The sequence below is a fragment of the Panthera leo genome, chromosome B2, assembly GCF_018350215.1.
Source record: "Panthera leo isolate Ple1 chromosome B2, P.leo_Ple1_pat1.1, whole genome shotgun sequence".
Lineage (NCBI taxonomy): Eukaryota > Metazoa > Chordata > Mammalia > Carnivora > Felidae > Panthera > Panthera leo.
In genome coordinates, this window is record NC_056683.1 from 41149906 (window position 1) to 41428252 (window position 278347).

The 278347-nt window shown below is 47.5% G+C and overlaps 12 protein-coding genes and 2 long non-coding RNA genes across 50 annotated transcripts; 7 read left to right on the forward strand and 7 right to left on the reverse strand.

Moving 5' to 3' along the window:
• Positions 1-13272: 13272 nt before the first annotated feature.
• Positions 13273-36203, forward strand: ABCC10 (ATP binding cassette subfamily C member 10). Of its 7 annotated transcripts, none has more exons than XM_042938849.1 (22): positions 13279-13333; positions 16344-16515; positions 18879-20097; positions 21428-21655; positions 22276-22432; positions 22716-22825; positions 24447-24526; positions 25177-25348; positions 26738-26836; positions 27232-27421; positions 28199-28276; positions 28436-28630; positions 29032-29185; positions 29371-29560; positions 31557-31900; positions 32189-32358; positions 32848-33008; positions 33339-33592; positions 34758-34903; positions 34999-35096; positions 35335-35447; positions 35751-36203. In XM_042938849.1, exons 1-22 carry the CDS (start codon positions 13279-13281, stop codon positions 35902-35904), a joined length of 4539 nt encoding a protein of 1512 aa, XP_042794783.1. In that variant the 3' UTR covers positions 35905-36203. The 7 variants fall into 7 exon arrangements, with proteins under 7 accessions (XP_042794789.1, XP_042794788.1, XP_042794783.1 ...); XM_042938850.1 differs by lacking the exon at positions 13279-13333 and adding an exon at positions 15846-16097; XM_042938851.1 differs by lacking the exon at positions 13279-13333 and adding an exon at positions 15846-16039.
• Positions 36204-36221: 18 nt separating this feature from the next.
• On the reverse strand, positions 36222-41683 carry DLK2 (delta like non-canonical Notch ligand 2). Of its 3 annotated transcripts, none has more exons than XM_042938856.1 (6): positions 41250-41683; positions 39939-40068; positions 39605-39668; positions 38485-38615; positions 37886-38030; positions 36222-37084 (listed from the first exon to the last, which is right to left on the reverse strand). In XM_042938856.1, the coding sequence occupies exons 1-6, from the start codon at positions 41541-41543 to the stop codon at positions 36349-36351; spliced, it is 1500 nt and encodes a 499-aa protein (XP_042794790.1). In that variant the 5' UTR covers positions 41544-41683; the 3' UTR covers positions 36222-36348. The 3 variants fall into 3 exon arrangements, with proteins under 3 accessions (XP_042794790.1, XP_042794792.1, XP_042794791.1); XM_042938858.1 differs by lacking the exon at positions 41250-41683 and adding an exon at positions 41118-41220; XM_042938857.1 differs by lacking the exon at positions 41250-41683 and adding an exon at positions 40567-40819.
• A 16241-nt stretch (positions 41684-57924) lies between these two features.
• Positions 57925-82160, forward strand: TJAP1 (tight junction associated protein 1). 10 transcript variants are annotated; one of them, XM_042938860.1, is made up of 13 exons: positions 57925-57985; positions 58499-58594; positions 64536-64591; positions 67622-67750; positions 74628-74725; positions 75470-75595; positions 77199-77227; positions 77968-78129; positions 78344-78410; positions 78645-78674; positions 79395-79502; positions 79604-79687; positions 80445-82160. In XM_042938860.1, the coding sequence occupies exons 6-13, from the start codon at positions 75497-75499 to the stop codon at positions 81540-81542; spliced, it is 1677 nt and encodes a 558-aa protein (XP_042794794.1). In that variant the 5' UTR covers positions 57925-57985; positions 58499-58594; positions 64536-64591; positions 67622-67750; positions 74628-74725; positions 75470-75496; the 3' UTR covers positions 81543-82160. The 10 variants fall into 10 exon arrangements, with proteins under 10 accessions (XP_042794794.1, XP_042794796.1, XP_042794793.1 ...); XM_042938862.1 differs by lacking the exon at positions 64536-64591 and adding an exon at positions 67419-67529; XM_042938859.1 differs by lacking the exon at positions 64536-64591.
• A 451-nt stretch (positions 82161-82611) lies between these two features.
• LRRC73 (leucine rich repeat containing 73) lies at positions 82612-85885 on the reverse strand. The gene is made up of 6 exons (XM_042938875.1): positions 85203-85885; positions 84414-84574; positions 83949-84071; positions 83461-83561; positions 83091-83313; positions 82612-82942 (listed from the first exon to the last, which is right to left on the reverse strand). The coding sequence occupies exons 1-6, from the start codon at positions 85472-85474 to the stop codon at positions 82872-82874; spliced, it is 951 nt and encodes a 316-aa protein (XP_042794809.1). The 5' UTR covers positions 85475-85885; the 3' UTR covers positions 82612-82871.
• A 2011-nt stretch (positions 85886-87896) lies between these two features.
• YIPF3 (Yip1 domain family member 3) lies at positions 87897-92082 on the reverse strand. 2 transcript variants are annotated; one of them, XM_042938870.1, is made up of 9 exons: positions 91845-92080; positions 91036-91233; positions 90733-90839; positions 89363-89408; positions 89131-89223; positions 88848-88979; positions 88537-88650; positions 88215-88338; positions 87897-88122 (listed from the first exon to the last, which is right to left on the reverse strand). In XM_042938870.1, exons 1-9 carry the CDS (start codon positions 91923-91925, stop codon positions 87974-87976), a joined length of 1044 nt encoding a protein of 347 aa, XP_042794804.1. In that variant the 5' UTR covers positions 91926-92080; the 3' UTR covers positions 87897-87973. The 2 variants fall into 2 exon arrangements, with proteins under 2 accessions (XP_042794804.1, XP_042794806.1); XM_042938872.1 differs by lacking the exon at positions 88215-88338 and having other exon boundaries at positions 91845-92082.
• Positions 92083-92165: 83 nt separating this feature from the next.
• On the forward strand, positions 92166-96203 carry POLR1C (RNA polymerase I and III subunit C). 2 transcript variants are annotated; one of them, XM_042938873.1, is made up of 9 exons: positions 92166-92285; positions 92400-92471; positions 93934-94041; positions 94275-94407; positions 94696-94815; positions 94906-95058; positions 95233-95382; positions 95496-95612; positions 95761-96203. In XM_042938873.1, exons 1-9 carry the CDS (start codon positions 92217-92219, stop codon positions 95877-95879), a joined length of 1041 nt encoding a protein of 346 aa, XP_042794807.1. In that variant the 5' UTR covers positions 92166-92216; the 3' UTR covers positions 95880-96203. The 2 variants fall into 2 exon arrangements, with proteins under 2 accessions (XP_042794807.1, XP_042794808.1); XM_042938874.1 differs by having other exon boundaries at positions 92207-92285; positions 92379-92471; positions 95761-96200.
• Positions 96204-97181: 978 nt separating this feature from the next.
• On the reverse strand, positions 97182-145666 carry XPO5 (exportin 5). 2 transcript variants are annotated; one of them, XM_042938877.1, is made up of 32 exons: positions 145414-145666; positions 143448-143569; positions 142469-142541; positions 140642-140779; positions 140315-140497; positions 136769-136792; positions 136192-136377; positions 135121-135197; positions 131455-131554; positions 130184-130267; positions 129322-129447; positions 128253-128343; positions 126730-126858; positions 125343-125461; positions 121741-121896; positions 120568-120609; positions 120155-120244; positions 119215-119414; positions 118217-118316; positions 117177-117358; positions 107684-107784; positions 105812-105908; positions 104218-104354; positions 103471-103568; positions 102871-102917; positions 102323-102420; positions 101697-101759; positions 100471-100553; positions 99666-99773; positions 99394-99531; positions 99048-99212; positions 97182-98884 (listed from the first exon to the last, which is right to left on the reverse strand). In XM_042938877.1, exons 1-32 carry the CDS (start codon positions 145516-145518, stop codon positions 98747-98749), a joined length of 3600 nt encoding a protein of 1199 aa, XP_042794811.1. In that variant the 5' UTR covers positions 145519-145666; the 3' UTR covers positions 97182-98746. The 2 variants fall into 2 exon arrangements, with proteins under 2 accessions (XP_042794811.1, XP_042794810.1); XM_042938876.1 differs by having other exon boundaries at positions 136769-136795.
• Positions 145667-145801: 135 nt separating this feature from the next.
• Positions 145802-191529, forward strand: POLH (DNA polymerase eta). Of its 3 annotated transcripts, XM_042938878.1 has the most exons (12): positions 145802-146099; positions 150917-151036; positions 153078-153218; positions 153451-153585; positions 159376-159593; positions 179744-179913; positions 181632-181735; positions 182903-183022; positions 183781-183904; positions 184441-184506; positions 188104-188273; positions 189985-191529. In XM_042938878.1, the coding sequence occupies exons 2-12, from the start codon at positions 150924-150926 to the stop codon at positions 190946-190948; spliced, it is 2325 nt and encodes a 774-aa protein (XP_042794812.1). In that variant the 5' UTR covers positions 145802-146099; positions 150917-150923; the 3' UTR covers positions 190949-191529. The 3 variants fall into 3 exon arrangements, with proteins under 3 accessions (XP_042794812.1, XP_042794813.1, XP_042794814.1); XM_042938879.1 differs by lacking the exon at positions 150917-151036; XM_042938880.1 differs by lacking the exons at positions 145802-146099; positions 150917-151036; positions 153078-153218; positions 159376-159593 and having other exon boundaries at positions 153468-153585.
• Positions 191530-195188: 3659 nt separating this feature from the next.
• Positions 195189-203650, reverse strand: GTPBP2 (GTP binding protein 2). 4 transcript variants are annotated; one of them, XM_042938884.1, is made up of 12 exons: positions 203602-203650; positions 200210-200236; positions 199726-199910; positions 199264-199372; positions 198875-199072; positions 198402-198576; positions 198022-198241; positions 197463-197598; positions 197031-197089; positions 196257-196428; positions 195660-195824; positions 195189-195424 (listed from the first exon to the last, which is right to left on the reverse strand). In XM_042938884.1, exons 3-12 carry the CDS (start codon positions 199857-199859, stop codon positions 195248-195250), a joined length of 1545 nt encoding a protein of 514 aa, XP_042794818.1. In that variant the 5' UTR covers positions 199860-199910; positions 200210-200236; positions 203602-203650; the 3' UTR covers positions 195189-195247. The 4 variants fall into 4 exon arrangements, with proteins under 4 accessions (XP_042794818.1, XP_042794817.1, XP_042794815.1 ...); XM_042938883.1 differs by lacking the exon at positions 203602-203650 and adding an exon at positions 202684-202847; XM_042938881.1 differs by lacking the exon at positions 203602-203650 and adding an exon at positions 201994-202197.
• Positions 199821-203525, forward strand: LOC122219960. The gene is made up of 4 exons (XR_006202616.1): positions 199821-199920; positions 200236-200440; positions 200917-200973; positions 203320-203525. It is a non-coding gene; the product is annotated as an uncharacterized LOC122219960 (long non-coding RNA).
• Positions 203651-205436: 1786 nt separating the features above from the next.
• Positions 205437-211187, forward strand: LOC122219958 (MAD2L1 binding protein). Of its 2 annotated transcripts, none has more exons than XM_042938895.1 (3): positions 205437-206030; positions 206347-206799; positions 210265-211187. In XM_042938895.1, exons 2-3 carry the CDS (start codon positions 206467-206469, stop codon positions 210775-210777), a joined length of 846 nt encoding a protein of 281 aa, XP_042794829.1. In that variant the 5' UTR covers positions 205437-206030; positions 206347-206466; the 3' UTR covers positions 210778-211187. The 2 variants fall into 2 exon arrangements, with proteins under 2 accessions (XP_042794829.1, XP_042794830.1); XM_042938896.1 differs by having other exon boundaries at positions 206534-206799.
• Positions 211188-211732: 545 nt separating this feature from the next.
• On the forward strand, positions 211733-226808 carry RSPH9 (radial spoke head component 9). 9 transcript variants are annotated; one of them, XM_042938889.1, is made up of 7 exons: positions 214009-214064; positions 214553-214928; positions 217355-217520; positions 219818-219947; positions 220406-220552; positions 226145-226270; positions 226647-226808. In XM_042938889.1, exons 2-7 carry the CDS (start codon positions 214828-214830, stop codon positions 226790-226792), a joined length of 816 nt encoding a protein of 271 aa, XP_042794823.1. In that variant the 5' UTR covers positions 214009-214064; positions 214553-214827; the 3' UTR covers positions 226793-226808. The 9 variants fall into 9 exon arrangements, with proteins under 9 accessions (XP_042794828.1, XP_042794820.1, XP_042794826.1 ...); XM_042938891.1 differs by having other exon boundaries at positions 214019-214064; positions 214629-214928; XM_042938888.1 differs by having other exon boundaries at positions 214032-214064; positions 214481-214928.
• Positions 212453-213919, reverse strand: LOC122219961. 2 transcript variants are annotated; one of them, XR_006202618.1, is made up of 2 exons: positions 213871-213919; positions 212453-212963 (listed from the first exon to the last, which is right to left on the reverse strand). It is a non-coding gene; the product is annotated as an uncharacterized LOC122219961 (long non-coding RNA). The 2 variants fall into 2 exon arrangements; XR_006202617.1 differs by lacking the exon at positions 213871-213919 and adding an exon at positions 213519-213614.
• MRPS18A (mitochondrial ribosomal protein S18A) lies at positions 226800-243132 on the reverse strand. 2 transcript variants are annotated; one of them, XM_042938897.1, is made up of 6 exons: positions 242988-243131; positions 235639-235670; positions 233142-233249; positions 230352-230475; positions 230043-230112; positions 226800-227164 (listed from the first exon to the last, which is right to left on the reverse strand). In XM_042938897.1, exons 1-6 carry the CDS (start codon positions 243097-243099, stop codon positions 227020-227022), a joined length of 591 nt encoding a protein of 196 aa, XP_042794831.1. In that variant the 5' UTR covers positions 243100-243131; the 3' UTR covers positions 226800-227019. The 2 variants fall into 2 exon arrangements, with proteins under 2 accessions (XP_042794831.1, XP_042794832.1); XM_042938898.1 differs by having other exon boundaries at positions 227076-227164; positions 230043-230173; positions 242988-243132.
• Between the last annotated feature and the right edge of the window lie 35215 nt (positions 243133-278347).

The following is a 278347-nucleotide window of genomic DNA, read 5'->3' on the forward strand; positions in this document are numbered from 1 at the left end:
TTGGGAAAATTGGACAGCCACATGCAAAAGAATGAAACTGGACCCCTATCTCACACCATACACAAAAATCAATTCAAAATGAATTAAAGACTTGAACAGAAGACTTGAAATCATAAAACTCTTAGAAGAGGTAAGGGCAAGCTCCTAGATATTGGTCTTAGCAATGATTTTTTAGATTTGACACCAAAAGCAAAGACAACAAAAGCTAAAATAAACAAGCAGGACTACATCAAACTAAAGAGATTCTGCAGAGCAAGGGAAACAATCAATAAATTGAAAAGGGCAACCTACAAGGGTGCCTAGGTGTGCTCTCTCTCTCTCCCTCTCGTAAAAAATATATAAAAGAAAAAAGAAAAGAGTAACCTACAAAATAGGAGAAAATACTTACAAATCATATATCTGATAAGAGATCACTATTCTAAATATATAAGGACAAATACAACTCAATAGCAAAAAATGATTTGATTAAAAAATGGGCAGAGAAACTAAATAGACATTTTTCCAAAGAAGACAAATAAATGGTTAACAGGAACATGAAAGGGTGTTCAGTATCACTAATCATCTGGGAAATGCAAATCAAAATTACAACAAGGGGCAGCAGGGTGCTTCAGTCAGTTAAGCATCTGACTCTTGATTTGGGGCTCAGGCCATGATCTCATGGTTTGAGAGTTTGAGCCCCAAGTCAGGCTCCACGCTGACAGTGCAAAGCCTGCTTGGGATTCTCTTTCTCTGCACCTCCCTCCCTGCACGTGGGCACAGGTGCACATGCTCTCCCTCACAAAATAAACAAATAAATAAACTTAAAAAAAATCACAATGAGATACCACCTCACACCTATTAAAATGGCTATCATCAAAAAAGACAAGAGATCACAAGTGTTGAGAATGTGGAGAAAATGGAATTCTTGTCCGCTGTTGGTAGGAATGTAAACTAGTGCAGCTGATGGGGTTTGGAATGATGGTGGGGGTCGGAGCCAAAGGCCAAGAAAGAATTCTTGAAGACGTCTTTGGTGCAGGAAGGTGATTTTATTAAAGCACAGGGACAGGACCCATGGACAGGAAGAGCTGCACTGGGGTTGTGACAGGTAACTGATTATATACCCTCAGGTTGGGAGGGGGTGAGGGACAGCTTAAGTCCCTAAGGTATTTTGGAAGCAAGGTTTCCAGGACCTGGAGAGGGCTAGCTCTTGTTAGGAAAATCACCATTTATTACTGTTTAGTAAAACCTCAGTCATGAGACCCTTCAGATGTATATTAGGGGGCCATAAGCTTGGAGTATGATTGCCAGCATATACCTTGGGGCAGTTGAGATAAAGGAAGTTTCCAAAGGAATTTTTATATGTTAAACTAAACTTACAGGGGGTCAGGATGACGTTAAGTCAAGATTCCCTTTTGCCCCTAGCAAAGTGTCATCATACAGACAGCTGAGCTCCTAGAGGAGGGTCACTCTGCCTGTTTCAAGGACTCATCAATGGGCTGTAGGCAGTAAGGGAATTTAATTTTTCATTTGCCTTTGTTTCCTACATCATCATGGCAAGCACTTAATCCCCCTTACATCTTGATGAGGGTGATATTAGGGCTCCAGGAAATGGAGTCTATAGGTTTCTGGAGATTAGGCTATGGATAAGATTGCCTTTTTCTTGCAGTTTACTAAGTTATCTGTAAACTGAAGGAGACTCCTGTCCTGCATGCCTATGATTTCCATCAGTCAACCATTTGCTTTCTTTCCTTTCCCCTGTTCTTGAGCAGCCAGGAGTGTCGGAGGAATATCTCACATATCCCACTCGGGGGTGGGGGGAGGTGCTGTTAGCCCGTACTTTGCCCTCAGCTTGCCCCATGCTCCCTCATCACAGTCACTATGGAAAACAGCATGAAGTGTCCTCCAAAAATTAAAAATAGAACTACCATATGATCCAGCAATCTTACATCTAGGTATATAACCAAAGGAAATGAAAACAGAGTATCAAAGAGGTATCTGCACCCCCACATTCACTGCAGCATTATTCACAGTAGCCAAGATATAGAAACCACCTAAGTGTCCATCAATGGATGAATAAAGAAGATGTGATTATGTATATATGGAATATTCAGCCATGAGAAAAAAAGGAAGTCCTGCCACTTGCAGCAATATGGATACACTGTGAGGGCATTATGCTAAGTGAAACAAACCAGAGAAAGATAAATACTGCACAGTGTCACTTATGTGTGTGTGTGTGTGTGTGTGTGTGTGTGTGTGTGTGTGTGAGGGGGAATCAAAATTATAGAGACAGAGTAAAAAAGTGGTGGCCAGAGGCAGGGGTGGGGTGAGGAGGGTGGGGGCAGAAGATAAGGAGAGTTAGTAAAAAGGTACAAACTTCCAGTTATAAAATGAGTTAAGTTCCGAGGGTCTGATATAAAACACGGTTTATATACAGTTTATAATACTATATTGTGTCATTGAAATTTGTTGGGGGGGTGCTGGTTGGCTCGGTCGGTAGAGCATGTGGCTCTCGATTTCAGGGTTGTGAGTTTGAGCCCCACATTGGGTGGAGAGCTTACTAAAAACTAAAAATAAATAAATAATATCCTTTTAAAAAAGGAATCTGCTGAGAGTAAAACTTGAATGTTGTCACACACACAAAAATGATAAATGTGGGAGATGATGGATGTGTTAATTAACTAGATGGGGAGGATTCCTTCACAACACATACATTTATCAAAACACCACGACTTACCCTTGAGATGTCTTACAAATTTTTTTGTCAATTATACCTTAGTGAAACTAAAATTTAAAAAAAGAAATAAATGCAATCAATGTACTTACAGAAGAATCATACTTATGTTTGAAAGCATAAATGTATTTCATTAAAATAAGTGTAAAATTATAATGCATTATCCTGTATTTGATTTCCTTTGTTTGCAACATGTTGACAAAAATAAATTTAAATGAAATTGTCACCAGCTCCTTCTCAAGACCTGATCTTTACTGCTCACCTGCTTGTACTCACCAACCTTTGTCCCACATTTTTTCCTTTTCTTTCCAGTTTATCTCTTAACTCGGGCAAAGGGAAAGCAAAACCACCCCTGGAGGAAGAGTGACTGCCCTGACAAGACCTCCAGCTGTTCCAGACCAGTTTGAACTTAACCCCTGACTCTTACCTGCACAGATGGACCCTGGAATGAGGGAGCCAAAGACAAGCTGAGAGCAAAGCATAAGCTAACACCCCACAACAACCCCCCACCCCCAGGTGGGATCTGTGTGACATTCCTCAGGCACTCAAACTGCCCAAGAACAAAAGAAAGGGAAAAACAAATAGTTCTGAAGGACATGAGTCTCCATCAGTTTGCAACCATCTTTAATGATATGCAAGAAAAAACACAATCTCCAGAAACCTATAGACTCAATTTCCTGGAGTCCTGATGTCACGCTCCCCTCCATAGAATAGAAAATCTTATATAATCAGTCATTCCTCAATTGCAACTCTTTCTGCCCATGGGTCCTGTCCCCGTGCTTTAATAAAACCACCTCTTTTGCACTTAAGACGTCTCAAGAATTCTTTCTTGGCCGTCAGCTCTGAACCCCAACACTTCAAACCTTATCAGAATGACCTCTAGAGTGATCAACAACTACCTTTATCTCATTATAATACTAAAATCTCTGGGGGTACCTAGGTGGTTCAGTTGGTTAAATGTCCAACTCTTAATTTTGGCTCAGGTCATGATCTTGTGGTTCGTGAGTTAGAGCCCTCCACTATCAGTGTGGAGCCTGCTTAGGATTGATGAAGTTTTGGGGTCATGGGGGGGACCAGAGCCGACAGCCAAGAATGAATTCTTGAAGACATCTTTGGTGCAAAAAGGTGACTTTATTAAAGCACAGGGACAGGACCCATTGGCAGAAAGAGCTGCCCTGGGGTCTTGACAGCTAACTCATTATATACCCTCAGGTTGGAGGGGGTCAGGGATAGTGTAAGTCTCTAAGGCATTTTGGAAGCAAGGTTTCCAGGACCTTGAGGGGCCAGCTCTTGCTAGGGAAACACCATTTATTACCGTTTAATAAAATCTCAGTCATGAGACCCTTCAGATGGGTATCAGGGAGCCATAAGCTTGGAGTATGATTGCCAGCATATATCTTGGGGCAGTTGAGATAACTTACAGGATCCTTGAGGCTGGGATAATGTTAAACTAAGGTTCCTTTTGCCCCCAACAAAGTATCATCCTTGAGGCAGCTGAGTTCCTAGAGGGAGGTCACTCTACTGGTCTCAAGGATTTGTCAATGGGCTGTAGGCAGTAAGGGAATTTAATTTTTCATTTGCCTTAGCTTCCCATATTACCATGGCCAGCACTTAAACCCCTTTCCTTTCCTTTGTTCTTGGATAGCCAGGAGTGTCCAAGGAATATCACACATATTCCACCTGGGGAGGAGGTGCTGTTAGCCTGTATTTTGCCCTCAACTTGCCCCACCTCCCTCATCATATCCCCCTTGAACAGTTTTGACCCTTAAATCTTTAAGGTTGCTGAAAGTGGAAGATACCGTCTTCTGTAATTTCTTCCTGCAGAGTTGGGGTGGAGTTGTCCCTACCTATATGGGTCAATATAAATCAGGTGGGGAACACATGGAGGAGTTATGAAAAGCAGAGGCAGCTGAATCCAACATGGACAGTAGGTGGTATCTCCATGGGTAAGGATCATTTGTCGTGGAGAAGTCATTGTAGTGATGGAGTCTTGGCACCAAGCAAAAAGACGTGGGAGAAAACAGCAAAGCACAAGTAGAATAACTAAGAAGATCAGCCCAAATGAAAGTTCTTTGGTAGTTGACAAGAATCCTCCAGTCCAGGAGTTTAACCAATCATTGAAAAAGAGAGAGGAATTTTGTAAAGCCCCAATTTGGGTATTCATATCTTTTAAGAACACTGAGATGTTTTTATGATAGTCCAGGATATACACAACATTCTGTTTTAATAATAGTGCATGTGTCACCTTGGGCTACTGATAAAACATCTAGAGCCATTCTTTTTTTTTTTTTTTTTTTTAATGTTTATTTATTTTTGAGAAAGAAGGCGGGGAGGGGCAGAGAGCAAGGAGACAACAGAATCTGAAGCATGTTCCAGGCTCTGAGCTGTCAGCACAGAGCCTGACGTGGAGCTCAAACTCACAAACTGTGAGATCATTATCTGGGCCAAAGTCTGATGCTTAACCAACTGAGCCACCCAGGTGCTCCCAGCCATTCTATTTTGTAGACCCGTATTGCGCATCTGTGTGAAATCAAGTTGCCAGTCCTCTCCTAGATATGATCCATGCCTTTGGACTGGTTTTAAAAGTGGTGGGAGGCTGACTGCGCCCTCTAGGTTTATCTGTGCACAAATAATACGGTATTGGCAGACCTGTTTTATTGTAGCTGTTAAATTTTCTCCATCAAATACATTACTGATTAAATGTCTAAGAGCATCTTTGCCCAAATGGGTACCTTGGTGTAAACCCTATATTACCTTCCATTGACTATTTTTGGGTATAAAGGTTTTTCCCTCATTATTAACAAACCAGTCCTGCGCATTTTTAGTGTAGCTCCGTTCCTGGGCAATGTGGATCTCCTGGTCTGAATAGACTGGAGTTATGTACTCCATTGGGGTTAAGACTGATATTAGACTTAGCTGCTACTTATTCTGTGCTGCCAATTTGGCTGCATGATGTGATAAATTGTTTCCATTAGATTCTAAGGTCATATCCTTTTGATGCCCTTTGAAGTGAATCACGGCTGCCTCCTTAGGTAGGTGTACAGCCTCAAGAAGAGCAAGAATGTCAGGTCCGTATTTGACTGGGGAGTTATGGCTTGATAACAGTCCCCTTTCCTTCCAAATTGCTCTATGGGCTGTCCTGGTCACTTAGGTGGCTGCCCCATGCCCAAGACAGACAACTTTGTATAAGGACAGGAATAAAGAGAGGGCATCAAGTTTCTGGGTCTTAATACCATTCCGGCCAGGGTACTAACTTCCAACCAAGAAGCAGGCTTTCTCCTCCCCATTAGAGCAGCCACAGGCTAGAGGACTGTAGCCTGAGCAATTGACATGAAAATGTTCCAATAAGATCATACTTCTCAAAAAGTCCCTGAAATGAGAGTAAAGGAGGAAAAGAGAAAGTATACTCACCAAATTTGTGCTGGGTCAGAGTCCATATGAAAAGACTCTAAGCCCCACGTTGGGCGCCAAATGATGAAGTTTTGGGGTGATGGTGGGGGGTCCAGAGCCGACAGCCAAGAATGAATTCTTGAAGACATCTTTGGTGCAAAAAGGTGACTTTATTAAAGCACAGGGACAGGACCCATTGGCAGAAAGAGCTGCCCTGGGGTCTTGACAGCTAACTCATTATATACCCTCAGGTTGGAGGGGGTCAGGGATAGTGTAAGTCTCTAAGGCATTTTGGAAGCAAGGTTTCCAGGACCTTGAGGGGCCAGCTCTTGCTAGGGAAACACCATTTATTACCGTTTAATAAAATCTCAGTCATGAGACCCTTCAGATGGGTATCAGGGAGCCATAAGCTTGGAGTATGATTGCCAGCATATATCTTGGGGCAGTTGAGATAACTTACAGGATCCTTGAGGCTGGGATAATGTTAAACTAAGGTTCCTTTTGCCCCCAACAAAGTATCATCCTTGAGGCAGCTGAGTTCCTAGAGGGAGGTCACTCTACTGGTCTCAAGGATTTGTCAATGGGCTGTAGGCAGTAAGGGAATTTAATTTTTCATTTGCCTTAGCTTCCCATATTACCATGGCCAGCACTTAAACCCCTTTCCTTTCCTTTGTTCTTGGATAGCCAGGAGTGTCCAAGGAATATCATACATATTCCACCTGGCAGAAAGGGGTATTATTAGCCTGTATTTTGCCCTCAACTTGCCCACAATCCCTCATCAGGGAGTCTCTCTCTGCCTCCCCCCACCCCCAGCTCTCTCAAAATAAACTTTAAAATAAGTTAATTAAATAAATAAAATCTCTGCCCAATGAGGAGCACAAGCCTCATTTACATAACATACAATGTTAGGTAAATACAATATAGTCATGTTTCCTTAAGGTGCATACATGACCTTATGCCCACCTCTACATATGATGGCAAGGCTCCCTTATCATATATTCATCCTAACCCTAAATAAAAGAAACCCATCCACCCTTGCTCCTGGAGTCATGGCTTTGGAAGCTATTCCCAGTGATCTCCCTATGTGCTGCAAATAAAGTTTACTTTGTGTGACAACTCAACCTGGTGGAGTTTCTGACTCACCAAGGAGTGAACTCACATTGGTTTGTACCAAAAAAGAGAAGAAAGAAAGAAATATATATATTTAGTGTTTTGTACCAAAGAAGGAAAGAAAGAAATGTTTGTATTTAGTGTTTGTCCCCAGTTTCTGGCACAGAACTTCTAAAACCCTTGTAATCATCTTAGTGTTTAGAGTATCTTTTGTATGCTAATGAGATGACTAGTGCCTGGGAGACTGTAAATGGCTTGGGGGGAAGGGTTTGGTTGCTGGTAAGACTAAGGCTTGATTGGAGGGTTGGAAAGTTCAGTCCCATCCTCCACTCCCCACCTCCAGGAAGGGGAGAGAAGCTGGAGATCGAGTTAATTCCCAATGGTCAATGATTTAATCAATCATGCTTAAATAATGGAACCCCTAACTGATGGGGCTGGGAAAACTTCCAGATTGGTAAACATACCAAAGTGCTGGGAGGGTAGCATGCCAAGAGGAAGTTCCATGGTCCTTCCCCCCATATCTTGTCCTATGTGTCTCTTCCATTTGGCTGACCTTGAGTTGCATCCCTTACAATAAGCCAGTAATAGTAAAGTGTTTTCTTGAGTTCTGTGAGCCATTCTAGCAAATTATTGAATCTGAGGTGGGAGTTGTGAGAACCCTCACAAGTTATAGCCAATTGGTCAGAAGTGCTGGTGGCAACCTGGAACTTTTCAGTGGATGTTTGAAGGAAAGGCAGTTTTGGGAGATAAAGTTCTTAAAGTTATGGAGTCTGACGCTTACCCCAAGTAGTTAGTGTCAGAAATGAATTGAATTGTAAGACACTCAGTTGATGCCTGCAGAAAGTTGCTTGGTATGGAAAAAAACTCACCCTTGATTGAAAGAGCGGACCTATGCCGGCCGACTCCATATTGTTCTGTGTCCTCCACCTTGAGTGACTATGTCCCCGACATGCCCCCTTTCTGGGAAAATCTCAGAAACCTCAGACCATGCCTCCTCCCCTTGAGTAACCTCCTGCTCACCCGTTCAAACTTCCCGATCAAAACACGCCCGGTGACCTGCGTAACAGGACTCCGATCCTTCCCCAGCCAATCGGCTGAGGCCACAGCCATTACCTCACCAACTGCCCCTAGACCCCTATAAAACCTTTGTGCTTTTGAAACTCGCTCTCTCTCTCCCCAGCATCTCACCGCTCCCTGGGTGCAGGTAGGGGACTGAGCTCAAGCTAGCTCGAATAAAGGCTCTTTGCTTTTGCATTGGACTCGGCTCCCTGGTGGTCTTTGGGGATCACGAATTCTGGGCATAACATCGATGTCACAAGTATTGTGAGTAAAAAACAGATCATACAGCCCTAGCAAACTAATACAATACAGAATGTCTTCACAATCTTGGGGTAGACTGAGATTTCTTAGACATGATGTAAAAGGCATTGGTCATAAAAGAAAAACAAAACAAAAAAGACAAATTGGACTTCATTAAAATTAAAAACTTCTGCTGGAAAACTGAAAACAATCCAAATTTCCATCAACAGATGAAAGGATAAATTATGGTATTTTTGCAGTGGAATATTACTTAGGACAAACTTATATACACAATAGCATGGACTAATCTCAAAAATGGGATGTTAAGGAAAAGAAGCCAGACACAAAAGAATCCACACTGTTCATATAAAGTGCTGGAACCAGGGGCGCCTGGGTGGCTCAGTAGGTTAAGCGTCCGACTTTGGCTCAGGTTGTGATCTTGCAGTCCGTGATTTCGAGCCCCGCGTCGGGCTCTGTGCTGACAGCTCAGAGCCTGGAGCCTGTTTCAGATTCTGTGTCTCCCTCTCTCTGACCCTCCCCCATTCATGCTCTGTCTCCCTCTGTCTCAAAAATAAATAAAGGTTAAAAAAATTAAAAAAATAAATAAATAAAGTGCTGGAACCAGCAAAATTCATCCATGGTGATACAAACCAGAACTTTGGTTGCCCCTGTGAGGGCCAGGAATTGACAAGAAAGGGTTGGGAGGGAACTTTCTGGAGTGATGAAAATGTTCTAGAATTTGATTAGGGTGATGATAGTATGTATTTGTCATAACTTCTCAAACTTTTTTGAGATCAGTGCATACATACGTGAATGTAAATTATAACTCAGTGAACAAAAAGGATTTAGACGTTATATGAGATACTATGTATAGCCACCAAGTTTTTGGGTTTTTTTTAATGTTTATTTATTTTTGAGAGAGAAAGAGTACACAAATGAGGGAGGGACAGAGAGAGAGGGACACAGAGAATTCAAAGCAGGCTCTGAGTTGTCAGCGCAAAGCCTGACATGGGGATTGAGTTCATGAACCATGAAATCATGACCTGAGCCAAAGTAGGATGCTCAACCAGCTGAGACACTCCGGCGCCCCTAGCCACCAGTTTCTTAAAAATTATTAAGTCTCATAATGCCAGGTGTCAGAAAATATATATGAAATTCTCATCCACTCCTAATGGGAGTGTAATTTGGTTCAACTACTTGGCAAAACAACTTATAAAACCATCTTGTGAATTTGAACACTTGTGAACCAATGACCTAGCAATTCCACTCAAGAAACACTTGCACTTGTGTTAACTGACAGGCCATGCGGAATAAAGAAGATCCAGATAAAATAATAAAAATACTGGAGGAAAGTCATGGCAAGCATTTGTATAACTTTACGATAAGGGCAACCTTCTGAAGCAAAAAAGGAAAAGACACACTTAACATAAGATTTAAAATTGAATAGCAAAGGACACTATAAAGGAACCACAAAGACAATAAACTGAGAATAAATATTTGCAACATGTAGGACAGGTACAGGATCACACCTGTAATCAATGAAAAGCACCTGCAATTCCTTGGGGAAAAAAACACCTCTATAGAAAAATAAGCAAAATATATGAATGGGCGGGCAATTCACAAAAGAGGAATACAAGTGTCCAAAGAACAACAACAACAACAACAAAACACTGAAAGATGATCATCTTCATGAGTAATCAAAACACACTGTGCTTTTGCAATGATTAACAGAGGGAAACATTATCAATATTTTTGATACTAGATTCCTCCCCATCTTTATCCTCATTTTCTCTCCAATTCTCTATAATTGGATTTGACCTCAACATTCGACTGAAATTGCCCTTGGTGAGGTCTTCCAAACACAAAGAGCACTCCTAGCCTTTGTAGAATTCTCCAAGGCACTCGGAGAATCATTCCCACCATCCTAGACCACTTCTCGATCTCTTGACAGACCATTCCCGTTCCTTCTGCCCTCTAGGTTTGGCCAACTGTAGGTGGACATTTCTTTTTTGAGGGGTGTGGGTAGAGGCTACCTAGCATCTGAGAATTTCCCACCTTATGAATCTTTTATGCAGACCCCACTTGTCACTTTAGAAGCTGCAAATATCAGGTATTTGCTTTCCCAGCCCCGTTTTGCAGCTGGTGCTGGCACTGACGTAGGCTGGGCTGATCAGATGCAAGTATCTTAGACTTTGACTCTGGAATTACTGGTGGAAAGAAGCAGAATCAATGGAAGAGTGTTCCTGGCAGCACCAACTTCCAGTTTCCTTGGCAGTCAGTGGAGCTCGGTTCTCAGCCTGATGGTGTAGGTGGTGTGAGGAGTGACATCTAGTGGACAGCGGTGTTCTCACCAGACACTGATTATGGAGTGATTTTGGCTGTGATTTTAGCTGTTAAGGCTCTGAGCCTGGTTCTCCAGCTTTCCCAGTGATTCTGTGAGCTGTTTATAGCTTAACTTAAAAAATCAGAATCTATTTCCATTGCTTGTGCCTGAGAATTCTAAGACAGCTGTCCTCAGTTCTGTTTCTCTATGCCACCCAAAAGCACACTTACCTCTCCACCTTCTAAACTTCTATTATATTATTAAAGAATCCATGAAACTTAGCACATTATCATCTGCTACCACATACTTTAATTTTTCATTTTCTCTCTCTCTTTTTTTTTAAGCAGGCTCCACACTGGGCATGGAGCCCAACGCAGGGCTTGAACTCACAACCCTGAGATCAAGACCTGAGCTGAGCTCAAGAGTTGGATACTTAACTGACTGAGCCACTTAGGTGCCCCTAATTTTTCATTTTCATATGTTTATTCACAGGCCCTGTTGTGCCTATAAATTATGTCTCTCCAACAAAACCATGGACCATGAGAACAATTGCAGTGGAAGATCACATGGCTTTATATATTTGCTGATGGAGATGATGGGAACAGGACAAACAGAGGGCTAGCTACATGGCTGGCAGGTGCAGTGTCCCTGAATAGTTGAGAAGAGAAGAGATCCAATACCCAAGTCAAGGAGTTGGCCTTGGGAGCAGAGACAGTATAGCCATAGCAGGAGGAGAGCAGAGTGTCAGTGGTAGGCGTGGTGGTGAGTGCCTTAATTTTCTCCTTGGATTAGTAAGCAGTGTCAAACAAACAAATGAAACAACCCAAATTTCCATCAACAAGTGAAAGGATAAAAGGAACTTTCACCTACTAACTTCCCCTCTTCTGCTCTTTGGCTAGTGTCAAAGCTCCTCCTGAGGAAGGGTCCTGTGAGAACAAAGCAAAGAGAATGTAGGTAAGAAATACAGCAGATAGGAGCTCCTGGGGGACTCAGTCAGTCGGGTGTCTGACTGTGGCTCATGTCATGATCTCACCATTCCTGTGTTTGAGCTCTGCATTGGACTCTCTGCTGTCAGCACAGAGACCGCTTCAGATCCTCGTTCTCCCTTCTCTCTGCCCCTCCCCCGCTCTCTCTCTCTCTCAAAAATAAATAAACATTAAAAAAAAAAGTACAGCAGATAAGGTCACTTTATTTCCTTCAAAGATAAATTCATGGCAAGATGCCATATCTTCTTAGTCTATTTAGCATAAACTTCAGAGTGAGATATTGTTGTTATTACAGGGTCATTATTAACTTGTTTATTTCAATTGGAAGATGACGTATTTGAGGACAGACTTTGTCAGTACATTTATATGGCAGACATTTTCCATACATTTAATGAGTTAAAAATATACAGCTCAGAGATTTTGACAAAAAAAATATTTAAAATATGTTATAAGATAAACATGTTGTATTGTAAATACTTAAAAATTTTTCTGTATGACATTTTAACATGTTAAAAAACCTTTCTGGCTGGGGAGAGACTGCCTCTCCCAGGCTAGCCTATAAGCATGCCTTTCACATGCAAACCAACCCATCCAGAGTTTATACTCCCAAATACCTTCTGATCTAACTCTCACACACTAAGCCAATATAGTTGACCCTTGAACTACATGGGTTTGAACTGAAAGTCTACTTACACCTGGATTTTTTTCAATGAACATACAATATTATATATTCAATTTATATATTCAATGAATATATAAATGTACATTCTCTGCCTTATATTTTTCTTAATGACATTTTCTTTTCTCTAGCTTACTTTATTATACGAATAGAGTATGTAAAATATATAACATACAAAATATGTGTTAATTGACTATTCACATGAGCAGTAAGGCTTCCAGTCATCAGTGGACCATTAGTAAAGTTTTGGGGGAGTCAAAAGTTATGTGCAGAGTTTTTTTTTTTGTTTTTTTTTTTTAATTTTTTTTTTTCAACGTTTTTTATTTATTTTTGGGACAGAGAGAGACAGAGCATGAACGGGGGAGGGGCAGAGAGAGAGGGAGACACAGAATCGGAAACAGGCTCCAGGCTCCGAGCCATCGGCCCAGAGCCTGACGCGGGGCTCGAACTCACGGACCGCGAGATCGTGACCTGGCTGAAGTCGGAGGCTTAACCGACTGCGCCACCCAGGCGCCCCTGTGCAGAGTTTTGACTATGCATAGGGTGGGGGATAGGGTGTGTTGGTGACTCTAACCCACACATTGCTCAAGGGTAAACTGTATTTCCCTCACCCTAAATCATGCCAGTTCCCAGTACTAGGTTACTAGGGACCACCCCTATAGTTTACAGCTGACCAAAATTATTTCAGACTAGCCAATCCTAAACTGTTCCTTCTGCCTTGCCTTGCCTTTTCCATGGAAAGCCCAATAAAGGCCATGAACTGTGCTCTGCCTCCTGACCAATGCTGGTGCTTGCTCTGTGGCCCTGCATAGTGTATGGTGACCTCTCTAGGATATGTGAGTATTAAGGTTTGTTTATTTGTCTGTTTATTTTAAGTGTAAATTTGGCCATCCTTCCACTCTACAGATTGTGAATTAACTAGTGACCACTGAGTTCCTCCTCTCCCTCTCCACCTCATATTTGCACCTGGCTGTCACTCCACTTACTAACAACTCCCCCAAAGTAGAAGGAAGCAGACAGACTTGTACCCTTGGCCTCATTTTTTAGAAACTATGGGATAAAATTTCTCTGGGAATCTAGGTGAAACTATAGGGCCAAATTATACGGACTGGAGAAATAATTTGTTTCAAATGATTTTTCCTCCTCTGTGTTCCGGGGAAAATGTAAATTATTTGGTTGTTTGTGACAGTCAGAAATTATCCTGCTAGAGCGGTGACTCCTTTGCCCAGCTTTCAGTGGAAAATTAGGGCACTGGAGTGTTATGAAAGTGAGGGAGCCACATCCTGCACCACCTTCTTCAGATGGTCAGTGGAAACTTGGGCCCTCCCAGTGTGCCTGAGCACCAAGTTGACCATGGATTAGAGTGGAAGATGGCAAAGGAAGAGTAATCTTTAACAGAAGCATTAAATACCCCTCTTACCCTCTTTTCAGAAGTGGCCTTTCTAAAGAGTCCTCTTGGTGTGCCTGGGTGACTCAGTTGGTGAAGCGTCCACCTTGATCTTGGCTCAGGTCATGATCTCATGGTTCGTGAGTTGGCAGTATAGTCTGCTTGGAATTCTCTCGCCCTGTCTCTCTCTGCTCCTCCCCCACTCATTCTCTCTCAAAATAAACATTTTTTAAAAATTAAAAAAAAAAAAAGAGTCCTCTTGTCCTCTGGCTCTTAGATCCCCACACTTAACTTCACCCCATCCTGCTTTGTACACAGGCAATGAAATACACTTTAGCTCAGGCGTCTGTATAGAATGATGTATTTATTTACAGTGGCTAACATAAACTTGTAAACATCTGCCTACTTGCAGATACCTCTGTTGTACTGCTTAACTGTCTTCTATATTTCCTGCCAGTAGATAATCAGATGTAGTGACTTGATCAGATTCAAGTTAGATTTTTTGACAAGAATATTTTATTTTTCATAAGGAAGCATACAGTGTCTGGTTGTCCCTCTTTTTGTGGGTTAGCAGCCATTGGTGATCATTGCCTAAATGATTCATTAATTATTAGTGGTTGTGGAATGCAAATCTCCATTTCTTAACTTGCAAAAATAGGAACACTAATTCCCGACATTAGAGATATGAGGCATCTTACTGAGATTAAATGGGGTAATCATAGTTATTTGTTGAGCTATTTTTTAACTTTATTTACTTACTTAAAAGTTTATTAAAATTTTTTTAATGTTTATTTTTGAGAGAGAGAGCACACGTTAGTGGAAGAGGGGAAGAGAAAGAGACAGAGGATCCAAAGTGGGCTCTAAGCCGACAGCAGAGAGCCCAATGTGGGGCTGGAACTCACAAACCACAAGATCATGACCTGAGCTGAAGTTCACTGCCCAACCGACTGAGCCACCCAGGCGCCCCAGAAACTTATTTATTTAGTTTGAGAGAGAGTGCGAGTGAGCGGGGGAGGTGAAGAAGCAGAGAGAGAGAATCCTAAGTAGACTCTAAGCGGTCGGTGTAGAGCCCTATGTGGGGCTAGATTTCATCAACCATGAGATCACGACCTGAGCCGAAATCAAGAGCTGGACACTTAACTGACTGAGCCACCCAGGTGTCCCTTTTGTAAGGTTCCAGTACCATGCCCAATAAACAGATATAAAACTAAGATGAAGCAATAACTTGTCCAAGGCAGACAGCCTTTCCTTTGCTGTCCTGCTTGCCACTCCCTTGCGGTGTATTCAACAAACTTCTATCTCCCTTAAAAAAAAAAAAAAAAAAGGAAAAGGAAAAAGAAAAAAGAAGTAACTTGACTGAGATCACACTACTAAATATTGGTGGAGTCAGGATTTAAATCCAGGTCCATCTAACTACAGAGTTCATGTTCTTCCCACTGCTTTTCTAAAATGTATTTATTTATTGTGGGACTACTCTAAGCAAGGCACTTGCCCTAAACACTTTATTCAACTCTCTCAGTAGTACCTTGGCATTGGTATTGTTGCCCACTTCGTACAGGCAAAAATAAATAAAAAACAAAACAAAAAAACCCTTAAGTTCAAAGAGGTCAGTAACTTCCTCAAGGTTATGCAGCCTTGGAGTAAAGAAGTAAATGGCCTAAGAATCCCTAAGTGGCATTATACGTCCGTGTACCTCGCACGTTGTGCTTCTCAGTTCTGTAAGCTTTAAGAATTAGTGCAATGCACGTGCCTGCTAGTAAACAGGAGACAGATGGGAGCTAGTACTCTACCTGAGCGTGAATAAATGACGTCGCAGTAGAGCTGACATCAGTTCCTATGCAAATAAGGTAGCGTAAACCCGCGGCAGGGTGGGACTGCAGCGCCGGCACGCCGGCTCAATGAGACCTTCGGCGGCAGAGAGAAGTGCGCACGCGCGCAAAAGCCTGGCAAATGGGCGGGGCAAAGGGTGCAAGAGAGGTCATCCCGCCTATAGGGGGTGCCAAGCGAGCCAGGCTAGCACCCTAACTCAGCAGCAGACTCTTTTGCATTCACCAGTGCTCGGGATCTTGGAATCCGGTGGCAAGTAGCTTCTCCAGGTCAGAAGTTCCGGATCTCTGGGGGCAGAGACACAAGAGAAGGGGAAAAGCGAGGTCGGGTATGTAACCAGCCCAGAAATCCGCCCGCTCGGGGGAGCCAGACTACTTCCCTTTGAGGTAACGCGAGAATGGGCGGGGTCTAGCCTCCGCGCCAAAGCGAGGGGAGGTCCCGGTTCGGGGGCGGGGTTAGAGGCTGGCAGACCCGGCTGTCAGAGCCCTCTGACACCACTCCGGCTTCTTGGTTAGCGCCCCCACTCCGTCTCCCAGGGTGTCGGCTCCCTGCCTGGACCTCGCCGTTGGGAACACGGATTCCCCTCTGTCTGGGAGGAACCTTTCCTCCCTCCACCTCGGCTTTCTCCACAGGTGAAGCCTCCATGGAGCGGCTCCTGGCCCAGCTGTGCGAGACCAGCGTGTTGCAGCCGCTCCCGGTGTGGGAGGGGGACACCACGGGCCACTGCTTCACCCAGCTGGTGCTCAGCGCCCTGCCCCACGCGCTCCTCGCCGTGCTGAGTGCCTGCCACTGGGGCACCCCGAGGTGGGTAGAAACAGGTGCGAGACATCTGTCCATGTGTGCCTGCAGACCTCACCTGAAACCCGCATATCCGAGGCAGTTTAACCAGAATAGTGAGGTCTCCGGAGTCGGGCAAAAATAGAATAGGATCCGGGCATTAGCACTTTGCAGCAGTGTGGCTCTTTTGGGTCAAGTTACCGGTCTCCTTTGAGCCTTATAGCATTATTGGGAAGTTAAATCAGATAATGCTTTTGAGCATATAGCGCCGTGCCTGGTACATTTTTAAAGGCCAGATGCTTGGTAGAAAGCATCACTTCTGTAGATTTTTAGATGCACAAACCCAACTGCCATGAATTGGAGGCATAATTGAGTGAACAATGTTTTTAGACGGAAAGGATAACTTGTGTTGAAGTTGTAGGATCAGTTTATCACCACCACTTCCATGTATGAAAACTGTGTTCCTTGGGGCTCCTGGGTGGCTCAGTCAGTTAAACCTCCCACTCGATTTCGGCTCGGTTCTCATGGTTATTGAGGTCAAGTCCTACATTGGGCTTTGTGCTGACAGTGCAGAGCCTGCTTGGGATTCTCTCTCTCCCTCTCTCCCTCTCTCCCTCTCTCCCTCTCCTCCCCTCCCCCCCCCCCCCGCTCCTCCCCTGCTTACACTGTCTCTGAAAAATAAATAAGTGAACTTAAAAAAAAATTTTTTTTAATAAAAAAGAAAACTGTGTTTCTAGACTAAGAGAGGCATGTGTAACCAGCTGGAGAGGAAGCAGTTAGTAGAAGAGAAGAGCAAAATCAAAACTTTAGTCTTTCTGGGTTTGGGTCTCTAAGGTGCAAGTGCCAAACCCACTTTGATTTTGTATTTATTTCCTGTATGACTAGATATGTCTAAAGTTACTGTTACTCTGGCTACTGACAAGGCAGGAGAGAAATCTAGTCTCTGCCGTTGAGAGTCCCTAGTCTGATAGATGGAATGTGTCCCTATCCAAGATCAGTCAGGGCTTATGAATCTCTCCCTTCAGGAGGAGAAATTTGGGATCTGCTTGGTCGGGGGGGGCAGGGGGGACTCTTGATTTGTATTTTACACAGAATGAGACAGAAGTCTAGAGAGGGTTAGTCAGTTAGCACAGACATCCAAAGCCTGCTCAGAGGTGTATCTATTAAACACAGTTCTTTGGGAACTCACAGTCTAAGGAGCAGGCAAGAACCAGACATTTTGTACATTGCTGAAAAGGTTTAGAGAGATCCAGAATCTCAGACAAGAAAAGACATTAGAGGGCTTTGAGTCCAGACTCCTTACTGCTCACTGTAGAAATGAAAATGAGATGCAGAGAGAGAAGGAGACTTGCCCAAGGTGTTAAGACTGGCTGATGGCCAGCTTGGGACCTCCAAGGGCCCAATGTTCTGTCCCCACATCTTAGAAAATAAAATTCTTAAAGGTTGACTTATATTCCGATATAAAGCACACCACATAGCTGTGGTTAGCTGGACTTTTTAGAGGCAATCCAAAGCATGCTAATCTACAGTTAAACTTTTTCAGTAATCCAGCCTTGCTAACAAAGGGAATAATAGATTTAACCTCACTGTGTGAACCTTCAAGGCATTCTAATATTCACTGCTACAGGTGTGTTATCCTGTACTTGGTTTTCAGTGTAGACAGATCACCCTTTTGTTTGCTAAAACTGTTTTTTGCATGCCAAGAAGATAGAGACAAAACTAAAAAGATGTTTTTCTTCAGCAAATGGAGTCACGGAATATGATATATACCACCTTCTACAACCACTGGAAAGACAGAGAGTAGAATATTCTGAGGCTTCATAAAATTTAGGGTATAGTATAAGAGTGTAGAAGCCATATATAAGTTCATCTAATAGTGCTTCAGGTGAATTTAAGGGTTATTTTAGGTAGATAATTTTATAAAAATAAATACTCATTCCTTGGTTGTTATCTGTGTGAAAATTTAGGATTTTAAAACCTTTTTATTTTCATTTAAGTAATCTCTGTACCCTACATGGGTCTCAAACTCACAACCCCAAGATCAAGAGTTGCATGCTCTTCTGACTGAGACAGCCAGGTGCTCCTGGGATTTTTTTTTTCTTTTTTCTAATTAGTCTTCATGTTCCACACAACCTTAACTAAAAATTGTTAGTTTCTGTGGCAAAATAATGGTCAGAAATTATATGGGTAGATTGGAAAATGGATTAGGTTGTGACAGGGAGACTTCCTGGAGGAAAAGCCCTGAATTTCAGAGTAAAATGGGATAGAAATAAGGTGTACAAGGCAGGAAAGGGAACTGACTACCTCTAGGTAAGTGAGTTATTAGATTTAATGTCTGGGTCTCAGTCGGCCATTATGTGCCTCCTTTTCTTTTGCCCCCTTGTCTCTAGGAATCCAGATTACATCCTGCACTGCAGTCCTGGCTGGCGGCTCCGACTTGCAGCTTCCTTCCTGCTCTCCGTCTTTCCACTGCTAGACCTCCTTCCAGTTGCTTTGCCACCAGGGGCAGGCCCAGGGCCAATAGGGCTAGAAGTGCTGGCAGGGGGCGTGGCAGCTGTGGCCTGGACCAGCCACTGCCTGGCCTTGTGGGTGTTGGTTCATTCCCCTCATGGCCACTCCCGGGGACCCTTGGCCTTGGCTCTGGCTGCCTTTCTGCCAGCCCCAGCCCTAGTGCTCACCCTGTTATGGCATTGCCAACGAGGCACACTTCTGCCCCCACTTCTCCCAGGACCCCTATCCCGCCTATGCCTTCTCATCCTGCAGCTGGCTGCACTCTTAGCCTATGGACTGGGCTGGGCAGTCCCTGGGGGGCCACGGGAGCCCTGGGCCCAGGAGCCCCTCCTGTCCCAGGAACAGGAACCTGAGATAGCTGAAGATGGGGAGAGTTGGCTGTCACGCTTTTCCTATGCCTGGCTGACACCCTTGCTGTCCCGAGGGGCCCGTGGAGAGCTACGGCAGCCCCAGGACACTTGCCGCCTTCCACACAGGCTGCACCCCACCTACCTGGCTCGAGTCTTCCAAGCATGCTGGCAGGAAGGGACCCAGCTGTGGAGCGCCCTGTATGGGGCCTTTGGGCAGCGCTACCTGGCACTTGGACTGCTAAAACTGGTGGGGACCATGCTGGGATTCTCGGGGCCCTTGCTGCTTTCCCTACTGGTGGGCTTCCTAGAGGAGGGGCAGGAGCCACTAAGCAATGGCCTGCTCTATGCCCTGGCACTAGCTGGTGGGGCTGTCCTGGGTGCTGTGCTGCAGAATCAGTATGGGTACGAGATACGGAAGGTGACACTTCAGGCACGGGGGGCTGTGCTGAATATCCTGTACCGAAAGGCTTTACAGCTGGGGCCCAGACGCCCTCCTGCTGGGGAGGCCCTGAACCTGCTAGGTACCGACTCTGAGCGGCTACTCAACTTTGCTGGGAGCTTCCATGAGGCCTGGGGCCTGCCCCTGCAGCTGGCCATCACCCTCTACCTGCTGCACCACCAGGTGGGCGTGGCCTTCGTGGGTGGTCTGATCGTTGCACTGCTACTGGTCCCTGTCAACAAAGTGATTGCCACCCGCATCATGGCCAGCAACCAGGAGATGCTACAGCACAAGGATGCGCGGGTTAAGGTGAGGGGCTACTTGGGGTCCCTCAGCAATCCGGAGACCCCGCCCAGCATCCTGGTCCCCAGGTCCTCCCATGCACAGTGCCTGAGGGCGTTAAGATCTCAGACTGCTAAGAGCTAGAAGTTAAGAGCTCAGACTAGAGAAAGACAGACATGGGTTCAAATCCCAACTCTACCACTTACTAGTTTCATCATACCAGACAAGTCACTTAACCTCTTTGGGCCTCTGTTTCCTCATCTAAGAAATGACCATAATTATATTAGGTAACACTGGATACAGGGCAAGTCACAAAGTAAGTGAACTAAATGAACAGGGCCCATTAGTAATACTATAGTATTAGCTTATACAGCAATCCTAGGAGGTAGGAAGTAGCCTGTCTGGACCAAATGGGTTTTTAGTATTAGTGCTAGGACCCGAGCCTCCTGCCTCCTCATCTAAGGGCACAGACCATCCCGTAGCCATAGTACAGAGGCCTAGGAGAACCCCAGCTACCTCTAAGGGGTGGGTTGTGGGGAAGGGAGTAGGTCAGTCTTCGGTCTAGACCAACGCTAGGTGAGGAGGGTCTGGCTAAGTCAATTCTGGGTTCTGCAGTGACTGAGGGATGGCAGGCCTGGAGCTCCACACAGCATAGTTATCAGCCTTTTCTGGGAGTAGCTCGGAGTGCTAACAGGGAGGAGGACTCTCATAGTTGGTTATGGCCCAGGGCCTCTTCCCCTACCCATGACAGCTACAGACTAGATCTCCAGCACCATCTGGGAAGACTCCCAGTGCCAACCTGGCTTGCAGGCTGGGGATGTGTGAGTGTTGGGATCCAAAGAGTTTATCTGGCCCTTGCCCATCTTGCCTGGGCTTGTTGGCCTGTCTGACCCTGGGTTTTGTTGTGGCCTCTTACACCTGTATACTCTAGCCATGGGCCATACTGGTGACTAGCTCCTGAAACCATCTTCTTCTGGCTTTGGGAAGTAGTCTTAGTCCCTCATCTCATGGAAGGAGTGCTTTTACCCCAGTGTGGTAACACCCCTGTAGTTTCTATCACTTCATCTCCTAGGAAGGTGGGGGGATTCCAACTCTGACTTATTCCCTGCTGGAGCACACATGGAGGAGAAGTAAAAGACTGGCAGGGGAAGCAACTCGGGGCTGAAAGGGATTTGAAGGCAGCGTTTCAAGTTAGGGCTGAGGTGGGAAGAAAACCAGGGCTAGGAAGTACAGAGTATCTGGGAGCTTGGAGTACTTGGCCTCCTCTGTTAGGAGCTTGGGGAAGACTGGGTAGAGGAGAATGGACACACATGAGCAGTATTTCCACTTCACACTGCCCTCTGGTCTCTATCCCTAGCTCATGACAGAGCTGCTGAGTGGCATTCGAGTCATCAAGTTCTTCAGGTGGGAGCAGGCCCTAGGGGCCCGAGTAGAGGCCTGTCGAGCTAGAGAACTGGGGCGACTCAGGGTCATCAAATACCTGGATGCAGCCTGTGTGTACCTGTGGGCTGCCCTGCCGGTTGTCATCTCCATCGTCATCTTCATCACCTATGTTCTCATGGGGCACCAGCTCACTGCCACCAAGGTAAGGGCCAGGGAAGGAGGGGATGGCTGTAGCACAGTGTGGAGAGAGGCAGCAGCCAGAGACTGCAATGGAGTTGGGAGGTGGGCTCAGACCCTTGGGACTACTGGGAAGGAGGATCCCTGGCTGCCTTACCCTTTTCTAACCAAGCGGGAATTCTCTGAAGTTTCTGGGGTCTCAGATCTATAACCCTTTCTCCTCTGTAAAGGCATTCCTTTTTTTTCCTCTCTTCCTTCTCTGACTTCAGGCCCAGTCTCCATGTTAGGTCCCCTGATCCCCATTCTGATACTTGGGCACAAAAGGTCCATGATGTAGTGCTGGCTCTGGCCAGGGCCAGATGATGTCTGTCCTTAGAAATTCTGAGAGGGTCTCAGAATGTGCCAGGCCTCTGTGCTTATCGAGGTGCAACCTGGATCCCTGGAGGAACATCTGGGATTTCTAGGATTCTGAAGTGACTACCTTTGCCATCTCTGACCCAAGGATTTTCCAGCCAACCCCTCAGTTCTGCTGCTGCTGCCCTGTTCTTCCGTCCACACACCTGTCCACAAGGCCACCCATAGAGCAGGCCTTCAGATAGCTCCTGGGCTTCAGGTGATGCTTCATCCCCTTTCTATCCTACTTAGGTGTTCACGGCATTGGCACTGGTGCGCATGCTCATTCTTCCCCTCAACAACTTCCCTTGGGTGATTAATGGCCTCCTGGAGGCCAAAGTGTCCTTGGACCGGATTCAGCGTTTCCTTGACCTTCCCAACCAGAACCCCCAAGCCTACTATAGTTCAGGTAATGGGAAGCTGAAGGGAAGAACCTGGCACACGGTGAGGAGGGAACTGTAGCCCCGAGGATGCTGTACATAGGTGCTGGCAAGAAGAGCCAGAGGCAGCAGAACCCAGGCAGAGCAAGTGGCCATTTCCTGGGGGAGAATCCTCAGACCAAGATAGGCTGAATTAGCACTGGGCAGGTAGATACAAGACAAGCAAGCCAATGACACACTCCTGGTTTACCCTCCCCAAGTAGGTAGATTGTGCATTAGAATCCCAAGTTGAGTGCCTTTTTCCCTGTTTAGATCCCCCCACAGCGCCATCTACGGTGTTGGAGCTGCATGAAGCCCTGTTCTCCTGGGACCCAGTTGGAACGAGCCAGGAGACCTTCATCAGTCACCTTGAAGTGAAGAAGGTTTGTTGGTTAGACATCCTAGGGGAGTCCCCAGATGAATGAGAGAGATGCGGACTCAGTGACAGATAAGCAAGGATGGTGCCAGTCGTAGCTAGGTGGCCTACGTCTCTAATCACTGAGGGAAAGACTGAAGGGGCTGTGGTGAGCAGGTCTACACTTCTCTCTGACCACCCTCCCATTAACACAGCTTTCTCAGAGTTGTCCACTCTCTCCCTGGTCTTTAGATAGGTATATCCTCCTAGTGCAGGCCAACAAGTATGTCTGTCTCTCCATTGTCCCTCAGAGGCCAGCAAGTTGAGAACAGACCCCAGAGCTTATTCAGCATCTGCCCCAGGCTGGGACCAGGGGAGAGGCCCAGGAGTCTCTTCTGAGAAGGATTTTGCAAAGAGGGTAGATAATCCTCTATTATCCTGGTGAAAAGGAATCACACCTTGTGACTCACACCATAGCATACACCTTCAGACAAACACTTGAAAGAATATTCCTGGCAGGACAGTGACTTCTGTTTACCCAACTTCTGAGTTTTCACTCTTTTCTGACCCCTATCCAACCCTTTGCCCCACAGCTCAACCCAGCATTCTCTAGTCTCTACCACATTTGGCTCACATTTCTGGCATGGGCTGTATATTTTGTTTTTCTTAGTTCAGGCAAGACAAGGCTGGAATTTTTCAAAGGAATTTTACTAATGTGTTGGTTGGGGCTTTTTGGATATAAGTCATAGAAACAGGAGCTAGCTTAAGCAAACAGGAATTTATAATGAGGATATAAAGATGAATTGCAGAATCCAAGGGCATGCATGCAGCTGGATCTCAGCAGCAACCCAGAACCAGGACTCAACTCCTAGAACTTTCCTTCTGTCTACTACTCTCATCTGCCTCCTGCTTCTCTCAGTGGACTTGCTCTCCACTGAGCAGAAGATGTGACTGCAGACAGCCCTCCCACTTACAGGCTAAGCCAGAAAGAGGGAGAATTCCCAGGGGAGGGTCTCAGCTTGGTCTGGTGGCCACTCAGAGACGGGTCAATACTGGCTGACAGATTGGGGGCATTATAGAGCTTCTGAGAGCTCCACTTCTTTCTTTAAAAAAGGGATTTTTTTTTCCTTTTTGTGCAGGGAGATAGCCCCATGAATGTATGTTACCACTAAGAAATGAAGGGAGAACAGAAAATTTGAAACTGTAAATCACAGAAATGGGCATCTGTGCAAAGTACTGCCTTTTACTCTGAGATAGCAGAAGTCTAGCCACAGGTGGACATAGTTAGCCCAGCATCCAGGCCCCAAAGCCTGGAGTCCCTCCCCTCCCCTCTCCTTCTGGGCTCCCTACCTTGACCTTTCCTTGGAAATTCTGGGCAGATTTCCTCCCATTCTCTCTAGCACACTCTCTGGCTTCTCTCCAGAGGCCCTTCACACAGACAGTGAAACTGATCACTCCTCTGAGTGGGGAGTAAAGCACTGTACTTCTCTAGGTGCTGCACAGTGTCTCTGAGGCATAGCTCAGCCTGAGGGCTGGAACATTCTTTCCTTACAGACTAGTGGGGGCCCAGAGAGAACCCTCTGTGGAATGTTTGGCAGCCCAGGGCCTCAGGAGGGAGACCTGATGCTTACTGTCTGGCTTCCTTGCAGGGTGCCTTGGTGGGCATCGTGGGGAAGGTGGGCTGTGGGAAGAGCTCGTTGCTGGCTGCCATTGCTGGGGAGCTCCACAGGTGAGCAACCTCTAGTGCCCCGCTGTCCTCAGCTTTGACCTTCAGCAGACACTTGCCTAGCCCCTGCCATGTGGTGGACACCATTTTAGGGTCCAGAGATGCCAAGAACAAGACATTGTCCTTTCTTGGGAGAGTTTTCAGTCTGGAAAGGGAAAGGCAGTCAAGAAAGTGAGTTATAATCATCACACCAAAGTGTTGCAAGTGGTATAATAGTGAGTGAAGAAATAAATGGAAACATCCTGCGTCAGCCGCTATTTCAGAAAATGTGGTTATGCAGGGAGGGATCCAGAGAGGAGCAGAAGTATGAAAGAAGGGCTTTTGTCATGAGAATGAGTGAGTGCAGGGTGGTGGCCATGCTCTCCTCTGAGCTTCTGAGCACATCCAGATCTGACAGCTGCTTGGCTGTACCCAAAGAGCAATTTCTTCCCTTCCCAGACCAGAATGACCCCCCTCCCCCAGCCTCATTAGGACGCCTCAACCTCAGTGGCTGCCAATTCAGAGACCCATGTGACATGAAGGGGGACCTGATGTAGAAGTCTAGAGACTTCTAGACTGATGGCAGTCTAAAGAAGCTTCTGGGGGGCAGGGGCTGGGTATGGAGGGACCCAGTGGGAGCTGGCTCCCCATGCTGCTGGCCCTGCTCTATGCAGGCTGCATGGACAGGTGGCAGTGTGGGGGCTGTCCAAAGGCTTTGGCCTGGCGACCCAGGAACCGTGGATCCAGTTTGCCACCATCCGGGACAACATTCTCTTTGGGAAGACATTTGATGCCCAGCTGTACCAGAAAGTGCTAGAGGCCTGCGCCCTCAGTGATGACCTCAGTGTGAGTGCCTGGCCCTGAAACCTCCTGGCTACCTGCTCCCCCATGTCCCTGATACCTCAAGTCAGAGACTTGCTTCTCTGGGAAGGGGTTGCTTTTACTCAAGCACCATTAACCAAAGACTGGCTGTTAGGTTTGGTCCTCCCAGAGTGTCCAGCTGCGTGGTTCCCCCTTCCGTGTAGGACCCAGAGCCGTGGTAGTGATGGGGTGTTCCACACAGCCACTGAGGGAACCCTGAGGCCTCTGAGGCTAGGGGAGGGTTCCCTCTCAGGCTTCGCCCTACATAGGTTTGGTTCTGATTCAAGAGGCTCCTCCACCTCCCACTTAGAGAGAGGCTTAAGAGAGTCAAGAGAGTCAAGGTTACTCCAGGCAAGTCCATTAGATCCCCTATATCCTATGTACTAAATTTAGAGGGATGAGATTCCAGATTTCTCCTGTGACTTTCCCACTCAATCCCATGTTCCCTGTAGGACTATTATCACCACTACCCTGTCCAGGTAAATGTGGAACTTCCCTGGAAATGAGGACCTTTAACATTGACCATGGGGTATCCTATGCCCATGTATCATTTGTTTCTTTTTCCTTTTTTTTTTTTTTTTTTTTTTTTTTAGTTTATTTATTTATTTTGGGGGAGGGGAGGGACAGAGAGAGAGGGTGAGAGAGAATTCCAAGCAGCCTCTGCATTTTCAGCACAGAGCCCGACTTGGGGCTCAATCTCATGAACCATAATATGGTGACCTAAGCTGAGATCAAAAGGCAGATGCTTAACGCACTAAGCCACCCAGGTGCCTCATATCATTTGTTTCTACATCAAGCATTTCTCAGATGTCTGCTGGGTACTGGGAACTGTTCTAGGCACTAAGAAAAAAGATGAATTACAAAGCTGTTCCCTCAGAAGGAAAAGCTGTCTGGTAGACCACAGGTGCTTCCTCTGGTATGGGTATCCCTTAGCTAAGGAGACCACTCCTGAGGCCACAGGAAGACTTGGGGTACATTCCTTCTCATTCCTTCTGGAAAAACCTATGAAAGCTATCACACTGATTTTGCCCATCATCATCCTTGCCTGTTAAAAAGGCAGGGTAGTGAGTGGGACAGGGTGGTTAAAAATCTATATTCATGTCCTACTACTTACGAGCTATGGAACAACCTTGGGCAAGGTAGTTACTCTGAACTTTGGTCTCATCTGTGAGAGACAAAAAATACCAACTTCATGAGGTCATGGGGATTGGATTATTGGAATTATGGGTTATCCCCTGTGGCTCGCTCACCCCAAATTCAAGTCTCCTCAAGCTCCCTGGCTCTCTTGACCCCCTCTACCTCTTCCCTGCAAAGAGATGGAGTAGAAGGTATTGGGGAGCCCACTGACCAGTGCTGGGGGGCCTTTTCTGTCAGGTCCTGCCTGCTGGGGACCAGACAGAGGTGGGGGAGAAGGGTGTGACCCTCAGCGGGGGACAGCGGGCCCGGATTGCCCTTGCTCGTGCTGTCTACCAGGTAAATTAAAGATAGGGGAGTCTGCAGTCTTGGAGGGAGGGGGGGTGGAGATATTTTCATTAGCATCTGGTTTCTTTCCTCTTTACTTAATGTTCCTGAGGTGTTGGGCCCTTGGCCACCCCATCCCCCTTTTGCAGATTGAAGGCAGAATTAAAGGCCCTTTAAAAAGCATTGTGTAATTTGAATTGCTGGGACCCAGCAAAGGTGAGCACAGGCCTTGCTTGACTGGAGGGAAGTTCACCCTCAGGCCTTACCTCCTTCTCTTATGCTCTAAGGGTAACCCCTAGAGTTCCTCTCAATTGTCTTCTCTACCTCAAGATTGTGTCCTAGGAGAGGTCTGGGTTCTAACCAGAGGACCTGGACTTGGTGCCCATTGTGCCCCTACCTCTCCCTAGGAAAAGGACCTCTATCTCCTTGATGACCCTCTGGCTGCTGTGGATACAGATGTGGCCAACCACCTGCTGCATCGGTGCATCCTGGGAGTGCTGAGCCACACCACGAGGCTGCTGTGCACCCACCGCATCGAGTACCTGGAGAGGGCGGACGTGGTGCTGCTGATGGAGGCCGGGCGCCTCGTACAAGCCGGTAATGTGGGCCACAAGGGTGGGAGCCCACCCAAGGAAGAGAGCCGTCTGCCCAGCTGTAACAGGGGAACAGGGGCAGGTGGACTGTTACATGTAGACTCTGCTACCTCCTCCGTGTGTGGCCTGGGCCCCTGTCATCCTTCTGTCTCATGAAAGACCCTGTCCTGGCTTCACAGAACTGGTGTGAGGCAAGAGAGGAAGAGAGAAAGGAGCACGCTGGCGCAATGCCAGTGGATTTGGGACTTGGGCTGTGTAACTGGGTGCTTTGGGAACACAGAGGCCCAGGATCTCTGAGAACACTCTTGTCCTTTGAGAAGAGAAAGCGATCAGGTTTAGAATAGTCTTTTTATTAAAAATACACACAAACAAAAATCAACAAAAACCCCACCTCTGATGGATTATTATCCAGCGAGACATGACCGTCTGCAAGTTCACTAGGAGAGAAACAGGAGGAAATGAGGTTCCACCAGAGTTTTAGAAACTTCATGTGACATGAGGAGAAAGCTCTGTAGTTAGGAGAGGTGACTCTGGAAGAGTGCTCATGGGTGGCTAGGACTGTCCTGGGGGTGAACATTTTCTGTCTGTGCTGCTTGGACTGCAGACACAGAGAGATGGACTTGAGGGTCCTGCTCAGAGTCTGGGGGTCCAGGGCAGGGCCCTGCTAGGGAGGGTCAGGGAAGGGGTCCAAAGAGAACGGGAAGTGAATTGGCAGGTGCATTGAGAAGGGCAGAGTACATACCCAGGACAGCCCCATGCTGATCTCCCTGCTGCCTTCCAGGGCCTCCCTCTGAGATCTTGCCATTGGTGCAGGCTGTCCCCAAAGCCTGGGTTGAGGATGGACAAGAGTCTGACTCAGGTATGGCTCAGGGGTGAGGAAAGAGCTTGCCTGTCACCACCATACTGTAGAGCTACATTTTCCTCAAAGCTCCCCTGCCCGTCTGCAACCCTGAGGTTTAACTGTTGTCCTGCAGACATAACCCCCCATCCCCACCCCCCACCTCTCTGATCCTCACAGCCACAGCACAGTCTGGTCAGAACCTGGAGAAAACAAAGGCGGGGCTGGAAGTGGAGAGGAACACATGTGGCCGCCTGCTGCAGGAAGAAAGCAAGAAGGAGGGTGCTGTGGCCTTCCATGTGTACCAAGCATACTGGAGGGCCGTCGGCCAGGGCCTGGCCCTAGCTATCCTCCTCTCGTTGCTGCTCATGCAAGGTTGGAGTGAACCCCAGAGCCCCTCATCCCAGCACAACCAAGGTCCCCATCACAGCCATCACTTTGTCCGGATACTTACAAAGCCCTGAGACTCACCAGGCAGGGGCAGCAGCTGAGAGAGTCCCAAGGGCAGGAGGGGTATACTCTGAGGCCATCTTCTGATTTGTACCACACCCCCCCACCCCCCAACTAGCCCCGAATCTGCAAATGCCAGATCATGCACTCCTCAGAGCTAAAGGGTGATAGGCACACTGAGGAGGACATGGGATAGTTGCAAGGTGAGGAGGGCCAGGGGGGTGAAGAAGAGTAAAAACCAGAGTCCAGGGCAGAGGAAGGGGGTATTTGAAGGGAACAAAAGAATGGGTCTCACTTACAGCTTTTCCCTCCCAATCCTCACCCAGCCACAAGGAATGCTGCTGACTGGTGGCTCTCCTACTGGATCTCTCAGCTGAAGGCAGACAAGAATAGCTCCCAGGAGGCACCAGCCCCCAGCAGCCCAGGATCCATGGGGCTTCTCTCTGCCCAGCTGCTCCTCTTCTCCCCAGGAAGCCTCTAGTGAGTAGCTGGGGCTAGAGCAAGCCTGGCAGTCTCCCTGAGGTGTTGCCAGGCAGGGCTTGAGAGGTAGGGGGCTGGTGTTCCAGGGGTGTGTCTTCTGGTGGGGAGAGCTGGCATGGGGGAGGGGAAGGGACCCCTGGGGGGCCCTACTTTTGGTTACCCACAGCCCCGTCCTCACCACCCAGCACCTCAGTGTCCCCACTGCCGAAAGCTGCCCCCAATGGCTCTTCAGACATCCGTTTCTACCTCACCGTGTATGCGACCATTGCCGGTGTCAACTCCCTCTGCACCCTTCTCCGGGCAGTGCTCTTTGCAGCGGGCACCATCCGAGCGGCCGCCACCCTGCATCACCGCCTGCTGCGTCGAGTCCTTATGGTGAGGGGATGGGAGGGTGGGGGTGGCATGAGGGAGCCCTCTCAGTATCTAGGCTCCATTGGGGCCCCATCCTACCTCCTAGTCCTCAGAAAAAGATAGCCCTCACAGGAGGGTGCAGCACTTGACTCAGAAGGCCTGGAGAGCCTTCTACACCTGGAGAGCATCTACCTAGGTTCAGACCCAGTTACTTAAGCCTATAGCTTTCTCATCGGTAAAATGGGGAGAAGAGAATCTTTCTCAGAGTCACTTCTCTTCTGGACTTCAAGTGCAGAGGCCGGAGTTATTCATGGAACATAGGACACCCCTTAGATCATGAAAGATCCTTTTTTAATTTTTTTTATCTGCTCCCTTTTATCTGCATACCCTATTTCCATTTCTGTCCTTTCCTTGATAAGCAACCATTCTAAGTGTGGTTAGTTAGTATGTGTCTTTGTGGGATTTGAAAAAAATTTTTTAAATGTTTATTTGTTTTGAGAGAGAGAGAGTGAGAGAGAGAGCACGTGCATGGGGGAGGGATAGAGACAGCAGGAGAGAATCCCAAGCAGGCTCCAAGCTGTCAGCACAGAGCCCAATGTGGGGCTGGATCTCACAAACCGGGAGATAATGACCTGAGCTGCTATCAAGTGTCGAGAATCGGATGCTTAACCGACTAAGCCACCCAGGTGCCCCAGTATATATCTTTGTGTTTGTCTTTTTGCAAATGCGTATATTTTGTGTGCCAGCATTTTTATAAATTTCTTACAGTTTCTTACAGTTTCTTACATTTCTTACAGTTTTTATTTAGGACTGTTTCTAAGATTGATCCCTGTTGCTATGTGTATATCTAGTCTGTTGCTGACCCTGTAGACTTACGAGGATTAAATTAGTGCATGGAAAGTGCTTAGAATAGTGCCTGACACATACTACTCAATTAGTAATTATTGTTAATGATGTTGTTCTTGTTATAAAGCCCTTTTATGTCTGTTACCTGGGTCTCATAATAACCCTGTGAGGTAGGTACTGTTATCCCCATTTTGCAGGTGAGGAAACTGAGGTTCTGAGAGTGAAGTTACCTGGGCAAACCTAGTTCTGTGAAGAGCCAGGCCGTGAACCGGGTACTACATAGGTCTTCCTGTTGCCTGTCAGGGAGTAGCTGCCCACTGTTCTGCCTCTCCTCCAAGAGCAGGGCATCATCAGGCTGTGATAGAATTCCTTTCTTATAAACTGGCTTTAGGAGGTGCTTCTGAAAGTCCTTTGCCCTAGTCCCCTGCCCTAAGAGGATTGTTCCCCAAGTAAAGGCAGAGAGTTGGGGGGATGGAGAAGGTGAGGAAAGGGACCGGCTGTCTTTGAGACAGTCCCTCACAGTAGCCATCTAAACAGCTGGTGGTTGCTGAGCACTTACTCTAGGCCAGGCAGGCTGTGCTAAGCACCTGACTGCTGTATGTGGCTTTCAATCCTACCAGCAGCTTTGGGAGCTGCCATTCTGTTATTATCCCTGTTTCTGAGATGAGAAACAGGGGCCTTTAAGAGATTAAGCTCCTTGCCTGGAGTCTCCCAGTTACATCTAGTAACTGGAAGGGCTGGAATCCGAATGCTTAGCCATGAGATAATACTGACTTTGACTGCTGTCCTTATCACTCTGTGCACCCACGGGTAATCAGGATGTTCCTCCTGACATCTAACAATCTCACTCACTGGCCTGAAGTCCCCGTCTTCTAGCGAAAGACTGGCTCCCTGCCCTTGAAAGGGGAGTAGGTATGTCTTGCATGGAGGTAGAGGAATGGCCAGGATAGCCTGTTAGGGTCACCACTGGCCAGAGGGATGGGATAGTATCTTTCCCACCCTGGGGTAGTCTCCCTCCAAGCTCCACATGCCCCTCCTCTCTGCCCCCAAACTCTGGGAACATTTTCCTATTCTGTACTCTGGGCCTTTGTCCCCACCCCACCATCCCCCAGTGCTGTTCCCAACCCCTCTTCTGCCAGGCCCTGCCTTTGTGCAACCACACCCTCTCTCCCAGGCGCCAGTGACTTTCTTCGAGTCCACACCCGCGGGCCGGGTCCTAAATCGCTTCTCCTCCGACGTGGCCTGTGCAGATGACAGCCTTCCCTTCATGCTCAACATCCTGCTGGCCAACGCAGTAGGCCTGCTGGGCCTCCTGGCTGTGCTGGGCTCCGGCCTGCCCTGGCTGCTACTGCTGCTGCCACCTTTGAGCATCCTCTACTACCGCGTGCAGCGCCACTACAGGGCCTCGTCCCGGGAGCTGCGGCGCCTGAGCAGCCTCACGCTGTCTCCCCTCTACACCCACCTGGCCGACACCTTGGCTGGCCTCGCAGTGCTCCGGGCCGCCGGGGCCAGTCACAGGTGTATGAAGTCTGCCTCTCCCAGCCACGGGAAGTGGGGGAGGGATGAGGTGCCGAAGGAGGGGAGAAGGACCCCTGAGAAGAAGGGCACGTGGGTGCAGTGCCCTAGGGGAAAGAGGAAGGAAACAGAATAAAGGGATAGTGAGGCCAAACACTGGCCCCTCTATACCCCTGAGGAGAGGCCTTTGGGTGTGTAGATCAGCTCCAAGAAAGACGTGTTTCGGGGAAGAAGTCTGGATGGGTCAGTGCAACAATGGAGTGGCCTTGCTTCCCTCCTGGCCTTCACCAGGTTTGAAGAGGAGAACCAGAGACTCCTGGAGCTAAACCAGAGGTGCCAGTTTGCTGCCAGTGCCGCAATGCAGTGGCTGGACATTCGGCTGCAGCTCATGGGGGCCACAGTGGTCAGTGCCATCGCGGGCATCGCCCTGGTGCAGCACCAGCAGGGCCTCGCCAACCCAGGTGCCACCTCTCCCCTCAGAAGCTTCACTCTCACCTCAGAAGCATGTTGTCCCCTCACTCCAGACCTCTCCCCACCAACATTTCACCTCCCACCCAGAGGTCTTGGGAGGAGTGTTGTGATTCTCATTGCCTGCATCGTAGAGTTGAGGAAACTAAGTCCTAGGGAGAAACTCGCCCAGGTGGTGGTGGGTCTGGGACTAGAACCGAGTCTTCTGATCTTCACCCCTTTCCTGCTCTTCCCCATCCCCAGCACTCTGTCAGGCCCATCTTCCATGGTCTTCCCTTGCAGCCTCTCCAGGCCCATTGTGCTCCCTTGTGGCCAGCCTCCTGTGGTTCCTATCTAGGTCTTGGTGTCTTTCTGCTTCTCTGCTGGCTTCCTTTACATGCCCACAGTCCGTGGTTTGAAATTCTCCCGTTCTGCCCCACCCCTGCTCCACATGCACCCCTGTGTGCAGGCATCCCTTAGTGGCTTGTGCTCCTCTCCCCTAGGACTGGTGGGCCTGTCACTATCTTACGCACTTTCCCTGACGGGCCTGCTCTCGGGCCTGGTGAGCAGCTTCACGCAGACAGAAACCATGCTGGTGAGCGTCGAGCGACTGGAGGAGTACTCCTGTGACCTACCCCAAGAGCCCCAGGGCCAGCTGCCACGGGTAGGCCTGCATCCCCACCCCAGGCCTGGGCACTGGAACCCTAGAGGACCCTCCTACCCTCCTGACATGCCCCATCTCTCCCCCACTTCCTTTCCTTTCCTTCCTCACTATCTTTCTCAGCTCCTCTCACGTCCCCATGTGATCCCCCATTCTTCACGGCTTCCCTCATCTTTGTGCCCATCGAGAGGGCCCCGTCTCTGTGGCATGCGCCCTTTCCTCTTGCACCAACCCTTTCTCTTTATTCTTCTCTCCACTCTCCATTGCCCCTCCTCCTCCTGATTTCTTCCACCTCACCTGTCTCCCTCTCTCTCCCACCCACGGACCCACCAGCTGGGCATCGGCTGGCTGACCCAGGGGAGCGTGGAGTTCCAGGATGTGGTGTTGGTGTACCGGCCAGGGCTGCCGAATGCCTTGGATGGGGTGACCTTCCGCGTGCAGCCTGGAGAGAAGTTGGGCATCGTGGGCCGCACGGGCTCTGGCAAGTCTTCCCTGTTGTTGGTGCTCTTCCGGCTGCTGGAACCTAGTTCGGGGCGAGTGCTGCTGGACGGTGTGGATACCAGCCAGCTGGAGCTGGCCGAGCTCAGGTCTGGGGGAGAGAGAAGAAGGGAACCAGACTACTGGCACTTGGAGGAAGGTCCAGCTAGGAAGGCTATATATCAATTCGGGGTGGCCAGGGCCAATCAGGGGCGGGATGGAGCATAGGGCAAGAAGGTGAGGATGGCGAGCTCCCGGTGATCAGGTCCAGACTTATAGCTGTGGTCTCAAGGTCTGCAGTCTGACCCAGGCCCACCTTTCCAGCTTCACCTTCTATTTCCCAGCACATAGCCTCTGGTTGAGACCCACCAGTCTGTGCCTCCTGAACCCGAGCCTACCAAGGGCAGTGCCCCATACTGATGCCCTCAGCTCTGATGCTCAGCAGGCGGTGCTTGGGACAGCTCGAGACCTGGGCCAGTTGCCCCTAGCCACAAGTGGCCTCTTCTGGGGCTAATCATCTCCTTACCCCCAACCTCCAGGTTTACCTAGTATCATTTTTGCTGGGTTTCATGGTATGCATGAGGTAGGGCAGCTCTGTCTTCTAAAGTCCAATACTGATCCCAAGGCCTGGCTATGCTCTTCCTGTCTTCTTTTTTATTTTTTTAAATTTTTTTTAAAATGTTTATTATTTCTGAGAGAGAGGGAGACACAGAACCCAAAGCAGGCTCTAGGCTCTGAGCTGTCAGCACAGAGCCCAACATGGGGCTTGAACCCACGAACCGCAAGATCATGACCTGAGCTGAAGTCAGACACTTAACCGACTGAGCCACCCAGGCACCCCTCTTCCTGTCTTCTCTTACCTGTGGTGGCCTTATCTTATAGCTCCACCATATAGCTCCTCAGGACCCAATTCCAGGCCCACCTCCAACCTTGAAGTGTCCCCTACCCATTCACACTCTAGTCATTCCTTGCCACTGCTGCCCCAGTGGCTGCTGGAGTCAGGCCCACACAGTTTATCTCACTCCTGCTCTCAGTGTCTTGTACCTCAGTAAGATGTAAGTTCCTTAGAGTCAAGGCCTTGGATGTCTTTGATATTCCTCATAGCACTGGCACAGATCTAAGTATGTGGCTGGCCAACTCGGGACCAGAGTGGGAGTTATGTTCGGGTCTTGCCCCAAACTTTCCCAGAAGGGCTAGCTAAAATCCTGTGCTAGGAACAGAAGTGGCCACATCTCTAGTCAGGACTCCATGTCCTGTCCCCACCTTATCCCCCAGATCCCAGCTGGCTGTCATCCCCCAGGAACCTTTTTTGTTCAGTGGGACTGTTCGGGAAAACCTGGACCCCCAGGGCCTGCATGAGGATAGGGCCCTGTGGCAGGCCCTGGAGCAGTGCCACCTGAGTGAGGTGATCATGTCCATGGGTGAGTACTAGGTCCTACCCTGTGGTGGTAGGAAGGAGCAAGGAGGGAGCAGGATGAGGCCCGGGACCTGGGAGTGAGGATGCTGTGCCTTGCAGGTGGTTTGGATGGTGAGCTGGGTGAGGGAGGCCGGAGCTTATCCCTGGGGCAGAGGCAGCTGCTGTGTCTGGCCAGGGCTCTCCTCACGGATGCCAAGGTAAGGCAATAGGAGGAGATAATTAAGAGGGCCCAGAAGAAGGGAGGGGACAGTCAGGGTGAGGAAGTGAGCTGGGGAGAGGTTTTGAGAGACTAAGACAGCTTTCCTTTTAGAGCTCGAGGTGGGGGATCTGTAGGCTGGGCTGGGCTGGGCCTGGCCAGGAGGGATGGTGCTTAGGTCGGAGCCAACGCTAAACCTCTTCCTCCCTTTCCTCCCCAACCGTCTCCACATGTTCCAGATCCTGTGTATTGATGAGGCCACGGCAAGTGTGGACCAGAAGACAGACCAACTGCTCCAGCAGACCATCTGCAAACGCTTTGCCGACAAGACAGTGCTGACCATTGCCCACAGGTGTGCCCGCATCCAGAGTGAGAATCTAATCAGGGACTATGGTGACATGAACCCAGAGCCTCCCTTCTTTTCAGGGACCCCAGGGCTCAGGGCTCTGGAGATTCCAATCCCCTGTGAATCTCAGCTCCTCGTTCTCCAGGCCCTTTATATAGTAACACATTGTCCAAGGGTATCTCCAGCCAGGAGCTAACGCCTGTGGGGCAGACCTGTGCTGTCCAGGGGACAACAGGAGGGACAAGCAGCTCAGCTTTCTTCTTTAGGGCCTTGTCCTCCACTCCCCACTGACCACCTTCTCCCGTACAGGCTCAACACGATCCTGAACTCTGACCGGGTGCTGGTGCTACAAGCGGGGAGGGTTGCGGAGCTGGACTCCCCTGCCGCCCTGCGCAGCCAGCCCCACTCACTGTTCCAGCAGCTGCTACAGAGCAGCCACCAGGGATCCCGCTCCTCTCCCTGAGGGCCCTGAGCCTGACCCCCGTCCCACAGTCTTATCCTGAGCAGGTACAGAGGTGCTGGCTTGCACCTTGCTTACATTGTCCTTTGTGGCTCTACCTCTCCCTCATTTCCCAGAGGGGAAAAGGGGACCCTGGGTTCTCCTTTGGAAACTGTGCTTTCTTGGGGAACATAGTCCTGAGGCTTCCCCAGAGCCAGGCCTCTGCTCTGGCCATCTTGCAGCTGGGACTCCAGGCAGGTTTTTCTGGCAAAGGAGCCCACGTGCACTTTCAGAGTTTTATTTGATAAAATTTCCATCTTACAGTCTGTGTATTAAAAAAATAATATTTCTGGTGTGAGGCTGAGGTCCCTCAGTGTGTGTACCCCAGGAGAGGGGTGGCGAGAAAGGGCTACTCCAGTCTGAGAAGCCGAGGAGGTGAAGGTGGGGGCCGGAAAGCCCCCACCTCCATCACAGTGCTGTGGTCTTTCCAGGCTCAGGGGGCAAGTCAGGAGACAGGGAGAGCCCTGCTGGCAGCATGCTAACCTGACACTCTTGATCCTGGCGTGCTGGAGCATAGTGTGGGGCAGGGAAGCAGCAGGGTCCAGGGGGGCAGACACCCCGGCGCCAGGCCCTCAGGGTCAGCAACATTGTGGACAGGACCAGGGCAGCAGTGAGGGCCCCAAATACCACCACGGCCACCAGGCTAGCTGCACCTAGCCCAGCCTCTTGCCTCCGCACCACCTCCTTCACTGAGATGCGCAGCAGACCTGCCCCCACACTGTAGGGGACAGGCCCCGTGGCAGGTACCGCCACAGCTGATGTGGGCCCCAGGGGTATGTCCACTGTGGTGGCAGGATCTGGGACTGGTAAGATGAGCTCACAAGTCTTGCCGCCATAGCCACTGGGGCAGAGACAGTCAAAGTCATGGACACGGTCCCGACAGCGGGCCCCTCTCTGGCATGGGCGGCTGGCACAGTCATCCAGGTTGATGGTGCAGAAACGTCCAGCAAAACCCTCAGGGCAGAGGCAGGAGAAGCGGTTTATGCCGTCCAGGCAGGTGGCGCCATTGGCACAAGGCCGCATCAGACAGTCATCTACATTGACCTCACAGCGGGCACCCACGAAGCCGGCCAAACAGCGGCAGGTGAAGTTGAGGGCAAAGCCCTGGTCGTCCTGGCACTGCCCACCGTTCCGGCATGGAGAGCTGCAGTGGGGGTGAAAGATGCCACTGATGCCAACTTGGCACCTGCAGGGTAGCCCAGGTCAGCATCCTGACCACCACCACCCTTCTACCCCCTTTCTAGCTATGTCTCCTTAAGCCACTGTCTCTGAGCCTTGAACGCCTCATTCTAAAAATGAGAATAAGGGGGCTTCTGGCTGGCTCAGGTGGTAGAACATGCAGCTCTTGATCTTGGGGTTGTGAGTTCAAGTGCCACATTGGGCGTAGAGATTACTTAAAATCTTTTTTAGAAAATGAGAATAGTACCCAGCTTCCCAAACTGTGAGAGTTAAATGAGATAATCCAATGTCAAACAAAGGCCAGGCTCAAGGCAAGTGTGCTATTATTATCCTCATAAGCTCTCAGGCCTGAGGCAGAAATGAGGACAAGTCCAGCCCTGCAGCCCCATTTCTTCATTCACAGTGAGGCACAAGGCTGCTGTGTGCAACATCTTTAGGGGCTGTGTGCCAGCTTTCCCGAGGTAAAGTCCTAGGTCCTCAACCTCCCCACACCCACCTTCCCCACCAGAGCAGTCACACATTGATGAGTTACACCTCCAGTTCCTACAGGTTTTTGTTGTTGGGGAAATGGTTCCGATGGTACCCGAAAAGTTGAGAAACTCTGAACTGGGGACACTTTGGCAGGCTGGGGTTTTATCCTCAGGTGCCCCCATGTGGGACTTCTCCTCAGCCCTAATACTTCACCGCCACTCTCTCTACAGTCCTGCTTCTTCTCTGTCACCAGACTGTCCCTTAACCTCCCACTCACCCCCAGGCCAGCACTCACCCTGCCTGTTCACAGGGTCCAGCCTTGCGCTCACAGTCATGCCCATGGAAGCCTGGTGGGCACACACAGTGGTAGTCGCCGCCCCCATCATAGACACACTGGCCTCCATTCCGGCAGGGGGTCTGCGTGGTACAGATGTGCTCGTCTGGAGAGAGACCGGGAAGGCTCTGGGATAGCCCCTCATCTGGCACCCAGACCTGCCCAGGCCCCACCCAAAACTCTGTGGGCGTGACTTGCACTACAAACCCACCCAGAGCTTGTATGGTGCTGTGTGGGGAAACAACACTGAATCGGACTCTGGAGGCTCCTAGCCCTAGCACTGTCAACCTGTCTCAAAGTGATGGGGCAAGTTGTATCTCATCCATGGGTCTCAGTTTCCTCATTTGTAAAATGTGAAACTTATATTTTCAGCAGCTGCCTGGCTCACCTCACAGGATTATGTTGAGGCCCAATTTAGGCAACAGGTATAAAGTCTAAAATGATAAAATACCATGTATTTGAGGGTTTGAGCCAGACACAATAGGTACTAAATCTGGATGGATTTTTTCCTAAGACACGCAGGGTCCCCAGCCCAACAACTAACCTCTCTACTCCCCTACCTTTGTCACAGAATTTGCCCGCCCAGCCACTGTGACAGATGCACTGCCAGGGCTGGTGGCAGGTACCGTGCTGGCAGCCAGGCATCCTCACACAGCGCTCACAGTGCAGCCCCTCCCAGCCTGGGTCACACCTGATGGGGAGAAGCACAGGAGCAGGGCTCTGGGTAGGGGAATCTGAGGAAATGGATGAGGGAAGACCAGATCTTCTAGAAAACAGGACCTATGAGAGCCCCTAAAGGGAAAGCTGGCCTATCCCAGGTAGGTATAGGGTTCTACAGGGTCAGAGGACATACATATGGAATCAGACCATCAGACGCCAGCATGCAAGTCCTCGTTCTGCACTTTGTCTAACCTTTTTGGGCCTCAGTGTTCTCATCTGTAAACTGGAGATATGCTTGGCAGGGATGGGTTGAGGAAGAAATCAAGACATTTGTAAATAACCCCAGTGCTATTCCTAGCATGTCTGAGGTGCTCAGAAATGGTTTAAAAAGAGTGACCTTGAAAGGTCATCAGGACTATCCTCCCATCCTAATTTCAGGACAAAGGTCTGAACGATTTCAGAGTGTCCCAAACACTGCCAGCCCCTCCGGCCCCTTGCTCTGTCAGCTCATTTCCTTATGTGCACTTTTCTCCTTGTACAGACTTGCCCATCCCCCACTCCAGTGAGTCAATTACTCAAATGCATCAAGAAAGATCCTCTTTCCTGAGTGCTTCTCCACAGCAACCCTTCCGCAGCTTTTCTCAGACTAAACCCATTCTCTTTATATCATTATCTCCCCCCTTTCCTCATGGGCCCCAATCTCCAAACTCTCTCAAGCTTCAGGTCTTCCTCCTGGTATCTTGAGGAGGAACATTTCAGAATGCTTGGATCAGCCTTGGGAGGGTAAAAAAGTGGGGAGGCATAAGCGAGAAGCAGCATTAAGAGAGGCAAAGCAGAAGAGAACTGGGGGTAAAGGAGAGGCTGACTAGTCTGTCCTGTGGCCATGAGGGAATAAGGGAGTGAACAGCAGGATTCTAAGCCCCTAGACATTCTGCCATGGGGCTTGACCTGGTTGTGGGTGTGGACCTGCTGGGAAACGGGGAACAAGGGGGTTTGGGAGCACGTGTTCGAGAGAGCTACCTGCAGGAGCCGTCAGGCGCGCAGCAGCCGTGGGCCAAGTCACAGTGGGAGCTGCAGTCATCGGCTGCAAGAGATTGACGTAGGACGGGTGAGACCGGGTTAGGGTTCGTCTCCCTGAGATGCGGGGCTTGGAGGACGAGGGGTCTCAGTAATTGGGGAGCTCCCCTTTGGGCTCAGGCAGAACAGAGACTCCTCGAATTGCAACGGGACTACCTGGGTCTCGCCAACCCCCGCGGGTCGAGCGGCTGCAGTGCCGTCTCTGGCCGGCAGAGGTCAACGCGCAAGCGAGGGATGGCCGGGCAGGGCCGCGACCTGAGTCCGGGGGCGCGCTCACCTCGGGCAGGCTGAACGGGTGCCCCCAGGATGCACAACAGGCACACGAGATGTAGGCAGCGGCAGCCGCTGGGCATGGTCAGCGCCGGCCCCAGGAGGACAGACGGATGGACGGCCGGACTTGCGGACACCTGTGGGACGGCACAGGCTGGGAGGCGGCCGGACCTGGATTCCGGTTCTGAGTGATAGGAGCTGAGGGGGAAGAGGGGCGTCCGGACAGAAGGAGGTGGGGGCAGCAGGAGGGCGGAGGCGGGGAAGACTGAGCAGGCGAGGAGACTGGAGACAGGAGCCCGGGAGTGGGCTCTGTGGGAAGGAAGCGAAGGATGGGCAGCGCCGAGCGAGGTCAGGCGCTGGAGGGGCCCGGGCAGGGAACGCAGTCCGCAAGGAGGACTCCGTGGGGATGGGGACAGCGTCGAGAGATGGCCTCGGGCACTAAGGGGACGCGGGGGCCGGTTCCGGGCAGCGAGCAGTCTCCGCCCCCCACCTCAACCCCCCTCCCCCCCGCCCGCCCCGGGACTTGCTCCCACGTTCCCTTCCTATCTCCGCCGCACTCGGATCGGCCGCGGCGCGGGGCCTGGACTCCCCAGAGCGCCCCTAGCCCTGCGCGCCCCTGCGCTCGCGGTGCTCACCTGGGGCTGGGAGGCAGCGCGCCCCGGGACGCAGAGCGGGGCCGGATCCGACGGGCTCCGCCGAGGGCCGGGGCGCTGGGCCGCCCCTAGCGGGCCTCGGGGACGGGCGCCGAGGCGGCTGCCATGCGAGCGGAGCGCTCAGGAATCTGGGGCTCAAGGCGGCCCCGAGCGGCAGCGGCTGCGGCCGCTCCTCGCGCGCGATCAGGCCGCCTGCCAGGGGCGGCGTGTGCCGGCGGAGCCCGCCTCCCCCTCCCGGAGCTGCCGCCGGCCCGCCCCCCACCCGCCCGCGTCGGGCGCCCACCCCCGGCGACGCAAGGCGCACACCTCGCCCCTGCGCTCGCCAGTTCCCTGGCGCCCCCCGCGCCCCCCCGGGGCCTCCACCCTCCGCTGCCACCTAACCTCTCCGAACCTCGCTTTCTTCAAAGAAAGGAGGAAATGAGAGGGATCTAGATGGAAGCAGACTGCCAAGTGCCGGCCAAATGTGCACAGCCGTTATTCTCCCATCTTGCATCCCCGCTATCCTGACCCGCGCCCCTCACCCAGTGCCCCACCTCTGCTCTCGCCAGTCAGCTTCCCATCACGCTTCTCTTTTATATCCCTTGTACGCTTAGGGCACCCTTGCGCCTCCAGGCCCTCCTCCTGTCACCAGCCCACGCCTCCTCCGTTTGTAAATCCTACATCACCTGCTTCGTCGGTCTGCTCTTCTCCTCCTCCACGCCCTCCGCTTCTTTCTTCATTGCCATCCGCGGCATTCCAGGATTGACCCTTGCCAATCTAAGGATCAGCCTCATCCCTCCCTCCGTCAGATCTGTCTTTTCCACCCCATCCCTTTCTGCGACCACTACTGGGAAGACTTTCTGGACGGGAACGCCCCTGACTTCTGTAGATGTGCCCCCCGCAAGTTCCCACCTCTGTACTCGAGTCATATCCATTCTTGAACTCAGGCTAATTGTCAACTGCCCAAATCCAGAGCTCATACTGAGAGAGTTAATCTGGAGGTGGGGGAAGGACTACTCCTCCAGGCTGATGGCTCAGAGACACCTGTGTAAGGCAAGGACAGGAAACAATTTCCTGTTCTCGAAGGGCAAGAGGGCAGAGGGCAGGGACGCCATTGCCCATCTTCTAGTCCTTCAGATCAAGATTTCACCATCTTTAATTTCAAAACATTGGAAGGAGGAGTCCCTAGCCCGTGTAGAGCAGCTGCCTACAGACACCCGCAACACACAAGGATGGAGCCCCCGGACTAATTTTTCTTGCAGCCTCCATTGCACCCACCCCATCTCTCCAGCCAACTTCCCCGAAATTCTGATCATCTCTTTTCCGAAGAGCTTTCTGAATTTGAGTAATACCATGACTCTGATTATTCATTTAAGTTTTGTTGTTGTTGTTGTTGTTGTTGTTGTTGTTGTTGTTTTTAGTGAAAAATTGCAAACGACCTACACTGTAGGCCAAATAGATTATGGCATGTAAACACTACCTGACTACTAAGAATCACCTTTTGAAGTCCAAAGATGTCCAAAGAGCTAAGAATATGTTGTGTGTGTGTTGGGGGGAGGGGAGCAAGAACAAAGCAGAACTTATCTCATTATTGGCAGTGATTTTTTTCTGAATGATGGAATTATGGATTTTTTTTCTTATTGATGCTTTTCAGCATTTTCCACAATGAATGCGTACTTTTTTTTATTATTATAAAAGAAATGCAATGATATTTTAAAAACTTTTAGAATAAAGTCAAAAAGAAAAAAAAATCACTCATTATCCTCCTGGCCACTGTTGTTGTTTTGAACATTTTTCCCATCCAGATGTTTTTATACAGTATCTATAATGTTGTATCCTGCTTTTTTAAAAACTTCATGTCATATATTGATTGACAGCCTCAAAGGCATAACTTTTTATGGCTGCAGGGTATTCCATTAAATAGGTATACTGTAATTTTTATTTAATCTAGCCCTCATTATTGGATATTTAGGTTGTTTACATTTTTTGCTATGATAAGTTCATTCAACAAATATTTACTGAGCATCCATGTGCTTCTACTATATGCCAGACATCATTGTAGGCACTGGGGATACGGCTCCCAGATAAATAGTGCCACAAGTTTTCATGCATACAGTTTTTTCCATGGTTTAAGTTATTTTCTTAAGATAGAGTCTAAATTGATGAGTGACTGAGTCAAAGAAGTTGTGAAAAATGAACAGTTCCTTTTCATTAATGAAATTCATTGACATTCACCAATGAAACAATACAGATATTTGAAGCTTTGAAGTTGCTGGCATCAGATTACATTGCTCACTACTCCCTCATGCTTTGAAGATTTTAGCACCTGGCTTGTTGTCACTCTCTTTACTCCCACTGGCATCAACTTCTCGGTGATTCTTGATGACTCAGTATCACATAGACAATTCTTCCAATAAGTGTGATAAGTTTGTTTGCAAAGATGGCCACTCCACTGCCTCCTGTCCCACATGACCCTTTGTAGTGATTTTGCTGCTCCTCCCAGCAAGAAGTGGAGTCTGTTTCTTTAACCCCTTGAATCTGGGCTGGCCTTCTGACTTGCTTTGATTAATGAATGGTGGCAGAAATGACATCGTGTGAGTCCCCAGAGTCTGGGCCTCAAGAGACCTCGCAGGTTGCCTCTTTGCCCTCTTAGAAAACTTCCAACAAGATGTAAAGAAGTCCAGTCTGGCCTACTGGAAGATGAGAAGCTCCATGGAGCCTTGAAGTGCCCTGGCCAATAACCACCAGACATGTGAGGTCACATTAGCCATCTCCAGTCAAGCTTCCAGATGACTGCAGCCACATGAATGAGCCCAGGCAAGACCAACAAAAGAACTACTGAACTGAGCTCATATTACCATGGGTTGTTGTTGTTGTTGTTGTTGTTGTTGTTGTTTTAACATTTATTTATTATTGAGAGAGAGAGAGAGAGAGAGAGAGAGAGAAGAGCACAAGTGGGGGAGGGGCAGAGATGGGGAAGACAGAGGATCCAAAGCAGGCTCCACACTGTGAGCACAGAACCCGATGTGTGGCTTGAACTCATAAACCATGAGCTCATGGTCTGAGCCAAAATCAAGAGTTGGCCACCTAACCAACTGAGCCACCCAGGTGCCCCAATGGTGGTAGTTTTAAGCCACTATATTTAGGAGTACTTTGTTAATATGGCAATAGATAACGGATAAAACTGGCTTCCATTTCCTTGATTTCTTCTCCACCAATGGGAAGGATGGTCACCAAAGCCTTTTTACTATAAGTAGCTTCACATACTTCATAATCTCAGTTTTAAGTATCATACTTTCTTTTTAAAAATTTACTTATTTTTTTTAAGGAGACTCCATGCCCAACATGGGACTTGAACTCATGACCTTGAGATTTAGAGTCACATGCTCTACTTGCTGAGCCAGCCTAGCACCCTGTATCATACTTTCTTATTATCAACTCTTCTGTTTTCAGCCCATGCCCTTAACCAGGACTCAAACAATTCTAGATATTTAGATTATGTTTACTTTTTTGCCATTATAAATGCATTCAACTAATATTGAATTGGATCCACTGGGATGACTCCTAAGGGCCACATTACAATTTTTGTGAGTTCCAGGCACTTCATCTTCAAGGGTCCCTCTGAAAAAGGATATTAAAAATTATATTTATAATTGCACTGGTATAAAAATGAATGTAATCCTGGCTGGATTCATTATTGTGTATTTGTTTTTATTATAGTCATCTTTTCTTCTAACTGTTTTTATGTTTTTATTTTATTTTTGAGAGAGAGAGAAAGTGAGAGAGAGAGACAGAGAGACAGAGAGACAGAGCATGAGCAGGGATGGGGCAGAGAGAGAGAGGGAGACACAGAACCTGAAGCAGGCTCCAGGCTCTGAGCTGTCAGCATAGAGCCCAATGCGGGGCTCGAACCCACGAACTGTGAGATCATGACCTGAGCTGAAGTTGGATGCTTAACCGACTGAGCCACCCAGGCACCCTATCTTTTCTTCTAATTTTAAAATGAAATTAAAACATTTTGTAGACCCCTAAAAGTATCCTGGACCTCAGGCATTGTGCCTCCTGTGGATAAACTGACCTTGTCTCTTATTCATTGATGCTATCTCCTTGTTGTTGTCCCCTACCCCCATCACATCCAGCTCTCCCTCCTTACTCTACTCTTATTCCACGATCTATCATTACCATCAATTCCTTGCACACACCAACTTCCTGGCTCCTCTCTCCCATCATATTCATCCAGCAAAACCCCACCCCTGTGGCTTCTCCAGCCTGCACCCAAGTGGCCAAAGGCAGCTGGAAAAAACACATCTCCAGGCTGACTGGGCTCACTTAAAATTCATGCCCCTCAAAGGTCCTTTGTGTTAACCACCAATGCTCCTGCATTTCCTCAGTTCTGTGCGCTCTCCCACCTTCCCTGAAAGCTGTTTTTACCTTCTCCTCTCTCCTCCAACCTCCAACCACTCCTCCTTTCTCCTCACTCTGCTGGTGGTCTTGCTTCCAACTTCATGGAGAAAATAGAAGCAATCTGAAGAGAATTTCTACATGCTTCTACCGCCTACATGGCAGCTGTTTCCATACACTGCCATCCCTCCTGTTACCATAGATGCACTGCCTGTGTTCTTACCGAGATATAAGCCCCTCCACCCGGGCCCTGGTTCTCATCCTTTTCACAGTGTAACTACAGGGCTCCCCAGTTCTCCCTATCTCTTCTATATCAGCAGTTTGCTATGGGATCCTCTTTCCCATCTTAAAATAAATAAATGTCCTCGCTCAGTCCCACGTTCTCTTCCAGCGACATTTTCCTGCTCCCCTTTACTGAAAACTCTTCAGAAATATTTGTCTGGGGTACCTAGGTGGCACAGTCAGTTGGGCAACCAACTCTTGATCTCGGCTCAGGTCATGATCTCACAGTTCATGGGTTCGAGCCTCACAGCGGGTTCTGCACTGATAGTGTGGAGCCCGCTTGGGATTCTGTCTCTCTTTCTCTCTGCCCCTCCCCTGCTTGCACTCACTATCTCTCTCTCAAAATAAATAAACTTAAAAACACATATTTGTCTGTGCTTGTTGTCTTTACCTCTTCTTCTCTCAATTTCTCTTGAACCCTCTCACCCCACCACTCCACTGGAATTACTCTTGTCAAGGTCACCAATGCCCTCACTGTTGTCAAATCCAATGATGACTTCTCAGGCTTCATTACAGTGGCTCTGTAAGCTGCGTCTGACACAGTTGTCCCCGGGCTTCTAGGATCCTTCTCATTGGCTTTTCCATCCTACCTCAATGGCTGTCCCCTCCCCACCCCCACCCCCAGTCTCCTCTGCTTTCTTCTCATCTTTCCAATTTCTTCTGCATCCCCAGGGCTCAACCTTCAGACCTCTTCTCTTTTCTACCTTCACTCATTTCCATCATGATCACGTCCAGCCTAATGGAGTCTTAATTAAGTCCTAGCTATAAGCTAAGTGCTTATTTCCCGAGTTCATACTTCCAGCCAAGATTTCTTCTTGAAATACAGATTTATGTATCTGACTGCCTACTTGACACGTCCACTTGGATTATCCAACAGGCAGCTCACACTTACCATGTTCAAATACAAACTCTTGACTTTCAGCCTCAAACAGGCTTCCTATGTTAGTCTATCTAGATCAGTAAGTGTCTGTTCCATCTATTCAGTGTTTTAGACCAAAATCTTTGGCATGATACTTGACTTTCCTTTTTCTTTCACATCCCACATCCTGCAAATCCTGTTGGCTCTGCCTTCAACTTCATCCAGAATTTGACCACTTTTCACAATCCGACCTCTGACATCCGGTCCAAGCCCCATCATCTCTTGTTGCCTGGACTACCACAACAGCTTCTGAATGCGTCTTTTATTATCATGTAGTAGCTGGGGTGATCCTGATAAAATAAGAAGCCAGCAAAATGCAATGTGGTATCCTAAATCAGATTCTGAGACAGAAAAAGATCATCAGTGGAAAGACTGGTAAAGTCTGAGTAAAATTTGGAGTTTAGACTACACTAAGGTACCATTGCTGGCTTTTTCAGTTTGACAAATGTACCACAATAATGTCTAATATTAACACTAGGGGAATCTGGGCAAATGGTGTATGGGAACTGTCTATTATCTTTGCAGCTTTATTTTAAATCTAAGATTATTTGAAAATAAAATTTATTTAAAAGGTGGAAGTTAGATGATGTCACATCTCTGCTCAAAACCTTCCAGTGGATCCCATCTGGCTTTATCTCCTATAGTCTCCTTGTTTTACTCTGCTCCAGCTAAACTGGCCTCTGTGTTGATTCTTGAACACATCAAGCATGCTCCCTGCCTCAGGACCTTTGCACTAGCTGCTTCCTCTGCCTAGAATGCTCTTACCCAGATATTTTCATAGCTTACTCCCTTCTTTCATTCAGTTCTCTGCTCAAGTTTCATGGTAGTAAAGAGGCCCTTGCCGATCACCCTGTGTAATAATCCCACCCTCACCCTGGCATATTGCCCTTATCCTGCTTTATTTTTCTCTACAATGTTTTTCTCTACCTGGCATACACATCTATTATATATTGACTGGTTCCCTCCACTCTGTGAGGGCAAGGGCTTTGTTTTTTGGTTGCTATTTTTCTTTAAAGATTAAAAATATTTTTTATGTTTTGTTTTATTTTTGAGAGCGAGACGGCGGGGAGGGTCAGAGAGAGGGAGACAGAGGATCTGAAGCGGGCTCCATGCTGACAGCTGAGAGCCCAAGTGAGCCTGGAACTCACGAACTATGAGATATGACCTGAGCCAAAGTTGGACAATCCAACTGATCAAGCCGTCCAGTCGCCCCTAAAAATTGTTTTGGCTCCTAAAGATTTTTTTTAAAAGCTTTTATTTATTTATGTAACTAATCTCTACACCCATGGTGGGGCTCAAACTCATGACCCCGAGATTAAGAGTGGTATGCTTTTCTGACTGAGCCAACCAGGGGCCCAGCCCTGTTTTGTTTACTTCTATAAGTAGCTCTTGATTTATCATGTCGTGTCTTATACTGTTTGGCACTGAATTTGCACTCTTATTTGCCTTAGTTTTTGTCTTTATTGAGATTCGAGTCTATTTCATGGGCAGGAGGAAGGATTTAGGTTGATGGTGTGCTCCCTGCTTTCTCATAACCTGGAAGAAGAAAAAACAAAATTTCTATGGGCCGGGCCCTTCTGGTGCATCCTCCCTACAACCCTGCAAGATGGGCATTGCTATTGTTTCGACTTTGTGGATGAGGGAGGAGAAGATAACAAGGGCTTGGGTGCCTTCCCCAAGGTCACAGAACGAGTGAGTGATGAAGCCAGGTGTCAGACCCAGGTGTGCTTCTCCCATGCCATTGTTCCTAGGCAATTGTGCACGGGGGTGGCAGTTGCATTTTCCAAAGATGGCTGCCACAGATCTCCACCCCCCCCCCCCCCCACATGCTCTTCTTATAATGTGACTTTAAAACAAATTTTTTTTTAAGTTTATTTATTTTGAGAGAGACAGAAAGAGCGATCAGGCAGAAGGGCAAAGAGAGAGGGAGTGAGAGAATCCCAAACAGTCTCTGCACAGTCAGCACGGAACCCGATTTGGGGCTTGAACTCGTGAAACGTGAGATCATGATCTGGAGCCAAAACCAAGAGCCTGACTTAAACCAAGTGCTTAACCGACTGAGCCACCCAGGTGCCCCTTTTATAATGTGACTTTGACACTCCTCCCATTGCGAGGTAGGTTCTGTGTTCCTGTTCCTCGACTTCAGGCAGTCTTGGAACGATGATGGAAGTGAAGTTATGTGACTTCTTAGGGTAGGTCACAAAAGATGATCCAGGTTTGATGTGATTCTCTGGAGACACTTGCCTTCAGAGATCTGAGCTGCTGTGTAAAGCATGTGATTACCATGAGGTCACTGTTCTATGAGGAAGCCCAAACTAGGCCCAGTGGAGAGGCTACCAGGAGAGGACGTACGTGGAGAAAGAGAGAGGCCCAGGCAGTCCTTGAGTGCGCCTGCTGTTTTAACTCCAGCCACTAACTACAGTTGCAGGCATGAGGGACAAAGTCAGAACTGCCCAGCTGCGCCCTTCCTAAATCCCTGACCCACAGGAATCTGAGAGAGAAAACACTATTGTTGTCTTAAGCCACTAAGTTTTAAGGTAATTTGTTATATGCAATGGTAAACAACTGGAACAAAGGGATGACAAAATGTCAGAAGTATTCAGTGGGCAAGTCACTTCCTTCTGGGCTTAAGTTTCCCTTGTAAACAGTAGGCATTAATCCATGGTCTCCAAGAGTGGTTCCAATGCTGATGTTTAGTGCTTATCTATGATGTTACCACATCCTCCACTATCCATTTTCACTCCCCCTTTAATACTAGATCATTATGCCCCATTCTATTATTTCCAGAGAGAAACAAACACCCCTGGACACCAACGGATGTCTGTGGATCTGTTGGGGAAAAGAAGTGGGTGCCTCTGGACCCAATTTCCTTGAGATCTCTTGAAATGCAGGTGTGGTGTATGGAAGTAAAATGAACAGGATTTGGAATCTGGTCACTGATTGACATTGACTGTGTGACCTCTGAGAAAGTCTCATAATCTTTTGGGGCCTCAGTTTACTCATCTGTAAAATGGGGAGGATAGTACCAGCCTTACTCTCTCTCAGGGTGGCTATAAGGATAGAATGAGATAGTGAATGTGAAAGTGCAGTTATGTGAACAGGTGGCGGGAGGGTGAGGCCTGGGGGTGAGTGGTTACTGAGGCTTTGGGGGTTCCTGGTAAAGTCAGTGTCCTGCGCTGGAGTAGGGAGGGGGTTGGCAACAAGAACAAAAAAATGGGACGTTGAACTGGGCTGTTCTGAGCTGTGCTTGTCTCTTAGCAACTGTTTCTGAGGCAGTATCTCTGAGAATCCATCCACTACTAGGGATGGAGGCCCCTTGATATAAAAGGCAGCGTTTAGTCTCGGCAAAACTGCTTTTCTTTTTGAATGTTTATTTATTTTTAAGAGAGAGAGAGAGAGAGAGAGAGAGAGAGAAACAGCTCGTGCAAGCAGGGGAGGGGCCAAGAGAGGGAGAGAGAAGATCCAAAATGAGCTTTATGCTATCAGAGCAGAGAGTCCCATGTGGGGCTCGGACTCATGAGCTTTGAGATCATGACCTGAGACAAATTCAGACGCTTAACCCACTGTGCCACCCAGGTTCCCCCCTTTTTTTCCCTGCAAAACTGCTTCTAACTTACACTCCCTCCCCCATTTAACAATGACCCAAGAAAGAGGGCTTGTCTCACTGCTTGGATTTCCAAGAACCCCCCGGGACCAATCATCTGTTTCTGGCAGAGATTCCCATTAATTTTTGGATAACTGAGGCTTAAAATCTTAAGGCCATCCCTAATTCCTCTCTTTCCCATTCCCCTGTTCTGGCTGCTCACCACATGTCATTGGGTCTTCCTCCTGTGGTCCCGGGTTCATTCTATCCCACTGCCTCAGGCCTTATGAACACCTTCCTGGCTCCACTAGACTCATGACAAGCATTTCCTAAGTGGTCTCTCAGGTCCAGGCCTGCCCCTTTCTCCCGTGCATCCATTCTGCTGGGTGCCTTGAGGATAAATGTTCTCACACCACCCTTGTCATCTCACTCCCTGGCTCAGAGCAGCCCGGGATCACTCTTATTACTCTCCAGGCTGTGCAATGTCAAGGCAAGGGTACCACAAGCTGCTGCAGATCCTAGCTCCAGCATTCGTAGCTGCGTGACCTTCAGGAGACATCCAGCTTTTCTGAGCCCCGAGGTTCTTGCTGGTAAATAGATAAGCACTCTACATGCATGAACGCCTTTGAGCCTCACAACAACACCGTGAGGTAGGTACTGTGCTTAACCCACTTTATAGATAGGGAAACTGAAGCACAGAGAACTTCAGTCATTTGCTTATGTTCATGCAGCTCGTTAAGTGATAGAGCCAAGTTATGAACCCAGACAGGCTGCTTCAGAGATCCTGTTCTTAAGCACTGTCCTATCCTTGGGAGAAGTGACTGGTATGGGCTATGCGGTGCTGAGAGCCCTCTGGCTGATGCTAACAAAACCTTAGCTTTAATTTTTGCTTCACAGTGCAATTTAGGGAGGACTTTGGCAGTGGATTGGGCAGGAGCCTGATCACTTTAGGGTCCTCCTAAGCCTACCCTAATAGTGGCCTCTGTTTTGGGTAGGTGCCAATAGACATAGGAGGTTCCCTTCCGAGTTTCATCCCAGACCTGGACAGTAACTACTACTCTAGAACACCCCATTCTCCCAAACCTGTGGGGTTCTCCACTTTCCTAGCATTTCTTTCCTGAGTACCTGTCAATGAATCCCTCCTCCAGGGCCCCCAGCTACATGGGTTCATCTTTCTTGGCCTCTCTGCTGCTCACTTGAGGGGTGGGTTCCCAAGTTACCCTCTTTTCTCCCTAGCCTCCTTTCCAAACAAGTTTTGGGTACTACCAACACCAAATAGGGGTACAGAGAGAAGAAAATGGGGCGCAAGGGGAGGCGGTCATTCATTCACACATTCGTTGACCCACTTACAAATATTTCTCCTCGTCCCTCTCAGAGCCTAGCATGATAGTAAGCGCTGCGGCCAGAGGTTAGGAGGGGACCCCAGAAGCTCAATAAGCGTGAGTTAAATAAGCGAATGAATTAATATGATTGAAAAGAAGTGCTGGGCCCTGACTTCAAGCAGCTTATAGCCTAGTAGGGCAGGCACACCCACTCACTGTCATACATACACTTCAGATAAAAGGGGGACCAGACACACCTGAGGGCCCTGGACCTCATGGAGACCCAGGGGCATGCAGTCCTGGCTCTGGTCCTCACCAGCTAAGGGCCAATCACCCACCTGCTTCTTTTGTCCTACTACCATTTCTCCGAGCCAGTCTGACCAGCCCAAAAAGTGGAGGCTGCAAGTGGGAGCGGAGCTGGTGCAGGGAGGATGTCAGGCATATCCAGATAGTCCACTCCCTTGATACTTTCTGCCAGAGCAGGGACCTTTAGGTCCTGAAACCAGTGTCCTCCCCCCTTGTTGTTTCCTGTCCTCCACCCCCACTCCTATCTCACAGCAGGAGTTGGAGCCGGTGCTCAAGGGCTGAAATCCAAACCAGCCATTGTGTCCCACCTTTGGGCGGTGTGTGACTGTGTGTGTGTGTGTGTGTGTGTGTGTGTGTGTGTGTGTGTGTGTTGGCAGGGCCCGCTGTGTGCCTCAGGGGCTGGAATGCTATGTCTCAGGCCCTGGGATGCCATGCTTGGGGTACCATGAGATACCTGCTCACAAAAAGGGAAGAAGCTGGGCAAGGTAGATACTGACTCTGTGCTCTGGTGTTACTTGAGAAATGGCAGAGGGGAGATACTTTGCCTGCTGGTGAACCCAGTATGCAGTCATGTAGCCAGTGTCCAAAATGTCAAGAGAGGGAACACGTAGGGGTGCCTGGGCGGCTCAGTTTGTTAAGCACCCGACTTCGGCTCAGGTCATGATCTCGCAGTTCGTGACTTTGAGCCCCGCATCGGGCTCTCTACTGTCAGTGCAGAGCCAGCTTCTGATCTTCGATCTCCCTCTTTCTCTCTGTCCCTCCCCCACCTCGCAATGCTCTCTCTCTCTTTCTCAAAAATAAATAAACATTAAAAAAATTTTTTTTAAATATCAAGAGAGGGAACATGTCTATTTGGAACCACCAGAGTGTGCTGACATATGAGCATAGGCCTGGAGAGGCAAGAGGTTCACCTATATCCAGAACTATGGTGTAAAGTATAACAGTACCAATTGTTCACACACACACACACACACACACACACACACACACACACACGTAAAGCCCTTGCTACCCTGGAACCACCCGATGCCCATGATGGAGTGAAAGAGACATCAATAGCCCAGGCAGGTCATGCTCCAGCTGCTCCAGCAGCTGCGAAAAGAGGTTTATTTGAGGCTTCTAGAACCTGAGCCTCTTCTCTTAACCTTTCACGCATAAAGAGTTGCTTAATCTATGGGATAGCACATTCATTCAAGGCCAAGTTTCAGGTTCAACAAAGAGCCCAGGGGGCTGCAGAACTATCCAGCCCCTATTGGGTCAGAGTGAAGCAGGGCCTGGTGAATGGGTCCCAGTACCATCCAGAAGACCGAGATAAACCGTTTCTTCTGTACTTTCTGAGCTTCCCCAGGACTCAAAATTGAAGTGTGAGAGGGGAGGCACAGGATTTTATCTCAAGGTACCCAAAGTCTGAAGGGAGAGTCCCAAAGTCTGCCCCAGGGAATCCCTGCCTTAGAGTTGGGAGAGGTAAGACTCCACCAGAAGCCAGAAAATAAGACTTGGTGCCATGTAAAATTTATGGAATATATATTTTAAGTAGTTTTTTTTTTTACCTTGAAATATGTTCCGTTATGGTAAAATATCCATAATATGACAGTTACCATTTGAATAGTTTTTAAGTGCACAGTTCAGTGGCATTGGAACTGATTGCCAACATTCATGCTACTGGGCAACCAGCTTGACTATCCAGCTCCAGAATTTTTTTATCTTTCCAAACCGAAACTCTGTACTCATTAAACACTAACTCCCTGTCCCCCCTTCCCCCCCACTTGGCAACCACCGTTCTATTTTCTGCCTTTAAGAATCTGACTACTCTAGATGCTACCTCATGTAAGGGGAATCCTATAGTCATTGTCCTTTTCTGATTGGCTTATTGCCCTTAGCATAATGTCCTCCAGATTCATCTGTGTTGTAGCATGTGTCAGAATTTGCTTCCTTTTTAAGGCTGGAAAAATATCCCTTGTATGTATAGACCACATTTTGTTTATCCATTTATCCACTGATGGACATTTTGGCTGTGGTAATAATGCTGATCTGAATAGCATTATTACATATATGGGTGTAGAAATATTTCTTTGGATTTCTGCCTTCCATAAGTATTTTCCAAGAGTTATATGGCTCTAAGAATATTAAAGGCTGCAAGATCCCACTAAGTTTCAAGGTCTTTAAAATGATATTTCTGGGGCGCCCAGGTGGCTCAGTCGGTTAAGTGTCCGGCTTCGGCTCAGGTCATGATCTCGCAGTTTGTGAGTTCAATCCCCACATCGGGCTTTGTGCTGTCAGCTCAGAGCCTGGAACCTGCTTTGGATTCTGTGTCTCCCTCTCTCTCTGCCCCTCCCCTGCTCATGCTCTGTCTCTCTCTGCCTCAAAAATAAATAAAAACATTAAAAAAATAAAAAAAATAAAATGATATTTCTTAGGTTCCCATCAAATTCAATACCCTAAGTTAGGAAAAGACAATTACCTATAATAAAAGTTTATCCACCTGGGTGGCAGTGGTAGATTTCTATGAATATAAGAATTAGGAAATGTGGATAACTTTTTTAAAGTTTATTTATTTTGAGAGAGAGAGTGTGTAGGAAGGGCAGAGAGAGGGGGAGAGAGAATCCCGAGCAGTTTTTGCACTGGCGGCACAGAGCCCGATGCAGGGCTCGAACCCACGAACGGCGAGTTCGTGACCAGTGAGATCATGATGTGAGTTGAAACCAAGAGTCAGACACTTAACCAACTGTACCATCCAAGTGCCCCAGGAAATGTGTATAGCTTAAATCTAGGGGAAGCACACTAAGTTATCACCTCTTGAAGTTTTGAAATCATTCTCCAAAAAACCACGTAAATAGGGTTCAGCATGTCCAATCAGGGTCATAAATAAGAATATAGATTTCAAACTGTTAGCAGACAACGTCAATTGCAACCAAAAAAGTTGCATATGACCTATAGCCCTTCTAGCTATCATGATGAACAGTTCAAAAGACTCTGGGGCTGAGCCCTGGCCAATTTCAAGTCTTTCCCCAACAGTTTCCTCCAACACCTGGAGCTCAAATTGCTGTTCTTGTCCAAGATGGCACTTCTAGTCCAAGGCCCTCTGCACCTACAAAGTCTGTCAGGTCAACCCTGGACTCCACATTGACACATCCCTTCCAGCTGGGAGATTAGGTCTACATAAGTGAAATCAGGAGAAAGAATCATCTTGGATCTAGGTGGATTGTGTGTTAGGAAATATTCAATGATGCTCGTACAGATGGGCCCTGCAGCCCCCCAGTCCTGTGGACACCAAGGCACAACCATATGAAAACTACCATCAGAACATAGTGAACCTGTCTCTTCTGTAAATTGCATCTAGTTCGTAAAACCCTGAAAGCCTAGAAGGGGTCTTTAATCTTTACCCTCTTCCTCACGGGTCTCTTAAGTGATGGTGAACAATGATGTAATTGTGGCTTAATGAGTATAGAGGCGTACACATGTGCATTTTTATATCCACAGAGTGGGGAGTGATGAGGTAAACCAGTGTCATAGTAAAAAGAACTTAATCTCACATATCCTAGAAGCTTGAAACTGTGGAGGACTGTGGCTCCCCTTCTTTTCAAAGGTATGTTCACGTTTATTGATCATTTTCCTGTTTACAAAATATAAACTTGGATTACTTTTCAAATTTATATATCGTAAGTTTGTTTACCTGAGAGTTCATGGGCTTCCCTCCCGATGTAGATCCGAACGCAATTTTTGGAAAGGTAGAGCAGGGATCTGAAGGTTGTACCTATTTAGAAAAGAAAACCAGCTTCCTCTGTTCTTCCTTTCAGACAAATTTCTTTTAGGAAATTTTCTTTTAGGAAAATGGTAAAAGTCATATTTCAAAAAAAACTGAGTTTGTGCTCTTGCAACGCAATGAATGTCACATTTTGAAAGTACTGTATGGGCAATTTAAGGGAAACCATGTGGAGATGTATGATTGGGAGTCTTTATTTTAAGCTCTGCAAGAACCAATATGATTGATTCATTTAGTGTAATCTTATGAAGTTAACAATAATAAAAAGTTGTATGGGACTGAAAACCATGGACAGGATGGCAAATAAAGATGACTGACCCTGGGAGTCTCTGCCAAGGTTTTATTTGTGTGTGTTGGTGGAGAACTGAGGGCTTGAGGCCAGCTCCATTAAGGGACAGACCCAGCTCCCACCCGTAGGCCCAGGGAAATGGGATACCTCTCCGTTCTGAATTGTTGATGAGCTGTGGAGGGGAGAAGGACAAGAGAGCAGATGGAATTCCTGGACAATTGTTCCAGCTGTCACCAGAGAGGACAGGCAGGAGGGAGCACTGGATAATTTACAGAGGAACAGATGCTAAGGCTTCTCCGGAACCATCTGGCCAAGAGAGGCCTTGGCTTGGGGTGGATGTTGTCTTTATTTATTTATTTTTTTTTAATTTATTTTTGGGACAGAGAGAGACAGAGCATGAACGGGGGAGGGGCAGAGAGAGAGGGAGACACAGAATCGGAAACAGGCTCCAGGCTCCGAGCCATCAGCCCAGAGCCTGACGCGGGGCTCGAACTCACGGACCGCGAGATCGTGACCTGGCTGAAGTCGGACGCTTAACCGACTGCGCCACCCAGGCGCCCCGGATGTTGTCTTTAGATCTGAGTAAACTTCAGCCTCTAGCCCACCCCATTCCTTCTACCTGAACTGTGGCTTTCCCAAGAGGGCTCTGCTCCCAGAGTACACACCTCCAGAGTTCCATCTGGCTCCCACTCCCCTCCCTCCTTTGCTGAGCCTGGCTTTTGTCTTTCCTACCATTCCTGATAGGGCCAAGTCTGGCCCTGGAGGCCTGTAACTTACAACTATGCATTTCCCCATTTTGTAGTATTTTCAGCCCCTCCTCCCCAAATCCCTCTATCATTCATCTCCATACTATTCATTAATTCAGTAAATGTTTATTAAGCACCTACTCTGCCTTGCATTGTTTCAGACACTGAGGATGCAGCAATGAATGAGAAAAAGTTCTAGATCTCTGGAGTTCGCATTATAGCAGGAGATGGTCAATAAACAAATATCAGATAATGAGTGCTGTGCTGCTAGGAATTTACCCAAGGATACAGGAGTACTGATGCATAGGGGCACTTGTACCCCAATGTTTATAGCAGCACTCTCAACAATAGCCAAATTATGGAAAGAGCCTAAATGTCCATCAACTGATGAATGGATAAAGAAATTGTGGTTTATATACACAATGGAATACTACGTGGCAATGAGAAAGAATGAAATATGGCCTTTTGTAGCAACGTGGATGGAACTGGAGAGTGTGATGCTAAGTGAAATAAGCCATACAGAGAAAGACAGATACCATATGGTTTCACTCTTATGTGGATCCTGAGAAACTTAACAGAAACCCATGGGGGAGGGGAAGGAAAAAAAAAAAAAAGAGGTTAGAGTGGGAGAGAGCCAAAGCATAGGAGACTGTTAAAAACTGAGAACAAACTGAGGGTTGATGGGGGGTGGGAGGGAGGAGAGGGTGGGTGATGGGTATTGAGGAGGGCACCTTTTGGGATGAGCACTGGGTGTTGTATGGAAACCAATTTGACAATAAATTTCATATATTGAAAAAAAAAAAGATAATGAGTGCTGTGAAAAGAAATATTAAAGCAGGGTAAGGGTGAGTGACTGGGGATGCTGTTTTAGGTAGAGTGGCCAGGGAAGGCTTCTCTAAGGCACTAACATTTGAACAGAGATACTAATGGGAGTAATATCTAGAGGAAGAACATTCCAGGCACAGGGAACAGCAAACCTAAAAAGCCCTGAGTATGCTTAGTGCATTGGAGGACGCCATGCTATTTATTCATTAAGCATTTACTGTGTGCCAGGCACCTGCTAGGGAATATGAACATACAATCAGACACAGTTTTGCCCTGAAGGAGCAGCAGCCTAGTGAGGGATGCACCTTTTAAATAATTATGGCATATGGTAGCTGCAATGAAGTTATGCGCAAGTGGCTAGAGATGCCCAGCCAAAGGAGCACCAAATCCAGTCTTGGGGCCTGGGGAAGGCTTTCTAGAGGTGGTGATAATTTGAGTTGAGGGCTGAAGGAGTCACAAGAACTGATTATAAACGGGAAGGAGAGGGCTTGGACATTTTGAGGGCTTAATGGCCTGAAAACACAGGACAATTGGGAACCTGAAGTCTCTGGGAGAGGTGGGAAATTAGTCGGGTGAAGGTGGAAGAGGGTGGGTCACACGGACCTCTGCGTGGCAAACTGAGAAGCTGCTTTCATTCTTTGGATGATGGGGAACCAGTGCTAACACTATTCCACCATATTTTTGTGTTTTTTCTCTTTCTCTCTTTTTTTCTTTAGTAGCAGAATCTTTCCTCACCCTTCCCGCTATTGCCCTACCCTTGACACCTCCTTCCTTCTCCACCCGCCTGGCCTCCAAACCCTACTCTCCGGAGATCCCATCTTTCCTCTTCACCTGGTGCCCTAATTCCCCATCCCGAAGCTACGCCCCTAGCCACACCCCCCGATGACGCTCCGCGCCCAGTGCGTGGGGATTCCCGCGGCCTTGGCCGCTACCCGGCCTGCCCCGCGGCAAGATGGCGGCGTGAAGGCGGCGGGCAGCGGCAGAAAGTTTGTTGTGGGGTTGCAGTAGTTGGGCCGGGAGGCTAGAGTGGGGGGGGGATCGTAGGGACACTAGCGCGGAGTAGGGGCGGAGGAGGCACTAGCTCCGGGGTTAAGAAGAGGAAATGGAATGGGGGAAGGTTGGAGGCGGAGAGAAATAAAGAGGGAGACAGGGGCGGAGGGGAGGGGGCCTAGGATCCAGTGGCGGCCCTGGGGGAGCGGTCTAGCGCCGGGGAACAAGAAGTAGGTGTGCAGGCCCTGAAGAAGCAGTCACGAATTGGAGGGGAATTTCTTAACCAAGAGTTAAGAAAGAAGCCTGGAGCTTGTGGCCGAGGCCCGACTGTACCCGGCCGGTAGGAGAGAGGTCTTTCCCGTGGAGGAGGATAGTGGGGAAGGGGAGAAGAGAGACCTGGAGGATGTTGGGCAGGTTTGGTAAGGAGGGAACTAAACCCAGTCAGATGATCCTTCTCCAGACTTAGATCAGCCTTTCCAGAGTTCCTATAGCATCTGCCCCAATTTCAGCTGAAGACTCAGGGGCCCCAGGGACTGGAAGAAATCACAGTGCCTGCTTGGAAAGAAGAAGAGGTAGCGACTTGCCCCAGCTCAACCCCAGAGCGGGTAAGGTGGCCTCCAGTGACAGGCTGGCATGCTCCCTGCAAGGAGGATGCATGAGTTCAAAGTGATACTGAGAATCATTTAATCTGAAAAGGGCTCTCTTCTATAGAGGTTACCTTTTGCCTGTGGTCTGTAAGTTAGTGTTCTGTTTAGATTGTATGGTGATTTTTGAGAATTGGGTGTAGATTTGAGCCTTGGGTGCTGTCACCTGTGCAAATGAACATGGTCAGGGGCCTAGAGATCAGGCTGAAAGTACTTGAACACATCCCTGTCACAAGCAGTTTCCTACATGCTCCCTGTGTCTTTTTCAGTCTCCCCATCACATCTTCACTTTGTCATCCTACCTGAAATAGAGATTTGTGGTGACAGATTGGGGGCAGGGGGAGTCATGAGAAAAAGTGTGATTGCGGTCTGTCACCAACTCATGAATTCATTCTTGCTGCAGGTCTGCTTCTTTTGATCTTTCTTTTTGTAAGAAGGGCTCATTAGTGTTCCTTTGGGGATGTGGATTTGATGGGTAGGTGGGGTCAGTGGAGAAGGAAAATCAGGTTGCGATTAGGGAGAAGAAACCCAGATTAGTTTATGGTAAGGGGTCAAACTGACTGGTGTAAGGCTCTGGGAATATTTATTGTATCAATCTCTGTCCCTGAGATCCCTGATATTCGAGAGCTGCTTTACAGAGCGGGTCAGTGTGGTGATGGAAGGAAAGGATTGTAGAACTTTTCGGGTAGCTTTCTTCTCTTCCTTTGTAGTCTCCCTGTCAAACCACATAAGAAAAAAAAAATCAGTTTCACTAACCAAACTAAGCATGGCTTAAGAGATGGTGGATTTGGGGTTGGAGAAAAGGGAAGAAGGGGTCTGGAGCCACAAAGTGCAGTGAATATGGTCCTCCCTTCCATGCCCTGTGGGTATGCCCAAGCCGGAATTGGGGACAGCTTACTGAAGCTTGTTTCATGACTGGTATCTGCTGCATGATTAGATTAGCAGATCTCATTTGATCCAGGATTTGGTCCTCACTGACCATCTCCTGCTCCCTCCCTACCCCCCCCCCCCCCCCAAAAAAGAGGCTTGCTACAGACAGACCAACCCAAATCACTGTCCCTAGGTCAGCTTCAATACCTTCAGGTATCTGACGAACTGATGTTATTTAGCTGTGACTCTAGAAGGTTGGGAACTTTCTCTGAGGACAATTTATGGATGCCCCCTTGGAAACTGAACAGCAAGGACAGTGTGGTGAGCACACTTAGGGGTTAAGAGCACTGACTCCGGAGCCAGAATGCCGAGTTCAAATTCTGGCTTTGCCACTTGTAGCTCTGTGACCTTTAGAAATTGCATAGTTTTCTGTGCCTCAGCTTTCTCATCAATCAAATGGAGATAGTAAGAGTACCCATCTCATAAGGTAACAACCTTAACCTAAATGCATTAATATATTTAGAACAGTGACTGACTCTCTATACGTATTTGTTGTTGTTATGCTGGTCAGATCTCAGTACTAACTTCTGCTTTATGATTGAACCTAGTATCTCTCTTTGGAGGCCCCGTACTGGTTTGGGCTGGTGTCTTGATGTTAGAGAAATGGGGCTTAGCTTTTGGATGTAGTGAGAGCATCTTCATCAAACTATTTAAAGTGACATTAAAATGCCCATGATTTGGGGCGCCTGGGTGGCTCCGTCGGTTAAGCGGCCGACTTCGGCTCAGGTCATGATCTCACGGTCCGTGAGTTCCAGCCCCGCGTCGCGCTGTGGGCTGACAGCTCAGAGCCTGGAGCCTGTTTCAGATTCTGTGTCTCCCTCTCTCTGACCCTCCCCTGTTCATGCTCTGTCTCTCCCCGTCTCAAAAATAAATAAAACGTTAAAAAAAAATTTTTTTTTAAATGCCCATGATTTCCTGTTTGAAGTTGTGAGGCTTTAGGATTATCTTTGCATTTGAACAGTAATAATAGTGGTGCTTACTGAGCACTTTCTGTGTGTCTGGCACTGTTGGAAGTGCTTTAAATGTATTAACTAATTTAATTTTTATAACCTTATGAAGCAAATACTTTCATTATCCCCATTTTACAGATGAATAAATAGAGGTGAAGAGTGGTTAATTTGTTCAAGGTCACTCAGCTAGTAAGGGGCAGAGCTAGGATTTGACTGTCTAGCTTCAGCAATTGAACTTTTGAGGGGGGCGGGGGGGGTTGGTATGACGTTAACTATGTATTAAATATGCCCAGTGGTAATCTGTATCTTTTGTTTGTCACGATTATTAGATTGTAGTAGACTTTTTTCAGTTATTTAAAAAATGTTGTAGATGCTGAGCTCTTCACCACAGCTCTCTCCCCAGAGATAAAAACTGGTGCAGGGACTGTGGTGAGGGAGCCCTTTGCCATGGTAGCCAAATCTGGACTCCCTCTTCATGATTTGGCTTTGGTGACTGTCCTTTGGAAAACCTTGGGCCTGGGTTGGGTGAGCAGACTGACCTAAGGATCCACTCTTAGCATACCTTAAAGGGGTGTGTGTGTGTATTAGTGTGGACATTAAGGCTCATTTCTGACTTTGATTACTGACATGAATAGTTGAAGTAACCATAGTGTTAAATTCATAGACAATCTGGATGTCATCTTTGTTTTAAAAATAGCAGGTAGCAAACTACAGAGGAAAAAAATAGGTGGCATTTTAAATACTCACCCTCCTCCCCCCCAGCTTGAGGGGAAATGGAAAACAGATGTGCTTCTGCTGAAACTTGTGTTGTTCTGGAAGGTCCTGGCCTAGTGCTTCTCTCTTTCCTTTTGGCCAAGCGGGTGGCTGGTGTGTAGCCTTGGGGCAGAGGTGTGCCCAAGGTTTGATTGACTGGCTTTTCCTTTGCCCTGCACTTAAGACTCACTCTTCCCCTCCTTCTGAGTCATGTCCTGTCTATTTAACACACCCTCAGGGCCCATCTTTTTCTTTAGTAAATGACTCTCCAACTTGCCATCAGACTAGGCACGCGTCTGAAGTCTGACCAGATTTCAGGGTAATTGGGGGCTCAGGACTTAGGGCTTTTTCTGGGAATTCTGACCCAGCCCTCAGATGACCTTTTTCTATTGTTATGGCACATGAAGTTTGGAATTAGTATCTGTCTGTGTCTGTTGCCCTCCACCATTACCTGAGGGGGCATATATCTCAGAAGAATGTACTTTATCTCAATTTGTGATGCAATCAGCGTGCTGAAACGTGTAATCTCCATAGAGTACAGCTTTGTATGTGTGTGTTTTAAGTTTATTTATGTTGAGAGAGACCTAGAGAGCGCAAGTTGGCGGGGGCAGAGATCAAGGGAGAGAGAGAAAATCCCAAGCAGGCTCTGTGCTGCCATCACAGAGTCTGACATGCGCCTTGAACTTACGAAACCACGAGACCATGACCTGAGTCAAAACCAAGAGTGGGACGCTTACCTGACTGAGCCACCCAGGTGCCCCTACACCTTTGTGTTTTGGTAGAAGTCCTCAGATTTCAGGATTCAGGTCTCATTTTCGCAAATGAATGAACTGTGGTGTGAAGGCTGATAGATTTGGAGCCAGTTCTCTGCCTTTACTGTTCTGGTTCTGTCATTCTTAAAGCCACTTTCTTCACACCCCTTAATCATGTGTAATCTTTGCATCTAATCCCTTCACCACCTTTTTCTCACCTCCATATTTTGAGTGCTGAGGATGTCTGGGTAAACCAGGTCTTTGTTTCTCACCTGGATTCAGCCTCCTAACAGCTCTCTGAGCTTGTTCTCTCTAGCTTCTGGGCCTTTGCACATGCTGGCCTTTCTGGGATGCGCTCCCCCTCCACCCTTTACCTACCTCTTTGTCCTGTAGACAAGTGTCACTTTGTGTGGGGATCCTCACTCCTTCTGCCTTTCCTCTGTGCTTGTGTTTTAACACTTAGGCTGCATTGTGATTGTCTGTTTACTTGTCTGACTCTTACAGGGCTGTGAGTGTCCTGTCCACAGGTACTAGGTCTTATTCATTATTGTATTCTACCATTTAGAATAGTGTGTGGTGCTTACTAGGCGCTTTACCATGCGGTGGGGCTTAGACAATGAATGAAATGTGGTGGGCAGACTCTCTCCACTCCTGTAGCTTCCAAGCTGCTGTGAGAATTATTTTCCTGTGAAAAACAATGTTCTGTTCCCTTAAAAATGCCATGGTTTCTGCCTTGTTTAGGATAAAGTCCACACTCTAGCTCAGCATGCGGGAAGGTTGTTTATACTCTGGCCCAGACTCCAGCTTCTGGCTTGAGATGCTGTCACCTCTACTTCTGTGCTTCATTGCTCCTAAATTTCCCACTGCTCCTGGACCTGTCATGGCCATCCGTTTACTTTATTCTTATTTGCTTGTGCATTTTGCTCTCTCTGTAATGCTGTCTCTAAAACTCTGCTCATCCCCAAGACCAGCTCCTGTGTAACCTCCAGTGAGAAGACTTCCTGCTTTCCTTTCTTCCTCTTGACCCCCAGCAGCACTTTGTGTGAGAGGCCTCAGTTCTGGCATTTCTCATGTTGTGTGGTGATTTCTCTGGTGCTTGTTGGCCTCTTTCACTGAGCTGACCCTCTGTAGAGGAGGGTCCCTCCCTGATTGTGGGGTGAGGGTGAGGGGTGTGAAGGAGTCTAATTTTGGAGGGAGGCAGACCTGGTTTAAATCTTGATTCTGGCACTTACCAGCTGTGTGACTTCAGGCAAGTTGCTTAACTGGTAGGATTCTTTGTCTCGTCCCGTATAAAATGAGGGTGACATTATCTTTTTTGTAGGAGTATTGAGCATGTAGCATGGTGCCTGTCATGTGAAGGATACTCAATATTTGTTGAATAAATGAATGCCATTTTGGAAAACACAGTGGATAAGAAAAGGCTTTGTTTTATTCAAGCTAGAATCAGCCTTTTGATTTCTGCCAGGTAGCCAGGAGCGTTTTGAGGTGGGAGTAAAATTGAGAGAGTCTCTTTTCTTGTGATGAAGCAATAATAAAAGGTGAGGTTGGGGACATCATCAATGAGAAACCTGTGCAAAACTGTTGATGTTTCTCCCCATTTTTTGTGTTGTAATGATTCCTTTGATGGATCACGTTTATGTGAGATTGGTAGTGACCTTAGTGGATATAGGTGGGGGTGGGTAGGTGGTAGATTTGTAATGTAGTTAAGTCTGTGGGTGACTGGATGGGATGTTTAAGGATTCATGTTCCCTGGTGTTTTATGGATTGAAAAATATTGGGTGAAGCTGATAGAACACATCTAGGCATTCAGGAAGCTAGACTTCTTGGCCCTAGTTTTCTTAGGGCTTTGATGATCTTGTGACACCGAACAGGCTTAACTTAGATGTTCCCCAGAAATAGGGCTGGTAGCTGGGAGTTCACTGTCCATTCTTTTTGCCTTTTTGTTTTTAGTGTAGTTAATGGGGGTAGTTCTTAGGGCACCAGTTCCCAACAAACACCAAAGGAATGTGTTTCCAGAAGTCTAGACCTCTTCATTGTGTAATGCCAGGTGGTGCTCCAGTGTGAGTTTACAGTCCAGAAGAGGAAGATGTGTTTGAGTTTTTCGGAGGGCAGCCTTCTTGTCTGGTCCTTGAACCCCTGCCCCAGCCAGGAGTCTCTCCTCTGGCTCTCCAAGCACATACCAAACTGTAATCCAAATGGCTGTTAACCTGTCTCTCCTCCACTTGGGGTAAGATCTTTCTTGGGGCCCTATGCAGTAGGTGCTGAGCAATCTTGGTTATTGTGTGACCCAAACCCGTTCTTCCTTCTTGAAACAGAAAGCAGATAGGATCCGATTGGCAAAATCCTTTGAACTCTTAGGAAGGAAGGTCCTGCATAAGCAAAAGGTGATAGTATTAGCAATAGCATTACTAATTATTTTCTAGAGTTAAGTTAAGGTGGTTAAATGATCATCCAGGTGCTTGGCTTCAGCTGCCTCCCTTTTCAGCCCTATATTCTTCTTTTTTTTTTTTTTTTTAGCCTTCTTATCGTCTAATAACACATCCCTAAGCCAGCAGAAGAGGTTAAAAGCCGAGGTGAAGTATGCTCCCGTATATTTTCTTGCTAATCACTATCTTCTAAAAAGTCTGGCTGCTGGCATCTTTTTTGTTGTTCATTAAGCTCCTTTTCATGCCCCATAAGTTGCTGGCTTTTCTGGCTGTATTGCTCATTCTGTCCAGGTATGCTCCACGCTCACAGCCAGGACCTACTACGACCTTGTTAATGCCGAGACAAATCAAAAGAATGAGACCAGTAGCTGAAAGTGGAGGGATGGATGGGGTTTTCCTTGGGCTCAACTCCTTGTCGCTCCGTGTGGGAGTGCACACTGCAGTGTGGCATTTCTTGGCAGGGCCGGTAAGCTGCATCGTATGTTCGGCAGATTTGAGAGGAGATTGGGCGAGCCAGCAGGACTGGCTTGTGCTGTGCACTTTTCGGTTTCAAAGAGGCTGAGTCTCCTGGACTGGCCATGAGTGGAAGAGTGGGACCTCTTCTTTGTTAGTACTCTCTCATAGGTGCGGGCTGTCTGTGAGGTAACGCTTGGAATCTGTAAAGGACATGCACTCTATTTGTGAAGAGCTTCTGTGCTTTCCCAGTGAACTGTGGGAGGGGGGACTCCCTGAGGGCCGGGGCCGCCTGGCGGGAGGCAGTCTAGATGGTGCTAGCCTTGTGGTTCACTTCGCTCGGCTGACGGTAGGATAGAACGCTGGGCTGACCATTTTGGGTACTCAACCTCTTTGCACCTTCACAGGTAAGCCCATGGGGACTTCAGTCTCGGAAGCCTTTGAGGGTGTTTCCATCAGGGCAGAATTGTCATGGCTTTCCTATGGCTCCCTAGAGGAGGCATCTTTGCCCTGGGATTGGACACAGAGGGTTCTCGTCCAGTTCTGTCTGTGGTCTTGGGCAAGTCACTTGTCCTTTCCCTTCAGAATAGGAGAATGCCACTTGTTCTGTGGGCCTCAGTAGGCCACGAGGATCAAAGGACATATAATGGAAGGGGAAGCGTTTTCAGGATAGTAAAAACACATGGCAGATGGAGGGGTTTGTCCTGTTTGTCTAGGAATTCTGTGTTTTCACCATAAGCATAATATATGTCCTTGTAGAAAACACCAACCATATGGACAAATATACAAAAGAAAAAGTAAAAGGACCCTCTCTCCCTTTCCCAGAGACGGGGAACTATCATGTATCCTTCTGATCATTTTTGTGTGCTTCTGGACATTCCTCATCATGTATCTTTTGTAAAATAAACAAGACTCAATAGTGGTACATGCTCTGTTCTTTAGCTTGCTCTGTTCACCTAACAAGTTCAGGAGGAGGGTGCCCCCTCCACGTTGAGCAGCCCCGTGTTGGAGCCTCCTTCCCAGCATTGGGCCTTCCTCTGGGGCTGGCTCCTTGGAAGGGGTAGAGAATCTTTCCTAGGGGTTCTCCCCACAGCAGGTACCCTGGTTATCTGAGGGGTTGTTTTTTATTCTGAGGTGAAGTAGTCTGGCAGGAGTGCCCTTGAGTGGGAATCGGGATGGTTGTAAACACGGCGTGGGCCTCACCACTTCCGTCTCCCGTGTGTTTCCGTCTCCCGTGTGTTTCCGTCTCCCGTGTGTTTCTCCCCTTTGCTCTTGTGTTATCTGTGGCCGGGAAGAGAGTAAACTTACCTGATTTCTCAACCTCTGTTTCAATGCAGAGAGCGTCACTGATTTCTGGACCTTTGGGTTTCCTAGGTGTTTTGCTGCTCTGTGTTTTGAAATCAAGCCAGACCCAGCTGATGTTTTTTGGTCTTATTTGTGGGTGAGGATTCTGAAGGTAGCCTGTCAATGGCCATGCATTCTTCCCGGTCTAGGGAAGAGGTCAGAGCCCACAGGAAGAGTTGTCTTCTCTTGTAGATGGTTATCTCCCCCTCTGTGGTAAGGCCTTGGCCTTTGGAGCTCCGGGGCTATTGTCAGAGTAATACTGGGAGCCCGAGGAGTAGGCAGTTCGGAATGATTAACTTGGGCTTGGGAGAAGGGCCAGGCCCATAAGTAGCGCCAGGGTGGTCACTGTTCTCCTCTACCCTGAGCCATCTCATCATCTGCGGGGCTTTCCAGACAGAAGGGGAATCCTTCTGCTTTTTCTGGCCAACATGCTGCCCTTCTCCATAAGCACAGGCAGTGTTTGCTGATACATTTGCTGTAGTTTTCCTCTCCTGCTGCTCCATGGGTCACATCTTGTGGGGGTTTGGGGACTCCACTCCTGTGGCTCCATCTTCCTTGAGATCTCTAAGCCAGGGTGTGTCCCTTCCCCTAGGATGGTATTGGAGGCTTCAGGAAAGGTGTTTTCTGCTGTTTCCTGGGCTTTCTGTGATGGGAACATTAGCCTCTCTGGCATTGCTCGTTCCGAGCAGGTGGAATAGTCGCTGTTGGAGTCCGAGGAGCCTGGCTGCAGCATAGCCTGTATCCTTGCTCTGTGGGTTCCTCTGGGGCCAGCTTCCTGGGAAGCGCCATCCCCCCGGCCCTTTCAGAAACTGAAAGGTGGCAGTGTGCCACCCCTTCCCTGGCTGGCCCAGCTCCGGGCTGGGTCATACACTGCCCCATTGTATTGTGCCTTCGATGCAGTTCTTGTTGCAGCCTCTGATCCCTGGGCCGGTTCCCTCTCGGCCCCATTCCTCAGAGCCTGTGGGAGGTGGTGGGGTGGACTCTGCTGGCACAGGCAGGGGATGGGCGGCAGCTGCAGCTGGGGCTGGCTTTGTTCTGACACCCCAGCTTTCAGAGCTGTGGTGCAGCCTGGCAGCCGTGTCCAGGGAAAAGGCAAGACGGGGGAGCTCCCCACCCCCACTCCCGCAGCAGTGCCCCCTTCCACCACAGCTCTCCTCTCTTTTCGTTGACCAACCAGAGAGCCCTGTTACCTGGGGTCAGCAAGCTGGACTCCCTGGTTGGCAGGGGGCATGCTGCACTTCCACCTGGCATGGTTTTCAGATGGGAGAAAGCCCCCGAGGCTCTAGTGGTAAGTCTGCAGGAGCTTCCCCTGTCGGAAGAGCGCAGTGTGTACCCTCGGGCATCTCGCAGCTTGGCATTCCTTCTGCTCTCTCTTTGCAGCTCCGGAGTTGGGCTGCTCTCAACCAAGCTGTCTGTTTATATGGAGTGCCTGGAGGGCGTCTGCCATGAGTCTGTCGCTAACCGTGCTAACCAGGAGAGCTGGCTGGTTGGGGAGAAGACACTAACCCTGTGAGTCTGACCTGGGCCAGCTAACCTGCCCTGGGGGTACCACCAGCAGTGCCTCTCACCCCTCCTCCCCCTAGCCTGGATGCCTCCTCCCCTTGGCTTGCCTCATGCCACCTCCTCTGCTCTCTTGTCCTTACTGCTGGGTTCCCTCCATCTTCCCAGTCTCCTTGCTGTGGGTGGGGACATGCTCCCTCTAAGGCCAGAGGAGGGGGCTTTCCTATGCACAGACACCTGCCAGCCAGCCTGCTGGCCTCTGCCCACCTCATGATCCCCTCAGCACCGCGTTGCCCGGTTCCCCTTAAAACAATTGGTTGGAGTTTCTGTTCAATCTGCTTTAAGCGTTAATGGAGTTTGAGAACATTGCGCAGTTACCATGCTCTGTTTCACACCTCAGAGATAGATGGAGCTAGAGTGGGAGGGGGATTTTCTTCTCGACTGGATAGTTGCTTCCCTTTGTCAAAAGGGGAAGATTGAATGGTGTCCCCATTAGTCTCACCCCGGGATAATAATTTAGGGTCAGTTGCAAGGTTCTCCTTAAGGTTGTTGTTGAGGAAAACCGCGGTCTGGCTGTGGGAAATTCCCGGGGCCTTGAGTGAAGCTACTTAGGACTAAAAGCTGGAGCCCAGAACCAGGTACCCACCTGAGATGTAGCTCGTGGTGTCCGTTGCTCCGGCAGGTAGAGTGGGTGGAGTCAGGCTCCCCACTGCCTTTCACATGTGGAACTTCAGGTGGACTTTAGCCAAGAAGGGCTGGAAGGGGGCCTTAGCCACGACGGGCGGGACCTGGCTTTGGACTCCACAGTGGGCCTGGGAGAAGCCTTGGCCTCAGGCTGGGAGACTGGTGAACAGCTTGCCATGGGGGAGTTCCCACCAGATTGCCTTCCAGGTTTGGAAAGAAGGGGGCTCTGGGGATAGCAGGAAGACTGAGTGCTCGGGGGTCTCTGGTGTTCTGCACAGGTAGCTCCTTAGATGGGCTCTCTGGCTGCAGCCTCTGGAGGCAGAGCAGTACGGGGTAAACTGGGTGGGGGAACTTGGGATCCGAAGGCCCTCTGGGTAGGTTCTGTTTCCCTTGGCTCAGGAGGGAGAAGCAGGGAGCTTCCTGTGAGTATGAGGTGGGAATGTGTAAACGGGAGAGGGTATAGGTGTTGCACAGATGTGTAGGGACCCTGAGTAGGGAGGAGCAAGCTGGAGGGGTGCCTGGTGGCTGGGCTGACCGGGAAAACAAAAGGGGCCTTGGGGCGCCTGGGTGGCTCAGTCGGTTGAGCGTCCGACTTCGGCTCAGGTCATGATCTCACGGTCCCATCCGTGAGTTCAAGCCCCGCGTCAGGCTCTGTGCTGACTGCTCAGAGCCTGGAGCCTGTTTCGGATTCTGTGTCTCCCTCTCTCTCTGACCCTCCCCCGTTCATGCTCTGTCTCTCTCTGTCTCAAAAATAAATAAACATTAAAAAAAAAAAAAAAAAAAAAAAAAAAAAAGGGGCCTGGAGCGGAAGGCTGGTTCAGGACCACCCCTTACATTGCCTTTCCTGAGGTGAGGGCTTGGGGACTGCTGTCAAGTGCTGGTTGATCTTGGGGACTTTTTGGCCTTCCCTTTATTTAGGGGAGGTTGCTTGGATCATCATCAACTGTTGTCTTCAGCCCCTTTGTTCTGTCAGGTGTTTGCTTGAATGAGAGACCAGCTGGATAGACTTGAGGTATTTACTCAGGTGGGAGCCAGGTGAGCTCTTTACAGGTCCCCGGCAGTAGTTTGGAGTCCTCAGGATTACTCTGGGGCAGAATAATTCCCACCCATTTTGGTTTTTAAAAACCTGTCTGTCGATTCTGCTTAGAGCAGGCAGAGGGCCAGGTCAGGGCTGCAGGCAGCTTGTCCCAAGAGGGTGAGGTTGTACTTGCCCAGAAAGGTGGCAGGCATGGCTGTTGGAGGGGCAGCAGGGCTGGTCTGGGCACAGACTGGCATCTCCCAGCCTAGTCATCGGCCCAGAGCGGAGCCTGCCCAGGCCCCACCCCATGCTCTGCTGGCTGCTTGCCTGCCACGCGCCCAGGATTGCTGAGGGCTTTGCTCATGTACCTCAGGAACAGCTGCATGCCGGAAACTGGGGGCTGGTAGCAAGCAGGAGGGGCACCCAGGGGTCAATGTGGAGAGGGCTGAACCCAGCCAGCTTTGGTGGGATCTGAGGGACTGACAGCCAAAGTCGGGAGGGGCTGTGTTAATGGGGTGGGAGAGCCCTTGCGAGCAATCCCCAGGGCCTCTGCTCAGTCACCTGGCTACAGGGCTGACCCTTGCAGGTGGGGGTTTGTGTTTCTTGGGCCTCAGTTGGATGCAGACCCTGAATTTCAGAGGCTCGAGAAGCAGCCAGACTTGTATGGCTGGAGTGTGTCCTGCCCCCAGAGGTGCAGTTTCCTCCAGGCCTACAGAGTTCAGAGACTCTATATCCAGGGCTTATAGCTGAGGGCGATTCCTACGGAGGAGACACTAGTCCCTGTGTGATCAGACATTCATGTTGTAGCCATTGATGAGGGGCTTTAGGAAGGTCCTGTGTTTATTTTTATTACTTATTTGTATCCTGCTGGGTTCCATGGGAATTAAGGCAGTATAGAACACAGCTGAGTGTTCTGGAAAAGGGCCAGTTTCCTTTTATTCTAAAAGCAGTAGTGATTGCTAATGAGTGATTCTGTTTGACTTCTTCAGGTGAATTATGAAGAAGAATTTTAATGTTTTTAGTGGTGTTGTGTGGCCTCTCTCTGATGGTCCCTCATTTGCTTGAGTCAGTGACAGCTGTGAGTAGAAAGGAGTATCAGTAGGTTAGGAAATGGTCTGAGCCCAGATAAACTGTTGGGGCCATAATTTCTTACAGAGAGTGTGGGTGATGTGGGGAGCAGGGGAGGCGGTTGGTCTCTCAAGGGCAGGGCAAGTGAACTGGGGAGGGTGGAGGGAGGTAGCAGTGCAGAACTTGGGGGAGCTGGATGAGATGTCCATGGGGGCAGGCTCAAGTTTGAAAAGCCAAAGAGCCCCACCCATTTTGGTTTCACTCCCGTCTCCCTCAGTAGGGAGAAAGCTGGGTGCTCAGACCTCCCTTCCTCTCCTGCACCTTTGACTTTGCCCTGGGCAGACCCGCAGAAAGGATGGCGGAAGGAAGTGAGAGGGCGTCTTTGGCTCTTGGGCTTGAAACTTCTTGCTGTTGCCTACTCTGGGTGTTGGCAGAGAGTGGAGTAAGGATATGGTTTGGAGAAAATCAGGATGCTAAAGGTTTTTCCTTATCCTACTCCATCTCCAGCAGCGGTGACTCCTAACCATGGTGGAAGCCCAGGTCACATATGGGCACTTACCCATGAAAGGGCACAGGTGTGAGTCCCATCTCCTGACTTAAAGAGTGATGCTTGGCAGATTTTTTTGTCCTTTGATTAAAGGATACCGCTCAGCCAGAGTCTGGCACACGTTTCTCCTTATATCTGCCCCTGACTACGCTCTCTGCTCAGCTGTTCAGTGGGTTCACAGTGCAGGTTTGCTGTGCGTGCTGAGTCCCATTTCTAATGAAAGTAGACTTTGTTCTCAGGAGGCAGCTAATCGTGCCCCATGGGCTGTAATCAGGGAGAAGGTATTTAACACAGGGCAGGCGGCAACAGGCGGCCGCACTGACTGGCAGATTGCAACATGGCAATTAGGAAGCTATCCACCCCCCTTTCCACCCCAGCAGAGCCAGGCTGAGTCTATCTGAACTGAGTTGAGTGAGTGAAGAATGAATGCTATGCAGAGGAGGAAGGGGAAGGCGGGGCTAGGCAGGGCTAGGCGGAGCCGGGGTATGAGGAGAGCAGCTTTCCCTTCCCACTGCTGCTGTGGGTGTCTCCCTCAGCAGGGCCAGAGGAGCCCCAGACCACACTGGGTCAGCCAGAGGTTTTAACCTAGGCCTCAGCCTTTCTCCTGGTGCACAGCTGTTCTTGTAGTGCAAACCCAGCCCATGACCTGGTAGCCCTACGTCCTGAGTCCTCTGCCCCCAGTTCTTTGAAGCTCAGGTGGTTTGGGGTGAGGGTTGGGAGTGGGATTCTTCTCGGTCAGTTTCTAGACTTTCCAAAAGACCATTTTCTTGGAGGTGCCCTGGAACCAGCCCAGCAGCCAGAGGCCAAGAGACCCCAAAAGGCTGCTTGCTTGCTTATGGTGGCCCATATCTCATTCCGAGTTATCTGGCTACTTTCCCTGGGGACTTCCTCTTCTTGACGTGGGTTTGGGAAATCCTGTTTGGGCTAAAACACTCCAAGGCAAGATGGGAATCTTTGGGTGAAGGAGATGTGACCACTGGAGGCCGAGACCGGTAGCTGGGTCTTCCTGGTGGGACTGCCCTGCTGTCTTGCAGCCCACCTTTTATCTTCCCCTGGCTGTGAGCCCGGTGTCCAGCTGCTTCTTGCTTTGTTCTCCAGTGCACCTGGCGTTGCTCTCACTCTAGGGTCTGTCCTTCCCTGCCACACTTCAGTCAAGGACAGTGGCCTGTCAGCCCTGTTGCGTTCCTGTTCAGGGATGGAATCGTCCCACCCCCACCCCTACCCCCTGCTGCTGTGGGCCCCAACACGTACTGGTGTTTATGGACATGGGGCAGGGAGTGAGACAGACTCTCCTTCATGGGCTTGTGTTTGGGACACTGCAGGCTCCCTAGCAGACTGTTTCCCTGGTGGGCATTGCCTTCTGCTTCCCCAGTTGGGAGTGGCTCCCTTTCTTGTGGCTCTGCTGTGTATGGAGAGAGCAGGCTCTGGCCGGGAGAGAGAACTGCCTGCCATCGCTGGCACCACTCATCCTGGAGCATGGGGTGTTTGCGGTGCTCCCTGTCTCCCTGCCAGCCACTTCCACACTGTCTGTTCCCTCAGCAAGCCAGGTTATCCAGCTGGGAAAGCCCTGGGAGTGTGTGCTGTGGGGCCCGGGAGTGGGGACTTGAGGTCAAGATGAGGCAGGATGTGTGACAAGTAGAGCTAGGGCTTGTGGGCTGTGGAGTGAAGGCCTCCCTCCGTCCAGGGAAGATCCCCAGATACATGAGTGCGTCAGTTTGCTTCCTGCCTGCCCGCCTGCCACCCAGTCAGGTGTCCTGGTGCCTAGAGGCCAGTGTGGGTATTGGTATGAATAGGGCTAAGGAAGAAAAGAAGAGGCTGAGAATTGAGGGGGCCCACAACGTGGCCTGCAGCTGATGGGGATGCAGATGAGGAAGGGAGCAGGCCCAACTCTAGAGTCTCCCTCCCTGGATTTTGCAGAGGTTCTTGGCTACTGTATCTCTTACTCTGTGTTTCTGGCTGTCCTTTTCTAACTCATGTCCCCCACGCTTACGCTCCCTGAGTATCAGCACCCAGGTATCTAGGATGGCTTGCGACTTTCTGGGCCTCTCCCTCAGGCCATAGGAGCTCCCACCCTGGGGCCCTCAGGAGGGGCCCCAGGGAACCTGCGGGGGTGTCTTGTTTGCTCCCCCACACCCCAGGAATGTGCTGTCTTTTTGGGCCCGCCCGGATTCCTGTGCAGGGAGTCAGCCCGACACAGCACGCTGCTTGTGCCCTGTGGGGACATGTCCGCCTCACCATCAAAGGGGTGGAGGTTGGCGGCTCGTGCCTGCTGCCATGCCCCAGCTCCCCCCAGAACCCCAAGGGAGAGACCAGGCTGCCCAGACAGAGGAGGGAGGCCATTCCTGCTTCCCCGCCCTCCCTACCCCCACTGTTCTTCCTGCCTCGGGCTCTGTTGGAATGTGACAGGAGTTGGGGCCAGGGCATGTCCCGACAGCAGGAACACATGCTTTAGCCCGCAAGGCTTCCCTCAGCCCCCAGCTCTATTTATGTGAATGGTGGCGGGAAGATTGTTTATGCCCAGAAGGCCACCTGAGGTTACTGCCTCCGTTGGTCCCTGTGGTGGCTGCTGCCCCCGTGCTGTGGCCCCGCTTATTACAGGTAGGCGCAGGGCTCAGCTCAACGCTCCCACGAACCTGGACAGGACCTCACGGGTCACTCAGTCTAGCCACCTCTGTGTGGAAGAGAAACCAGTGAGGGACTTAGCTGGGGCCACACAGTGTGTCAGAAGCAGCATAGCCTGGAGCCCTGTGTCTCAGCTCCCCAGAGTTGGGCTTTCTGCCCCAGAGCTTCTCAGCCTGGGCACTGTCAACCCTGTGTGCTGAGAATTCTTCATCATGGGGGGTTGTTCTTTGTGTTACCGGATGTTTAGCAGCATCCCTGGCCTCTACCCACTAGATGCCATTAGCACCCCCACCGTTGTGACAGCCATTCAGACATTGCCAGGTATCTGGGAGGGGGAGGGGGCACGTGAGAGGGGGTGTGGGACACCAAAATCTCCCCCGTTGAGATCACTCAATCATTGCTGCTTTTTCAGAAGTTTTTCTCCTCGACCTCCCCTCCCTAGTTGCAAAGTCTGTTTACCACCGTTACACACAGAAGCAGTCTTTGGGCTCCTGGGAACATTGCTAGGAAGTTTTCCCCACATCTTCTTGGTCTCCGCTAGGCTTTTTCCTGGTGTTCTCTTCTGCAAGCCATGCTCCCCAGATCTCTTAGTTTCCAGACTCTGAGAAGCCTGAGAGATGAACAGGACAGGTGTGGGGTAGGATAGGGACAGAACAGGGCCAGACCTATTCCCAAATCAGGCATGTGGTCAGCAGAGACCACGAGCACATATAAGACACACATGTGTCTTGTGTGGGCCTGTGACAGCGCTTTCACGGGGAAAGGAGCCCAGTGCTTCCAGTCCTCTCCCGCTTCCTCTCCTTTTTCCAGAACCCCTGGTCCATGACTTTTCTGCCTGGCTCTTCCTGGGGGGCCTTCCAAGTCCTGGACTGGGTAGGTCAGTCCGTGGCTCTGACAGACACGCAGCTGACACCTGGTTTCCACTTTCTTCTCTTCTCCGGTTTCAGGAGCTGTTGGCTAGAGGAAGTGGAGGGGCCGTGGGATGCAGAGAGCCGAGGGCTAACTCTGGGACAGCGGAACAGAGAGAGCTGCCGACGATCAGACGGTATGTCCCTGTGAGACCTGCTCCCCACCCCCACCCCCAGGGCTCCCTTTCCGGGAGGCTGGCAGGTAAGGGGGCAGGTAGGTGGCCTCTCTTGGTGGGGGCTAGTGAAAAGAACGGTGGAGGCCAGAGAGGATTGGCCTTCAGGGCTTACAAGCTTAGAGACCCCACCGAGGAAACTGGGTTGGAGGAGCACCCTCAAACCCTCACTTTCTGGTTACTGGTGTGTTTTGTTTTTTTGTTTTTTTTTGAGCTAACACGAATGTTTCCTAAATGCCAGGTAACTGTAAAAAAGGTTAGTGGTTTGTGTAATCTTCACAGAACGTCTATGAAATTGGTGCTCTCCTCATCCCCCTCATCCCCTGTTTATAGTTGGGGAAACCGATTCATAGGGGACAGTTTTTCCCTCTGAGGCATTTTTTTATAAGCCCACAAAGGCGAGTGGTGGGCCATTCTTAGATATACTGTCCCACTCCTAGACCATAATCCGCTCTTCCTGGTGCCCAGAACCTAGGCCCTGCCTTTCACACCCACCTGGCACATTGGGCCCTTGTCGCCTCCAGCACTCCCCTGACCCTTGGGCATTGAGATACCAAAGTCCAGGTTTCTAATGATCCCGGCAATGGCCCAGGCCTGTCTGCCTGCCTGGTGGCTCCTACACATGTCCCTTTTACTGTCCTTTTTTCCTCAGTCTGGGGGCCTCTTGCCCATGTCTCTGAGCCTTCCCCCTCCCTTGCTTCCCCTCAGCAGGTTGAGGAGCCCTCACCTCCCAGGATGACCAGCGCAGCCCCTGCTAAGAAACCGTACCGTAAGGCCCCACCTGAGCATCGGGAGTTGCGGCTGGAGGTTCCTGGATCCCGGCTGGAGCAGGAGGTCAGAAGACTGGTACTCCTGCCCTGGCTGCCAGATGCAGGCCCTTGAGGCTGGGTGTCTGATTGACTTCTCCCACCTGAGGAGATTCTAGTCCCCCAAGTTGGGGTGTGGGTGTGGCATTGCTGATACATGTTTGGGGTCTCCTAGCTGCAGCACTGCTGGTGGGGGCAATGTAGGCTTATAGGGGACAGCTGTGAGTACATGTCCACATGTCAGGGAACCCGGAGTCTTCATGGCTCAAGAGAAATGATCCCAGCCAGTATCATTCTTCCTGCAAGAGGCAGCCCACGGGACTGAGGGGTCCTAACTTGCTGGAGGCTGGGTCTCTGTGGAGGAGGTCGTGCTCCGGCTTCTTCCCCACAGACCAGCTGTTCTTTGCTGCCCCCGGAAGTCCTGGCCCTTCCTCCAGCTTTGCCTTGTTTGGCCAACATTTGTTAAATACATGCTCCCAGCCAGGAACTGTTGTTAGGTTCTTAGGAGGCCTTCTTCAGGCAACTGTAAAACATTGTCCAAATAGGCCTCCCTCATTCAGCTTACTCTCAGGAGGAAAGGAGCTTGCAGTGTAGGTCCCTTGCTACTGTGTTTCTACCCTGTTGCAGCATGTTGAGCACATTCACAGAACTTGAGAGATCATCACACATGCATACATCAGGCGTACCATGGCCCGCTTTGGTCAGATTCAGGTCAGGAATGCTGTGACTTGCCTGTTTTCAGTTCAGGGAACATTAAATAAAAAGGCCAGGTATTGTGCTAGATGCCACCCAGTGGGCATTCCCTTGGTTTTGTGGATGAGGACGCTGAGGCTCAGCAAGGCTAATGTAAGCAGAGTGTGGCAGAATAGGATCAGATCCAGGTGTCATTAGCTTCAAAGTCCATGGTCTGGGCCACCCCCTCATTTTCCTGCCTGGGACTGGCATTCTGCGGCAGTCAGCTCCATTTAGAGTGGGCTGCTTGACATTTCCCTACTCTGTGGCTGGCTGAGCTCTGGCTCTTGGGCCGTAACCAGTGTGGGGGCTTGGGGAGGATGGGGCAGGAGGTAAAAAGCCGGATAAGGATGAGACTCTTTACTCCTCTCAGTCAGGCTTGGCCCAAAGGCTGTCCTTCATCTATGTACTTGTTCCTCTGGGGCCTCTGTAAGGGCCTGATTCTGCCCCCACTTCCTCCAGGGCCAAGAGGGCTTTGTTAGAGCTCAGAACCCTAGTGTAGCTTGCCTGACTTCTTCACTTCTCTGGAATGTCTCTGCCATGCCTGTAGGGCCCACGGGGAGCCCAGTGAACAGTTGAGAGGCTCTCTTTATCCCTGGGAGATGTGGCGTGGGTACCAGGACTCATTTGCAGCCTGCTCTAAAGTTATGAGGGGGGTTGGAAGTGGTGTGGGTAAAGGTGAAGGTCGGAAGGGGTTCTTGAACCTTCTCATTGGCATGGCAGAGAGTAGTCTAGGCTCATCCAGGTGATACCGGATTGCCTCCATCTCTACAGGGCCCACTTTGTGAGATTGTTTGGGTTTTAGACATGGCCCTTTCCAGGTCTCTTTGGAGGATGGGCAAGCAGGGTGGGTCAGTGGTCTAGGGCTGAGCCTCAGGCTTCTGTTCTTTTGTGCACAGGAGCCCCTGACCGATGCAGAGAGGATGAAGTGAGTATCTGCTGCCTGAGAGCCTGCCCTGCTTTGCCTCAGCACTTCCCTCTTAGCGCCAGGCAAGGCTGTTGGTATAGTCGGGGTTTCACTGGATTAGGTAGAAGAAAAGGTTGGTGTGGAGCCTTTATGGGCTCTGAGAGGAGGCTGGATATGGATATTCCTTCCGGAAAGAGTTTTTGTTCCATGGCTCCAAGAGAACCTGGAACCAAGGTGCTCTGGGGGCCTGCTCTTGCCAAAGAGTCTTTCCCCAGCTCCTGGCTCTCTTGTGCCAGCTGCCTCCCTGCAGCCTTTTCTGTCAGCCACGTGAGGCCTTTGGAGAGGAGGGCAGTGCTGGGCTGGATTTCCAGGAGATTAATAATGGAGTAGCCTGATTGTGCAGTGGGGAAACTGGAGCTGGAGGGCTTGGTGGCCGGCTGGCTTGGGCTGTAACCAGAGACAGACTGGGAACTTTCACGCCTCACACCAATTCTGTCTTCTCATTCTTCTTCCGGGTGGGAGTGGATTCTACCATCCCCTCTGCTTCCCGCCCCTGCCCCCAAGCCAGGCTGTGTTCTCAGGGCCAGCAGGCCTATGGGATATGCTGCCCCAGACTCAGGCTCAGTCTCAAGGAGTCCCCTGTCCCCAGTTGCCTGTGCTCATGTCATCCCTACTCCTTCCTTCCTGAGTCCAGGCTGGGGTTCCAGGGCTGGTCCGTCTACCTCTGATGCTCCTCTGCCCTTGCCCCCTCACCCCTCCAGGCTGTTGCAGCAGGAGAACGAGGAGCTCCGCCGGCGCCTGGCCTCAGCCACCAGGCGCACCGAGGCCCTGGAGCGCGAGCTGGAGATCGGGCAGGACTGCTTGGAGCTGGAGCTGGGCCAGAGCCGCGAGGAGCTGGACAAATTTAAGGACAAATTCCGCAGGTGTGGAAAGGAGGGGCCAGGACACACCTGCATGCAGCCCCCACCATTCATAGGATTTTAGCTGGAAGAGGCCTCTGAGATCATCTGATTCTGATGGGGAAACTGCGGTTCGGGGAGAACAGCCTGCCCAAGGTCCCCTATCAAGGAGGGGCTGAGCGAGCAGGGTCTGAAGAGCAGATCTTGACCCAGGGGTCTGCCTCATGTTCCTCCACAGGCTTCAGAACAGCTACACAGCTTCCCAGAGGACCAACCAGGAGTTGGAGGACAAGCTGCACACACTGGTAATCTGTCCGGGGTTGGGGGTGCGGTTTCGCTGGCACTGTGCTCATAGCAGAGCAGGGGGCTGGGACTTGCTGGGGGAATGCCACTGGGGCTTGGGGAAGGGGCTGGGGCAGCGGCGGGGAGGGGACCGCAGTGTGCTGTGCGCGTCAGGACTGTCTTAGTGCTCACACTGTTTCTCTTCTCTCCCGTCTTCCCCTCATGCTGCCTCCGCCGCCGCCGCCCTCTCCTGTCAGGCCTCTCTTAGCCACAGCTGGATCTTTGCAGTTGCGTCTGAGTTTGTGTGTTTTCTCCCTTGCCCTGGCCTTCTCCTCAGATGAGCTCTGGGGTTGCCGGGGCCCCTTCCCTGTCCCTCTGCCCACTGCTTTCCTCTCCCTTACGTGAGGCCCATTCGGTACAGTGCCTTCCTGCTTGGCTCTGGCAGTGGAACCGGTTGATGTCACCACTGAACACTCACAGCTTCTCCGCTGCAGTGGCAACAAGCCCAAGCCATTGAGGGGGGAGGGAGGGCCGTAGAGCCAGTCCCTGAACTGAAGATCAGAAGGCCGCTGCTGAGCCTGCCGCTCCCTCCTGGCTCAACTAGATAATCTCACAGGCGCCCCCAGCTGCCTCCCAGCCCCACCCCTCCCTCTTCCTGGCCTGAGCCTGGAAGCAGCTCCACACGTAGGCTTCAGTCCCTGGGTTTGCACACTTACTTCTCTAGTCCAGCTGCTTTGCCTCCTGTGTAGAGCCCCTTGAGGGGCAGCTCTTGCCTCTGTCCTGGGCCCAGGTGGCAGCAGGTTATATCCAGAAAGCCCCTACCCCACAGCCAGCCCGGAGAACAGGAGAGGTGGCTGGTCTTCTTCTGTCTGTCCATCGTCTGTCTACTTCGTCCGCCTTGGCTGCCCCAGCACCTGTGGCTTCCTGTGTCTCTGGGCCGGGAGGAAGTGGAGGGGAGGAAGGCCGGCTGGGGTGAGGGCGGGGTTCACACACGTTTTGTGCCCCAGATCAAGAAAGCGGAGATGGACAGGAAGACGCTGGACTGGGAGATCGTGGAGCTGACCAACAAGCTGCTGGACGCCAAGAACACCATCAACAAGCTGGAGGAGCTCAATGTATGGCGGGGGGAACCCCTCCCGTGTCCCTGGCTTTGCCCTGGCCTAGGCCCTGCTTGCCTGGGGCGGGGCCGGCCTCTGACCCTTGCCTGTACCTGTAGGAGCGGTACCGGCTGGACTGCAACCTGGCTGTGCAGCTCCTCAAGTGCAACAAGTCCCACTTCCGCAACCACAAGTTCGCCGATGTGAGCAGAACCCCCCCACCCCCCTGCCAGCGCTAGTCCTGCCTTCTCAGGACTCCTCTGACTTGAGTTTTCACACCTCCCTCTATCCTCCTGCCTTGACTCCTCCTTTCTGCTTTGCCCTGCCCTTGCCTGCATGGCTCCTCTCAAGCCAGTCAACTCTGCCACTGATCGGTGTTCCGTGTGCTGTCAAGAGATAGTCACTGGGACTGGGGGCTGGCCCTGCTGGTATTTCTGGAACAGAGGCAGGGAGAGACGCACTCAATTTCGGGATCCCATGCAGGAAGGTGGGGTTGGCCAGGGTATCAGTCATAAGAATATTGAGAGAGGATGGGGCCCAGCTGATCCCTTTACCCCAAGGGGCAAGCTCTAGACTCCAGAGCTTCAGGCCCGAGGTTGATAGGGTCTGTAGAAGGAGTGGAGGGACTCGTGAGGCTGCTGGCCAGTACACGTCCTCAAACTTGTCTGGTTTGGGCAGAAGCCACTGCTGAGATGCAGGGAGATGGACGTTTGAGGGCATGTGGGCCTTAGCACCAGTTCTGGGATCAGATGCTGGCTGTGTTCATCAAAAGCTGCAAGTTACTTCACCCATGCGGAGCCTCAGTTTATTTGTGAAATGAGGCTATACCCTGGCATGCCGGGGGGCCGGAAGATCACAGTGCTGAGCACGCAGTGGTGCTTATACGTGCCGGTCGTTATTTTTGCTCTGAGGTTGGGATCGTTCATGTCTCTCTTCCCTTCTCCCACTCTTTTTCCCCAGCTGCCCTGTGAGCTACAGGACATGGTTCGGAAACATCTGCACAGTGGTCAAGAGGCTGCCAGCCCGGGCCCTGCCCCTAGCCTGATGCCAGGGGCTGTGGTACCCACCTCGGTCATTGCCCGGGTATTAGAGAAGCCAGAGTCTCTACTGCTCAACTCAGCCCAGTCAGGCAGTGCCGGGCGCCCCTTGGCCGAGGATGTCTTTGTGCACGTGGACATGAGTGGGGGGGGCCCGGGTGACCCAGCCAGTCCCCCAGCCCCTGGCAGCCCCACCTCACAACCCAATGGGGAATGTCGCTCCCTGGGCACTGCTGGGGGCTCCCCAGAGGAGGAGTTGCCCCTGCCAGCCTTTGAGAAGCTGAGCCCCTACCCCACCCCATCTCCACCACACCCGCTGTATCCTGGCCGCAAGGTAATCGAGTTCTCTGAGGATAAGGTGCGAATCCCCCGCAACAGCCCCCTGCCCAACTGCACTTATGCCACCCGCCAGGCCATTTCCCTGAGCCTGGTGGAGGAGGGCGGTGAGCGGGCCCGCCCCAGCCCAGTGCCCAGCAGCCCTGCCTCAGCCCAGACCTCCCCCTGCCACGAGCCCAGCCCTGTCCCCCCAGCACTCAGTGCCCCGGCCAGCTCTGCCAGCTCTGAGGAGGACCTGCTAGCCAGCTGGCAGCGGGCATTTGTGGACCGCACTCCACCCCCGGCCGCCGTGGCCCAGCGCACAGCCTTTGGACGTGATGCCCTCCCTGACCTGCAGCGCCACTTCGCTCTTAGCCCCGCTGACAGAGATGAGGAGGTTCTGGCACCTTCTTCCCCACCTGGTGAGAGTGGGCTTTTGCTGCCAACAGAAGCTGATTCTGGCCTTCCCAGGGAGGAGGAAGAAGAGCTGAACCTGCCCATCAGCCCTGAGGAAGAACGCCAGAGTCTGCTGCCCGGTGATAATGGCACAGATCAGGGGCCTGTCACTTCCCACACTGACGGCAGGGCCTGGGCACTCCCCAGCTCCAGCCGTCCCCAGCGCAGCCCCAAGAGGATGGGGGTGCACCACCTTCACCGCAAGGACAGCCTGACCCAGGCCCAAGAGCAGGGCAACCTGCTCAACTAGGGCCCCCCCATCGCCCTCCTGCCCCTGCTGCTCTGCTCCCTGTGCGGTGGTGTCAGGTGGGCCACGCCAGGCCTTGTAGCTGCGCTGCCTGTGACTGGCACCAGCTTGTCTCATGGCTTTTCCCTTTTCTTGGAATATTTATTCCCCAAGGGTAACATGCAGCTGGGGCCCAAGACCTTTCTTCCGGTTGGCCCAAGTTGGGCTGTTCTGGGCCGCAGAGGGGTCTATCGTATCAGTGTTCATCTTCCATCCCCCTTTCATACCCGCAAGTTTTATTTTTTGTGGTTCCCCCCCCACCCGGGGTCGGGAGGGGGACGTCGTCGGGGACGATTAACCTCTAATTTCTATTTTCTGCCTGTTTTCCTCTCCCCTCAAGTCCTCTGCACGAGCTGTTGCCTTCAAGGGGCCCTTGGGGGATGAGGGAGAGGACTCACTCAGGGCTCGCCTCAGCTGTGTCCATCCTCCCTCTGGAAGGGAGGAGAGGGAGGGATTCAGGGGCCTCAAGCTGGGCTCTAGGTGAGGCCTGGCCCCCTCCCGACCTTGGCTCTAGACTGTTACTCCCAGCTTTGGGAAGTTTTCACATCGATGACTATTTTAAAATTAAAACTATTTTACTGATATGGCCCAATTTGTCTCTTAATGATTTTCCTGGTGCCATTCTTGAGCCTTCCCAGTTCTAGTCAAATTCTGCTCTTTGCTAGTGAGTCTCCCCTGCCCTTCTCTGCTTGGGATGTCCGTGGCCACAGAGCGTCAGGCAGTGAGAGAAGGTGCACCTCAAGTGACCTTGGCAGGGCCCCTGAGTCTCCTCTTGAGTTAGGTAGGGTCCAGCCCACCTGTGGAAGCGGGCTCTTTACCTCAGTTCCGATTCTTACGGGGGCCTGTGTAAGGTGTCGCCCCAGGACCCCAGGTCCTAGAAGTCCGAGACCTGAGCCTGACCTGTTAGATATTTGGGGCCAGTGGATGCTGCCTGGAACTTGGGCTGTGGGGTGGCACTGCCCCCTAGTGTCTAATAGTTCCAATTCCTCCCCTACTGCCAGCCCCCCAGGGACCACAGCCACACACCAGGTTGTAGAGTTAATAAAATCTCTTCCGAGCCAGCGGGTTGCAGCCAGAGCTGCCAACAAGTCCAGAGGCGTTGCCTTGGGTTCAAGTGCCCCCGAGGCTGTTGCTCAGTCAGCTTCCAGAGCTTCCCACCACTGCCGGGAACTACCAGAGCCCCAGCCACCCCCCTCCCTCCCTCCCAGGCCCCAGGGCCTGACCCTGATATTTGGGACAAGGTGCTGGGGACATAGACAAAATGTAATGATGTGCAGAAGCCCAAGTGGAGAGTCACATCTCGGTCTCAGCCAACAGACTGTCACCGAGTCCTGAAGTCATGAGCACCATCTGAGAGCTGGGATCTGTGGAAGGGCAGAGGGGTGTTCAGACCACCATTCATTCCCCCAGGGACACAAATCTGGTGAGAGACAGCCTAGGTTTCCCACACCCACTCTCCCTGGTCCCGGGCCTCTTCCAGATCTGGCTTTGATCAACCCTCGGGGCTCTTACCACTGGGGCACATCCAGGAGCTGCTGCTCCTCTGGTGGGCGGCAGGCTCCCGCCCTCTCTCTCGTTCCTGGGTGTCGCCAGCCCCTCCCGCCACCTCCTCCTCCTCCTCTCCCTCTGAGAGGAGGTCACAGATCTGTTGCTGCAGCTCTGGGCTAATGCTGTTCTCAGCCAACACCAGGCTCCGCAAGGCCGTGGGGTAATTTTCTACCATGTCCAGCAGGGTCTGAGGTGGGGGAAGAATGTGGAAGAGGAGGAACACAGTTAAGGCGGCTTCACACTCCAGCCTGCCACCCCCTCAGTATGTCCACAGACACGTGAGCTCCCCTGCACCCCCACCTCTAGCCCATACCCAGACATGAAAACTTCTCACCTGAGCTGACTGGTTGGTGAGCCCTGTGCCCTCCAAGTCTAGGACCTCTAAGGTGCGGCTGGAGGCCACAGCTACAGCCAGCATCCCTGCCACATGGTCACCTGGGGAGGCAGCACACATGCACAGTCACCTGCAGTCGTGAGCGGGCCTGCTAACCCTTCCTCCCCACAGCCTCCCCAGTGTCCTAACAACCCTAGATCCCACCCCCGCACCAGCGAATGCTGACGGTAGGTGGCCAATAGGGGGGCACTGTGGCCAGTGAACCGATGAAGCAAGCCAGGCCCAGGGGTGGTGATGGATACTTTGATGCACCTGTTGGTCATTTGGTCCTCCACATAAGCAGCTTCTCTGCTATCTTCCAGATCCCCCTTTCCTTCCCACCCCCCCACCGTGGTGGGGTTACCGGCAAGCAACCAAAGGGTCCTGAACTGGAGCTCTTGGATGGGGATGGGGTGGTGAGACTCGCAGGGGGCTTCCTTGAGCCTCACCCAGGGGGTTGTAGTCCAGATTGAGGACGCGGACCTGGGAGCTGTGGGCCACAGCAATCGCGAGGCGGCTCCAGCCCTTAGGGGTGATGCCAGGGTTGGCACTCAGCGTTAGCTCCTTCAAGCCTGGGCAGAATTGAAGGGAGAAACCAGGATGGAGTCTGTTCCTCTTCAAGCCCCTCCCCTGCCCTGGATCTCTGGGGTTTCCCTGGTGGCAGAGAGCCACCCTACCCCCACCACAGAGCTCCAGGGCCATTCGAGACCCATGCCTTCCTTGCCCACTGCAGCCTGGATGCCTGAGTCTCTGTTCTGCTGAGGCCCCAATCCATCTCCTTCCTGAGAGGATTTAAAACACATTCTCACCCACATTCAGAGCCCTCAGCTTTGGACCACACCCCCTGCTCTCTGCACCTGGTTTTTTCATCAAGGCCATACCAGCCCATGCCCTCAGCAGGGCCTCTCTCTCACCTGACTTGGCTCCATCTGGGGGGAGGAGGCCACAGATGAGGTTGATGGCTTCATCACCCAGCATGCAGTCCCCCAGGTCCAGAGCCACAAGGGCAGGGTGGAGGGCCAGGGCTGGGTTCAGCAAGGCCAGCCCTGCATCTGTCAGGGGACTCCCATGTAGGCTAAGGGGGTGAGACCAGAGAGCAAAGGTCACTGCAGTCATCAGCCCTATCTGTAAGGGAAGGATCCCCTTCCCTTATGTGAGCCCTAAAGGTGAGAAGGATACCTGTCATAGCACTTGGGAGAGGCCCTGGGGAGGAAGAAAGAAAATTCTAGATTCTAAAGGAATACAGGTAGAAGGGGAATTTGGCTTCTTTTCTAGGTTAGGGATTGAGATCCAGGACAGAGCACAGAGGAGTGTGGTGGGTTGGTGGGTTGGGATTCTTCAGTGGGCAAATGTAGGGGCAGGGGTCTAATCCCCAGGAGACTTCCTTCTTGAGACCTGAGGAGCTGCTCCCAAGAAGTCAAGGCCAGTGATTATGTGGGGAGGTACACGTGCCCTGCCAGAAAGGGGTGGGTATCCCATCTCATTTGGGGTGGGGCTGCGGGTGCAAAGCCCGGAGGTAAGGGATGTGCTAGGAGGGGGTCTTGGAGGCATGGGCAGAGGGATGGGGAGGTGGTGTACAGGGGTGAGAAGACAGGCTGGTGCAGAGACAGCTACAGGAAGGTGTGTGGAGGAACAGGCGGTGGCAGGGGGCGTGTGAAGAGGGATGCAGTGCCCGGGACCCCCTTGCGAGGGAGCGCACTCACAAGAGGGACTGGATGGAGCGGTTGGTCCGCAGCGCCTCTGCCAGCTGCTTGATGCGGCTGGGACTGGACACGACGCCTAGGTTAAGGTTGAGCTGCGCCAGGGACGTGGCCCCGGCCAGGGCCCGGCAGATGCGGCCGAAGTCGCGGTCGCAGAGGCGGCAGCCGCGCAGTGAGAGCAGGCGCACGGCGTTGTCGCGCAGGCCGCGGCAGATGTCCCGCACCTCGGCGCCTGACAGCGGTTCCCCCGAAATCTGGATGGAGCTGGGCAGCATCGTACCCACGGCTGGGCCTCCGGGGCCGGGGCGCGGGCCGCGGCCGAGGTTGGCGGGGCCGAGGGCGGGGTCGGGGCTGGGGTCGGGGCCTGGGCTTGGGTCGCGGACGGAGCGGGGGCAGAGGCGGTGGCAGAGGCGCAGGCGGCTGCGGCGGCTGCGGCGGGGGCGGGGGCGGGGGCGGGGGCGGCGGCGGCGGCGGCGGCGAAAGCGCAGGCAAAGAGCTTCGGGGCCCGCGGAGGTTGCGGAGGCGCTGAGGTCGCCGGCCGGGCTGAGACCGCGCGGCGCTGGGGTCGGGGCGGACCGTGCCGTCCGTGTCTGGGAGACGGGCCGGAGCGCGCGGTCCGGGGCCAGGCGGGCGCTGCTTCGCGCTTGTCCTCGTTCCTCGCGGTCGCTGCGGCAGCTTAGGGGCCTCGGTTCAGGTCATGCGGGACCCGCTTCGGCTCGGAGGCCGCATCTGCTTTCTCCCTTCCTGCAGCCCGGCTCCCCTACCGCCCCGCTGGGAGAGCCCGAGGCGGGCGGGCGGGCAGCGGGCAGCCGGCGGCGGGCGGCAGCACCGGCTGGGGCTGCGGCTGCGGCTCCTGCGCCTGAGCGGGCGGTGGGTTCCCATGGCAACGGTCGCGTCACCGCCGCTCGCCCCGCCCCCTGCCCGGCCTAGGCCACGCGGCCCCGGGTTTGCGCACACCGGGAGCTCTGGAGCGGTGGGGCCGCTCTTCTCCTGGGCGTGGGCCCGAACAACGCTCGGAAAGTAGGTAGTAGGGTTGAGGCCTGGGAGGAGCAGGGGGTGTGGCAGGGAGAAGGCAGTCACGTCACGTGGAGGTGGCATTTGGGACTGTTACCAGCTGCTTCTGCCCATTCCGCCGTCGTTCCTTCTCCCTAAGGGCCAGACCCTCGGTGTCTTCGCCTGCGTCTTGTGCACGCCCTCCCATCCAGTTTGGAGGCCCCCACGACCCGGTAATCCGGGCCTCGCCCCGCCCTCCTTGACGAGCGGCGCCGCGCACGCTGAGGAAGGGGGCGCGGCAGGTGAGCACTTCCCCTCGCCAAGATGGCTGCCCCGCAGCGGCGGCCTCGGGGGCCACGGGCAGAGGTGGTCGTAGCTGCCAGGCACACGGGCACCCTGAAGGGCCCCTGGGCCAGGTGAGCCTCAAGTAGGTGCAGGGTGCTGGTGCCACCCCTTCCGCAGATGCTGACGTCAGTGACCGAGGCTCTCCGTACCTGTGACATTGGGGTAGCCCAATTAAAGGGCGTGCTAGATTCGGCGACCTGGAGTGGTGACGGCTGTTAAGTGGGCTGGAACTTTCAGGAAGAGTACACTGCAGAGTGTGCACAGTGCTGTTCTGTTCGCACTCTGTCCACATAGAGGCATGTCACCTGAGTTACCTGAGGCCCCATGTTACCTGATCCACACCATCACCAAGTGGACAAAGTGCCCCCAACGTGGGGCCACATAGGGCAAATGAAGGGCACATCTTTCTTGCCTTTTACTAGGAGGGAAAGATGCTGACTCAGATTAACTCGGGTAAAGATAAAAAAAAAAAAAAAAAAAAAAAGCATAGTGAAGGGAGGTCGACAATTCTATTTCATTAACCACCTGATTTAACTCGTTAAGTAGAGCCGATTAAATGGATGGTGGGGTGGATGGTGCTATGCTTGGGGTGCTGGTTGTTTTTAGGAATGAATAGCACTCCTGAAAAGGGCAGAAGAAACCGATGGCTTTGTTCCTCTGGCCCCAGTATAACCAGCACAAAGCCAAGTTTGGCTTCAAATGTGAGCTCCCACAGGAAAATTATCCCTAGGCAATGGGCCAGGTACATAAGAGCCTTGTAATTACATGGGGTTGAATTGAAGTTTTTGACCAATTGTCACTGCTCCATTGGTGTCCCGAGTGAGGCTGAGCCCACTCAAGCTGGGTGCACTCCTCCATCAGACTTAATGGCTCCTGTGTCTGAGGCCTCCCTGCTGCTCCATGGGTCAGGTGTCCCCTGCCCTCAGGGGCAGGTTCCAGGTTCAGTCACTGCTTTCAATGTAGTCTGGGCTGTCCCACCATCATCCTGCCTGGATGAGGGTATAAAAGAGAGAACACGTGCCATTACCACCAGTGACAGAAAAAGAGCAAAGTGTATAGGAAGTAGGGTGGCAGGGAGGACCACCGGAATGGCAGCTGCAGTTCCAAACTTCAATCAATATTTTAATTACCAAGTCTATATTTAGCAAGACACCGTGGGAGAGTTAAAGAGGAAGGAAGGAGTAGGTGGAGAGAGGGCCTCAGAGGAGCTGACCCACTTTCTGCACTGGCTGCAGAGCCCTGCAGTCCTGGCCAGGGGTTCCTGGCCTTGTGCCCTTCAGAAGCCCCAAGAGGCATCAGGGAGTTGCTTAAGTGGCTACAGCTCTGAGGCAGCTGCAGACCCCATCAAAAAGACACATGTCATCAATACTGTTCTTTAATCTTCCTCTGCTCCGAAGATGGGGGGAGAGGGGGCCGGCCAAGGGTTTCAGGTGGGGTCAGTGTGACTGCAGGGTCACCATAACAGCCTTGGCTGTGGCATTGAGCACGATGGCAGGAAGCCTAGCAGCAGGGAGCGCGGCAGGGATGTCTCTGGGGACCCTCTGCATAGGCGGGATGTTGGGGCCCTCCAGCGTGTCCAGGATCCCTGAAAGGAGGAGAATGGAAGGTGAGAGTTGGCTCGACCCTGCCCGAGGAAGCTGTTCCCTTCCCCCACATTCAGGCCCTCCTGTCACTTACCCTCTACCACCTTGTGGTAGGCAAAATGCAGATAGAGCAGGAAAAGCATGTGTAGGGCGGCCAGGGTGCCACAGAGGAGCAGCCGCTGTGTGGGGCCCACAGTCCGTGACACCAACACTGCCACCTAGGGCCACAGGAATACAGCTCAGAGGGCCTAGCTCCAAAGTGAGCAGTGTGGAGAAGACACTCCTACCCAGAGTGGAACCACTTTTGGGCTCTTAGCCATTTGGAGCCCTTTGTGGGGTTCAGCCCAAGGTCTGGGCGGTTTTCCCTAACTCCCTGGGAGGTTAGCCCACCCTTGGCAACCTCTTGCCCAGCTTACCATGCGTAGAGTAGACAGTCCACCCACCAGCAACCAGAAGAGGTAGAAGAGGGCATGGAGGTGGATGTTATAGGTGATGAACAGGACAATGCAGTGCCCAAAGAGGCCATAGCCCTAGGAAAGAAAATGGTGGGGAGGAAAATCACTCAGGCCGGGCTGGCCTCTGAGCTCTCATGGAGACTCTGAGAAATAAACGATCCACTGGCCAGCTCATCCCATTCCAGGCCCTGGGGCCCGAGGACAGATGCAGAGCGAGGCCTGGCTGCTCTTTTTAAGACCACCCTTGCCCACCACCATGCTGGACTCCTTACCAGCAATGCCAGCATCTGGAGCATGGTGATCTGGGCGTTGCACAGGTAGGCGAGGAAGTAAATGAAAGACGAGACACCCAGCCAGTAGCCGAAGCAGGTGCCAATGGCTGTACCCATCAGGGTGCCCTCCCGCTGTGGGGTGAAGGCTCTGCTTAGTCCTGGGAGGCCTCTGGACTCAGCCTCACCTAGGGCTTTCCTCAGGGGCTGCTTCTACCTCACTCCACCATCGTGGGCAGCTTTCAACTTAGTTCAGCCACCCCCCAAAGTCCTTTGTCCTGCTTACAATAATGGTGTCAGATGTCTTCATCCCATGGAGGAGGATGGCAACCAGCGTGAAGACCAGCATGAGAGGTCCATAGAGTTCACCTGCGATTTTCTGTCAATATACCAACTCATTCAGGCTGGAGAGTACAATGGCTCTTCTGTTTATGTCTTCCTTGGCTTTGCCTGGTGGCCCCACCCTCTGCCCTCGTGCCTCCCCCAGCTCTTCCAGACATGCTACCTTGGGTATTCACCTGGGGGAAGTTGACCATCTTGATAGGGATCATGGACTCCAGGAGCCTGGGAGAAGAGGGGAGAGGAGAGATGAGTAGCCCTAGGCTATGAAGTTCTGGAGGGCCTGAATCTTATTACATCTCTAACTCCAGAGAACATGCTGGATGGCAAAGGGAAAAGAGGGTAGTAAAGACAGACAAGGAATGAGAAAATAACTTCCTTGTCCCTAAAAATGCTTCCAGGAAGGACATCCTTTGGATACTGTGCTAACATGCAGAAGCAATATGGAGAACTCAGAAAGCCCACCTGGGCCTTGTGAGAGGGCTTGGCGATTTACCTATTTGACCTGCTCCCCTTTAAAGACAGGCAAACCTCAGCAGAGAATGCCAAGAATTCAGGGCTGTGATGATGAAGCCCTGGGAGCGGTTTAGAAGGAAAGGTTTACTGGAGGGAACCAGTGTGTCTCCTACATCTTCCTGCTTACCAATTTCTCCAGGCACCACTGAACATCGTCTCGGAAAGTACATGTGAACTGGTATGAAAGCTCCACACAGGAGGAATAAAAGTACAAGTCACTTCTGCCCACTTCTTAGGTGGCCAACTTTTAATAATACCTTGGATTGTGGCTTCATTTCACTTCCTTTGGAAAACCTATCCTGTCCCACCCTCTACCTACTCTGGGTCAGGTGTCCCTTCTGTGTGTTCCATCAGAGCAAATAAATGCTCTATTGTAACTGCACTCGAAGGCAAGGCTCCCAGCTATCTTCGCCCTCTGTCTTCAATGAGACCTAAGTATTACAGGGCCCAGCACAGAGCAAATGCTTAATAAATGGCTGCTAAGTGGTACTGGGTATTTGATAAATATTGCTTAAAGGATGAACAAAAGATCCAAACCAAAATTAGATCCACTTCTTGAAAAGTCATTCAAAACTATGTGCTGATATTGTGGTTCAGAGACTGTTCTGGTGGTGGGAATAAAAAAAATAAATAAAATAAAACTGAGCTTGTTTCTGAGGTCTCTGGGGAGACTGACCTGGAATCAGCATCGCCCAAATATCACCTGTTAGAGGAAAGCACAGAGTTCTGTAGGAACACCAGGAGAGGACAAACTGGGAATGGGGTTGAGGAATGGGGGACAGAGGTGACAACTGAGCTAGGTGTTGAGGGAAGAAGAGTAGTTTGCTACACAAGGAAGAGGAGGAAGGCAGTGTGTTATCACCATGTCCTGTTCTGTGACTGGTAAGACATACAGTGTAGCTGGGGTACAGGTGCAATGATGAGGGCTGGTGGGGCCATGAAGAGGGGAGCCTAAGGGCTTGGTATCTGGTTGTGGTTTGGATGAAGGATTAGGTGTTAGGAGGGCAGCTTCTATCAGGAGAAGGATCCTCACCTGCTTCGCACCTGGGCAGGCTCCACATCAAAGTAGGGTCTCAGGATGTCGATGTTGGCGTACAAGCTGAAGGCCCTGGAGGCTTGTCTCTTCCCTGCCTGCCACATCTGAAGTAAGGAAGACAGAAGTGGGGTGGGTTGGGATTGTGAGACTCTAGACTATAGTCCCCGTTGCTTATTTTCCATTGGATTTCTACATGGTTCTATGGGGTCAGACAACGTGGGGTGAGCTTCAACACAACTTCAGAACTTGCGGCCTGCCTAGGCATACTTTTCCACCCGCTAGGGATCCAGTCTTGCTTACCTGATCAGCCACCTGCCGGCTCAGCTGTCCCTTGAAGCCCTTCATGCCCAGGAACTCCCCATCCTCCTCTTCCGCAGCAGCTGCATCGGCATCTACTTCTTCCTCACGCAGGCGCTGATGCAACTCACCCATGTCCTCGAAGCTGGAGCCTGAGGTATCATCCATGTTCTCCATGTCAATCACAGCTGAGCCTCCACCCTGTGAAGACAGTGGCTTGTAGAGTGCAAGATCTTTCTGCTCCACCTGTACGTCCTCCTATTGGTCGCAGGGTTTGGGACTTTGTTAGTCCACTGCTGGGGATATGGCTTGGAATCGCCATAGATCAGGCCCCTCTCTTTCCCTCATTTGCTCTCAGAACGCTTGGTTGTCTGGTTCTCTTTTCTAGCCTGGGAAACCCATTCCCTGTCTTGCATATATGTCTTTCTTCTACTTTCCCAGTTAAATTCTCAGAGGGCTGCAAAAGTACCCATTTCGTTTGTCTTTTCCAACCCCCAAACCAGGCTGTGCACACAGCATGGTTTTAGCCAGTGCCAGTGAATACCGCCCGCTCCCTCGCCATGCCTGACCCCGATCGGCCAACACAAACTTGTCTGAAAAGCAAGAGCAGGGGGGCGCAGAGATCTGAGGCCCTCTGGCTGGACCTTTCAGGTCGGCACTAGTCCCACAGACTTTCGTGTATACCAAGATCCAAAGGAGGGAACAAGTGTTGCAAATGGAACAGATTTCCAAGCTCCGAGGGAGTCTCCACGACACCTCAGGGCGACTGCCAGCCCCGGGGCTGGTTGCAGCCGGAGCCTTGGGGCGATTACCTGGATGTTTTCTTCGAACCCTCCCCATTCCGGACCAGCCCCGCTTCGGGCGCCGCCGGCCGGCGCCGCTGTAGTTGCCATGTCCCTCGAGGGCTCCCGTCACTGAAGCCCGCGCTAGTCCAGCGCGCGGACAAGTGGGAGAGACGCGGGCCTGAAGGAGGGAGATGTCCAGGGGCGAGAAAGAGAGGTGGGTTCAACCGGAACGCAAAAAGGAGAAACCCGGATGTTTGGCCAAAACTTCCGGAAGCTGGGGACGTGGACGGAGTCCGGGCAGAGTCTCGCGATACTTAGATCCCGGGTGCGTTGCCACGGAGACGGAGGTGGGGGACGCATGCGCCAGTTTGCTGCCCTAGTCACGTGGAGGGGTTGAAGATGGCGGCTGCTCAGGCGGTGGAAGAAATGCGGACCCGCGTGGTTCTAGGGGAGTTCGGGGTTCGCAATGTAAGCCTATGGCCTTGAACTCGGGAAGGAAAATGAGAGTGGGACAGGGATGGGGTGGGGTTGGGCGGGCTTGCCCTACCTGCCCTTTCGCAGACTCCCGTCTTTTTGCTCTAGGTTCATACAACTGACTTTCCTGGTAACTATTCGGGTTATGATGATGCCTGGGACCAAGACCGCTTCGAGAAGGTACGTGGATTTGGAGAGGGTGTTAGGAACCGACCGTGTATCTGGGCAGCCTGTGCCTCAGAAGCAGCCCTTGTGGTATGCTCCGTTCCTAAAACGTTTGAGCAATGTGCTAAGGCGCTTTGTGTACACGGTTTCTGCCCTGTTCGAGGAGCAAGATGTTTAGTCTTGTGGGAGAAGAACGTACGTAAGTGATTCCAGTGTAATGCGGTAAAGGCGGTTGATAGAGATAAGGACAACCGGGGATGGGGTGATCCCACAAAGGCACTTAATCTAGAAGGGGGATGGGGTTGGGGGCAGCGGTATGGAAGATTTACTTCCTGAAGAAGATGACATCTGGATTGAGCCCTGATGAGTAGAATCTGAGAACAGGGAAGGGTGAGGAGGGACTAAGACTAGAAACGAAATTATAAAGGTTTTGTGAACTGTGTTCCAGGAACGTCCAAGCAGTTTATTATTGCTAGAATGTAAAATGGGGAGCATGAGTGGTAGGCAAGATTGAAGTGCATCTTAGACCCTGTAGGTAATAGGGAGTTTTTGAAGAGCTCTGAAGTGGACATGATCTGCAGCCTAAATGATTGGGACAGAACGAATTGAAGATCCAATAGAGCAGTCAGATTTGTGACAGAATTGCATAGAGGAACTGAGGTTGAAAGCATGAACTAAGATTGTAATCAGGAAAATAGAGCAAAAGGGATATAGAAGGTAAATTTGATAATTGCTTTGGTGTGGGCTTTGAGGAGGAAATATAAAAGGACCTAATTTGAGGAGCTGCTTTGATGGCTGGTAGTGTCATTTACTGATGAGAAATAGATCTAGGGGAAGGGAATGATGCTGCATTTAAGTTTCCTGTATATGGAGAAGTTTAGGAGGCTAGTACTAGGTGTGTTTGAAATGAGATCAGAAGTGAGATATAATTTGGGGTTTTTTAGTATGTGTGGTTGCTAAAACCATGAGTGTGATTGAGGTCATCTTGGAGAGAGACAGAAAAACCTGGGAAATAGTGACATTGGTGAAGTGGGTAGAAGAAAGTGAATTTAGAAGGATTCCTCAGAGAAGGAGGAAGAGAACCAGAAGACTGGTACTCAGAAGTCAAGGCAGAGTTCGAAAATGAAGGGATTCTATCAATGCTGAATGCAGCAGAGAAGTCTGGTAGGATAAGGATTGAGTAATGTCAACTCCATTAAGCAGTATGGAAGCCTATTCTCTAGTAGAATAGTTTCTGAGGATAGTTGGGCTGGAAGCCACATTACAGAGAATTTTACATAAGTAGAGGACGAAAACAGGGAAACTTTTCAAGAGCCTAATAAGGGATTGGGGGAGAAAGGAACATTTATCAGGGACACCTGGTCAAAGGGAGGTTCTTGGGTGAGTGTGAATGTTAATACTCTGGGAGGAATGTCCAGGGGGGAAGGTGTTGACTCCAGAGAGCAGGCTTCATTTAGTGCTTTTTCTGTCCCCACAGAATTTCCGTGTGGATGTAGTGCACTTGGATGAAAACTCATTGGAGTTTGACATGGTGGGAATTGATGCAGCCATTGCCAATGCTTTTCGGCGCATTTTATTAGCTGAGGTATTTATTTTGGTGACAAAGGTGGAGTTGCGTGGGAAACTGTGCCATCACCATACTTGTAGAATTGTCTCAAGGTGCCCCTTTCCTTTAGTTTTCTTGCAGTTTTGCTGAGCATTCCTCATAAACTTTTTACTAAGCAATTCTTTTGGGAAGAGGTCCCCCTGTCAGGAAGTGGGAGTAAATGGGGAATCTGTAGGGTCTTTGTTGGAGAACGATTCTGTTTTCTTGGGCAGGTGCCAACCATGGCTGTGGAAAAGGTCCTGGTGTACAACAACACGTCCATTGTCCAGGATGAGATCCTTGCTCATCGCTTGGGGCTCATTCCCATTCATGCTGATCCCCGTCTTTTTGAATATCGGAACCAAGGTGAGAGAGAAAATGAAATTTTGGGAAAATGGGAGCAGCTCTCTTCTGAAGTAGATTCTGGAGTCATACTGCCTGTGTTCAAATCCTGGATTGATTACTGTATAACCTCGAGCAAGTTAGTGATCTTTTGGTGTGTATCTGTTCTTATCTGTGTGAACACTTGCCCTTGCCTACTGTAACTTGTCCGGAAGACTAAATGATAAATTTAAGTTAATGCACTCAGCATAGTGCCTAGCACCCAAATGTTCAGTAGTTCTTTAACAGCTTCTACTCTCTCCCTTTGTGCAGGAGACGAAGAAGGTACAGAGATAGATACTCTACAGTTTCGGCTTCAGGTCAGGTGCACTCGGAACCCCCACGCTGCTAAAGATTCCTCTGACCCCAATGAACTCTATGTGAACCATAAAGGTAAGTAGTGGTAGGGCCAGCAAGAGGCCCACTTCTTGGTAGGTGCTGGTTTTAAGGAGTGAGGCTTTTCTGATGTGCTTCTTTCTCCAGTGTACACCAGGCACATGACATGGGTGCCCCTGGGGAATCAGGCTGACCTCTTCCCAGAGGGCACGATCAGACCAGTGCATGATGATATTCTCATCGCTCAGCTACGGCCTGGCCAGGAGATTGACTTACTCATGCACTGTGTCAAGGGCATTGGTAAGAACTTTGTTGGCTGTCCTGGGCAGAGTGGTTTGATTACAGTGGAGTGGGGTGTGACTGAAGGGCTCAGCTGAGATGTCCTGACAAGGAGCAAGCTGGTGGGCCTCCGCCGTTAGGGGTTTGTATAATGTGAAGGTTTCCCCCCAGGCTGTTTTACTCTCTTCCCTCCAGGCAAGGATCATGCCAAGTTTTCACCTGTGGCAACAGCCAGTTACAGGCTTCTGCCAGACATCACCCTGCTTGAGCCTGTGGAAGGGGATGCAGCGGAGGAGCTGAGGCGGTGCTTCTCGCCTGGTGTTATTGAGGTGCAGGAAGTCCAAGGTATGACATTTGGGTTACCCGTTCAGGTCAGGACCTAAAGTATATTTCCTGTGAAGGTAGCATAAATGAAAGCTCTGGGCTCGTGTATTTAGAACACGGTTTGTTTTCACTAGGTAAAAAGGTGGCCAGAGTTGCCAATCCCCGGCTAGATACCTTCAGCAGAGAAGTGTTCCGGAACGAGAAGCTAAAGAAGGTTGTACGACTTGCTCGAGTTCGGGACCACTATATCTGTGAGTGTCAGGTTGGGGGTGTATTGTGAAGTGGGGCAGGTCTTTGGTGCTGCCGCTTCTTTGTAGAGTCCAGATGTAGAATCTGCGTAGCTTAATACGGGAGCTTTTGCGAGCCCTGCCTGAGCTGAAGTGTCTCTTTGGTTTCCAGTTTCTGTCGAGTCAACAGGGGTGTTGCCACCAGAGGTGCTAGTGAGTGAAGCCATCAAGGTACTGATGGGGAAGTGCCAACGGTTCTTGGATGAACTAGATGCAGTTCAGATGGACTGAGGTTTGCATGGGACTTACCGGCATGGCTGTGCTTGGATACTCAAGTATCCTAGCTGAAGATTTTGGGTCCTGACTTGCTGGTCACAGGACTGCTAGAGTCCAGTGTGACTGCAGGTCCTGGGTTTTCTGGGACAATCCCAGCCTTATTTTCAGTCAATACATTTTGTTAAATGTGCCACAAAATGTGACTTCCTGCCTTTGTAAGGCCTTAATGTAAATAAACTCACATCCAAATAAAAAACTTTTGCCAGAGACTACTTCCGGAGTTTTAGCCCCAATATGTGGGGCCTCACCTTAGAAGAGGTTTGGCATTATTTGGCACTTAGGAACACAGGGTTCGGGTGTTACTGCAGGTCAGGGCCAAGTCCTCTGAAGCCTCATCAGAGATACCAGGGCTGTCTGGGAGGCTCAGTTGAATGTCTGATTCTTGGTTTTGGTTCAGGTCCTGATGCCAGGGTTGTGGGATCATGCCCCGCGTTGAGCTCTGTGCTGAGGGTGGAGCCAGGTTAAGATTCTCTCCCCTCCTCTGCCCTTCTCACCTGCTCACACGCTCAGGTAAAACAAAACAAAAAAACCTACCAAATTGAGGTGGTCTTTGGGGGCTCAGCCAGACCACAGAAAATTGTGTGCGCCACTTAATCCATTTCCTAGATTACTACAAGTTTCTGAGGAAAAGGGGTGGTCTATACCCATCAAGTCACATGGCTGTCAGGTGTTACACAAGGAGGGATGGGTACCTAGCTGCCTCAGTTGGTAGAGCATGCCACTCTAGTTTTCAGGATTGTAAGTTCATGCCCCATGTTGGGTGTAGAGGCTACTTAAAAATAAAATCTTTTAGGGGCGCCTGGGTGGTTCAGTTGGTTAAGCATCTGACTTCCACTCAGGTCGTGATCTCACAGTTTGTGAGTTCAAGCCCCGCATCAGGCTCTGTGATGACAGCTCAGAGCCTGGAGCTGCTTTGGATTCTGTGTCTCCCTCTCTCTCAGAAATAGAACATTAAAAAAAAAAAAAAATCTTTTGAAAAAAGTGACACAAGGAACAGCAGCAGTTCCATTTGGACAGTCCCTCAGAGTCCAGTCTAGTGGCCACAGAAAACACTGGGAGAGTGGTATGGGCTGCTTAGTCTAGGTTTGTCAGGAATAGTTGTCTTTTTCTGGCTGGCATGCTGTTTGAGAAAGCTTGACAGCAGGTTCATGGTCACAGTTCTTCCTGTCCAGTCCCTTTAGCAGGATGCTCCGGAGCAATGACCCTAGAGTATGTCATTGGTTTGAAAAAGGCAGATGGGGACCTTTCTGTATGAAACTGAGATTTTTACTGACATGCAGATGTGCTTTAGAGTTAATGTTTCTACAAAAAGGTTCTATAAACAATAGAAAACTTCTAGCATGAAGTCACAGGATGTTAAAAATACTACAGCACAATAAATACAACTGTGCCCTCCACAGCCCCAACCATAGAGAGGAGTAGGCAGCCATCAAGTTTGGAGGGAAACATGCTTTGAGATGGCCTTCATAATCAACAGGAAGCAGCCCAAAGCACCACCCGGAAAGAGGGCATGGGGCAAACCTGTGCCATAGAAACAGCTACATAGAACTTCCAAGTCCCATTTCCCCAGGTTGGCCTCTTTCCGACCCTGCCCAGGGACCACCAGCTCACAGGTGGAGCTTGAGCCCAGGCTGTTCTGCACAGTCCTTACCAAAACTGTCATCAGTGGACTGGATTGAGGACAGGTCTCTGTACAGAATGCAGACATACTCTATATGGTTTCTGTATAAATGAAGCCTGTATATGGCCAGTAGTGACCTCAAGGCTAGGGTCTTGCATTCACATCCCCTCTGCTTACAGGGCCATCTAGTGACCTTGAGAACAGAGTGGAGCCTCACAATACAGGTTGTGACAGGAAGGCATATTTTTTCTTCTGGAAATGGTCCATGAGAGAAGTGACCAGGGACCCAAAAGACCAGGAGATTTTTGAAGGCACCTGGACTCAACTAGTCCTAGGAGAGAAGACCAGTGGCTTTGCCAGCTGCTTGTCACAGACATAGCCTAGCTGGTGTGCGTTATCCTCAGATGCCAATGGCATCACGTGACACTAGATAGGGTACTGTGGCTCTTATGCCTGAGTGGACCCTGGGGCTGGGGAACCCACACTGAGGGACTGTGCATGGAATATGTATGAGCTCTATAATGGGATGCCAGAAAGTACTCCAGAGAGTGGCCCAGCCCTGGTCCCTGATGGTACCACACTTGACACTGCATTCAGAGCCTAGCAGTAGTCTGTACCATGGATCCCATCAGGTGACCAGATTCTTGCTCAAAACAGAAAGGAAACTGGCCAGATTCAGTTCAGCACTCAGCACCTGACCCAGACATGCCCCTGAGGGATGGGGAAGGTTTTCCACCAGCCCAGCAGCAAAGGGACTCCGTGGGACTTGCAGTGGCCCAGGCGAAACTCTGGCGTAAGCAGTGCGGGACCAAGCCCTTGTGCAAGCCCCGCTAGTCTCAGTGTTGGGTGTAGCACCCCTAGTGACCCCTCTACACAGGTGTATGGCTACATGGGGATGGGAGGGCTTGGGGAGTAGGACCAGTCTGCTCTAGCTTTTCTTTCTTAGAAAAGGTGAAACTCCAAGTAGAATGATGGGAGATCTAGACAGAATGGTGTGAGCGCAAACTCCCTTTCTTGATACCTTAGGTATCATTACTTGTGCCTTGCACAGAGCCCACTCTCTCCAGCTCCAGACCTGGATTTCTCTCCAGGCTGACAATGGTGGAAAGTGAAGTGGCGGTGGAGAGGGGCCTAGAGATTAGCTATGAAGGGGAAGAAGAGATGACAATAAAGGCCAAGGAAGAATGCCCAAAAGTTTGATTCAGGGTTCAAAGATGGTGGCCAGGCCGCCCTCCTCGTTGTCCAGCACCTCCGTCTCCAGCATTGGCTTTGTTTTTTTGAAAAGTGAGGGAAGATTCTTAATGTGGACTTCTTTGCGGAACTGTTCTCCTAAGGGTTTCTGTGGAAAACAAAGGAAAAGAATTGATGCTGGGCCCTGAGTAGTGGGTTGTTTCAAAGATTATGACTACAGCTGGCGTCTGGTCTGCCTGTACACATGGTCTAAGAAGACCACTAGGGTAGGTCAAGCTGGTTGGGAGCACCAGGGAAGGCACATGACCTACCCCGATGCAGCCAGCAATGAGGCGTTTGAATTGGTCCTTCCGGCGCTTGTCCGCCACTTTCTGCAGAGAGGGGTTCAACAGCTTGCAGTCAAACTGGTCCAGAGAGTCCTTCTGTATGTCAGGGATCTGCTCCATCACAGCTCTTATCTCCAGGTACCTGGGACGCTGTGGAGTGGGGATATAAAACCACTCAATGGGGTAGGTTGGGCCTTGCCACCTTTCCTATGACCCCACCACACCCACCTCTTCGGGCAGCTGTCTACTTTTATGAAGGCCCAACTGCCTGGGAGCATGCCCCTCAAGATGAAGCTGCAGCCAGCCCTGCCTCTGTGCTTTCTGCACTCACCAGTGCCTCGTATATCTGGAAGGCCAGGTGGACCAGGGAAGCCATGCAGCCGTCGTGCTGCCCGTGCGTCTGTAAGCCCTTCAGCACGCTGGTGAAAAGCCATGTAACAGCATCTGCGAGCAGTGTCCCCGACAGCACCTGGGGACACAGCTGTGCTCAGGGCCAAAGGATTACTCTCCGAAAGCCCCAGCAACCCGATTCTTCCAACTGATTCAGTCAATCCTCATGACCCCAGCCTTTCATAAGGAGTGAGAAGGGGTGAATAACCATACTTGTTTGAGCAGAGGCCAGCAGAGCTGTGTGGTCGTCCTCTGACAGGACAGAGTATCCTTCCAAGCAAGGGAATTGAAGGCTGTAATTAATAGCGCCGTACAAACATCCTAGCAGAAAAGGATGAAGGATTACAATGAGAAAATTTACACATTAATTTTCTGAGTATTCCTATACATGAGGAGCTGGGATTTTAACAGGTGAGGAGGAACATGACAAAAATAGCAACTGAGGACAAACTTCCCTCCTCTCTATGTATATCTAGCAGTCAAAAAGAAGAAAAAACCGGGGCGCCTGGGTGGCTCAGTTGGTTGAGCGGCTGACTTCGGCTCAGGTCATGATCTCACGGTCCGTGAGTTCGAGCCCCGCGTCAGGCTCTGTGCTGACAGCTCAGAGCCTGGAGCCCATTTCAGATTCTGTGTCTCCCTCTCTCTGACCCTCCCCCGTTCATGCTCTGTCTCTCTCTGTCTCAAAAATAAATAAACGTTAAAAAAATTAAAAAAAAAAAAAAAGAAGAAAAAACCACCAATATAGAAGTGAAAACCAATGTGCAAGGAGACTAAGCTCAGGCCTGGGGGAGGCTGAACACCACAGTGTGCCCGTGTGTTTTTCTGAAAGCCTCTGCCCATGCTAGCATGGGAGACACCTTGACCTTTTTCTACTGCTTTCTGGAGGCTTTAGGAACCAGGAAGTTAATAAAGCAGCATTAGCCCCCCAAAATTCTTTGATGGCATCACAGATTGAGAAAAGTGGAAACTGGTGCCATACCAGGAAAGGAGAAAAACATCACCTGTCCCCTCCACACACCTCATGCTTCATTAGACATTTGCCCAGGTCTGTAAGCTCCGCCATGGCTGAGGGGGCTACCTCTGTGGCCATCATCTCTTCATCTGTAAGCAAAGAGATATTAAGCTTCATCCTTTCAGAACAGAGAAGAGGATCCTGTTCTGATAGAAGTCCACCAAGTAAAGGAAACCTGAGTAACCTGGGCTGACTGGTAAGTAAGTAGTCCTGGACAGCCCCCCAACTTCATGGAAGGGTGTAGAAGCCCAGCTCATGGCAGGTCTAGAGACACATCTGGCTGCAGTCAGTTACGCATCCAACTTCCACTCAGGTCATGATCTCACGGTTCATGAGTTTGAGCCCTGTGTCAGGCTCTGTGCTGACAGCTCGGAGCCTGGAGCCTGCTTCAGATTCTGTGCCTCCCTCTCTCTCTGCCCCTCCCCCACTCACACTCTGTCTCTCTTAAAAAAATAAACAAAAACAAAAACAAAAGAGAAAATAGTGGGAAACTCTGGACAGTTACTTAAAAATGAGGACCCCACTGTAGCAGACACTTAGTTACTGGGGATGTAACAGGAATAGGAAAAAGTCCCTTCCCTGATAGTTTACATTCTAATGAGGAAGACAGGTGACAAATGAACAAGTGAAATAAAACAATGTCAGGCAGTGATAAGTGCTATGAAGAAAAATAAAGCAAAGGAAGAATAAGCGTGGCTGGGTTGTTTTTTTATGTTTTATTTATTTTTTGAGAGACGGGGGGAGAGAGGGAGAATGGGTGGGGGAGGGGCAGAAAGAGGGACAGAGGATCTGAAGTGGGTTCTGCGTGGACAGGCTGACAGCAGCGAGCCCAACACAGAGCTCGAACTCACAAATGACAAGATCATGACCTGAGCTGAAGTCGGATGCTCAACTGACTGAGCCACCCAGGCCCCCCACTAGTTTTTATAGGTTGATTATGGAACACCTCTCAGAGGTGACAACTGAGCAGAGTATCTGAATGAAGCAGGGGAACAGGCCACGTATACAGTTGGGAGGAAAATTATCCTAATAGAGGAAATAGCAAGTGCAAAAGCTCTGAGGTGGGAGTATGCCGGAGGAACACAGCAAAAGAGCCAACAGAGAGAAAAGCTAGATGTACATCTCACCCACCCCAAACTGCTAGTTCTACAGGAACTGACCTGGCTACAAAAGGGACAATATTTAGGAGTCTAAGGGCAGACCTCTGAGGGCCAAACAACAAGCTCACTTACCATCTCCATCTGTAGGGGGAGCAGTACCATGGTCAGCACCTTTCTTTGAAACACAGCATACCGCTAAAGCAAGAAAGTGGGGTTACTGGACTGAACAATAGCCACCTCAGGCCAATGAATTCCAAACGGTCTTCAGGCAGGTGAAGATGGGGGAAAGTGGGACACTGTCCAGGCACAAAATCACTTTTACCAGGAGAAACAGAGGTGTTTGACCAGACTGCTCTGGTCCCTCTTTAAGTTCAGCTAACTAGAGAGAAATTATAGGATTCTCGGAGTAAGTAACCAAAAGAGGAAGCCTGATACATCCTTGGTCTATTTTGGATACCAAACAAATGAAATGACCAACAAAGAAAATTGGGCATCTTCATGTCGTCTAAGAATTAAGAATTCTCCATATTCTGACAAAACTAGGAAGTTACTCCTACCATTGATCGAAATTCCTCTTGCTTTGCAATTCGTAGGATGTCCTTAAGTTGATTTGACTACCTGGTTTCTATCTAGTTAATTATTTCTTAATTAATCTGTCAGTATTGCTGTAAACATGCCTTAAGGGAGGTGGGTGAGTGACCAGTTCTTCTTCTAGAAAAAGTCTTCTCTACTACCCCTAATTCCCACATGCCACTTACTGATTAGGTCCATGACTTCTCGGGTTAACATCCTCACCAGTTGTTCCTCTAACATCTCTTGAGACTCTGGGTTTTCATCTGCGGTCTCATCTTCTCCACTGCAGAAAAGCAGGGGGCCAAGTTCCATGGGAGTGCAAAAGGGAAGGTCAAGGAAAACAGTGACCTTAACCAGACCCTCTGTGCTCATTTCCTTCTCCTGGCTCCCTTTGGTCTACATTTCACACAAATGTTGGGAACGGACAGCAATGATCCACTGAGGAAGACGTTATTATTTGACAATATCCAGTTGGATAGAGGTCCTGGATCAAAATCCAAAGTGGATAAGGATGTCTCAGTATCCTCCTAAGGCAGCTGAAGATGCCCCCTATGAAGACTTGACCTGAGTATGCCTAATGGTCACAGACAAGCCATCTACCATCCAGGCTGAGGATGACCATAACCTAGTGCTTTCTAGCCTTGAATGGCAGAACTTCCCCTTCCCACTGTCTCTCATCTCCCACCCCAAAGCTGGCTGCCAGTACTTCCACAGGAGGAGAGATGTTCCTTACCACAGCAGGCTCCTCTGGTTGATGACGTGCCATTTTTGGGAAAGCCTCTGGGAAAACAAAAGGGAAATAAATGGCAGTAGTGGTGAGGAGGTTGGAACACACAATATCTAAGTCCACTTCATGATCAGAATTAGCCAAGGATGATTCTAGATCTCAATGACAGAGCCCTGGGAGACCCCATAAGGTAAACAAAGTGACGAGGACAGTGTACGAAACACTTCTTTGCTTCAAAAGGATCAATACTATACAATTCCCAGGTCTCTCTGGACACATCTGTTCTCCACCCAGCTGGTCCTCCTGCTTAATTCCACCATCAGGGAAACAGACCCAGAGGAAGCACTCCCCTGACCACCTCTCCTCAGTTAATAGGAGGTCAGGGGCAGAAGTGGAGTCTGCAGGTCTTCAAGGGCAACCAAACCAGTTTAGTTCTCGGGGGTGCTCAATCCACTGCAGCAAGGAAAAGTCTGCTGGAGTGGGACAGCTGTGTGGCCATCTGGACAGAGCCAGGAAATACTTCCAGGAACTCCTGACTTGCAAGACTCATGAGAGGCCAACCTGCCCAAGAGGGCTCTTTGCTATCCTTTCTGACCGATCTCTTACCATGTGGAGGTAGGTGAAAAGAGGTCCAAGGATTGGAGACACCAGGGCTTCATAGTGCTCTGGGGGACAGAAGAGCACCAGAGGCTTCACAAAGACCCATGCCGCGGCAGGTTAAGAAGTTTTAGAACATGAGCACATACCCCTCCCATTCCAAGGCATCCCCTCACCTGCCAGGCTGGAAACCTGCCAGGCAGCAGGCTATGCCCTCGGGCAGAGTCAACCCCCAAAGGACCTGCAAGATGCCATGGACATTCTGTCTTAACAGGCAAAACTCTTCAAGCTCTTTTCCAGAAATCCCAGGCTGCCCATTATGGGCACTTATTTGCCTGGAAGGAAAAAAGAAGAGGGACACCTTCATAATAAACTCTCTTTTACCATTCTCCTTGTAACTTCTGGGAAGAGAGATACTCTCGAAAACAGAAAAGAGTCCAAATGAGAATGAAGTATGAGGAGGCACCTGACAGGATACAGAAAAGAGATAAAAGCTTTTATCTTTCACATTTCCAAGAAGTGGGATGGTCAAGATCTACCCCTCAGGAGAACACTTTCAAGAGCCCTGGACTGCCTTCATATTTTTCCTGCCATTTATATGAATCTTTTTTTCTGTTTAATGGGGTTATCACACACATAGATAAAGGATTCCATCTATTCCACACTGCTCAGCTCTGCCTCCTCCGGTGTCTGACAGCTGTTCCTGTCTTCAATCTTCTGGCCCTCTGGGTTATCTAGGGACTTTGGAAAGGATATGAAGCATGGGTCTGAGTCGGTAGTCGGGAATATTGTTCAAGTTGACAAAGGCCGAGCTGAGGAGCTGAGTAGCAAGGTGCTCCACGGTGTAAAAGTCCTGCTGCATGGAAGGACCTGCCTTCCCTAGGATATGAAAACTGTAAGGGAAAAACCACAGCATTTACATCCCACATTTGTTATTATTAGCTCTGAATGCCCCAGGAATTTCTAGTCTACACTTCTCAGCTAGAAAAGAAACTGCATTTACTCCTTAAGAGAACTTAAGCTTAATCAGTAACACACCCCTCACCCACCTTTAAGCTTAGACACTTGATAGATGTTTATTTATTTTGAGAGAGAGCACGAGAGCATGTGTGAGTGGGGGAGGGGCAGGGGGAAGGACGGAGGGAGGGAGGGAGGGAGGGAGGGAGGGAGGGAGAGAGAGAGAGAAAGAGAAAGAAAGAGAAAGAGAAAGAGAAAGAGAGAAAGAGAAAGAGAAAGAGAAAGAAAATCCCAAGCAGGCTCTGTGCTGTCAGTGCAGAGCCTGACATGGGGCTCGATCCCATGAACCATGAGATGATGACCTGAACTGAAACCAAGAGTTGGATGCTCAACTGACTGAGCCAGCCAGGTGCCCCGATGTAGCATCTTTTTAAAGACAGATGTTGGCACCCAAGAGCAACAATAGCAATCATTACTTCATAAGCAATATGGATTGTCAATGAAGATTCTCTTTTTGTTAGCTTGGCTGATTGGAGCGGTGGGTGACTAAGGACAATGCCTGGAGTGTGGTGTGCTACAGGAGGGCAAGTTACCTCCCCATCCTACAACCAGGACCCAAAGACAAAGTCCGGCTAGCTGCCTCCAGAGGCAGCCTGGGTGGCACAGTCAGTCAAGTGTCCGAGTCTTGATTTCAGCTCAGGTCATGATCTCACCGTTTTTGAGATCGAGCCCTGAGCTGGGCTCTGCACTTATAGTGTGGAACCTCCTTGGGGTTCTCTCCCTCTCTCTGTCCCTCCCCTGCTCATGCTCTCACAAAAAAAAGCAGCTATGAGTAGTGAGGGCTCTGAGAAAATGCATCACCACTCACTGTATCTTATACTGTGGTCTCATCATTTTAGGCACTGGAAGAAGACAAGTTAGGCATAAAATCTCACTCAAGTCATGGCTAGGACTGAGGCACTATGACAATTATAAAAAAGCATACACATGAAAGCCAGCCAGTTCATTTTGGTGTGGCACTACAATCACTGGTCTCCTGTCAAATTCTTGCTTCATCTTACCTGTACACTAGAATTCTACATCGAAAGTCCTATCCATGACATTCCTTTACTATGCATGTCTAAACAGAAAATATGGAGGGGCGCCTGGGTGGCTCGGTTGGTTAAGTGTCCAACTTCGGCTCAGGTAATGATCTCACTTGTTTGTGAATTTGGGCCCCGCATCGGGCTCTGTGCTGACAGCTCGGAGCCTAGAGCCTGCTTTGGATTCTTGTCACCTTCTCTCTCTGCCCCTCCCCCTCTCACACTCTGTCTCTCTCTCTCTCAAAAATAAACATTAAAAATTTTAAAAAGAAATAAAAAGAAAATATGGGGAGATAGCGTCAGTTCCTTACCAGTTTTCATAGAGGGTGCAGAAGAAACGCTGCATTCTTTCCAAGACCGTTTTGTAGACAGGAGAGTCATTCAGTTCCAAGAGGGGCTGAGGTAATCCTATGGAGAAAGATGGGTCAGGAACATGCTGTTCTGCTGCCAAGGGTCTTACCTGCCAACACCCTACAGCAGGCAGATATGGTTTGGAAGTGGGGGTGAGAAGTGCTGTAAACGCAAAACAGCTGGCCGAGTCTTCTACCAGCTGGAGGTGCTAAGAGCTTCCCTCAAAGTGACTGTTACAACACTGTTTTGGTGGGGAAAGGTGGAAACTATTTAAGTATGCAGGACTTCAGACTAGACCTGGGCACTCCAACTTTTGCTGGGGGGTTTCTCCAGATGGGACTTATACCAAAACACACAATGACAGCTCAAAATGATCTCTCCAAAAGCACTGGGAATGCCCTCTTCCCTTTTTCAGTTGTGGAACCTCTTTTTCAAGCAACATTTTAAGCAAAAGCCCAAGATATATAGCAGATCAAAATGATCTGATCATGAAACTAATGAAACCCAAAATGAAAACTAATCATAGTATAATTTAAGAGTTCTATAAGATCCAAAAGATCTATACATCCCATCAGAGACAGTTTTATATTTCAAGTCTTGCTCATGGCTGGAAGCTGCTAGAGGGGAACTGTTTGTCCATTCTAGTATGTTTTGGGTCACCATCTATTTCTACAACAGGAATTCCTGGCTTAGTTTGAATGGCTGAATGGAGGCGAGGGTAATGGGTGGTAAAGCGACAGCTACTTTTTAAATTGATTGCAAGATATTTCTTGGAAGTTCTTCTTTTTTTCCCCCTGTAATGTGGACCTTAATGCAGTGGTGCTACAGGAAATGGTCCAGGACCATGTAGGCCGAGGCAGACACAAGTTCCGGAAAGGCAAACTAACACCCTTCCTTTCATGAATGTCACAGCTGGGGAATGCTCACTGCTTAATCACAACTAGGCCCAGGCAGAGGTTATGGCTGGGAATGAAGAGATACCGTGGGGACTGTGATGGTGAGCCAGCATGAAGCTTTAGAAATGGGCACACGGTTTATTTAGACAACTCTGGATGTCTCTGGCTCTAACTTCTAACCACTGCCTTGCTCTCTATTCCAGCCACATGAGTCACCATTCTCTATTCCCTAGACATACCAAGCTCTTTCCTACATGCCTCAGGATCTTCTACCTGCCATTCTGCTTGCCCACAATGCTCAACATCTTCTCTTGCCCCCCAGCCTGATGAGATCTTTCCTACTCCTCCTTCAAGTCTCCACTAGGAGGTAGTCTTCTGATTCCTCTCCAACACTGGGTGAGGTCTCCCAATAAACACATGGCCACTTTCCTTTACAGCACATGTCACACGATTGCACAGTTATCTGCTAATGGGAAGAATGAGTTAAAGCAACATTCGAATCAAGGTAACAAATGGGAAACATGGTTTAGGATCTATTCCTTTGAAATTTTTGGTAACACATATAATATTTTGCTAATTAAAGCAATTTGAACTTAACCATTTTAACGCCTTTTTTCTTCACATATGAAAGCAGGAAAGTATGCTAATATCCTTCATGGCAGAAAACCGTGGTTTATTTATAATCTAAAGGCTCTGACACATGCCACTACACAGGGTTAACACAGGGGAGAAACAGCCTCCAAAGACCTCTATACCCTAAGATAATGAAGTAAACGCACTTGTTCCTAGAGACCCTGTAGGAACTCCATGACAAAAACAGTCAAGTAGTGCTAGGTGAGAAGGAGGTGATGACACACAGCACACTGAAGCTGCCTGAGGAGTCCGTGAGAGATAAGGCAAACTTCAAGACAAGAAAAAAAAAGTTAGATTTCTTACCCAAAATAGCAGATTTTTCCGCTTCAAGCATATCCAGAGCCTTTGTGAAAGGCTCTGCCATCTTGGCTAGCATTTCTGGTGCATATAAAGTATTGTGAGTTCTGCAAGAAACAAGGATACTATGTGAACTTTTCCTAGTCTGCTGCAGAAGGAAAGAATGGGTTTCACCTTGTAATTCAGGTGAAATACTTTACATAGACAAGATCTCCCTGTCAACACTGCTCCCTGCAGGGAAAAGAAAATAGGGTATAAACATTTAAATGTTTCCCTGGAAACAGGAATAGAGTATTTGGTTGTATAGTATTCAACACCTAGAAGCAATCAAGACGAGAAGCAAATCCTACAGACAGCTGGATGGCATCACAGTCTAAAGCCAGAAAGGGAAATTCTTTTAATCCTGAGACAATTGCCTAAACACTCCCAATTTGCAGACTGCAGGTGACATAGGATGAAATGTCAGAGGCACTGTGTTTTTATAGGCAGGAACACAGAGAAGGTAATAAAATGCCCCTACTTTTCAGATATTTGGGTCTCACTCTAAGAGCATGGACCCTAGAATGCTCTGATAGTTGTTTCTGCCTCCTCAAAGAAGAGTCACAGTTCCCAACATGAGACCAAAATGACTCACCGGAGCACTCACTGGCTGTGCATGGCTAGGGAGCAATGACCATAGGCCCGAGCTACCTGCCATCCACAGATGTCAGCCCTCTTGCCCATAACCAACGGCACCACTGAACCATCTACAGCCGGAGAGCATATCTACTTATTTTTCTTCTAAAAGTTAATTATAAAAACATTTCAAACAGAGAGAAAATTACATAAGAGACACCATCAGGATTAAATATTTAAGCAGCACACCGACCAGATCATTTTAGACCATGCTTATTTAAGTTAAAAAAATGCTCAGCACTGTTTTCTTTTCCAGTTTTATTTAAGTAACCTCTGCACCCAACATGGGGCTCAAACTCATGACCCTGAGATCAAGAGTCGCATGCTCTTCTGAGCCAGCCAGGTACCCTCAACATTGTACATCTAATCATTTACACTCAGTACAATCATTTAAACTTTTAGAATACCAATTAATTCCAGTATGTCTCCCCTGAGAGCTAGTAAGTTTGTCTCCATTTCTAGCAATGAGCTTTTCTGCAGAGGTATCCTTGGGTATGTGTGCGAGAGTCTGTTATGTCTCTATGGTGGACACAGACAGGTAGAATCACTGGATACTGGTGCTTTGCAACTCATGGGTTGCAGATACCTTCTCCCGGTCTGTGGCTGATTTGCTTACATTGATATTTCCAGTAGGCTTTATGCCCCCTGTTTTTCCCATTTTGGTAAAATACATATAAAATTGAGCATTTTTAAAAAACATTTTTATTTTTAAGTAATCTCTACACTCAACGTGGGGCTTGAATTTAGAACCCTGAGATTAAGAGTTGCATGCTCTACCAACTGAGTCAGTCAGGCATCCCCAAATTTATCATTTTTAAGCATACAGTTCAGTGGTGCTACATACACTCATACTGTTGTGCAACCTTCACCACCCCCCTCCCCCCATTTTTGGCTTATAAAACTGAAACTCTGTACCTACTAAACAATATCTCCCCATTCCTCTCTCCCCCAGCTCCTGGCAACCACTATACTGTCTTTATGATTCTGACCATACTAAGCATCTTGTATAACTGGAACCATATAGGATCTGTCCTTTTGTGACTGGTTTATTTCACTTAGCACAATGTCCTCAAGGTTCATTAATGTTGTAGCATATTGAAGAATTTCCTTCCGTTTAAAAGCTGAATGATACTCTATGGCACCTAATCTATCACATTCATCCTCTGATGGACACTTGGGTTGCTTCCACATTTTTTAAAAAAGATTTTATTTTTAAGTAATCTCTACACCCAATGTGGGGCTCGAACTTACAACCCCGATATCAAGAGTCACATGCTCTACTGACTGAGCCAGCCGGGGCACTCCTGCTTCCACGTTTTAGCTAGAGTGAATAGTCCTGCTATGAATTTGAGTATATAAATACCTCTTTGAGACCCTGCTTTCAATTCTTTTGAAAACTCACAAATGGAATTGTTGGATCATATAGCATTTTTTTTTCTTTTTTTTTGAGGAACTGTTCAACTCTTTTCTGCAGCAGCTGTACCATTTTATATACCCACCAACGCTGTACTCCCACGATTCATATTACTTTGAGTGACCACAGGTTCTTTAGGTTGTTCCTTTTCCCTTAATCTTTTTTTTCATTTTCAGCCTCATTAATTTCCATTGTCCTATCTGCACTTCTTTAAAAAAATTATTTTAGTAATCTCTACACCCAATGTGGGACTTGAACTCATGACCCTGAGGTCAATAGTCACATGCTCCTCTGACTGAGCCAGCCAGGCAGCCCTGCACTCTGCTGTTGAAATCCGCCTTTGAATCTCTCTAGTGAATTTTTCATTTCAGTTACTGTACTTCTCAGCTCTAGCATTTTTTTGCTTCCTTTTAGGTTTTGTTTCTTTATTGATATTACCATTTTGTTCACACATTCTTTCTTTCTCCACATCTTTCTCTAATTCTTTGAGCATCTTTAAGACAGCTGTTTTATTTTCTTAATTAAATTTTTTTTTAATCTTTATTTATTTTTGAAAGAGAGAGAGAGAGAGAGCATAAATGGGGAAGGGGGAAGGAGATGCAGAATCTGAAGCAGGCACCAGGCTCTGAGCTGTCAGCAAAGAGCCCAACGTGGGGCTCGAACCCATGAACTATGAGATCATGACCTGAGCCAAAGTCGGACGCTCAACCGACCAAGCCACCCAGGCGCCCCAAGACAGCTGTTTTAAAGTCTTTGTCCAGTAGATCTCCCATTAGATCTTCTTCAGAGACGGATTCTGTTAATTTATTTTCTCCTCTGAATGGGTCATATTTTCCTGTTTCTTTGCATGCCTTCTGATTTTTGGCTGAACACCAGACATTTGGGTCTAATGTTGTGGTTAATTCTGAAAATCATATTCTTCTCCTTCCCCATCCTGTTGTTTGATTGTTGTAGGCTATCTCTGTGCCAAAGATCCACTGAGGTATTAACTTAATGGTTTTTCAGGTCTTTTCTGAGCCTTTCCCTGGTCATGCATGACCACTTTTTAATTTTCCCCATATATGCAGTTTAGAATGCCCTAATCTTTAAAGTGTGGCTCACAAAAAGGAAAGGCAAAAAATGAAGGGGGGGAGGGACTGGCCCTTTAAATCTCCTCAATGTTACTTCAGTAGGAAGGGAAGAGGCTTACAACAATGGGAAAAGGTACAATAACCACTGCCAACTTCTGTATCTGCACCTCTGTGATCAGAAGTAGCAATCAGTGATCAGAGCACAGATCTCTAATATTTAGGGAGCTAGATCCATTTTGCTCACCCTGGCTCTGCAAGCTGTGTACAAACTGTTCCAGAAACACCAGCTGCCTGTCAAAGGGCTGGGGTCTGGGTAGCTGCTACTGTGCTAGGAGCTGATATTGATTGAAATTACCACAATTTACTGTTCAAATCTTCCCCTGGAAGGTGCAAGCCTTCAAGATTCCAGAGTTCCAAAATCAACACAGATTCTGCCAATACAACTGTTCTCTAGATGGGGTGACAGATTCCTGGTGCTTCCTACTCTGTCATCTTCCTGGGCTTTAGTTTTTTTGTTGCTGTTGTTGATTTATTTATTTTGAGAGAGAGAAAGTGAGAACACGAGTGGGGGAGGGGCAGAAAGAGGGAGAGAGAATCCCAAGCAGGCTCCGTGCTGCCAGCGCAGAGTCCGACACAGGGGTTGAACTCACGAAACCGTGAGATCATTGACCTGAGCTGAAATCAAGAACTGGAGGTTTAACCAACTGAGCCACCCAGGCGCCCCCTCCTGGGCTTTTGTTTTAACACAAACGTACTGACCTTTACCGTGGTTTTTCTTGCATCTTGTTTAAGAAATCATTCACGGAGCAGGCAAATCTTTGACAGCCACATTAAAAAGGCTTCAGGAGCATTCAGAAAGGAGCAGTTAACTCTCATGGAGAGAATGAAGGGTCAGGTAACATTGGAGTTAAAGCCTGATGACTTAATAGGCATTTGAGGCAAAGAAGAGGAAAGGTGAGGGGGAACAGCATGAGCAAAGGTGAGTAAGAGGATGGCACACTTAGAAACAAGGTGGGGGCTGATACGCATATATTACACACTAGTCTCATAGCCCTCCTCCTGTACCAAGGCAGGGGTAGAAGAAACTGCATCCTAAGTTGTGGCCTTGTGGTCATTCTTTAATTTATCTGAGCTTTCTGAGCCTGGCTGTGGCCTAGAGTCACTAAGCCATGGGCATGGATACACTAATAGCCAATTGTTGAATTGCTGCTAAATGCAGTTGTGCCCCAAGTTTGTGCTCATTTCCTGGAATGAAGAGTAACACAAAAGACTACATTTTTCCTTTTAAAGATTTTATTTTTAAGTAATCTCTACACCCAATGTGGAGCTTGAACTCACAACCTCAAGATCAGGAATCACATGCTCCACCAAAGGAGCCAGCCAGGCGCCCTGAAAATTAATCATTTTCAAATGTATACAATTCAGTGGTATTTATGACATTCACAATGTTGTGCAATCACCAGCTCAACTTTTAAAGGTTTCACACCAGGGAACTATAGGGGCCAAGGAACTGTAGGGGCCAAGGACAGATCACATTCTTCCCCCATAACCATTAAGTAGAATAGTTACAGGGGGCCTGGGTGGCTCAGTTGGTTAAGCATCCTACTCTTGATCTTGGCTCAGGTTATGATCTCACGGTTTGTGAGATGGAGCCCTACATCAGGCTCAGTGCTGTCAGTGTGAAGCCTGCTTGGGATTCTTTCTCCCTCTGCCTTCCCCTGCACACTTGCACTAAAAATGTAGGAACAGTTAAGTAGTAGCAGGTTATCTCCATTTCTCCCTTCCCGCAACTTCTGGCAACCACCAATTTACTGTTTCTATAGATTTACCTATTCTAGATATTTCACACAAAGGGAATTACACAATAGTGGTCTTCTGTGTCTGGCTTCTTTCACTTAGCATAATGTTTTCAAGATTCAGCTACATTATAAAATGCTAACAGTACTTCATTCCTTCTTATGGCTGAACAAAATCCCATTATGTGCACGTACAATGTTTTGTTCATCCATTCAACCACGGAAGGACATTTGAGTTGTTTCCACCAAATGGCTACCGTGATACAGTGCTGGAAGAACAATTGTCAGCAAGTATTTGTCTGCGTCAACAAGTGTTCGTTTGTGTACTTATTGGCAATTCTTTTGGGTACATACGTGTGAGTGGAAATGCTAAGTCGTGTAATTCTATATTTAATTTTCTGAAAAGTTGCCAAAGTATTTTCCATAGTAGTTGAACCATTTTATGTTCCCATAGGCAATGAACAAGGGTTTCTCCTCATCCTTGTCAACACGTAGAATTTTGTTTTTTTTTTTTAAATTATTACTTTTTGGGGCACCTGGGTGGCTCAGTTGGTTAAGCCTCCAACTTCGGTTCAGGTCATGATCACACAGTTTGTGGGTCTGAGCCCTGCGATGGGCTTCGTGCTAACAGCTCAGAGCCTGGAGCCTGCTTCAGATTGTGTCCCCCCCTCTCTCTCTGCTCCTCCCCCACTCACATTCTCTCTCAAAAATAAACATGAAAAAAACATTTTTTTAATTAAAAAATTATTACTTTTTATTACAACCATCCTACTGAATGTGGAATGGTAGCTCATAGTTTTGATTTGCATTTTCCTAATGTCTAATGATGATGAGCATATTTTCATGGGCTTGTTGGCCATTTGATAACTTCTTTGGAACAATGTCTGTTCAGGTTTTTGCCCATTTTTTTAACGTTTTAATGTTTATTTTTATTTTTGAGAGACAGAGCATGAGCGGGGGAGGGGCGGAGGGAGAGGAGGAGAGGAGGAGAGGGAGAGGAGGAGGAGAGGGGGAGAGGGGGAGAGGGGGAGAGGGGGAGAGGGGGAGAGGGGGAGAGGGGGAGAGGGGGAGAGGGGGAGAGGGGGAGAGGGGGAGAGGGGGAGAGGGGGAGAGGGGGAGAGGGAGAATCCAAAGCAGGCTCCAGGCTGTCAGCACAGATACTGACGCAGGGCTTGAACTCACGAACCGTGAGATCATGACCTGAGCCGAAGTCAGACGCTTAACTGACTGAGCCACCCAGGTGCTCCTCTTTTGCCCATTTTCTGATTGGGTCATCATTCTACAGGTCTTATGGCAGCACCGAATTATTTTGAGAATTAACTTTATAGTGAATTGAGACTGAGGAGTTTGAAACTGAGAAGTTTGAGTCCCCTAACTTTGTTCTTCTTTTTCAAGATTGTTTTAGCTTTCTGGGGCCCCTTGCAATTCCATATTAATCTGAAGATCCCAACTTTTCTATTTCTGCAAAAAAGGCCATTGGAATTTTAACAAGGATTGCATTGAATCTGTAGTTTGCTTTGTGTAGTTTTCTATCTTAACAAAAGTAAATCTTCCAATTCATGATTATGGGATTCCTTTCCATTTATTTAGATCATCTTTAATTTCAGGAATGTTTTGTACTGCTCAGTGGTCTCCATCTGACCCACTAGGAATGACACTGTCCAACAGAAATATGATGTAAACCACATAAGCCAATTAAAATTTTCTAGCCAGGCAAACTTAAAAAAGCAAAAACAAGTTACATTAATTATATTTTAATTAACCCAATGCACCAAAAAAAAAAAAAAAAAAAAAAAAATCAAAAACAAACAAAAAACAAAAAACCCATCATTTCAACATCAATACAAAAAATTATTAACAAGATATATCACATTCCTTCTTTGTACTAAGTTTTCGAAATCTGGTGTGTATTTTATACTTAAACCTTACCTCAATTCAGATTAATCACATTTCAAGTGCTCAAGAGCCAGTCTTGTGTTATAAGACTATTTGACAAGGAGTTAAAACTCAAAGCTCCAATACACAACTGGAGAGAATGTAAATGAGTACATCCCTTTAGAAAACTATCTGGTTCTAGACGTCTATAAAACCGAAAATATGCATATCTTATAAACTAAGAACTCCACTCCTACATGTAGGATTCCATCCCAACCCAACAGAAATTATGTGTACACCAAACACATTTACTAGAATACAAACTGCAGCACCACTGCACTGTTTGTCATAATGAAATGCTGGAAACTACTGAAAAGTCAATGCTAAATGACTAAGTGACAGCATAATTACATGATAGACTACCACACCTGCAACGAGAATGAACAAACCACAACTACATGCAGTAACTTGGATGACTCTCACAAACATGTTACTGAGCAAGAGAAGCCGGACAAGAAGGCATGCATGCTTCTGACTAATAAAGCTCAGAAAACCAGGCAAAATGTTGAAAGGTAAGAATAGTGGTTACCCTTGAGGAATGGGTTAATGACCGTTTGCTAATGTTGTTTGTTGATCTGGATGCTGATCACACGGATGTGTCCGCTTTGTGAAAATTCATCTACATGCACCCATAATTCCTATCCTTTTCTTATATCTGTTTGTGCCCTTATATACTTCAAGATAAAATTTACTGAAAAAACAAGACAAAACTCTAATAGCTCCAGATGTACATGACTTAAAAGAATGGAACTGCTCCATAACCATGGTAAACACTTTTCAAAATCTCTTTTGATTGACTTTGGGATTTTTCAAAAACACTGAACTCTTAGAAAAGTATAGGGACAACCATACTATTGAGGTCTCGCCAAAACAGAAACGAACCATCTTTCCAAGTCTGGGTTCTTACCACATGGCCTCCAGCCACAAGCCTAGAAAGGCCCAGTTGATGTGTGTGTTGCTACCCGGCCTCATCACTTGCAGTTTTCTCCAAGCTACAGAAGAACCTTTTGGTTTTAAAAACATCAATATGGGAAAAAAAACTTTCTTTGATTAAGTATTTTACTACATTCTCAGTATGCATGCCCACTTCTTTACTGAAATCTTTCTTCTTTTTGAAATCAGAACAAAATACTGCCTATTTCCACAGACATATCCCCAGTGACCACTCTTTCAGATACTCCAGCTCTCCAATTTGGTCAACATTAAGACCTTTGATTCTTAAGCTGATGATCTAGGGAGTATGCTTCTAGGGCAGCGTCCCAAAGACATGAGTAATTTGGCTCGCCCAGTTGAGATGCTGCTCTTCCCACCGAGTAAGAGGCCAAAAGCACTGGAACGGAGCTCTAACCTACATATAACTCAGAAATACTATAAAATATAAAAAAGGAATCAAACTTTGCCTTGGCCAGTAAGAACTAAATTCTAGCTATAACCTACTTTTCACTGTCGAATGTCCCTGAATCATCAAATATACCTCAGGTAACCAACAAGCCTAGGCTTGGCCTACTTCCACTTTACACTAGGCTCCTATGATTTGTAACAGTGACTCTGAACCTTTAGTGTATGCACAAACCACCTGGGGATCTTGTTAAAAAACAGATTCAGATTTAATACTAGAGTGGGGCCCCAATTCTGTAGTTCAGACAAGTTCTCAGGTGACACTAATGCTGCCGGTCTGAGGAGGAACATGCATCATGCTTTCCTCTGCCACGTTTAGCCACTGCATGTTTGGTCCATTTGAGAGTCATTATTCATAAATTCAGATGAGCTCATTTGAATACCACCCAGAAGGACTACTAGAGAAAGCAACTGTCCTGCTGCCAACAATTTGTTTAGTGACAAAAATCTGGACAAATAAAACCTAAAGTAAAAAGCAGGGATAAAGCATAAAGAAGTCGGGGTGCCTGGGCGGCTCAGTAGGTTAAGCGTCCGACTTTGGCTCAGGTCATGATCTCGCCGTTCCGGAGTTCAGGCCCCATGTCCAGCTCTGTGCTGACAGTTCAGAGCCTGGAGCCTGTTTCAGAGTCTGTGTTTCCCTCTCTCTCTCTGAACCCCCTCCCCCACTGCTCACGTTCTCTCTCTCTTAAAAATAAATAAACATTAAAAAAAAATTAAAGGGGCGCCTGGGTGGCTCAGTCGGTTAAGCGTCCAACTTCGGCTCAGGTCATAATCTCATAGTTAATGAGTTCGAGCCCTGTGCACTGGGCTTTGTGCTGACAGCTCAGAGCCTGGAGCCTGCTTCAGATTCTGTGTCTCCCTCACTCTCTCTGCCCCTCCCCTGCTTGCACTCTGTCTCTCTCTCAAAAATAATAAACATTAAAAAAATTTTTTTTTTAAAAAGTATAAAGGAATAGAGGAACACAGAGGAAAGGCTCAAAATGAGAAAAGCCATTTTGGGATTAGGTTCCACGTGTTCACTTGGACAGCAACACTTAAGCAAGCGAGAGCTAGAATTATTTTTAAAAAGAGACCCCAATCTAGAGAGAAAGAAGACCTAATCCCCCATTTACTACCACCATGATCTGAAGAAATGTAAGGAGATTACACTTCTGAGATTCTTAAGGTAAAAGAAACCCACCAACAACAGAAAAACTATTATTCCAACTCACCTTATAAGGGCAAGCAAATTGTCCAGAAGTTTCAGAATCTGTTCTGTGCAAGGGTTACGGAAGATTGGATTGCCACTGGGTGTATAACCCACGACGAATCCCCCAGCTTTGGCCTCTTCTAGGTCAGTGGGCCAGCAAGTTCGCTTCACAACACCCAGAATACTATATACACAAAAGCTCATCTATAGAAAAACATAAAACAAAAGATACCCATAAAGAGCAAGAAAAACCACAAGTGTTATTATCCGTATGCAATGTTATGGCAAACGTGATACAGAAGCCGGAGAGAAGGAAAGGAGCCCCATTTATTTAAATAAATTCCTGTCCCTTCTTTTAAGGTCAATCTAAGAGGGATCCTTTCATTGCCATCTTTAGGACCAGTGGTAGGCTCTAGAAGTTTCCTTTACATGAGGTTGTCCTTCCAGAGGCTCTTGTAGGATCCCAATTAGAAGGTGGCCCGGACATGCTTCACAACCAAGTGTTTAGACTGCCAACATTTCGTCTTGTTTTGGCTGACCTTGCACCCCACCCACCCTCCATCTTGGGCCCTCACAGCTTTTGCTCTAATCCTCACTCATGGCACTCTCAACCAACCTACTACTTGCCAGGTTAAGTAGAATTCTGCCATATTGGAACCAGGAACAATGTTTATTTGAATAGCAAAGAACTGAAAACTCTCAGGTTTGCAAGTTAGATCATCATTTAAGACTCTACTTCCCAGACAGCAGTGGTAGGGAGGACTCATACTGCCCACCAAATTCTGACCTAATTCCTCATTACACTTCATTCTTCAGAGCTATTTAGAGATCCTTAAAGTCAAAATAACGAGTTCAAAGAAAAGACCATCTGCTTTGCTGTAGGAACTAACACAAGAATTCAAGAGTAAAGAAGAAAAGAAAGGAGAAGCTTAGGGAAGTGGAGACTCCCAGATTTCTCATGCACATTAAAAAAAACAAACATCTTTAAGAAACTCAACAAATGACAACACCCTATTCCCACCTGGGGCCAATGCAGCTTCCCATTCCCAGCCGTTTACTCACTCGTGCACGGTTTAAGCCACAGGGATCCTCCAGGCCTGGGTCACAGCTCTTGCGATCAGCTCCCACATAGGCAATAAAAGCATCAACATCTGACAGCACTCTGAAGGTTGCAGTGGCAAAGACAAGTTATACCATGATTTTAAGCAAAGTGAATTTCTTCCACAAAAGCTAATAAGCTATGATTATTTAGCTCCAAAGAGCAGTTGTTAGAAAGTGAAAGGAACCTAATCATATTGTTAGCTGTCATTTGAAGGTTTAAATTTCTCCTCCCACTTCTTTTTTTTTTTAATATTTACTTTGAGAGAGAGAGAGAGAGTGAGAGCGAGTGCACACATGCTCAAGTTGGGGAGAGAGAAGGGGAGAGAGAGAGGGAGAGAGAGGGAGAGAGAGGGGGAGGGAGAGGGGGAGGGAGAGGGGGAGGGAGAGGGGGAGGGAGAGGGGGAGGGAGAGGGGGAGGGGGAGGGAGAGAGGGAATCCCAAGCAGGATCCATGCTGTCAGCACAGAGCCCAACGCAGGGCTTGATCTCACGAACCTTGGGAACCCTGAGCTGAAATCAAGAGTTGGACGCTTGACCTGATTGAACCACCTGGGCGCCTACTTGTCTTCCCACTTCTAAATGTCATCAGCAAAAAGAATGTGAGCTTGAGAATGCTCCATGGGCACACGTAAGTGTCTACGCGATGCCTACTATACAGCCTCTATTGGCTGTTATCATTTCTCTACATTGGTTCATGCTACAATGTTGACACCATAGCAATTCTGACTCTGTGGCCTCCTGACCATACTACCTACTTTTACTAATTTCTTCTCTCTCCTTATGCCTCTGTACTGAAGGTGACATTTTCAACAATGAGAATTAAAGACTGCTTTTGAACTTCAAATATCACCAATGGGGTCATCACGCCTTGATATCCTCATACTCCCACCCTGGGAATAGCTCTTAAAATAGAAGGGTGCTCCAGTGCAGTGAGGGTCAGGGGCAAAGGATCTCCTCTACCTGTGCATGTCTTCAGAAAGCCAGATGCTGGCCACTGGTGCCATCAGCTCCTCTAGGAACACCTTCTGACGCTCGTAGTTCTTGAATTGGTTGCTAATGAGAACCAGGGCTTCCATGAGGGCACACTTCTCCATTTGTGTCAAGAGTAACTCATTGGAGAGGAGTTGCTTCACATGGTTATAAAGCATGTCAAAATTGGGCTGCAGATTACAAAGAAAAATACCCAAAGGTGATGAAGGTCTGATTTTCAAGGAGAGGTGGGTCACTCAAGGAAGGTGGAAAGAGGATCAAGGCATTCCTAGGAAGGTCAGGCCTATAAGACTGTCACTTAGTAATTTAGTTATAGCGTTCTTTTGCCTGAACAAGCAAGGCAATTCAGGCAGAAGGTGGTTCTTGTCTCATTTGGGTAACTGTACTTCCCCACAGTACAACTGTGAAAACAATGTCTTTTTTTCTATATCAACTTTTATAGTATATTTACAAAGATCAGTTTGTTTATACACGTTAGGAAGACACATAACTGCCAGTATTGAGAAGAAATTTCTGGTTAATTTGTAATCTGGAATAGTACAAAATTTCCTCTAGCAACCCTCCAAAACAGGCTGGGATTTGCATCTGGCTTCTCTCAAGATTAGGCACACCATTTGGCAGTAGTAAAGAATACCACCTAGTACGGTAAAAACGTGTACACTGACAGGGAAAACTTGGTCATCTATATGGAAAAGAACCACACATTTTGAGGGAATAATTTGCATTTTTAACTCCATTACTAAGTAGGAGAGGAAGAAGGCCCTCGACTCAGGGATACTTACTTGAAGCAAAGCTACATACAGTTCCTAGCTTTCTCTTTATATGAGGTATACTTAGGGCTGGATTTACAGAACAGTGTAACTAAACTCAACAGGTCTCAGTGGCTACTGGTCAGAGTCCAGGGGCTTACCAGTACGAGCTGGGGGTAGTCACGACATGTCTTGATGATGGAAGAACAAGCATGTCTCCTCACATTCCTCACTGCCCGGGTTCTGGGGGCCTGGAAAGACATTCAACAAACTTGGGGCCACTTTTAATGTAATTTACAGATGCTGCACAGAATCACATAAAATACCTCCTTCAGAGACAAATTCACAATTTTCACACTGTGGGAGTTTAATGGAGTGACATTTATAGTCACCATGAATACACATGTTCACTGATTTTGCCTTAGAGTATCTCTACTATAAACACCATACCATAGGACTATGTCCTGCCTTTACTAATAACCCCTTCTACTTATAAAAAAAATCTAGACTTATGGGTTAGGCATTCATACTTTTGCTCTCCAGAAGTTAGGATTTGTTGAATTAATGGCCTTACCTTACTTTCTTCAACAGTTTCAAAAGTGACAGATGAAAATAGCTAAGGGTAAGAAAAAAAAGCCACTCATCAGTACCAAATGCATAAAGTATTTAAAAATAATACTTAGATCTAGGTTTCCAACAAAATCCCCAAAGTGTAACAAAAGGGTTTTCAATCAGTGTTACGAAATTTCAGACTTTTTCTCAGATAACTCTACAAAAGGCTTGAGACTCACAACTTTACTATCAAACATTTCACAAAGGTGAAGGTCCCAGAAACCCCGAATAATCCAAGCCAACAGCCAAACACTCAACTATGGTGATTCCCTCACCATGGTGTAACTTCTCGACTCTTTAACCTAATACAGCATGACTACTGCCCTAGTCACTAGGACAGAATTATACTCTAACAAAGGTCTAATCAAGAAACCCCATGGATATTCCCCAATTCATAGAGTATTTCTGTTGCAACAAATGAGTCCACCTTTTTGAAGTTCTACTGAACTTTGTAACGCATGTTCTCATTTCTTTTTTCTTCTTTGGGGGCTTCTCGTTCTTTGCCTTCCTCCCCCAGTGACGATCCCCTGGGTTCCCTGCTTGAGCTACATGTCCATCTCTACATACATATCACCCTCTTTCCTACAGCTTCACCTCTACTGTAGGCACTTCTATGATGATGCCACCTTAATATTATAATTTTCTAGAGTCCAGACCTTTAACCTCAAATAGTATTGTGAGGTGCCTCCTAGATGTAACTTACTCCTCTTCCTTACTCTTACCAAATCCAGTATTCTCACTCAGATGGTGCTCCACTTACTCACCTAAACAGGAAACCCAAAAACCATCCGCACTGACCATTCCTCTCACAAATCCCCTCCTAATAATCTGATAGCACACTTTGATATCCTTCTTTAGGTATTCTTTTCCACTTTTCAGTATACCTGGCTATTAACTGCAATGCCACATGGGCACAACAACCGTTTATGTGATTTTATTTCCAAACAGAGCATCTAAAGGATAAGTAAGCCTTTTCTACTAACATGGTACCTGATCCACAGTAAGTACTGCATATTTGATGAATGAATAAATGACTCTTTATTAGCTTGTCTCAAAGACTCTCAAAAATAGTTACAAAAAACAATAATTGGCTCAAAAATGCCAAAACAAAGTTTATAAAGGAGATGGCATTTACCTTAGAGAAGACCTGGGGCAGGAAATCTGGTCTGTAGGTGACAAATGGAAAGAGTGCAGAGACATTAGTGAGGACACAGGACAGGATGAGAGGATCCTTGGTGTCAAAGTTCAGGACCATTTGCAACAGCTCTATTCCATCATTAACAGGAAGTGCCTATAATACAGACATGAAAAGGAGGTTGGCAGGGCTAATAAGCACTTGTGGTAAATTAACCTTTAGGTTTTGGTTTATAAATACATAATATGGTTCACCACATATGGTTTTATATACTGCTTTTTATAAGCAGTACCCCATGTTATTAAAACTTTTCCTAAATGATGCTACTATGTGCTTTCGTAAAGATGTAGCTTTTCCTACTACTAGACATTGAGAATGTTGCTAGTTCTTTACTACTAAAAACAGTGCTAACAAATATCTCTGCAAAAAGATTTTGGCTACATTTTCAGTTATTTCATTTGAAGAAGAGATTTTTGGGGATGACTGGAATTACTTAATCAAGAGGTATGGGTATTTCTGAATTAATATTTTCCTTCTTTACAAGCTGCATCAATTGATTCTCTACCCACCCATATGCCCTTCTTACCATGTTCTCAGCAGCAGTTTGAGTTTATTCCCTAAAACCTTTGCAGTAAAACAAGGAGTTTATATAAATTTGCATTTCTTCAGTTGTGAAATATTCCAGGCCTTTAAAAAGGTGTAAGCAATACTTTAATAGCTCTCCATATGACCACTTTGAAAAGTACAATGTTACTGACAGAGTGGTTGTTTTGTGTGCATACCCTAGAGGTAGCCACTATTCTGAATTTGATGTTCACAGTTTCAAGGATTCCCTCATTTCTGTATATTTTTCCACAAATATACACATTCACAGTTACACAGAATTGTATGCCTACTTTTGTAGCTTGCTGTTGGGGGTCCACATTATGTTCATGAGAAATCACCCTTTTTTTTTTTTTTTTTTTTTTTTTATTTATTTTGAGAGAGAGAGCATGCACGTGCACAAGCTGGGAAGGGGTAGAGAGAGAGGGAGAGAGAATCCCAAGAAGGCTCTGCACTAGCATGGAGCCTGATGCAGGACTCGATCCCAAGAACCCTGAGATAATTAATGACTTGAGCTGAAATCAAGAGTTGGATGCCAAACAGACCGAGCCACCCAGGTGCTCTGAAAATCATCCTTATTCAAAGTATACCCTAGTTCTTTTTTACTGCTCTATAAATACGTTATCTTCTATTCTGTACAGTCTATTGGGGGATAGTAAGTTTTTTCCTTGGCTCAACACACAAGGATCCTCTTCAATATTGGGGCTTGATGCACATGCAGGGTTTCTTCAGAGTACAGACTTGGCAGTGAAGTTGCTGGGTTATAAGGCGAGGCATCTCCACTAGACACTGCCAAATTATTCTCCAAAGTTGTGATACCAATTGTTTAAGAGATATAAGTTTTTATAGTAAAGATATTAATCCCACCGGTATTTACTCCAAATATTGCTCCAAGTTTGCCTTTTACAGTTTGCAAGTTAAGAAAAAAATACGTATAGTCATTCAATTCACTTTTTTGTCATTACTTTCACTGTTTTTCAACTTAGGGACCTTTCCTCAAACAGCTAATTTTCCCCAATACTGTTTATTAAATGACCCAATCCCTCTCAATTTCTTTGGGATGCTTATACAAGCTCCAGGTTGTTTCTGGTCTATTTTGTTCCAATGAGCCGTATCTAATGTGAGTACCACACTGCTTTAAAATAATGTAGCTTTATATTTTACTGTCTGAGGCAAATCAATCCTCGTTTTCAAAATGTGATTTCCTCCCCCTCCAAAGCTATTCCATACCTTAATCCATTGCTAAAATAAGTCCTCTGGACATATAAGCTCAGCTAATGCCACTATAAACGAGAAGTAGCTTTTCAAAAATCCTTTCTAGCCAAAGAACCTCTTGGTCAAATTCTCTCACGGGATAAAAGCTGAGCTGCTCTGATGGACCCTGGGTGAGGGTGGGGACCAAGAGCACAGTGTGAGCAGTTTGTAAAACCACTGGATTAGGCAATACTACGCAGAGTCAGAAACTGGTAGCAGCAAGTGGGAATGTAACAGGCTGAGAGCCGTCATTTGCACACTTCTGGGACATAGAACGTGTTACAGCTTTGTTAATAAGTTGGTGAATAATTTCATCATATACAATTCACCAAACACTTTAGGAATGCTTCATTCTGACCCATTTTATTTTGGTGAAGAAAAAAAGGTTTTAGAGTCAGAGGTTTGTCACTAACAAACCTAAATACTACTACCTAGGAATCTCCTCAGGAAAAAAGAATTTCGTTCTATTGTTCTTCTCCCCACTAACTGTTCAGACTCTTACTCAATTTCTTGCACAGGGGCCATGCTGACCTTCTCTGTTCCAGTTTTAGTGTATGTGCTGCCAAAGTGAGCACCTACTCAATTTCTAATTGTTACCTTTGCTTTGTTTCCAGTCCCCATCTTTCCCTTATACACAATCCAACGTTTTGTACCTTTTGACCAACTAAAATTTGGCATTTTGACCAAATACCAGCATATTAAATGACTTAGCATACAATCCAGGCTACAACCTACGAGGCACCCTTCCCCTGATACTACCAGTCCTTTCATATATTTTAAAGACAAGTACCTGACAAACCGTGACCACTTCATTCTCCTGCTTTCCAACAGGGTCATACCCACATATTTGGCTCCATCAAGGTGTCTAATTAAAAATACCAGGAAAGGAAACCCCACAACCATTTCCCTTGATTCAGTGAAAAAAGGGCTTTCTTGACAGTTCCATCTAAATCTGAAAAAGGGCGCATTTAGTAAAAATGCAGAATCTAAGTACAATTTCCCACCTAAATTTTGGAACAAACTCTGAATACCATCATTTCAAACTGAAATGAATCAATGGAAAAGCAGATGACGTTAATGACTCTAAAACCTAATTTGTTAATATGCCATTTGTAAGAAAAAGCACTATATATCTCACTTATCTTCAAAGGATTTAGATTCTTCCTACAACTAACCTGGAACATACTAAGACATAATCACTTTAAAATGAGAAATCCAATGATTTTAACCTAATAAACCTAGTTAATACAGTATATACTATCACCTACTTAATTATAGCTGCATCTAAGGTAGATAAGAGAAGAATGATATAGTTCATATGAAACACACAGAAACAAGACCAATTTATTCATATTCAGGAAAGAGGACACTGATAAGCTAACATGAATATTCTGGTCTACCTGCCATAAACGGAGAAGGATGCTAAATGGCAAACATCTCTGAAGATTTTCCAATTCAAGATTACCATTACTGTCCTCCCTGCAACACCTGTTGTTCACTGTACTAACAGGGTTTGTCTTATTATCTCCTTAAAATAAAGACTGAACACTGTACACTTAGAGACAGAGACTTGCATTTGAGGCTCAGCTCTGCTGTTTACTAGCTATTTGAACTTGAGTATGTTATTTAACCTGACTCTCCATTTCCTCTTCTGTAGGATGCACATCCGCAGATTTTCTAATCCCTCTGTCACTTTTAAAGAGATCAAAATCATTATGCCATCGGCACAGGAAACAGTTACTTACGTCTTTATCTAGTGTCCGAAACATCTGGTTGATCACACTTTCCAAAAAAAAGGTCATGGCTTCCCACTGCACAAATGAAGACGAGAAGATGGAGCAGAGGCTGCCTTCGCCAGTTCCAGCTGTAAGAGAACAGGGTTTTAACACAAACACCACCACCACCACCACCACTACCACCACTACTGCCACAGGATCACAGAAGACAGGCAATGGGGTCTTAGACTAAGATCACTTAATTTCACAGTTGAAGGAACAGGGTAATCTAACCCCTCTCAGCCTAGAGAAAAAAAGAACTAAAAGTAGAGAGAAATTCTATTCTGCCTCCACCTCTAACAATGAGCTGTGTGAATTCACCTCTGTGAGTCATATCTATAAAACCACTTTGAAAGCATCAAGAACAGTGCCTAGTCAATCACAGGCGACTGAAATATATCAACCAATCTCTCCTTTCCTTGCCCTTTATAACTTGTCTTTGAAAACCTATAGAATTAATTAAGATACTTGAGACCACAAAGAGTCCTTCCAAATAAACAACTAATACACAAAATGCTGCTTCACATCCAGTAGCCTCATGATAACTGCAAGGGCTATTATCTAGAGAACTGCGCCACCCTCCAATTTCACATTAAAGCATATCACTCAAACAGAACGGCACAGGCAAAAAGATTTACAAATTACTTTTCTTGTTTCCATATAGTGCTTCCATTTACTAGCTTCTCTTGGTGCAACACATTTGGCCTCCACAAACATTCAACTTACTAGATACCAAGACCTTTAGAGTCAACTGTGAATATGCAAAACAGAATGTTAAATCCTGTGAATGTCAACTAACTAGCGTGGTTGGTAAGTGACCGTAAATATGGAGCCTTTTTAAAGGAGTAGCTTCTAGTTTTTCCTGTTTTATTAAATCTTGTCACACACAGCATGCATTAACAAGACAACAGATGATATAGAGTACAGAGAAGTTACCTGGCTTATGCATTTGGGTACAGAGCTATTAGGATTTTATATAAAGTGACATTTCCAAAGGCTATAAGGTGGCTGAGTGATATGGAAAGTCCCCGTACTGCTCCTATTATGCCTAACAAGACATTCTTTTGAGTTTAGGAATGGTTCTATGCAAGAACTTGGTAGAAAAGCTTTAAAAATTAAGTCTAGACATGCAATTTGTTAAGATGGTGCCCAAAGTGAAGTAATATAATCAACAATGTGCAATTGGCTGACTCTGTTAGAAAACAAATGTGAAGACAAAACTGACAGGAGCATGGTTTTACCCTAATTTATTTTTGAACACTATTAGCATGTTGTTCTAAGTATGGCTCAGAAGGTTTATTTCCTATGTATATTTGATACAATACTTCACTAATGTTTAGAAATAAAAACATCTTACAGTTCATGGATCCAGGATCAACAGAAATTGACAGCTGATACTTCAGCCACTCCCCAGCCATCTGGAAGCTAGTCTTTGGATCCAGACGACACGCTAACCTCATTACCTCTCCTTGCTGGGCCCGGGAGGCTGCCAAGAGAAAGATGTAAATCAATGAGCAGCATGTAATAGGTGCTTAATGTTCATTCATTTATCCATCCCAGGAGAAGAATGTTCAGAGACTCTGTTCTGCAGATTTGTGCTTTGAATGTAAACAAATGTTCAATAAAGATGAACAGATCCAGAAATTTTCAATTTTAGGGATTTCAAATTTCAAATTTTAGGGATTGCCCTACCATTCAATCCTCAAAGAGGCAAACTAAAAGTGATCTCCCATTTCTGTTGGAATTAAAAGATTAGATTGGTACAGATGTAAAACAATGTGGCTGCTGTGAAAAACAGCCTGGCAGTTCCTCAAAACATTAAACATAAAATTACTATACGATCAAATAATTCCCTTTCTAGGCATACACCCAAGAGAAATAAAAAACGTGTCTGTCCACTCAAGAACATGTACACACATGGTATAGCAGCATTATTATTACTTTTTTTAAGTAAGTTCTAGGCCCAATGTAGGGCTTGAACTCACAACCCCGAGATCAAGAGTCATATGCTCTACTAACTGAGCCAGCCAGACACCCTAATAGCAGCATTATTCTTAACAGCCAAGAGGTGGAAATGACTCAAATATCCATCAACTTATGTGGTATGCTCATACAATTAAATATTGGTGATAAAAAGAAACAAAGTATTGATTACACCATAACATGAGTGAATTTTAAAAACATAACCGTACATGAAAGGAGGCAGTCACAAAAGATCATATATTGTATAATCTGTTCTATATGAAATATAGAAATAGAGGATTACTGGTTGCCTGGTGCTGGTGGGGGGATGGGGAACTGGGAATGATTGATTGCTAACGGGCACAGGGTTTCTGGGGGTCATGAAAATGTCCTAAAATTGTGGCAATAGTTGCACACCTCTAAATATATAAAAAAACACTGAATTGTATACTATAAATGGGTGAAATGTATGGTAAACAAATTATATCTCATAAGGCTGTTATTTAAAAAAATAAAAGAATGGTGTGGAACCAGCCAGGCTACAGAAAACCCAGAACACAACTAGGCTATAAGATAGCCTGTATTTTTTAGAGGACCAGCAAAGTAAGATGGTATTTAATCCCAAGTATAAAAAAAAATTCAAGTGCCTAACACACTGTTACTACCTAAACATCAAAGTCCAAAGGTTGTGTATGTGCACATGCGTGTGTGTGCATGTAATGCGTGTGCAAGAGAGACTACTATACCTAGAATGAGTGCAATCCCAGTACCCTCTGCAATATGAGACTAGAGATTAAACAGGCTGCTGTCCAGATTTTGGGCCTTTAATATAGAACCCCAAGGGTCATGCACTATGATTCATAATATTAGATGCCATTCTTAGACTACTGGGAGAAATTCCAGGCCACTATCACTTACAGTTGAAGAAAGCATTGAAGTCCTCATCACTATCAAAATCAAATCGAGAATATTCACAGCTAGGGCTGTCTGTTTTAGAAGGAAAGCCCATCTGCAAAGAGAAAGATAATTGGGGTAGGGGATGAAAACAGACTTATCAAAAGAGTCTTAAACTCTAGGAGCTGAAGCAGTTTTTAAAGAAGAATTAAGGGTCTGCGTAAGATCTTTTTAAATAAGTAACTGCTTCTGGTCTACCCCAAGTCCACCATTTTCTCCTAGTTCCAATAATCCTGACAGCAGTAGAAAAGAGAACACTCATTTGACACTCTCCTCTAGATTCCTCAGGGAGAATTAAATTCTAGAATTTGCTTAGGGTGCCTGAGTATAAGGCTGTCTCAACACAATGTGCTAATACGGTAGGCAATAAGCAAAAAAGAATCTAGAACTATGTGTCTCCTAAAATGCTGACCCCCGGGGAACAAGCATGGAACTTTGTATGTTTCACTTAAACGGTAATGAAGACCATGGCAAAGAATTAGAGCAGGGTGTGCCATGTGCTAGCATATTCCTTGAAGAAATAAGAGGACACTTAAATAGGTCCCATTCTCTGATTTTACAAATCAAGATTAAGCATCTGTCAGCTGCAAGAGCACTTAGCTGATCTCAAGGAATTCACAAGCAACTTTACAGAGGTAGTGAGCAATTTGCTTCCACTCGCCCTCCTCCCTTCTCAGTCACCCTCATACTCTCCTGGACCTTCAGAAACAATCACATATTACCTCCTCTTAAAATCTTGACTCTACCCTGCCTGCTTTCAATCTCTGAAAAGCATTATCCCGTTGCATGGTCATGGTCATTGCTCTTGTCCTACTTCTTCCTAGCACCTAGCCCAATACTTACTATAAAAGTGCTCCAAAATATGAAAAAGTAGATTATAATGACCAGTTTGGGCTGCTTTCTTCTTGGTGAATAAGAGAATGACATGTCCAAGGAAGAGATCTTAGTGACCAAGACCGGGCTGTCACTTGGATGCCAATCTAAGTCTTACTGTGTGTAATTCACACTGCACATTTTGATTCCCAATGCATACCTTGACCAAGTTAGTCATAGAAGCACGAAGATATTTTGGTATTATTGCTAACAGCAAAGGGTCACGGGATAGGATCTCATGACGGAAAAGTGCCCCCCAAGTCATTTGAGTTGAAGAGCGCAGAAACTAAAGGGAAAGAAAAAAAAGAGAAACCTCAGTTTAAGGGTCTGCATTTTATATAACCAAGATTATGACTTAGCCCAGCAATTATCAACAGTATTTTTTCATGGAAATAAATCTCTGTAATATTTTGAAACTGGCCATGCTGTACTGCATCAGTAATGACGGCCCGTTACAGACCACATACTAATGAGACAGACCATGGGTCAGGTGCAATTCCTGGAGTGTGAACTGAGCTTTACCACTTTTTCTTCTTGTTTTATTTTAGGTAAGCTCTACGCCCAATGTGAGGCTCGAACAACCCAGACATCAAGAGTCATATGCTCTACTAACTGAGCCAGTCACGTGCCCCTCTACCACTTTCTTTAATGGCAAAAAAGGATACAGGAATCTCAGGGTGGTATTACAAGGAAAACCTTAAAGGTGAGAAATTAATTTTATAACACAATCAATTAGACTTTTGCACTTAAAATACCTTTAGGAGCAAATCACCTGGGATATAGCTCACATCTGATAGAACACTAGCAGAATATTACCTGAGGGGAAAAGCTGTTGACCTACATGATGCAATGCTTGGCTCAGGAAGAAGACTCAATAATTCTTTAATGAAATGACACTATAGTTACTTCCTATGGTCTTAAGAGTCATATTTTATACACAAGCTCCTAATTACTTCAGGTCATAGTGCTTCATTTTGGCTTACTTAACTAAAATTTTGAGATGTTGCCTATATAAAGTTTACCTGACTTGGATGGGTTGTGAAAGCAAGAAAAGATTCCAGGTATTTTCCAAAGTTTGCTGGTGTTTCTACAACAGAATCCACACCCTGAGGGACAAAAAGACCACTACATTAATGACACTGATGGCGGGGATGGGGTGGAAGAGGACAGCAAGAAGAGTAACAAATACAGCTGACCCTTGAACACAGGGGTTAGGGGTAAAAAACCCACATATAACTTCTGATTTCCCCAAAACTTAACTGCTAACAGCCTCCTATAGACCAGGGGCCTTACTGATAAAATAAACGATTAATACATACATGTATATATATTATATATTGTGTTCTTATAATAAAGGAACCTAAAGAAAAAAAAATGTTAAGAAAATCATAAGAAAGAGAAAATATATCTACAGAACTGCACTATATTTGTCAAAAAATACCTGAGCATAAATGGACCCATGCAGCTCAAACCTTGTTGTTCATGGGGCAACTGTACAGAACTTAAACCCCCACAAAGTTCAGTTTTAAAAGGACCATATACTTCCTTGTGACCTAAGGCATCAACTCAAGGATTTCCCTCCTTAATCGTTATCACTAAAACTCATTCTGTGGTCAAATACGAAAATAAAAAAGAGCATTCATTTCACAAATCACAGAAAGAAAAAAATCTGTATTACTGCTTCACACCTGGTCTATTCAGATCTCTGTGACCAAATCTATTAAACAACCACTTGATGGTATACATCTCACGTCTGAAGATCTGTCCTCTCTAACCATTCAAACCACCACAAAAAGATGTAACATCAGATGCAAACGTCTATACCAATTGTCCTCTCAACTTGTAAGACTTGAATTCTTAAGTATTTCCCTAAAGACAGGTATTTCTAAGTCAATCAGACTAAAGTTTTCTTTTATGACCAATAATATTCTTTAAATTTGGGAAAAGAGTTCTTTATTTGAATGCATAATATTTCATAATCTAATAGACCTCAAAGGGTAATGCATTCAGCAAACTGATATTCTACAGGTACCAAAATTCACAAGAATGGCAACGTTGACTTTATGGAGTAATAGATGTGGATGTTTCCTGTTGACATCGATAACTGACTTGTTAAGAGAAATTTACATCATTCAAACCCTATTACAAGAATTTAATCTATAAAATCGTATGAAATAACCTGTAGGGCAATTTCCACAAGGCTAAAATCAATGGCATGTTTCACTCACTATACAAATGTAACTTTCTAAACGTTCTACTCAAATGGTCCTGAAACTTGCTAGAAAGTGCTCACCAGCAATGCACAGAGCTGATTGCCCAGAGCACATAAGACCTGACAGAGTCTCTTCAGGAAGACATAGTGTTTTTCTACCAAGCCTCCTCCATCAGCAGTCCTGTAAGATGAGAAAATAGTGTGATTAGGTGTACATCAAGAGAACCAAAAGGATTCCCACCAAATGCAGCTGTATGTGGTCTGTGCTTCAACATTCAAATTTCTGCTGATTATTAAAGTTAAAAAACTAAAAAAAAAAAAAAAAAAACAAAAAAACAAAAAACCTCCAAACACTGAAAGATCAATGAGCAATAAGGTTCAATGCAATCTTATCCCTCAAAGAAGCACTCTAATTTTGCACATTATATGGTCTTTGAGTATTCTGGGTTAAATAAGATAAACTCTGAACATGACTGCATACAAAATGCATACATACACTTATAGGCATGAAAAGCTGCACAAAAAGACATTTGTTGATACCCAGGGAGGACTTAACAAGAGATCCCTAGGCAAAGCATGTCACAATTCCTTATACCGCTGACAAAAATAAAAGGACTATAATCAAGAAAATGAAAAGACAAGCCACAGACTGGGAGAAAATATTTGCAAAAGACACATCTAATAAAGGACTGTTATCCAACATATACGATGAACTCTTAAAACTCCACAATAAGAAAACAACCTGATTAAAAAAATAGACCAAAGGGCTTAACAGACACCTCACCAAAGATATACAAATGACAAACATATGAAAAGATGCTCCACATCATATGTCATCAGGAAATTGCAAATTCAAACAAGATACCACTACACACCTATTCGAATGGCCAAAATCCAGACCACTGACAACACCAAATGCTGCCAAGGATGTGGAACAGGAACTCTCATTCATTGCTGGTGAGAATGCAAAATGGTATAGACACTTTGAAGACAATTTGAGTTTCTTACAAAATTAAGCATACTGTTAACATATAGTCCAGCAATCACACTTCTTAGTATTTACCCAAAGAAATTGAAAACGTGTTTACACAAAAACTTGCATGTTTATAACATGTGAAGCCTGGATGTTTACAGATTTGTTCTTAACTGTCAAAATTTGGAAGCAACCCAAATGTCTTTTGGTAGGTGAATGAATAAACTGGTACATCCAGACAATGGGGTATTATTCACTGCTAACAAGCAATGAACTTTCAAGCCATGAAAACACATGGAAAAACCCTAAATAGCATGTTACTAACTGAAAGAAGTCAATCGGAAAAGGCTATATACTATATGATTCCAATGATGTGACATTCTAGAAAAGGTAAAATTATGGAGAAAGTAAAAAGATCAATTGTTACCAGAGGTTGGGATGGGGAGGAGAGATGAACAGGCAGAGCACAGAGGATTTTTTGGGTACTGAAAATAGTCTGTATGATACATACATGTTTTTACAAATTTGCTGAAACCCACAGAATGTACCCATGGAATATACAACACCCAAGAGTGAACCCTAAAACTATGGCTGGATGATTATAATGTGTCAGTGTAGGTTCATCAATTCTAACAAATGGACCACTCTGGTTGGGGATGTTGGTAATGGGGGAGGCTATGCGTGTGTGGGGGCATGGCATATACGGGAAATCTCTGTACCTTCACTGAATTTTGCTGTGAACCTGAAGTTGCTCTGAACAATGTAAGTTTCTTTTTTTAAAAGCAATAAAAACATAACCTTGTGTGTCATTTCTCCAAGTAATTTAGTTCAGATCTATAATCCTTTATCTACTGTTTCAGAATCAAGATAGCTCTTTAAAAAAAAATAACTTACTTGGTGGCAAAACCTAACCTGAAATGATGCAGGGATATTCACACTAACGAGAGTAAGAACTAGTGTGGACAGCAGCCATGTCAGCTGTGTTCTGGAGCCAGCAGAGCATAATGTAAAAAGCATGGGCCTCGAGGTAAGCAAGACCTAGGCTCTAGTGATGTTGAAGGGCAATATGGCATTATGGTTTCCAGTGCAGGCTCTTGAGTCTGACCGCCTGGGTTTGAATCATACCTTTACTCACAGGTATCAGTAAGTAACACAAATGGAGATGGGACACCTCAGTGTGAATGTCATGGTCTCTACAGAACTAAGAAATGGGCCCTGGAGGGGCGCCTAGGTAGCTCAGTCGGTTGAGCATCTGACTTCAGCTCAGGCATGATCTCACAGTTCATGGGTTTGAGCCCCACGTCGGGTTCTATGCTGACAGCTCAGGGCCTGGAGCCTGCTTCAGATTCTGTGTCTCCCTCTCTGCCCCTCCCCCACTTGCGCTCTCTCTCTCTCTCTCTCTCTCTCTCAAAAGTAAAATAAACATTAAAAAAAAAAAAAAAAAAGAAATGGGCCTTGGAAACAGTAACTACAGTGGCCATCCAAAAGACATGTTATGAATTTAATGAAGAGAACCCCTTAAAAACAAAGCTAGTCTTTACAGGAAAGAAAGCCATCATAAAAGCCGTGTTGAAATGGACAGGAAGAGGGGCACCTGGGTGGCTCAGTGGGTTGAGCATCCAACTTCAACTCAGATCATGATCTTGCAGTTCATGAGTTTGAGCCCTACATGGGGCTTGTTGCTGTCCAGTGTGGAGCCCACTACAGATCCTCTGTCCCCCTCTCTCTCTGCCCTCCCCTCCTTGTACTGTTTCTCTCTCCCTCAAAAATAAACATTAAAAAAGAAAATAAACAGATAATAAGAGATTTTAAGTAATACGTATGTGTCTGTCTCATATCTTTTCATTTGTCCCTAGTACTAAGAATATCAAAAAAACAAACAAAAAAAAAGAAAAACAAAAAAACAGGGGGCACTTGGCTGGCTAAGTCAGTTAAGCATCTGACTTCGGCTCAGGTCATAATCTTGCGGTCTATGGGTTTGAGCCCCATGTCAGGCTCTGTGCTGACAGCTCAGAGCCAGGAGCCTGCTTCAGATTCTGTGTCTCCATCTCTCTCTGTCCTTCCCCCGTGAACTCATGCTTGTTTTCTCTCTCTCTCAAAAATAAATAAAAAACATTAAAATAAATAAATAAACATTAAAAAAAAAAAAAAGGATGTTGTGACAGGTTCAACTGTCCTTGTAATACAGTTCTATCTGCCTTCCTGGGTAAGAAACATGTATCAGTAAATGCTCAAATATTTTCCAGAGCAATTAAAAGAAAGTAAGTAGAAGCCATTATTTTAAGACAGATAATGTGTTTACAAGGTCCCATGCATACATTTCTCATCAAACACACTGTTCCCGCTGTTTCCAAGAGCCTCAGCACTTCAGGCATTGAGTACTTTGAGCAGGAAAGGAAGGAGGAGCATCTGGAGTTCTGCAGTCAAGGCAGGCCTAGGGCAGACTCTAGTACAGAAGATCAGAGCATTCTCAGGCCTAGGCACCAATGCTGGTAGGAGGCTTGGGGATCACCAGAAGCAGACAGAATCAAGATGAGCTATCTGGGAAGAATGGGAAAAACTGTGGAAGCGGCTGGGTGCAGAGTCAATGGCCACAACTTACTTGCAGAATAAGGTCTTTAAAAAGATTAAAAAGTCCCTTTAAGACTACCCGACTTCTTTATTAAGAACACTGTCAACTGACTGCCAACATTCAGGTAGAACTTCAGATTTATCTACATAATATATGTAAATGGCAAAGAAATTAGAAAACACATAGAAAAGCAGATACTCACTGTGCAGCAGAGAGTATATAATGCATAGCAACATCCCCAAATAAGACCATCAAGGGCTTCCGGTCTTCCAGCTTGCCCTAGAACCAATTTTAGGGAAACACAGGTAATACAAACTCTATTACTAAGTCTCCAAGTACTAACATCTTCTATACCTATATAATCAAATACACTGATTTCACAATTTCTCAATCCCAGGGCTAACTGAACACTAGAGAAAAGGCCAATTCTTTAAAATAAAATCTGGATAACACCTCTATCTTTTTTCTTTTGTTTTTTTTTTAAGTAGGCTTCACACCCAGCATGGAGCCCAATGTGGGGCCTGAACCCACGACCCTGAGATCAAGACCTGAGCTGAGATCAAGAGTCAGATGCTTAACTGACCAAGCCACCCAGGAACCCCTGTAAGATTTCTATTTTTAAATGTGTCATGTGGCACCTGGGTGGCTCAGTTGGTTAAGCATCCAACTCTTGGTTTTGGTTCAGGTCATGATCTCATGGTTCATGGGTTCAAGCCCCATATTGGGCTCTGTGCTGATGGCACAGAGCCTGATTGGGATTCTATCTCCCTCCCTCTCTGCCTCTCCCCTGCTCGCTATCTCTCTCTCAAAAATAAATAAATAAACATTTAAAAAAAATAAATGCGTCAGGCAATAATGCTCATATGAAAACAAAGTAAATTACATCTGAAAGCAACATTCCTGTGGAGAAAAGCTGTCATAGTCCCATTTGTTAGCCTAGACCAATATAAAGCCAACGCTGCCACCATCTGAGATTTTTTGACGTAACGCTGAGTTTTAAATTTTAACATTACTTTTATCGTGTTTCTTAAGTGCAAAGTGCCAAGATTCATAGCTGTTTCAAGAACTAAGTAGCCTGACAAATCTCTACATGCTGCCAATGGATCCCTATAATATCAACATACTCTTATCCAAAGGGGTTGGACACAAGTAGCTAAGTTGATGTCAGATAAATCCCAAACTTTTCAATGTCTTTTTGCTACAACATACAATTAAACACCCCCCACCCCCAGCAGAGGCTCTGAGGATAAGTCAGTTTGAAGTGGTAACTTACTTTTCTGCTGACTGCAATGAGAAGACACTCAGCTGCTCCCAACTGAAGTTCCTGTTCATTCAGAAGCAGGCAGAGCATCTCTAAGAGCTTACAGTTTTCAGCAGTAATATGGCTCATGGACACCCAGTCAATGTAGCCCGCTAGAGTATTCAGTGCTGCAATTCCTACTCGACAGTTCGCTTGGGCCTGCGTGAAAAGAAGTAACTTTTGATCATTAAGTCCTCAGTAACAGACAAAGAGGCTATGATCATACCTGAGCTCCTTCTATTTTCTAGTTCTAAAAAGAAAATGATTTTAAAAAATGTACCCATGTAACAGCAACTGACAGGAACTCGAAGGTCTGACACACAACCACTTCTCAAACAACAGCACTCTCAATGTCTGTCAATAAGACCATATGGCACATGTGGCCATTTCGTCTCCTCTGATAAACTGAAAATATTATAATTTTAACTCCCTTCTACCATAACTCAACGATCACACAAACCAAGGCTGAGGTCACCCTCCACTAGGTGTATGCATCTCTGTACCTGAAAGCCTCAAAGAAGTCCCCTTCCAACTCCACAAGAGTTCTTACCTTTGATTCCTGAGAATTATCTGTCTTCTGAAAGAAAAGAAGTATAAGAATCCAATGTTTTTAATGAGCAAAAAGCTATGTAATAACTTTCCACCCACTTAATGAAGTCCCTTGAATAATGACTTTTTAAAATACAGACTTAACTTTTAACCTTCGGAAAAAATACAACTTTACTAAGAACATATAGCTGATGTTCCCGCTAAGAAAGAAAGGTTATTTTAGCAGTATGACACAAAGTTAGTATTTAAAGAGCTTACACAGATGTTACAACATTAAGTCCACAAAGATAGTTTCAAAACACATGGTTTACAAAGAAATATAACAGATGAACATAATAAGGATCAACAGTGCTAGTGATGAAAGAAATCTAGCTTAAAACAAAGCATGAGCATTTTTTCCACATTCAAATAAAAACAAATTATACCTAGCAAAAGTATACTGAAATAATGTAAATGGAGAAAAAACAAGAAACAAAATTAAATACAAGTTATGACCATGTATATATGGATATTACAAATCACACACAAATAATACATGCTAGACAAAAATAACATCTGTTCAGTAAATGTACAATTATAACTGATTTTTACCCTTCCATGTCCAATTCTACAAATATTACACAATGCTAATGATTTACATGCACAAAATTATTTTCCAAAAAAACTTCTGAAGGGGAGCTGAAGGGGAAGAGAAGCAGGAATAACAACTTGTGAAGTACCTGAAAACTCACTGCCTTTAGGATTATAAAGGATTTGTTTCACAATTCCTCATCTCAACTTTTAAAAATGCCCTTGTTAATAAAGGACAAGTATTAAACCTTCGTCAACAGTGACTGAGTAGAGGTGTTAATGGGTGGAGACGGGTAGAACCCTCTTACCAGCATCTACTGATGCTGCCCAAGAAGGAAAAGGAATCCAAGCAACAATAGCCAAGTCTAGTCTTTCCTCTCCAACAATTTTTCACTCCCACTCTGACCCTTTATGCTCCCCTCAGACCAGTTCAGGGGCCAGGTCATGGGCCAGGGAGAGTGAGCTTACTCATCTGATCATTGTTAACATTCAACCAACTGCCTAATTGGGAAGGTGAAGGGATGGACAGAGAGAAGAGACGGAAGAAGGGACGCAACTTCTCAAGCAAAAGAAGTTGTTCCAGGACAAAAGATGGCTCTTGGCTGTGCTCTGGTCTTGGACACAAGTGGCAGCCTGGTAGATGGAGGGAACTGAAACTGAGGCTAAAGAAAAACACCAGTGTATGTTTCTAATGTCTCAGCTCGGGCATGTTGGCTAGACTGCTAGAGCATCTAAGGGGTCATAATGTGTTCCCTTTCTCCTACAGATCAGATCTCCTAGGGAAAATGAAAACAATACCTCCTTCACTCTCAATATAAATAAGTTTCTAAATGCAAATATTTTCCTGGTATCTTTTGAAAAATCTTGGGGAGATATTTTGGGGGAAATGGGCCATTCTAGTGTAAAGAACGGGACTTGACTTCCACCACAAACATTAGGGAATCTTCAATAATTATTCTCTGTACCTTCATCTATAAAATGGAGACTATACTTTCAGGGTTGTTTTGAAGATTAAATAACCCATAGAGTGCAAACAAGTATATAGCATATATTAGGTACTTACTGAGTTCCTCCCCACCCCAACAGCTCATAGTACCTTCTCCTCATTTGTGTTAGTATCTACCATTTCTCTAAAAATACAACGAAGGGGCACCTGGGTTGCTCAGGCGGTTAAGCATCTAACTTTTGGTTTCAGCTCAGGATACAATCCCTGGGGTTGTGGGATGGAGCCCTACACTGGGCTCTGTGCTCACAGCATAGAACCTGCTTGGATTCTCTCTCTTTCTCTGCCCCTCCCCTGTGTGCATTCTCCCTCTCAAAATAAATAAATAAAACTTAAAAAACAAAACAAAACAAAAGAATGCGGGGTGCCTGGGTGGCTCAGTTGGTTAAGTGTCAAACTTTGGCTCGGGTCATAATCTTGTAGTCTGTGGGTTCAAGCCCCAAGTGGGGTTCTGTGCTGACAGCTCAGAGCCTAGAGCCTGCTTTGGATTCTGTGTCTCCCTCTCTCACTGCCTCTCCTCCCCCGCTTACACTCTGTCTTGGTCTCTCTCTCTCAAAAATAAAATGTTTAAAAAAAAAAAAAAAAAAAAAAGAAGGAAATCAGGGTAAAAAATAATTTTAATTAATCCTATTTTGTGAAATAAACACATACAAGAATTCTAGATCAGGGTTTTACCACAATACTTTGGCATTTTGTGTAGGATAAGTCTTTATTGTGAGGGACAATTCTGTGTATTATAAAATGTTTAGCAGTATTCTTGGCCTCTACCCACTAGATGCCAGTAGCAACCCCTACTTGTGACAATGTGGGGGGCAAAACCATCCTTTGCTGAGAACTACTGTACTACGTTAACTTTTACATGACATTCTTCTGAAAGCTCTCTACTAAAAAAAGACAATGGTTGGAAAGATAGTATTTGGCTTGCCCTTTTCTGCAGAAGAGATACCTTATCAGGAAGAATAGAACACAGGTATTTCCCACTTTTCAAAATTTTGTGTTATGCCACCTTGTTTTTAATGACCCGCATTAGTACCTGTTTTCTCTAACTGAAAGAAATCTGAAGAGGATTATTTGCTTTTACAAAGTGAGAATAACTTTCAGCCTTGTTAGAGCAAGCCCTTATAGAGGCACCACTAAGTTCCTTCCCCAAGAATGGCAGTCAGCATCTCAGTCAAGCAGCTACAGCTTTAGACTGTCTGTGGGCATCTGTGCTTTACTGTGATTATTTTGTGCATCTGTTAGCAAGACGTGTCCTAAGATGTCAGAAAAGCCAACGAGAGGTGTTTTCTTTTGGCATGGGAATGCTCAAAAAATTTTCCACATAAATTAATGGTAATTTCTTCATACTATGCCATTTGGGCTTTCAACAGGTTTCAAAGGAACTTCTTCTTTCAGGTAGTGAGGTAAACCTGTACCGAAAATCATATAGTCAAGAGGAATAAAACCCAGCAGTTTCCACTGCAAAAGGGACCAGAACTAAACAGGGCATCTGACCTACCAGAAATCCGGGCTTTAAATATTTTAAATGCTAAGAATTAATCATTTTTATACTGATTTAAGAATTTTATTATTGTTTTTAAAATAGATATGGAAACTCATTGACTTGAGTTTCTTGGAAAATTAGTTCCAGTTTTTCCTGTCATCTGTTTCTCTTTTGATGGTTTTCTTTCGATGAACTTTTAACTTAGAAAAACAAACAAAATCCCACTCATATTAGAAAAAAGAAGTTTGGGTGCCTGGGTGGCTCAGTTGGTTAAGTGTCTGACTCTTGGTTTTGGCTCAGGTCATGATCTCATAGTTTTTGAGAATAAGCCCTATGTCAGGACTCTGTGCTGACAGCACGGAGCCTGTTTGGATTCTCTCTCTCCCTCTCTCTCTGCCCCTTCCCCATTCACACCCTTTCTCTCTCTCTCTCTAAAAGTAAATAAACATTTAAAAGAAAATAGAACTTTTGGGAGGTGAGGTATCTCTTACCACTTGTCGGTACTTGTTTACATTTTCTTGAAGAGTGTTAAGTAGAAAACTAAATATTCTTTCCATGTTCTGGGTTAACGTTTGTTGGATATCCCTTCTTCTTTGAGGGGGTAGGGTTTGAAAGGTCACTACATCCTCTGCCAGTCGTAAAAGGATGAACATCACTAATTCTGTCTGTGTTTCCTAGATCAAAGAAATAAAGTAATTAAATTAAATAGAAACATCATTTTCACTATGGGTGAGCCCAAAGACTCTTTTCTGTTGACAAAATGAACTCCAAAAGAGCCCCTCCAAAATCAACTGAATTGATACAGCTATATTTCATACCCCTTGTTTAGAAAGAGTATCCAATTCTATTAGCATATCAGGCCAGTGCTGTGGCCACTCCCGCTTGATCATTTCTACTACAATTCGAGACAAAACATCTTTAATATGGTTCTCCTCTTCCAAAATGTCCAGTGTTCCCTGAAAAACAAAAAGAGATAGTAAGAGATCTGTAAGACTGAATTTAAAAAACACAAAAAAACCAACCACCTGGGCTGTGAAAGTATACAGAACTTCAGCAGGCTTCCTTTTAAACTAAACAGAATAAAACCTGCTCTCCAGGTCTGAGTCACCTGCCCTGCATTCTCACGAATCATTTCCCCCACTTAAAGCTTAAGTGAGGGTTGCATCAGCTAAAAAAATGACTGTCATACAGAGCAAGGAAGACATTATTGTTCTCCTTTACCAAGTGAAAAGGCTCTCATATTGACTTTCATTTTGTAAGAGCGCCAACATGAAGAGTACAAAAATGAGGACAATAAGCAGCTGATAAAATGGGAGAATTAGGAGAAGCAACTGAACATGTGACTGATAGTTCTAGCATTATACGACACAGAAAAACTATTCCCAGGAATGGGGCACCTGCATGGCTCAGTCGGTTGAGCATCCGACTTCGGCTCAGGTCATGATCTCACAGCTTGTGAGTTCGAGCCCCGCATCAGGCTCTGTGCTGACAGCTCGGAGCCTGGAGCCTGCTTCGGATTCTGTGTCTTCCTCTCTCTCTGCCCCAACCCACTCACATTCTGTCTCAAAAATAAATAAACATTAAAAAAAAAAAAAAAAAAAGATTCTCTCCCTCTGCCCCTCCCCTGCATGCACCTATGTGCACTTTTTCTCTCTCTCCAAATACAAAAATAAAGTTTGATATCAAAATTAATGAATTAGGATTCCTATCAAGTTTCCCCCAAACTAGCAAAATATAAATCCTAAGTTGATTAATAATTCTGAAACGATTTTAAAAACTTTCATATTTTATTAGAGAGGAAAGCAAGCACATGTGGATGTGGGAGAGGGGTGGAGGGGGAGAAGGAGAGGGTGGGAAGGGGAGAAGGGGGAGAGAGAGGGAGAGGGTGGGAAGGGGAGAAGGGAGGGAGAGACAGGGGGAGAGGGTGGGTGGGGGGAGGGAGGGAGAGACGGGGAGAGGGTGGGTAGGGGGGAGGGAGGGAGAGAGAGGGAGAGAGAACCTTAAGCAGGCTCCATGCTCAGTGCAGAGCCTGATGCAGAGCTCCATCCCACCCACTAACCTGTGATTATGCCTTGCGCCAAAATCAAGAGTTGGATACTCAACCAACTAAGCCACCCAGGTGCCCTGAAGATAATTTTTTTTTTTTAAGAATTTAAAGTAACCTCTATACCCAACATGGGACTCGAATTCACAACCCGAATATCAAGAGTCACATGCTCTACCAACTGAGCCAGCCAGGCACCCCAGGAATAAAGGCACTGATTTTGGAGATGAAATAACGGGAATTCAACTTTTCATGCCATGTGTGTTTAAAAAAAAAAAAAAAAAAAAGCTATGGATTTTAACCATGTTTAAAATCATATTCTAACTCCTGACACAAATTCATTCTGCATATTTCATATTGGCAGAACCATACGGTAGTCCAGTTTGGAATGAAAGGAAACAAACAGCAAAGTGCAATCTAATTTAGAACTAAGAATCATGTTCATTTGTTGAAAATGTTTAATCTGTTCTGCCCTGTCAAGCATGCTGTTTGACCTATGTAGAACTAGTGAATTTTTACATAAATGCTACATTAAAGAAGTTACACTTAGTCTAAACTACCTTTGAAACACAAGTCTTCCAACCAACCATTCATTCCTTACATTTGCAATCAGCTCCATGACACTGTTCTTCAGATAGACCTTCTCCAATCGAGACATGCTGTTCCACCGAAACCTGGCCACCAAAATGCATAAAGTCAAGAGAATCACATTAGAAGTTTTCTCTAATAGCTCTGATTTTGTGTTATATTATGCTGGCAATTTCACTAAGAAACTATACTTTTGATTTTGTACCCTTCAAAGAATGGACAATAACAGTCCATATCCGACCAAAATGCTAACAGAAAAATGCCTTGGGAAATAGGCAGTGGTTCACTAATTGAAATTCACACAAGGTTTGTGCACAGATTTGGGTGGGGGGGGGGGGCTTGATTTTACTGACAGGCCAAAAGCAAATATACACTTGGGACAATTGCAACAAATGTAGTTGCTTTTCAGAAAATACAATGTTGATACCACTAACTCCTTTTTTTTTTGGTGCTGGCTTATGAAGTAATAGTACAATCCCACAAAAACTGTGGCAAAGTCTTGAAAGGTGATTCTTATGATAGACGCGGTGGGGATAGGAAACTCAAGTTAGGAAGGGTTTTCAGTTTTTGTGATATAAATCCTCCTTTGGATTTGCCATTCAGAGAAGGAACACACTCAAACTTAAAAAAAAAATTAAAAGCACAATGCCTAATCAGAGATGTAATTATACTTATACACTGTATTTTTCCAAAAAAGACCTTGAAGTCTGTTGGAACACAACAGGAGCTCAATAAATGCTGGCAGAACCAGTTAACATTTGTAGAATGCTTAGTATGTACCATGTATTTTACGTGGATGAAAGAACTGAGGAAGAGGAAAGTTAAGTCCTGAATGAGAGCTCTCATGAGGCTGTGATAATCTCTTGGAGAACATTCCTTTCTTCATGGTGATTGTTCTTTTCTATCACCTAAAGACTAGCTCTATGAGTTACCATAAGAAATAAAGATATGTTCTCTCAAGAGTTTGGTGGTACCCTCTAAAAGCTCCTTACTTGACAACGTGTTCCAGGATCTGAAGGCCAAAATGTCTGACGATGGCAATCTGTGTTTTCTCAGCCAACCTCAAGCCACAGGGGACACAGATAGGGCACTTTTCTTTAAACTCTTCACAGAACTGAAACAAAAAAAGTTAGTATTTCCCTTAGGAGCCAAGAGAAAGTGGGATTAAAAAAAAAATTTCATCTTAAATTTTAAGGGTGCTGGGGTGGCTCAGTTGGTTAAGCATCCAACTCTTAATTTCAGCTCGGGTCATGATCTCACAGTTCCCGAGTTCAAGCCCCGCACTGGGTTCTGTGCTGACAGCTCGGAGCCTGCTTGGGATTCTGTTTCTCCCTTTCTCTCTTCCCCTCCTCTGCTCATGCACTCTCTCTCTCTCAAACTTAAAAAATTTTTTTTTTAAAATAAAGTTTCTCTTTTTTATGCTTATTTATTTTGAGAGACCGAAAACACCCACAGGGGTGGAGAAGGGGAGGGGGTGGGGTGGGGGAGAGAGAGAGAGAAAGAGAAAGAGAGAGAGAGAGAGAGAGAGAGAGAAAGAGAGAGAGAGAGAGAGAGAGAGAGAAAGAGAGAGAGAGAGAGAGAGAGAGAGAGAGAGAGAGAACCTGTTAGGGAACAGGTTTACCGTTGTCGGCACAGAGCCGGATGCGGGAACTTCTGCTCAGGTCATGATCTCACAGCTGGTGAGTTCAAGCCCTGCATGGGGCTCTGTGCTGACAGCTCAGAGCCTGGAGCCTGCTTCGGATTCAGTGTCTCCCTCTCTCTCTACCCCTCCCCCGCTCGCGCACACGCACTCTCTCTCTCTCAAAAATAAACATTAAAAACATTTAAATTTTTTTTAAAGATTAATAAAAACTTTGGGGGAAGGAATAAAGCAATGCGACAAACTCTTTACAACTCTTGAATTTAGGTGAGAGGTATATACAAGATCATTGCAGTATTATTCCCTTTACTTTTGTGTCTATTTTTGATATTTCATAGCAAATAAATAGAACTCAATTGTTTGATTCTAAATCCTGTGGCATACATCTATATGTTTTTTAAAAAGTAAGGTTTTTCTCAAGTGATGTTCACTCTATAAAGTCACATCATTTAAAATATACACAGCACTTAACTGAAATTAATAAAAACTTAAGAAAAAAATATACACACGGCACAAGTGTTTTCTCACATCCCATATAACATGGTGTGATGCGCGAATAAGTCTGCAATTTATTAGCATCCCAATTTATATTAGCATTCCTGAACTGCAACACAGGAATAAGTCCCAGGACCTGAGCATCCGGATTCAAGAAAAACTACTTTCAGGAAACCAAAGCGCCCTTGTTAAAAATGCAAAGTAAGTGGTAGAAGTTCATCTTTGCGCAAAATTACCCGAGAATAGAACACACTGAAAAAACATGGGTGGAAGGTGTGTGAGAATTAGCCCAGAAATCCCCAAGACACAGAAGAGGATTAGTAAGAGGAGTACGAATGCAAGTAAAGTGGCCCTAGAGGGACTGAAGCTCAGCTAGGATGGGTCAGGAGGGTGCAAGGAAATGTTTAATGCAGAGGAGACCGTAAAGAATGTAGCTGGTGTTGGGGACGAGACGGGCACGTGCTCCACGGGAAGGCTACGGTGTGTGGAGTTTAGGGCAATAATAAAATAGAAGCATCCGGCTTTGGTGCGGGCAGGAGTGAAGAGAAGTAGGGAAAGGAGAGGAGAGGGCAGTGGAAAGTGGTGGTGAGATGAGAATCAGCAAGGAACCGGAGGGTCCCGAGAGAAGGGCAGGCGAGGCTAGCAGAGAAAGCCAAGAGAAGAGGCGCGGAGGGCGGGGAGGGGGAAGGCAAAGGCCCCCCGCGGTTGTGATGGGAGGTCCAGGGGCCGCGTGGGCGGGGAACGAGCAGGGTTTGGGGCCGCGCGGGGACCGCTGGAGCTGGGGCAGGGACTTGGGGCAGGCCCGGGCGCCAGACCCTGTCTACCTTGAGGGCTTCCAGGCGGTAGCGCTGGGTGGAGCTGGGGTCCATCATGACCGTCACCGCTTTCACCAGCTGCTCGCAAAGCGCGTTCACTTGATCCATCGCCATGGCTAGTGCTACGCGCCGCAAGCGCGCACCACGGCCGTCCCGGGAGCACGAGGCACCGACGGCTCCCTTCACGGGACCACACGCTGGTACCGGGCCGCGGCGAGCTGGGGGGTGGGGAGCGGGAGGAGGAGCGTGAGCTGCAGAAGCTCCAGCCTGGAAGGAGTGGGGGCTGCGCACGCGCCCGACCCGCCACTGCGCACGCGCCCGCGGAAGTGGCGGCTCCCGTGTGACTGTAGCTCCTCGGTGGGCGGAGCGGGGGACGGAAGGGGTACAGTGCGCAGACGCGTCAACGGCTGTTTAGTTGCGCGCGCGCTGTCTGATCTGCTTTTCAAGGTCTGGCTGCTGAGCGCTCAAATCCTGGCTAGGTCCGCCCGGCAGTGCGGTGGCTACTCTCCTGGGCAGGGTCGTCTGTGACCCGTGGTCCGTTTCTCCGTCATCACCGGCAATAAATCTCTCGAAACCGACTGGTCCGCTTCCGGAGAGGGGGTATTCAGGACTCCTTCATCTTCCTTCCAGTGGACGGCGAGCCCGGCATCTTCGGCGTCCGTGATCGGCAGTTCTTCCAGGTGCTTGCCACATTGGTAAGAATTGAGAACCGTTCGGTATCGCCGTTTTCAGACATTTCATGCTTTGGCTGTTAATTTTATGCTATAGTAGTAGCTGGTGAGGACGTTGGACCGAGACTCCGTGAAACAGAAATGCATACTCACTGAGATGTAAAGGCCCTGGTATGGTCTTCTAAGAGGATTTTTTTTTTTTTTTTTTGGTGGAATAATAGTATCTTCGCTATGTCTTCAATCTCCTTCTTCACTTGTGTTCATCTTCCTTAGATGTGTTATCGCCTGATCGGCACCAAACTTAAAGATCCTGATTAAATCGAGACCCTTGAAGATCAGTAATTGCAATTATTGAAGGCTTTTGCAGTTTGGATCTTTTAAAGTGCTACATATAAGACTTCAGAATAGTGGGATCCTTATTCGGAAAGGGGAGTTTTTGGCAGCGAGTGTGTTTTCATTTCCCATCTTTGAAAAGTTCTTGCTTTCTCCAGCCTAATGCATAAACTGAAAACTTCAGCAGCGGTTAAAGTTTGCATATTGGGTTTTGTGTTTTTTTCGCAGTAAAATGTTTGCTGGACTTAAATCACTGCTTCCTATTCTTACTCTATTTTTATTTGTATCTAGCATGGTACTTCCCTGGTGATTGTGTGTGTGTGTGTGTGTGTGTGTGTGTGTGTTAAAATGTGTTTACTATTTTTATTCTGGCATTATCTGTTCCAGCACTACGCAAAAGTCGCCTCAAGGTAAGGTAATTTCTGACATATTATGGTTTTAACTTTTAAGTGTTTAAACTTAACACTTTATGCCAAGTTTCAGTGAGTGGAATTTATAAGGAATTTTTATAAAGAATTAATGCCTTGACTACTCAGACTTTTTAATTCATGTTTCTTTCCACTAATCTTCTGTCATTGTTAGTTCCATGCCACTTGTCAACGTCAATGTTAATTTTTGATTTTTTTTTTTTTAGAAAACAGTTGAGTGTTTACTCAACTGTATAACCTTTTCTTTCATATTTAAATCATGAGTTACTGGTGTTTCCATAAGTATCTTATTTAGGTCAGTTGTTTCCAATTTCTGCTACATATTAGAACTGCCTGGAGAGGGGCGCCTGGGTGGCTCAGTCGGTTGAGGGTCCGACTTCAGCTCAGGTCACGATCTCACGATTCGTGAGTTGGAGCCCCGAGTCGGGCTCTGGGCTGATGGCTCAGAGCCTGGAGCCTGCTTCCGCTTCTGTGTCTCCCTCTCTCTCTGCCCCTCCCCCATGCATGCTCTGTCTCTCTCTGTCTCAAAAATAAATAAACATTAAAAAAAAAAAAAAAAAGAACTGCCTGGAGAGCTTTTAAAAATCACAGTGCTCAAGTCACACCCCATTTTGTGCCATCTCAGCCTAATAGTAATGTTTTAAAATAATAAGTTTAAATAAAATGATATCTAAGTAACATTGATATTTGGCTTCTAATACCAGACATCCTAATGTAATTGGTATATGCGTGTTTTGTGCTATCTCAGCCTATTGGTGGTAATGCTGTGGTTAGAAATGCTTCAGGACACTCACCTGGGCTCCTGTGAGCTTCCCACAGACCTGTCCCGTTTCGAAACCAATGTTCTTATGGTTCTTAATATGATTGCAGGACACCCTTTAGCAGTGACCCTCAGGAAACTTTTTGAAAGAAAAACAATTTATTCCTTATAAGCCCTGAAGCTCACAAGACACCAGTGAGCACACAGCAAGGTTACAGGTAGAGAGGGAGCAAGCTAGGACAGGCCTGGAGTTCTGCTTGAGGGTGGGGATCAAGGGTTTCACGGGTGAATTTAAAAAATAAGAGCGGGAATTTAAAGTACCAGAAGAGAGAAAAGGGAAAACAAAAAACCAAGTGTTCCAAAATGGCCAGTTATTGAAATCAACCAAGAACTCTAAAACAAAGGAGTCTCAGTTAGGGAACGTGGCCTGACACTTTATCTAGTCATTTGGCTGCCTATGTGTTTATTCAAGATAGTCATCTTTAAAGTAAGTGGATGCCTCAGCAATCCCGGCTTAAATCAGCCACCTGCATTATGAGAAAGGGGTGGCGGGAGCCACTGTCAGGGTTTACATGACAATCTACCCTGTGATGCCAGAGTCAATGATGAGGACGTTAACTGCCCTGATAGTTGGTATGTTAAAAGTCAGGGTTAAATAATTATACAGGCAATAGTTTGAAATCCAGTCTGTAGCCATTGTCCCAAACTTGAAAGAGTCCAGCCATGAAAATGGGTCAGTGATCTTTGAAGGCTAGCCCTGGAAATCTGTTCACGGAGTTGGGTAATAAGTAGTCTGCTTTTTTTTTTTTTTAAGTTTATTTTGAGAGGGAGGGACAGAGAGAGACAGACAGAGAATGAATAGGGGAGGGGCAGAGAGAGGGTGAGAGAGAGAGAAAGAGAGAGAGAGAGAGAGAGAATGAATCCCAAGCAGCTCTGAGCTGTCAGCATAGCCTGATGTGGGTCTCCATCTCATGACCCCTGAAATCATGACCTGAGCCAAAATCAAGAGTTGGGTACTAAACTGACTGAGCCATCCAGGTGCCCCATGGTATAAGTAGGTTTGAGCCTGTCCTGTGTTGGTAGATTGTTTCATATTCAGTGGAACCAATCTCTTGGTCCTGAGAATAACTCAATTTAATTAAAGTGTTGTGTCTTATTTCAGGAAGTGGTTGTGCAGGTGGGTTCCTCAAGTTAGGCCTGTTAAAAAAAAAAAAAAAAAAAACTGAGTAAATTTAAAGATCTACACTGGCTTTATTCATGGTTATGAATTGGGCAGCATCTCCTCTAACAAATAAAAAGGAGCTCCTAAGAGTTGTACAAAGTGAAAGGCAAGGCAGAAGGGGGCATGAGAAGGAAGTTACTGTCAGAGAGTAGATTGTTTCAAGCAAGATCACCTTCCTTTGGGGAAGGCAGAGGTCTATCAGGCAGATAGTGCTGACCAGGAAATTCCAGACTGACAGATTAAGATTATAATCCCAGTTTGTGAGTTCTGAAGGCAGTCAGTTAAGAAGATTTCTAGATGTCAGACTCAAAGCATCTTCAGATGGAGTGAGGGCAGACAGTGGCAATCTGTTAGATTTTCCTGGTTTGCAGTTTGAATGTCTCTGGTGATCTTTTCTGAGTGACCCACGCAGCAACTGGCACCAAAATTGTCTATGCATGAGCTGTTGTGTGATTTCTTTGAAGTTTATGTCAAGTTGTTCCACGTTAGCTTGCATGACTTTGGGAAAGGGCAGTTTTAGTTCTCAGTGTTTCCAAGTCAGAAGGGTGGGAGAACATTTGGAAATGTTAGTTTAGAGAGTTATAGCCAAATATTGGAGGAAACTAGAAGAATTCAGGATCCAGTCCAGTTTAGAGGTGGAAAAATAAAACCTCAAAGACCATTAACTTTGTGATATCCACAAAGTTATAATACTGAAACAGTCATTCTCTCACAATCACCCCCATTTCTTTCAGAGATAATCAAAATAAGGCTAATTAAAAAAAAAAAGTATAGTCTCATTAAAGTAGGCCTGGTTATTAACCTAAGTACAGCAAGAATAGTGATTGACCATATAGACATTTAAATCTGCTTTCCTGGAACTTTTCATAAGGAATCTCAGATTGAACTTTTAAAAGCCTTTTGAGACTATGAAGCCAATCAAGAAACTTGCCATTAGGCTTTGCCTGCAATATGTATAGATTTGGGTGAATTCCTCTCTTCTTGAGGTTCCTAAAATACCCTGAGGTTCCTAGGCCTGCCAGGAAGAGACCTTCCTTACTCACCTGGTAAGGCTGTTGGGAACTTGGTAAGCAGGGCGCCAGACTGATTTTTCCATGGGGCTTTATTGATTCCACAAAGTTAACCTTAGTTTCTTAACTATTATATCTACATATGTATGTCTTAAATACATCATTCTAGTCAAAGTTTGGTAGTATAACCAATGTTTCCAATCGTGTCCTGTTAGAAGGAGAAAGATCCTTATTGAACTTATACAGATAATTACATTGCCATAAAAATAAGAATATTCACTGAGAGTTTTCTAATTCTGGAGGGATCAGGTAAGGAGAAAAAGTTTGTTCTCAAAAGTATATTTTACCAAATTGCTGTAAGTTGGAGATAGGTTAAGAGAAGAGGTTTCCTTAAATCTGGAAGAAACAACATTAAAGAACCAACAGTGTTTCTAATGAAAAGTCATAAGAATTATAATCCTCCTCATCAGTTCATTCAGTCCTATGGAATTCTTTTTTTTTTTTTTTTTTTTTAATGTTTGTTTTTGAGAGCGAGAGCGAGCAAGTGGGGGTAGGGCAGAGAGACAGAGAGAGGGAGACACAGAATCTGAAACAGGCTTAAAGCTCTGAGCTGTCAGCACAGAGCCCAACGTGAGGCCCGAACCCAAGAATAGTGAGATCATGACCTGAGCTGAATGTGGTCACCCAACCGACTGAGCCACCCAGGCGCCCCATTAAAGCTTTTTTAAAAAAGTTTATTTATTTTGAGAGAGACGGGGAGAGAGAGATACACATACAGACAGACAGCGTGAGGGAGGGGGGGGGCAGAGGGAGAGAGAGAATCCTAAGCAGGCTCTGTGTGGTCATCTCAGAGCCCAAGGCAGGGCTTGAATTTAGAAGATCTAGAGTTGGATGCTTAAGAGACTGAGCCACCCAGGCACCCCTTGATATTAAAACTTATTTTTAAAAAACTCTTTATGATAATTCACTTTTAGCCAGCTTGATTACATAAGGTATTCTCTTTTTATCTACCTATGGTGTCATTGTGTGGCCCCAGGTATGCTATGTACTTTTCAGTCCTGTAAGTACTAAACCTTTATTTTTTTCAGTTTGCTGATGGTTATTGCTGAAGGGCATCTTGCAATCACAATAAGAATCACAAGGGTTGGTCAGTTGTATTTTTTCTTTTGGAAAGAGGAGATGTCTGTGGGAAGGTCACTGGAGCCCAGGTGAGTGACCCTAGCCATTTCTAGCTGATAGCATTTCTCAGCTGATAGCTGAGCTAGCACAAAACACACCCATACCAATTAAATTAGGATGTCGGGTGAGAGAAGCCAGATATCAGTATTATTTAAATATTCCTAAGTTGGGGGACCCTGGTTGGCTCAGTCAGTAGAGGACTCTTGATCTTGGTGTCATGAGTTCAAACCCCATGTTGGGCATAGAGCTTAAAAAAAATGTCCCTGGCTAATCTGCAGCAAAGTTTGGGAGTCACTACTTCAGTTTGTATTTCTTCCAGATTTCTAACAATGTTAAATGATAACATTAGTCTGTATCCACTGTCAAGTACATAAGGTTTGTTCTTCCAGTCTACCATCCATACCTTTATGTATGTCTATCTGTGAATAGTATGTAGTATTGTTTTCTTTTATCTTCAAAAGTTTACATAAATGGATAGAAAATCACCATCAGACCGTTATCAAGTAAGTGTTACAGGCAAGATCCAGTGATAGGTGCTTAGTGGTTGAAAGTTTTAGGAGAACCAGGATATTTGCATTGTCTCAAAGATTTCCCCCTAAGATAATAGTTACAAAAGGAAAAATAGTAACTTTACAACAAGAAACCTGACAAATACTATCACAACTAAACGACCATGGTTAACTTCACCAGTAATAAGACTTGTTATCATGTATCTCTCCGTATGATACACTGAGAAGAACACTTCACTTCCATAATATTCTTGCCAAAAATATATAGCCTTGAGGCGTCTGGGTGGCTCAGTCGGTTAAGCATTTGTCTCTTGATTTCAGCCTGGGTCATGATCTCAGGGTTAGTGGGTTTGAGCCCCCGCATCGGGCTCTGCACTGACTGTGAGGAGCCTGCTTGGGATTTTCTCTCCCTCTCTCTCTGCCCCTTCCCAACTTGCATTGTGTCAGTTCTCTCTCTCTGTCTCTCTCTTTCTCTCAAAATAAGTAAACTTTAAAAAAAAAAAAGAAAAAGAAATACCAAAAACGTATAACCTTAATCTAATCAAGAGAAAGCATTAGACAAACCTAAATTGAGAGGCATTCTTGAAGTAGCTGACTAGTTCTCTTCAAAAGTGTCATGAAAAATAAGGGAAGATTGAGGAAATGTCACAGATTGGAGAAGACCAAGGAGACATGATGACTAACATTGGATCCTGGGGGGGGGGGGGGGGGGGGGGGGGGGGAAGATTATTAGTGTAATAACTGGTGAAATTCAAGTAAAGTGTATAGTTGAGCATTATACCAATGTTCATTCATTTTTTAGTTTTGATAATTGTGCTTTATAAAATGTTAACAGAGGAAGCTGGATTTCAGAGAATCCTACCATTTTTGCAACTTTAAGTCTGAAATTATTTCAAAATAAAAAGTTAAAAAAATTCACATGAATGCTATCATGTTATATGTCATTTCCTGTTTCTCTTTTCCCTGAAATTATACTCTAGATTTGTTATCAACTAGAGTAACTATTGACTTCATCCCTCTGTTGATGTACATTATAGTTTTTTGTTTTTTTTTTTTTAATGTTTATTGTTTTTAAAGACTGCACAAGCAGGGAAGGGGCAGAGAGATGGGGAGACAGGATTGGAAGTGGGCTCTGTGCTGACAGCAGTGAGCCCGATGCAGGGCTCAAACCCACAAACTGCAAGATCATGACCTGAGCCAAACGCAGACACTCAACTGACCGAGCCACTTAGGTGCCCCAATGTACATTATAGTTTTAATTTGCATTTCCCTGTAACTAATGATGTTGAGCCCATTTTCATGTGCTTACTGACTATATGTATATCTTTTTTGTGTGTTCAGTTCCTTTGGGAGGTGGGGATTTTTTAAAGCTTTTGATATATACTGCCTTCCTAAAATTATAACAATTTATTATTCTCTTACCAGCATCATATGAAAATGGCTATTTCATTCTTGTTACTGTTCATGTTCAGGATAACTCAACAATAGAAGTACGGAAATACAGCTTTCTATGGTGCTTTGGATTAGATGTCTTTTCTGATCATAAAATATCGTCTTACAGAAAAATGGCTACTGGACAGGACCGGGTAGTTGCTCTAGTGGACATGGACTGTTTTTTTGTTCAAGTGGAACAGCGGGAAAATCCTCATTTGAAGAATAAACCTTGTGCAGTTGTACAGTACAAATCATGGAAGGGTGGTGGGTATGTATCATACTTATTATAACTATCGACTATTTTAATCTATAAGAATACATGGCAGTATGCTAGGTCCTGTTTTGAGATTTCTCAGCTGCTGTGTTTGAGATGTAATAGTGGCATCTGTGACCAAAAAGTTTCTACTATTATGTTTATATAGCCTTGATGTTAAATTTTAGTTATTTTTGCTTGTGATCATTTAACACTTTTCTGTTTTCTTTTTTTTTCCTAACCTTAGAATAGTTTCAGTGAGTTATGAAGCTCGTGCATTTGGGGTCGCTAGGAACATGTGGGCAAATGATGCTAAGAAGTTATGTCCAGATCTTCTACTGGCACAAGTTCGTGAGTCTCGTGGGAAAGCTGACCTTACCAAGTAAGAAGAAAAGATTGTTTAAGGGAATGGAAGAATTGGAAATAATATAATATGAGCCCCTGAGGAACTGAGGTTTCAAATTTGTTTGGTGTAAATAATGTCTGAAAAAGTTCCCTTTCGACAGCCAGCTTTTCTCTGTGAAATGAAAATAGATTTGATACCATGTTTCAGGAACAGTTCAGAGTCGTTACAACCTGTAACAATTGGTGCCCTTAACACCCTTTCAGTTCCTTAATTATTTAAAAATTGGTATTATGGGGGGTGGGAGGGAGGGGAGGGTGGGTGATGGGTATTGAGGAGGGCACCTTTTGGGATGAGCACTGGGTGTTGTATGGAAACCAATTTGACAATAAACTTCATATATTGAAAAAAAATAAAAAAATAAACAATTACCCACGAAAAGTATGAGACAGACAAAGTTAACCACTACCTTAAGTTATCCTTTTGTTAACAAATTGGAACACAGATAACATGAGCTAATTTGACCTTCAGTAAACCTTAGTAGAATGAATATTTATTATTCAATTCTGATAATTTAAAAGACATGAACACTGGGTGTTGTCTGGAAATCAATTTGTCAATAAGTTATATTAAAAATTAAAAAAAATTGGTATTATAATTAAAACTTAGAGGTGCCTGTGTGGCTCTATCGGTTAAGTGTCCAACTTCGACTCAGGTCATGATCTCACGGTTTGTGAGTTCAAGCCCTGCATCAGGCTTCATGCTGATAGCACAGAGCCTACTTGGGATTCTCTCTCCCTCTCCCCTCTCCCCTCTCCCCTCTCCCCTCTCCCCTCTCCCCTCTCCCCTCTCCCCTCTCCCCCCTCCCCTCTCCCCCCCTCCCCTCTCCCCCCCTCTCCCCCCTCTCCCCCCCCCTCCCTCCCCTCTCCCCCCTCTCTCCCCCTCTCTCTCTCTCCCTCTCTCTCTCTCTCTCTCTCTCTCTCCCCCCTCTCCCCCTCCCCCCCGTCCTCTCTCCTCTCTTCCCCTCTCCTCCTCTCTCCCTCTCTCTCTCTCTGCCCCTCCCTCACTGCATATCTTTCCCTCTCCCTCCCTCCCTCTCTCTCAAAATAAATAAACTTTAAAAAAGAAAAACTTAATACCAATTCCCATGTTCTCAAGCCAAAATTCTGAAATGTTTGAAGTAATTAAATTGACTGAAACTAAGTTTTTCCAGAGAAGGCTAAGTTAAACTGACATTATAGTGCAGTATCTAGAATTATTTGCCAGAACCAGGGGCGCCTGCATGGCTCAGTTAAGCGTCTGACTTTGGCTGAGGTCATGATCTCACAGTTTGCAGGTTTGAGCCTTGCGTTGGGCTCTGTGCTGACAGCTCAGAGCCTGCAGCCTGCTTCGGATTCTATTGTCTCCCTCTCTCTCTGCCCCTCCCCTACTTGCACATGTGTGTGTGCTCTCTCTCTCTCAAAAATAAATAAACACTAAAAAAATTATTAAAAAAAATAGAATTACTTGCCAGAACTGAACAGTCTCAAAGGAGACTACCTTCTCTGTGTTTAAAGTGCACTGTTGCTCCCCAGATTTTAGAGTCTTAGCCTTAGAATAGAGGTATGTCCGGGTATAACCAAGTTAGAGGTAGGTACAAGCTCTAGCCACTATAATAATCCTAATAGAGAATATGTATTGAGCATATGTCCCATGCCAGCCTGTGTTAAGCTCTCCACAGGCAACATCTCTTAAAAATTTCACGTTATTATAAGGTAGGTTCTAGTATTCTCCCCCCCCCCCCCCCCCACCTCCATGAAGAAGCAAGCTTAAAGAAGTTAAATAGTGTAAGTTCACACAGCTAGGAAGTAGACTAAGGATTCGGGGGGGGGGGTTTGGATTTCAGTATCCACATTCTCACAGTACATTCTGCCATGTAGTGTGGTGTGTAGGGATTATGGTTTGACTTAAGAGTTGAGATATTCCAGGGGCACCTGGGTGGCTCAGTCAGTTAAGCATCAGACTCATGATTTTGACTCAGGTCATGATCTCATGGTTCATGAGTTCGAGCCCTTCATCAGCCTCTGCACTAACAGTGCAGAGCCTGCTTGGGATTCTGTCTCCCTCTCTCTGCCCCTCCCCCACTTGCTCTCTATCTCTCTCTCAAAATAAACAAAAATAAACTTTAAAAAAAAAAGAGAGATAAATTTTAAGTCTAAAAGTGACGTGCCGTAACCAACTTCACACTGGAGTTATTGCCAGAAAAGAAGACAGATTTGACTGAAGATTAATACCTTAACCCTAAAGTAGAATTAAAGTCAGCTAATGGACATATACTACATTGCATTGAAGGGAATTTTATGCTGGTAAAGACAGTGTAACTTTCCAGAAATAATGGTTGACATCACAATGTAATTTTGAAAGGCCACATGCCACCAACTTTAAACTGGATCATTTATCTTACTCTTAAAGTCTTCATCAAATGATGAGCAAAGCCAGTTTTATCAAATTTAGGAGTTTATAGATGAAGAGTTACTAAGACCTAGAGATGTAAAATTACTGTTTTGATAACTTGCAAAACCAGGTTATAAAATACGATTTGCAGAAATGTATGCATATTGAAGTTTATCAAATATTCTTTTTTTTTTTTTTTTAACATTTATTTATTTTTGAGAGACAGAGAGAGACAGCATGAGCAGGGGAGGGGCAGAGAGAGAGGGAGACACAGAATCAGAAGCAGGCTCCAGGCTCTGAGCTGTCAGCATGGAGTCCGATGCGGGGCTCGAGCCCACGAACTGTGCGATCATGACCTGAGCTGAAGTCGGACGCTTAACCGACTGAGCCACCCAGGCGCCCCTATCAAATATTCTTAAAATGGTTTGGAGTGATTTGCTCAAGAGGCTGTGAAGGAACACCAACTATCGCAAGAGTATCCTCTTCTCACTCTGTGTGTGACTGTATCGTGCCCTCATGCTCCTGCACGTGCTTGTACTTTTTTTTCCTTTGAGGTCTGACTGTCCTCTTTCCAACACAAATAATGATTAAAAGAAAAAAAGCCAAGTCTTTTCTCCAATTCTTTTGAGAATGTTTTACAGCAATAATTATACGGGTGTTTTATAGATATCTTTGTGAAATGGTGCAAATATTTCATTTTTATGATAGATTCAATAGGAATACAGTACTTACTTTAAATTCCATAGCAGGTTCAGAGCAAAGAAAATATATACATGTTGCCATAGGAAACTAGCTATCTACAGCCAGAAGAGCTGCTTGTTAGGGTTTAAATAGAAGGTATATGGTGAAACGGGTATCCGCTAGGGAAGGCTGTCACCACATTCTAGGCACTTATCTTCAGCTTGATAATTTGAATGTTAGTATACCCAGAAGTGATTGGACTTGGTTGGTTGGTTAGATGTGTGTGTGTGTGTGTGTGTGTGTGTGTGTGTGTGTGTGCGCGCGCGCACGCGCGCGCGCACATGTGCACGTATATGTATGTGTGTATATATGTAGCAAGGACCAGCTCACATGTTGGTCAGACTTACTGTTGACTAGGTATAAAATCTAATATGTCACTTTTTAAAAAAAATTTTTTTTAATTTAATTTTTTAAATTTACATCCAAGTTAGCATATAGTGCAACAGTGATTTCAGGAGTAGATTCCTTAATGCCGCTTACCCATTTAGCCCATCCCCCCTCCAGTAACCCTGTGTTTGTTCTCCATATTTAAGAGTCTCTTATGTTTTGTCCCCCTCCCTGTTTTTATATTATTTTTGCTTCCCTTCCCTTGTGTTCATCTGTTCTGTGTCTTAAAGTCTTCAATGTCACATTGTTAATTTATAGTGAGAAACACTGGGGCTCCTGGCTGGCTCAGTCAGAAGACTTTTGATCTTGGGGTCGTGAATTCGAGCCCTGCATTGGGTGTAGAGATTATTTAAAATAAATAAAACTTGAAAATATATAGTGTGGGCACCTGGGTGGCTCAGTCGTTAAGTATCTGATTTCGTCTCAGGTCATGATCTCACAGTTAGTGAGTTTGAGTCCCACATCAGATGAGCTCGTGCCCTGCTTCGGGTGAGCCCCACTTTCTCTCTCTCTCTCTCTCTCTCCCTCTCTCTCCCTCTTTCTCCCTCCCTCCCTCTTTCTCCCTCCCTCCCTCTTTCTCCCTCCCTCCCTCTCTCCCTCTTTCTCCCTCCCTCCCTCTCTCCCTCTCTCTCTCTCTCTCTCCCTCTCTCTCCCTCTCTCTCCCTCTCTCTCTCTCCCTCTCTCTCCCTCTCTCTCTCTCCCTCTCTCTCCCTCTCCCTCCCTCTCTCTCCCTCCCTCTCCCTCCCTCTCCCTCCCTCCCTCTCTCTCCCTCCCTCTCTCTCCCTTCCTCTCTCTCTTTCCCACCTCCTTCCCTTCCTCTCTCTCTCCCTCTCTCTCCCCCCCCTCCCTCCCTCTCTCTCTCCCCCTCTCTCCTTCTCTCTCTCCCCCTCCCTCCCTCTCCCCCTCCCTCCCTCTCTCCCCCTCCCTCCCTCTCTCCCCCTCCCTCCCTCTCTCTCTCCCCCTCACCTCCCTCTCTCTCCCTCTCTCCCTCTCTCCCCCTCTCTCCCCCTCCTCCCTCCCTCCCCCTCCTCCCTCCCTCCCCCCCCTCTGCTCCTTAAAGGATTTTCTCTCTCTTTGCCCCTCACTTATGACCCCTCTCTCTTTCTCTCTCCCTCTCAAAAAACATATTAACATGTATGTGTGTATATATGTGTGTATACAAATATATATGTGTGTGTATACATATATATATACATATATATATGTATGTGTGTATACATATATATATATACATATACATATATATGTGTGTATGTGTGTATACATATATATATACATATATACATATATATATGTATACACACATATGTATATTGAGAAATGCTATCTTGAGGAAGATGAAATACTTGGGTTCAGGGATCAGGGCAGTGTTTCCTGTAAATCTCATATTTGAAGACAAAAGTTGAAGCAGAATACTACATGGTAGTTATATGAAAATAACAGAAAGAGTAAGTGATCTTAGTAAAATGTAGTTAAACAAGTTTGAAGCATTTCTTTCATCTTTGGAGAGATCCTTGTCACATAAACACATTCATGGTCTGGACACTTTCCACCTTCATAGTGCTAGAGTCACACTAAAAATGTTTGCCTCTGTGCTGCTTCTTTTTCCTTGCTTCTGTTACTGACCATCTGCCTGCGCATTGACCACTTCATCTGCCAAGCCATTCCTCTCTTTAAGGAGATCTTACAGGGGCACCTGGGTGGCTCAGTCGGTTGAGCGTCCAACTTTGCCTTGGGTCATGATCTCGAAGTTGACAAGTTTGAGCCCCGCGTCAGGCTCTGTGCTGACAGCTCCGGAGCCTGGAGCGTGCTTCCGATTCTGTGTCTCCCTCTCTCTCTGTCTCTCCCCTGCTCATGCTCTGTCTCTCTCTGTCTCAAAAATGAAGATAAATAAATAAACATTAAAAAAAAAAAAGGAGGGGCGCCTGGGTGGCTCAGTCGGTTAAGCCTCTGACTTCAGCTCGGGTCACGATCTCGCGGTCCGAGAGTTCAAGCCCCGCATCGGGCTCTGGGCTGATGGCTCGGAGTCTGAAGCCTACTTCCGATTCTGTGTCTCCCTCTCTCTCTGCCCCTCCCCTGTTCATGCTCTGTCTCTCTCTGTCTCAAAAATAAATAAAACGTTAAAAAAAATTAAAAAAAAAAAAAAGGAGATCTTACATTGGTTATGTATATGATGATTCCATTATGAGATGGAGGGGATGGGGCTGACTATCTCAATTGTTGTGTTCATTTATTGCCTACATATATAAAAATCCTTATACTTTTTAGGTACCGGGAAGCCAGTGTGGAAGTGATGGGGGTAATGTCTCATTTTTCTGTGATTGAACGTGGCAGCATCGATGAGGCTTATATAGACCTGACCAGTGCTGTACATGAGAGACTACAAAAGCTACAAGGTCAACCTATCTCGGCCGACTTGTTGCCAACCACCTACATTGAAGGGTTGCCCCAAGGCCCTACAACAGCAGAAGGGACTGATCAGAAAGGTACTTCCATAGCATCGTATTGCTTCTGCTTCCTGCCTTTGGAACCTGCTTTGCTTGGTCACGCTGATCCTTCTTGGATTGATTGAAAGGAAACTTACACTACAACCTGAATGAATCACAAGGACTGACAAGGAAGGATATACAAATTCTTTTATCTTTTCAGGTATATGGATGTTGAGAAGCTGTGAAATCTGTATGAAATCAAGTTTCTCTTTAGATATCACTAGAGCAGGTTAGAGTTATCAGTAGACTGAGCCCTTCTGTCATTTGTAGGTTAACTTATAGTGTTGTAACTTGGTTTCTTCATCATCTAAGTTTTTTAAGGGGGACCTCAAGGATGGGGAGTTGAGTCACTCAGAATTTCTGATCAATTTAGAGTGAAAAATATCAGTGGACTCTTCAGGGTCTCATTTTATTTTCCTTACTTTTGTTATGCCCAGAATTCGTGATCCCCAAAGACCACCAGGGAGCCGAGTCCGATGCAAAAGCAAAAGAACCTTTATTCGAGCTAGCTCGAGCTCAATCCCCTACCTGCACCGACGCAGCGGTGAGATACCAGGGAGAGAGAGCGAGTTTCAAAAGCACAAAGGTTTTATAGGGGTCTAGGGGCAGTTGGTGAGGTAATGGCTGTGGCCTCAGCCGATTGGCTGGGGAAGGGTCGTGGCCTCAGCCGATTGGTTGGGGAAGGGTCGGAGTCCTGTTACGCAGGTCGCTGGGCGTGTTTTGATCAGAAAGTTTGAACGGGTGAGCGGGAGGTTACTCAAGGGGAGGAGGCGCAGTCTGAGGTTTCTGTGAATTTCCCGGAAAAGGGGTCATGTCGGGGACATAGTCACTCAAGGTGGAGAACACAGAACAAGATGGAGTCGGCCGGCGTAGGCCCGCCCTTTCATTCCCCCCTTGTCATGTAACTTACGGACCCAATCATGGGACCGGCTGCATTTATGGTGACAAGGGGAACAGAGTTTGGAAGTTTACGCTAAGTTCTGGGAAGCATGTGTCCCTGGGGTGGCTCTGGGAGGTCTAATTAAGTATTGTCCCTGAGCTGGTATCTATGATCTGCCAGGTGATGTTTTGGGGGGTGTGGGGACTCCCGGTAGCATGAGCAATGACAAGCAGAGTTAACAGAGTTACCAATATTAGGTGGGTCGAATGTGCTGTAGCTTGAGCTTGAGCTTGAGCGGGTTGTGTTGGTCCCGACTGATGGCCCATCGCGTGACGAAGTCCTTCCGGATCGAGGAGGGGTCCGCTGGCCGAACGTGGGTGTGATGGACCCAGGTCGCGATGCCGTCTACTTTGAGAGCGGTGGGGGTTGTCAGCACTACAATGTAGGGTCCCTTCCAGCGCGGCTCGAGAGTCTCTCGGTGGTGCCTCTTGACATAGACCCAGTCTCCCGGCTTGTACTGATGAGGTGTCGGGGTCGGGCCAGCCTCATAGATGGCACGGAGGCGCGGCCAAATATCCTCGTGCGCCCTCTGGAGCCCTCTCAAGGAAAGAAAAAGTTCTTGATCTTTAAACTCTGCAAGAAGTTCAGCTCGAAGGCTGGGAATAACAGGGGGTGGCCTGCCAAACATGATCTCGTAGGGAGTAAAACCCAGAGTGTAAGGAGTGTTTCTAACCCGGTAAAGGGCGTACGGTAGGAGAGTCACCCAGTCCCTGCCAGTCTCCATGGTTAATTTGGTAAGGGTCTCTTTTAGGGTTCTATTCATTCTTTCTACCTGTCCTGAGCTCTGGGGCCTATAAGCACAATGTAATTTCCAGTTTGCCCCCACCGCCTTGGCTACTGCCTGTGTTACCTGAGAGATAAAAGCTGGTCCATTGTCTGATCCTACCATGGCAGGAAAACCATACCTGGGTAAGATGTCTTCTAGTAGCTTCTTAGCCACCGTCTGAGCCGTTTCATGCTTGGTTGGGTATGCCTCCACCCAGCCAGAGAAGGTGTCTGTAAATACTAAAAGATATTTATAACCATACTTTCCTGGTTTGACTTCAGTGAAGTCGACTTCCCATTGGGCTCCCGGTCTGGTGCCTCTGAGCCTGGTTCCTTTTTTATTTGATGTGGCTTTCGCGTTGGTGAGTTGGCAGGTCTTGCAGGCAGATACAACTTGCTCTATTTTGGTGTCCTGTTGGTGAATCTTGATTCCGGCATGTCGGATTAAGTCTTTTAATTTTCGGGCCCCCATGTGAGTAGACCGATGCATGTGCTCTAATATTGAGACTCCGAGCCGGTCTGGCAGCACGAGCTCCTTGTTAGGTATATACCACCATCCCTTTATCTCCTGGGCCATGGGGAGTTTCTTGATCCGCTGTAACTCCTCCTGGGAGTATTTGGGCTGGTCTGGTAAAACTGGGTCTCCCGGGTCCGGTAGTTGTATGGTCATGGTGGGGACTGGAGTAAGGGCTACTGCCTTGGCTGCCTGGTCAGCCTTTCGATTACCTCTAGCTACTGGGTTATCAGCTTTTTGGTGCCCTTGGCAGTGGATAATGGCTAGCTTGGCAGGAAGCCATAAGGCCGTAAGCAGGTTAAGTATCTCCTGCTTATTTTTTATAGTCCGTCCTTCTGCCGTCAGTAACCCCCTCTCCTGATAAATTGCCCCATGAATATGAGCGGTGGCAAATGCATAACGGCTGTCTGTGTAGATGTTAAGCCGTTTTCCAGCTCCCAGCATCAGCGCCTTGGTGAGGGCTATGAGCTCCGCTCGCTGGGCTGACGTTCCGGAGGGTAGAGCCTCCGCCCATACGGTGTCCGTTTCGGTGACCACCGCTGCACCCGCATACCTGTGTCCATCTCGCACAAAGCTGCTGCCATCAGTGAACCAAGTAGCCTCGGCATCGGGGAGGGGCTGGTCGGTCAGGTCCATCCGGAATCCATGTACTTGTTCCAGGATTCCCGCACAGTCATGTAGTGGAGCACCTAGGTCAGGGTCGGGCAGCAGGGTTGCAGGATTGAGGGCTGCACTGGGGTGGAACCGCACTCGTGGAGGGTTGAGTAGGAGGCTCTGGTAATGAGTCATACGTGTATTGCTCATCCATCTATCAGGAGGCTGTTTCAGGACCCCTTCAATGGCGTGTGGGGTCGTGATCCAGATCTCCTGTCCTAGGGTCAGTTTGTCTGCATCCTTGACTAGGAGTGCTGTCGCCGCAATAATTCTTAGGCATGGCGGCCAGCCGGCAGCCACTGGGTCTAGTTTCTTAGACAGGTAAGCCACTGGGCGGTTCCAGGGGCCTAAGGCTTGAGTTAGAACCCCTTTTGCTATTCCCTTATGTTCGTCTACAAAGAGGTGGAAGGGTTTCGTAATGTCTGGTAGGCCCAGGGCTGGGGCACTTAGGAGGGCCTTTTTTAACCGATTAAAGGCAATTTCTTCTTTTTCAGTCCATTTAAATGTTTTCCCCTCTTTGGTAGCTTCATATAGGGGCCTGGCGATCTCAGCAAAACCTGGAACCCAGAGGCGGCAGTAGCCGGCTGATCCTAGGAATTCCCTCACTTCTCTTCGGGAGGTGGGAGTAGGGATCTTTAGGACAGTTTCTTTTCTGGCATCTGATAACCGCCGCTATCCGCCCTCCAGGATATATCCCAGGTAACTTACCCTCTCCCTGCATATCTGAGCCTTCTTCGCGGATGCCCGGTACCCTAAAGCCCCCAGGGTAGCCAGCAGGTCCTGGGTCCCTCGCTCACAGTCTTTGGCCGTGTCAGCAGCAATCAGGATGTCATCTACGTACTGTAGGAGGGTGAGGCCAGGGTGCTCCCTTCTGTACTCACCCAGGTCCTCGTGTAGTGCCTCGTCGAAGATGGTGGGTGAATTTTTGAATCCCTGAGGTAGCCGTGTCCAGGTGAGTTGCCCACTGTAGCCCTCCTCCGGATCATGCCACTCGAAGGCGAACAGGGGTTGGCTCTGGGGTGCCAGCGGCAGACTGAAGAAGGCGTCCTTTAAATCTAGTACAGTATACCAGACCCTGGAGGGCGCCAAGGAGCTCAAGAGAGTATATGGGTTGGGAACAGTTGGGTGTATGTCCGCGACCCTCTTATTTACTTCCCGGAGGTCTTGTACCGGTCGGTAGTCATTTGTGTGAGGCTTTTTGACCGGCAGTAAGGGGGTGTTCCAGGCAGACTGGCAAGGAACTAGTACCCCTAGGCTTCGTAGTCTCCGGATGTGTGGCTGGATCCCCTTCCGGGCCTCCTGTGACATGGGGTATTGTTTGATCCTTACCGGACTCTCTCCTGGCTTGAGCTCTACCAGGACTGGGGTCCTATGAGCGGCTAGTCCCATCCCCCCCCCAGTCTCTGCCCAAACCGAGGGGAATTCTTGTAGCCATCTGTCTATATTATCCTCTCTCGGGAGCGCCTCCTGGTGGAGGAGGTATTCATCCTCCAGTTTCATGGTCAGTACCTGGATGGGGTGGCCCTTGCCATCGGTGACCTGAGGCCCCCCTTGTCTGAAAGTTATCTGAGCTCCAATCTTGGTCAGTAAGTCCCGTCCTAACAGCGGGTAGGGGCATTCTGGTATTACCATAAAGGAGTGGGATACCCGGCCCGTTCCCAAATCTACTGTTCTTCGGGTAGTCCATGAATACTGGCTCATACCAGTTGCCCCTTGTACCCAGGACTTCTTGCTGGCTAGTTTTCCTTGTGGGGTGCGGAGGACCGAATGTTGTGCTCCGGTGTCGACAAGGAAGTCAACAGGGGTCCCCTCCACTTTAAGAGTTACCCTGGGTTCGGGGAGAGGGTCCGAACCCCGACTCCCCTAATCACTTAGTTCATCTAGCTCTAGGACTTTTACTCGATCAGTCTTGCTTTCTTTCCCGCCGGCCCTTTTCAGACAATCTCGGGCCCAATGCCCTATCTCCTTGCAGTATGCGCACTGATCCTTCTGCAGCCTCTGCTTCCCCCCTTGGTGGTTCTTTTACCTTTTCTTGCGTCGTCTGCCAGCTGCCAGAGACGGCGGTCTCGTTCCTCAGGGGAGTCAGCAGTGGTAGCTAGTAGTATTCTCGCCAGGTCTCGAGTCTGCTTACTGCTGGCAGCCGCCATGGCGCGAGCCTGCTTGTCCTCAGGAAGCTCCCGGTTATTATATACCTTTTTGGCTACCACCAGTAAGTCCTGCAGACTTTTTTCTCCTAGTCTATCTATTTTCTGTAATTTTCTCCTAATGTCTATGGCCGATTGGTTTACAAAGGCCATGATAACAGCTGCCTTGCTTTCCGGAGCCTCTGGATTCATGGGGGTATAGGTACGGAATGCCTCCATGATCCGTTCTAAAAAGGCAGCCGGAGATTCATCTTTTCCCTGTTGTATATTTCCTACCTTGGCCAAATTGGTTGGCTTTCTAGCAGCCATTCGGAGACCCCCCATTAGAGTCTGGCGGTAGACCCGGAGCCTCTCCTTACCTTCTGCCGTGTTGAAATCCCACTGGGGCCGAGTTAAGGGGAAGGAGGCATCTATCTGAGCCTGGTTGGTGGTGGGATTCCCGTCTGTGCCCGGAACTAGTTTTCGGGCCTCGTTGACGATTCTTTCTCTTTCTTCAGTCGTGAACAGGACCTGCAAAAGCTGCTGGCAATCGTCCCACGTGGGCTGATGGGTAAAAAGAACAGAGTCTAATAAATCAATAAGCCCTGCCGGTTTCTCGGAAAACTTAGGATTCTGAGCTTTCCAATTGTAGAGGTCACTAGTGGCGAAAGGCCAATAGTGATAGGGCTGGTTCCCCTCCGCGTCTGGGGGTCCGGTGGCTCGCAGGGGCAGAATAGTGGAGTCGGCGGCGGAGGCGGATTGCTCCCTCTGAGCCCTTTGTCTGGTGAAGGGCGGGCTTCCCACTGGAGCGTTTCCGCCTCCTGCTCTCGGAACAGCGTCTGCCTCCCCCGGAGGGGGAGGATGGTGTTCTTCCAGCATCCTAGAGGGGTTATACGAGGGAGGAAAAATTAATTCTTCTTCAGTACCCCCCTGTAAGACAGGGTAGAGGGGTGCTGAAGGCTGGATAAGACTTTTCTTCTTCTTTGTCCCCTGCAAAACAAGAATGGGTTTTGGCTCCGGAGGGAGCGGGGCTAGGAAGGGTTTAAGCCAAGAGGGTGGGTCTTCCACAAGGTCCTGCCAAGTGATAATGTAAGGGAGCTGATCAAGATGGCCCGTCTTAGGCTGAGAGATGATACTCCTGACTCGGTGGATGGTAGGGAGGTCGAAGGTCCCCTCTGGTGGCCATCCGACATTGAAAGTTGGCCACTCGCTAGAACAAAAAAACTGCCACCGACCCTTTCGGACTTCCACACTGAGGTTGTTAGCTCTTCCCCTCACATCCTTAAAGTGATCAATCATAATACTTAGAGGAGTAGTCTGAGTCTGTCCCATAACGTCCGTCCAGTAAGTCCACAGAACAAAACAGAGAAACACAAAAACAGACAAACAGAGGGCCCCTAGAAAATCTTCCAACTCCATGGAAGCAAAACTGAAAGCTAGCTTAGACATTTGAGGGGATTCCACGTCCCTCCAAAACCGATGAGGGGATTCCACGTCCCTCCAAAGACGACGGCCTCACGCCGACCAGCGGGAGCGACCTGCCTCGTCTCAGACCTTTGAGGGGATTCCACGTCCCTCCAGAAGGGAGAATCCGAACGTCTTCCGAAACTCCCGGCCCGTGGTCCTCCAGTGCGTCCACTTAGACCGCGTCGGGCACTACCAGAACTCCAGAAGTGAGCTCACACAGAAAAGACAGAACAAACAGACAGACACTAACCGTGGCCAGTCAGGCTCTCCGGGTCGGGGGTCCCTCAGGGGTCTTGGGGATCCCGGACGAGCCCCCAAATGTTATGCCCAGAATTCGTGATCCCCAAAGACCACCAGGGAGCCGAGTCCGATGCAAAAGCAAAAGAACCTTTATTCGAGCTAGCTCGAGCTCAATCCCCTACCCGCACCGACGCAGCGGTGAGATACCAGGGAGAGAGAGCGAGTTTCAAAAGCACAAAGGTTTTATAGGGGTCTAGGGGCAGTTGGTGAGGTAATGGCTGTGGCCTCAGCCGATTGGCTGGGGAAGGGTCGTGGCCTCAGCCGATTGGTTGGGGAAGGGTCGGAGTCCTGTTACGCAGGTCGCTGGGCGTGTTTTGATCAGAAAGTTTGAACGGGTGAGCGGGAGGTTACTCAAGGGGAGGAGGCGCAGTCTGAGGTTTCTGTGAATTTCCCGGAAAAGGGGTCATGTCGGGGACATAGTCACTCAAGGTGGAGAACACAGAACAAGATGGAGTCGGCCGGCGTAGGCCCGCCCTTTCACTTTCACTTTCATAGTGATTTCCCCCTCCCTATCTAACTCTCCCTCTGGCACCCACTGATGTATTTGGTATATCTTCTTAAATTTGTATGTCTTTATAAATTACACAGTGTTGCTTTATGTGTGTGCTTTTAAAATTTGTGCTCTTTAATTAAAAGATAGTATTATCTTATAGATTTCATTCTTACTTTACTAATTTTTTAATTTTAATTCCAGTATCATTAACATATAGTGTAGATTCCATTCCTTTTCTTAATTTTCCTTTAGTGGTGATTTTATAGGTCTTTCCATGTAGTTGTATTTATGTGTAATTGATTGCTTTTAATTACAGCATAATCCATGGTATGGATCTATGGTAGTTACAGACAATTCTCCTAGCTATTAATTCATTTGTTACTTCTAATTTTTTTTAATATTTATTTGATAAATGTCCTCATTCATCCTCTTTTGGACCTATGCAGAGGTTTTTCTGAAAATGTCACGAGTGGACTGCTAGGCCATAAGGCATACACATACATTGTTTCACTAAATACTGCCAAATCATTCCCCAGAATGGCTATCAATGGTTACCCCATGCCTGTAGTACACAAGAATTCCTGTTGCCCTCATATTCTTGCCAGCAGCTGGTATTTTTGAATGGTTAAAAGTACTCACCAATATGATGGCTATAATAAAGTAGTATTTCATAAGGAGCTCCTGGCTGGCTCAGTTGGAAGAGCATGTGATGTGACGATTGATCTCGGGGTTGTGAGTTCAAGCCCCACATTGGGTGTAGAGATTACTAAAAATAAATAAATAAACTTAAAAAAAAAAGCCTTTAAACAGCAAAGTGGTTCAACAAAGTGTAGCATAAACAAAGTTAATGGATGACAGATTTGGGATAAGTAGAAAAGTAAAAATATGAAATTTTATTTCATGTTTTCAGTTTGTTTAAATTTATATTTCTCTATTTACTAGTTGAGGTTGAGCATTTCTTCCTATATTGCTAGTTTATACCTTTGTGAATTGCTTATTTATAATCTTTACCCAATTTATCATTGGATTTCCTGCCTTTTTTTTTGCAAGAGTTCCTCATATATTGCAGTTATTAGTGTCTTGTCTATTTTTGACACTGCAAATATCTTCTCCCAAATCTGTCATCCATGAACTTTGTTTATGCTGTACTTTGTTGAACACGATTCTTTTAGTCCATCATTTTTTTCACCTTATCTTTTGTGCATTTTGAATCTTGTTTTAGATATCCATTTCTACTAGAAGTTCACAGAGGTCTTTTCTACACTTCTGTTTGCCTTGTAATTTTTTTTAGGTCTTTTGGCCATATGGAGTTCAACCTTTTTATTTGATTTTATAAAAATCTTATTTATATTATTTAAATTTTTTTTTTTTTTTTTTTTTTTTTTTTTTTTTTTTGAGAGAGAGCACAAGTGAATGAGGGGCAGAGAGAGAGAAAGAATCCCACGAGGTGCAGAGAGAGAGGGAGAGAGAGTGTGGAGCCCAGAGTGGGGCTCAAGCTCACCTGGAGCAGGACTCAAATTCACCCGAAGCGGGGCTCAAGCTCACCTGATGTGGGGCTTGAACTCCTGAACTGTGAGATCATGTCCTGAGCTGAAGTCAGACGCTTAATCGACTGAGCCACCACCCCAGGTGCCCCTATTTTTTATTATTATAATAATTTCCCGACAATTACTTATTAAATAATCCATTCTTTCTCCACTTCCCATGTAGAAGTTGGTCAGTTTCTGTAGTATCCCATTTGTCTCTCTGCTCCTGCTCCAGAAACACATTGTTGTGTTTTTTTTGTTTTTTTTTTTGTTTTTTTTTTTTTACTCTTTGTAGTATGTTCTATTTGATAAGGATGTCCCTCTGCTTTTGCTTTCCAAAATTGTCTTACCTATACATGTACCTTTGTTATTCACTGTGCATTTTAGAATACAATAGTTGAATTCCTCAAAAAATCTTGATAGGATTACATTGAATTTATATATTTAGAGAGAATAGTTATGTTAATGTTAACTTTTGCCATCCATAAACATATCACTGATTTTTTTAGGTCTTCAATTGTGTCCCTTTTAATTATTTTTTTTTAAGTTAAAATTATTTATTTTATCTGTTATAATATTTTTACTTCCAGTATAATATTTATACTGGATCTGGAATCCAGTATATTTTCTTTTTTTTTTCTCATCTACACTTTTAATTGATGTAATACACATCAAGTGCACAAATTGTAAGTGCACCTTGGCTAATTTTCACAAAGTAAACCCCCATTTGTAAGTAGCATCCAAATCAAAACCAAAACCAGAATCCTAAAAGGCACACCTGCCTACACTTCCAGACACTATCCATTCCTCTCCCCTTCCTACAGTAACCATTGTCCTTATTTCTATTTAGCTTATTTTTGAACTTTATAAAATTGAAATCATGCAATATATACCTGAGTCTGGCCTCATTTGGTCAACATTGTGAGATTCATCCGTTCTGTTGTATGTAGTTGAGTTTGTTTACTTTCATTGCTGTGTAGTATTGAATTACATGAGTATATCACAAATTATCCATTCTATAATTGATGGATATTTGGGTTGTTTCCATTTGGGGGCTACTAAGAATAGTGATGGTATGAATATTCTTGTAAATGTCTTTTGGTGAACAAATGTATGATTTCTGTTGGGTATAGGACTAGAAGTGTTTAATTGTAGGATTTACCTAAAATCAGCTTTAGTTTGCTTATAGTCAGCTTTAGTAGGTACTTACTGCCAAACAGTTACCCAAAATGGTTGTACCAATTTATTTACTTATTTTTTAAGTTTATTTGTTTGAGGGGCACCTGGGTGGTTTGGTTGCTTAAGCATCCAACTTTGGCTCAGGTCATGATCTCACAGTTCGTGGGTTCGAGCCCCATATCGGGCTCTGTGCCAGCAGCTCAGAACCTGGGGCCTCCTTCAGATTCTGTCTCCCTCTCTCTGTGCCTGTCCTCCACTCGTGCTCTGTCTCTGTCTCTCAAAAAAATGAGTAAATGTTAAAGTTTATTTGTTTGAGAGTGGGGGATGGGCAGAGAGAGAGAGAGAGAGAGAGAGAGAGAGAGAGAATCTCAAGCAGGCTCCACGCTGCCAGCACAGAGCCGAATGCAGGGCTCAAGCCCACAAACCCTGAGATCATGACCTGAGCTGAAACCAAGAGTCAGACGCTCAACCAACTGAGCCACCCAGGTGTCCCTGGTTGTACCAATTTATAATCTCACTAGTAGCATATATGAAAATTCCAGTTGTTTCACATGCTTTTCAGCACATGCTTTTTTTTTTTTTTCTCTTTTGCATTTTAGCCATTTTGATGGGTGTGTAGTGATATCAGTGGTTTTAGTTTGTATGTCCCTGGTCTTAATTGGTCTTAATGAAGTTGACCACCTTTAAATGTATTGACCATTTAGATATCTTCTTTCATTAAGTACCTCTTTAAATCATTTGCTCATTTTTTTTGTTGGATTGTCTTATCTCCATCTATAGGACTTCTTTATATAATCTGAAATGAATCCTTTATTAAATATATTGCATATTTAATTGCATATATTATGATGTATTATTATATTGCATATAAATATATTGCAAATACCTTCTGGTCAGTGACTTGTTTTTCACTCTATCACTGGTGGCTTTTGATGAAACAGAAAGGTTCTTGATTTTAATTTGGTCCATGTGTTTTTTTTTGTTCTTTATGGACAATATTTTTTATGTCCTGTTTAAGAAATACTTACCTACCTCAAGGTTATGAAGCAATTCTGTTGTCTTTTCTAGAAGCTTTACTCTGCTTTTCATTTATAATCCATTGTGTGTGTGAGAGAGATAGGGATCAAATTCCTTTTATTATGTGAGTATCCAATTATATCTTTATTAAAGCTTTATGTTTTTTATAAAGGTCTTGTGCATTCATTTGTTATGTTCATAAATGCTTTAATTTTTTATTGCTATTGTTTTACTTTTTTCTTTATTTTATACTTGGTTGATGTGTAGGGGAGTGATAAGTGATTTTTGTTTTTTTAAATTCAGCTTCATTTACCTATCTGACAAAAACTTTTGATATATAGGCATATGTCAGAGATATTTTGTGTTTGGTTACAGACCATCCACAATAAAGCAAGTATCTCAGTAAATTGAGTCAAATTAATTTTTTGGTTTCTTAGTGCATAGGGAAGTTTTGTTTACTATACTGTAATCTATTGAGTGTACAATACCATTAGATCTTTAAGAAGCACATACCTTAATTTTAAAAAGCTTTATTGCTAAGAAATGCTAACCATCTGAGCTTTCAGGAAGTTACAATCACTGATTCCAGATCACCATAACAAATAAAACAATAATGAAAAAGTTTGAGATAATTGTGAGAATTACCAAAAAGTGATATAGAGACACAAAGTGAGCAAATGCTGTTTGGAAAATGGTGCCAATAGATTTACTTGACAGGGTTGATACAAGTACTCAGTTTTTTAAAAAATGCAGTGTCTATAAAGCACATTGAAGCAAGATACAATAAAACAAGGTATGCCTGTAATCTGCATGAAAATGCTTTTGATAAGTAAAATGTATTCAATGGTTAAAAATACTTTCTTAAATAAAATAAAATTAAGGCAGGGCACCTGAGTTGCTCAGTTAGTTGAGTGTCCAACTTCTGCTGAGGTCATGATCTCATGGTTCAAGGGTTCTGGCCCCACGAAGGGCTTTTCCGCTGACAGCATGGAGCCTGCTTCGGATTCTCTGTCTTCCTCTCTCTGCTTCTCCCCTGCTTGCACACACGCATGCACACACATGCACACACTCGCTCTCTCAAAAATAAACATTTAAAAAGATGCTCTTAAATTAAAAAATAAAATTAAGGCAATGAAAATTTGCTTTTGTGGTAATATTGGATTGTAATATTTCTAGATACCAGATCTAAGAGGATCTGGGTCTTAATTTTTTTTTTTTTTTTTTTTTTTTTTTTTTTTTTTTTGAGAGAGAGTGCAAGCGGGAAAGTTGCAGAGAGAGAGAGAGGGAGAGAGAGAAACCCAAGCAGACTCCACACAGTCAGTGCACAGAGCCTGACATGGGGCTCAAATTTATGAAACCATCAGGTCATAACCTGAGCTGAAGTTGGACACTTAACCAACTGAGCCACCGAGGCACCCCTGGGTCTTAAATGTTTTAAATCAGATATTATGAAACTTGAATTCAGCTGGATCTTACAGAACAAAACAATTGGCATTTAGAGGCTTTTTGAACAGGGTATCTACAGTTTTTCCTAGACATTTTCTAATACTTTTCATAATAGCTCTCTTCAAAACAGTGGGTCTCCCCTTCATTTGTAACATGAACATTGGTACTTTTACAACTATTATTTTGTAACATTATTCTTGTAAGTGCTCTTTCAGTAAAACATTTTGAATGCTGGCCATTAACCAAAAGGAAACTGTCTGGATACCATATTATAGCAAATTAGCTTCTGCGGGGGAGGGGGGGGAGGACATTAAGGCAGTCTGTGATTACTTGTGGAAACAATACAGATTTTCCCAGAAAAAGGTCCAAGAGAGTTTAGCTTACTTCTGGTTAAAGTGGTGAATTTCCCACGGGTTCCATGTTTTAAAATGAGACATAAGATGTAAAGTTTCCTTTTGCTGTTGAACAGTTGTAGGATATGCCTTTAATATGTTGTATTGAAGGGCAGTAGTAGAACTGCTTGTTCTACTAGGGAAGCTTGTGAGAAAGACCATTAAGGAATTATAGCAGAGTTTATAAGCTGGAGGCTGCAAATCCTTCAGTTCTTTCAGGGCAATACATGGACAATAAAAATTGTGCCACTTAAAGGAGGCAGAGTTATGGTACATAAACATTCGATGAAATATGTCCTGATTTTCTTTATTATTTTGGGACCCGAGTCAGAAATTTAACAGTCATAATAAGGAAGGTTTTTCTTTGGTCTTAACTTTGTGTACCACATCTTGCTGTGTGTCTAATGCTTTAAAACACTTGGAATTGGTTTATAATGGTTTAAGTCATTAAGTCTTTAAGGGTTTTTTGAGGGCTGTATCCCCTTTTGAAAATTTTTTGAAAGCTTGTTGACCCTTGCATGCCTCAGAAAAATGCATATCTACACATAAGACAATTGTGTGTGCAGTTTTCAGGAGATTCACAGACCCTCTGAAACCCGCATACCTCAGAATAAGACGTGTTATTACACATTATATTGGTATTTTTGGCTGCAACTCATTGTTAAAGAGCTCTCCGACTGAAGATGATGGTGTATACCTTCACTGGTGGAAAATGTTTACTTCAACTCAAATGGACATGTTCCTCTTTCTTCTATACCCATCTTTCTTATCTATGTACATTTTTGTTAAAAATGCCAATGTTTATTTCTATATGTCTTATGTATCTGTTGCCTTAGTGTGTCCAGTTTAAATATTTAGTTTCCAGATGGAGTGATACCATTTTTTTTATTTATAGTGCTCAGAACAGTATAATGTCTAGTAAATGGTTTATATTTCATATTGTATTCCTGAGTCTTCATATGATGTGTGCAACCAAAAAACTGGTAACAGAAATTAGCTTATCTAAGTGCATATAATCTTCCAGAAATTGTTTTTCATGGATGTGGCATATTTCAAACCTAGGAAAAGAAGCCAGGCGTTTGTGATATTTTGATAACTGAAGTTTCTGTTCAACTCTCCCATCCTGCCCCTTAATTCAAAGCTAGCAGTCCTGCTCAGCCATACTGTGTTTGCAACTTTGTATTTTCTGTTTCTGAAATAGTTACATGCATGGAAAGTTTAAGGGGTAGGATTACTTAAAGATAATACTCAAAAACTGCCAGAGTGAAAACTTTCCCTTCAGGGCCATTTTGGAACTAGTTTGTATTAGCTAAGGAATGCCTTAGTTTTCTCCTTTGGTCTTAATATATTTCATTTAAAGCATATATTGAACATCTTTTGAATGCCCAGGACATGAAGCAGTTGGGTAATAGTACAAGAAATCATAAACCTTGGTGTGCCTGGGTGGCTCGGTTGAGCATCCAACTCTTGATTTTGGCTCAGGTCATCATCCCAGGGTCGTGGGAGTGAGCCCTGTAACAGCTCCATGCTGAGCGTGGAGCCTGCTTAAGATTCTCTCTCTTTCTCGCTCTCTCGCTCTCGCTCTTTCTCACTCTCTCTCTCTCTCTCTCTCTCTGCCCCTCTCCCTTACTTGCATACACTCTCTAAAATAAAAATAAATTTAAAAAATTATAAACCCTTTTTAATGATGAGAGTTGCAGGGGTTGGTGGGACCCCCTGCTGGCTTTGAAGAAGTAAGCTGCCATGTTGTGAGAGGGCCTTTGGAGAAGGCCCTCATGGCTAGGCTCTGATATTGGCCCACTGCTGACAGCCAGAAAGAAAATGGAAACCAAATTCTACCAACAACCAGAGGGAGCTTGGAAGACACCAATCAGCTCATAGCACAGAGGAGGGCATACTTAGTATCAGTACAGGAACTTCTCTTTTGTAGTTTTGGTTTCTGGAGTTGTGGAGTCTAGGTAGAGGTTTATCAGTTTAACCCCAAGTTTTGGCACAAGTCATCAGTGCTCAGTCTTCTGTTCATCATTGCACTGGAGGTACAAGATGGTGTAATCAGAACAGAAGAGGGAATAAAAGCTAATTCAGATGTGAAGGAAGAGGTAAACTTTGTTTGCAGGTGTCATGACCGTGTTTGTAGAAAATCCTAAGGGATCTACACCCCGCCCTAAAAAAATACAGTAAGTGAGATTAGCAAGGTTGCAGGTGACAAAGTCAGTATGCAAAAATCAATAGCAATTCTATACACTAAAATTTTAGATGGGAATTTGAAATTTAAAAGCAATGTTATTTGCAATAGCATTACAATTACGAAATTATTAGAAATACATATGTGAAGGGACGCCTGAGTGGCTCATTTAGTTAAACGTCTGACTTCAGCTCAGGTCATGATCTCACGGTTCGTGAGTTTGAGCCCTGTGTCAGGCTGGAACAGCCTGGAGCCTGCTTCAGATTCTGTGTCTCCCTCTCTCTGCTCTTCCACCTCTCATGCACTCTCTCTCAAAAATAAATACTTAAAAAAAAAAAAAAAAAAAAATATATATATATATATATATATGTATATGAATATGTACTGTGAGATGTGTATATATATATATATATATATATATATATATAATATATATGTACACACATATATGTATATACATATATATGAAAAACTAGTTCAGTGAAAACTACAAAACATTCCTGAGAAAGTAAAAAAGATGAAATCAATGGAGAGACATACCATGCTCATGGATCAAAAGACTAAATAGTAGAGCTTGAGTCTCCCCAGATTGACCTAGAGATTCATTGTTTTCCCTTCTAGAATCTCAGCAGGATTTTGTAGAAATTGACAAACTGATTTGAAAATCTGTATGAAAATGCAAAGGATGTGGGGATAGCCAAACAACTTTGAAAAAGAACTAAGTTGGAAGACTTAAACACTACCTGGTTTTAAAAATTATTAGGGGCACCTGGGTGGCTCAGTCGGTTAAGCATCCAACTCTTGATTTTGGCTCATGATCTCACAGTTCATGGGACTGAGCCCTGGGTCAGGCTGTGCACTGACAGCACGGAGCCTGCTTGGGATTCTTGCTCTCTGCCCCTTCCCCACTTGTGTTTTTTTTTTTCTTTTTCTCTCTCTCTCAAAATAAATAAACTTAAAAAATATTTAATTATAACCTTATAGTAACTAGGGCAGTGTAGTATTGGTGTAAGAGGAGACAGATCAATGGTACAGAACAGGAAGTGTGCAAACAGATCCCTACAGTTTTGGTCAGTTGGTTTCCACAAAGCTACCCAGATAATTCAATAGGAAAGGAAAGTCTTTCAGTTCTAGTGGGCATTTTATACCAAAAACTGCCTGAATCTTTTCCCCCTAGTCCACTTTAGTGTATCAGAGAAAAACTAAAGTTGTATAGATTTTTACCAACTAGAGAAGGAAACAAATGCTGCTTATCTTCTGTCGCCCTGTTCAACTGACATGGAGGTAGAGTGACAGGATTGTAACATTACTTAATCTGGGAGAGCAATAATGAAATCTAAAGCAGAGAAAATTTAGCTCTACTAGTTGAGAAATGAGTCCAGAAAATCTCACAATTTCAATAAATTCATATTTTTTGTTTCCCAAACAATAATAGGCGGTTTATTTATTTTTAATGTTTATTTTTGAGAGAGAGAGAGAGAGAAAGTTCATATAAGCAGGAGAGAGGCAGAGAGAGGGAGACAGAGGATCTGAAGTGAGCCCCATGCTGACAACAGAGAGCCCGATCGGGACTCGAATCCACCAACTGTGAGATCATGACCTGGGTAGAAGTCAGACCCTCAACTGACTGAGCCACCCAGGTGCCCCTATAATAAGTGGTTTTATTTTTTATTTTTAAAATTTTTAATGTTTATTTTTGAGAGAGACAGAATGTGAGCCAAGGAGGGGCAGAAAGAGAGGGAGACACAGAATTGGAAGCAGATTCCAGGCTCTGAGCTGTCAGCACAGAGCCCGACATGGGGCTTGAGTTCACAAATTGTGGGATCATAACCTGAGCCAAAGTCGGATGCTTAACCGACGGAGCCGCCCAGGCACCCCTATAATAGGTGGTTTTAAAAGAAGGATTAGATTTGGGGCACCTAGGTGGCTCCATCAGTTAAGCCTCCAACTTTAGCTCAGGTCATGATTTCATGGTTCATGGGTTTGAACCCTGCATGGGGCTCTGTGCTGACAGCTCAGAGCCTGGAGCCTGCTTTGGATTCTGTGTCTCCCTCTCTCTCTGCCCCTCCCTGGCTCGTTGCTCTGTCTCTCTCTCTCTCAAAAATGAATAAAACATTAAAATTTAATTCTTAAAGGATTAAAGATTATATATATGTACGCATCTATATGTGTACATATATATACATATATATGTATATAAAACCTCACAATCCTATGAGGTACAGTACTATGTTCATATCATAGACAACAAAACTGGATCTTAGAAAATTATAGAACTTGCTCAACGTCCCATAGTAAGTTCAAAAGCCAATATTTGAACACTGCCTGACTGCAAAATATTCTTTTAACAATTATGCTATATGTGTTACAGATAAGAGCTAAAACACTTTAGGGGTGCCTGGGTGGTACAGTTGCTTGAGCATCTGACTTTGATCCAGGCCATGATCTCATGGTTCATGGGTTCAAGCCCCCATCAGGCTTTGCGCTGACAGCGCGGAGCCCACTTCGGATTCTCTGTCTCCCCCCTCTCTGCCCCTCCCCCGTCTCAAAAAAAAATAAGCATTTTTTAAAAGTTCTAAAGGACGTTAGTGGGGCACCCCAAAGTTAGCTAGAATAGCTGGAAAAGACCACATGATACATGAGACTTGAATAAGCCCTCAAGTATAGATAAGATTTATTTAAGCAAAGGGGAGAACAGAGTTAAGAAGTGAGAACAGGGAAATAGAATAAACATTGGATATTCAGGAAATTGTAAGGATATAATAAATTTGGGATTAGTGGAAGATGAATTGAAAAGGCCAGATGGTCTTCAATGCCAGTTTTTAGAGTTGGTACTTTATTCTGTAGGTATGAGAGAGCTCACAGTTTTCAACAGGGGATAAGATGGATAACATTGGTATTTGAGAACATTTCATTCATGGGTATTGTGTAAAATGCATTTAGGGAGAGGGTGGTTTAGGAGTTAAGGTGGTCTGGGCAAGAATGAAGAAAACCTGAATAAAATAGGGTGGGTGGATATGCGAAATGTTTTAAAGTGGGTTTTGTTGACTAAATGGGGAATGAAAGCAAAAGGAAGCCAATAGTATTTAACCTTCAAACCTTTAATAGAAATAGGGAGTTTTTGGGGCGCCTGGGTGGCTCAGTCGGTTAAGCATCTAACTTCAGCTTGGGTCATGATCTTGAGGTTCATGAGTTCGAGCCCCACGTCAGGCTCTGTGCTGGCAGCTCAGAGCCTGGAGCCTGCTTCGGATCCTGTGTCTTCCTCTCTCTCTGTCCCTCCCCTACTCACTCTCTGTCTCTCTCCAAAATAAATAAACGTTAACAAAATTAAAAATATGGTTATTTAAAAAAGGGAGTTGTTTGGGAAAGGGAATCTTGAGAAGGAAGATATAATAAAGGTTGATTTTAGTTATTTTTAGAAAATTTAGTGAACTATAGTTTGAAACTATAATGAAAAGTTCAAGAAGAGTTATTCTGTAGGGGGGTGGAGATAAGAATTAGAGTTTAGGAGTTTGGGGATAGAGATTAGGATTTGCATGTACTCAGCATAAGCAAATTGAAACATAAGCCTGTAGCAGTTCACCAAAAGAAAAAAGCATATATACAGAGAGGAGGAGGAGGAGAATGTTGCTCAGTATCTACCAGGGTGTTAGAGGAAGAAGACAAGCCTGCAAAGGAGAGAAGCAGCAGTTATCAAGAGTTGGAAAATACTTCCTTCTATGTGCTCATCTTCCTCCTCTATATACATGAACCTTCACTATACCTCCCCATAGTTATTTGAGTGTATTTTCTTGCCTTGTTCATACCTCATTACGCTCTACTTTTTATAATATTTTATTTATTTTTAAGAGAGAAAGAGTGCAAATGGGGGAGGGGAAAAGAGAGAGAGAGAGACAGAGGATCCGAAGTGGGCTCTGTGCTAACAGCACAGAGCCCAGTGTGGGGCCTCAACTCATGAACCATGAGACCATGATGTGAGTCGAAGTCGAATGCTTAAATGACTGAGCCACCCAGGCACCCCTCATTACTGTCTCTTTAAAGCAGCATTCCTAGGGCACCCGGGTGGCTCTTTTGGTTAAGGGTCCAACTTGGTTTTGGCTTAGGTCATGATCTCATCGTTTGTGGGATGGAGCCCTGTGTCAGGCTCTGTGCTGACAGCACGGAGCCTGCTTGGATTCTCTCTCTCTCTCTCTCTCTCTCTCTCCCTCTCTCTCTCTCTCTCTCTTTCTGCCCCTCCCCCACTTACTCTCAAAATAAACTTTTTAAAAAAATGAAATATTTAGGAGTGCCTGGGTGACTTGGTTAAGTATCCAACTTTGGTTAAGGTCATGATCTCGCGATTTGTGGGTTTGAGCCCCATGTGGGGCTCTGTGCTGACAGCACGAAGCCTGGAGCCTGCTTCAGATTCTGTGTCTCCCTCTCTCTCTGCCCCTCCCCCAGTCATGCTCTGTCTCTCAAAAATGATAAACATTTAAAACAATTTTTTAAATAAGTAAATAAATAAACCAGCATGTCTGCATTTTCTATATACCTACCTCCCTTGCTATATATAATCATTTTTTAGGCTTTTCTCAAAACTGACTAGTTCAAAATTGGATAGTAAGATATTTTCAAGGCCCTGAGTCCAAAGCTATATCTAATTTCAATAGCTTATCAGAAGAATAAAACTAGTGTTTCTGATTGGATTTTAGCTACTCATCAGGAGAACCAGTCCCCAAAAATATATAAATACATTTATTTTAAAGTGTGAGTTAATTCTGAATATTTTCTAATTAAATAACAGGATTCTCGGGGGTGTGCAAGGGAAAGTTGGAGGAAGAAAATTCCAGAAAACCAGAGAGAGAAAACAGATGTACTTTTAAATCAATGATCATGAAAGACAATATGAATATACAATATGTGTTGCATATTAGAACTATAAGGTTCAGCCTATGCTGAAGCTAAGGCTGCTGGAATTGATAGGAAGGAGAAATTGATCTCTTAAGTACTGAGAAATCTTGTAAATGACTGCCATTTTGTGTGTGTGTGTGTGTGAAAATGTACATTCTTAAAGTACCCTGAAATTGAAGCATTTTTCTATTAGATAACACAAATAAAATCCTGACTCTAAAAAAAAATGTCTAAATACAACCTTTCAATTTTTCAGAGGAGATGCGAAAACAAGGCTTGTTTCAATGGCTTGATTCTCTTCAGACTGGTAACACCACCTCTCCGGACCTGCAGCTCACTGTTGGAGCAGTGATTGTGGAGGAAATGAGAGCAGCCATAGAGAGGGAGACGGGCTTTCAGTGTTCAGCTGGAATTTCACACAATAAGGTGAAGGCTAATTATAGGTTTCAAGGCGAAACATAGATATCTGCAGTTAAATACAGCAAGGATGGATATGACTGGGACATTTAAATCATTACATGTACACTTTGAAATGGGCTTCTATTTAAAATTCATTTTGAGGACCAAATAAATGCGTTAGCAATTCCTTAACAAGGGAAATGTCATTAAACATGCGCTTTCCTAAGAAGCAGGCTGAAAAGTTTGCAGAAAATGCTTATACAGTTGTATCCAAAAGATTTCCTTAATGACTGAACTGTCTGTGGAAAGGAGGAGGTTAGTCTTTGAATTTTATATGTGAACTATTTCTTTTCACTTGCTGAATATCCCTGAATTATCTCATTTCCTTTGTGGAATTGCCTGAGTATTTTCTGCTTTTGCCTATTTCCTCCTTTCTAATGAGAGCAATAAGAGAGATGGAATAGTAAAATTTTATTAGTTTGGACCCCTATTTTGATTTAGAGAATAGACAATTGTCAATAATATACGGGCAGAATAACTGGTTTTCTTTTTAAAGTGCTGTGAGGGTCTGGAATCTTTGTCCCCTTCTGACAAGGCTCAATAATTGGGCAGTGGCTGATTATCCCTGGTTACTACCTTTTCCCCCTTCCTCCAAGAAGAGGAAAGTTGCCAAACTATCCCACAGAGTTTTAGAGGTTTCTTCTGGTTGAGTGAAGGGAGGGGAAACAAAAGTCCCATTGTAGTAATTTGAACAAGACTAAATGTTGCCTAGTAGAAGTTCTAGAGAATCTCTCCAGTGAATTTAAAGGATGATTTTATACTTTTCCTACCAATTATAATTTGTGAACTGATACCACTGAAGCACCTTATTCTTTCAAAAGAGTTCTCAAGGACCTAAGGTTTGGGTTTTTTTGTTTTGTTTTTTTCCCCCCCATTTTGAAGCCTTGTTTCTAGTAGAAGATGTTTGCTATTGGAGGATGATTTTGAGATCTCTATCACAGATACTTGAATTATGGTAATCTGTGTTAAATCTAGGACTCAAAATGGATTAACCATTAATCAAGAAATGTAAATCAGGGGCACATGGGTGGCTCAGTCGGTTAAGCGTCCGACTTCGGCTCAGGTCATGATCTCATGGTTTGTGGGTTTGAGCCCTGCATCTGGCTCTGTGCTACAGCTTGGAGCCTGGAGCCTGCTTCGGATTCTCTGTCTCCCTCTCCCTCTGCCCCTCGCCCACTTGTGCTCTGTCTCTGTCTCTCTCTGTCTCTCTCTCTCTCAAAAATAAATAAACATTAAAAAAAAACTTTTTTTAAAAGAAATGTAGATCAATGTGGTAGGGTAAAACAGGTTTGTTTCAGCATTTTCATATGCACATGCCTAGAAATGCACCTTATGTAAGTGTCCTCTGCAGCTTCTCTGGGCTTTTTCCCCTCTTGAAGTGGGAGAACCTTAAGGAATTGATGGGAATGGAAAAAAAAAAAAAAAAAAAACGACCAAAGAGAAACCGAGAATAGATGTGGAAAGAACAATGAGGATGATGATAGTGGGTCATAGTTTCCACTGAGGATGTTGTGGGACACCAAGGTTTAGAGATGTCTTGAGTTTCTGGTTTTGTTTTTAATGTGGAAACCATTAGTAACAGCCCTTAAGCTGTGCCTGTGTTTTTATGTGTATGTTAATATTCACCAGCTCTCTGTGTGGGTGAAGTTGACAGTCACGAAGTTTTTATGCTTTCCATGCTCCAGGTCCTGGCAAAACTGGCCTGTGGACTTAACAAGCCCAACCGCCAGACCCTGGTCTCACATGGGTCAGTCCCACAGCTCTTCAGTCAAATGCCTATCTACAAAATGTAAGTATTCAGGGAGTACCTTCAGTGTCACTCATATACTTGTGAAAGCACTCTGTTTTCTCCTGTCCCTTATGAGAGATTGGAGCAAGAAAATGTAGGTAACCAGGAAGGTAGAAGAGAGAGCACACAAAATTTTGAAAAACACAGACTTTTTTCCTAATGAGGCTTCAATTCTGGATTATCTATGGAAGTTACTTGATCCTGAATTTTAAAAAATGAACTGATTTTTAGCTGTGTCTTTAATTTCCTTCTAGCCTTTTTGTTCAAGTCTGTTACTAAATAACAAAACCAATAGGAATTTTACTTCTTTTTTTTCTTCTAATATCATCCCGAGGTGTTCAGGGCTACCAAACTGCTCCCAAAGTAGGTATGAGAGAAATATCCAAATAAACGAATAACTAGGCTGTGCATACCAATTGTGTGTCCTTGATAAGGGCTTACACTATTGTTGAAGGGACAGGATGAAGGGACAAGACAGTTCAAAGGAACAGTGAAGGTGCTATTAAGACTGTACATGAATATTTGCTAAATGAGTTATACAGGTAGTTATCAGAGTTCAGAGAAGAGAAATCTGAGAAACATTTATGAAAACTGCATGAGATTTTGCCAGATGATAACTGAAGAGCAATTCTGATTTTGATAATGTTTTGAACAGAAAGGGGGGAAAGTATAAGGTATTTGTGGTGAGCTGGGACATAAACCAGGTTAACTGGACCATGTTGGAGAAGATAAGTGATAGAAATAGGACTGAAAAGGTAGGTTGAAGACATATTATAGGAAGCTTTACAGGCAAAGCTTAAGAATTTTTATTATATTCTTAAATATAAAAGGTTTTAGTCATGAAAAAGATTTGTCTTGGGGTTGGAATTTTAATCCCTAAATGGGACAGTAGATCCTGTAAAATTGAAAAATTTTTACACAGTTGACTTTGATAACTAATCAATGACTTTAACCTTTTGTTTATGCTATTGTTAATCTTCCCAGGTCCTAACTCCCAGAGTATTTGAATCATCTAGTCTTATACTAGGAAATTAATAGTTTACAGGAGCAGTACGTGCTCTCATTGTCCCTGAACCCTGTGGAGAGCTACTTACAGAAGCAAAATTTCTTATGTCTGCTGATAACCAGATATTTATGATGTGACCTATAAATTCTTTGTCTTGTTAGCCGTAATCTTGGAGGAAAGCTAGGGGCCTCTGTCATTGAAATCCTGGGGGTGGAATACATGGGTGAACTGACCCAGTTCACTGAATCCCAGCTCCAGAGTCATTTTGGGGAGAAGAATGGGTAAGTGATTCCTAATGTTTTTCAATCATGACCTGTATGGAGATGCTAAAGTCAAACACAGACAAAAGCATCCAGTAAAATTTAGACCTATCTTTAACATTTGTTCCTCGAGATAATTTCTTTGGTTCTTTTGCTTTGAAATGTTAGGTCACTGTGGCCTGTCATTCTAGAGTAGTTTTTCATTTACCTAAGTAGGTTGATAGGCTTGGATATTTAGAGCATTTTCGTGTGCTGAAATGCTGGTAATTCCTTTAAAACCTTTTTTTAAATGTTTATCTTGAGGTGTGGGAGGAGGGGCAGAGAGAGAAGGAGACAGAGGATCCAAGGCAGGCTCTGCACTGACAGCAGCGAGCCCAATGTGGGGCTCAAACCCATGAACTGGAAGATCACGGCCTAAGCGGAAGTCAGACGCTTAACCACCTGAGCCACCCAGGCACCCCTCCCTTAAAATCTTTGTATTTAGACTTATACCAAAAAACTTGGGGATATGAATCAGTGGCTTGCTCAGCACTTTTCCAAAATTACAAATGATGAGTTGGCTTTAAAAAGCACAACCAGTATCCCTCTCCTTGGCAATATATTCCACTAGCATTCATTGGGAAGGGCAGGGATTCTGTCAGAGGTGAAGTATACTTAATTCTGGACAAATTTTTCCATTTCTATGAAGGAGACAAAAAGGTAGTGCAATGTAGGTATTTTATTTTAACAAGAATTATCATTTGCTTTCACCTTAAACTTTTTTTTCCTGCTTTTATTAGATCTTGGCTATATGCCATGTGTCGTGGGATTGAACATGATCCAGTTAGACCCAGAAAAATACCTAAAACCGTTGGCTGCGGCAAGAACTTCCCAGGAAAGACAGCTCTGGCTACTCGGGAACAGGTAGGCAAGCATTCTTGAGAGAACATTGCCTCTTTTGAGGGGGTTAGTCGGTAGGTTTGGGTAACTGCAGAACGTTTAGTAAGTTAGACGGGGCCATTCTGTTGTAAAGTATGAAGTTCTTTTTTTGTGTTGAAAATGGACTAAACTTATTATTTTTTCCATGATTTATTTTTTCTATCCAAAAAGAAATAAGATGAAACTGACTGAAATTTGAAATGGAATTAATCATTTTTTTGGTAGATGATAACTTGGAAGGCCTGGGATATTATGCCTCAAGCTTGTGTGTTGTTTTTTTTCTTAGAGCTGGAACATGCCTGAAGTTCACCTGACGGCATTCCAGCAGGAAAAGAAAATGAGAATCTTGAGCTAAGGCAGGTCAGAGTACTGAAGATTTCTATGATCTGGTGATCTCTTGGTTATAGGGGAGACATTATTGCACACTTACATTTGTGGGAGAATTGAACAAATCCTCCATCTTGTACTATAATAAACCTAGAATTTTTAAATGAAAGATTAAAGTCTCAACACTTTTTTAGGTACAGTGGTGGCTTTTGCAATTAGCCCAGGAACTAGAGGAGAGACTAACCAAGGACCGAAATGATGTAAGACTTTTTTTCTTTATTCTTGGGGTGAGTTTGGGGATTTAAATACCAGTTGTTGTGTATCTTAAGGAGTAGAAACAAAGATACAAAAAGATACCAGACTAGGAAGTTTTAAGAAATCTTTTGGGGCTCCTGTGTGGCTCAGTTGGGTGAGCGTCCGCCTTCAGCTCAGGTCATGATCTCACAGTTTGTGAGTTTGAGCCCTGCATCAGGCTCTGTGCTGACAGCTCAGAGCCTGGAGCCTGCTTCAGATTCTGTGTCTCCCTCTCTCTCTCTCTGCCCTGCTCCTGCTCTGTCTCTCTCTCTCAAAAATAAAAAAAAATTTAAAAAAATCTTTTTCTTTCATAAAATTCAGCATAGGATCTGAGTATCCCATCTCCCTTGTTGCCATTTGCCTCTACTCTTTTGTATATTCTTTATTTAACCCCTCCTACAATCCTGAATATACAGTGGATCTTCATCAGAGTACAAAGCCATTAAATAAGACACTCAGGGATTAGACTGTAAATTATTGGAACTTGCAGTCCATGTGACAAAGTAGTGCTGGCAGTTTTAGAGACAGCGCATGAAGTCAAAGACTTGACATCTGATTAGTTTCTTTATCCCCTCCTTTAAATAAAATAGCTTTATTGATATTTTACATACCATAAAATTCACCCATTTACAGTACACAGCTCAGTGGTTTTAGGATATTCCAGAATTGTTCAGCTATTCCACAATCAATTTGAGAACATGTCATCACCCAGAAAAGAGATCTATACCCATTAGCAGTTACTTAGCCCTAGGAAACTGCTGTTGTGCTTTATCTTCATACACTTCTTTGGGACATCTTATATAAGTGGAAGAATGCAGTATGTGGCCTTTTGACTTGCTTGAAATCTTTTGGTTAACATATTTTCAAGGTTCACTCATACTGTAACATGAATGTTTATGAATGAACAATATTCTATTATATGGATATATTTTGTTTATCCATTCATCAGTGAGTGAATATTTGAGTTGTTCCTACTTCTTGGCTGTTATGAACAATGTTGCTATGAACATGCATGTATAGATTTTTGGGTAGACATGTTTCATTTCTCTTGGGTAAATGCCTAGGATTAGAATTGCTGGTTCACATGGTAACTATGTTTAGCATTTTGAGGAGCTATCAGACTTACACTCCTAGCAGTGTAAAATTAATTTTACTATCTTTGTTACTGTCTTTTTATTTTAGCCATACTAGTGGGTGTGAAGTGGTATCTCACTGTGGTTTTCAGGTGCTTATTGGCCATTTTCTTATCTTCTTTGGAGAAATTTATCAAGATCCTTTGCCCATTTTCGAAGTGGTTGTCTCTTCATTATTGAGTTTTAAAAATTCTCTATCTATGTATATATTATATATATATTCTCTCTCTATATATATTATACTCTATGTAAGTCCCTTGTCAGATATTTATTTTGCAAATATTTTCTCCCATTCTGTGGGTTTTTTCACTTTGCTGATGGTATTGTTCGATGTGTTCTCTCATGTTTCAGCATCTAGGGGTCCTACAGGTCAACTGTATACTGTCAGAAATCATCCCAAACTACCCGTTTGCCCCTTGTGGTGGTGAATGTTTGTTCTTGGGTGGGCAATCCCAGTTGTGTTATGGGCCAATTTGCCTTTGCCCACTAGGTGTCGCTCCGTTCTCATTTCTCTTTATAAGCCTTCATGCAACACAGTGGGGACCCCTGAAAATCTCTTTAAGCTTAAAAGGATTTTATGTCAAAAGTAATTCTGGACATAGAAGATCCTTGTTACTTCACTGTTTAAAGTATTCTAGTGGTTTCCCTTCATACTTAAGTCATATGTAGACTTAATTTTGTATTTTTATTTTGTCATGACCAAAATGATTTGGTCCCTGGCTACTTCTCTGGCCTTATCTCCTGTCCTGTCCCCCTTCCTTCTCTGCTGTAGCCTCTACCCCACTGGCAGCCTTCCCTTTTATTTAACACACCAAACTCCCACGTTAGCAGTTTTGTTCTTGCCATTCCTTCAGCCTGGAGAATCTTTCCTCATATATTCTTAAAATTTCCTCTCTTGCTTTATTCAAGTCTCAAAGGTCACCTTCTTCAAGAGGCCTTCCCAACTACCCTATCACATCAGCAGCTTTCGTCACTCTCTTCCTTACTCTGCTTTTTCTCATAGAAATACAGGGGCATTGGGTGGCTCAGTCGTTGGGTGGCTCAGCATCCAACTCTTGGTTTCGGCTCAGGTCACGATCTCAACAGTTCGTGAGTTCAAGCCCCACGGTGGGCTCTGTGCTGACGGTGCAGAGGCTGCTTGGGATTCTCGCTCTCTCCCCCTCTGTCTCTGCCCCTCTCCCGCTTGTACTCACTCTGTCTCTCTCTCAAAATAAATAAACTTAAAAAAAAAAAAAAAAGAAAATAGAAATTTCTTATTTCTATTACATGCCTCCTTGTTTATTTTCTGCAGTTCCTATTACAAGACAAGACCCATGAGGGCCTGAACTTTATTTTGTTCTCTCCTATGTCTCTTTGGTGTAGCTGATACATGGTTTTAGTCAATTGCCTATTTCTATTCTCTGAAGATAAATTCTTATGAACTGTATTTACAAAACGTACAAAAATACAAAATACATTTTTACCCAACAAAATATTTGCTGCTGTTGGCTTGTTTGCCTTAGGGGTATTTCTTCTCACCACCATCTCCTGATTCTGGAGGATCCCTATGTAGACTTTTCACCTTCTTTTTTTTTTAAAAAAATTTTTTTTTTCAACGTTTTTTATTTTAGTTTTGGGACAGAGAGAGACAGAGCATGAACGGGGGAGGGGCAGAGAGAGAGGGAGACACAGAATCGGAAACAGGCTCCAGGCTCCGAGCCATCAGCCCAGAGCCTGACGCGGGGCTCGAACTCACGGACCGCGAGATCGTGACCTGGCTGAAGTCGGACGCTTAACCGACTGCGCCACCCAGGCACCCCGACTTTTCACCTTCTTATATTTCTGCCCCTTGACCTTTATTTCTTAGTTTGCCTTGCATCAATAGTGTTCATTTGGATGTCTAGACTTCACTGAAAATTGGGTCAATGATCTTGCTTTCTAGAGGCAAGCTCACTACACTGTATCTTCTATAGACAGGGTATAAGGAGGAGGTGCTAATGGAAACTTCTGTGCTTAAGTATAAGAGCATCACCAGCAGATTAAATAATAGACCTACTACTCAATCTTGACATCCTAGCTTGGATCTTCCTCTCAGACAATTACTTAAATGAATCCTCCCCTCAGTCACAAAATAGAATAAGTATTTGTTATAATCTTCCTGCATAGACAGCACAAAAAAACATTCAGGGAAAGAGTTCCCATTTTCATTTATTCTGTCCTGTTCCCATCACCTGTCAAAATATCCTAGATATTCTAATATTTCATCCTTCAATTCTGTCTGCTCCAATTACTTCTTGCACTAAGAAACAAGCATAAAATATTAAAAATTAAACATGACTATTTCCAAACCATTTCGTCACCCTGGTTCTTTTAATTTCCTCTAAACAATTCAATATATAGAACCCAGATGCTCACAGTAACTTTCTGGTCTCAATCCTTTTATACCCACAGAATGACAGGGTGGCCACACAGTTGGCTGTGAGCATTCGTGTACAAGGAGACAGACGTCTCAGCAGCCTACGCCGCTGCTGTGCCCTTACCCACTACGATGCTCACAAGATGAGCCGTGACGCATTTGCTGTCATCAGGAACTGTAACACTTCAGGCATCCAAACTTGCTGGTGAGTTTAATTCCAGCTTGTCTTCTCAGAAGACACTTGTACCCTGTCTTTCTCTAAAATTAGTGGGTATATAGCTTTCCAGCTGGGGTAGGTTCTTGGTGACTCTGGCTAGTGGGACCTATCACAGAGAGGAATGGAAGAAAACAGCACACCAGAAAAAAGGCAGCTTGCCTACAGCTTCTTTGCCTGCCTTTGGTGCATTTCAGTTCAGGGGTGGGTTCCAGAGGGAGAATAATCCAGTACTATCCCCGCCTTTGCTGCAGTCAGGAGGAACAAGCAATGGCACGTGGGAGTATAGAAACTCAAGTTTCAAGGATCTTGAACTTGGGAATTTCAGCACTTAATTGTTCTATCTTAAAAACATCTTCCTTGACAATGCAAGCGACCTATGTTCATTGATAATCTCAATCTAACATCCCAACTCAGTTACAAGCTCCTCTGGTATAAAACCAAATGTCGTATTACATTTCACTTCATTTGGTCATGAAAAATAACCAAATATATGATTGGAACATGTTCATTTATTGTTCAGATATTAATGATTTTCAGTATTGGGATCCTCTATTTATATAACATAGCCTATTACATTGAGAAAAGTATTCCTAATTCACAACGGAAATATAATTTTGTGGGAAACATAAATTGGTTGTTTACTTATAGATCTATACTAGAGACTGTAAAAAATAATAAAGGAAAGAAAAGAAAAAAAGGTTTCATTGAACACCTAAGTTATTGCTTATCTAAACATGTGGATACTACTGTTGTTGGTGCAGACCTACAATACGATGGGGTCTCTAAAGCTGGAGTCCTTTGTTCTTTACTTGGAATAATTTATTTAACTTATACTTCCTTATATATATGTTTATTTTCAAATATTGAACAGTTTCACTGAACCAAATGATAAATTATGATACTATGCTCATATGAAACCTTATAAATTAACAGACTCTAACACTTACCAGGAGTGTGAAACCTATTGACAGGGAAGCATCAAAATGATCTGATTGTAAGACTGTCCAGAGCATGAAACCAGAGGATAGTGATATACTGTTATAATAATTTTAAAACAGCACTTACTCCTTACCTCGTCGAGGGATTAATCTGTTTATAAAAGCACATTTTATCTTCTGAAATTCGACTCATGTGAAAATGTACTTGAGTAAACAAAATGAGTAACTTTGTGACAGGAATTTCTTGAAATGTTTCTGAGACTAAGATAGGTAATCCCAGTTGTGGGATTTCATGCTCTAGAAATTTGAGTTGAAAGTCTGTCAAAATTAGGGTTAGATGGTGTCCTCTTTAAAAACAGAATGGAATGGCTAAGAGGATTTTTTCAAGAGACTTTCCAGTCTGAATACTCTAAAGCTTTTTTGTTGCCCTGAGTAAAATTTCTTGCCTCAACCCAGGATTATAGCTGTTTTTACATATGTTATGACATACCTTATGAATACCTAGCAGTCAGGGGATCCAGTTTCTATGTCTGACCTGGTTGGATGTTCACCAAATCAGCAGTTCTCAAGATGTGGTCGTAGGCCAGCAATATCCGCATCACCCAGGAACTTGTGAAGAGTGCCTATCCCAGGTCTACTGAATCAGTATTAATCTGATACCCTAATATTTAACAACCATAAATCCTAGAACCATAATCCCAGTCATTTACAAACTGAATCTGTGACCTGGTGCTAATCTTGTTCCTTTACTTTCTATACAGGTCTCCTCCCCTCACAATGCTTTTCCTCTGTGCTACCAAATTCTCTGCCTCTGCCCCTTCATCTTGCACAGACATCACCACCTTCTTGAGCAGTGACCCAAGTTCTCTGCCAAAGGTGCCAGCTACCAGTTCAGAAGCTAAGACCCAGGAATGTGGCCTGGCAGGGACAGCCACTAAGAAAGCAGCCACTTCTCTGGAATCATTCTTCCAAAAAGCTGCAGAAAAGCAGAAAGTCAAAGAAGCTTCAGTGTCATCTCTTACTGACACTACCCAGGCCCCCACGAGCAATTCACCATCCAAGCCCTCGTTACCTTTCCAAACCAGTCATGCTACAGGAACCGAGCCCTTCTTTAAGCAGAAGAGTCTACTTCTAAAGCAGAAACAGCTTAGTAATCCTTCAGTTGTCTTCCCTCCACAAAATCCACAGTCCAGCCCTAAAAAGTTAACAAACTCTTTTCCAACAGAATATCCAGATTGCACCCCCGTCTGTCAAGCAGTATTGAAGGTGGGATCCTCTAAAACAACTCCTGCAGGGATGGATTTGGCCCAGAATAGCCCAAGCAGTCTTGCTTCTGTAATTTCCAAGTCTGCTCCGGAGGTGGCTCAGAAGTCAACTACTACCCCAAGTCCTGTGGCAGCTGAGGACCAAGTGCCCTGTGAGAAGTGTGGCTCTCTGGTGCCTGTATGGGAAATGCCAGAACATACGGACTATCATTTTGCATTGGAGTTACAGAAATCCTTTACGCAGTCCCACTCCTCAGACTCACAGGTTGCGGACTATCATTTTGCATTGGAGTTACAGAAATCCTTTATGCAGTCCCACTCCTCAAACTCACAGGTTGTTCCTGCCAGTTCTCCTCAGGGCAAAAGAAATCCCAAGAGCCCTTCAGCCTCCAGTAATAAACGCCCTAGGCCTGAGGGCATGCAGACATTGGAATCATTTTTCAAGCCGTTAACACAATAGTGCTGCCCTCAGGCTTGCTGCAGGGTTTTAATATTTTACCTGTAAACTAGGAGATGGAAATGTTTTTACTTCTCAAGGAAACCTGTAACTTTTATACAAGAAAAATAATCCAGTTAGATGCTGAGTTAAGACCCCCATCTCTTCACAGGCATGGATTCTAATTCCATTGCTGACAGAGATGTAAAAACTGACTTATCTTGCAGAGATACAACTGCTCGGAGTTTTTAATCATTAAAGTTTAGGGACACAGTGTCGGTAAAAATGTGTGGGCCTTGAAGCCCACGAGAGGCACTTTCTTTTTCATCTGTAAAACTGATATACCTTACTGATGATTGGAAATCAAAGACAAGATACTTAAAGTCTGTAGCTTAAAGATTGGAACAGAAAAGTAATGGAGAAAAAACGTTTTAAAAAGATTTTTCCTCAAGCTCTGTGACAGGGGCAGTTTAGATAACGCTTTGACCAAATGTGAGGTTTGAGAACGTGAGGTAAAGACCTGAAACCCTAAAGTGGTAACTAGTTTAGGGCAGGGCTCTATACACAGAAGCTACTCAATAAATACTGAATTTCATACAAGGAAACCCTATTATGACCACAATTTTAGCCACTGGCCCTTCTATCTCATGTTTGGTCTAATGTAGAATGAGAGTGTTCGTGGACTAGTTCAGGAACTCTGTTTAGATTGGGTAAGTCATGATCAGAACTAGATCCTCTCTGGGATCTTGCTACTTAGGGCACCTAGGTGGCTCAGCTGGTGACTCCTGATCTCAGGGTTGTGAGTTTGAGCCCATGTTGGGTGTAGAGATTACTTAAAACTAAAATCTTAAAAAAAAAAAATAATCTTGCTGGTCTGAGTGTGATTTTGAGGAGCAGGAGCATCAGCATTATCAGGGAACTTCTAAGAAATTGTCTTAGCCTCACCTTCACCCGTACTGACCCAGAATCTGTATATTAAAGATTCTCCAAGGTGTTTGAGGACTACTGATCTAGAAGATGCCAGTGGCAAGCCAGGTTTGTAGAGGGCCATGACATTTCCTTAAACCCTAAAGTACAAATGTGAGGTAGTGCTTGGCTTTCAGGGTCACTGGCATGTTCATCTTTTTCCTTTTGATGTTTGAATATTTAGCTTAGGGTTTATCGTAGCTTTCTGCACTTGTCCGTGCTGATAGTTCCATTTTCTTTTCTTTTTCTTGGTTTTAGAGAGTGCGCAAGCAGGGTAGAGGTGGGGGGATAGAGGGAGAGAGAATATCTTAAGCAGGCTTTATGCTCAGCACGGAGCCTGTCGCAGGACTCAATCCCACGACCCTGGTATCATGACCTGAGTCGAAATCAAGAGTCAGATGCTCAGCCAACTGAGCCACCCAGGTGCCCTTACAGTACTGTATTCTTAATCTCTGTTCTTATATGTGGGAAGTCAGCTTTTTTGATATAGGAAACCTTGAGTTACACAGAGAACCCAACCGAAGATGAGCTGAATTAGGTGGTGTGTTGGGGGAAGTGGGTAGGAAGAATGGTGTACACATCCCATCTCTCATATGTACACAAACACCAACTGCTTTTAAAGCTTGTTTATAAATTAGGGGTCTGTATTTAGTTTGAAGAAAGTGGGGAGCATTTGAAAACCCTGAGTCTAGCAGGAAACTCTCTTCAAAACTATCTTCCTCTTTTGAGGTAGTTGAATGATGTGTACCACGGCCCTTTCCCTGCTAGATTTATAGTTTCCTGAAGGCAAGAATTCTTGCACATAATAGGTACTTGATATTCATTGGATGAAACATATGAAGTAAACAATTTTAGATGATTACCAGAACTGGAACAGTAAAAATGTACATACAGCTGATGGGGGTGAGGGGCTGCCTTACACATCTTTTTATCTTCCTAAACATTCCATTGATGTAGCAAGGTATAGCTCAGTGGTTCCTGAAGATATCTCATTAAATACTGAGATCATTTTCTAAAATTTCCTTTCTTAATCCAGTGAAAAGTTTGTTTGTTTTGTTTTGTTTTTTAAAGCCTAAAGAAGCAATACTCTCCTTTGGGTACTGTACAGATCAAGTGAAACAAATTTTTAACACTTCGCTTGATTGGAAAGAGAAATTGTGAGTAGAAACTTGAGTTTCACTGGACTTATAAGAGGCCCAGATGGGCGGGAGTAGTGAGTAACCAGTAACAACAAGCAGCACACCTATTTTCTTGGAAATGCCAACCCTGCCCCAGCATAGTGGCAATAAGCCCATGGAGGTACGAGCAGACGAACATGCAAAGGTCAGTGTTGGTTGAAAGCTATAGTGCCTTTTTGCTGAACACAAGCTTTTCTCATAGCCGTTTATCAGCAACTGTACAGATGGAAACGAACCGCTCTTAGTCCCCGACACAGGAGGAAGTTCTTCAACCACAGGCTACTTATAGTAGCCAGTCAAGCCAGTGGTATTTTTAAAAGCAGCAGAGCTTGAATAGTTAAGGAAGCTTTTACTTTAATACCCTGGAGACGGAATGCCTCGCTGGACATTGGGCCACATTTATCATTAAATTTCTTTTTCAAGGATCACTGCTCAAAACGCAGTCCCATAAAACATGACCGTCAGGTACTCTGAACACAGAAACACAAAGAAACGACTAAGGTGTGGCCAGGTGGTTCCAAGAAGCCAATTTAGGCTATGTAAACCTCACTTTGAGCTTTTCTGCATTGCTAGGGAGAGCTTGAGGGCCAGATTAACGTGACTCTTAAATTCCACTCTTCATTAAGTAGCTCACACACTAATCTCCACATCTCTGACATGGCACAGAAGTGGGCTCCTCATCACTGTGACCATACCAAGTGGCCAACTCCTCAAGTGCGGGCTGGTTACCTGTCTCAGCTGAAAAGGCAGTGGTTTCACTTTCTATTCTGCTTGCTCAAGAGCAATGCAAATAAGCCAGAACACCCAGGTCACAGTACTGGAACGCTGATCGCATGGGAGGGACAGGAAAGGGAGAATGGTAAATGATACCAGATGGGCTCTTTTCTCCATCCAGGGCTCAGTGGTGCTAGGGTTTCACTTGTCTCTAATCCTGAAGAGGAATCTAGCTCTGGAAGCTGAGCCCGTGTCTTAAGCATAAGCACAGTGTATTCAATAAAACATTTTTATTCTGTACAATATATATGTGTGTATTTAAATATATATATGTATGTATATATTTATATTTATATTTATATTTATATATATATGTATATGCAGAGAAACCTGAACCAACAAATCCCTGAGTCCGGGGAACCCAGGACATTAACAAAGGGAAAGGAAGGAGTCCATGCCCTAAAGTGTAGGAAATATGGCAACATCTTTCCCTTTCCCCCAGGCTCCCTGCAACAGAGGGAGGATTTAACATGGGAGCAGGAAGGGTGGAGGGGGTAAAGGATGGCAAGATGGGGAGCTGTGGGTCAGGTCCCCAGTCACTACTCTGGGAAACTAAAACACTGTTTGATCCAGCATTAAAACCAACAAATCACTGCAGAGGAAGGGACGAGACTGATTGACATGCAGCTGACCTTCGGTATGCCAAGCCTCAGCTCGGCAGCCCCACTCCTGGGCCAGCACAACAAATAGCACCTGTGGGGCCTATGAGCAGAAAAATGGAGAATGGCCCTTGAGTGAAGGGAAGGGAGACAAAGCTGAGGAACAGACCTCATGTCTCAGCACAAGGTGGGAACACTGCCCCTGTGCCATTTCTTCAGACTCTGGGCCAAGACCTCATGTCGCAGCACAAGGTGGGAGCACTGCCCCTGTGCCATTTCTTCAGACTCTGGGCCAGCTGGGCCAGCTGGGCCAGCTTCAGACCCGGGAGCAGCTGTCTTTTGTCCACAGTCAAGTAGAGATGGGCAACTTACATGGCCTTGAGAAGAGGTATACAAAAAGGAGTGCTTTCGAGGACCACCCCCAGTTGTTGTGACAATTCCTGAAGTGCAGGGACCACACCGGCGGATCATGCCCAGTCCAGACAGTGGAGCCAAGGTGGTGGTGGTCAGCTCCCTCCGGTAGACAGGTCGTGGAGTTCCCAGGGTTGATGAGCCAACCAGGTGGACACAAAGCTGCTGAGCACTGCCCTGAATTCTCCTGTCTTCTTGAGAACCTCAGGACTGCCCCTCCCTGGCCACAACAAGCTTGGCACCTCTCCAGAAAGGTGGCAGGGAGCAAGGGGCAGAGAGCACCGGTCTCTCCCTAGCCTATTAACACACAGAGCCGCCAACAGGGGGGGCAGCATGGCCAAAAGTCACCTTATATATTGTGGGGATGGCAGTAGAGCTGTGCCTGCCTGGAGGAGTCAGAAGCCCATGTTGGCCTGGGCCTCTCCTGCTGCAATGGCTTGCACATCAGTGACATGGCCGATGCCCTTGGTGACACCCTCCCGGAACAGCAGCTTGGCGCCCACCTTCAGGTACTCTGGGTGTTTCAGGAAGCGGAAACGTACCACTGCCTTCTCCCCTGTCCGCAGCTTGTCCTGCAGCAGATATGCCGTCACGGGTCCTGGGCAGTACCTCCCATCCCATTCTCTACCGGCCTTGGCTCTCCACCCTCAGGGGCCTATCAGGCTTCTACCCACCCAGAGTGGGGCTTTGTCCCCTTTACGGGATCAGGGAATTCTCTAGGAGTCTGGGGCCAGGCCTCCTTCCTTGCTGGAGGCAGAAGAATTATGACTTTCCCCTGGAAAAACAGCATGGCTGGGTCCCTCTCACCTTGGCATGGATCTTTTCCACCACTGCTGTCTGACGTACGTTGCCCACATGTACTGTCACCTGGAAGCCTCGCCGGAACGTGGTGGCATGGAACAGTAGAACTATCTCTGCCTCGAACACTGAGCAGATGGTGGGATTCATCTCGGGGCTCACCATCACCATGCCCTGGGGAGGCACAGCCCCCAGACCAAGGGCAGACCTTGCATTAGTCTCTCCCTCCCCCACCACCCTCACACCCTTTCCAGCTCCTGAATTTCCTCTTCCTCTAGGACTTCAAACACAAAGACCTCAACAGACAATATTCAAAACTCTCCACTTAAAACCCTTCCTTATCCCTCCCACGTCCTCTAATCCTTCTGCTAATGTTTAGTATTTGTAAGGTCCTGGATATTCAGGTTAGGTTGCACGACAACGATCCATATTTAAGTATCCTGAGTATTCTAAGCCTTTTTCAAACAGTCTGTGGAACCAGCTTCTTGGGTTAGAGACTGTGTTTCCTTTGAGTTCCTCTGAAGCATCTTAGGTGCTTCTCATTCAAGCAGCCAGTGTCCCAGGCACTTCTCTGTGTTCCCTCTGCAACCCATCCTCCCACCTCACCTTGCGAAGAAGTGCACGGTCAAAGTCCCCGAGGGCCAACGTAGCAGCCTGACCAGCTCGCAGCACACGACAGGCAGAGCGGTTGCGTTGGATGCTGCATACTCTCAGCTCCAGGAAGCAGCCATCGTCCGTGGGGCCCACTACCAGCTGGTCTCCCTCACGGCAAATCCCACTGTAGCCCAGAGGGCAGGCGGCACAGCATCAGCCTAGGCCCCCCACAACCTGCTTCTCTGTGAGGGTCACCCAGAACATTCTTTCCCTTCTAAGGCTGACTCCCTCAGGTGGTGGGGGGAAAGACCCTAAACTCCGGCATGTAGGCAGCAGAGAGGCCCAGTTCAAGGTTCAGACTCTGAAGGCTAATACCTGGAAAGGCCAGTAGTGATGGCTAGAGAGATACGTGCTGCTTTGACACTGAACCTGGTCCCTGAAAGAGCAAATTATTCCCTTGGGTTTCACTCTCTGCTTTGAAAAGAGTCTTAAGGGATCTTTTATTTCCCTACATGCAAATGAAGTCATTTGAATACATCTGGGGCTCAAGACCCACATTTCTCCCTCAGGGGCCGGGAGATGCCCAGTGAGCAGCAATACTGCTTGTTCCCTCGTGAGCCAACAGACTAGCTTTTTCTAGCTCTTCTCATTGTGACAGCCCAATCCAGAAACAAGCACATAGTTTGAAGGGCTCTCTTCAACTCCAGGGTCCTTAAGGCCATGACCCAGCATATGGGTATGTAAGGGCTGAATGGGGTAGGCAGCAAGCAAATCAAAGCAATTCACCTGGAAAGTGTTCCTCCAACAACAGTCCCCACCTCTGGTACTGTGTAGATTTCATCTACCTGAAGCCAAAGAAAATGCTATCAACGGCCAGCCAAGCCCAAAATCTCAAAACAGGCTCAGGGCTCAGTCAGAAATAGTCCCTCCCAGGGGCGCCTGGGTGGCTCAGTCAGTTGAGCGTCTGACCTCCGCTTGGGTCATGATTTCACTGTTCATGAGTTCAAGCCCCACATCAGGGTCTCTGCTGTCAGCACAGAGCCTGCTTTAGATCCTCTGTCCTCCCCCACTCCCTCTGCCCCTCCCCTCCTCACACGCATGCTTTCTCAAAAATAAAAAAAGAAACATTAAAAAAAAAAAAAAAAGAAAGAAAGAAAAAAAGAAAGAAGCCCCCCCCCCCCTTTCCTCAGCTCACTGCCCATTCAGGTGGCCAATTACCTGAAACTCTGTCAGCTGCTGCATGAGTTCCTCCTGCTCCTTGCTGTTGGTAAGTGGTGGCAAGATATTCAGAAAGACTTTGAGCAGGTCCAGACTCTCTCCAGACACGCTGGACAGTGTGAAGATAGGAGTGACACTGTAAAGGAAGGCAGCGAATGGACAGATAAGGAAACTTCTAACAGGAAGCAGAGGCTAGGGCTCCATGCGTGCAAAAGTGAGCTTCTGGGGCAGGGGTGGGGGGCAGGGGTACCTCTCTCCTATCTGCTCACCTTTTCAGGAGCTGAGTCCTCTCTTTGTGAGCCAGCCAAGGAGTGTGGCTCATGAGGCTTATCTCAGGGACCAAGGGAGACAGCGAATGCCTGGCATAGCATTTTGTCTCCTGGGTTCCAGGCACTAGCAAAGCTCCAGGCTGGCTACCACAGACTCCCTCCCACAATGCCAACCAGAAAAACCACAGAACTGAGCCAGAACTGGTCTGGACCTGGGGTGGGACACCACACTCTGGGGCCCCACGGCAGCCTTCCCTGTGGATCAGGGCTCCGGGGTGAGAAAGGCTTACTTGGGTGACTGGGCAAACTGTTGGGCAGCCGTGACCGCATCATCCTCGGAGGTGACCAGCATGGGGACCTTGTGGCAGCCAGGCTGCTTGAGGACCCGCTCTAGCTGTCGTACCGTCCTCTCCACTGTGGTCTTGGCACACAGGTCCACCTTGCTGACCACGATGAAGAAGGGCACTTTCAGGGCCAGGGCTAGCCCCAGATGTTCCCTTGTGGTGCCAGCTGCCTCAGAGAAGGAAGGCAGGCAGTAGGAGAAAAGGGTGAGAACATGGGAGGGAGCAGAGGGAACAGGAGAGTTTGTCTGGCTCCCAGATTTGAGGAGGCCCAGGGTAGGAGAGTCAGCACCCCCCTCCAGCCCCGTCCCTGCCCCGATGCCTCGTACCAATCCCAGTGTTAGCACTGACGAGGAGCAGGGCGCAGTCAGGGCAGTATGAAGTGAGGCCAAAGATGGTGGTGTGTAGGTACTTGTGGTGGCCTGCCAGGTCGATGAAGGTGATCATCTTGGAGCTGCTTTCACAGATCTCTTCTGCCGTCCGTGAGTCACTGTAATTCACCACCTGGCCCAGAGCCCAGGGCTCTCAGTGCCCCCTGCCAGCCTCCCCAACCCTTTAAGAGTTGCCAGGACCTAAACCGGTCACTGGGTGACCCTGCCTCGTAACCCTGAGCCCCATATCTGATTTGATTCAGCTGATTCCCCATTTGTTTTCTAAGGAGACAGAGCTTGTTCAGTGCCCTCAGGGTCGTCTTCTACACTACTCCGACAAGTCTCCACACTCTGCCCTCGGACTCTGTCCTTCACCACTACCATCCCATCCTCAGAGTCTGGCCCCACTGGGTCCCGCTGATTTCATGCACCTCTCCCTTGCTGTTAAAGCCCAGGATCTCGAAGCTGATGCTGGAGGTTCGGCCAGACTGAATCTCATGCAGGTGGCGGAAAAGGTTGAGTCGAGCCCGGCCCCGCCCATTGTCCAGCTCTCCCTGGGTCAGGACTCCAAGCAGAGTCGACTTCCCTGAGTCCACATTGCCCAGGACGGCCACACGGAGGTCTAGGAACTGTGGATGAATTGCCAGAGGTAAGGGCTCCAATCCCTTACATCGCTCCATGGATGGTTAAGGGCAGTGACACTCCCTGGGGACCAAATAATGACCTGGACACCCCCAGGTTCCCGGGCCAGTGAACAACCTGCCACCAGAGGCCCTCCTGGGAGCGTGGGCGTGAGAGATAGGGAAGGGTGTGTGCTCACCTGTTGGTTGTCAGGGACCTTTCGTACCAGCACCTCGGTAATCTTCCGGGGCATGTCGCTGTCATAATCTACTTCTCGCTCCCGGAGAACAGTGATGTCTGCCCCGACCCTGTCATCATAAAGCCATACTGCCACACCTCAACTTTATTCTCCTGCCCCCCACCTTCCGCCCTCTGGACCAAATGGCCTTCCCACACCTCCCAAACACCCTACTTCACTTCTTATCACCCTTCAATCTATCCTACATCCTTTGAAAGAAACAAATCTTAAATCAAGGAGCAAAAAAGCCTAGGTCCAACACGGAGGAGCCCGGAACACTAGCCTTCCCTACTTTAGCCTTTTGTCAAGAGTAGGCAGCAGAGGGAAAGTCCCTCCTTGGCCCCTCGGGCCCAAGATAACTGGGTATTCACAGGTCTTCTCCAGAGGCAGGTGAGGAGAACCGAGGGAGAATGGGAAGCATACTTCTCTGCCATCCGGTGTAGGGTCTTGAGGGATGCCCGCATCTCCTCCTCGGCCAGCCCCACCAGCAGCCCATTGTCCTCTACCCCAATCTGGTAGACAGCCTCACCGCGGCCCTCCTGGAGCCGCCACTTCATCTGTGTCACCAGGTGCTCAAAGCGGTACTGGGATGGATTCACCAGCTTCAGCTTAGGACAGGTGAGGTATTGTAAGAAAATAAGGTCAGAGATACTCCTCCTAAACCCACATGCTTCCCACCTGTCCTGCTCCAAGGACCAAGACCTTCCCTTCCTCCTTAACTGCCCCCCGCCCCCCATCCCTGGCCTCCTCTAACAGTCAGTCCCCCTCCATCAGAATGAGGTGCAGAGCCCTTATCCTGAATCATATTCCTAAACTGCTATAGATAATGAAATTGAAAGGATCTCAGAAAAATCACGCCCCCCCCCCCCCCCCCCCCGCCCGCCAAACACCCGAGCCTAAGACTCACTTTATATTCGATGTTTCCATCTTCAGCCTGAAAAGAAACAGAGAACAGTTACCACACGTTGTCCTGACCCAACTTCTGTTTCCCTTTGATTCTTGCTGGGGCCCAGGCAGCTAACTTGAGAGAGCAGGAAGCTCAGTGGCACCTCTGGAGCCTCTCAGGAAGGTCATTGGCAGACAAACCCTCTACTCAGCCCCAGTGGACCTCTCTGAAGGAAAGGCCTCTAGGAATACTGTGAGTCACCCATCTAAGCCAGAAACCGAACCCTTAGCCCCTCCTTTCTTTGATCACTGGTAATACATTCTTCCTAGACACAAGTTCACCCCCTCCTTTCCCCTGGGGCCTCAAACTTTTGTCCCCAGAAGTCTAGATCTCCTCCGTGTTCAGGCTGCTGAGGCCCTTCTTTGCTACTGGTCTGGAAGACACAATTTCCTTCCTGCCCACCCCTCCCCGCTGATGTCCTCAAGAGTAAGAGGCTGCAAGAGGTTCTGGATCAGGGCCAAAGGGTGAGCTCAGTACTGGTCACTATAAGCCTGATGAGAGAGGAGCCCAGGTAAAATGAGGGCAGGGCTCCAAAGCTGGGGCTGAGATGAAGAGAAGAAACTCAGAAAATGCAATAAAGGGGACAGACTCCACCAACCAGACTCACATGCCTGATGATGAAATCCGAATCCACCCACATAATTTCCTCTACCTCTTCCCTCTATCAGGTGACCCACCAGAGAAGCAACCTGTTGCCTGAGCCTTCCCCTCTAGGGAGCAACGGGGTAAGAGATTTGCTTGTTCTGCCTGTCCTGCATTTTGGCACTGCTCCTCCCTGGCCATTTCTTTTTCTTTTTTCCTTCCTGTCATCATTCCATCTCTCCAATGCCTTCTGACTCCCAGGCTCTCACAGGTCTTCACCCATAATCTCTACTTCATGGAATATAAGGGAGATCTTTTCCCATTAGCAAAGACCTTCCTTTTTATCATCTTGCTAAAAATGAAAAATTAGGATGGGTGGCTGCAGAATAGAGGTAGAAGGATGACGGTCTAGGCCAATAGTTCTCAAAGTGTGGTCCCAGGACCAGGTAGCATTAGCACTGCCTGGGAACTTGTAAGAAATGCAGAGCATCAGGCCCACCTCTGACCTACTGAATCAGAAACTCCAGGGGTGAGGCAGCAATCCAGGGGATTCTGATACATGCTAAAGTTTGATAACCACTGGCTCAGCTCTTCCCCTCAGTCCTCCTTTCCTAAGAGGGACGAAATAGCAGTTACTCTCTGCCTTAGGGATAGATGGAGCAAGAATGTGGAAGCTGTCCCTATTTCCTCATAGGACAAAGGGCGGGAAGACCTAAGCCTGACTGTTGTGTTTTTATACTGTGTACTCAACGATACAGACGGAACATATTGCTCTTTTCCCCAGTACTCCCCTGTGGAACAAGTTTAGAAAACTCTCTCCTCATCCCAGGATTGAATCTCCCTCCCGTCACAAGGATGAAGCGCGGGTATTCTACTCTGCTCTTTCCAAGGGGATGAAAGTGGGATCATCTTTCCCCACTACTCTTCCTGAGGTTACTGGACCAGAATGGGAGGGATCCTCCCTCCCCACTCTTCCTCGCTGGGGTCTGTCTGACCAGAGGGAAGGTACTCCCTGGGGTCTTAGGACCGGAAGGAAGGGTTCTCCTCTCCCCTCCGTGTTCTGACACCGGAAGGGGGTATCAATTCCCTCTGTCCCGCCTCCCTGGAGTACCGGGACCGGAAAGAGTGGTTTCCTCTCACCCGCCACTTCTTATGGAGCTCACCTCGGGGGGCAGGTACGGAGGGTTGTTGGCTTTGCCTCCTCTGTTCCTTCCGTTCTTCTTTTTCCCCTTCGGGCCCCCGCAGCCGCTGCTGCCGCCGGCCCCCCTAGCCTTAAGGGTTCCGCCCACGGCCGGGCCTCCTCCGGGCCGGCAGCAGCCGCCGAACAGCTCCGATACCCGCGAGTCCATCCGCCGCTGCCGCCAGCCCCCCGCCCGGCCCCGGCCCCTCCCCCCCCCGCCACCACCACCACCACCGCCGCCGCCGCCGCTGCTGCCGCCGCCGCCCCTACTGCCACCGCCGCGTCCGGCCAGCCAGAGGAGAGCGGGGTGGGGCCCTGCGCAGGCCACGCCCCCTCCCTTCTCTGGCCCCGGGTCGCGTCAGAAACAGCCGCGGGGCACCACGGGAGATAGAGTCCCCATTAAATGAGCTGGGATCTCCATTAAATGGGATCTCCATTAAATGAGCTGCCTGCTGCCCTACAGCTCCCAGGAGGCATTGCGGCTCAAGGGGCCGTGGGGCGGCATTGGGGCGTAGGCAAGGAGCGAGCCTTTGCGCGCAAAGGCCTAGGGGAGCTGTAGTCTGGTTCTCAATCTCGGTGCTGTGAGTGGGTCTTTTCTTAGGGCCTCTTTAAGGGGAAGTTTAGGAGCCCGGAGGCCTGGAGGTGGGACAGTCACCCGAAACCGAGGGCTTACATCAGAATCGAGCTTTGTGGGCGCTCCAGGGTTTGGGCCCTTAGCGAGATCCCAGACAACAGGTTTTGGACCTGAAGAGCTGCAAAATTCACGGAGACTGATCCCTCCAGCCGGCTGGCTCCACCCCGCCTCAATTTCTTCCCCGACTGCTGGCGTGCCGTCGGGGTGAGTCAGGGCGAATGCCAGGGCGGAGGCAGATGGTGGTTAGCCTAATTACGGCTGTTATTGTTGCGATGATTATGCCACCTTTACACAGTAGTCACTGCTTTATTACCAGGCTGGCACCCTCCGGGGGCTGGTTTTAGCAACCCGAGACACCGCGGTGCCATCGACACGAGGCCCAAACCCGTAAACCAGCCTTGCAGCCTGAAGGCTACAAGGATGCCCACAGCGAGAATTACCCCTCCCCTTTGTTTTGAAGTAGAACCAATCCCGGCACAGCGAGTTTAGTTTTAAAATAACCAGGGCTGTGGGAGGGGCCTGGCCCCCACTTGGGGCGGGGCTGGGGCTCCGGTTACGTCAGCCACTGCTAAGGTTGTGGCTGGGGGGAAGTAGCAGGTAATAGAAACTTGGCCCAGGGCCCAGGGGATTATTGACTTTTGACTTTCCTGCCAAGCTATCTCTCTTGCTTTTTAGGGCTCTTGCAGTCGGCAAAGAGGAAACACAGCGACAGAAACCAGTGTACAAGACACGAGAAAGGCAAAGTGGAGAAGCATGTTGCTGCGCTGGGAGTCAGGACGCCAAGGTTCAATTCCTAGCCCCATGGCTGTCTCATGATTCACCATTCACCCTGTGCCCACTTCCCCTCTTTCACAAACATCGAGATGCTCTCACACAGCCAAGAAGTAAAAAGGCCCTTCCCTCCAGATCTCAGTTTTCCCTGGAAAACTAGAAGCAGCAGCAGCAGCAGTGGCTCACCTCTGGTGATGCTTTCAGGAGTTCAGACCTGGTGGAGTCCTTGGCTTCCCCTCCACCACAAGGAGGGAGGCAGGGTGGTTGCTGTCCACGTGGCATAACTCCCCAAAGCAGTGGGAGTAGAAGGACCAAAATCTGTAAAAGGGCCTAGCAGATCCAGCCAATTTTGTGGTCTTCAGTGGTTGAAAGCACACATGACTTCTCTCTTCTCGACTCTGTTCCACTGAAGGAAGGTTATACTGCAGAGGTCAACTCCAGGCAGTGGCACAACCCCTCCAGGGAAACTGCTAATAGAGGCTGAGACTGAGGAACTCAGGAAGAGATCTCAAGAAGGATGGGGGTTGGGAGAGCCAAGTCCATTCCCCCAACATTCTCACCACCACCAGCTCTGGGCTCTCTTGATAACCAGGGCCTGCTGCACTCACCTGATAACACTTGTCCTCTCATCTTCCTGGGTCTTTCAGCCACCCAACACACAATTTCACTTCCTCCATCCCAATTTTTTAATTAAGCTGTTTATTTATTTATTTATTTATTTATTTATTTATTTAGAGAGCACACGAGCAGGGGAGGGGCAGAGAGAGAGGGAGAGACAGAGAGAATCCCAAGCAGGCTCTGCACCACCAGCACAGAGCTGATGTGAGGCTCAAACTCAGAAACTGTGAGATCATGACCTGGGCCTAAATCAAGAGTCAGATGCTTAACTGACTGAGCCCCCCAGGAGCCCCGAGGTTAATTTTTATGTTTAGATCTTTAATCCATGGGGAATTTATCCTTATGTATGAACTAATTTGATTTTTTTCCCTTCTAAACGGATAGGGAGCTGTCTCAAGTTACTTGTTTTAAAAAGTCACCCTCATCATACACTAAGATCTACATACGCATGGATCTGATTCTGGACTCTCTCCTGTTTTATTGTTCGTTTATTCCTGATCCAACACCACAGCATTTTAATCATTGTACTTTTATAGTATGTTTTGATTTCCGCTCCTTACTTCCTGAGACACACCCCTCCTGGCCTCCATGACACACTTGTTTATTCTTCATTATACCTCTCTGGCTACTCCTTACTCCCCTCCACAGTCTCTTCTCTCTCTGCTCATCCCCTAAATATTAGTGTCTTCAGGATCCTAGCTCATCCTTATTCTACTTGCCTTCCCTGGGTGATCTTATACACACCTATACTGATGACTCTCAAACACATCTCTATTATCAATGGTGTTCCTAAATGTCTCTTTACTGTCCAATGGAACAGGAAACTCACTATACAAAAAATGGAACTCATCTTTTCTCCATACCTACACACCAGTAAACCTGGTCTTCCTTTAGTGTTCTCCCTTCATTGAATGGCACAACTGGCCATCTTAAAAAACCTGCTTGTCTTAGTAGTCTCTATCCCTTCTCTTCCTGGGGACAACCACCAAGTCATGGTCATTGGACATCCTAAATATCTCTAGGGTTCACCCAATTCTCTCCACCCTACCGTGACTGCCGTAGTTCAGGCCTCTTTTATCAATGCACTTGGGTAACCGCAGTCACTAGCTTTAATTGGTATTCCTGCTTCCTCTCTCATCCTCCCTGTAATATAATCTATCCATTGCAGCCAGTGTAGAGATTAAATTTATAAATTTAATCATGTCACTCCCCTACTTAAAGCTTTCAAAGCTTCCTCATCCCCCTACAGGATCAAGTTTAAACTTTTTAACATGGCTTATAAAGCTTTGCCATAATCTGGATCCTGTTTGTCTACCACAGCCTTAACTCTTTATAATGTGAACCCGTTTCATTCCTTGGATGAAGGATGCTCTTGTCTCTCAAGGTCTCCAGGATAGGTAGGTCCTCCTCTTTACCTTTACTCATCCTATAGGTCACAGTTTCTTGGGCACATTTCCTCTGGGACCACCCCTCTCTTCCACATCAGCTAGGTTAGGCACTCGGTTCTTCGCATCCACAGCCCGTGCACACCTCACTGTATAAAATTCATCACGTGGGATCGTATTTATAGGCGGCAAACCCCTTGAGGACAGCGACTGCCTCCTGTTTGTTTGCCACAGTCTCCAGCACCTAGGACAGGGCCTGGCATGAAGTAGGTGCCCAGCGAATAGTGAACGCAGGAGAGAATGCGTGAGGGCGAGGGTCCTCTGGAAGGCAGAACTTAGTGTCTGAGACAGCGTGGGTTCTCTGTACAGTTAGGGCTCGGTGTACCTGTGAGGGAGTGTTGCTAGGGAGCACAGGAATCAAAACCTAGCTCGGCCCAGCCTCCATTACTGCGGCGGTGCAGTGCCCCCGCCCCTCCACCGCCGAAGCGGAAGTGGAGGCGTGGGCTTCCCATGATACCTCGCGGGGCGCCTGTTCAAACCGCACGGAGAAGAGGGAGGAGGTAGTGATGGCGGCTCCGGAGCCGGAAGTGCTGTGTCCGACCACAGTACCTGGTAAGGACTGGGGTCCGGAGCTCGGGGAGCCTTGGGGACCTGTTTCTTCTCTACACCGCTCTCCAGTCTTTTAGCCCATGACCCTTTCTCTGGCCCTTCTTACTTGTCCCCATTTCCTGGCTCCCGCCCGGCGCCACGGACTCCATCGCCCCCTCGGTCCTGGATCCCACTGGTTCGTCCCCACTGTTGTCTTCCTCTGGGCGGCACTCTGGACCCCGCTTGATTACAGTTACAGTAAACTAATTTCCCCAGATCAGGGATTCCACTTTCTGAGCGGAGGCCTGGTCACGGTGTCTGAAATTCTCCTTTCCCCCAGCTTCCATCCGGCGTCACTTAAATCCCCGTAAGCGTCTGGGGTCGGGAGTCTCCTAGCCGCCACCCACACAGGAGTTTGCGGAGGGAATGTGTCGGGCTGTTCCCTCCGCAGTACAAGGGAATGAGAAGACTGACTTTGGCTTTTAAGTTTTTCAAGTGTCTGCCTTGTTCCTCTGCGCACCTACTAGAATTGGAATGGTATGAGAAGTCAGAGGAAACCCACGCCCCCCAGATAGAACTACTTGAGACTGCCTCCGCTCAAGAACCTTCCAACCTTTCGGAGCCCTTTCGCCCCAGAGACTGCATGGTGCCAGTGGTGTTTCCCGGGCCTGTGAGCCAGGAAGGCTGCTGTCGGTTTACTTGTGAACTTCTAAAGCATATCATGTACCAACGCCAACAACTGCCTCTGCCCTATGAACAGCTTAAGCACTTCTACCGAAAACCTTCTCCCCAGGTAGGCACAGGCTTTGGGAGAAAGCTGGTGGGGAGACTGTGATGATTAGACCGTAGACAGCTGTAAAGGGGTTCTGAAGAGTCTTCAGGTCCTGTCAGCCTAAGCAGCTGTAAGGAATGTGTTTCAGCCCCAGGACTTTAGTCAGTTTCTCCTCACCCCAGTCTTTGATAGCCTAACCCCTCTCACATTTTCTCATTTTCTTTTTTGGAAAACTGCTATTGTGTTGCATTTTGGCTTCATGAACTGACCCTGTAATTTTAGTGTTTTTTCTCCCCCAGTTTTGTTTTTTTTTTTTTTTTACTATATTTTTGAGTTTATTTATTTATTTTGAGAGAGAGAGCGTGCAAGCAGGGGAGAGGCAGAGAGAGAGAAAGAGGGAAGCAGGCTTGGCAGGGTCAGTACAGAGCCTGACTTGGGGCTGGAACTCCCAAACTGTGAGATCATGACCCGAGCGGAAATCAAGTCAGACACTTAACTGACTGAGCCGCCCAGGCACCCATCTCCCCAAATTTTCATCTCTTTGTTTTTATGTTTTACTTTATAGGGGACTTCCTTGACTTGATATTCTAACACTTCTATAATTTTTTTCTTTTTTGGCAATCATAGTCTTAAGAGCTCTTTTTCATGTTTCTTCTTCTTTTTTTTTTTTAAGCTTATTTATTTATTTTGAGAGAGAGAGAGAGCGTGCGCGCACAAGCGGGGTAGGGGCAGAGATAGAGGGGGAGAGAATCCCAAGCAGGCTCCATGCTGCCAGCACAGAGACTGACACGGGGCTCAAACACACAAACTGTGAGGTCATGACCTGAGTGGAAATCAAGAGTTGGATGCTTAACCAACTGAGGCACCCAGATACCTCTCATGTTTCTTAAAAAAAAAAAAAAAAATTTTTTTAACATTTATTTATTTTTGAGAAGAGAGAGACAGAGCATGAGCGGGGGAGGAGAGAGAAAGAGGGAGACACAGAATCTGAAACAGGCTCCAGGCTCTGAGCTGTCAGCACAGAGCCTGACGCGGGGCTTGAACTCACAGACTGTGAGATCATGACCTGAGCTGAAGTTGGAGGCTTAACCGACTGAGCCACCCAGGTGCCCCATCATGTTTCTTTTTTAAATAGCATCCTGTTGTTTCACATCTCTATGATTTTCTTTTACTTGAGAATATTAATTGCTGTATTTTTGAAGTTTTCCTCTGTTCCTTTCAGTTTCTTTTAGATTCATTTTCCTGTTTGTTTTGGTCTCTGTCATGTTAGAGGCTTTTATTCTGTCTCTGGTGAGGGATACCTGGATGGCTCAGTCAGTTGAATGTCCGACTGGCTCAAGTCATGGTCTCATGTTCATGGGTTCCAGCCCTACATTGGGCTCTGTGCCGACAGCTCAGAGCCTGGAGCCTGCTTCAGATTCTGTGTCTCCCTCCCTGCCCCTTTCTCTCTCTTTCTCTCTCTCTCTCTCAAAAATAAACAAACATTTTTTATTTAAAACAAATTTTTTAAATGTTTTTTTAAATTTATTTTTGAGACAGAGACAGAGCATGAGCAGGGGAGGGGCAGAGAGAGAGAGGGAAACACAGAATCTGAAGCAGGCTCCAGGCTCCAAGCTGTTAGCACAGAGCCCAACGCGGAGCTCAAACTCACGGACTGTGAGATCATGACCTAAGTTGAAGTCGGACACTTAACCGACTGAGCCACCCAGGTGCCCCTAAATAAATTTTTAAAAAAAACCCATAATTCGGTGAAAGCTCTGTATGCCTGGCTGGGCCTTGTGAGCTGATAGACTTCACTTCAAGGATACTGGGTAGGAATCTCATGGTCTCTTTGGAGGACTCTAAAACATCAGTATTGGAAAGTCTTCTCTCTGGAGAAGACTGGGTGGAGGAAATTGGCAGGTGATCTAAGGGTCCTCACAGAGGTTTTCATGCAGTCCCCCTCTTTTCATTCTTCTGTGATGCCTGAATTGCCAGTTCCTAAGCCTTTCTGGGGTTCTGCAGTATGAATCATTTTGCTTTCATGGGCCTTCCCTCTGTTAGCGCTTGGTAATACGCTCCCTTGAACTCTTCCGTGTGCCTTCTGTTTTCCAAAAATTTGTTGTTGCTTTTGTCTGTTTCCCAGTTCTCTTTGCCCTTGGGAATTCTTTCTTTCCCCCCTCCCTCCCTTCCTTTTTCCCCTTCCTTTTCCCCTCATTTAGTAGTATTTCAGATGGGACCACAAATAAGCATGTGTTCAATTTTTCATGTTTAACTGGAAGACCAACTGCAGAATCACCTTTCTCAAGCCAGATTATCCCCATTTCCTGTTGTCACTCATGGCACAGCAAAATTTGCTACTTGCCATGCCACCAGATCTCCTTGACTATTTTAGTTGCTTATTTCTGGATGCTCTCCTGCTTCAGAGTACTGTCTTTCTGTTCTTTTTATTTATTTTTATTTATTTTTTTAATTTACATCCAAGTTAGCATATAGTGCAACAATGATTTCAGGAGTAGATTCCTTAATGCCCCCTTACCCGTGTAGCCCACAACCCCTACAGGAACCCTCTGTTTGTTCTCCATATTTGAGTCTCTTATGTTTTTGTTTCCCTCCCTGGTTTTTTGTTGTTGTTGTTGTTGTTTTGGTTTTTTTTTAATGTTTACCCTGAGACAGAGACAGAGCGTGAATGGGGGAGGGTCAGAGAGAGGGAGACACAGAATCAGAAGCAGGCTCCAGGCTCTGAGCTGTCAGCACAGAGCCCAACGCGGGGCTCGAACTCAAGGACCACGAGATCATGACCTGAGCTGAAGTCGGATGCTTAACCAACTGAGCCACCCAGGCGCCCCTCTCCCTCCCTGTTTTTATATTATTTTTGCTTCCCTTCCCTTATGCTCATCTGTTTTGTGTCTTAAAAGTCCTCATATGAGTGAAGTCATATGATATTTGTCTTTCTCTGACTAATTTTGCTTAGCATAATACCCTCTAGTTCTATCCACGTAGTTGCGAATGGCAAGATTTCATTCTTTTTGATTGCTGAGTAATACTCCATTGTATTTATATACCACATCTTCTGTATTCATCTGTCGATGGACATTTGGGCTCTTTCCATACTTTGGCTATTGTTGATAGTGGTGCTGTAAACATTGGGGTGCATGTGTCACTTCAAAACAGCACACCTGTATCGTTTGGATAAATACCTAGTAGTGCAATTGGTGAGTCATAGGGTAGTTCTATTTTTAATTTTTTGAGGAACCTCCATATTGTTTTCCAGGGTGGCTGCACCAGTTTGTATTCCCACCTGTCTTTCTGTTCTAAACGTGGGAAAAAATATGGTTTTGTACAAAGAATACATTTTCCTTTTTGATATATTGCCCTCTGATAAAATCCAGCGTCTTCGCCGTGGAAGCCCAGTCCCAGAAGTCTACTGCATCCCAACAGGTATCTTCAGAGGGCAATGGCTTCCCCCATCTTGTCCTTCCCTTTCACCATTCTTTGTCCTCACAGGCAGAAGAGGTGATGAAGAAGAAACCTCGGGCCACTGTTGAGGTGAGCAGCAGGAAATGCCAACAATCCCTGGCAGAACTGGAGAGTGTCCTCAGCCACCTAGAGGGTCTCTTTGCCCGGACACTAGTACCCCGAGTGCTAATCCTCCTTGGCGGCAGTGCCCTAAATCCCAAGGAGTTCTACGAGCTTGACTTGTCCCGGTTGGCCCCCAACAGCATGGACCAGAGCCTGAGCACAGCAGCTTGTTTGCGCCGTCTCTTCCGAGCCATTTTCATGGCTGATGCCTTCAGTGAGCTACAGGCTCCTCCACTCATGGGCACCATTGTCATGGCACAGGGGCACCGTGACTGTGGAGAAGATTGGTTTCAACCCAAGCTCAACTACCGAGTGCCTACCCGGGGTCACAAACTGACTGTGACCCTGTCCTGTGGCAGGCCCTCTATCCCAACCACAGCCTGGGAGGATTACGTTTGGTTCCAGGCACCAGTGACACTTAAAGGCTTCCATGAGTGAATGGGGGTGCTTCTTAATCATGAACACAATGGCTTCAGTTATCTTTCCCCCTCTGGCACCAGGTCACCCATCTTTTGTTTAGAGCTAGAGTTGCTTCCTGGTGAGAGGAATGTTCTGTTCTTCCGGCTGCCTGCCTCCCTTCCTCAGACTTCCTGGTGGGCTGATTGGCTGTGGCTGTCATAATTATCATTGAACAACATCTCTTTGAATCAAAGGTTGATTTTCCCAGAAGGTGCTGGGTGAGGCATTTCTGTTCAGGGATGGAAAACAAGTATGAGTCCATAGACAGACACTCTTATGGAAGTGGCTTTTTGCTGTGGCCTTTCAGAATTTTTACCAGGGACATAATGAACTTAAATGTAAAAATGAATGGATCCATATTAAATTATCTGAGACTCTTGTTTTAAAGATTTCCAGGGTTCAGATGGAATATTTTATCTTTCTCCTTGGTCTCTTATGCTCCAGGGCTTCTAGGATTTTTTCGACTGCAGTTCTTTCTCTTTATCAGCCCCAGGCCGATCTGAGAAGTTAAGTGACTTGGTCAAAGTTCTATAACACTTTGATGTCAGAGTTGGGACTAGAGTCCTCATCAGCTGACTCCTAGCCTGGCATTTTTTCCTTGTCACATACTGGTATTTGTGATCATTAAAGTATGTGTGCCCCAGGTCACACAGGGGAAGGGGGCTGAGAGACTGGGCTAAGAAAGAGGGTCTTTGTAAAGCCTGTGGGATCTGCTCCTGAGGCCAAATGGCCTTTTGGGGATTCTGCCTAGCCTGTCTCCATTGCAGCTGTGGTCACCGCTGGCAGTTACTATTGGCAGTATTGTCCTTAGGCAAACCCCGCTCTCCTGCCTGTGGCAGTTCCTCCTCAGCTGCACCTCTGAATTGGCCCTCCTGATCCTTGCTGTTCCCTCTGGCTTTATGGTGTCCTGACTGCTAAGCATTGATGCTCTTAGCTCCTGAGAACACCTGCTTATTTCTTGGAAGTGAACTGAAGACAGAATCCTTACCTTGCTGGTGTTGGAGATAGGTAGGTAGGTGTGTGTGTGTGTAAATGGGGACAATATAAATATTTACTATTTTTTATTTTTAAGAAGAATGTTTTTGTCTTTTAAGAAAAAAATAGTTTATATTGTATATTACGTTTTAAGCGCTTTACATACATTATCTCATGTAACAACCTTCCATAGTACGTATTGTTCCCAGTTTATAGATGAGGCTTGGGGAAATTGAACAACTTGCCTACATGGTGAAACCTGGATTCTAACCCAGTCCACTTGGCTCCAGAGGCTTAGTACTGTGTGGTCTTACTCTGAAATAGTTAACCTGATTCAGTCTGCCAAAAGTGATAGCATTAGAAGGCCTCAGGACTTCCTTTTCTGGCTTCACAATGGTTCCTGACAAGGCACCTGCCATTAATAAGTGGTAAGTAAATCTGGAATCAATGAGAACAAAAGGTCTGAGTTACTCTCAGGGCTATGACCAATTGAAGCCTATTTCACCAGTTAGAATTTCTGCTAGTTTTCTATCTGAGGATGTTGCCTTACAAAAGGAACAGGGCCTTACCTCCCACTTGGGAATGGATAGACCAAAGGGTCTGAGCAGAGGGAGAGTTTTCAACAGGGGAGTTACAAATTGTTTTTTGAGATGGAAGACACATTAGACCGTCAGCTCCCTCAAATTTTAAAAGTCTTTATAAACAATGCCCAGATAATCAAAACAAAGTAATTATCTGGGTAATTTAGACACGTATTTCTCTCTTGGCTTGGCACTGGGGCTCAGGTCATTCTAATTCCATGAGTCCTCTCCAAAGGAATCCAGAAATGAGATCAGTTAATATTAACAAGTCCAATCTCCTTCCCTGACAACAAGCTTGCTGTAGGCATCTGTTCATCTGTTTGACCTTGGCTGGGGACTCCAGAGGTGGGTGTGAAGTAGTCTCTCTAGCCCAGGGAGTGAAGAGCCCCAGCTGCAGTGGGGTTCTGGCCTTTCATGTGTTGCTACCATTTGGGCCTAAAGGCAACTGTTGTGGTGCCCGAGATAGCTAAATGTAGGTGGCAAGTGATGTCATCCTTTTTGTAAATGTCATCCTTTTTGTATTTCTCTTCACATCCTGTTTTCCCAAGGTGTAGCTCCGTACCTTGCCCCAGTGCCTAGGTTTCCATTTGTCACTTGGGTGGAATAGTCCTAAGGAAGGAGTAAATAGATATCTCATGAAGACTGAAGAGAATGGAATGATGGACCCCATTCTGTAGGACTTGGGGGTGGGGGCAGGGGGATTAATTATCTTAGATCCCTAGACTTTTTTATTATTTCAATGTTTGTTTATTTTTGAGGGAGAGAGCATGCACAGGGGAGGGGCAGAAAGCGGGAGACAGAGGATCCGAAATAGGCTCTGCGCTGTGAGCACTGAGCGGAATGGGGGGCTTGAACTCACAAACTGTGAGATCATGACCTGAGTGGAAATCAAGAGTTGGGTGCTTAACCCACTGAGCCATGTAGGTGCTCCAGATTCTTAGACTTTTAGAGCCAGGAGGATCACAAATTCTTTACACAATTCTGAGGCTAAGAAGGGACACAACTGGGGTGAAATAATACAGCTAATGTCACTGTTCTGTTTTCTTCCCAAGCCCCCATTCCATATAGAATGAGGACTCAATAAATGTCAACTATTTGAAGGGCTCAGGGAAAGGCAAAAATATCTGTGGAACTGGGGACCTTCAATCCCACACTGTAGCCTACCTATGTTAGGGGAAACTACGCCATTACTGTCACAGCTGAACACATGAGGTCCCCAACGCAAGAAGGAAAGTATTGGAGCTAGTGTGAGACCCAGCTTTTCTGAAGGGCTGGGTGGGGAGCAGGGCTGGCCTGAGGCTCTAAGAGGGCGGGGCCCACAGGCGGTGAGTGGAATCCTTACTGCCCTACGGAGGGCAGGGCTTTGGTCTCCATGGAGACAGCTTCTCCTAGCAACCTGGCAGGCGTTGAGCCGAGCCTTGGGCACGATGGACGCAGAGAGCCTCCTGCTGTCGCTGGAGCTGGCGTCCGGCAGTGGGCAGGGCCTCAGCCCGGACCGTCGGGCCTCTCTACTTACCTCTCTTCTGCTGGTGAAACGCGACTACCGCTATGATCGGGTCCTCTTCTGGGGCCGCATCCTCGGCCTTGTCGCCGATTATTACATCGCGCAGGGCCTGAGTGAGGACCAGCTCGCACCACGCAAGACCCTCTACAGGTGGAGGCAGAGGCCCCGGGCTACTGAAGGGGGCGCCACTAGGAGGCTGGGATGGGGTGGGTGTGGATGGAATCGAAAGGAGGGAGGCCTATAGGGCAAGGTGGGGTGGGGGTGGGGGTGGGGGACATGAGAACAGCGCAGAGCAGGGCCGGACAGGGGGAGGAGAACAATTTGGAGGCTGGTGGGTTTATAATAGAGGCCGGGCTAAGAACGTAGGCAGAGCAAGGTGAAAGTTCCTGGACAATGGAGACCTGGAGTGGACGCTAGGTACGTCCTGGTATTGAGGGCAGTTTGGAAAGGGTTAGAAGCCCTGGAGGGTAATGAGGTGCTGTTTAGAAGGGGATGCAGGAGCATCTTTGGTGGAGTAGGAGTTGGCTCACAAAAGGAGGCAGTCTAGGAAGTAGAGAACCAATGCAGAATAGTAGAAGAGGGATATCAAACTGGGGAAAATTCACTGGACGCTACCATACAGGGCCATCCTGCCAGTCTTGACTACCCGCAGCGATGCTGGGAAGCTCACCACCTTACAAAACAACCCTTTCAGGCCGCAGGGAGTTGGAGACTTCATGTATCTGTCGTGCATCAATGCAACATTGATTGGATGCGTTCTGTGTAGACAGGGTTACAAAGATGGCCAAGTCTCACCAGTCTCCAAGTTACTCACATCCTAGGAAGGAAGACCGACACATAACCCTGCGATTACAGCAAAGTGTGTTAACACCTGAACAGAAATGTGTACAAAGGGGGACCAAGGCCTTCTAGAGAGCAATTAAATAAGACTGCTAAGGGAGTAAGAGATCTGTTGAGATCTGAAAGCTGATGAGTTCCTCAGGAAGGTGTGAGGGAAAGGCATGCCAGTTAGAGGGAATGGTTCTGCAATCTTGGCTGCAATGGACTTGGAGCGTTTGGGAGAACAGCAGGTAGGTAAACATGATAGTGGCGGGCAAGGGTGTTTATGCAGACTGGATGGAGAGGCTCGGGGAGGGGGTGGTTGAACTTTGTAGGCAGGCTATGGGGAGCCATTGAGGGGCCTTAAGCAACAAGAGCCTGTTTATATCTGAGTGGGCATGCCAGCCTGGAAGTGGGTGAGCATTCAGGAGTGTGTTGCAGTGTCAAGATGAAGGAGACTGAAAGGAAGAGGTAGCTGAGGGAATAGGGGAGGAGATGGGTGGGAAAGATGTAGACGGTAGCACTGTCAGGACTTGGGCCTGAATGGGGCAGGTGAAGAAGAGGTCAAGGTTGACCCTCCTTCCAGCTAAGGCAGTTGGGTAAGTGCTGGTGCCACCCACAGGGACAGAAATCCGGAAGTAGGACTAGGGAAGCCCCAGTGAACTTGATATGAGGTGACTGGGGAGCAGGGTCATAGGAGGCACATTAAAGTACAAATCTGAAGTCCAGATAAAAAAATCTGGACTGAAGATAGAGATTGGGGACTCATTTTGTTCCATAAGATTTTTATCTCTTAAGCACCTACTATGTGCCAGGCATTGATCTAGGCACCAGGAATTCAGTAGTAAATGAGACAAAGTCCTTGCCTTTATAGAGTTTACATTACAACGTGTGTGTGTGTGTGTGTGTGTGTGTGTGTGTGTGTGTGTGAAACTATATAAACACACATACATTGCATGTCTGCTGGTGCGCAGTGCCGAGAGGGATAGAGAATACAGCATGGGGTACTGTTTTAAATAGGGCAGTCAGAGACAGTCTCTCTGATAAGGTAACATTTGTGAAGAGGCCTGAAGCAACTGAGAAAGTGAGCTGTGTGTTTATCTGAAGGAAGAGAATTCCAGGCAAGTGAAAAGGGCTCAAGGCAGATGTGTGTTTAGTGTTGGTGGAACCCCATAGAAGCTACTGCGGCTGGAGAGGAGTAAGTGAGCAGGAGCATTGTAAGACATGAGGTCAGAGAGGTAAGGGACCGAGGACAATCTTGCAGGGCTTTGTGGGCATTGCAAGGAGTGGGCTTCATGGGAAGTGTGGGAAGCTTGTGCACAGAGACATGATCTAGCAGTTGGGTGGGAATGAGACTGAAAGGGGAGCAGGTATGGAATTGGGGAGACCAGTTAGGAGGCTACTGTAATATCTAGGTAAGAGTAGATAGGGACTTGGACCAGTGGGGAACAGTGGAGTGGTAAGAGGTGGTTGGATTCTGGATACCAACTAGACAGTACCTAAGTCTCTTAAGAGTCAGGTGGGCCAGCCTGCAGAGAGAAAAAGAGGGGCAAGAATAGATCCCTGGGAATATTTAGGGCAGTGAAGGAGGGAGAAGGGAGATGTCAAAGGAAACAGAAATGGAATGCATTTGTTGGTTTTTAGGTCCCATGAATGACCTCCTAAGCCATTTTTTGGGGATGGTGGGGGCAGAAATGACCATGTAGTGGGCAGAGTGAAGGGGAGGGGAAGAAAGGCTTTCACAGAGCAAGTTGTTTTGGGATATTTATTTAGAGAGCGAGCATGGGGGAGAGGGGCAGAGGGAGAGAGAAAGAATCCCAAGTAGACTTAATCCCACAACCCCAGGATCATGACCTAAGCCAAAAATAGGAGTCAGATGCTCAACCGGCTGAGCCACCAACGCGCCCCTGAGGTGTTTTTTGTTTGTTTGTTTGTTTTTTTAAGTAGGCCTCCCATCCAACGTGGGGCTTGAACTCATGACTCTGACATCAAGTGGCATATACTCTACGGACTGAGCCAGCCAGGCACCCCTGTTCTGAGATTATTATTCAGAGCTGGAGAGAGAGGAGAGGGGGACAGGAAGAGGATATTTTTTAGCAGGCCATGGACTTGGGGGGTGTTGATTTGGGAAGCTGAGAAGTTTTGATGTTGAGAAAGGAGCCAGAAGAGAGGGAAGGGCAGAAAGATGAGCAGCCTGTGACACAGGCCCAGTGGGTTAGAGTGGAGGGGAGGATGCCCTCTCCTGGTGGGAGGGGAAAGAAGCATCTGGCTGGTCAGCGCTGGAGACCTCAGAGGATGGGCCCTGCGGCCTGAGCTGGCTTCCCTGAGAAATGCAGGAAGACGGCCATGCTGTTGGTTCAGTAGGCAGGCTGAGCATGAATTTGGGGTTCAGCAGAGCGGAGTTGCCTGTAATTGAGGTTCTAGAAACTCATCAGGAATCTCACAGTGCAGATATCTAGGAAGAAGTTCTTGGAATTTTGGCATACATGAAGCTTTTGTGAACTTTTACAAAATAAAATGGAATTTGCATCACATGTGGGGGTGGGGTACACCTTCCAAGGGGAGAGCTGTGACTGACTCTTTTCTTGAGCTTCATCCCTCAAGAGAAGGAGCAGTGGCAGGAAGCCTGAGTGAGAGGGGTAGTTGGGAACCAGGCCCGTGGGGATGTTGTTGGCAGCCTGAACTGCATGGAGTGGAGCCTCTTGCCCCCTGCCACGGAGGAGATGATGGCACAGACGTCTGTGGTGAAGGGCCGCTTCATGGGGGACCCCTCACATGAGTATGAACACACTGAGCTGCAGAAGATAAAGGAGGGCGGAAAGGTCTTTGAAGAGGAAGTGGTGGTAAGTGAAGACAAGAGGAGGAGGACAAAGAAAGCCTGGGCTATCCAAAACCCAGCCCAATAGAAATTGTGGGGGCATCAACATAACCCCACTCAGCTCCTGAGCGACACGGGGGAGAGTGGATGAGCCACTCTGTCAGCAACCTGGCTCTGGGCAGGGGCGGGGAGAGGGGGGTCTGTGTTGCGCTCCGGGGCACTGGGATGTGCACAGCCTCTTGTATCTTTTTATATGTTTTTATTTTTCTAGATAATATATCCACATGGTTCGAAATTCAAAGACACAAAAAGGAATTTAGCGAAAATGTCCCTCTCATCCCTGTCTGCCGGTCACCCAGGCCCACTTTCTGGGAGAGGGGGGGCATCAATGTAACCATTTTATGTGTATGTGCACGCGTGTCCAAATCTTGCTACACAAATTGCAGTCTGGATCAGAAGCATCACCATGCCCTGCGAGTTAGGAATGTACAATCTTGGGCTGGGATCAGGATCTGAATTTTAACACATTCCAAGGGGATTCGAATACACATTAAAGTTTCAGAAGCTCAACTTCCGAGGCACTTTATGCAAATGCAAGCCTCGGCAAATACCTTACCTCTACATATTCTCTGTTTATCTTAAGACAAAACAAGTGGCAGCATGTTATGCACACAGCTCTGCACCTTGCTTTTTTTTTTACCTAATATATTTTGGGGGTCTTTCTATGTCAGTGCTCTAAAGAGCCTCCCCGTTCTTTTTACCATTGCATGAATGTACCAAATTTCACGAGTCTTAATTCATGAAATGCAGGTCTCCAAATTTTAGCTCTGACAGGCAGGGGCACAGTGAATGACCTTGTATATAATGTCATTTCCATTTTATGTGCACGCTGTCTGAAGGTTCAATTCCTACAAATGGAATTGCTAGGTCAAAACATAAGGAGCTCAACATCTTGAAACTTGACAAACGTGGAATTCAAAACACAGTCTTTGCCCTTGAACCTGGATGATACCAAAAGTTAGGTCTAGGCCTGTGATGCCTCACCTGGCATCCCCACTCCTCTTCCCCTCTCCCCCTGACAAACTTAACCCCCCTGAGTCTTATTCCTATAAAATTGGGATAATTATAACTACTTTGTAGGCTTGTGCATATTACATGAGGTGACACAATTGAAGCCCCTGGCCTGGCCACATACTGAGTCTTAGTTTCTATCTAATTTATAAAATTTCTTGTTGGCCACTCATGGGAAATAGGTGGCTGAGTGACTCTCAGGGTCCCTGGTGACACATTTTCCCTGTCAAGTGCTGCTTTTCCCACAGACACCTCTATGAAGTCCTTTTATTCAGGGTGGCCCTTGATATTGATTGTAACCAAATTTCATCTGCATAAAAATGTTATAATATGAGGTGATGCTTGAGAAATAATGTTAAAGAGCAGGATCTGAAACAATATGAACTGTGACTCTAATTTTGTTTTAAATATATATATATATATATATATATATATATATATATATATATCTGCTATCTATCTATCTATATATATCATGCTATCTGCCATATCTCCTCTGAGATATATATATTTATATATGGAAGGAAATATACCAATATGTTATTAGTGATTCTCTTTAGGAGGTGGGATTTTAAGTGGTTTTAATTCAAGTATTTTATTTATTTTTTAAAGTTTATTATTTTGAGAGAGAGAAGAGAGAGAGTTGGGAGGGACACAGAGAGAGGGAGAGAGAGAATCCCAAGCAGGCTCTGCACCATCAGCCCAGAGTCTGATGTGGGGCTTGAACTCATGAACCACAAGATCGTGAACTGAGCCAAAAGAAACCAAGAGTTGGCTGGTTAATGACTGAGCCAGTCAGGCACCCCTCCTTTAAGTATTTGATAAATGATTTCCATATTACCTAATATTCTACAACAAGCATGATTGCTTTTGTATTTTAAAAAGGCAAAATAAGAACATTTAAATATGATATGTTTCTGGAAGAGAATATAAGAAGCTGTTAATGGTGGTTGTCTCCAGTGAAGGCAGTTGGGGGGCTAGGGATGGGGCAAGAGAGACTACTTTTTTATAGTAGTTTTAAATATTGCACGATCAGTCTGTATTAACAATTTAAAAAAGAGGGAGGGAGGGAAGGAAGGAAGAACGGAAGAAAATCTTGAGCGGAGGGAAGGCGAGGGCTTGCCCAGCATGATTTTCCATGGAGCTGGCATTACACTGTGGTGACCCAGGTCAGATGGTCATACAGAGGGCCTTTCACCAGTGGTGAGTGGGCACAGTACTCTGGCAGGATGGCTCATCCCGTCTCCTTAGGTCCAGATCAAGGAAGAGACCCGCTTGGTGTCTATCATTGACCAGATTGACAAGGCTGTGGCTATCATCCCCCGAGGAGCCCTTTTTAAGACCCCTTTTGGACCTGTCCATGTCAATCGGACTTTTGAAGGTGAGTTCTCCAGGGCCCCTCTCAAGGGCAGGAAAGCGTCTCTTTCCAAGCATAGTCGGATACATTCTGAGAATTCTGGGGAAACTGTTCACTTCCTCAGAGAAAGAACAGCTGTGGCCATATCACTTGGAAAGATGTGCCCAATGGCCTGGCATCGGTGGTTGGCATGGGCTGCCCAGTCACTGGACCCCACTCTTTTCTGCCTGAGGGTTCTCCTACCTGGGTCCCAGGCTTTGCGTGGGTCTGGGCTCCCTGCATTTCCCACCTTCTTCCTCCTTGATCTCTCCTCATTGCAGGGCCTGGGCCAAGCTTTGGCTGACAGAACACTACTCCTTTTTCTCCCTTTAGTTCTCAGTCAGTCTCTGACTGAGTCGTTTGCAGGCCCCTCCATGTGGTCCCTGTGCGTGGAGAAAGGGGGTGCTGTGTGGTTTGGGGCTGACCATACCACCTTCTTTTAGGACTCTCTTTGTCTGAAGCCAAGAAGCTCAGTTCCTACTTCCACTTCAGGGAGCCTGTTCAGCTGAAGAACAAGACCTTGCTTGAGAAGGCTGACCTGGATCCCTCCCTGGACTTCATGGACTCCTTAGAGCATGACATCCCCAAAGGTAATAGCCCATTACCTTGAGGACATTGGGTCTGCCCCCAGGTCAGAGCAGTGGGCCATGCTATCTGCCATTCTCCTCTGAGATTGGAACCAAGGGCCCGAGTGGGAACGGGTGGCTCACTGGAGGTCCTTGAGGGTGGGGGCTTCCCCAAGGCCCAATACAGGCCCACCTCATAATAAACAGACGGTACGTGTCTGCAGACAAAAGGAAGTACTGTCTTCCACAGAAAGGAAGTCCCTCGGTGCCTCTTCTGATTTCCATTATTGGTCTTGAAGGAGGCAGGTTGAGAATCCTCCCCCAACCATCTCTGAAAAGATCCCTGAAAATACCAGCCACACATCCATCTCCGTTGTAAGTTCTGTGGTTAGATCCAGTGCTTGTCACATAGCTGGTGCTCCGTGAGTGGCTGCTGACCGACCGAAGGGCCAACCACCTGCTAAGGAAATGAGTTCTGTACACTTGCTTCCTGCTATGTGTGTGGTACTTTTTAATCTTAAGACGTGCAGCCTCCGTGGTCTTCCCGTTCTTCAGGGCCCACCTGGCCCAGGCACACACCCAGAGTTTGGGGGATGGGGTCACAGAGACCCCATTTCCTTCCTCTGAGCTTCGCAAGCCCTGGGAAGACGCTCTTGCTCGGATGCCCTAGCCCAAGACAGTTGCCAGGCTCTGGGCAACCGGGGGCCAGACTCAAGGTGCTGATGCAGCACCCCTGCCTCTTTTCCTCCCCGTGTTTGGTGTTTCTCCAACCGGAGGGACCTGCTGTTGATGATGGCAACGCTAGGGACAGCGATAAGGATAGTAATGACGACGCATAAAAGCAATGGCACTACTTGTGTGCTCAGCTCTCTCCATCCCTTATCGTCACAGCCAACCTGGGAGGTAGAGACCGTTGTTATCCCCATTTTACAGGTGAAGAAACAGGGCTAAAGTCCATGACACAGCAAATGTTAGGGCCTTAGACTCCAGGCCTCTGGCATGAACTGTGGCGTCAAGTAGATTAGTGTTTCCTTCTAAGCGGGTAGTGGGAACAGCAGGACAGCACCCACGCCCACCACACAGGGGAAACACTTCTGAGGAGCCACGGCCACTCCCAGTCAGGGTGAGAGTGGGATGGCAGAGGCAAGGGCTCTGGGCTGGGATTCCGAATCTGCCACTTACTCGCTGTGTAACCTCGGGCAACCTCCTCACTCTCCCCGTGCCTCCATTTCCTCATTCCCCCAAGGGAATACTGACCTTTTCTACCTCACTGGGTTGTCGTGAGAACTGAGTGCGCACACAAAATGCTTATAGCAGTGCCTCACACATAGTAGGGACTCAAATGAAAATCAGTAATTCTATTAGTGCTATTTTGAGCAGCAAAAAGGCCTTAGAGGGGAGTTGGGGCAGGCCAGGGAGGATCGAGAAGGCCAAGGGGTAGGAGGCCTAGGGCAAGGCGGCAGGAGCTGCCAGCGGCTCGTGAACAGGTCTGTGACAATAAGGCACTGGTGCATGGAGGGATGAAATAGGGCCACACAAGGATCTGGAGGCCATTTCATGGCTACTGAAGCACCCCAGGGGCCAGTGATGGTCCCAAGTGGGTAAGGGCTGCCAGCAAGGAATGGCCACTCTGGCCACTGCCACATGGGGGTACCCGAGTCAAACCTCCCGGAGCTTAGAAAGGGGCCCATGGTGTGGGGGGTGCAAGTGTGGGTGGGCAGGGGAAAAGCAGACACTCTGATTTTGCTCCCGGACTCCCTTACCTGCCAGGGAAGGAGGAGAGGGTGCTGGTTGGCTGTCTGCAAAGCAGATAGTGGCCACAGGGGCCTGGCTGCTAAGTGGGGCCCAGGAGTTCTTCCCTGGGACGTCAGCACTGGCTGGAGGAATGGATTTGGGCAGTCGCTTTCTGCCCAGGTAGGATCAGTTTCCTTTCTGGGACTGAAATGACTGTTTAGGGGACTCTGTCACCCATTAGCAGGTATGGTTTAGGTTGGGCCTGTCCCCAGGACTCCTGCTCTCTGTGCCTGTGGAGGTAGGGCCAGCTCAGCAGCTTGTTCCTGGGCAAGCCCTGGCTGAAGAGAGGTTGGGGAGGGACATTGCCTGGTGCCACCACTACCCTCCCCGGCTGTCCTGCTGTGCCCTGGGGTCTGCAGAGTTTTGTGGGAGTGGATAGCTTTGGGGGCAGCCTTCCTCCTTGTGCATGAAGGGCAGCAGCCGAGAGTTCTCGGAACTTGGGCTGCAGTCAGGTGGGACAGATGGAGCACCAGGTCAGGCCAGACTTCTCGGCAGCACTCTGCCGTTCAGTGCTCCTTAACCTTTCACTGAGCAGATAGCCACTGAGCAGGTGCCGTGTGCCAGGCTGCAGGATGCCGTCGTGCCCAAGACGGACACCGTCTTTGCCTCGCAGAGTTTTGAAAGATCAAATGAAACTGGATGGGTAGTGAAAATGTAAAATAGAAGGTGCCTCACACAAAAGGTCACCGGTCCCCTGGGGAGCAGGGCTCCTCTCCTTACCCCACTTGAAGGCTGGAGCCCACAGATCTCAGGAAACTGCCAGGTGCCGGACCGCTCGGGCTCCAGCACTTGTGAGCCAGGCAGCAACGCCCAGTTCAGGCAGCAGAGGGCAGCAAGATGCCTGCCTGCCAGGAGAACTACCTTTCAAATGTGGCCTTGGTTGGGGAGGAGGCAGGGGACAGGAGTCAGGAATGCTGCAGACAGGTGAGGAACACAGTGCCCAGATCAGCTTTCTCTTGGGGGTGTGTGTGCAGGTGGCTCCTTCCACCCAGTCCCTTGGAAGCCTGGCTGACGGGTGCTTCTGGACCAGGGGGCTTGCCCATAATTTGTGGCCCTGGTGTGGGGGGAGCGGCTGCTCTGAGAAAAGGGACCATGGCTATTTCTGTGTGTGTGAGAAGTGTGGGGCTGATTTGAGGAGAAAGTTTAAAACCATCTGCTGTGGCTGGAGAGCCCTGTTCCCTAGTCTGGCCCACTCGCCCCCTCAAATGTAATCTCAGAGCTTTGCTACCCTTTTTTCCAGGAGGGCAGGAGAATGTAATTATGACACATACCCTAGACTGAGGCTTCCACTAGCAAAGTGAGACCCCTGACCCTGGGGCAACCCAGGAGGACTTCCTGCCAAGAGGCTCCATTCCTGATTTACTAACTTGCCCCCCAACACATCCTCAAAAAACAGCTTGTAGAGGACTGGCTGGCTGCCAGGGAGAAGGACGGGCGTTTTGGGGACTTGGGAGAGACCAGGACCATAGGAGGCTGCTTCCTCTGGAGTCTGAGAGGACATGGTGGCAGTGGCTGGGGGTCCAGCCTTTCCAATAAAAGTGGGTGAAGGTGACAGCAAGTGCCTGGCTCTCCAGGTAGACGCTACGTGACTCCTGGCACGTTGGGAGTCTGTGTTTCCTGGGCGACCAGCTGAGCCAGGGACAAGGAGGACAGGAGTGTGACAGGAATGCAAGGGAGGGAGGGAGGCAGTGCTGTTGGCTGGCCGGGCCCTCACACGCCACTTCCGTTCTCCATCAGCACCCTGCAGCCTGCTTGGCACTGCCCCCTACCCCAGTGGGGGCACTGCATTTCTCTAGCATCCCTGCCATCTTTCCCCTTGCTCTTGGCGGGGGTGGGGCCCCTTCATCTACTAGGGAGCAGGAGGAAGGGGCCAAACTGTAGGTGGGCAGCCTTGTGCAAGGGAAGGTCAGGAGCCGGCCCCTGCCAGGGTGTGTTAAAGGGCTGGCAACTGTGAACTGAGAGCAGTCTAGGCTGGGGGACTCCAGGATTTCATTTCTCCAGGGCATTTGGCTCAGGCAGGCTGTAAGCTGCCCTCCTGGGTGGGCAGAGACAAGTGAGGCAGAGCCTGACCCTTTTCAGTTCAAGAAAGCTGTGGGACTGCGGGCTCCAAGGGCAGGGACTGTCCCCAGATGATGCTCTGGGTACTGTGTGTGACTGGATTGGGTGGGGGGGGGGGGGGGAGTGGTGGTTAGGGAACGTACCTTCCTGGGGTCTGTGTTTCTGGCCAAAAGCTGAATACGGTGCACTGGGACACTTTGTTCTGTCACACCCTTGCTCTCATTACCCTCAGGCAACCTGTTTTCTGTAACGAGTGACTGGGAAAGCAGCAGGCTAGGGCCTCTCGAACTCTGAGGGCAGGTCTGGGAGGCAGAGAACCTCAGGTGCCCAGACAGGAAAGTTGTAGGAGCTAGGGGAACTTCTACCCCCTTTTCTGGCCAGCCAGTGCCCCAGTCGGGGCTGGTAACCCAGGGGCCCTCTTCCTTCTCGACGCCGCTGGCCAGCACCGTGTGGGCTTGGGGGAGTGGAGTGAAGCCCACACTGTGGCTCCTACTTCACCTTCTCCTGAAGGGGCGGTGGCACCTAGCGCAGGCTGCTGCAGTGCTCAGCTGGGCTCTGAGCCGGCGGCCTCTCCTGAGCAGGCCTGTGCCAGCTGACCTACATGCACCCGGGGAAAGCTCTGGCTTTGACCCGGGGAAGGTGATGGCCCCCTGAGCAGGGTTGAGCCGCCGTTGGGCCCAGGGGCTCCCGGTGGCCAGGTCTCTCAGACGCAGGGTGGCCCCTGGTGGGTGCGGACTGAGCCGTGAGGCTGTTGGGTGTGGAGTGACCAGGGTGGGCCGTGGCTGGAGGAGGCCTGTGGGAAGCTGGGGTGGTGGGAGCCAAGCAGCCGGGCCGAGCTGGCAGCCGATGAAGGCCTCAGCGCAGCTCTCAGTGCATCACTGGCTGGTCCAACACCAAAACCTTCAAAGCATTTGCCTTTCTGGCAGGGCCCGGAGCAGAGCTGTGGCTGGGCCGGGGAGAGGCCTCAGTGCGCAGGGGAATAGAAGCTCCAGATCTGCATCCAGAGGCGATTTTCCCAGGCTCCTTCCTCCCACACAGGGGCTCCCTCCCTTGGTTCTGGAGCTGGATCAGGCCCTTCCCGCCAAGTCCTCATGGCTGCACAACTCAGCCCCGGGCTGGGCCGCTTCTGTCTGGGGAGCAAAAATCCAGGGCAGAACCCAGCACACACAAAGGCTCATCAGCTGCAGCCCAAGTCCCCTCCTGCCAAGCATGGCTCTCAGGCTCCCAGCTGCCAGGAAGGGCTATTGAGCTGGGAGGCCCGAAACAGCCCAACTTCTGTGCGTCCCCGGTCAGGTCTAATCCGTCCCGGAGCAGAGGCTTCTGGGGCTGTGGAAGAGAAAGCAAAGTGGCTAAGAGGACAGACTGCACCAGGACTGCAGGCCACTGGTGACTACCTCTCAAATAGGGCGAGGAAGCCTGGGAAAGCCTCCCCGAGCTGGGCCCCATCTCCCCGGCCTGCAGACTCCACTTCCTCCCCCACTCAACCTTTAACTAGACTTGCTGACAGGAACAAAATGGACTAGGGTGTGCTTCACCTCTTTTCATTTCCTTTGCCCTCCCTCTGGAAGTGGTTTTAATGAGCAGCAAAATGGCTAAAAGGCAATCAGGAGGAGGAAAGCGCCAGATAATTAAATTGTCTTCCCTTTTCCCAGCGGAGCCTTAGCACCCAGGCCAGGCTGCCTAGGAACTGAGGGCCTTTGCACACAGGGTAGGGCTCTGGCTCCATGGCATCCAAGGTCTCCCCACCTGCCCGCTTCTTCCCAGGGTCCTGGAGCATCCAGATGGAGAGGGGCAACGCACTGGTGGTGCTGCGCAGCCTGCTCTGGCCAGGCCTCACCTTCTTCCATGCTCCCCGCACCAAGAACTGTGGCTACATCTACGTGGGTACCGGTGAGAAGAACATAGACCTCCCCTTCATGCTCTAGGGGAGGGCAGGGGTGTCAGCCTGGAGGGTTTATGTAGAGTCTGAACATTATTTTCATAAATTGCAGTGGATTTGCTCTGTCTGTTCTGTTTTGCTGCTTCTCCACACCTCCACCTTCATCTGGTGGCCAGGCTCTGAGGCCACTGCGCTGGGAGACCCAGCTCTGGAGCAAATGGCAGAGGGCTGGAATGTGCTAACGAGGGAGGGGGAGGGGGAGAGAGAAAGAGAGGAGAGGAGAGAGAGATGGAGAGATGATGGTGGGTGGAAACTGCTGGGAGTCGGGGAGGGGAGGGGACAGCCAGGAGCCTTCCGAGGAAGGCAGCTCAACTTATTTCCTCGAAGCCCTGCAGGGTGAAGAGCTGAAGGCGGTCAACACAGGGCTAGGGAACCATCTTGGCCTATCACAAGGGATTAGTGACTCGACGTTCAGTAACTGGCTAGAAATGGGCTCGAGGCCCTTGCACTTCCCAGGCAGTGAGCACACATAACCAGTGGTGGAGTCCATGAGCCTGGTTTATGATATTCTTTTTTGGGAGAACTGCCAGTTATAGGACCACAACTGCTGCTCAGGGACCCCGCCACCCTCCCAGTGCTGTCACCAGGCAGGGTGAGGGCACTGAAGTTGGTCCATTGCCTCCTGTGCCTGCCGTGCCCATTGGAGGAGCTGGGCCAGAGTACAGGAGCTCTGATCACGTTCTCAGGAAGCTCTGCCCCGTCAGTGATACAGCACCAAAGGCTTTCTTGAGTAGGAGATGTTGTCTTTCAGGAGGGGTGACCCCACAGCCATGCACACTTTGTTCCAGCGGCGGCCTTTATTATAGATGGGCTTGACGGAGCGGGGGGACCAGCGGGTCAGGTACCTGTGGAGGGAGGGTAGGGAGGTGGCTGTGAGGGCAGTGGCCCATGCTAGAGCTGGGAGAGTGGGTACTGTCTCCTCAGGCCAGAGCCTTTCACCAGTTTCTCTTCTTGAGGAGCAGGGGCTTTTCCTGGGAGCAATGACTGAGTGTGCTGTAAACAGATGGGCTGGGCTCTTGCTGCCTCAAGTGTGTGTGGCCAGGGTCAGGCAGCCCAGGGCCACGCGCTCCCTTGATCTTTATGAGTTGTCAGTGTTTGTGTGTATACTTGCTGGGGGAGGAGGCGGGGGAAGAGGTTGCCCAGAGAGCAGATCATTCCTCTCTGGCCTCAGTCATGGGGAGAGGAGAGGCTGATGTAAGGCCTGGAGGAATCCTTCCCTCTTCCCCACTTGGCTCCCTCTGCCAACCCAGCCTTCCGGGAGCATCCCCTGGGCAGCCATACTGGTGTAGGACCCTTGCCCCTCACCCAACCCATGATGGGAGCCAAGGGTGAGGGCCTGTGGCACAGACCTAGCCCAGGAAGGTTCCTGTAAGCAGGAGGGGGGTGGGGGAAGATGGCTGCCGCCCACAGTCCTTTGGCCTCCTTTGGGGATGGCCAGGGCCCTGACAGTTCCCGGAAAAGTGGCTCATGCCGGCTGGGACTGGGGTTTACTCCGTCCAGAATGAAACCTGGATCTTGTCCAGAGAGGCCCACCCTTCGTCCTGAAAGCTCAGCTATGGCAAAGCCAGGCTCCTCCCCTGCCTCCACTCGAGGCTGGGGCTCAACCCAGCCACCTCTAGAGACCCTCATATGAGAAACTTTTTCATTAAAAAAAATTAATCACCTTGGTTGAAAATTTTTGGATAAAACTGGAAAAAAAAAAAAAGATTGCTGATTTATACATTTCAGCTGAACTCCCCCGGACCTTGGTTTCCTGCTCTTAGCCTCGTGCAAAGGGATCAGCTCTGAGAGGAACTAAAAAGCTGTGGGAAGTGCTGGCCTACACTCCAAGTATGGGCAGGGAGGGAAGGGCTCTCCAGTATACTGTCAATGTCAGTGCCCCCATCAGGGAGACTTTTGTGTAGTAGGTGGGGCCCAGGGATGGCCTGTCTATGGCTGGTGGTGCTGGGACAGCAGAAGAGTAAAGGTAAAGGGAGGGGAACACCCGGCAGGTCCCCAAGCTGCCATCTCCCAGTTTTCAGAAGGGGTGAAGAGATGTAGTATGGGAACAGGCTCCCCAAAAGGAATGCTCATTGGGATCAAGGACCCCAGAAAATCTTGAGGCTGACCAGGTTCTTCAGAGCTGCTACCCTAAGGCCGTTTTCCCCCTGCCCTGGAGAGACCAGCGGGAAGCCGGGCTTTGGCTAGCCCTGGGCCTGATGCCTGTGCCACATGGAACAGCCAGCTGGCAGGGGGGAGTGCCTAGGTGGCCTCTGGTTAGCTCTCTGGGGAACACTCCAGCTCTAGGAAGAACTGAGGCTCCTTTCTATCTCTCCTGAAGGGGCCAGGGAAGAGGGAAGTGTAGCTCCCCAGGGCCCAGCAGAGCCTGGGCCAGTATATGACAGCTCAAGGACCTCTGGATGGAATCATAAAGTCCCTTGCAAGAGAATCAAACTTCCTCGTAGTCAGGACTTCCCCTCCCCCCCACCCCCCCCCCGCCCCAGAGTGGCCTTTTGCAACTCAAGAGCCCCCACACATCATCAATCCCGTGTCACGTTAAAGGACACCGGATATATGGGAGGGAGCCTGGCCTTGCTTCAAAGGCCTGAGGGCAGGATGGATTGTGTCCTCAGGCCGGCTGCTGTCTCTTTACAAGTCAGAAGGGAGGGTAGGCTCAACCCCCAAATGGTCCAGGAAAGGCAGGAAGAGGTTAATATGATCTGCTCCCCCAGGGCTGCGGGCAAATGACACAGCTAGCAACGTGGGAGGTACAGGTGGAGATGGGCATGGGGCCAGGGTGCTGGTGAGGTGTCAGTGAAGACCCAGCTCTGGCCCTGCACCCCCGGTCCGCTGCCTGGCCTCCCACCCTCTGTGTCTGCCATTTTGTTGGGGCTCAGCCTTAGAGGTTCGCTGTGGGTGCGGTGTCTTGCTCTGCTTCAACCATCTTTGGTCCCCTACAGACAGCAGTTATAGTAGCAGCTGGACAGACTGCGGAGGGCAGGGGCCCAGATCTACTCTCAACAAGGGGGTATCACAGATCTAGGAAGACCATGAGTATGGTAAAGGAGCTGTCTGGGAGTGTGAGACAGGAATGTGTTTCTATACCAGAGGGGGCCACCCTGCTTAGGCTGAAAGGCAGACTGATTGATTCCAGGATCTAGGGGCCTTCCTCTCCTCTACATAAGCTCAGGACCTCCCAGGCTGCCATGAACAGCCTTGCAGGTTAACTGCAGGACTCTAGGGAGCGCCATTTGCAATCTGGTCTATGTGGACGCTAAAGCTCTGTAGTGTAGGACGTGCACAGTGGCCCTACCCCAAAGAGCCCTCCCATTTCTAAGGCCTCATTTTGCCCTTTAGTAACCCTAGTGCTGGGATACCGAAGTTTGTAGAAGTGCTCTGACATTCCCATAGCAACTCAGTATGATGTCATAAACAGGGGATTAGCACATTCTAATGCCCAACCAGCAGACCTTCTTACCCTCTTTGCCCCTATGCTAAGTGCCCAGCTGGGGAGGGAAGAGGAGAGAGGCTGAGGCCAGCAGGGGAGGCTCACAGAAGTGTGCACGGCACACCCACCGCAGCGGCGGTGGGTGCTCATGCTGGGAGGGATGGAACGGACAGCCAAGGAGCCCTCTAGCTTTCAGAGCTATGGGACGAGCTCCAGTAAATGGCTTCCCCAGTGGAATACAGTGAGAGCTGAGGGCCTGCCAAATGATCCTGGTGCTGACACCCAGGTTTGCTTACCGATTGAGCTGGGGTTTGCTCTTCGGAACAAATCCTTCAGGAAGCCGAGGCCTGTGATTTGGGAACAGACCTGAGTGGAAGCAAGAGCACATGTGGGATGGTCTTGTAGCTCCCTTTGCAGCTCTTGGGTGCTAGAGGGAAAGCCCAGGGGGGCAGGAAGTTGGCACCAGGTGGCGGGTATAATGAAGACTCTGGATGTCCATTTCTCTTCTAGGAGGGGCCGGAACATGGGGTGGCCAGCGAGGGGTGGGATCGGGGGGATGGCACCTATAGCCCTCTGTCCCTCTTAGCCCCGAGAGGGCATTCTACCTGCCCGGTGTGCCATCTTCACACACTCCTCAATCTTGCGGTGCTCTTCCTGGCACAAGCCTGTGATCCTTCGAGGCAGCATGCCCCCGCAAGGCCGGATGAACTGACTGAGCAGCAGAACATCCTAGTGGAAAGGGAAAACTGCAGACACTCAGCTGGTAGGTGTTTGATGTAGGGAACCAGGGCCTTGTGGCCTACAGGGGAGGCCGTCCCACCCCAGCACTCCAGGGGGTTGATGTCTCCCTCAGGAACCAACCTGATACCACACCTTCTATATAGAGCTTTGCACACTGTTCCACCTTTACCCTAACAAAAGTTAAATCCCAACTTGATAAGATTTTCCAACCCATAACCAACTCCAAAGGCTCTCAGCTCCTCCATAAGAATCTTTGATAGATTAGAAAACAAACTCTTCAAGAAGGGTTAATCTTGGGGCACCTGGGTGGCTCAATTTGTTGGGCATTGGACTCTGGATTCAGCTCAGGTCATGATCTTACGGTTCGTGAGACTGAGCCCCATGTTGGGTTCTGTGCTGAGCGTGGAGCCTGCTTAAGATTTTCTCTCTCCCTCTGCCCTCCCCTGCTTGCTCTTAAAAAAAAAAAAAAAAAAAAAAGTGCATTAATCTTTCAAGCGCCAGCAGCATCTTTTCTGGTAATGAAACGTCTGTTATTCTCCTTGGGTGAGATAGGGGGCACGTCACAGATTTCCACACAAGAGGGAAAGTGGGAAAATGGGTACCATTTCTACCCCAAAGCCTACATGCCATGGGGCCAGAATACACACAGACCACCCCTCCAACCTATGCTCTTCCCTTGGAAGTGCGAGGCAGCATATGAGCCGAGTGGGAGGGGACCAGGGTTGTGAAGTTGAATGCCACATCTTCTTAAGCCCCCCGTGAGCAGATGTGAATGGATCCTCAGGCTTCCTTTGGACCGTGAGACCGCTTTGGACAAGTGAAGGAAACAAGGACAAACAGAGCCAAAATCAAGACCAGAGTTGAGTTCCCCTTCCAACTTTCACAGGGTGGCTGAGGGGGTTAAATAAAAGCTATTACTTCCCGATGGAGATGGCAGCCCCGCCCACCTGAGGGGCCTGGCATGCCAGTCTCAGCAGTCATGTTCCACAAACTGACTTGCTGCCCTGGCAGGCGCCTCGCTGTATAACCGCAGATTTGTTTTAATCACTGGACAGCTCCTCAGGGACCCGAGCCCCCAATTCCCACCCCTGTAATCTTTAGAATCTGGTGAAAAGAACTTGGATTAGATTATACAGGACTAATAAACTGGGCCCACAGCCCCAGTCCCCCACTGCAGGCTGCCAAGCTAGCCGACAGCTTTGTGCAGCTCAGGCTAACATTGTCCTGAGTGGAAAGGGGTAAAAGGAAAACAACTTTAGCCTTTACCTCGGAGGGGATTGGATTTCTTCTGCTGGATAAACACAGCCAAATCCATTTCCTGGAAACGGCTGGTAGAAAGAGTGCCCCATGGTGGTTAGGCAGGTGTGGGCTTCACTTCCCCATTTTCAGCTGGGATTCTAAGTATGGACACAACCCCACTAACTTCATGTCACAAGAAGCTGTCAACACTGCTCCGTGACCTGCCGGCTTCCGATTACTTCAGGCAGTTATGAGCAGAAGGGCCCAGGGCAGAGTGAAAGGAGCCCCCCTCCCTGCTGGGTGGCCCAGAGCCAAGGCTCCCGGCCCAGGAGATTAGTCGGGTCATTCTGTTCAGATCCCATGGGCATGTGGCCTCTCCTGCTCTTACCACCTGACCGGGATCTCTGCCCTTAGTCATCCCATTCCACAGAGGGGCACAGGGACAACTTGCAGGTCAAATTGGCCCAGAGCCTGAATCACCTGAAACCTAAAAATAGGGTGCTTAATGTCACCAATAGAACTCTGAAGGACAAGTATGGATTTTTCTAGGGCTGCGTCCCTTCCCCCAAGGCCTCCCTGTTTCTAGAGAGGATGGCGAACAGCAGTCAGGATAGTAGGCTCTGCCTGGGTTTTGTATCCCTAGAGTTTATATCCTGGCTCTGATACTAGCTGGGTGAACTGAGGCAAATTCATCAACTTTTCCATGCCTCGAATTTCCTCATCTAGAAAACAAGGGTGAAAAAAATACCTATTTCACAGGGATATTGTGAAAGCTAAGTGAATTAAGACATGTAAATGCTTACAACAGTGCCTGACATGGAGCCTGCACTCAGTGCGGGTTACGTCTTGTTGTTATTCACCATTATCACCTTTCCGTGGAGACAACAGCTCTAGAAGAGCTGGAGCGAACAGGAGCCTTTATAGCTTCGTATGGAAAGAGATAGTAATGTGTCCCCAGAGCATAGTGAGGACTCTCCAAATATACCCTCCTAAGAAAAGGCAAAAAGCCAAATCTAGATCCTGATTTCATCCCCTTGGGAACACGCCCTGCAAGACTGGGTTACAGGGCCCTGGTGGTCTGAACTGCATGCAACCAGACCATGATCTAAGTTAGTGACTCTCAACCCTGACTACACATTAGGATCACCCTGGGAGCTTTAAAAAATCATGATGGCCAGGCTCCACCCCAGACCAATGGAATCAGTGTCTGGGGCGGGGCTGGTTTTTTTTTTTTTTAAGCTCCCTGGCATAGCCAGGGTTGAGAGCCATTGAACAAAATGCTCCTGTCTTTGGTGGCTCCATGAGATGCAGTGGCTGGCGGGTGGGGTTGGGGTTGGGGAGTGGGGATGCTGCTGAAGTGAACCAGGGACCATGACCTCCATGACATGCAGAACCGAGTGTCTGAGTAGACTCACCTCATAGCCATACTTGTGTTTCAGGTTCCACCGGCAGATGGGGCACTGGCCAGTGGGGTTAGGGGGGTTTGGACTTTCCTTGGGAGTCCCTGTCATCCGGCCTTCAATCTAGGAGGCAGAGAAAGAGAGCCAGTGAGGGAGAAGGCCACGTGGGGCTTCAGATCCTTGAGCAACCCCCAAAATGGTGAGATGCTGGGGAAAGTTCATCTCTGGGGACCTGTGGGAGTGGCTGATAGGTCTCTCCACCCGAACTGTGCTGGTGGTTCTGCAGCTTTTGTACACTGGGCCTTAGGGGTGGCCAGAGACACACGGTGGCATGTAAGAGTAGTGGCAATTAGACTTAATGTTGATGGCAAGAGGGAGGGGTTTGCTTTATCAGCTGAACACTATCTTCCCTTCCTAAAACAAAACAAAACAAAACAAAGCAAAAGAAAACACCAGAACATCATGTTTCATGCTTTGGGAAAAAGTAATAAATGCATATGCTAAGAAGTTTCAAACTGTGCAGGGATACACAGTTAAAAGGAAGTCTCCCTCCCGTCCCATATATCCTTCTCAGAGGAAAGTGCCATTTCCAGCTTCATCTTACAGAGGTAAGTCTATGCCAGTGGTTCTCCACCAGGCAGGATTTTGCCCCCCAGGGGATGTGGGACAATGTCTGAGACATTTTAGATTGCCACAGCTGGGGGATGGGGTGCTACTGGCATCTAGCTGGGAAGCTGCTAATGCTTCAAGGCACAGAACAGCCCCCACAACAGATTTAGCCAGCCCCAAATGCCAACAGCACTGAGGCTGAGAAAGCCTGATCTATGCCTCTACAAGCAGGTATCGTGTACCCTCCTGCTTTTTCTCTCTTTTTAAAACACACGTGGGAAGATACACTCCCCCGCCTTCCTCCTTGCTTTCATCATTTTGGATGCCACCTTTCAAATCCTGCTGAGGCCACGTGTGCAATGACCTCCGCCATTGCTGCTGTATCCTGTGACACAGCCTTGGAATTAATAAGCCAATGATCTGGGAGGCAGCTCTGATTACAAGAGGGGGAGTTTAGAAAGCCTTGCTGATTGAGGCCATGGATCATGAGAGCGAGGCTGGGCTCTGGGAGGAAAGCAATACTGTCTCCTGGGGGAGAAGTGGCAAAAGGGAAAGGGGGTTGGATGCAATGCAAGGCTGTGCGGGCACTGCTACCTAACTTTCTACCAAGGCTACCACAGCCATGCCAGAAATGGAGAAGTGCATTGGGGAAAACGTGGAGACGCATGGTAGGTCTTGGGAGGAAGTTAAGGCGGACCTGACGGGGGAGAGAGCTAACATTTATTGACTCCCCATTGTATGCCTGGCTCTGTGCTAATAATGGTTCACATGTATCACCCCATTTCACCCCTATGACCTAGTGAGGGAAGCATCATAATCTTATTTTATAGATGAAGACAGTGAGATCCAGAAAGTGAGCAGTACCCAAAGTCAGCCAGGGGTCTCACAGTGCCACAATGTCTCCACGTTTATTTTGCAAATAGCAAATTCACGCTCCATATGGAAAAACACTCCATATTCAAAGGTCAGATATATTTTTCTCCACCAGCATGGAGTTTCTAGGGTGAATGCTTGTTTTGGCTTTGAATAAGGGAGCCAAAAGAGGTGCCCAGAGGGATGGGAGCCCCCTAAAAAGAACTGTTTTGAGGTTAACCAGTGAAAAGCAGGAGGAAGTATTCTGGGGAAGACCCAAAGAGGGAACCCAAAGAGGGCTTGTCCTGGGGATAAGACTGCCTTGAGGAGGATCAAGCGTGGCTGGCTGCCAGAAGGGTTAAATCCCTGGTTGACATGGAAGTTAGAGGCTTCTGGGAGCTCTGTGGAGTAGTTGAGGGTTTCTTGGAAGCATGGCAGGCCATGTGAAAACAACGTTGTCTTTTAGGGATTATAGGATAATCTAGGCCCCATGACTCCCTGAGGAAGGGAGGTGAGATGGGCCCACTGAGGGAAAGGGGGGAGTAGGTGGATGAAGAATCATTCTAACTACTTAACCAACAGACAAGCCAGCGCACTAGCTAGAGAGCCCAGGGCCCAGACAGTGTCACCTTTTAACTGTGTCACTTAAGAAGTAGCTTGGTCATTCTAGGCAGGAAAGAAAGGGACTGAGATCCAGGCTCCCCACCATGGGTCAGCTTACTTGGGCTTTCCAGTCTCACCACTGCCTTAGTTTCCCCTTTAGAAAACTGATTAATCACCCACCAAAGAATGTATCAACAAAGACCTCTGAGACCTTGTCATACAAAATGCCACTTTAATCAAATAACAGAGGCCTCAGTCCAGGCACAGTGACCGTCTCTGATTCAACCACTACAGTGCACAGCTTGAAAAATGGTAGACTGTGGGATTTATGATGACAGAGGGAGCTGCTCCTGAAGCCAGGAGTCCAGTTTGGGCCTCCGTCCATCTGTCCCTCCCAGGCAGCTACAAGCATTAAAGAGGCTGTAGTGGCCAGCTCAATGATACTTACTATAGTTGTCTTCCCTTCTTGGATCTCCACCACTACAGAGATAAAGGGGAAAAATTAGGTCAGCCATTTAATAAGGAACAGTGAGTTTCAAATAATAGCTCAAATTCTACACATGCAGAAAAACGGAGCTTTCAGTCTGCACTCTCCCACTATCCCCACCTGGAAGAGAAAAGGGTACAGGGTTCACCTCCAAGTGCCAAGGCTCTATGCCCTTGAGGCTAGGTGGGGGCAAGCCTAGATCCCCAAGTAATATCATCTCTCTGGGATTAAGGGTCTCCACATTGTTTTTGTTGTTCTGAGCCAAAATTCATCTTGGTTCTAAACCAGGGGAATTGGCAAGATCCTACCCTCCCATGCCTAGCGATGTGACCTCAGAGGTGAGGTGGGGGTGGGGACAGAAGCATCTAAAAGGTCTTCAAAAGTACCTACTGCATGTGTCCTTTCATGACAAGAATCAGACAAACATGGCTTCTGACCCTGACGTTTCAGACACAGGACTGAACTAATGCTGTGCCAGCGGCCCCACAGCAGACAAGCGGATGGCACTCCCAGAACTCAGCCTGGGAAGCCAGGTTACAGCTGTATGAGGCAGCGGTGTGACTTAACTCCTCTGTCCTTCTCCACTCCTCTCCTGCAGGGTTGCACCTTTGCTGTATGTACACTGGAGAGGGTGGTGGGGGAGAGGGCCCTGCAGACGCTGGTCCAGGCTGAGTTTTCAGGAGAGCACTGCAATTCCAGACAGAGCTCTCCACCTGTTAAGGTCTGAGGCAGTCAGAAGAAAACTCGAGGGCAAGACGGTAAGTCACACACACATCCATCAGGCTGTATGTATTTACTCCTGGTGTATTCAACCAGGATGCAGAATGACAACTTCAACAATATTCAAAGAAGAACCAAGCCCATGGTGCAGGTTCGGCAAACATCAAACAAAGTTCTTGGAGGGGCGCCTGGGTGGCTCAGTCGGTTAAGCCTCCGACTTCTTCGGCTCAGGTCATGATCTCGTGGTTCAGGAGTTCAAGCCCCGCATCGGGCTCTGTGCTGACAGGTCGGAGCCTGGAGCCTGCTTTGGATTCTGTGTCTCCCTCTCTCTGCCCCTTCCCTGCTCACACTGTCTCTCTCTCAAAAATAAACAAACATTAAAAAAAAAAAAAAAAAGTTCTTGGAGATTCTTCCTTGTTCTCCCAGTTTCTTCAGAAAGAGAGAAACCATTGCCATTAGCATAGGAACTGGTACACAGCACATGCTCAATAAATGCTAGCTAGCATCAAGACCACGAAGTACTTGTCATGGTTCCCTTCTGGCTGCTAATTACTGTCACTGAAAACTTCGGTCCACTTAGCTAGACTGCAAATTGTCTCCCTAAATACTAAAACTGGATTTTAACCGCAGCTTGGCTACCATAATGAGTTTTACTCAGCTTCAGCCAAGGCAAGGAGTAGTGCGGATTAGAGAGAGCCTAAGGTTGTTCTTCATGTTAAGAATCTAGTGAAGGGTCGCTTGGGTGGCTCAGTCGGTTAAGTGTCCGACTTCGGCTCAGGTCATGATCTTGCGGTTGGCGGGTTCGAGCCCGACACCAGGCTCTATGCTGACAGCTCAGATCCTGGAGCCTGCTTCAGGTTCTGTGTCTCCCTCTCTCTCTCCCCCTCCCCCACTCCTACTCTGTCTCTCTCAAAAATAAATAAACATTAAAAAAAATCTAGTGAAAATTACGGATCTTTTCCTGGAAACACGCTGATGAGCATACAATCAGACGTAGACTTCAGGAGGCTCAGACCCCTGAAGCTGTGTACCCAAATGATAATGCTGTTTTCATTCAGTGGTGGCAGTACGTGAATTTATTCTCTTTATGCCTGTCCATATTTTCTAAAGTTTCTAAAATAAACATGTACTGCTTTTGCAATAAATAATAAACAAGAAAAAGAGAGAAAGAGAATGTCTAAGAAAAAAATGAGGCAATTCTAACTCAACTGGAGGCCCAGGGCAGCATCTGTGATCACTGAGTTCTGTGACCAACACCTAATTGGACACAGACTGTCTGGAATTGTCCCCCATTTGTTTTTTGGGCAAGACCATTCAGAAAGACTCGTTACTCCAAAACAACCAACCTGAGAGCCCCTCAATGTTCCCACTCCAGATACACAAAGGAGTAATGATGGCCAGAAGGGCCCTGAGGCTTCCTCCAGAACACTGTAGTTACTAATCCATTCAAAGACAAACTAGTTTTCTCCCTGTAAAAGAAAATGCGTCACCCCACACACGGATCTACTTGTTCAGAACAGAGACCAGCCTGAGTGGGATGTGGGTGAGACTCAGACTGATGCTCAGTCAGGAGGCCAGCACAGCTGCAGGGAGACGGTCACTGGAACGTGTCAATGTACAAACGCGGGGGGAGCAGAAAAAGGACTCAGCCCCAGCTCAGCAGGGCTTCCAGGCACCCCGGAAACTTTGCAAAAACCAACTTGGGAGAGGGGCAGAGAGCAACCAAATCTAAGCAGCAACAGGTGAGGGGCAAGTTTTTAATAATCCCGGTAGGAAACAAAAGGAGAGACACATTCTGGTACACTCAAGCCAGCAGGAGAACGATGTCTTGAAACATGAAGCGGATAAACATGTGGTTCCCCTCTCTGTGGAGGCACTTGGGTCCTAACCATGAGGTAAACAAATCTAACAGAACACACATCACTCCCGGCAAAGAACCAAACCCTGAAGTCATCTCATTGGCCCCTGGAAGAGAGATCAAAAGCCTGTGGCCAGCTCGGCTGTTCACTAGCTCCCCACACAGCAACCCTGAGCCAGTGAATCATCTTACTATAATCCAGTGGGTAAAACAATAGGCAGATGCTTATCTTATGCAGACAACTTGTCAAACCAGAAGGAATGACCCGAGAACTCTCGCAGGATTGAGAGTGATCAGGGCTGTGTCTCAGTGCAGGGGCAGGAGGCCTGGCTGGAGCCTGAAGAGGCCCCTAGCAGATTTTGAGCCTCTGAAAACAGGAGATAGGAATCAAAACAGTATTGATTTTCAGTGTGCATACAAAAACAAGTCAAAACCAAACAAACCCTGAGATCCATTTTGTCCCTGACCTCCTCTCCGTTCAAGATGGGGATGGCCATGAAAAGCTGGACTAAGAGGTTTAGGTACTAACGGAAAACTTGTTTAGAAAAAGATGGAATCACCCTTGTGCTCTGAGGTGTGGCTATTATCAAGTAAACTAAGGAAAGACATGAAGCAGTTTTCTAAACTGGAATTAGGGGTCGAATCTTCTAAGATAGGCACTTCTCATACACATCAAATCATCCGTCCCATGTGAGACAACACAAGTTGCTGAGCACCTGTGGAGGGTACAGCCCTGCTCTACCTACTGTGGAGAATTAGAACAGAACAGGAAGACAGTCTTTGGCCTAGAGGAGAAAAAGGAATGAAACCAAGTATGGGAACTTCACTACAATAAAAGTCCATGCCTTGTAAAGAGGTCCTTTGAGTACTTCAATAAATACTCGCCTAGGATGGAATCCAAGACAACTGAATTATAACAGTCAAGAGCAAACAGCGCTGTGGTGAGATTGCAGTGAACGCAGAAAGACCTTGATGGCCACATAAACACAGACACAGTGAACTGCGGCAGTATAAAGACTCAACTGTTTAGTAAAGTTGGAAGGAGGACCCATGAATGATGTGGAGGGCGCTGCCACAGCAAGTGCCCAGAGACCAAGTCCTTCTTGGACAGGATCCATGGAAACCAAGTCCCAAGCACAATATTACAGAACGGAGTCACTGATGGCCAACAGGCAGCACTTACAAGTCTTAGGGCAGGGCCAGGGAGTCGAGTGGGGGTTTGGGATGTGTGGCAGCACTTCTGGCTATTGACTACTTTTCTCAAACTCCTTCCCCACTCCCTTTTGTTCATCTTTAGTTCTGTTACCAAAGTTTTCTTTTTTTTTTCTTTTTTATTTATAGATTTTTTTTAAACGTTTTATTTATTTTTGAGACAGAGAGAGAGCATGAACGGGGCAGGGGCAGAGAGACAGGGAGACACAGAATTGGAAGCAGGCTCCAGGCTCTGAGCCATCAGCCCAGAGCCCGATGCGGGGCTCGAACCCACAGACCACGAGATCGTGACCTGAGCCGAAGTCGGACGCTTAACTGACTGAGCTACCCAGGCGCCCCTGTTACCAAAGTTTTCTGATTCCCTAATCACCTAGCCTGTTCTTTTCCCTTGGACCTCCGATGGGAATGTCCCTCTGTTTTACACTTTCCTATGCTTTTTCCACTAGCAGGCTACTCTGGACTATGTCCCTTCAAGTCTGGAAAGCCCCCAACTCACACACTCATCTCTTAAAGCTTTTAGCTATAGAGATGTCCACTTGACATGCACATCCTTGTCTGAATTGCTAAGTCCTCCAGAAAACCCCTTAGCTAACTGGAAAAGATGAAGAAAATTCCCTCAGCCTTTACTCATTTCAACATACTCTGCACTGGTTTCTGATAGATGATTATTATTCATTCAGATAGTCACGTCTGTTTATTTTTCTTGTTTTAAATACATTTCCTTCCCACGGGGCACCTGGGTGGCTCAGTCAGTTGAGTGCCCAACTCTTGGTTTCAGCTCAGGTCATGATATCACGGTTTGTGGGGTTCGAGCCCTGCATTGGGCTCCATGCTGACAGTGCGGAGGCTGCTTGGGATTCTCTCTCACCCTCTCTCTCTGCCTCTCCCCCACTCGCTCTTTCTCTCAAAAATAAATAAACTTAAAATAAAAAAAAATTTAAATACATTTCCTTCCCAAGAGTGATAAGGCAGGAATGAGATCTAACACAATCTTTCCCATAAAAAGTACTAATGGTCCTCGGTGAGTTAAGTGATGAGAGTTTTCACTGGGGGAGAACCACAGGGAAGCCCTTCTGTCGAGTAGCCCAGTGATATTAATGGTGGAGAGGGAAGAGTGCTGGCTCTACTTCGAGGCCATCACTTACTAGCTGTGTGATCTTGGGCAGCTACTGAACTCCTCTGGGCCAGATTTTCTCATTGTAAAAATGTCAGTAATATCCACTTGTAAGAACTGTTGAGAAGGGGGTGCCTGGGTGGCTCAGTCGGTTGAGTGTCCGACTTCGGCTCAGGTCATGATCTCATGGCTTGTGATTTTGAGCCCTGTGTCAGGCTCTGTGCTGACGGTCAGAGCCTGGAGCTTGCTGGGGATGCCATCCTGTGCACTGGATGTTTTGCAGCATCCCTGGCCTCTACCCACCAAATGCCAGAACTACCAGTTGTGACAACCAAAAGTGTTTCTAGACATTGCCAAATGTTCCCTGGGGGACAAAACTGCCCCCGGTTGAGAACCACTGCTTTAGCCTGAGAGTCACTACAGGCAAGTGTTGGGTGTTCATGAACTCCGCCTATAATTAGGGAGTACTGTCTGATACTCTAAAAAGTAGGATGAGTATTTTCAGCAAAACACCCAGCTTCCTCCCCACAACTTTAAATAGTGTATCAAGACAAAGTGGTTTCATTTAAAGGCTTTGAAGACAGGTGGTTCTCAAGCAGAATAAAGAATATGGTAACGCCTTTATGTAAGGTCACATTGATTCAATGATTTAGCTTTTAGGTCTGACGGCGAGTAACACCAAAGAGTTACCAACCCAGATATTTACGGAGAGAAAGAGTTGAAAGACCAATCTGATTATAGAGTCCATCATTTCACAAAATCTCCAGCTGAAAAAATTTGAATCTCAAATACTCTTTTGTAAACAAACAAACCAACCCTGATTCCTCTCGTACATTCTCTGGAAACATGGCAAAAAACTGTTTTCAACTTTCAATTTCACAATGGATATGTAAACAGCAGGTGTTAGAGCCTGATGCTTGGTAGACACCCTCAAAAATCTTATGGGTGTATGCTTATTGTGCAGCATGGGTAGAGATGAAACATCTTACTAAGTCCTTCTGTCATCAGCATGATCTCTTTGGTACCTTTCTTTATTAATGGATTAGTTTATCTAATGTTAACCAGGCAGTATCTGAATTATGTCGTTCTTTCTAGTAAATGTTCCATTTTCCCTTCACAGCTAAGTTCTTCTAACATACCTATTTCTGTTTCTTCATGAGATCTCTCTTTGATTTCCCCAAACTGGGACCCCCCTCACCTCCCCTGAATCTGCGAGCTGGAGGCCAAGCCCAGTTAGTTGGGGCCAGGCCTACCAGGAGCCCGGTCTGCCACTGCGGTCTGAAAGCTAAAAAGAGACCCTTTCTGAGACAAATCCAATGGATGCTTCATTTGGTTCTTCTTTTTGGACTTTTCTGTTCCCTCTGACAATAAGGATTACCCTTTCCCTCTGGATACCTTTCAGCTTTGAAGGATACGTTGGCCAATACTATGCCAGAATCTTAAAAAACAAAAACAAAAACCAGTATCACTTTTGCACACCACTCATCCTTTCCTGCTTCCAGCAATGCACAAAGGAAGGCTATGTCCCAAAAGACCTTTTCACTCTCTGCCAGTCCATCCTTTTTTTACAAAGCCTGTTCAAGACACATTCCCCTCAGTAAAACTTCCAATTGGGTTTCTGTTTCTAGTAACCAAATCTCCCTATATTTAGTCATGTAAAAACTTGCATTTGTTGGAGCATATACATATCATCTCATTAGAACCTAACTTCTCAGGAAAGGGGCTGTATCTTTTCTTTTTCCAGACAGAATTCCTTGACAATTTGAAGTCCAGTACTTGGCCTTCTGTAAGCTCTCAGTTCAATTCTGGAAGCAGGCTGCCTTTCCAGACTTAACGATTATAGAAAAGGAGAAGCACCATCTAGCATGTGCCTGCCTCAGCTGTTCGGTGGCTTTTCCACCTTAGCTTCCACTTCTCTGGGAGACTAGCGGCCAGGGCGGAAAAAGTCGCCATCAGAACACAGCATTTTCGGATGAGAAACTGGGGAGGGTAGCCACATGTCCTTCGCTCATGGTTCAGGGATTTTTTTTTTTTTTTTTTTTTTTTTTTTAACGAGGGAGGTAGCAGCTGGGAGAATACGGAAATCAAAACTAACATGCAGACGTTTACCGAAAACTTTTCTGAACCCCGGGACAGGTTTCTTCCTGCCCTGCTAACTAAGCAGGCCTTTCTTTCCGTCCTCCCCCCCGTCCTCCCCTACTAGTGAGAACACTTGCGAGCAGTGGGAAGTCAAGATAATAGCTTCAGGGTCTGGAAAGTGCTTCCAAGCACCCCCAGAGCGCCTGCATCTCCCGCGTTTCAGAACCGCGCTAAGGAAAGGGAGGGAGGGGCGTATGGAGGCTGAGGGAAGCAACCTCCCCCGCTCTTTCCCTCAACGTTGGAAGGTAGCCGGGACCCAGGACTCACCTTCCCTGAACCCGCGAGCTGGAGGCCGAGCCCAGCAGGTCGCGACTGGACCAGCCAGGAGCCCTCGGAGCAGCCGTCCACAAGGATACACCAGCACATTAAGAGCCGCCATCTTGAAAATTAACGGTGACCGCTAGTGCACTTCCGCTTCCGGAACGGCGCGCGCGCAGCCGCAATGGTGAGCAGGAAGTGTGCAGCTGTGGGAGTCTCGCCCCGGTCGCCTTGAATTTCTAGCTTCCTCGCCTCTCCGGCTTGGAGCCCTGTGTGAAGTCTGAGTGATTCCGAGGGTCCTGGGCAGGTGTTCTAGTTCTCATATGCCAGTCCTCGAAGTCTCAAGGTCTCTTTCGTTCCCTGACAGGTTTTCTTTGTAAAATCACATACACTACACCTATTTCCTTAAAGCTTTTAAAATTCATATGCGGATTTTTTGCTTCTTGTGGGTGGGGGTAGGCCTGTACAATAGAGGTTGAAATGGTTAGGACTCCGGTTCTGGAACATCAGGTATCAGGTAGATCTGGCATAGAATTAATTCCTCCCTTCTCCATCAATCTCTCCTCCAACCCCAGTACACACTTGCCTTTCATTCTCCTATATTTAACACTTCCCTTTGGCCTCAGAGCCTTCGTATAGCTATTTCTTCTGCCTGCTCTTTGGCCACCTGGTAAAACTCCTGCTTATTTCTCCTGCTCAAAATTCACTTCCACATTAGTCTTCCTTAACGGGGGTTACTGGCTCTCAGCGCTAGATAACTCCATTTTAGTACTTGGCACAGTCGCGGTTTTACATCTATTTGTATAATATTGTTTCTCCACCAAACTGTAAGCTCCACGAAGGCAGGGATATTGTTTTGTTGTTGTTGTTGTTGTTGTTGTTGTTGTTGTTGTTGTTGTTGTTTTGACTTCTATCTCCAGCAATTAGCGCAGTGCTGACACATAATAAATGCAATGTATAGTTGTTGAATAATGAATGAGTAGAATCTATTTTAGAGGGTTTCGAAGATTAGATAAGACCTAAGTGCTCAATAAACAGAAGCTAATTATAAGGCAGTTACTGAGATGGCCCACGTGCTAGGTACTTTACATAAGTTTGATGTACTTGCATAATGAGCAAGGTTGCAGTACTTAAACCACAACGGCCCGGTTTTCTCTCTTTTGGATTTGCAGGATAAATAATATGCTCCTCTAGAGGTACATAAGAAACACACACAGCTCAATTCTTCCACTTGATGGCTAGGATATTCCTCTTCCACTCTCCATAATTAACCTGAAAGGGGGATTTTATAGTTTTCCTACTCTGACTCATAAATGGGAGAACCAAGCTCATTAAATGGCAGAGCATGTTTCCTGACAAAGGGGAGGGAAGGAATCCATCTTCCAGTTGGGACTGTCACCCCTGGTGGACTAGGGAGATGCAGAACAACTGCTCCATGGGGAGCTTGAGTGATACCACCATGGACAAGAACAGTAGAAATGTGGCATTGGGTTACCATAAAACATTGCGTCTGGCAAAGGCAGATCCTGGAGAGAAAGGTACGTAAGAGTGAGTGAGACAGACACATGGATTAGGAGTGGAGGAGAAGGTTTTGGTGGGGTGTATGTCGAAATGTCCTGGCCAGGATCAGGAAAGCCTTGGCCTCTCCCTATAGCTTCCACATTTCTTCTGTATGTTGACCTTGAGCCCTTCCTGCTTGTACCGTTTCCCATTTCTTTTCTTTTCTTTTTTTCTTTGAATCGTTATTTATTTTTGAGAGAGAGAGAGAGAGAGAGAGAGAGAGAGAGAGAGAATACAAGTGGGGGAGGAACAGAGAGAGAGAGAGGGAGACACAGAATCTGAAGCAGGCTCCAGGCTCCGAGCTGTCAGCACAGAGCCCAACGCAGGGCTCGAACTCATGGACTGAGAGATCATGACCTGAGCTGATGTTGGACACTTAACCGACTGAGCCACCCAGGCACCCCCGTTTCCCATTTCTTTACAAGTCTCTAGCTTCTGGGGATCCAGTCACAACCAGGGCAGTAAGACAGCCCTGTCTTTGGGGCACAGTGAGCTAAAGTATTTGAGTGCCAATCCTCTCCTCATTATCTTATCCTGACTTCTTATAATCAAATTTTATTTTAAAAAACAACTTGTGGGACACCTGGATGGCTCAGTTGGTTAAGCATCTGAATTTGACTTGGAACATGATCTCATGGTTCATGAGTTCAAGCCCTGCATCAGGCTCTGTGCTGACGGTGAAAGCCTGCTTAGGATTCTCTCCCTCCCCCCTCCCCCACTCACACTCTCTATCTCTATCAAAATAAATATTTAAAAAACAAATTGTATTTTATATAATGCTGAGTAATGTGATTATTATAGAAAAAATAAAACAGTAAGGTAAAAAGGAAATACATATCACTCATAATCCAGAGATAAACATTATGTACATTTAGCAAAATGAAATAATACTTTTTTTTTGTAATATATATACTTTTCTGAATCCATTTGTTATTAGTTGCTACATGAAAAAAATTCTTTGAGACCCTATTTTGCTCAGGAGACTAGCTTAAAAATTTTTTTTAATTAAACAATAACCTATATGAGAAAGTACACAAATTATCAGTGTGCAGCTTGATGAATTTTCACAAAGGGAATACCCTACCCACACCAACAAGTAGAACATTAACAGCAGTTCATGGAGCACCTGGGGGGCTCAGTCGGTTCAGCGTCTGACTCTTGGTTTATGCTCAGGTCATGATCTCACAGTTTCATGAGTTTGAGCCCCACGCTGGGCTCTGCACTGATGGCACAGAGCCTGCTTGGGATTCTCTCTCTCTCCCTCTCTCTCTGCCCCTCCTCGGCTCACACGTGCTCTCTCTCTCAAAATAAATAAACTAAAAAAAAAAAAAAAAAAAAAAAAAAAAAAAAAAAAAAAAAAGAACATTAATAGCAGTTCAGAAGACCCCCTGGTGTCCCCTTCCAGACACTATCCCCTCTTCAAGGGTAATCATTACCCTAACTTTTGGCATCATAAACTACTTTTTCCTGCATTTGAACTTTGTATGAACAGAAGCTTACGTAACATGTACGCTTTTGTGTCTGCTTTCATCTACTCACCAACAGCATATTTGTGAGATTCATCCAGAGTGTTATGCATACTTGTCATCTGTTCATTCTCATTGCTATATAATGTTCTACTGTGTTTATACTGTACTTTATTTATCCTTTCTTTTGTTAATAGAATTTGGATATTTTCCAGTTGGGACTACTGCAAAATGTGCTGTGATGAACATTCTTCTGTATGATTGTTGGTGAACACAAGAACAAACTTCTCTCAGGAATATATCTAGCAGTGGAACTGTTGGGTCATAGGGTGTGTATATACTTAGATACTAGATAGTGGATACTACCAAACACTTTATTCTGGTACCACTTGTGTATAAGAGTTCTAATTGTTCCACTTCCTTATCAACATTTGATATTTTTTTGTACTTTTCACCTTGGCCATTCTGGTGAGTATGTCATAGGATTTCACTGGGCATTTAATTTACATTTCCCTTATGCCTAATGAAGACGAGTCACTTTTCATATGTTTGTAAGCCATTTAGATATTTTCTTTTGTAAAATGTCTGTTCAAGTCTTTGGCCCATTTTGCATTAGGTTGCCTGTCTTTTCCTTCTTGGTTTGTAGAAGTTCTTTATATATTCTGGATGCTTGTTTTTTGTTGGATATAAGCACTGCAAATGTCATCTTCCTTTCTGAGTTGCCTTCTATAGTATATTTTTCTGATAAGCAATATTAAAATTTTTTTAATACAGGGGTGCCTGGGTGGCTCAGTCAGTTGAGCGTCCGGCTTCGGCTCAGGTCATGATCTTGCGGTCTGTGAGTTCGAGCCCCGCGTCAGGCTCTGTGCTGACAGCTTGGAGCCTGCTTCAGATTCTGTGTCTCCCTCTCTCTCTGTCCCTCCCCTGCTCATGCTCTGTCTCTCTCTCTCTCTGTCAAAAATAAATAAACATTAAAAAATTTTTTAATACAGTGTAATTTATCAGTTTTTTTCTTTTGTAGTTGGCATTTTTGGTATTTTAAGTAGGTTCCATGCCCAACGTGGGGGTTTGAACTCATGACTCTGAGATCAAGAGTTGCACACTCTACCAACTGAGCCAGCGAGGCCCCCTACCCCTTCTTCTTTTTTTAAAAAAAATTTGTTAACGTTTATTTATTTTTGAGAGAGATAGAGACAGAGTGCGAACAGGGGAGGGGCAGAGAGAGAGGGAGACACAGAATCTGAAGCAGGCTCCAGGCTCTGAGCTGTCAGCACAGAGCCCAATGCAGGGCTTGAACTCACGAACTATGGGATCATGACCTGAGCCAAAGTCGGATGCTTAACGGGCGGAGCCACCCAGGTGTCCTCCCCCTTTTTTTCCTACCCCTCCTTATTTAAAAATTTGTCCTCTTCAAAATCATGAAGATGTTCTTTTATGTTTTCTTCTAAAAACTTTATTGTTTTACCTTTTACATTGGATCAAAACTCACCTGGAATTATTTTATTATATGATCTGAGATTGGGATTAAGATTCATTTTTTTTTTTCCTCATAGCAATATTTAACTGACTGGGCATCATTTATTAAAAGCATCATATATTCCTCCATTGCATTTTATCTGGTGTAGATCTGTTCCTGGAATTTCCCTTTGATCTCTTTTGATCTCTTTTTCTATCCCTTAGCATTATATTAATTAGTTAATTAATTAATTAAAATGTTATTTTTTTAGTTTTTAATGTATTCATTTTGAGAGAGAGAAGGAGAACATACATGTACACATGCAGGGGAGGGGCAGAGAGAGAGAGAGAGAGAGAGAGAGAGAGAGAGAATCCCAAGCAGGCTCCGTGCTGTCAGCAGAGAGCCCCACACAAGGCTGTCAGTGGGGAATCCCAATGGAAAGCTCAATCTCAAGAACCTTGAGATCATGACTGAGCTGAAATCAAGAGTCAGACACTTAACCGACTGAGCCACCCAGGCGCCCCTTAAGATTTTATTTTTAAGTAATCTCTGCACTCAGTGTGGGGCTCTAACTTACAACCCTGAGATCAAGAGTCACAAGCTCCACCAACTGAGCCACCCAGGTGCCCCATCTTTAACATTATTTTAAATAGCTGTATACTATTTCATTGTCTGGAAGTGTCATAACTTACTCAACCAATCCCCAATTGCTAGACATTTAGGTTGCTTTTAATTTAAACGTATTTTCTAAGACTGATCTCCCTACTTCAAAAATAGCATCTTCTATTTCATCGGTGAGTCTTACATATCCCTCAGTATGTTGTGGATTTTTTTTTTTTAAGTAAATTGTGCTGTGGAATAAGAGGGAGTGAGGGCCCTTCTCTGGGACTGTAGAATGGTAGCTACTATGCAAAGGAAGGGTCTTTTCAAGAGCCAGAGTTTCTGGGCTGTTGGCAGAGTCATTCTCCTGCATGGGGTGAACTGTTTCCAGCTGCGGTTGCAGTCCTGGAACTCGAAGAGCAGCAGTGACCTCGTATGCACATACATGAGAGAAGGAAGACTGACGAACCTCTCCTCATCCTGACAAAATTTCCTATCCACCCCCTCTTTTTTTTAAATGTTTATTTAGTTTTGAGAAGGGGGAGGGGCAGAGAGAGAAGGAGGCACAGAACCTGAAGCAGGCTCCAGGCTCTGAACTGTCTGCACAGAGCCCGACGCGGGCTCCAATGCACAGACCGTGAGATCATGATCTGAGCCAAAGTCAGACGCTTAAGGGACGGAGCCAGCCAGGCGCCCCTCCACCCCTTCTTCTGAGGAGCCCAGCCCCCTCAATTCTACCCCATTTGCCAGGGATATCTTCCTTCTTTTGTCCATTACTTGTTCTGGACCCTATATCTAAAATCTGGAGATAACTCAAGTCCCGAGAAAACTGTCCTAATGAAGACGTTTGGGGAAACATTCACGAGGGATGAGCCCAGAAAAGCTCATTTTGCCAAGAGAAACTTAAACTCACGGCAGAAATGATCTGGTTTAAAGACTTGCTGCCAGGCACCAGGCCAACCAGCTGAGGCCAGAGCAAAGGCAAAAGCTGGGAAGCCACGGGTGGGTCAGCCTGTCTATGGCTTCGGGGCTGAGGAAGTTCTGGTCCCAGCTGTGGATGAAGATGCTCTTTCAGCCTTCCTCCCACCTCGCCCAGGAAGAGTGGATCAGAGCCAAGAGCCACACAGATGTTCCCTGTGAATGACAATGACAGAGGCAGGGAAAAGGCATGGGAAGGTGGAGAGAGCTGAGCTGATAGAGACCAAGGTGGGAGGGGGCTGCAAGAGAAGTCAGAAGAGAGGCCTGACAGAGTGAATGACTGTCCTGTTTGCTTTCTCTTAATTAACGTGGTTTCCTTACAAACCCCTGCTGATTCCCAGCTGGTTGACTCAACCATAACAACACATGGCCTGGCCTGCGCAGGCCAGCAGCTGAGGCTGTGAGCCTCCCAGGAAAGGTTTGGTTTCATTTGTAGTCACTGCCCCTCCTCCCCAACTGGCTTTGTGCAGATGAGGGAAAGGGACGGCACCTCAATGGAGAGCATGAGAGGTTGGGGGGACAGCCAGGGGCTGCTTGCTTTGGGCTCCCTTGGCTGCTCACCCGTTTCCCATGACCTTTAAAAAAGGGCAGTTTCTTGCTTGTCTGGGCTGCTGCCTCCACAGGTAGAAAAAGGGTGGGCGAGGAGACCTTGGACAGAAAACCCCTTGGCTTGGTGGGAGCCTCTCCACAGGTGTCCCCTGTTTGACTCAATGGGCCCAGGAACTACTAGGCTCTGTGTAGAGTCCTGGGTAATTCAGTGTTGCCTATCCGTTTTTCAGAGTTGTTTCTCTTCCTCACTGGGACTCTCAGTCTGTCCAAGTTAGTCACCGGATCCCCTTGTTTATTTCATTGATTCATCTGGCCGGCAAGTATCAATTGAGGAGCTACTATGTGCCTTTTGTAAACAAATGATTACATGCACCAGGGATACTCTCCTGAGGTGAAAGCTCTTGTCTGACAAAGAACTATTTTGTTTCTAGATGATTGCCCTGGGATCTGTTTGCTTTTTCTCCCCCTCCCCCACTTTTTAAAAACCATTTTTTTTTCTTGAAAATAAAATATGTTCAGAAAAAGCACATAAGAGGTACCTGGCTGGCTCAGTTGGAAGAGCACGCGACTCTTGATCTGGGGTCGTGAGTTCGAGTCCCACGTTGGGGGTAGAGATTACTTAAATAAATAAATAAACTTAAAAGAAAAAAAGCTTGGGCGCCTGGGTAGCTCAGTCGCTTAAGCGTCCAACTTTGGCTCAGGTCATGATCTTGTGGTTTGAGAGTTCAAGCCCCGCTTCGGGCTCTCTGCTGTCGGCACAGAGCCTGTTTGGCATCCTTTGTCTCCCTCTCCTTCTGCGCCACTACCCCCCCCCCCCCCCCCCCCCGCATTCTCTCAAAAAGAAATAAACATTTTTAAAAAGCTTAAAAAACAGCAAAAGCAAAAGCACATAAAACGTAAATGTCCCATATAACAGATTCATCGTAAGGCAAAATCAATTCATTTCTAGGCTGGACCACAAGCAATCCTGGCTGTGTGGCTGGACATTTCTGCAGAGGGCCGGATGCCCCTTTTGAAAGGGTCTTCGTGTCCCTGTCACACTGAGGAACTCATCAGATTTCTTTTTCTTGGTGCCTGAATTCAATTCTTACGTAAGGAGATTTTTACCTTTCAGAGCACTTTGGAATTGTTGGCACATTGTTTCTACTAGGTACAAAACGGCACCCTAGGCAGATGCTGTCCCCTGCTCACACATGGGGACACATACGGAAGGGGAAGAGCTGCAGACTGAAAGTGAACCTCTGCTCTCCCCATTGGCCACCTTAAGCCACTTATGTGTTTGGGCCTCAGTTTCCCCCTCAGGAGTCCTGCCTGGTTCTAGGATTCTGATTCCATAAAGACACAGAGCAGGGAGTCCAGTCCTCAGCTTTCCCCTCCCCACTCTGCTCCCCTTCAGAGACCTCACTTTCACCCTAGTGTCCCCCTCCATGCTGGTCAGCCCCAAATCCACAGCCATGCTCTTCTGAGCCCCAGCCTCCATCTCCAACTGTCTATAGAAATTTCTATTTGGTTCTTCTGGAAGAGCTTAAGCGTGCGCTGTGCCTAAGTAGGGCCACCGCCGTCTTCCTGATAAATGCCAGCAATGCTCGAAGTCTCCCTGTCACTCACACAGTCACCATCTACTGCTCCCATCCAGTTTCCAATGTTTTCATTCGTTTCGCAAATCTCACAGTTACACTCTGATTTCCCCTCCTTCACCATCTCCATATGTCATTTTCCAAAACCCCTGTTTGCCTATTGCCCTCAGTTTCCCCCTTTCCAGTCTACTCGACTGTCCCCGTCTAATTTTCCCAAACATGCTTGGCCACTTCTCTGCTTGATGGCATCTTATTGTCCACAGCTGGCCTCTGAATCTGTGTGCTTTTTTTTTTTTTTAAATTTTAAATGTTTATTTATTTTTGAGAGAGAGAGAGAGAGAGAGTGAGACAGAGTGCGAGCAGGGGAAGGTCAGAGAGAGAAGGAGACACCGAATTCCAAGCAGGCTCCAGGCTGCGAGCTGTCAGCACAGAGCCTGACACAGGGCTCGAACTCACGAACCGCGAGATCTGACCTGAGCCAAAGTTGGACGCTTAACCGACTGAGCCACCCAGGTGCCCCCGAATCTGCCTTTTTAAAGAAGTCCTGGGATACTAAAGTCTGAGAACTATAAGGCCAACTCTGCAACTTGACATACGGGGCCTTCCTTCTGCAGTGTGGCCCTGCCACCTTCCCCACTTCCTCCCCCTTCTCCCGCATGGATCCTCAAAGCCCACCCTGTGCCCATTTTCCTCCCCCACCCCCACCCTGAACTCAACCATGTTCCTCTTCAGGGGTGCCTCCCCTGCTTTCAAGGCCCAGCCCACTTCTCCCCTCCTTTGTCAGGACTTCCTGCATTTGATCTTTCTGTCTGTGTGTTCTCCCTTGCCTACCGGCCACTCTAGTGCTGGCCTGCTCCTACCTCTGGCTACTCGATTACACGCTATTCCACATGAGCCAGGACTCTCTGGGTTGTACGTGACGGTCATCAAGCCTGCAGGAGGACACGTGCTACCTCTTATAACTGACCCAGGATGGACACGGTTCCGTGGGGCCTTGGGGCAACTGGAGCCAGAAACTCAGAAACACCAGGCCCATCGCCTCCTTCTCTGGTCTCTGTTTCTCTCTGCTTTGTGGCTTTATTCACTCATTCTTTCTCCATAAGGCTGCCAGAGGTTCCTAGCCTTGACATAGGGGTGGAGATATTAAGATTGGCAGGCCCCGGGGGAACTGTATGGAAAAACTGCAGGAAAGGCAAAAGAGGGGACATTTCCCCAAAGAAGGGGAAGTTCTGTTTCAAGAAAAAGGGGAAAAAGAGGGCCCCTGGGTGGCTCAGTCAGTTAAAGCGTCTGATTTGGGCTCAGGTTATGACCTTGCAGTTCGTGAGTTCAAGCCCCACATTGGGCTCGCTGCTGTCAGCACAGAGCCCGCCTCAGATCCTCTGTCCCCCCCCGTCTCAAAATAAAAAAAAAAATGAGAAAAAAATGAAAAATGCTGGACAGAAAAATTAACCAACGATCACCTACTTGTCACGCTAACTGTGCGAGTTAGGAGTCGGGTCAGCCATGCATGACAGGAAACCCCAAAGAACAGTGACTTAAATAAGATGCAAAGGAGGCTCTGGGGAGAGAGGCTCCCTCTAGCTTGTTGCTCTGCCATAGTTCTAGAAGACTGCCTGAACACCAGCCACTCTGCCCATACAGTCTAGGGAGAGGACGGGAGAAATACACGAAGGATGGCCTGACCCGCCATCCTTTAAGACGCCTTCTGGAAGTTGTACACATTGCAGCTTCTAGCCCTCATATTGCCAGAACTTAGACATATAACTATACCTGGCAGTAATGGCTTCTGAGAAATGCCTTAATTCTGGGCAGCCATACGCATGGCTAAAAAACAGAAGTGCTGTCACGCGCTGAGGAAGAAGGATAGAATGGGCGTTGGACAATTAGCAGCCTGTGCCATGACCATAATCCATGACGTGCTTTGAGGGTGCATTTCCAGCTGACGGGGAACACACTGGTACGCAAGGCGACTTGCTCCATTTTTTGGACAGTTCAAATCTGCCCTGCTCTGACTTCTACCTGCTGGTCCTTGCTCTGCCCTCTAACTCTTTTCCACACTATGGCCTTTAAATTTTTAGAAGACAGCACTGGCACCCAAGGAAGTTTTGCTCCAATTATCCTTATCTTCTGTTTTTCTCTTGTAAGTTCCAGACCTCAGTACCCTGGTGTGCAGCTGAAGCTGGTCAGTATTTTTCTTTCTTTCTTTCTTTCTTTCTTTTTCTTTCTTTCTTTCTTTCTTTCTTTCTTTCTTTCTTTCTTTCTTTCTTTCTCTTTCTTTCTTTCTTTCTTTCTTTCTTTCTTTCTTTCTTCTTTTTAAGTTTATTTATTTTGAGAGAGTGAGCAAGCGAGCGAGCGAGCAAGTGGGAGAGGGGCAGAGAGAGAGAGAGGACAGAGATCCAAAGTGGGCTCTGTGCTGACAGCAGAGCCCGATGCAGGGCTTGAACTCATGAATCGGGAGATCATGACCTGAGCTGAACTTGGACGTTTAACCAACTGAGCCACCCAGGTGCCTCCCCTGGCCCCCCCCTTTTTTTTTCTTTTTTTAAAAAAGTGGTCAGTATCTTCCTTAAAAATGTGAATCCTTAAGCTGGGCCCCGTGTCCCAGATGTCGTGTGACCTGTAGAGGATGTAATTGGGCTTTTGGTAAAGCCCCATCTCAACATGCTACATCCGTCAACGTGCCCAAGATTGACAGAGAAGGTGCTATCTCGTGTCTGATGGGCTTGTTGCTGGCTGGCTGTCCTCACACTTACCCTCTTGTGGTCATCATGGTGCCATGATGCTCACACTCTGTACCCTGCTCCTCCGGCAGGCTGACCCCACAGTTGGTCTTTACAAGTGTCTATGCCAGTTGCCGTCTTGCTCTTGTGGAGCCTTCCCTTAATGCCTTGATTGTCAGCTGGTAGATTTGCTTTTCCTTCTGACTTCTGCCAGGTCAGGAGCCATCTTCCATGTCCCCCCTGGAGCTGTTTATTTTTTGTCTTCCTTTGGGTAAGCTTATTTCCCTAAGTAAGGCATGGGGCCTCTCGGAGCAGTGGAAAACACCCTGGCTTCAGAGTATGTTGCAGATTTGGGTCCTTAGAAGTGGCCTCTGAGACGGAGGTTAGCGTGCAATGTTTGTTTGTTTACCAAAGAAAATATTTTTATTTGTCTAACAAAGACTCTAAGAAATGATGACGTAATCAAATTAACAGAACTGGTGTCAAGACAGATAGGTTTGGAAAGCTATAGATGATCCATCACTTTGTTTTATCCAACCTTCTCTCAATTGGAGAGCATGGCATTTTTTTTTTTTTTTTTTTTTTTTTTTAAGGAGTGCTCTTAGGACCGATGTCTGCCCTAAAGGGAGGGAAGGAAGGAGGACTGGACATAGGGAGGGGTCAAGCTGCAGTGCGGTCTCAGTGAAATGTCCCAGTCTCCCACAGGGAGCCCTGAAGCCGAGATGATCCTTCAGGATTGTCTCAAGTAGGGACAAGATGGCCAGGTCTTCCTGTCCTGATGATGATCAGCCATCGGTGTGGGTCCCTCTTCAGCTAGATAGGAATTGGCGGCTCAGGGGTTTCTGCCTACAGCACTCTAAGCAGCTGGAAAAATAGGTCCTTTGTTCCTAACATGGGGTCCGAACAATGCATCACGGCGTCTACCACAGAGTGGAAGACCTGGGGGCTCTGCTGGGTGAGCCTGGACCAGTCCTTTCACCTTACAGAGGCTCAGAATCTCTTCCCATAAAGAATGATGTCGGGGGAGTCACCAGGTGGGATGGGCTGAGCGTGGGCCATGATCCAGCTGTGGTAGGAGCTCTGCTAAACGACCTGCTCTGAGTCTGCAGGTGACTCCCACACCCTCCCATGATCTCCAGCTTTATCTGGTTTACTGTGGGAGTTATCAGAGGGCCCGGAGGTCACTAGGGTCCCAGGCCAGGGGTGGGCATCTAGGTGAGAGGGGGGCAGCCTGAGGGACCGGCCGGCAAGGGCCCCTGGGAGCTCTACTGTTTGGAATGGTTTTCCTCAGAGTCCTAGACAGGCCTGGTGGGGGACAAAAGTCACAGAGTGGTTGTCAAGGACTGAATATTTGTGCCCCCTCCCCCCCCCCCAATTTCATATGTTGGAGCACTCACCCTCAGTGTGATGGTATTAGGAGGCGAGGCCTTTGGGAGCTGAGTAGGATTCCATGAGTCATGAAGGTGGATCCCCAATTGTGAGATTAGCACCCTCATCAGAAGAAGAGGCACCAGGGCTTTCTCTCTCTGCCTTGTGGGGACCTGGCGAGAATGGGGCCATCCACAAGCCAAGAAGCATACCCTCACCAAGAGCTGAATCTGTTGGCACCTTGATCTTGGGCTTCCCAGCCTTCAGAACTGTGAGAAATGAATGTCTGTGTGTGAAGCTGTAAGGCAGCAGGCGGGGCTGACGAGGGCAGTGGTGGTAGGAGGCGAGGAAGGGCACAGCTGAAGAATACCTGGGAGGCACTGTTGAAGAGTAGAGTCAGGAGACCTGGGTCTGGGTGACGGGCCTGCCCCTGACTGGCCATGTGACCAGGGGTGTGTCCCTGGACTGCTCTGGACTCCTGTGACCTCCCCCGAAGAGTGAGGTCGGGTAGGAAGTCTCTGAGCTCATCTCTCACTTTGTGGCTCGATCACTCTAGAGCTAAAGTCCTTCCTTTGCTCTTCTGCTGCTGGGGTTAGGATGGGCTGAAGGGAGAGGCTGGGAGCAGGGGAGTAAGCTTCCTTCTCTTTTCCTTCATGCTGGCCCTGCTGTTCCTGCAGAGGCCTTTTCGGGCACCCCAGGAGACAGGCTTTGGAAGGGGGTGGAGGGAAATGGGGGAGGTGAGGAGACTCCCTCAACATCGTCCTTCCTGGCTCGTGGCAACTTCTGGGTGACCTTTGGATCTGATAGTTTCAGGGTGAATTTATTTTATTTATTTATTAAATTTTTTTAAATGTTTATTTGCTTTTGAGAGAGAGAGAGAGAGAGAGAGAGAGAGAGAGAGAGAGTCAGAGCATGAGTGGGGGAGGCAGAGAGAGAGAGGGAGACACAGAATCCCAATGACCAGAAGGCAGTGAGCAGAGGGAGAGGGGAGTGCTTTCTCTCCTTTCCCCTTTCTAGGCCATCTGACCTCTCAGTGGGACATCTGTCCTGCTACCCCCTCTCTGAGAATCTGCCTGCAGGCCTGAGTGGAGGCAAGGAGATAGGCGGGGTGCTCCCTACAAGGGGCATCGAGCTCGTGGCTTCCAGGGGAGCTTGGTCCTGGCATCTCTGTGGGGGCCAGGGCACAGGCTATTCTATGACGCCAGCTGTCCCTGTCCCTGAAGGCCTGCGCATGTCATCTGCCTCAGTCTTCCAGGCTCCCAGGGTCTCCGGGTGAGGGAGTCACCCTCTGTCTTACACGGGTCCTGGAAGGCAAGAAGTGGCAGGCAGAGAGGGTGGTCCCCTTTCTGGAATGACCTCTCATCTCCAGAGAGGACAAATGACTTGCCTATGGTGACACAGCAAATTAGAGACAGAGTCCTGGTCAACCAACTGACCTGCCCATCTAGAAAGAGAGAGATTCGGTATTTGTTCTCCTTGGTTGGGAGGTGGGGGAGACTGGAAAAATTCTGTTTGGCTGGTCCTGTAGTCCTGGGGGACAGGATATTCCTGTGGTCCTACCCAGGGTCACTTGCTGAGACTAAGGAGTGTCTGCTCTGCCCACCCCCCCACCCTGAGTCAGCCCCAGAGCTGGGGGTGGGGGTGGGGTAGGGAGCAGAGCTCAGGAAGGAGGGAGGGAGAGGCCAGGATGGGGGAAGGCAGAAAGGGAGGGAAAGGGCTTGGGGACAGAGGGAGCCAGAGAATGAGCAAACAAACAATGTCCTAGAAAACAACTTGTCTCCCCTTTCCAGGCTTCCTGCCTGCCTGCCTTCCCACTGGAGACAGTAATTTAGAATAACGAGTCATAATTTGATTACATTCTCTTGCAGCCTCTCAGGGTAAACAAGGATCTCCACAGAAGGAAGGAACAGCATGGCCCAGGCTTCTGTCATACTCCCCTGGGTCTGGACAGGGGTTTCCCCCTCTTGTAGCTGTCCCTCTTTTCCCGGGTGCACTGGAAACGCGTTTGGGCAGCTTCAACCCCCACTTTTTCCCGAGGCCTTCCATTCTTCTATCTCCTGCCCCTTCCTCCCCCTCTTCTCTGCCCTCCCCGAGAATGTCCTTGCCCAGAAGGCTGCGTGCCGTGTAAATATTTAAACCCACGTATTAGTTCCTGTTTATTCGTGGTGTAAATCCTGGGTTCGTTCATTGCGCATCTGTCCTGCTCCATCTATCTCAGAAGGGGAGGCCTGAAGGCAGGGCTATGTGTCTGCTCTTCCCTGGGAACAGCCTCACTCGCACTCAGACCAGTGGTCAGCTGTATCGCCGATTCTGGCTTCGATTTTCTTTCTTCGCCACGTTTTGTTTCACGGTGGTAAAGCACGCATAATAGAAACTTCAACGTCGGACCCATTTTGAAGCGTGAAGCCCAGCTGTGCTCCATACACTCCTCGTGTTGTGCAAGCATTGCCAGCGTCCATCTCCAGAGATCTTCTCGTCTTGTAAAACTGAAACTCTGTCCCCATAAATACGAATTCCCCATTTGACTCTCGTCCCCACCCCTGGTAACCGCATTCTACTCTCTGCCTCTCTGATTTGACTACTCCAAGTAGCTCGTATAAGTGGAATCACACAGTAATATTTGTCTTTTTTTGTGACCGGCTTATTTCACTTAGCATAATGTCCTCAGTGCTCATCCGTGGTGCCGAGGAAGTTAGGATTTCCTTCCTTTTTAGGGCTGAATGATATTCTGGGGTATATATATACCACCTTTTGCTCATCCGCTCGTCTGTCATGGACGTTTGGGTTGCTTCCATGTTTTAGCTAATGTGACGAAAGCTGCTGTGAACACCGGTGTGCACATCGGCTTTTATTTTTTTATAATCAAAGCCTACCTTTTATTGGTGCTTACTATATGCTCAGGAGTGTGTAGGCTTAATCACTTCATTATCACAAGTACCTGCCAGGTGGCAACTCTTCTGTTTTACGGATGAAGAAATTGAGGTCCTGAGAAGCCAGATTGCCCAAGGCAAGGCAAGGGGGAGCAAGGACCAGCACCTGCCCATGCTCTAGGCCCAACCTCTTACAATGGACTTGAAGAAGGAGTCTCAGGGTCTATTACCTGCCCTGCAGCCCCAGAAAAAGCAGACTGTTTCCTTGACCCTCTGCCCAGTGAGAGCATCCATCCTCCTGTCTGCATGGTTCCATCATGGTTCCATCATGGTTCCATCATGGTTCCATCAGGCAGGGGTTCTTGCTCCTGGCTGCACATTAGAATCACCTGCAGAGCTTTAAATTTTTTTAAAGTTAATTCTGTGGTTTTTAGGGGTGCCTGGGTGGCTCAGTCGGTTAAGCGTCCGACTTCAGCTCAGGTCACAATCTCGCAGTCTATGAGTTCGAGCCCCGCGTCGGGCTCTGGGCTGATGGCTCAGAGCCTGGAGCCTGTTTCAGATTCTGTGTCTCCCTCTCTCTCTGCCCCTCCCCTGTTCATGCTCTGTCTCTCTCTGTCCCAAAAATAAATAAACGTTAAAAAAAATTCTGTGGTTTTTAAAGAGCACTGATTTCTTTTTTTAATGTTGTTTAATGTTTTATATATATTAGAGAGAGAGAGAGAGAGAGAGAGAGAGAGATGAGACGAGACAGAGAGACAAAGCATGAGTGAGGGAGGGTCAGAGAGAGAGACACAGAATCAGTAGACAGACTCCAGGCTCTGAGCTAGCTTTCAGCATAGAGTCTGAGGCGGGGCTCGAACTCACGAACTGTGGGATCATGACCTGAGCCGAAGTCGGACGCTTAACCAACTGAGCCACCCAGGTGCCCCCTCACGTGCAGAGCTTTAAAAGCAGAAGATGCCCCAGCTTCTCCCCAGAGTTGAGTTCAGCAGTTAAACTGAACTCCCTTGGGGCTGGAACCCAGACACCCGCATTTAAAAAATTTCCTCAGGTGCTTCTCTGTGTTGTCAGGGTTGAGAATCACAGGGTTAGCAGACAAGAGAGGAAGGGGTCAGAAGGTCTTTATTTTCCCCTGCAAATCCACCCCTCCCCGAGGGTCATGGATGCCCCAAGTCCAGTGGCCCAGAACCCCCGGAATGCCTCCTCCTCTGTTTCCAGGGGTTCTATTTCGTGGGTGTGTGCCCCGCAGCCTAGACACAGGGGGCTGTGGGGCCCTGGATGGACCTGCCAAGCCCAGCCAAACCTTGGAATGAAAACAGTTGTTGACAGCCTTTAGGCTGCCGGCATTTTGGTCACCTCCCCAAACGGGGGGTGAAGGTAGTGAGGTGGAGGGCAGGGGTCAGGACGCCATTAAGAGGGTGGGGAGTGGGGAGTAGTAGGGCCCCACAGGGTGGGGTCAGTGAAGTCATCATCCATTCCCACCCCCAGCTTTTGCCTGTGGTCATAGCCCATCTCTCTTTGGTGTCCCTGCCCCAAGTCCCACCCGTTCCCGCCCCTCCTCCCCTATCCTCCAGTCTCCCTGATGGCCCGTTAAATCCAGGTTGGTGTCAAGGCTTGGAGAATTTCCAAGCTGGGCTCTGCCCTAAGGTAACCAGCCTCGGGACTGCTTGAAGGAGAGCACACTGGGGTGAGGGGGCTCTGTCAGCCTCTCCTGGATTCCTTCCTCTGAGCTAGACTTGAGCCAAACACTCCACGGTCAGGTCAGGTCCGTGTGGGAGTTGCTGTAGGTCGGCTCAGTTCCCAGGGCAACATGCAGGGTCGGGGGCGGGGGCATGGCAGAAGGAGGCCTGCCCTGGGCACTGGAAGACAGTTTAGTCACTGCCATGCTGTGTTACCTTGGGCAATTCTCCTCCCTGGGTCACAGCAGCTCATCTGCATTATAAAGGGGTTGGCTCAGATCGCTGGTTCTCAAACTCAGCCGCACATTGCAATCCTTTGGAGAGCTTTAAAAACTACTCTTGTTTTCATCCTCAGAGATGCCGATTTAATTGGTAGAGGCTGTGGCCTGAGCATCAGGGGCGGGGAGGGGGTGTGGGGGGGTGCATTTAGAGGATCCTCAGGTGATTCGAATTTACAGTCAAGTTGGAGAAGCAGTGTTCTCGAGAACTGCTTCCTGACCGCAGTCACGTCATGGCACCCCTAGAACGAGACTGTATGTGGACAGCCCTGTCAACAGAGGTGACAACAGAGGGGGCCCCAGCTGCCCCTGAGAACCGTGGGGCTTAAGGGTCTCTGTACCAGCAAGACACCCTTATGTCCTTCCGGCTGTTTATTGCCTCACTGGTCCTCCAGCTGAGGCATACGTGATGGTCCTGCTGAAGTCCCAGGTGGTTTACAAAGTTACAGGTTGAACAGGGGACATCGTCTTAGAGCATCAATTTCTTGGAAGATTTTAGGAGAAAAATCATGATTCGCATCTTAAGTAACCCAAGGTAGTTTTGAAAATCTGATAAGAGATATGGCTATATCCCGGAGTAGAATGCAAAGCTCACATATATTGGAAGGTAAAAAAAGATCAGATGTCACAGTGTGGTCATCGTGTCAGGAGGCATGGGCCCACGCATGTACAGTGGGTCATACTTCCTGACAGTTTGAGCAAAACACTGGAGAAGCCCTGAGTCAGGCTATGCATCAGCACATGGATCAGAGGCAAGGAGAAGCATTAACTCCTGTCAGTTCAGGAAGGCTTCTTGGAGGAGGCAGCATTTCAGGGAGCTTCTCGGGCACAGGGAGGGAAGAAAGGAACTGGTTGGGAGAAGGGCATGGGCGGGGGCTCTCTTGAGCCTGCGGCAGGAATACAAACTCGGACAATGTCTTTCTTGCCCTTGGCTTATGAAGTCAAGAAATTCAGATTGCTGAATAATTGAGGCTGACTTGGCCCACAGCCCACCTGCCTGGAGCAGCTGGCGCAAGATTGCAACACTGAAGCCCTGTCTCCTGTGTGCCTCCTTCAGCAGCCAGCCACTCACGACCGTTGCAGAGGTAGCTACCGACCACCCAGGCAGGAGAGCAGCCCAGTTGCCCCAGTGTCCTGCCATTTCCCCCTGCCTACTTGCTCTGGTCCCCAACCTTGAGAGAGGCCCCCTGAATTATAGGGTCAGGAGCAGACTGGGGGAGCGAGAAACTGAGTCACCCCTGTTTCCTCTAGGAAGTCTAACAAACTGCTCTTTGCCTGTCTCACTCCCTGACTCTCCCTGGTGGCCTCCAAGAGCCTGGGTACGGCCCCAAGAGACGGTCGGAGGGGCACTCTTTCCAGTGGTGAGGGTGCCACAGGGCCCAAGCCCTGGGTCCTCTGTCTAGTAGCCTAGCTAGCAGACAGGGTCGTGAACCCCGGAGACCACCAGCCTCTCAGTAGAGCGGTTACTCTTTTTCATTGGTAACTGGGCCAATAATGCCCTGGGGTACTGAGCAGTCTCGTCGACCATGAGGACTGACCCTCGCTGCTGTTCATGACACCCCAGGGAGGTAGCACAGCAGAGTTGTTGATTGTGTGGCCCGTTCGGAAATTCACTATGTATCCACCATTGTGTTCTAAGGGCTTAGACAGTGCCTGGCACATAGTAGATGCTCAGTAAGTATTTACTGACTAAACCAAAGGAGCCAAACTCTGGGTTTGAATCCCCATGGGAGACAGTGCGGGCCCTTTCTGTGCTTTACTTGCTTTGTTCTGCAACATGGGGATGGTAATTGAACCTACTTCATAGGATTAGTATGTATAAAGTCTTGAGATAGTGCCTAATACATGCTGAGCACTCAGTAAGTGTTTGCTGCTGTGTTAAACCTCTAACCCTTTCCAGCCCCACCTCCCCCATGAAAGGCTCACTCTTGCTCTCCTCTGAGCCCCTGCTGGGGTTACAGCTGCTGGTGGAGACCAACTGGATCCAGCATTGCACACTTCTGGGGCCCAAGACAGTGCCCAGACCACCCATGTATGGGGCCATCTTCCTTTCCCTTAACACGCTTGTGGATGAAAACATGGCTCACACACATGTGGACAGAGTCCTGCTTGGTGTGAAGGGCAGGAGGGGCCTGTAGACTGTGAGGCTGACTCATAAGGCCCAGAGTTCTCCCCCTTCATATCCTTGTTTGCCCTGCCAGAATGGTCTTTCTAAGCCAGAAAGAAGACCATGTCACCCCCTTGCTTACCGCCCCTCCACAGTTCACTGTTTCTTGCAGCATAAGCCCAGGACCCTGTAGGGCCTGCGTGGCTCCCAGCCTTCTGTTTCCCTCCCCTCTCCATCTTGTGTGTGGCTGTTACTCTTGGGCTCCACGTGCCCGTCGCCCCAGATGATCTACCCTCCCCAGCTGGCCCTCAGTCTCCCACAATATGAAGCATATTCCGTCCAGACAGAGATGGGCTCCAGCTGCTGCTGGAAAGCTCATCCCCACCCCTGCTCCCCTGCCCTCATTCACTTTTCTTTTAAGGCTCAGCACAAACGTTGCTTCCTTTAAGAAGCCTTTGTGCGGGGGCGCCTGGGTGGCTCAGTCGGTTAAGCATCTGACTCTCGCTTTATGCTCAGGTCATGATCTCACTGTTTGTAAGTTCGAGCCCCGCGCCGGGCTCTGTGCTGACAGCCTGGAGCCTGCTTTGGATTCTGTGTTTGCTCCTCCTATACTCATGCTCTCTCTCTTTCTGTCTCTCAATAATAAATAAATGTTAAAAAAAAATTAAAAAAAAAAAAAAGAAGCCTTTGTGGGCTCCTGCATCAACTGGGCTCACCTATTCCCTTTCTAGCTGTCCAGCCAACGGGGACCTTTAGTCTGCTTCCTTGTTCAGGTGCTGCTTTTCTCCACTAGACAGGTGACCTCTATGTGGGCCCGCATCCCTGGTGCCTTATGTGGGGCTTGTGCCCTCGCGAGCCCAGCGGAAACTTGTGAAATGAAGCATGGATGGAGGCATGGATTTCTTGGCCCATGTACTCACTGATACATGTCAAAGCTGAGGGGTGTTGCACCCTCAGGGGATGTGGGGCACATCTGCTTGGGCCGGGACCTCTGTGAGCACACACTTGGGAGTGTGGGCATTGGGGAAGGGGGTCGGGCCACTTAGGGGTTGGCAGTTTGGGAGCTGGAAGGCCAGCCTTTTTCTGCCCCCTGCCTGCTTCCTGGTAGCCTCACTGGGGTCTCTGACTGCTAAGCACGGGTTTGGGACCAGACCAACATTTGTCTTTTCTCAGGAGCTGTGTTGCTCCCTACCTTTACCCTCTGGCATTGGTGGCCGCTCCCTGTGGTACCCAGTGACGGACGCTGCACACAGGCATCTCTTAGGGCCTTCAGCGTAGGTGAGAATCAGAAGATGCTGAAAACCTTGGAAGGGGATCTTGTCCACCTTTCTGCCTCCAGGCAGGATGAGACTGAGAGGGGTCCGCCCTTCCCTTCAAAAGTCTCTGGAGAAGGAGACTCCATGAGACCTTTTTCCCACTTCTCAGTCTTAGGCTCTGTCTGGGACTCATCTGTGTGGTGGCCTGGCCAGGAGAGCCTCTCTGGGTAGCATGTGGCTCATACTGTGGTCACGTGAGATGAACTGAGGAATCGGGAACATATATTCTGGGCCCAGACTGGGTTCAAATCCCAGCTCTGCCTCTTATTAGTGGTGATGTTGGGTAAGTTCCTTAATCTTCTGTGTCTCAGTTTTCTTATCTATACAAGGGGGATGATAATAGGGCTGATGTTAGGGTTGTTCTGAAGACCGAAGGAGTTAATGTGCAAAAGGCATGTAGAGGAGTACCCAGTTCGGAGTAAAAAGCTCGATAAGTGTGAGCTGTTCTTATTCCACGGCAACTGTCTTCCCGGAGACCTGACATGGTCTGCATGCAAGCACTTGTGATGCTGGCGATAGGGGGTGAACAGGACAGGTTTCTGCCCTCAAGAAACTCACAGTCCAGGGGCACCTGGGTGGCTCAGTCGGTTGAGCGTCCGACTTCGGCTCAGGTCATGATCTCGTGGTTCGTGGGTTCGAGCCCCCCATCGGGCTCTGTGCGGACAGCTCAGAGCCTGGAGCCTGCTTCGGATTCTGTGTCTCCCTCTTTCTCTCTGCCCCTCCCATGCTCATGCTCTGTCTCTCTCTGTCTCAAAAATAAACAAACATTAAAAAAAAAAAAGAAACTCACAGTCCAGACGGGAGGCTGGCATGGAAATGGATCCGGCAGAGAAACTAAAGGGCCGTCTAACGCGGGAGTGACTGCCGTTCTTTCTGCTTTCTAGGAATGCAGTATGTTTCATCTTGGGGAAGTGGTTCTTTTGTGGGGAAAACACAGCGATGGGCCCTTTGGGTGAGAAAGGCATGGCCTCAATGGGTGAAGATGAAGGTTCAGGCAGAATGAAAGTTTTGCATAACCTGAAGCGATCAGGAAACTGACAAGTCTGAGGCAGCTGGGCAGAGAGGGCTGTGGGTAGGGTCCTCGAAAGAGGGCCAGCGGGTGAGGACCAGTGAAGAAATCTCTAGGTAGAAGTAAGTCTCGTCTTGATTTTTTTAAAAAAATTATTTTTTGTTAGTAGATAATATATTTACATATTTCAAAAATTTCAGAGCACAGAGGTGTATGCCTATAATGAAAAGTCTCCTTCTCCCCTCGCCCCTGGCCACTAAGGTTCCCCCAGTTTCTTATGTGGCTTCCCAGAGATATTCTATGTATATAGGGCAAATGTACATAAACATATTTTCCTTCCCCCTTCTCCACCTTTCTTTCGCAAATACGTCTTTCACCGTATCCTGCACCTAGCTTTGTATTTACTCAGCATTTGTTTAGCTTAGTGTTTGCTTACTGATTAGTCCACGAGCAGCAGAGTTTTCTCACTTTTTGACAGCTGCATGGTGTTCTACTGTGTTTGCACAGCGAGGTTTATTCACCCAGATTCCTATGGTCTCCCCTTGATGTTCAAGTTGCTTCCTGCTCTGTGCTGTAACTTCCCACTGTACACTTGGACCTTGAGGAAAGTCTGCCCCACAGATGTGGGCCTGGTGAGGCTGAGGAGCAGATCACCACACAGCTGAGGCCTTCACGAGGAAAGGTTTCGGAGAACACCCCAATCCCAGCCCTCAGGGGTCCAGGGAAAGGCTCTGACTTCCCACAGCATGTGGATGGGGGCCCAAGGCATCCTAGGGGATGTTTATAGGAAAAGGTAAGTCAAAGAAGCCCAAGGTCAAGTAATCAGTCAGGTTCGAGATGCCCGGGTTACTCAAATAATGGCAACAGAATTAGAAATGTGGACAAATATGAACGTACAGGCAGAATCTCAAGGTCATAGAATGCCAGAGCTAGAAGGATCCTTGGAGAACACTGAGCACTCTTCCCTCACGGTCATAATAACACAAATACCTAACAGGTATTGAGACTTTTCTCTGCGCCAGGCAGCATTCCAAGTGCTTTATATTGATTAACCCATTTAATCCTCACACTAATCTTTGAGGTGGCTACTATCCCCATTTTAGATAAAGAAAATGAGATACAAAGAGGATACGTCACATTCTGAAGTTCACAAAGCTAGTAAGCGAAGAGCTGGAAATCCAAACCCAGGAGTCTGGTGCGGAACCCAGGCTCTGAACCTCTCCGCATTCTACCTCTTACACGGGTGAGGAGACGGTGCCCAGGGGGGACGCCGCACAGCAAGCTGAGGGCAGAGCCAGGGGGTCTAGAATCCAGGATCCCTTTTGGGAACCACCTCTCTCCAGCACACTGCCTCAGTTTGCCTGATGAACTGTAGGGAAAGGGCCAACAAGGGTGCGGGTCTGTGAGGATGAAGAGAAAGGCTGTGATTAGTTCCGGGTGGTGATCATGGGGACATCCTGGTGCTTGGGGTCATGCTGAACATTACAGGTTGGTCTGGGGTGTGTCCCAAAGACCCTTGCTGTTGGTTCAAGAGGTATATCTGACTCTCGGTGCTCTCCCAACCGTAGTTTGTCCACTTGGTGGCTTCTCTGTGGCCCAAACGGGCTCCTTGCCCTGTTCCCAAACCCACCAGGTCCCTCTCTACCCACCTATCATCAGTGGAATCGCTTTACCACATAAGCAGACCCCATAGCGATTTTGGTGGGGAGGCAGCCTTTATTCAAGGAAACGAAGAAAACACATGCAGGTTAGAACTGTATACATCATGAGCACTCCTAAATGTTCTCAGGCCCCCCCCCCCCCCCCCTCCTCCTTAAAAGGGCTAATGGAAGTGACTTGGGAATTGGAGATGATGGCTTCAGGACTGTCTGACCTCTTCAGATTGGGGCACTTCCAACAACTCTCCCAGTTAGGCTATGGAGCTCCCCGCCTTACTGGTCCCTGCTCCCCAGTCACAGCCCAAGCATCCGTCTGTCTGCTGCAGCTCTGAGCCCACCTGCAAGTCTATCTGTGATTGAGAGATCAAGCCCATTCCGAGGGGTGAAGACTGTGACCTGGGGTAGGAAAGCCATCCTCGCTCTGCTCCCACCTGATCCTCCTGCTCCCAGCACACTCCAAGTGCCCTTTCACAGCTCTGCTTATGTCGGATTCGCCCAAGCACTGTGAGCAACTTGAGGGCATCTGAGTTCTCCCAGCCCCTGCCACGGTGCCTGGCACTTCGTAGGCACTCATTAAAGCCCACGGAAGTGACTAGTGAGTCCACCAGCCTGCCACTGCGTCTCCGTCTCCGAGGAATGCTGCATCCCCCCCTCTGTTCTCTAAGTCTGGCCCCTGCTGAGTACCCCCCCCCACCCCCCCCTTCCTGAGTCCCAAAGGAGCTTGTGGTTCTATCCAGCCCGCCTTTTCTTTAAAGGTCTATTGAGATGTAAATCACATGCCAGACAATTCACCCACCGAAAGTGACAATCCAGTGGTTTTTAGTCTAGTGGCAGAATTGTGCAACCGTCACCACAATCAGTTTTAGAGCATTTTCATCACCAGCCCGTCTTTTGGCAGCACCCACCCTCCTCAGCTTCCCAACACCCGCAGGTCTTCCTCAACTTAAAAAAAGAAAAGAAAAAAAAAAAGCTTCACTTGACCGTGCTCTGCACTCTGTGGCCATTGTGCAATATGTTTCCCTCTTTTCGTGACTAAACTTCTTGAATGAGGGTTCACACCCACTGCCTTAATTTTCTCAGATTCAAAAACATTAAAAAAAAAAAAAAAAGCATCTACAGGGGCGCCTGGGTGGCTCAGTTGGTTGAGCGTCTGACTTCAGCTCAGGTCATGATCTCACCGTTTGTGAGTTCGAGCCCCTCGTTGGGCTTGCTGCTGTCAGCGTGGAGCCCACTTTGGATCCTCTGTACCCCCCCGCCCCTCCCCTAATTGCATTCTCTCTCTCCAAAATTAAGTAAACATTAAAAAAAAAAGCATCTACAAAGTGCCATGCCAGAGGTTTTCATATATATCATCTCATTTAATCTTCAAAAATACTGTGTGAGCAGGGAATTATCATCTCTATTTTAGAGGCAAGAAATCCAAGACAGAGAGAAAGCCACTTGACATGGTCAGGATTTGAACCCAGGTCTGCATACCATCCCTGCTGCAAATCCAGCTAACCTGCTGGCCTTCCCATTCATCATTTGGGCAAAGTGCTCCTTGAATCCCACCACCCCTCAGATGACTTTGCTGTGGCAACCAGACTATTGCCCTCCATGCTAGGCTTATTCTTTTCTCCAAACCTTTGTTCAAGCTCTGCCTTTCACCTGACATCCTTTTCCTTCCTCCTTTCAACACTGGAATATCTGAAAATCCTTTTTTAAAAGATCTGCCTCAGATGGATTTTCTCCACCAGAACTTCCTGTATCTTTGATCAAGCCTACTTTCTCTTGAGGGCTACAGCTTCTCTTGTTCCTCATCTAACAGCTTAGTCTTGTTACTGAAATTGTTGTGGGCGAAGTTCTAAATCTCCTAGGCTCTGGAACCACATTGGTAGCCTACAACCCGCACCTTGCTGTGTTGTGGAAGGAGCAGGTGCTCGGGAAGTGTTCTGGAAGAAAGGAAAGAAAGAAGGAAGGAAGGAAGGAAGACAGGATGGAAGGAAGAATGTGGGGGGCGATACAGTGGTAGTGATAGTGAGGATCCCAAGAGATATGGATACGAAGGTGTTTTCAATTGTGAAATGTATTTTAAGGGCAAAGTAAAACTGATGTCTAAGCAAGAAGCCTTACGTATGCTGTGTGCTCAACGATTACTGTTTGCATGAAGTTGAATGGCCGCCCTTCCCCCTGCAACACCCCATTGTTAGAGATAATGGAAGTGGTACTTGTATCCTCTTCTGGATAAAGAGTCTCCAAAGCAGGGACTACATCTGTCCCTGATCACTTTCCTGGACTTAGCACAGGACCTGACACATGGCTGCCCTCCAAAAGTGTTGACCAAAAGAATGGATTTACCTGAATCCCCAAGATGTGCTGTCCCAAAGGTGACTTGAGGATATATAGCAGCTCAGTGGCCTCATTCATTCAAGAAATATTAAGCACCTACTATGCACCAATCATAATTCTAGGTACTTGGGATGCAGCAGTGAACAAAACAGATTTGCCTGCCCAAGTGGAGCTGAAATTCCAGTGGTCAAGAAACATCATAAAGAAGAAAACAAAAATAAGTAAATCATAGGGGCACCTGGGTGGCTCAGTCAGTTAAGCATCCAGCTCTTGATTTCAGCTCGGGTCATGATCTCAGCCCCATGTAGAGCTCTGCGCTGACAGCACAGAGCCTGCTTGGGATTCTCTCTCTCCCGCTCTCTGCCTCTCCTCTGCTTGTGTGTACGTGTGCTTTCTCTCTCTCTCTCTCTCTCTCTCTCTCTCTCTCTCTGTCTCTCTCTCTCAAAATAAACATTAGAAAAATTTTAAAAAGAAAAATAGGTAAATCATAGGTATATTTGAAACCCATAAGGGCTTTGGAAATCAAGTTGAACAGGATAAGGGAAGAAGATTGAGAGTATTGAGGGTGAGATAGTTACAGAAAAAAATGGCTTGGTCAGAGTAGACCTAATTGAGAGATGAGAGTTAAGATTGAAAACTGAGGGAGGTGAAGGAGTGCGTCACGTAGATATTTGGGAGAAGGGCATTCAAGGCAAGGAAAACAGCTGAAGAAAAGGTCCTGAGGCAGGAGTGTATCCTGGAGTGTTTGAGGCCAGCAAGGCTGGAACAGAGGGCAGAGTTGGGCGGGGAGAGGGCAGAGGTCAGATGGTCTGGGTCCTGGAGGCCATTGTGAGACCCTGGCTTTTACTCTGAGTGGGAAGTAACACTGGAAGGTGTTGAGCAGAGGGATGGGTTGGCTTAAAAGGTCAACTCTAACTCTGGTTACTGTGTAGACAGTAGGGCCCAATGGCAGAAGAAGTGAGAGCTATAAGAGGGCATTGAAGTCGTCCGGTGAGAGCAGGGGGCAGGTGGTGCAAGCAGTGATTGGGAGTAGTGGGTTCTGAACACATTTTGAAAGTAGAGTCAACAAGGCTTTCAGATGTTTGAAGGTGAGATCTTGGGGACGTGTGTCAATGGAGGCTCCAAGATTTCTGGCCCTGGGAGTTGGAAGGATGGAGTTGCTATTAGCAGCAATGGGGAAGCTGTGAGTGAAGTACATCTAGAGGGAAAGATCAGGGGTTTGGTTTTGGACATGTTGAACTTGAGCAGTCTAGTGGGGACCTGGTGACACTGATGCATAGGCAGTTAATTATTCAGGCCTAGAATCCTTTGCTATGCGTGGACTTGAGTTTGCTCTTGAACACCTGTGCAGGGCTGCTGCTGGGCACAGAGGGTGCTGTTCCCATAGACTGAGACTGCACGGCATATGGGGTGGCCCTGTTTTCTTTTCTTTTCTCCTCTTTCCTTTTTCACATTTTTAAGAGTTTATTTGTTTGTTATGAGAGAGAGAGACAGAGAGAGAGACAGAGACAGAGAGAAAGAGAGGGAGAGAGAGAATCCCAAGCAGGCTCCACACTATCAGCACAGAGCCCAAACGGGGCTCAAAGTCACGAACCATGAGATCATGACCTGAGCTGAAATTGAGAGTCGGACACTCAACTGACTGAGCCATGCAGGTGCCCTGGGTGGCCCTATTTCTAAGGCTCGGTTTCATTTTTGGCAAGATTTGTTCAATAATACTCATTTTGGGGGTTGTTGTGGGGAATTGAATGACACAGTAGCCGTGAAGCATTTAGCACAGTGCCTGGCACAAAAGAAGCACTTGAACGGTCGTGATGATATAACAAGGAACCAACGTGGATTGACTCCTGCAGGTCAATCTTCAGATGGGTGGAAGGGGTGTGGACCAGGAAGGGCTAGGAGAGAAAGGGCCAAGAATGAGGCTGGAGCAGGGTGGTGTGACTTCATCGTTCCAGGGGACTGGAGCTTGTGGGACAGCAGCAAGGGGAGCCGCTCTGGAACGGAGTATAGAGGGCACCTAACTGCAGCTGGCAGACCAGCTCCTTGGGTTGGGACCGAGTGACCATTCTCTGTCCCAGCCAGGATGATGAACGGCAGGCTGTCTGGTCACCTGGGGGCACTGCCCCTTTGGAGTAATACCCGTAGGAGCTGTTAACCAGTCCTTGGCTTTTGAAAGCACATGTGGTCTAAGGGGACAATCTAGGATTTCATTCAGGCCCAGCACATGGCCTGGTATATAGCAAGCCTTCAGTGAATGCTAGCATCCGTCCTTCCCTCCACATGTCCAAGAGGGCGGCTGAGAAATCCGTGTCCCAGAATGGCTGGGAAGATGGCATGCGAAAGCACATAGGGAGACATCTTTGCAGCAGTGATGACATTTAACCTCTGGGATAATCGGGTCTCAGAGAGGTGTTCAGTAGCTTCCCCAAGGCCACGAGGGAGATTCGGGGGCAGTCTCCCTCGGGAAGGCATCTTCCACAAGTTTGGGAAGTGAGGAGGGCAGAGCTGAGCCGAGGGGAGGGGGAGTGAGACTCCATCTGGGGAGGGTGCGGCTTTCAGAGCGGGTCCAGGTGTGGGCTGGAGGCACTAGAGAGTGGGGAAGGTGGCTGGTGCAACTTCCGGCAGTTCTTAGGAGGGACTGAGTAAACACTGAGTGTGGGCCGGGCCACGGAACCCGCCTGCCAGGGAGGTGCCGTCCGTCCATTGCGCCGAGGAGGCTGCTCAGGCCTGGAGAGCATAAGGGCTTTGCTCAAGATCACGTAGACCGACAGCGATGCGGCCAGGATCGTGACCCAGCTCTGTTCAACCACAAAGGCTGCCTTCTGTCCACTACGCGGTCGTCGTGACCCCCAGGCAGCAGGGGAATGGACACTATCAGATGACCCTTTGGCCATCTCTTCCGGCAGAAACATTCTCTCGGTCTCTGCTCCCTGGTCTCTCTCCACACGCACCCCTGCCTCCTCCCTGTCTTCCCCTCCTCGTTACTCAACCCCTAGTAACCCTACCAGCTGTCCGCAGGGCCAGGGGAGGAGGAGACCGACTCTTCTGAGTGACTCACATGAACCCTCTACAGCCTGCCCACCTCCCTCCCACCCACCAACACAGCAGTGAGGACCCCCCTCCCCCACCCCGTCCTCTGCAAGCGTCCACAACTGAGGGGTACTTCCCAGAATTAGCCACCAGGAACAGCTGGAGAAGGGAGGGGGAAGTGAGAGAAGGGATGGAAGCTAACAGCTTCCAGATGTGCCAGGGCATGAGAGCCAAGGGAGCCTCCAGCCCCATGGTCTCCTGCCGTGGCTGGGAGGCTGGGATGGGCTGGGCCCCGCGACCAGGACTTCAGAATTGCCAAGGCAGCTGGGCAGATCCCCTACTCGAAAACTGCATGCAAATCCATGTGTGCAGAGTGAAGGAGACCTTCGTGTTGCACCTGCAGGGGCCTGTGGGAAAACCCCTGTGGCCCAGCTGCTTTCCGTGGACTGCTTTTGTTTTTTTGTTTTCTGTTTTTAACATTCAACTATTGTCTTATTTATATTACTACACTTAAGCTGCCTGGAAGAGACAACCAAGCAGTTCTGCCCCATTTCAGGGAAAGTTGCCAATCAACACCAATTACGCGGGGACGAATAACTAGGATTGGTGACATCTTGGGTTCAGGACTGACAAGGAAGAATGCGCGCTGGGGCCACGGTTCATCTCCGACGGGACTGTGGCACCGTGGGCCGGCACAAGCCATGGCAACACCGAACCTCTAGCCCCCCGTCAAAAATTCAGACCTCTTCTCCGAGGCTAGCAAACCAAGTGACGTAACCGGGTTAAAAAAAAGTTTTAATTGTTTTCAAACATTTATTGTTGAGAGGTGGGGGGAGGGGCAGAGAGAGGGAGACAGGACCTGAAGCAGGCCTTGGTGCTGACGGCACAGAGCCTAATGAGGGGCTCGAACTCACTGTGAGATCATGACCTGAGCCGAAGTCAAGAGTCAGCCGTGTAACCGACGGAGTCACCCAGGTGCCCCAGAAGTTTTAAAATGAAGCCAAAATAAGGGTAAAATCATGCTCTTCTCACAGATTCCTTCCAAAACGTACATAAAACACACGTTTTCCCCAACAATATTAATAGTAACACTGTCCACCTTGGCCATCCCGCCAGGGGTGGAGGCACAGAGCGCGGTGGCTTAGAGCTCAGGGCCCCCCGCTCAGCCGCTCTCCAGCTCCGACACTCAAGGTAAAGTGCCCTGCTCCCTTAGCCATGAAACGGTTTCTACTTCTTGAAGTTATTCTTAGGGCTAAATGTGATAATCTACGGAAAGCACTTAAACGCAGTGCCTGGCATGTGGTAAGTTAGTACCGTTTAGAGGACACCTTCCTTGTTTCAGAAGCTTTGTCATTTTATCCTTGCAACCTGGAAGTTACCTACGAGTACCCCCATTTTTATGAGAGGAAATCAAGGCTCAGAGAGGTAAATTATCTGTCCGGGGTCACACACGTGTTAAGTGGCAGGGCTTTGACATAAAGCCAGGCCAGTTAGACCTTAAAACCTGGGCTCAGGATCCTGTGTCCCTCCCTGTGTTTCTCTACTATTAAAAAGAGAAAGAGAGAGAGCACGTGAGCAGAGGAGGGGCAGAGAGAGAGGGAGGAAGTGAGAATCCCAAGCAGGCTCTGAGCTGTCAGTGCAGAGCCTGACGCGGGGCTTGAACGCACAAACACAAACCGTGAGATCATCACCTGAGCCGAAATCAAGAGTCGGGGGCTTAACCGACTGAGCCACCCAGGCGCCCCTCTTTACTATTTTTCCATCAGTGGTAAAAAGCTGTAGGACCTGCTGAGGACTGGGAGGCAATTCAGATAAGCGGAGGACATAATCTCCGCTTATCTGAAGAGAAGACTGATTCAGAAAAACTGGCAACAGTTTGGGGGTACAGAGGGGGCCCCGGAAGGAAAAGGCAGGTGCCCTAGAACAGGGTACTAAGAACAGGAGATTTCAGAACCGTGGAAGGGGCAGAGGACAGGGTATCCAGAGGCTGGAAGGAGTCCAGACTGTCCCGGGGTGGCCTCAAAGAGTACCCAGAGCCCCCCTGAGCAAAGTGCCAGGGTCCGCTGACTGATCTTCCTCTCAGTGTGTGTTTCTAGCATTGCCAGTGGCTGCTCCTTTTCTGCACGTCTTCCCCTTGGCTGGGGCGGGGTAGTGGAGGGTCTCCAGAATTCCCCTTTGTCATATGGGGAGCACAGGAGAGCAGGGAGGAGGAAAACCAAGAGTGAGGGGGGCTGGAGCTGGCCAGCACGGAGGCCTGCGATTGGCCCAGCTTCCAGGGCCTGGGCCTGAGGAGGGAGCTGCCTGCCCCCCACCATTCCCTCCCCCTGCCCCCCAGGGCTCCTTGGCTGCAGAGCCTGCCAGCTGGGCCCCCGCCAAGCCAAACAGCTGCCAGGGGGAGAGGAAGAAGCATTTCCGAGCAGAGAGGCCCCTGTGGACTCCGACTCAAGCCTAGAATCCCCCTTTATCATGGCCAAGTGAAAAAGAGAATCTGTACACATGCATACAGACATGCACGCATGGCACCAGGGAGCCCGGGGCACAGGGTCTGAGGACCTGGGATGCTATGGGGGTCGGGGTGGCATAGGGGTGTCCAGGATCAGGCTTGGGGAGGGATAGAGGGCCGGGGGCCGTGACTGTGCAATGTGGCTGGGGGGGGGGGTGGTTGGGGAATTAGGTTCAGCTCACTCAGAGGTTGAGGAGGGGGTGTAGCGGGTTGAATAGTCCCCCCCCCAAATTTATATCCACCTGAAACCCCTGAGTGTGATCTTAGTTGGAACTAGGGTCTTTGCAGGTGTAATTAAGGTAAGGATTGAGACGAGATCGTGCTGGATCAGGGTGGGCCCTAAATCTCGTGAAAGAATCCTTGTAAGAAACAAGAAAGAACATACAGAAACCCAGGGGAGAAGGCCATGTGAAGAAGATCCGCATGAAGACAGAAGCCGAGGCTGGAGCTCCAAGCCAGGGTATGCCTTGCTCGGAAGCTGGACAAGACAAGGGAGGATTCTCCCCTCGGGCGCCTGGAGGGAGCACGACCCTGCTGAAACCTTGGTTGCAGACTTCTGGCTTCCAGAACTACAAGAGAATACATTTCTGTTGCCACCGGGTTTGTGGCAGTTTGCTACAGCGCCTCCAGAAAACTGGTATAGGGAGGCATGTGGGAACAGGGCCTGGAAAATAGAATGAAAAAGATTTATTATTTATTGTGCTACTATTCTGTGCCAGGCACTTTTAGAGATACTTATCTCAGTTCTTACAATGATCCTGCCAGTAAGAATTATGATTCCCATTCTTTGGTGAAGTTCAGGCCCAAGTTTGTTTTCTAATAGTTGGGATTCCAGTATTGCATCCTCTGTCTCCCAAGCCTGGCCTCTTCCCACTTTCTCTCCAGGGGAGCTCTGGGGGCTTCTAGGTCAGATGATATGTGCTTCAGGTTGGGGTGGCGGGGAGGGTCTCTAGAGGTCCAGGAGGGGGAACATATTAGGCCTCACTGCAGAACGGGGCCAGGGGTCATTACCCCATTGTTCCGGGGGCCTTCTGTGACCGGATCGTCTTACTCACCCCTGTTCCTGTAGCCCTCAGGGACCCTTGTGATGGTCTGTTCATGTCCCTAAGCCTCAGGGAGGGGAGGGACACACCCCTACTTGCCGCATTCTCACCGCTCCAACCAGCCGCACTGCCTCCACTGCCGTCACCATCACCAGCCCCACTGTCACCAACAATCCTCCCCCACCGTAATCGCTGGTACCATGACCACCATCAGCGCCACCGAAACTGCTGGAGCCACTGTCAGAGCCGCACTGCCACGTCCCGGGAGCCACCCCCATCCCTTCTGCTCGACCCCTGCCACCGCTGCCTTGGCTTCGTGAGACAACGGAGAGGCCAGAGGTGGGCCAGGGGACTCAGGGGGGCTGTCCTGTGATGGGGCAGCTGAGCGGGATTTAGCAGGGGAGAAGTCAGAGTCAGGATGGGTCTGGCTGACAGACGCCATCAGGGGTAGAAGACTGCTCTGAGTTCAGCCTTGTTGAGAGAGGAGGTGAGCCTGCCTGGCCGGAGTAAACACTTAGTGGGACAGGCTGTCTTCACAGGCGTGGGTTCAGCGGGTGGAGGTTGCTTGAGTGACATATTCAGGCCCTGCCTGGCTCATGCTGGTCTCTGGGGATGTGGATTTTGGCGGGGCCCTGGCTCCTGGCCATCAGCCTGGCCTGGCCGTGGCAGTGAGGTCATGCGAGTGGTTGTACTGGGAGCACTGGGGAGTGGGGACAGGAGGAAGGGGCCCGCCCTGGCTGGGAGAGGAAGGAGGCCTCTCTCCCCAGGCTGACTCTACCCAAAATGATGAAGTAAGCACATTTTGATGCTCCATCCCCCCTGACTCCCCTCCCCTCTGCCTGCCTGGCTCCTCATAAGCTCTGCAGTGCTGTGGGCTCTGAGTTACTCTCTCCCAGAGATACCTGGCTATTCAGTTCAGCCACCTGAGGGAGTGCAGGGACCAGACAGCTCTGATATGGGGGCAGAGAGAGAATTGACTACGGGAGACAGGTGTCTCATTTCTCTACTCAGGTGCGCAACCCCTCCTTCTACCTTAAGCCAGGTGTGGGTACGCGTGGGCGCACGTGCGTGTGCGTGAATGCTCACGTGTGTGATGAGGGTGTGGCAGAATTTCCAGAAGCTCAAGCCACAGCTGCTTCCCTTGCCCCTTCCCTGTATGCCCAGCCACCTCCACCACCTTTAAGGATGGGACTGGATGGCTCTGGGAACAGCCTCTCTCAATCCTTCCAAACCTTTGAGCTGCCCAAATGCCAAGCTAATCCCACCCTCTAGGATCGTACTTGAGAACTTCGGGAAGTGGGGAACAATGCTATCGTGGGATGTGTTTATCTCTGCATCAGGCGTGAAAGCCCGGCAGACAGGCTGGCGACTGGAGGGGGGCTGAGGGGCCACTGAGTCCCAGAGACTGGAGGTCTCGGTCAGTAAGCACTGGGGAGGGGCCTCGGCTTGCCCTGGACCCTGAGAAATGGGTGTGGCCCAGCCACCTCCCACTCGCCACTGCAAATCACTCCTCAGGGGAAGGCCTTTTGCTAAGTCAGGAAAGACTTTGGCAGGTCACGAGGATCTTTTGATGACCACACAATAGCGACAGCAGGTGTTTATTGGGCACTTACTATATAGCAGTGCCATTCCAAGGGCATATCAACTCACTTAATCCCCCCCCCCCCCCCCCGCCCCGGTATCTCTGTAAGATTAATACCATTAGTGTTATCTATATTTTACAGTTGAGGAAACTGAGGCACAGATATGTTCTGATGTTTGCTGAAGGTTATAGTGTTGATGAGAAGTGAGCCTAGGATTTGGCTCATTCCATCTGAACTCCAGAGCTCATGCTCTTCTCTGCTCCATGTTGGGGTGGGGGTAGATGTCCTCCTGTGAAGTCCTGAGTCCCTACTCTAAACCTGCAGACCCCTGCCTCTTCCCCAGTGTCCCACCTGGTGTGGCAAACAGCACAGAATTGGGAGCCAGGAGCCTTGGGGTCTTGTACCTCTAGCATGCTATGTGGCTGTGGGCCAGTCCTTGTTCTCTGGCCTCAGTTTCCTTATCTGCTCTGTGCGGGCCTTGCACTGAACCTGCTGCTTCCTGAAGGACCTTGCAGGTGCCACCTGGAATTGTGCCCCCCTAGCTTGGAACTCCTGTTTGTCGGGCCTCCCTGGGATTATCCTGGCCTCCTGGGAACAGCTGGGAGTTGAAGAGAAGACAATGGCCTGAAAGACCTATGTGTCTGGACAGCTCTTGTGTGTCCCTGTGGTGGCTGCCTCTTTAATTCTTTTCTATCAAGAGGAGCAGCAGCGTCACAGATCAGAGACATTGACCAAATTTGCTCACTTACCCAGACCCCCATCTGGGTGTGCGGTGGGGGCAGGAAGAGGGTCTGCTGGCATCTGATTCCCACCAGCCTCCTCTGACTGTGCTCACCTCCACAAAGGCAGTGGTAGGGATAGGGTCAGACCCTTGGCTCTCACTACCCTTCCATCCTTCTCTTCTCCAGTCCTCAGAACACCCAGTGGGCAGCATCTCAAATTATCCTCCTTGCGCACTAAGCCCTTTCTTCCCCTCCAAACCACACCCTGGAGAGCCTTTCTATTTATCCAGTAGATTTGCTAAGTGCCCACTATGTGCCAGGTGCCACGCCAGGCGCAAGAAGGTAAAGCTTGGGGATAAAGCTTGATTCCTGCCCTGAGGAGCCCAAACCAGTCCCTCATTCCTTACTCTCCATACGTTATCACTTAGCCACACCCTCATGCCTTTGGAGGATCCCTAAAGGTAGGGGACAGAGGTGGAGAGAGGGATTCTCTGGGGTCTGGAGATCAGAGTAGATCTGGGGGCACCAGAGCAAGAAGCAAGAGTGGGATCTGGAGACAGTAGGCCCCACAACAGATGCACCTGGCCCTGGAACCCTTTTGACATCTGCCTGGGCCAGTGTTTGAGTGGGAGGAGGATGGTGGGTGCCATCTTCCTCCTTGCTGGAGACTTCTAGCAAGACAGCAGCCTGTTTGCTGAGCTGGAATCCTGAGACCTGTTAGGGCCAACTTGGCTGTGGTGAGTAGATGATCCCAGAACTTTAAGGGAAAGAGCCTCTCTGTGTCTGTGTGACTGGGGAAGACTTCTCTGAGGAAATGACATTGAAATGACATTTCAGCTGAGACTTATAGGATGAGAATAGTGTGTTAGGGTCAGGTTCAGCCGTGAGTGACAGAAAAATTCCACAAATAATGGTGGTGTAAACAAGATACAAGTTTAGTTTTCTCTGACATAAATGAAACTCAGAGCT

What these genes read in the sequence shown, in the direction of transcription:
- ABCC10 (XM_042938849.1), top strand. Translation starts at nt 13,279, where the DNA reads ATGCTGGTGCTTGCTCTGTGGCCCTGCATAGTGTATGGTGACCTCTCT. An exon ending in TGGACAAGAGTCTGACTCAG is followed by an intron (nt 28,277 to 28,435) that starts GTATGGCTCAGG and finishes TGATCCTCACAG; the next exon opens with CCACAGCACAGTCTGGTCAG. An exon ending in TGAGGTGATCATGTCCATGG is followed by an intron (nt 34,904 to 34,998) that starts GTGAGTACTAGG and finishes TGTGCCTTGCAG; the next exon opens with GTGGTTTGGATGGTGAGCTG.
- DLK2 (XM_042938856.1), bottom strand. Translation starts at nt 41,543, where the DNA reads ATGAGCTCTGGATTTGGGCAGTTGACAATTAGCCTGAGTTCAAGAATG. An exon ending in ACCCGTTCAGCCTGCCCGAG is followed by an intron (nt 39,669 to 39,938) that starts GTGAGCGCGCCC and finishes AATCTCTTGCAG; the next exon opens with CCGATGACTGCAGCTCCCAC. An exon ending in GCGCCTGACGGCTCCTGCAG is followed by an intron (nt 38,616 to 39,604) that starts GTAGCTCTCTCG and finishes TCTCCCCATCAG; the next exon opens with GTGTGACCCAGGCTGGGAGG.
- TJAP1 (XM_042938860.1), top strand. Translation starts at nt 75,497, where the DNA reads ATGACCAGCGCAGCCCCTGCTAAGAAACCGTACCGTAAGGCCCCACCT. An exon ending in ACCGATGCAGAGAGGATGAA is followed by an intron (nt 77,228 to 77,967) that starts GTGAGTATCTGC and finishes TCACCCCTCCAG; the next exon opens with GCTGTTGCAGCAGGAGAACG. An exon ending in ACAAGCTGGAGGAGCTCAAT is followed by an intron (nt 79,503 to 79,603) that starts GTATGGCGGGGG and finishes CTGTACCTGTAG; the next exon opens with GAGCGGTACCGGCTGGACTG.
- LRRC73 (XM_042938875.1), bottom strand. Translation starts at nt 85,474, where the DNA reads ATGCTGCCCAGCTCCATCCAGATTTCGGGGGAACCGCTGTCAGGCGCC. An exon ending in CCCAGATGGAGCCAAGTCAG is followed by an intron (nt 84,072 to 84,413) that starts GTGAGAGAGAGG and finishes AATTCTGCCCAG; the next exon opens with GCTTGAAGGAGCTAACGCTG. An exon ending in CTCCTGGATGTGCCCCAGTG is followed by an intron (nt 82,943 to 83,090) that starts GTAAGAGCCCCG and finishes GCCCTTCCACAG; the next exon opens with ATCCCAGCTCTCAGATGGTG.
- YIPF3 (XM_042938870.1), bottom strand. Translation starts at nt 91,925, where the DNA reads ATGGCAACTACAGCGGCGCCGGCCGGCGGCGCCCGAAGCGGGGCTGGT. An exon ending in CCTGCCCAGGTGCGAAGCAG is followed by an intron (nt 89,409 to 90,732) that starts GTGAGGATCCTT and finishes CTCTTCTCCCAG; the next exon opens with GCTCCTGGAGTCCATGATCC. An exon ending in TCCAGATGCTGGCATTGCTG is followed by an intron (nt 88,651 to 88,847) that starts GTAAGGAGTCCA and finishes TTTCTTTCCTAG; the next exon opens with GGCTATGGCCTCTTTGGGCA.
- POLR1C (XM_042938873.1), top strand. Translation starts at nt 92,217, where the DNA reads ATGGCGGCTGCTCAGGCGGTGGAAGAAATGCGGACCCGCGTGGTTCTA. An exon ending in ACTCTATGTGAACCATAAAG is followed by an intron (nt 94,816 to 94,905) that starts GTAAGTAGTGGT and finishes TTCTTTCTCCAG; the next exon opens with TGTACACCAGGCACATGACA. An exon ending in TGAGGTGCAGGAAGTCCAAG is followed by an intron (nt 95,383 to 95,495) that starts GTATGACATTTG and finishes TGTTTTCACTAG; the next exon opens with GTAAAAAGGTGGCCAGAGTT.
- XPO5 (XM_042938876.1), bottom strand. Translation starts at nt 145,518, where the DNA reads ATGGCGATGGATCAAGTGAACGCGCTTTGCGAGCAGCTGGTGAAAGCG. An exon ending in CTTCAATGCTTTCTTCAACT is followed by an intron (nt 126,859 to 128,252) that starts GTAAGTGATAGT and finishes TTCTCTTGGCAG; the next exon opens with CCTCCCGGGCCCAGCAAGGA. An exon ending in CTTTCTGAAGACATGCACAG is followed by an intron (nt 118,317 to 119,214) that starts GTAGAGGAGATC and finishes TGCAACCTTCAG; the next exon opens with AGTGCTGTCAGATGTTGATG.
- POLH (XM_042938878.1), top strand. Translation starts at nt 150,924, where the DNA reads ATGGTTATTGCTGAAGGGCATCTTGCAATCACAATAAGAATCACAAGG. An exon ending in CTGGAATTTCACACAATAAG is followed by an intron (nt 179,914 to 181,631) that starts GTGAAGGCTAAT and finishes TCCATGCTCCAG; the next exon opens with GTCCTGGCAAAACTGGCCTG. An exon ending in TAACCAAGGACCGAAATGAT is followed by an intron (nt 184,507 to 188,103) that starts GTAAGACTTTTT and finishes TTATACCCACAG; the next exon opens with AATGACAGGGTGGCCACACA.
- GTPBP2 (XM_042938881.1), bottom strand. Translation starts at nt 202,179, where the DNA reads ATGGACTCGCGGGTATCGGAGCTGTTCGGCGGCTGCTGCCGGCCCGGA. An exon ending in AGCAGCTGACAGAGTTTCAG is followed by an intron (nt 197,090 to 197,462) that starts GTAATTGGCCAC and finishes CTTTGGCTTCAG; the next exon opens with GTAGATGAAATCTACACAGT. An exon ending in TGGAAAAGATCCATGCCAAG is followed by an intron (nt 195,425 to 195,659) that starts GTGAGAGGGACC and finishes TATCTGCTGCAG; the next exon opens with GACAAGCTGCGGACAGGGGA.
- LOC122219958 (XM_042938895.1), top strand. Translation starts at nt 206,467, where the DNA reads ATGAGAAGACTGACTTTGGCTTTTAAGTTTTTCAAGTGTCTGCCTTGT. An exon ending in ACCGAAAACCTTCTCCCCAG is followed by an intron (nt 206,800 to 210,264) that starts GTAGGCACAGGC and finishes TTGTCCTCACAG; the next exon opens with GCAGAAGAGGTGATGAAGAA.
- RSPH9 (XM_042938886.1), top strand. Translation starts at nt 213,782, where the DNA reads ATGGACGCAGAGAGCCTCCTGCTGTCGCTGGAGCTGGCGTCCGGCAGT. An exon ending in CCACGCAAGACCCTCTACAG is followed by an intron (nt 214,009 to 217,354) that starts GTGGAGGCAGAG and finishes TGTTGTTGGCAG; the next exon opens with CCTGAACTGCATGGAGTGGA. An exon ending in CTACATCTACGTGGGTACCG is followed by an intron (nt 226,271 to 226,646) that starts GTGAGAAGAACA and finishes ATTTCCTCGAAG; the next exon opens with CCCTGCAGGGTGAAGAGCTG.
- MRPS18A (XM_042938897.1), bottom strand. Translation starts at nt 243,099, where the DNA reads ATGGCGGCTCTTAATGTGCTGGTGTATCCTTGTGGACGGCTGCTCCGA. An exon ending in AACACAAGTATGGCTATGAG is followed by an intron (nt 230,476 to 233,141) that starts GTGAGTCTACTC and finishes CCTTTCCACTAG; the next exon opens with GATGTTCTGCTGCTCAGTCA. An exon ending in GAAGATGGCACACCGGGCAG is followed by an intron (nt 230,113 to 230,351) that starts GTAGAATGCCCT and finishes GCTTCCACTCAG; the next exon opens with GTCTGTTCCCAAATCACAGG.